Consider the following 227,269-nt stretch of genomic DNA (forward strand, 5'->3'; position numbering starts at 1 on the left):
GTATATTCCTCACGTACGCAGGGCCCAGTGCAAAATGAAAATGTGGAGTCCTTTGTTCAAAAATTGTTAAGAATTTTGTGATGGCGACAGCAGGGCGTTCAGCCAAGCACAGGGCCCTTCTAAATGTGAGGTGCTATGGGACTGCACAGGTCATACTGCTGTGAAGCTGGCCCTGCATTCGGGAAATCATAGACTCTCCCCACCTCCTATGCCAGGCCCAGTAAGGAGCCCATTCTGGGCTCCCAAAGTCCCTTGGGTTTAGACAGGTCTTAATCAATCTTGCCTGTGCTTCCCCCATCCCGGCACTCTCCACCCTGGGATGCCACTGCCTGGTGAGGATGTATTTCCTCCACTGGACTGGAACTATGTGAAGGTGGGGTGTGGGGCTGTGTTGGTCACCACCGTGTTCCCGGCGTCACCCTGTACAGGTCTGGGCCACACCAAGCACTGACCACCCATCCTTGCTTTTGTGAAGCATGACAGACACTAGGGAGGAATCAAAGGCAGAGGCCATGCTCATGTTCAACCCGGAAGAGAAACATCCCTTTTCGGAGGATCCCTTTATCTGACTCTCCCATATATGTGCCCATGGACAGAGCTGTGAAAGCCTGGCATTAGCTCAGGCCCTGCAAGGAAGGGATCACAGACACCAAGACACTCGGGGCCTGCGTTAGATTAGCCGCACCCAGACACATAGGTTGAATGTGACAGCATGCAGACGGGGGGAGTGTCCTGGTATCAGGACTACAGTTAGTTCGAGAAAACGCTCCAATAGCCTGGAACTTTGGTTTCAGGGAACCTGGTCTCAAAAATATGCAAGGCATTCTGAAAGCCACACAGGGGATGGGCCGCGGAAGGAGTAGTAGCCCTCCCTACGTTCAGGAAATTGGTGCACCCCACTGGGCGGTGTTGGACAAGCTACATTTTAACTTTAAAGTCTAGATACATGTGACCATTTGACCATAGTAGTACTGTTCCTGCATGGTGCTGGGGGGTAGTCCAGGCACCCTCTTGCGGAGGCAGAGGGGTCCATGCTAGAGGAACTAGCCTGCCCGCATGTATATTTTCCCACATTCCTTTCTTCCAAACTTGTAATTAGCTACTGCTTGGTGTGTGTCCCCTTCCAGGCCTGCATTTCCTCGTGTCCACATTCCCTCCAACCAGCCACAGCCTCTGCCTTGGAGAGCCGACGTCCACTGTCTGCTTGGTACCTGAACCTGGAAAAGGTTCTTAACTCCCACGCTTCCTCATCTGAGGGCTGGATCCTTGGTATCAGACACCAGGGCCCTACAGCTCTTCCTGCCAGTCTCTGCAGTCTTGCCTAAGAGCTAGGTTATTGGATAGGGTCCACATTGTCCTCCTCCGTATAGGGGATAGAGGCCTCTGGTGAGGTAGCCTCAAGTCTCTCTCCAGTCCATCCACTTCAGGCCCCAACCTGATCTGGGTCAGCCTTCTGCCACAGTGGCCCCTTCCCTGGGCACCCTTCTTCACTTCTGTCCCCCGTGTGCAAATAGACCTACCACTGGAGCTTCCTGAAGATCAGGGGGCACGACTCTGTTCAAAACCTCCAACGGCTTCTCATATCACTTAGAAAATCTGGACTCTTCCCAGCAGTCTACAGGGTCCTGCATCATCTCCGCCTTCACACTTTCCAGCCTCAACACAGCATCCTTCCCTCACCCCACCTCAGCACCCACTTCAGTCCCTTTTATTCACCATGCATCCCTCAGCCCCTACACTTCTGAACAGCATGTGCATGAGGTACCCTTTCCACCCCCTGTGTAGTTGACTCCAACCTGAGCATCCTTCAGATCTCAGCTGAGTAGTCACTTCCTCCAGGAAGCCTCTCTCAATCTCTCTTCTCGGGTCGGGTCTCCTGGTTATAGGGTCTCACAGTTCCCATGACTCGCTCCTGAAGGCTCCCCTCCCCGTCACCACAGCGGCTTTACACTTGCTTGTGTGATTATTTAACATTTGTTTCCCCACCAAATGGTGAGATATGTGAGGTCAGGACCTGTGCCTATATTTTCGCAGTACTGAATTCCCAGTACACTGCACGAGTAGGCACACACTAAATTGTTTAAATTTAAAAAAAGGGTTGAGGAATGGTGCGCTCTGGCTCCCCCTCATGCCAGCAACTGGTATTTTGTAGCTGGCACTAGATCTCCAATCTTCCCCCTCCCTAGACCCCCCTTGGCCAAGACACCTCACGCTCCCTGCTGGCTTCACCTGACCTCAGCCACCAAGGGTAACAAACAAGGACCTCATTATGCTGCTGGAGGAGCTGCTCGGGAGTCAGATCAGGTCCCTGGGACTCAGGTTGTTCCCATGGCCAATGGAAGATCATTTTCAAAGCCTACACCCACCAAGAAAACTGTTAAAGAATCTAGGGTTCTATCCCATGAGGACGAGGTCATGTGCACCAGGTCATGCGGATCGCCAGCCCAGTCTTGGGCCCTCTTCACCATGCCCCTCACACTAGCATCACTCCAGAGAACACTCAGAGGACTTAAGTCCTTCTCCCCTACCCCCATCTCTGCCTTTGGACCCACCACCACAGGTGGACTGGGGCCAGAGAACACTATTCCTTTTACTGCCCATCTCATTCCTGGATCTCCAATGAGGCCTGGTGTTACCAAGGCCCAGGGTTTGGGCTTCCAAACCTCCAGGTCTGGTGCCTGAGAGGGACCTAGGGCAGCCCAAGACAGAGTGAGGACCAGCCTTGCAGAGACATAGGGCTGAAAGGTCCAGATCAATCTGGACCAGGCCTTAGGCCCACAGAATCACAGGGTCTACACTCCCTAACTACACTTTCTTACCTCCTACTCTCAAATCAGCTGAATCTGGTACCTGCCCAACCAGCCCCCTGACACTGCTCTCACTGAGGTCACTGTGGCCTTGGTATCATTAAACACAATTGTCACTTGGGTCTGACTTGCCTGGTTTGCTTCACTCTGTCCCTCCATCTGCTGCTCCTGCTTAGTCTCTGTCAGGTTTTTCTCCCTGTCCCTTAAATATGGGAAGTCCCATAGGCTGTCTCATGACCCTGATGGTCTCCATTCCCCATTCCCCATCTCGGATGATAGAGCCTCTTTTCTGTTCCCAGCTCCAGCCTCAGACCAGGGTCCCGAGGTCTCCTGGCCGCCACCCCCGGACGTCCTCTGTCCCCACCCCCCACATTCACCAAGTCCCCCCCTGGCTTCAGCATCTTCCCCAAACCTGCACCTCCTTCCTGGTTCTGTATCAGGTGGCTCCACTGTCCCCTCCCCTGGCCAGAGCCCTGGGCCTCACCCTGGACACTTCCCTCCCCCACAAGCCCTTCAGCTCCATAACCCATCCATTCAGCTTCCTCTCTCACCTACCCCTACTCTTTTCCCCCAGCCCTGTCCCACTCCAGCCTTGTCCTTACCCACCTGGGTGCCTGCCTTGGCTTCCCCCAGGCTCCCAGCTTCAGTCTTCCCCTCTGGTCCACCCTCCTCATGACAGCTGGAAAGATCTTCCTAAGGCCCAGTCCCTCCCTTGTCCCTCCTCTGCATAGATCCTCCATGGATCACCAATACTATCAGGCCAGTCTGATATCTTCAGCCTGGAGGTCCTGGACTCTGCTCACCTCTCCTGCCTTGTTTCTACCACAGTACCTCCACTGCCTGGCATTTACTAAGTCCTTGCTTGTGTTGGGCCCTGTGCTGGGAACAGCTTTCCCTTTCTTCTTGGCCTAATTATCTCCTTCGGAGGTCATGCTCAGATCTCATCTTTCCTCCAGGAAGCTTCCCTGACCACACCCTAGGCTGAGTCAGGCACCTTTCCTGGGCTCCCGTAATCTCCTAGGCTTCCCTCATCACCACATCTTGGATCGCTCCAAACTGTCACTGTCTGAGAAGGGCTTGAGGCTGTCTAGGTCATGGCAGCATCATCCAGCACAGGGCATGCCCAGGGAGCACGCTCAGGGAATTCTGTTGACTGAATGGATGACCATCCTTAGCCTCATCCAGGAACCTCAGACAGAATGGAGCAGGGGTCTCTCCCCAGAGGAGGCATTCCCAACTCCAGACCCCTGCACAATCCCCCCCAAACCCCACAGACAGAGACAAGGGCAAGGGCCTAGGCCCAAGCTTAGAAAAATAGGACTTTCTTGTTGTGCCCCGGTGCCCCCGACACCCTCCCCATCAGAGTTTTAAAAACCGTGAGCAATTTGGTGAGTCTGAGGCCAGGTCCCACAGGGTGCCTGGGTCCTCCCACCCCTGGGGCCAGAAGGGCCGTAGAGGTGGGTGCGAGGCTAGGGTCCCGTGGGTTCGTGGCTGGGCCTCCAGGGCTCACAGTCCAGCTGGACCACGGTGTGGGCCCTGGGCACAGCAGGCTCAGGGGCAGGCGGGGCCGGTGTGGGGCCCAGGGCGCCGTTGGTCTGCGAACAAACGCTGCTGACAGGTGCAGGTGCCTTGGCCTTGCCGGGGGGCTGGCCGCCGTGCACCTTGTAGCGCATGAGCAGCACGAAGATGAAGACCAGTACCGAGGCCACGATGACTCCACCAAGGGCGATGATCATGGTGCCGCCCAGGAAGGGTGCGTGCGGGGCCCCACAGGGCCGCAGCGCCGGCTCGGTGGAGAAGCGGGAGCAGCCCACTGGCCGTGTGGCCGTCAGCCCGGTGGCGCCGTCCTCGTACACCGCTAGCACGCACAGGTCATAGGTGCGGCCAGATGCCAGGTCCGACAACAGGAAGGAGCGGCTGTCGGCGGGAATCATCCTGGAGGGACAGGCAGGCAGGGGTCAGGTCTCTGGCTGCCCGGCACCCACCCTGCACTCTACCCCAACCCTGCAGTCTGGCGAATCCTCCTCCCCCCCACCCCCCACCAGTCCGCTGCTACCCCGAGTTCCCTCTCACCACTGCTCAAATTCCCTTTCATCTGATACCCTTCAGCTGCCTGACTGATAACCTCTGGGTCATCTTATGCTCCTGGCGCCTGCTGCTCAGATCCCCCAGTTTAATCTCCCTCCAGCCCCAGTGCCCAGATTCCCTCCCAGGCTGCTGCCCACTGTTTCTCTGCTCTGCTGCTCAGTTTCACTGGAGCCTCACTGCCCAACTTCCCTCCGGTCCCACCCCCCAGTCTCTCTCTACACCCTCGCTCAACTTCCCATCTTTCCCATCTGCCTCTCCTCCAGTCTGGGCCTGATTTCCCTTTTCCAACTGCCTGATTTTCCTCCAGCGTACAGCTAGAATTCTCTCATCTAACCACCCGATTCCCCCATGCTGCTGATGCCTGATTTCCTTCTAACCTGCCAATGAATGTCCCCCTAGCCCCATTGCCTTATTATTATTATTGTTGTATCTAGGGCCTGCTTTCCAGTGAGCCCTGTCAGCTGATTCCGTTTTCATGAAACTGATGTGCCTCAGTCATCACAGCTGATTTCTTTTCCTCCCTGTTGCCTTATTTCTTCTTCCAGCTCTGTCTCTTGATTCCCTTCTTATCTCTGTTGCCTGGTTCTTATTTATCCTTACCTTTCCCATTTCCTTTTATCCTTAGCACCCAACTCTACTTATTTCCTTTTGCAGCAGAGCACCCTGTGGGAGACTTAACTTGTTGTATAACCTGCTTTATTCCTCAACTGCTTTAATGAGGGAGTTACAGGGAACTCTGTGATTGTCTCTGAGAGGGTGGCTATCTAGAAGAGCACTTGTCTCATCCTCGCCAGGCAAGGTGGACAGGATTTGTGTGATTATCAGGTGTGGGGCCCTCCATGGAGCCCACTCTCCCTACATGGAGTGCTGCTGTCTGAGGAAAGGAACAGAATAGCTCACTAGATTTCCAGGACTGAAAGGGGAATCGATTGACGATCTCTTGAGATGTGGGCCCCTGGGGAAGGAAAGTGGACCCAGGAACTGGGTTTATAAGGTGCACGCCCCAGGCCCCGGGAAGCCCGATCCTCTACAGCCAGGCCTCAGGGACTGCACCCTTGGCCTAGCCTGGCAGCGGGAAGAGGGAAGCGTCCATAGCCATCCATGCAAGTTAGACTTGGGTGAGAAGTGTCAGCAGCATCTGTGTCAGAGCCACCACTACGGCCACATGTGGCCACAGCAGATGTTCCAAATGCTCTCGGCTCGGGGGCAGAAGATGTACTGATCCACTTCTTGGGGCTTCTAAGCCCCAAGTTTTCTTCTACTGTTTGCAACAACTGAACAGAGACGGGAATCCCCAACGGTGGCAAAGTGAATGTTCCTGTTCACCTAGTAGGTGGAGCTTGAACTAGGTTTGATTTGATTTAGAAAATCAAAACGTGAGATGTCACATTAGAACACTAAACATGTGGAGTTCACACTGCACAAACCCAAAGCCTATTTAGCCTCCTCCCCCATTTTTCCTTTCAATCTGGTCTGAGTTCCTTTGCAGCAGGGCCCCCTCATTTCATTTTCCCCGTGAACTCTGTACCTTCCTGTTTGATCTCCTTTTCTTCTCACAGCACGGTTTGCATCTAGCCCTGTCATCTGGAAACAACTAGTTTTTCTTTATCTTTATATTTGATTTGTCTGTACCCCTCTACCTGGCTCCCCCCATTAACTTGGGACTCTTCTGGCCTGATTACTTTTTACTCTTGCTGCCTGATTTCTTTTTTACATCTGTTACTATTGACTTTTGCTGCCTTATTTCTTTTTATCACTGCTGCCAGATTTCTTTTACCTTCAGCCTCATTTCTCAGCTGTGCAGCAACCTGGGGTGTCAATGGATGTATTTCCAACCCTCCCCCCACCTCAGTCTGCCACCCAAGCTACCCACTGCCTGGACCCTGCACCTGTAGACGAGGATGTCATCGGCTGAGCTGTTGTACTGGATCTGGTACATGCGGATCCCCGGGATAGGCCGCTGATCTGGCCACTGGACAAGAGCAGCTGTGGCCCCATGCTCAGTCACCTGGACACCACGGTCCGTAGGGGGCGCAGTGTCAGCTGCCTTGGCGGAGGCGGAGGCGGAGGCAGAGGCAGCAGAGGGCGGGGTGAGGGCATCAGGATCCCCGTCCCGCGGGGGGTCACAACTGGTGCTGTTGGCTAGCTGGGGGGGTGGCGGGGGGCCCACGGTCAGCTCAACAGCAGCGGTGGCCTCACCAGCTGCATTGGCCGCAATGCAAGTGAAAATGCCACCATCGCCCGGCTCAGTGACCAGCAGCTCCAACGTCCCATTAGGGAAGGCACGAGCACGGCTCGAATTGCCCACCAGCCGGCCCTGGGGTGACACCCAACGCACACGGGGCTCAGGGTCCCCCACTGCCCGGCAGCGCAGGGCAGCTGGCCGACCCGCAGGCACTGCCAGCGGTGGCGAGCGGTGAGTCACCACAGGGGGCTCGCACACAAATTCCTCCTCGCCCACAGCCCAGAAGTAGCGGCCACCCAGAGCGGGTGGGGAGGCACAGGCCTCCAGGTCATCCTCCCTGGCCAGCCTCCGCAGCCACACCAGCTCGCAGTTGCAGTGGAGCGGGTTCCCACCGAAGGCCAGCACCAGGGCGGAGGCAGGTGAGCCTCGGGGCCTGGCTAGCAGCGGCAGGCGGGAGAAAAGTGGGTCGGGCGGGATGGTGGTCAGGCGATTGGAGGTCATGTCCAGCCGTGCCAACTTGTGCAGGCGGGAAAAGGCGCCAGCGGGCACAGAGGCCAGCAGGTTGTGGTCGAGGCCCAGTGTGTTGACATTGCCCAGGCGGCCCAAAGCCTCCCAGGGAAGCTGCTCCAGGTTGTTGTAGGAGAGGTCGAGATCCTCTAGTGTCTCGGCGCAGTCATCCAGGGCACCGGCCGCCAGGGCTGCCAGCTGGTTGTTGCTCAGGATGAGGTGGCGCAAGTTGACCAGGCCGCGCAGCTGACCCTCGCCCAGCGAGGTCAGCCGGTTCCCATCTAGGTGCAGGGCACGGAGGGCGCGCAGGTCGGCAAAGGCGCCGGCTGCCACGTGGCGGATGGTGTTACGCGACAAGCTCAGATGCAGCAGGCCGGTCATGTTGGCCAGGTCCCGGCGGCGCACGGCCGCGATGAAGTTGTCCGCCAGGCGCAGCTCGGCTGCCCGGCGGTCTAGCGAGGGTGGCACGAACAGAAGGCCTGCCCCCGGGCACAGCACGCTTAGGGGCAGGGACTGCGTCTGGCAGCGGCAGCGGCGGGGACACGGGCTGGGTGCGGCTGGCTGGGACGGAGACGAGGCGGGGGCCAGCGGCAGCAGGCAGAGGAGCAGTGGAAGGACGGCCATTTCGGGCAGGGCGGCCTACAGGGAAGAAGGGAGGCATTAGGGCGGGCTGAGGCCAGAAGAGGGGTGCCAGAGGGCATTAGGGTGGTCCAAGACCAGGAGAGAAGGTCACAGTGGGCTGAGAGCAGAAGAGTTGGGTCAAAGATGGTCAGAGAGAGGAGTGGGAGTGGTCAGACACATCAAAAGGCAGAAGAGATGGTCAAAGACTCAGAGGGATGTGTCATGGAGGGACACGGGGAGCAGAAATGGTCAGAGGAAAGGGAGGTAACTAGAGATGGTCAGAGACAGTTAGACAATGGGGGGGAGTGGGCAGGAGGGAAGCCAGAGTGTTTTAAATGTGGTCAAAGAGATGGGCAAAGCTGGCCAGAAGGAAGAAGTGGTCAGGGTGGTGGGAATGGCTACAAGTAGTCAAACATGACCAGAGAAGGGAGGTGGTTAGAGATGGTCAAGAAGATGAGAAGTGGACAAAGGAAGGCACATAGTCAGGGGTGGTGAGATCTAAGAGAGATGATCAGAGATGGTCAGAAATGGTCAAAAGCCAGAGAGGCAGTCAGAGAGAGGAGGAAAGGACAGACGTGTCAGACACAGCTGGAGATAAGGACAGCTGATTAGGAAGAGGAGTACGGGGAGAGGTCATCAGAGAGGAAAGGCAGCCAGAGATGTTAGAAATGATTAGGGAATTCCAGTACTCAAGAGGGACAGAGAGAAGAGAGGTGGTCGGTAAGGGCCAGAGATGGTTGGAATGGCCATAGACTGGCAGTCAGAGTAGGCAGTGGGCGGAGGGCAAGAGTGATGGCAAAAGATGGTCAGAGACAGGCAAACGCTTAGAGTGAGGGGTGGACAAGAGCGAGGAGCTGGTGAAAGATGATTAGAGAGAGGCACGACGGACAGAGATGTCAAAGGTGGTCACTGAGTGAAGCAGTAGACAGAGGTGGCCTGAGAGAGAAGCGGTGGACAGAAGTGTCAAAGATGATCGGAGCGAGGAGTGGTGAACAGAGATGGTCAGTGAGAGGAGCAGTGGCTAGGAGAGGTGTCTAGAGACAGATGAGACAGATGGTGGGAAGAAACTGGAGAACAGAGTGAGAGATCAGAGACCTGGAGGTGCCAACAACTGGGGAAGAGGTCACAGGGGCAATGCTGGTCGAATAAATGTCCAGAGAGGCACGGCAGGAGCTGGAGGCAAACCCTTGGTGGTGGTGGTAGGGTGTCTGTTTCCTGGGGAAACCCCAAGGGTGCCCAGGGGGACCTAGCCCTCACTTACCTCCACCCCCAGCCACAAAGTTCCTCCCAAGTCCCTCCCCCACATGAGGGTCCCCCAATAGCCTTACCTGAGCTGGAAGCCCCCCCCCAGGGAGCAGAGTCCTCAGGCTCCAAGAGGTCAGGGGCTAGGTCTCTGGAGGGGGCGCCTGGTCATCCCTTCTCTGTCCCCAAGGCCTCTGCAGAGGGACTGTGCTGTGTCTCAGCCAAGATCTGTGGCCATGGAGTCTGCAGACCTTGATACTTGGGGTCCTAGATCTCCAAATACACGGCTTCTAAGGGCCAATTTTAGAGACCCAGGCTCCAGTTTGGGTTGGTCAGAGCGAGTGTCTCCTAGCTCTGGTCTTGGGATGCTAAACAGCCAAATGAAGAGTCTAGGGTCTGAGTCTCAAAGCCCAGTCCTGGAATCCAATACTTGGGTGCTGGGTTCAGATATTGGGGTGCTGAGTCAAGATTTGGAGGTCTAGAGACCTCCAATTTCAGCATTCGGGTTTGCAGCAAGGACTCCAGGCTCAAACTCAGGTTTAGGCCCCTTGGAATACCGGGGTTCAGATCTTGGAATTTGAGGCCTAAATCTCAGAGTTCAGGTCCCAAATAGCGGGTTCCAGGGTATAGGTATGGGAATCTGATCCCAGATTCGAGGTCCCAGGCACAGAATTCAGAGTTCAGCTTCAGATTTGGGGTTTTAGATGCAAAGTCTTGAGGTTCAGACTCCAAAATTTGGGGTCCATATTCCAAGTCTTGGGGTTCCAGAGACTGAAGTTGAGATTCCAGCCCCAGATATTAGGTGTTCAGGCTCCAGGTCTTGGGGTCCCAGCCCCAGATCAGGGTCTCAGGCTCAGGTTTCCAGATCTCTGGATCCGATCTCGGGGTGCAGGCCCCCCGATGTCGGGGTGCCGGCCCTGGGTTTGGGGCAGCGTGGTCCAGGCTTGCTTCCCGGGCTGCGGCGGGGACTGGCCCGGAGGGAGGGGGGCGGATGCGGTGGGGAGGGCGGCAAGGCAGCCCCGGGGGCCGGGGTGGGGCGAGGCCTGGGCGAGGACAGACGGACAGACTGGGACACGCGGGGTGGAGGCACTGCAGCGCAGGTGGGGGCGCAGGGGGGAGGGGCCGTGTTCAGAGACCCCTCCCCCGCCGGGGCCGGGGCGGGGGCCGGGCGGGGGCCGGGCAGGCAAGCCGGGTCCGGGCGCTCCCGCGGCCTCCTCGCCGGGAACCTAGGGCCTCGCGCGCGCCCGCGCTTAAAGGCGCAGGCCCTGCGCGTGCCCGCGCTTAAAGGTGTAGGCAGCCCCCTCTCTCAAAGGCGCGCCTCCAGCCCCACTTCCCATGGAGTCGCCCTGGCGTTGCTTGGGAGCAAGAAAAAAATCCTTGGATACAGAGAGACACAGAGAGAGACACAGAGACTGAGACAAAGAGACACACAGATTGAGAGAGACAGAGACAAAAAGATAAGCAGGCTTAGACTGAGAGACAGGAGTACAATGAGAGAGGCAGATAGAGAGATGGAAGGATACACATATTCAAAGAGAGAGGGAAATACACAGAGACAGTGAAATAGATAAGGACAAGACAGAGACAGACAAAGACAGAGACATAGAAAAAGTCAAAGAGACAGAGACATGGGTGGGTGGAGGGGGTAGGTGGGAGGGGGTAGCAGATACTGAACTGGGGCAACTCAACTGTGAAGATGGGTATGTGTATGTGTGTGTGTGTGTGTGTGTGTGTGTGTGTCCAGTTCTTATTCATAGCCCTGGATATGCCTTACATCCCAAAGCCTCGGGCCCCCAAGCCTCTCTCCTGTCCCCTTGTCTCAGCACCACCTCCCTGGGATGCCCTTTCCTGGGTGGCATTTCCTTACTTGGACCCTGTTCAGCAACAAGCCTGATCTTTCAGGCCAGAGAAGAAACTGCTCCTTCCCAAGCCTCCTTGCCCTGGCTGCAAGGGGAAAACTTGGCTCCCCTACCTTGTGCCCTCTGGAGTTATAGCTTAGACCTAAAGACACACTGGGCAGATATCCCATGGAGGAAGAAAAAGATAGGAAATGGGACAGAGGCAGGGGGCTGGACAGGTTGACCCAGAAAAGTGTGTCCACTGCCTTCCCCTCTCAGGTTCACTGACTCAGGTTCACTGCCCCACAGAGGACTCTGCTAGAAATGTACAAACACATGACTCACCAGGTGTGGGGCCTGCCTGTCCAGACTATTGTGAGAAGATAGTGGAGGGAAGGGTGGGGCGTTCCACACGTCTCCCGGCACATGGTATTGCAGGAGGACAGATGTGGGTGGTGGCCTGCATGCCTGCCCTGGGAACTTGGTGATAGCAACATGGAGGACCTGATCTTTGGGGCCCCTGGTCTGAAGGGAACACAGTCTTGGCCTTTGGTCATGGCCCTAACCCTGGGGGAACCTGAATGGTCACAAACCACCCCTGGGGATCTCCCTTCTGAGTAGAGGAGTAAAGCAACCTTGTTGGGGGCAGGAACATCGATGCACATCCACCCTGGCATCCCTAGCTCTGCTGAAGGTTTCAGAACAGACTTTTGGCTCCTTCCACTCATGTGTATTGAAAAACGGCAGCTAAAATTAACTCAGCTCTAGGGCCCGCCTTTCCAGATCATTAGCAAAGTTCATCAGTGCTCCTGGGCCAGCATAGTGGATATTGGTTACTCAGACACTCAAAAAGAGGATGTAGAAGTCTCAGAGACACTACAGAAGTGGTGGAGGTGGGGGAGATACAGGGAAATGCCGGGGGACAATCCGAGAGCACGCTGGAATTAGAGTTCAGTGGAACTGGATGATTTGGGGGAAATGGGCAGGGGATTGGGGGAGAATGAGGCAGAGGATGAAGAAAGTTAATAGAGGCTGCAGGTGAAGAACAGGTTACCGCTCTGGGCAACTGGGGCTTACTTCAGCTGGGGAACATTAAGGAATCTTGCAGAACACATCAAAATGATGGTCCCCCCTCTTTTATTACCCCCTGCAAGATTTCTTCCTGCTGCATTTATCCACCAGTTGTTACCCCTTTGGGTAATAGTTGTGTCTGTGGTGCGAGAGAGTGGTACTGAGAGCCATCTGAGATCTGAGACAGAAAAGCAGAGAGGGATGCCCTGCATGAACTAAACCCGCTGGTCCTCAACATTGTAGTTGTTTTGGGATCGCCTTGAACTTAACAATAGATCTCCAGGCCCCAGTCCCAGAGTTTCTGATTTGATACGTCTAGGTGGGGTCAAACGTTTGCATTTCTACCAAGTTCCCAAGTGATGCTAATGCTGCTGGTCCAGGGACCACACTGTGAGAACCACTGGGTTAAACCAGGGTGCTCTGCAACCTGCATGGAGCTGTCCACCACAGCTGTGCCGAAACCTAGTGGACTGAGGGGACTTAGCATTTTAAGTGTGTGCCAGAGAAACCAGCATATTTAGAGACATAAAGAGGGGTTTGGGAGCAGAGAGGGGCAGAGGCAGAGATGCCGGTTCAACATTTACTGTAGATTTCTGGGCATGGTTGTGTGCTAAATGACACGGCGGCAGAAGTGTGACCAAGGCAGTGTCAGGTCTTGCTTTCATTGAGCTCAAATTTCAAAAGGAAAAAGACACATCTCCAGACAGCCCAGCGTGGTCAGGGCTGCGCTAGGAGAAGCTTGGGCTAGACAGATTGGGACTGTCATGTCAGAGGCCCAGGCCACAGTGGCCAGGGTGTGACAGGGGAAGCACAGGGCAAAGTAATACTTTGATGGCAAAGCACAGGCCAGAGTGGTCAGGGCTCCTGATGGGGGAAGCAGAAGGGTGTGGGGCCCCAGAGGCAGAATCCGACCCTTTAGGCACCCCCACCCCCTGGGCCCCAGTCAGGGAGGCTTCCTGGAGAGGGGACCTTTATGCTGAGACCTGAAGGATGAGTATGAACAGAGTAGGTGGGCAAAGGGACCTCTATATTGCTTGTGTGCCCTCATTCTATAGCATGTGCAGTCTGGGGGTCCCTGCAATACCCGAGTAGTACCGTGCATGTGTCTGCATGTGCTGTAACCCCTCATTAGCTCCTGCAAGGGTATCCTGATGGGATGGTGTTTTGGGGGGTTCCACTTAATTGCCGCATTTCCTTAATTACAACATCTGGAGAAGGGGACAAAAGCAGCGGAAACAGCCACAGCAGGAAGAATGAGGTTAAACTGCCTGAGAGCTGAGGGGGCCTTGGGGGAAGAGGACTGCTCATATGCATGCACAGAATCTGCCTGAATATACACAAATACACACGGGGGACACATCCATATTCACACATGCACATCACGTACTCAGAGGCTCACCAGAACACAGATACAGCAGGCGCATGGAACACATATACACCTGGCTTCCTGTTCAAATATAGGGGACACACACATGCACAGACTCACACTCAGACATGTGAGAGATCATATGTGTAAAAACACATTCTGCACAGATTCTCTCTTGCATGCGTGAGCCACATTCCCACATATATACACAAGAAACATTCAGAAAGTCGTATCAAATACCTATAAGGTATTCAAATCAATGAAGTCTGTTAAAAAATCACTTTACAAATAAACTTAGGCCCTCTTCAAGTTGAGGGTTGTTTGAGCAATCATGGATGGAGGTGGTGTCTCCTTATCCTCAACTAGTCCCTGCCAACCCAAGCCTAGCCAGTGGGGTTCATTGGAATTAGCTCAGCTTTGTAATTAGCACATGAATTGATACTGAGGACTGGGAATTCATTTCATTTTTTTTAAGTTTATTTATTTATTTTGAAAGAAAGAGAGAGAGCATGAGCGCAGGGCAGAGAGAGAGGGAGAGAGGATCCCAGACAGGCTCTGCACCATCAGCACAGAGCCTGATGTGGGGCTTGAACCCACAAACTACAAGATCATGACCTGAGCTGAAATCAAGAGTCAGATGCTTAACAGACTGAGCCACCCAGATGCCCCAGACCAGGAACTGGCTTTAAAGATTAGGTCGGAAGGTGCATTTCCATACGGATGGGTCAAAAGAGAGGGGCAAGAAGACGAGTGCATACTCCCCACCCTCCCAAACATATACACTAACCACCACCGTAAATCAGACTGATGGGTTCCAGGCAAGCACTGACTTCTACAGGGCAACCACAAGATCCTGTGTATGAGGTTCTGCTTAGCTCTGGTGGAAGACCTAACGTGAGGCTCAGGGTCTGCTTTAATGACTTCCACCTGTCAACGTGGAAGAAGACTTCCACGGGGGCAAGTTTACATTTGGGCAAAGAATGGAGTGGAATATACCGATGAGTTTTAATTAGTAAACATATAGCCAGTGGGCCACTGTATGAAAACGCTATGTGAAAGCCGGAACACCACAATTGGGGATTAGAGTTTCATTTCACAGAATGACAGGGGGTGCTCAAGGTTTATTGATATCAGGGGCCCAGAGAGGAAGGGTCGGAGTATCAGTAAGTGTAATGTCAGCTACTGTAACAAAGAACTCCCTTGATTTCAGTGACTTCATACAATAGTTGATTTCTTGCCACAGGTGTCCTGCTTGGTTGGCATCTGTCCTCCATCTGGTGACTCACACAGCAGACTGGTTAATCTTGTGCCTCCATCATTTCCTGGGGCTCCAAATTATCTGCTTCCACCTGGCAAATGGGAGGAGAGAGGGTAAAGAAGTTTCACCAGCTTCTTAAAAAGCTTGGCCCAGAAGTGACCCTCTATAAACCTCCCTTCTGCCCGTATTTTATTGGAGAGAACTAATCACATAGCCACCCCAGATGCAAGGAGGGCTGAGAACATATCCCCAGGCTGGGCAGCTTCCTGCCATCGTAGTTATGCAGAGTGTATGGATGATAATGGACCCAACATCAACCACCACCAGATCCACAACCTCAGGGGGAAGCAGCAGGAAGAGGCTGTGGGATCTCCTTCCATTCACTACAGCGAATCCTGCTCCAGGGAGATGTCTCAGCCCCACGCTGACCACCCACCCACCTACCCTGGTCCCGGCCTTTGGGGTGGGTGATCACAAATTTGACTCCTTTGAGGGCAAAGTGAATCTGGCTTGATTTGATAAATCTCTGGGTCAGTGCTGAAAGATGATAGTGAGTATCCAACACTTTTTTCCCCCCAAGCATTTATTGAGCCCTCACTATGTGCCAGGCCCAGTGCTGGGAACACACCTGTGAATCAGGCACAGTCCAGGCTTTGGAATTTTGTCTCCTCATAAGGCAGAAAGAGAACAGGTAGTTTCTGGACCTGTGTTTGTCGCTGTGATATTCCATTATGAACAAGATTGGGGAGAGGGAAGGGACAAAGAAATCACCAGGTCTGCCTGCCTGTGTGTGACAGTGGGGTTGGGAGTGGAGGTTCAGTGAAGGGATGAGGGCAACATTTGAGGATGAAGTCACCTGGACCAGAAGGGGGTACATAGGTTTGAACATAATCCCTGTATTATCTGTGTGATCTATCTATCTATCATCTATCTGTGTGATCTATCTATTATCTGTGCAGATCTGTGTGCTAATCATTAACCTAATGATTCCAGCTCCTAACACAAACCACTGTTGATTCAAGTGCTAATCAGAAATCCGATCTCTGTGAACACAAACCTGTGCTGATTCATGTGCAAACTGTAAATCTATGCTGACTGTAAACTCTGTCCTGGAGCAGGGCTAAATCACAAACTTGGGCAGGAACACCAACCAACAATTACCAACTCAAAAAGATCCACATGCTAATAGCCATTTTTAGTTGATTCATGTGCTAATTAGTATCTTGGGATAACTTAACTGAATGATCAGAGGGTGTTGCAGTCTTGAGGAAGAGAAGTACTGACTCTGAAGCCTGACAGTCTAAGTTCAAATCCCAGGTCTGTTACAGACCAGTTGAATTGACTATGGGCAAATTATTCCCTTCTTTGGGCCTCAACTTCATTCTTCATTCATTCCTTCAAGAGGCGGGCTGGCTGATAGCACCTCATATGGCTGTTGGGAGGATTAAATAAGATAATTCATGTAAGAAGCTGGGAGCAGTGCCTGGCACAGATGTGTTTACTCTATAAGTACTAGCTGTAATAATGATAACGATAATATAGAGCCAACAGTTACTGTCCTGATTTCATTTAATCTTCATAGTGGCCCCTACCTCCAACTTCTTCACCACCACCACTCTTCCTTGGCCCATGTCTGGAAGCCTCACCATCTGGATGGGCTTCCCAGAGGTTCCCAGGGCAACCCGAGTCCCCAAGTCCCGTCCCCGCTGCTGCTCCTCTCAGCACTATTCCCAGGTCGGGACACAACCCCTCAGTCGCCACTTGGGGGCAGCAACACACCGCTCAGCCACTGCGCGCGCGGCGCATTGTGGGGCACGTAGTCTCGTGGGTGGTTTAAGCGGTGCTTCCAGCCCGGGAAGTAAACTGCATTTCCCAGAAGGCCACGCGACACCCTCTGCCTCACCTTGCTCAAATCTGGGGGCTGAGACCTCACCCCCACCGAGAGCGCGCCTCCGGAGCGGCGCGGGGAATTGTGGGGTGGCGGAGCGGAGGCCCGCGCCCCGTGGAGGAAATGCTGCGCCGGCGCGGGCGGTTGGTCTAGCCAGATGGACCTTAGCGGGTGGGTAGGGGCAGCAGCTGTTCAGTCCCGGGAGTCGCCGCCGCTTTAAAGCAACGGCGTGGGGGCGTGGGGTGCTGCGCAATCCCTTACTCAGGGAACTGCGAGACCAGACCCCCGCCGCTGTGTATGCCCTGGAGCCAGCTCAGCCGCCTGCGGCGCTCCTGAATCTCCACTAACCCTTGCCGGCTCTCGAGACTGTTCGTGGCGCTTCAGTCTTAAAAGAAAACAATCCCTTCCCCTTCTTTTCTCTCTTTTCCTTCACAGTTACCCCCTCTCCCTCCTTTAAAAAACAAACAAAACAAACAACAAAAACCCCACCCTATTATGGTAATGTTCAACCGTGCACACGGGAAGAATGGGGTAATGACCCTCCAGGTACCCAGCACCTTTCTTCAACGATTATCAACGTATGGCCAATCCTGTTTTATTTTTTCTGCCTCCCTCCCTGCAGAATTAGTGTAAATCCCGGACGGCATATTTCATCCACAAATACTTTTATATGTATCTCTAAAACACAAGGTTCTTTCAAAAAAAGAACACCTTTATCACACCTAAAAACAAATAATTTCTTAATTTTATTCAGTATCCAACCTGTCTCCAGATTTCCCTGATTGTCTTATAAATGTCTTGACTGTTGACTGGTTCAGATCAGAATCCACACAGGATCTATGCATTGCATTTTGTTGGTACCTCTCACAAAGGTACCTGTCTGATTTGGCTGGTTGCACTTGGTGTCCTTCGTTATGTTCTTCTGTCTCCTGTATGTCCTGCAAACAGATGTAGAAGCTGCGTCAGATTCAGGTGTTTTGTGTTTTGTTTTTTGATTTTTAAAAAATGTTTATTTGTTTTTGAGAGAGAGAGAGAGAGACAGAGAGAGAGAGAGAGAGAGAGAGAGAGAGAGAGAGCGTAATCAGGGGAGGGGGAGAGAGAGAGGGAGACACAGAATTCAAAGCAGACTCCAGGCTCTGAGCTGTAAGCACAGAGCCCAAAGCAGGGCTTGGACTCATGAACTGTGAGATCATGACCTGAGCCGAAGTTGGTTGCTAAACCGACTGAGTCACCCAGGCACCCCCCGATTCAGGTTTAATTTGGGGGTAAGTAGGCTTCATGGGTGATGTTGAGTTCTTCGATCAGGAGGCACATAATAATGTCTGGATGTTTCTTGCTTGTGATATTAATATCCAATGTTGGGTTTGAGAGTTGTCAGCCTGACTCATCCATTATAAAAACACAGCCAAACTTTAAGAGGGAAGTGTCTACATGCTCTCCCCTTCATCTCTTTCCCTCTGTTTCACACACACACAAAACCCCAATAGTTTTGTGTTGCTAAAGCTCTTCCCTATTGCCAAACTCAAGAGTCACTTCTCTATCCTTAACTCAATGATCCTGCCATGATGGGCCTATCCTGTCCTGGCCAGTATTAGTAGGCACTAGCCACACAGTGGGCTAGCTAGTCCTAATTGAGATGTGCTCTAAGTATAAAATACATACTGGGATTTCAAAGATTTACTTTGAAAAAAAGGAAGAAAGAAAAAAAAAAGAATGTAAAATGTCTTGAGAATTTTAAAGACATTGATAATGTATTGAAACTATAGTATTTGGGGGGCGCCTGGGGGGCGCAGTCGGTTAAGCGTCCGACTTCAGCCAGGTCACGATCTCGCGGTCCGTGAGTTCGAGCCCCGCGTCAGGCTCTGGGCTGATGGCTCAGAGCCTGGAGCCTGTTTCCGATTCTGTGTCTCCTTCTCTCTCTGCCCCTCCCCCGTTCATGCTCTGTCTCTCTCTGTCCCAAAATAAATAAATAAACGTTGAAAAAAAATTAAAAAAAAAAAAAGAAACTATAGTATTTGGGATATATTAATAATAAAATATATGATTGAAATATTTTGTCAAAATACTTTCACTTTTCTTTTGAAATGTGGCTACTAGAGATTTTTAAATAACACATGTTATTATATACATTATATTTCTATTAGAAATATATTTAGAAATAAATCTATTAGAAACATATTACATTATATTTCTATTAGCATTGTTTTCGACCTAGTGATTTTCAAAATGTGATCTTTGGGTCAGTAGCAGCAGCAACAGCGCATGATAACTTGTTACAATTGCAAATTCTCTGCTGCCCAGACCCACTGAACTGGAATCCCTGGGGATATAGGACCCAGCTGTCTGCATTTTAACAAGTCCTTCAGACCAATCCCGTCTGAAAACTCCCCTTCTGCTTTCTGTGATGCAGTACTCTCCCAAACCCACCCACTTCTCACCCCTCCACTGTTAACACCCTGGTCTGAGCCCCTTTCGGCACCAAATGGACCACCACAATTGCTAACAAACCCGCCTCTAATCTTGTGTCCTACTTGTAGTCCTCTCACCACAGCTTGAGGGGAGGGGCAAGGGGTGTCTTTCAAAAACATAAGTCAGATCGTATTACTTCTCTGCATAAAACCTTCCAATGGCTTCTCGTTGCCCTTACAGTAAACTCTGAGCTCCTTCCTGTGGCTGCTGCAGCCCTCTGTCACGTGACCTCTGCAGCCTCCTCAACCTCACATTGTCCTCCAACTTCCCTTTCACTCTTTCGGCCCCAGCCATCTCTTCTTGCTGTTCTCACACACTCCCAGCTCTTTCCTGGCTCGGGGCCTTTGTGATGGCCATCCCCTCTTCTGGGAATAGAGTTCTCCCAGATCTTTGTAGTGTAGGTCTAGCTCTCTTGTCCTTCAGGTCTCTCAGTTCAGATGCCCCATCTCAATGCTGTCCTTGTGTCACTCCAACTGAAGCCTGACTCCCCGACGCCCACATTCACATATCACCCACCTCTCCTTCTGCGTGGCATGTTACACACATTGTTCTTCCCCTTCTTCATTTGTTTGTCTCCTCTACTAAATGTCGTAAGCATACAAGGGCAGGGATTCACCTCTCTTGCTTACCACTTTGTCCCCAGCTCCTACCTGCACATAGTAGGTGCTCAAGATAGGTCTGTTCACTGACCTAGGAAGTGCTCCTCCTCAGTCTCTCTTGTGGCTTCTACCTACCCTGAAGTCAGAGGACCATTGGCGTCCACAGTGTTTGAAAAATAGGAACACCCCGATGACACTCCTGATTTCTGCCTTCTGCCGTGTTGGGATATCTGACAACTTGGAGCCCACTTTTATTTTTTTATGTTTATTTATATATTTTATTTATTTATTTTGAGGGGGAGCAGAGGGAGAGGGAGAGAGAGAATCCCGAGTAGGCTCTGTGCTATCAGCACAGAGCCTGATGTGGGCCTCGATCTCATGAACTGTGAGATCATGACCTGAGCTGAGGTCAAGAGTTGGACACTTAACTGACTAAGCTACCTAGGCACCCCTGGAGGCCATTTTTCTCCTTGGGCACAGTAGGCTGGAGCTGCTAAACCTACGAAGGCCTGATGGAGATACAGATATTAGAAGAGAGAGACGTTAACACATGGAGGTGGTTATGCACCAGATGGAGGAGCTAAGGGGCCAAGTAGGAGCCAGTGAAGCAATCAGAAATTAGCAGCAGTGGGAAGCCACTGTCACTCCAGGCTGGAGGAACAAAAGAAGGAGTTACCATCATCAGACCCAGAGACAAAGTCACCTCATAGAAGCTGGAGACCCAGAAGGATTGTCTAGCTGGCTGGAGCTGTGGGGAGGCACAACCACAGGGAGAGGGAAGAATTGCCTTGGCCTGCTGCTCCCACTCGCTGGGCTCCTGCCACTGCTTCCTGTTGGCAGAACCCCAGGTAAATCCAGATAAAGGGAGAGGCTGGAAACTGGCCTGGGATGCAGGCAGAAAGGGGAGGATGAGGAACAGGTCTGGGGGCAAATACAGCCTAGAGCAGCACAGCACGGGGTCCCGGACAAACCAGGGTCCCCACCATGCCGTGGTGTCCCCACCTCACTGAGTCACATTATAGGTCTTGCTGCTGTAGGACTAGGGTTAGGGTAGAATTTGCGACCCCAGTGTTTCAGTTATCTTCTGCTGCATAACACACTATCCAAAAACTAAGCAGCTTAAGTCAACCATTTTCTTTTCCCTCTGACTTTATGGATCAGTTATTCAAGAAGGGCTCAGTGGGGCTGTTCTTACTTGGTGTCCATCATATGGTTGAACTCAGATGTTGAGTGGGCTGGAGTCATTTGAAAACGCGACGGGCCTGGTGTCCCAGGTGGCTCACTCCCATAGCTGGCAATGTTGCTGACTGTCAGATGAGAGGTCAGTGGGCTGCTGACCAGAGCAAATGCACATGGCCGCTCCAGCATGGCAATCTTACATGGCGGCTGGCTTCTCCCAGAGCATGTGTCCCAAAAGATCCAGAAAGAAACTGCTTAGCATTTTCTGACTCAGCTTCTGAAGTCACACAGCATCACTTCTCCTGCTGTCTATTGGTTGAAGTAGCCACCAAGTAGTTTTTTTTTTAGCTTGTTTTATTTTTTATTTTTTAAAATTGACATCCAAATTAGTTAGCATATAGTGCAACAATGATTTCAGGAGGAGATTCCTCAGTGCCCCTTCCCCATTTAGCCCATCCCCCCCACAACCCTTCCAGTAACCCTCAGTTTGTTCTCCATATTTATGGGTCTCTTCTGTTTTGTCCCCCTCCCTGTTTTTATATTATTTTTATTTCCCTTCCCTTATGTTCCTCTGTTTTGTCTCTTAAAGTCCTCATAGGAGTGAAGTCGTATGATTTTTGTCTTTCTCTGACTAATTTTGCTTAGCACAATACCCTCCAGTTCCATCCACGTAGTTGCAAATGGCAAGATTTCCTTCTTTTTGATTGCTGAGTAATACTCCATTGTATATATATACCACACCTTCTTTATCCATTCATCCATCGATGGACATTTGGGCTCTTTCCATACTTTGGCTATTGTCGACAGTGCTGCCATAAACATGGGGGTGCACGTGTCCCTTTGAAACAGCACACCTGTATCCCTGGATACATACCTAGTAGTGCAATTGCTGGGCCGTAGGGTAGTTCTATTTTTAGTTTTTTGAGGAACCTCCATACTGTTTTCCAGAGTGGCTGTACCAGCTTGCATTCCCACAAGTGGTTTCTTACCTATGTGCCTTTGTACATGCCCTTCCACTGACTGTGTTCTACTCTTAAGACACAGGTGTGTAGTTACCTTTATTGGAAGCCTTCCCTGGGAGCCTTCCTGAGCATGTACTGTCTCAGGTTGGGAGAGGCACCTGCCTCAGGGCCCAGTAACGGCCTGGGCCCATACATTCACTGCATTTTAGGAGAGTGTGTCTGTGGGGCCCACCATTGCATCTGTTTCTTGCCTGACCCTTGCGAAAGGTCAGTAAGGAGCCATTTAATGGATTGTGGAAGTCAGTTATACTGAGATTCCCAAAGAACTAAACCTCACTGCTCACGCTCTCCCGCAGTCCTCTCCGTTGCCTCTGCCTTGGACATGTGACTTGTTTTAACCAACAGAATGTAACAGAAGTCACCCTCTGCCAGTTCTGGCCTCAGTCTTAAGCTTGGCAGCTTTTGCTTTCGTGTACTCAGGAACGCTGAGCTCCCTGTCGGGGAGACCACATGGAAAGGCCACACAGAGTGATTACGTGGAAAAGCCACATGGAGAACTGAGGAAGCCAGATAGCGAGAATTGATAGCCCCGAATCTGTGACCTCTGTTCTAGCTGTCCCTCGGCCGTTTGAGCTTTTCTTGAAACACCAGAAACATGAATAAAGAAGCCTTCTTGGATGCTGTAGCCTCAGCTGACATCATGTGGAGCAGAGACAAACCATCTCTGTTGGGTCCAATTCAAATTCTTAAAACACAGGACAGTGAGCAAATAATAACATAGTTGCTGTTTAAGCCACTAGTTTTGGGAATTTGTTATGCAGCAATAGCTACCTGATATAGGCTGAGTGAACTATTTCCTATTTTCTGTGGGCCTTATGGAGTAAAGGGGCAGGATGTTATTCCCAACATAAATAAACTCACTGCCCAGATTAAGGCTGGCATATTGTAGGCATTCATTCATCCCCTCATTCTTTCATTCACTCATTCATTCCCTCATTTATTCTTTCACTAGACATTCACTGAGATACTCAACTGCTGTGCACCAGGTTCTGTTCTAGGTCCTGTAGATACATGAGTGATAAAGCAGACAAAATCACGGACTTCACCTAACTTAAAATGTGATTTCCATGAACTAGCAGTCATGCTGGGTATCTTACCGGAATGGCTGGCCAAAGACAGAATAAAGAAAGCAAGAATGTATTATAGAACAGAACTATAATGTCATACCAGTTGGATTTATATTCCAGCCATTTGGGGGAAGATATCAATTTGGAGCCTCATCTTACATGGCAAATAAAAATAAATTCCAGACGGACTAGAGTAAAATATGGGAAGAAAGTTACACAATAAAAGTCTTGAAGATGAAATAAATATTTAATAACCTCTGGGTTGGAAAAGACTACCTGAACTTCAAAACGGGAGAACAAATCACCAAGGAAAAGACTGATGGATTTGACTGTTTAAAGAATTGAATATTCCGTGTGTCCAAAAAGGGCATGACTAAAATTGAGGTTATGCAAATACTGGAGAAAAATACTCGCGACAGGCAAAACTGACAAATGGTTAACATATTGTAATGAAGATATTAATATATCAATGTGGAATTAACATGAAAATCCAATACCCAAAAGATGGGCAAATAAGAGGAAAAGACAATTCACAGAAGAAATACAAATAGAAAAAAAATAATGTTCAAATAATTGCCACTTGAAATACTGAAACACATCCCTTTGCCTGTCAAATCAGCAAAGATGTTTGAAATGTGGTTCCCTATAGCTGAGGAGAGTTCAGGTAAATGTGAGATTTCATTCACCATGGTTGGGATGGGAATGGGAATGACCCTTCTGGAGAAGGATTGGACAGCCTGAGTTCAAAGCCTAAAAATGTGTGTATCTGTTAATTCACCATTTATACGTCTAGGAATTTAGCCTCTGAAAGAATCCAGCAAGTGGGAAAATATTTCACTAAAGAGATTTTCATGGCACCATTTTCTAATAATAACAGAAAAAACAGACCAAAACCAAAAACAAATTGGAAATAATCCCGTGTCCCACTAACATTTGACAAAGACCCATGGGATGTCATTTGAAGGTAAAGGGATTCCTTGCGAAAAGAAACGTGGGAAACGCTGGCTTGAATAAAGTTAGACGAGCTGCTTTGTTGGAATTTTTATCAGCATGCTGAAGTCCATGATAACTGTATGGGGAAGGGGTGGGGGGACCTCCTAGGCATTTCTACCTCCCCCCCCCCCCACTGCCGGATTTATTTGGTCAGGCAGCCTGAATCAGTTGGCTATCGCTGGCAACTGTCCTGCTATTCCTTGCTCCTCATTCTGTTGACCACATCAGTTCCCAACACCTACTCAGATTCAAGGGCAGGGAAATAGACTCCACCCTTTGATGGGAGTTGCCTTGAAGTCAGATGGTGAAAGGCAGGGAGACAGAGAGGGTTGAAAAATTGCAGCCATTTTTTTAGAGTCTTCCAGAATCTTTGCTTCATGGAACATATTAGGTAAGGCAAATTACTAGCTTTTAAAAAAAAAAAATTTAAGTTTATTTAAAAAAATTTTTTTTAAGGTTTATTCATTTTTCAGAGACAGAGAGACAGAATGTGAGTGGGGGAGAGGCAGAGAGAGAGGGAGTCACGGAATCTGAAACAGGCTCCAGGCTCTGAGCTGTCAGCACAGAGCCCGATGAGGGGCCTGAACTCAGGTTGGACAGGGAGATCATGACCTGAGCTGAAGTCAGACGGTTAACTGACTGAGCCACCCAGGCACCCCACAAGCTCTTGTTAACCAAAGAAGCCCAAATTTCAGTGGCTTAATACAATCTACCTTTCCTTCACACCATAGTGTAAATGCAATCAGTAGGGGGTCTCTGCCCCTGCTTCACCCTGGGACTGAAGCTCCTCCCATCTGGCAGCTCTGGGCTCCTTTAGTTGGCCTGCCCCTGCCCCCAGTCCTCTCTACCGGTGCGTGTTGAAAGAGGTGAGGGCCACAAGTGGGAGGTTTTCAGGGTCACACCTGGAGGTCCATCACAACACATTTGCTCGCGTTATTGCCTCACATACCTGATTACAAGGGACGATGGGAAATGTGGTCCAGCTGTATGCAAAGAAGCAGAGGGAAGCAGTTTTAGTGACAAATTAGCCAGTCTCTGCCACAGATTTTGGAACATGCTGGCTATCTCTGAAAATAGAAACGTCATATTTATTAGTTTTCTTATTTATTGCCTTTCTCCCTCCACTAGGAGCCAAGATCTAGGAGGGCAGTTTTGTTCACTATTACATACCTATCACCCATCCAGGGGCCTGGGCAAATAGGTGTTAAATAAATGAATACATGCACGAGTTAATAAAAATTCAATAACTTCAGAAGATATAATATTACAAACCCATTAAGAGTTATAGTTCTTTTTAAAAAATGTTTATTTATTTGTTTTGAGGTGGGGCGAGGGGCAGAGAGAAGAGAGAAAGAATTCCAAGCAGGCTCTTCGAGATCATGACCTGAGCCAAAATCAAGAGTCAGAGGCTTAACTGACTGAGCCACCCAGGCACCCATAGACTGATATTTCTAAGGGGATTTTAGGAACATGAGAAATTGCTCATGTGTAATGAACACTTAGATAGGATATAGGTTAGGTAGGTTATGAACCCTGTAATAGAATTCAATATAACAGTGGCTTAAACAAAGTAGAACTTTATTTCTCTTTCACCAATAGATGAAGTGTAAATAGTCCAGGGTTTCATTGTGAAGGTATGGAGGTTTCATGGCATCAGAGATCTAGGCTGTCTAACCGATGGTCCTACCATTCCTAGGGGAGTGCCCTGGCCTGCGTGGCCCAAGATGGCTCCCACCACATTCACATTCCAGGCAGTGAGAAGGAGAAAAGGGAAATGGAGACTCACCTCACAGCTCTTTCCTAGTGTAGGTGAACCGAGAAATGAAATATATTTAATTTTTTTTTAACTTTTATTTATTTTTGAGAGACAGAGAGAACCAGGGCATGAATGTGGGAGGAGCAGAGAGAGAGGGAGATACAGAATCTGAAGCAGGCTCCAGGCTCTGAGCCATCAGCACAGAGGCCAATGTGGGGCTCAGACCCACGAACTGTGAGATCATGACCTGAGCTAAAGTTGGACGCTCAACTGACTGAGCCACCCAGGCGCCCCAAGAAATGAAATATATTTTTAAAATTTATTTTTGTTTTGAGGAGTGCCTGGGTGGCTCAGTCAGTTGAGCGTCCAACTTCGGCTCCGATTTAGTGAGTTCGAGCCCCACATTGGGTTCGTTGTTGTCAGCGCTGAAGCCATCCATGCAGGGCCCACTTCCACTTCCAATCCCCTGTCCCCCTCTCTCTCTGCCCCTCCCCCGCTCTCTCTCTGTCTCAAAAATAAATAAACATTTAAACATTTTTATTTTTATTTGTTGAAGAAACCAAGAGTCAGACACTTAACCAACTGAGCCATCCAGGCACCTTGAAATCTTAAAAAAAAAAAAGTTTATTTATTTATTTTGAGCAAGAGAAAGTGCGAACAGGGGAGGGACAGAGAGGGAAGGAGAGAAAGAATCCCAAGCAGGTTCCATGCTGTAAGCAAAGAGCCTGATGTGGGGCTCAATCTCACAAACCATGAGATCATGACCTGAGCTGAAATCAAGAGTCAGACACTTAACTGACTGAGCCACCCAGGCAGCCCCGAGAAATGAAATCTTAGCTTTGGTGTCTAATTTATTTTGCCCTCTGTACTGTGAGGGTCATCTTCTGGGTTACTTTCCAGAGCAAAGAGCAGAGGTATAACAATAAGGTCAGGTCACAGAGGAGCAGTCGAAGGGAATATAGCTGCTTATTTCCAGGTAATACAAATTCTTTGCAAAAATTGGCAGGATGATAGGTCAGACGTCTGAAGTGTTTCCATGTATGTTGTCATTTTTGTTGATCCTGCCTATTCTTGTTCATGATATCTTAGATTTGTAGGAAGAGGGACATTAAAAATTTTTTTAATGTTTTTATTTATTTTTGAGGGAGACACAGAGAGACAGAGCACGAGTGGGGGAGGGGCTGAGAGAGAGGGAGACACAGAATCCAAGCAGGCTCCAGGCTCTAAGCTGTCAGCACAGAGCCCAACGTGGGGCTCGAACTCATGAACTATGAGATCATGACCTAAACCAAAGTTGGATGCTTAACCGATTGAGCCACCCAGGCACCCCCAACCCCCCAAAATTTTTTTTAAAAAGATTTGTAGGAAGAATCTGAAGACCTAATATGGCTGTATGTTACTCCAGAGGGGACACTCATCCAGGACAAGACCCAGGTTTACCTGACTTAGGGGCTACAAGGATAAGCTGTTAGTTCACATGAAGGCTAGGTGATTTCTGGCTCACTCTTACCTTGAGTGTGACAAGCCTTCAGATCCCAGTTGAAAATGAAGAGTGATGTTCACACTCTCCAGTCTGGGTGGACCTGGGCCTCTACTTTTTGCCTCTCTAGTCCCTAACTGTCTTCTGGATTGGACCATGTCTTCAGAACATAGTGAAGACATTTGTTCTGAAGGCATTTGAGCTCTGGGCTCCCTTTTTGTTTTATTTTGAATATTGGATGCTATTTCCTTACCCTCTTACTAGTCCTTTGCTGCTTTTAGTAACTTTTCCTATATATTTCAAACTGCATTTTTAGTTTTGAGAAAGAGAGGGAGAGAGAGAGAGAGAGAGAGAGAGAGAATGAGTTGGGGAGGGGCAGAGAGAGAGGACAGAGAATCCGAAGCAGGCTCCATGCCATCAGCGCAGAGCCCGATGCAGGGCTCAAACTCACGAACTGTGAGATCATGACCTGAGCCAAAATCAAGAGCCAGATACTCAACCAACCGAGCCACCCAGGCGCCCCTCAACCTGTATTTTTTTTAAATGTTTTTTTATTTTTGACACAGAGAGAGAGAGAGACAGAGCATGAGGAGGGGAGGGGCAGAGAGAGAGGGAGACACAGAATCTGAAGCAGGCTCCAGGCTCTCAGCTGTCAGCACAGAGCCCAACGCGGGGCTCGAACTCACAGACCACGAGATCATGACCCCAGCCAGAGTCAGACACTCAAACGACTGAGCCACCCAGGCGCCTCCCTAAACCTATATTTTTATTTGTTCTTCAGGGGAGGGTGCTTTCTGATTTCTTAGAACACCAATATTGACAGCAGAAGTCCTGTATTTTTTTTTTCCTCCACAAAATTGCCTTTATTTGTTGTGTTTTCTGACATTAAAATATTTTTATTTATTTATGATTATATAAGTTAAAGATACTCTCTGTAAAAAAACAAATGTAAAGGGTGCCTTAAATTTTTTTTTAATTTTTTTAACGTTTATTTATTTTTGAGACAGAGAGAGACAGAGCATGAACAGGGGAGGGGCAGAGAGAGAGGGAGACACAGAATCTGAAACAGGCTCCAGGCTCTGAGCTGTCAGCACAGAGCCCGACGTGGGGCTCGAACTCACGGACCGTGAGATCATGACCTGAGCCAAAGTCGGATGCTTAACCGACCAAGCCACCCAGGCGCCCCAAGGGTGCCTTAAATTTTAAGCCCTGCATGGGCTTAAAATTGTAGATTTCTAATTCATTTATAATGACTGCATTTATGATATGGATGAACCACAACTGATAAATCTATGAAGCATTGCTTTAATTATATTTTAAAGGCCTTCCTTTCACAAACATATAAAGCCAGCTGTTGTGGCCTAGGATGTCTGTTCACTGACAGTGTCGGGGCCACATTCCTGCGAAGAGGGAGAATAGAGAAAGGGAGGACACACTTTTGCCTTTAGGGACACAACCTGGAAGTTGTTTCTTCCCGCATTCCAGTGACCAGAATACAGTTCCAGGGCCTCATCTGGCTCCAGAGAGGCTGAGAAACACAGTCTTGGCTAGGGGACCAGATGTCCAATTACCAATTACATTTTAATAGAAGAAGGGAAGAGAACAATATTTGCTGATTGCTGGCATGGTGCTTCACTCGCCTCGCAAGTCAGTCCTTGCTAGCACTTTCCCACAAGCCAAAGCGGGAAACATCTGTTTAGTTGTCAACACTGAAACTGATAGGAAATAAAGACATCATGAAACCGCTTTACGAGTTCCTTTGGTGCTTCCAATTTTCATCTTTTTAAAACAATTTTTTATTCAGGTAGAATTTACGTAGAGTAAAATACATCCTTTTTAGTGTATTGTTCTATGAACTTCGACAAACGCATGCAACCATGAAATCATCACAAGAAAAATAGAGAATTCTACTGTCCTCCCCTCCCCAATTTCCCTCACTCCCCTTTGTGGTCAACCACTGCCTCCACTTCCAGCCCCTGGCAGGCACCGATCCAATTTCTGTCCCTCCAGGCTGCCTTTTCCAGAGTGTTCTATGGATAGAATTGTGTATGTAGACCTTTGAGTCTGGCATCTTTCCCATAGCATGATGTACTTCAGATTTGTTTGTGCTCTTGTGGGTTTATCAGTAGTTCATTCCTTTTTCTTGCCGAGTAGTATTCCATTGTGTGGATGTACCATGATTCATTCATCCGCTGAAGAAAACATGGATTGTTTTTAGTTTGGGGCAATTATAAATAAAGCCACCGTTTATATGGCTTACTGGTGTTTGTGTGAACTTAAGTTTTGACTTCTCTTGAGTAAATATCTAGGAATAGGATTGTTGGGTCATATGACAAGCGTGTGTTTAACTTTATAAGAAACTGCCACTTTTCCCAAGTGGCTGAACCATTTTGCGTTCCCACCAGCAATGTGTAGGAGGGTTCCTGTTGTTAGGCATCTTCGGCGGCTCTAGGTATCGTCAGAACTGCTGCTGTTTGCCATTCTTTTTTTATTATTATTATTTTATTTTTTTTAACGTTTATTTATTTTTGAGACAGAGAGAGACAGAGCATGAACGGGGGAGGGTCAGAGAGAGGGAGACACAGAATCGGAAACAGGCTCTAGGCTCCGAGCGGTCAGCACAGAGCCCTACACGGGGCTCGAACTTACAGACCGCGAGATCGTGACCTGAGCCGATCTCTGAAGGCCTCTGAAGCAGGGGAGGTCCCCTTTAATCATGAGATCCTGCGGGAGGCCTATGCTCTGTGTCACTGCCTTCCAGTGCTCAGCACAGACAAGTTCAAGACAGACTTCTACGATCAATGTAACGACGTGGGGCTCATGGCCTACCTTGGCACCATCACCAAAACGTGCAACACCATGAACCAGTTTGTGAACAAGTTCAACGTCCTCTATGATCGACAAGGCATCGGCAGGCGGATGCGGGGGCTCTTCTTCTGAGGGTGCTTGAAGGGACGATGCACAGGTTGGACAGTGGTCCCACAGGGGAGGGGTGTTACACTCCCTTTAGAGAAACCTCTGTCAATAATAAAAGGGGAGCAGCCCCTCAGCACCCCTAAAAAAAAAAAAAAAAGCCCTGCATGGGGCTTAAAATTGTAGATTTCTAATTCATTTATAATGAATTAGAGAGAGAGGGAGACACAGAATCTGAATTCTTAACCAGCTGAGCCACACAGGCGCCCCTGCTGTTTGCCATTCTAATAGATGTGCAGTGGTATATCATTGTGGTTTTCCATTTTATTTTGACTAAAGAATCAAACTCTCATCTTGCCGGGGAAGGGGAAAGCAGGCCCTACGGATTGGTGCCTTTGGTGTTCTGGACATCTCTCATGCTTTCTATTCAGATGTCTGGAGTCTTTTGAACATCTTCTCTACGTTTTGGGAATGTCCTACCTTATGAATTCAGCTTCCCCAGTCCAGAAGTCAGAAATTCCCAGCCTTCTTTGCAGCTGTGTGCAGGCATGTGTCCTGCACTTTTTCAATCGAATGCACCCACGTTTTCAAGAAATTTTTAATTTGGAGAATTTTGAAATGAAGGAAGACAAGAGTGTGAGGAATCCTGAACCATCTCTCTAACCCCAACGACCGTTCACATAGGGCCGATCCTTTCCCCCTCATTCTCCTCCTCTGTGTGGTCATGCAGCATATTTTATCGGTAAATGTTTTGGTATTTGCATCAGAATTTTATCTGAAAGAGTGAAGAGAAAAAGGAAGCAACCTGTAAAATCGATTCCGATGTGAATAGCGGCGGAAGTCTTAGCAGAAACTCCTGGGTGGCATTAGGATTTGTGTAGCCCCGGGACAGATCTGTGGCACTCCCAGAGATTCAGTGGTCTCCCTAACATCCTTGAACACACCCACTTTGCTGTTTAAACGAGTTAGTGGCATCTACCGTATGCAATGAAGAATTGTGACTGCTATATCTGGGTCAGGTGTCACCTTGGTTTAATGACCAGAGCCAGGACCTGAGCATAGGTAGCTCCAACTTGCAGAAAGAGGCCTTGAGAAGACAGTCACAGTGCAGGAAGTTGTAAGCCAGGTAGTGTGCCTGGAAGTGGCGAATACTGAGGGAGTATGGGGGAGGAGCCAAGGGCATTCCCCACATGCTGCTTAGGGACCAGTCCTCCTTCATCTCCAACCCAGTGTTCTCAAGCACCCTGCCACTTTCTTACAGACTTTGCCCCCCACACCAGCCACAGGTGATTGGTTTGGGAAATGCAGGGAATACATGCTGAGCCAAGCTGAGTCCTCTCCCAGGATTCTTTTATTTTCTTTTAATTTTTAAGTGTTTATTTATCTTTGAAAGAGAGAGACAGAGCGCGAGTGGGGGAGGGACAGAGAGAGAGGGAGACACAGAATCCGAAGCGGGCCTCAGGCTCCAAGCTGTCAGCACAGAGCCTGACGCAGGACTTGAACTCATGAACTGCCAGATCATGATCTGAGCTGAAGTCAGAAGCTTAACTGACTGAGCTGCCCAGGCGCCTCCCCCAGGATTTTGTTTCCTTTCCTTTCCTTTCCTTTCCTTTCCTTTCCTTTCCTTTCCTTTCCTTTCCTTTCCTCTCCTCTCCTCTCCTCTCCTCTCCTCTCCTCTCCTCTCCTCTCCTCTTTTAAATCATTGGCTCAGCAAGAGTGAGCTATTGATGACAGAAACTGTGCAGTTCCATAAGAAACAGAGAGGGCTGAACAAAGCTGGCCCAGAGAGAAGCGGAAGCAAGCTATGGAGAATCTTGGAGTCAGTCTGGATCTGTCCAGCGTTCCATCATCCCTTCTCCTCTGATGTTTAGGTTGCTTAGTTTTCCCCTTAGAGTATTAACCTCCACATCTTCACAATCTTCACCCTCCAGCCTCAACTAGTTCAAGTTGGGCTTTTGAAACTGTATTCGGTGGAGCATAGATTTGGTTGTAGTAATAAAGCCCCCAAAATAACAGTGCTGTTTCCATTGTCTATTGTTTTCTAACAGACCATCTAAAAACATAGGGACTTAAAACAACAATAATTTATTATTTCTCATGATTCTTTCAGCCGACTGGGTGGCTCTTCTGCTCCACATGGTGTTGCCTGGGGTCACTCAGGTGGCTGCATTTGGCTAGTGACTGGCATGGCAAGAAAGATCCAGATTACTTCTTTCACCTTCCTGGGGCCTTGGCACTTGCTGTTGACTGGGGTGCCTTGATTCTTCTCCTAGTGGCCTTTCTTTCTATACATGGTGTCTCACCTCCAAGGCCTCTTTGTGTGTCCTCACTCTCTGGGAAGGGAGCTTGGACTTCCTTACAGCATGGCAGCTGGATTCCAAGAAAGCAAAACCAGAAGCTATAAGGATTCTTAAGGTCTCCCTTCAGAACTGACACAGCATCCCTTCCACCACGTTCTTTGTCAATGCAAGTTGCAAGGTCAGCTCAGATTCAAGGGCAGGGAAAATGGGACTCTACCTTTTGGTATGGGGGATGGCGTGTGCATATTGGGAGGAAGAAATTCTTGGTGATCATCTTTGGAGACTACCTACCATAAGTGTCTTAAACAAGGTAGAAATTTCTCCCTTACGTAAGAGTCCGGGGTTGGTGTGGCTCTTCCAAGGTGATGAGCACTGAGGATTCTTCTATCTTCTTACTCTTTCATTTTTGTCATGTTGTCCTCATCCACTTGTTCCAAGTTTCCCACATTCCAATTCCAGCAAATGAGAAAGTCAAGGAGAAGTGTAGAGTGCATTCCTCCACAAAGGCTCTGCCTTTTAAATTGCCGCTTTACTTCCCATGCTACCCGTTGGCCAGAAAAAAGTTATATGGTCACTCTAAATGCGAAGGAGGCCAGGAAATACAGTTTTTAGTTTAGTGGGTAGATGCCTTGCTAAAAATTTTGTGGAAGAAGGAGCAGGAGGATATCGGGGGAACCCTAGCCTTCTTATCTGCCAAGTGATTAATTCAAGAAGAAACAGGGGGCAATTCTGGGATACCCTTAGAGCGTGATGCAGACATGAGGAGCCACGTTTAATCCAACCTGTTCCTGGTGGCCATTTAGTCCAATATTGAAACAATATTTTCTGGGGAGCCTGGGTGGCTTAGTCGGTTAAGCATCCGACTCTTGATTTCAGCTTAGGTCATGATCTCACAGGTTTGCGAGATCAAGCTCTGCATAAATAAATAAACTTTATTTATTTAAATAAATAAAATAAACTTAAAAAAAATTCCTGGGCATCTACTTTATGTGCTGAGAATACAACGGTGAGCACGGCAGAAAGGTTCCTGTTCTCATGGAATTTCTATTCTAGAGGAAGTGGCGGACAGTAAAATGGGAACACATAAATCAGAGAATTTCAGGTGTGATAAATACAGGAAGAAAATGAAATTGATGGTGGTGGGTGACTTGAGCGGGAGAGGTCTCTGGGAGGGTGTAACATTTGAGCTGAAAGCTGAAAGACCAGAAGCGGCCAGTTCTACATGGACTTTGGGAAAACCATCATAGGCAGAGGGAACAGCAGGTACAAAGGCCCTGAGGTGAGAGTGCACTTGACTTATATAAGAAACAACAAGAAGGCCAGTGTAGCTGGAGTCGCGGAAGGGAGGAAAAGAGGGGGAGAAAGGGAGGACAGAAAGATAGGCAGGTCTTGATGTAAATATATGCTTTTATATCTCCTGGGTAAATGCCTGCTTCGGTGGAATTGCTGGATCCCCGCGTAGGTGAATATTTACCTTTATAAGGTTTCTATTTTTTCATTTCCACTAGCAGTGTGAGATTTCCAGTTGCTCCACATCTCTGCTGACGCTTGAGAGGGTCAGTCTTTTTATTTTGTTTATTTTTTAATTAAAAAAATTTTTTTTTACATTTTATTTATTTTTGATAGAGAGAGACAGAGCACAAGTGGGGGAGGGGCAGAGAGAGACAGAGCACAAGTGGGGGAGGGGCAGAGAGACGGAGACAGAATCCGAAGCAGGCTCCAGGTTCCAAGCTGTCAGCACAGAGCCTGACGCGGGGCTCCAACTCACAGACCGCAAGATCATGACCTGAGCTGAAGCTGGACGCTTAACCGACTGAGCCACCCAGGCGCCCAAGGGTCAGTCTTTTTAAACTTTTTTTTTTTTTCAACGTTTATTTATTTTGGGGACAGAGAGAGACAGAGCATGAACGGGGGAGGAGCAGACAGAGAGGGAGACACAGAATCGGAAACAGGCTCCAGGCTCTGAGCCATCAGCCCAGAGCCCGACGCGGGGCTCGAACTCACGGACCGCGAGATCGTGACCTGGCTGAAGTCGGACGCTTAAACGACTGCGCCACCCAGGCGCCCCGGGTCAGTCTTTTTAATTTTAGTCATTTCAGCGGATGTGTAGTGGTATTTCATTGTGGTTTTAATTCGTGTTTCCCTAATGACGAATGATGTTGGACGCTTTTTCACAGGCTTATGGGCCATTCACATCCCTTCTTCTGTGACATTATCCGTTCTAATATTTTGGCCATTTACAAAACTGGTTCTCTGCCTTTTCAAAAAAGCTTCCTCCGGGGCGCCTGAGTGGCTCAGTCGGTTGGGTGTCTGACTTGGGCTCAGGTCATGATCTCACGGTTCGTGAGTTTGAGCCCCGTGTCCAGCTCTGGGCTGACAGCTCAGAGCCCGGAGCCTGCTTCGGATTCTGTGTCTCCCTCTGTCTGCCCCTCGGCTGCTCGCACTCTGTCTCTTGCATCGCCTCAAAAATAAATAAACATTAAAAAAATATTTTTTTTTACAAGTTTCCTCTGGTTGTTACGGGGAGGATGGGCTGTAGGGGGCAAAAGTGGAAGCAAGGAGAGCGAGGAGGGGTTGTGTCTTCCACAGAGGCAAGCTTGTTACAGGCTAGACACATTGCCTGCTTTCTGGCAAAGTCAGTCTGGGCCTTGCCCAACTCTTGGGCTTCTGCCAGGAGACATTGAGACATTTTACAGATCTCAAGGGAGGGTGAAACAGCCCCACTTCCTGGAGTCTGGCACCCTGTGAGGGTGGCTCGCAGTCAGCTGGGTGCCCCCCCATCACAGCCTTCTTTCACTCAATGGTTCGCCCACCCTTGAGAGCCCAGCCCGACCAGCCCCGGCCAGCATCCTGCGGTCCGTACCGGTGCGATCATACCAGATGCTAAAATATTGAAATACTTCACTTCTGGTTGGTAAAGAGCCTCTACCCCACCTCCCACAAATATCTGCCACTAACTCAGTCAGTTCCCTTGGGAGAGCTCGGACTTCCCCACATCTCAGCAGTGGAAAGGGGAGGCTCTGGGACTCGAACCCAGCACCAGCCCAAGGGCCGCAGCTGCTTGATCGGATGGTGCATGAGCGCGCTGTCAGACTGGATTCCGGGGACGGCTCAGGCCTGGCTGGAGCCGGGAGGACCGGATTGCGGGGCTGAGTTTGAGGGGTGGAGGGAGGACTTTCATCAAGAGGAGCCCAGAACTGGAGACTTGAAGTACTGATGACGATAACCGTAATGATGAGGATAGTGATGAAGATTCACTGAGCGCATACAGGGTGCCACGCGGGCATTATTCCGGTAGACGTCACAAAATCCTCTCGATATTTTGGACTGTAGCGGCAGCCTGGCCCCTGCAGTGTGCTCCCCCTGCCCAGCCAGAGGGAGGCCACAGACGCCTGATTCAAGACCCTCCAGGCTGAGAGCTTCCTGTGGTCGCTGACTGAGACCACGGCTCGCTCAGCTTCAGCCGCCTTGAGGCCTAGTGTGCTGCTGGAAGGGCCTCCACAGCTCGCCCCTTCTCTCCGTGCTCACTCCGGACCTGGCGGTGGTAGGGGTGGGGGTGTTGGAGACTCGGCCAGGCCTGGGCGATGGAGGCTGTTAGCAGCCGGTGCTCCCTCGGACTGGGCCCTGACCCTCCTCTGGCTTCCAAATCCCCCCACCACAAAGGGCCACTCGGAGCCTGTCCCGTGACCAGCATCCAGGTTCCCCTTTTCTCTCCTAAGCCCAGGCCCAGGGAGCCGCGGGGTGTGACGCCTGGATGGGGGAGGGGGGCTTCCTGCCGCTGGCCCATCCCCCAGTGCCTTAACCTCAGGTTCCTCCTAGCCAGTCCCAGCTCAGGCTCCTGTAGGGCCCTAGAAGTCCCTGTCTCCCCCTGGGTGCCCTCCCTCTGTCCTCACTTCCAGCTACTTCCTCCTTTGGTGGGGCAGCCCAGCCTGGCCCAGTGGTCACCATGTTGTCCCCCCACTTGCCTCACCCCAAACGCTCAATCCTGTGTCCGTGCTGTGTGTTTTGGTGTCACTGCCTGCCTCCCTCCCTCTCCCTCTCTCTCTCTCTCTCTCTCTCTCTTTCTCAGCCTCGCCATCTCTTTCTCCTTCCTTATCTTTCTTTCGTCTTGGTTCTTTTTTTCTTTCTCTTCTAAGGGTCAAATATCTGTCCCTGGGTCCTGTATTTCACTCTCACCTTTGTTTCCTGTGTGACCTTGGGCAAGTGTCTTTACCTTTCTGTAAAATGGGGATAGGAGCAGCTACCTCAGAAGGGTGCTGTGGGGGTTAAATGAGTTAACACTTAGGACAGGGTGCCTGCGGCTCATTAGTGCCCATATCCTGATGGCTCTCTTTTAATATCCTGTAAACATCACAAGGCTCTGAGTATCAAATAATTATAGCTGATGCTTATAAAAAGCTGACAAGTGTGGGACCCTGTTCTAGAAACATTAATTCATTCCATCCCCATAACCCCCTACAAAATAGGTACTATTTTACTCCTCATTTTACAGATAAAGGAACTGAGGACCAGAGAGGTTGAATGGCTTGTTCAAGGCTGCCCAGCCAGGAAGAGGCAATGCTGACGGCAATCATAGCTACTGACTCTCCCGTTACACCGATGGCTGACCCCTGAGTGGGGGTGGGTTGGCATATTTTCTTTTACGTTCCGGTAGTTAGGGGCTATAGCATGGCCCCTGGAGCGTCTTGGCCTGATTCTTTCTGGCGTTATCTGTCTCTGTCCCTCCTCCTGTCTTGTCCCCTCCTCCCTCCTGCCACCACCCACCTCAGACTTCCTCCTTCACTTGGTTGGACGCTACACCATATCCCACCGGCCCTTGAACTCTGGTGTCCAGCAGCGTCACCTGCGTCATGGGGGTCCTTGGACCTTCCAACAGGCTCCTGTTCCTGCCTCTCCTCCTGACTGTGGGTGGTGAGTTGGGGGCTTCTGCAACTGCCTCCCCCGTCCCTGGGCTCAGCTTGGAGCAGAGCAGAGAGCAGGGTAGAAGGAGAATCAAAAGGGAGGTGGAGGGAAGCAGATCCCCAGCTCCCTAAAACTTGTGGGTCTCTCCCAGGGCCTGGGCCCCCAAGATCTGGCCTCTGGCAGAAGCGGGGGTGGGGGGACTCTAACGGTGTTGCAACAGGGCAGGTCAGGGTGAAAGTAATACGGTCCCGTGGCCTTGACGCTGACCCACAGGTCCCACCAGACATCATTCTCCACTCTTATCTCCTAGCTATCAGGACCCAGCCTCCCCAGCTTCTGTGCCCACCCCGCAGTCACAGCCCCAGGCCTCAGTTTACCTTCTTTTTCTCTCCTCAGGTTTTAGCCCTGCCCAGGCACAGAACGGTAGGCCTAGACCCTGCAATTCCCCTCCCTGCCTCCCAAAGACTTCCCCATCTCTGTTCCCCAGTCTTTCCAAACCTACCCCTGCTGACACCTCCTCCCAATTCCCAACTCCCACTGACCGCCCCCACAACCCCTGTGCCACATTCTCAGAATGCAATTGCTCCGCGGTGAGTCCCGGTGTGCTGGCGGGGATCGTGCTGGGGGACCTGGTACTGACCCTCCTCATCGCCCTGGCTGTGTACTCCCTGGGCCGGCTGTTCCCTCGGGGGCGAGGGGCTGTGGACGGTGAGTGGGGCCGGCAGGGGAGAGCCTGGGCCCCTCTGAGGACTTGCCTGGCAGGGAGGGGTAAGCTCCCAAGTCACAACCATCCAAAGGGACATTGATGGAGGGACAAAATTGTCCTGATTCACCACCTTAACTGTCTCTGCACCCTGCACTACTCCCCATCCCCCAGCAGTGACCAGGAAACAGCGCATTACGGAGACAGAGTCGCCATATCAGGTGAGAAACCCAGCTTCTCACATCTCGCTCCTACCCTGTGCATGTCTGTCCTAAACACCTCCCCAGTCCCTTTAGGACCTAGACCCTAAAGCCACTTTCTCAGCAACATTTCAAACCCTCAAAGACTAACGGGGCTTTCATGATCTGTCCACAAGGGCTTTCAGTGATCAATCATGACCTTATGCACAGCTTAAAATGTGTGAGAAAACCCAGGGATGGCTTTACCTTTGCAAGGGCAAATGCAGGCCTTAACCTTCAGGCAGGCACTGAATTGTTCAGGACAGAATGATTTCTGGGAGAAGCTTTTAGAAGGGCAAGAGGATATAATTCAGCTCTAATTCAGTAACTCTGAAGAGAGGAGTTTTAGAATTTTTTTGGAAGGAGGGATCCTGTATCACTTTGAGAAGCTGATGAAAGCTAGAGATTCCTCGGAAAATCCACACAAAAATTTACAAAATGGTACATATAATCTAAGGGCGGTACAAGTGCCCTTGAAACCCTTCTTAAGAACCACCATGCAGACAGAGGCATCTCTCCTTCTCTTGCCTCTCTGTCAATGTCCTTCTCAACCCTTTTGGGGGTCATGGGCTCCTGTGAGACTCTAATGGAAGCTGAACAGACCCCTTCCCCTCGAGGTGTGCACCCAGACCAGTCGTTTGCATATGATTTCAGGGATTCAGTTTGAAGTCTGTCTCTTTGGACCATAAACCTCCCCCTCAATTGTGAGCCTTGTTCTATGAAATCTCTTACTTACCTGCAGCCAGCTTTGCTCTGCTTCCCTTGTGGATTAAAAAGTCTTTTTGTAAGGTGTAAGAATCTTGAGTTTGGCTCCATGAGGTCCAGAAGAATGAGGGAGATTTTCAGTTACCGGGGGCGGTGAAATTTTGGGGGAAAGCGTTATTCTAATTTATTTATCCATTGGTAGAATTTGTTGAGCACCTACACAGCAACAGTTTACGTACTAGTTGGAGAGATGGACTTGAAGCAAATTAACATAATATCATTGGGGGAAGTATCATGAGGGAAATAAAGCTGGTGTGGCAGTGACTGGGGTGTGCGTGTGGAGGGGAGAAATGAGATGGGGTATATCAAGAAGTGCTTCTCTGAGGAAGTGACATGAGCTGAGACTTGCAGGTGGAGAAGGGACCATCCATGGGAATATCTAGGAAACCTGTGTTCTAGGCAGAGAGAACAGCACACACAAAAGCCCTGAGGCTGGGACATGATGGTGAGGCAGAGCAGGAAGGGAGAGACTGCACTTGATTAAAATCCAGATCTCTTCCATGGCTGCAAGGCGGACGAAGCTGCTAGGAGCTTTACAGGCCACTGGGAGAAGAATGAATTTTGTTTTAAGTTTATACAGTGTACCTCTTCCACTAATGGTTCCCACCCTGTCCCTCCCATTAGGAGCTCCAAGGTCAGAGGTCAGATGTCTACAGTGACCTCAACACACAGAGGCCATATTACAAATGAGCCCAAACCACAGCAGTCAACAACCTGATGCCTGGATCCAGTCATTCCTGATGCCTACCCAGCACCTTATTCCTCCTCCCACCAAGATACAGATCCAGAGTGCTCTCCCTGAGATGTCAGACTTTTCTCCACCACTGCCCCCAAATAAACATGGCACACAAAAACACTATTGAGTTATTCCAGATCTCTGGGCTGAAGGAGCAGGGGATATGTGAAGTTCCTGGGAGGGAGGGAAGCTCTGGGGACCCTGGGGCTCTTTGAGGAAGACTTAGAACTGGAGGTGTTTTGGAGCACCTGGCTGGCTCAGTTGGAAGAGCGTGCAACTCTTGATCTCAGGGTTGTAAGTTCAAGCCCCACATCAGCTGTGGAGATGACTTAAATTGTTTTTTAAAAATTTTTTAATATTTATTTTTGAGACACAGAGAGAGATAGAGCATGAGCAGGGGAGGGGTAGAGAGGGAGACACAGAATCTGAAGTAGGCTCTAGACTCCGAGCTGTCAGCACACGGGGCTCGAACCCACGAACCACGAGACCGTGACCTGAGCCAAAGTTGGATGCTTAACCGACTGAGCCACCCACACCCAGGCGCCCTTACAATCTTTTTTTTTTAATGTTTATTTATTTATTTTTGAGAGAGAGAGTGTGGGAGAGGGGCAGACAGAGGGAGACCGAGAATCCCAGGCAGGTGCTGAGCTGTCAGTGCAGACGCGGGGCTCCATCTCACCAACCACGTGATTATGATCTGAGCCAAAGTCAAGAGTCAGACGCTTAACTGATGGAGCCACCCAGGCGCCCCCCCCCAAAACATCTTAAAAAACAAACAAACAAACAGAACTAGAGGTATTTCAGTTGCTTTATTCCAACCCAAGTCGGGAGTGGGTATCCTGTGCCACCACACACAATGCAGGATGAGAGGGTCAGAAGTCAAAGGTGTCACTTACAAGGGGGTCAGCCCCTGCCAGGCATGTTCATGTAGATTTTGTCATCTTCTGGGGGTGGGGGGAGAGAAAGCATGAGGCCTGACCACCTACCAGCCACCCACGTCTCCACCTTCCTGGGGACCCCCTGCCTCAGGGGTTTCCTCAGGAGTTCCCCCATGCACCACCCCCAGGGTTTCCCCAGCATATCCTCCAGGGCTTCCCTGGGGGACACCTCCCTGGGGACCCCCTCCCTAGGGCCATCAGCCCCTCCGGGCCCCATCCTGTCTCTGCCCTCACCTTGGGTGGGCCTGCGGCGGGGGCAAGCACACACAAACACCACGGCAACGATCAGCAGCGACACCACCAAATCGGCGGCCATGAGGCCTACCAGCATCGGCAGGGAGGGGGGCCCACATCCGGAACAGGAACCTGGTGGGTGGCGCCCAGACAGAAGGGGATTGAGGTGGGGGGAGGGGGTTCCAGACCCTCAGGACTGCACTTTGGGCATATGGGACAGAGGAAGTCCCTGGGGTGGGGGGGGGTGGGGGGGCGGGTGTCTGAGATTCTCTGGGTTTGACTTGGGGGATGAAAGGGGAGGTGGAGGACTGGAGACAGGTGGGGGTGTCCCAGCACAGAGAGACATGGGTGGTGCTTCGGGCCTAGTGGGTACTCCCAAAGAAGGCTGGGGGGGTGGCTGAGTCCCTGGGGCTTCAATGTGGTGATGAGAGCAGTGATACGGGGACCCAGAGAGGGCTGCAGTTCCTCTGGGGGCTCTGATTTGGGGGTGAGAGGTGAGGTGGTGACCTGGGGTGTTCCAGGACCCTCAGGCCACACTTCAGGGACAGAAGCAGTACCTGAAGGGCCATGGCAAAAGGGAAGGAGTGCCGATTTCTCACCTGGGGTTGTCAGAGCCGCAGCCACTGTGAAAAGAGAGGGAAGGCGGGTCAGCAGGGAGAGGTGCAGGGAAAGGTGGTGTCCTGAGAAGCAACCTCCATTCCAGAGGGAGCAGATGAGAAAGAGGCCAGATGGGAAGGGGAGCTCCCAAAGACACACAGAGATAGGAAGGAGAAGGAGAAGGAGAGACAGACCCAGCAGGGAGATGGGGCGATTAACAGGCAGAGGCTCCAGACTCCGTTTCTCTCCCCAGAGAACCAGCCTCTGAAGCCAAATGGATCTCGAGGAAGGAAGGGGTACTGGGAGGATCTGCTCAGCACCCCTCCCTTCAGATGCCACCTGAGCCACCCTTTTCATAAATACCGTGCCTGCCACCCCCCATAGCCACTGGCTTCACCTGGGAGCAAAAGCAGGAACAGGATGTCACTTGAAGGGGCCATGGTGGGTAGGGGCTAGAAGGGGTCTGGCAAAAGGCTTTGGTCCAGAGAAGTCCTGAGGAACAGTGGGGGAGTAGAGAAGCAAGCAATAGCGGATATCACCCTGCTGGTGACAAGGCCACCTGCTTCCTGTGTGTGTGGGAGGGGTAGAAGTGGTGAGTCCCTGTGACTGCCTTTGGGGGTAGGGTCAGAGACCAGGGAGGCTGCTATGTTTGTCCAGGTGGGAGGTGACAGATGGACCAGGTTGTGGGCACTGGAGAGATGGAAAGATTCTGGAAGTAGAACCAACAAAATCTGTTGACCATGTAGGTATGGGTGTGTGAGAGACAGAGGGATTCAGGATGACCAAAACTTCCGGACTGAGCAACTGAAAAGTTGGGGCATCCTTCGACAGAGATGGCAAATGAGGGGAAGCAGGTTTAGGGGAAAGTGTCAAGGTCTGGGGACACTGAGTTGGAAATGCCTGACAGATTCCTCGTGGAACTGAATGACCACAGCTGCATCTATGAATTCAGGGGATAAATCTGGTCTGGAAATGTAAATTTTCAGGTTGATGGCTTATGGATGGTATTTAAAGCCACGAGACTGGATGAGGTCACCAAGGAAGTGAGTACAGACAGAGGAGTGCCCCTGGCCCCCAAGAATGGGTGAAGAGGCGGAAACAGCCAGGGAAGCGACAGCATGTGAGGGAAGGGAACCAGGAGAGCAGAAGCCCTGAGAACCCGGGAGAAATGATTAACATGATCACTGAGATGGGAACCGAGAATGAGCCTCCCCAGGAATGTCAGTTGGCTTGAGGGCTGGGAATTCCTGGCTGCTTAGTTCACAGCTATACCACAGCGCCCAGCAAAGTACCTCTCTTGCAGTGATAAATCATTTTTAATGATGATGAATCAATGAGAACTGCCCTCTGAAAAAGAAGGTGATGTGGGGGAAAGGGAGAAATTTGAGCCCACCTATGGTCGCTCTTACCAACAGATCTTCCCTCCCTGGGGACCGGGACCCCAGTCCCCTCTTCCCCCAGGACACAGTAATACTGTCCCCTCTCGGCCCAGGGCCCAGAAATCGAAACCTCCATCACCCCCTTGGATAGATCCTCAGAAGTCTAGGCCCTCAGTGCTCTCCTCCTTCAGGACTCGGCTGTTTTAGGCCCACTTCTCCTTCAGACCTAAGATGGGCCCCCCAGCTGCCTCTTTCCTGGGAGACTCAGGAGTCTGGCTCGCAGTGTCAGCCCCGCCCATTCAGAGACTCGGCTTGCTAGAGCGCGACACGGGGACTCCCAGGCCTGTGGGCGGGGCCCTACCCATGACCGGGCGGTGCTAGAACCCCAGTTTAAAAACTCGCGGGGCACCAACCCTAGATCGGGGACCCGGCGGCGGCTCCGCGGGAAAGAGCGAGGCTGGCGCAGCGCCGAGGCCGCGGCCCTGGGGGCCCGCAATCCGCGCCACGGAATCCCCGAGGTAATGGGGGTGGGGTGGGGAGGTGAGACACGCTCGGCCCCTTGAGGGAGCGAGGGGCTGGGAGTCCGGCTCTTGAGGATGCCAGAGACGGAGCTGGGAGGATCAGGCCTGGGTGCTGAGAGTCAGGGTACTTGGTGTTTGGAGGGGCCAGGAGGCCCGGGCATCTGGGCGGTGATGGAGGAGCGGCTGGGACTCTGGACTCCTGGGTCCTGGGCGGTAGGGGATTGGAGATTCGGAATCCCGGGTCCCGGAGGTGAAGGGGCTGGAGGCCCGATCCCTGGGTCCTGTGGGAGGACGGGGCTGGGAAGGAGGGTAGAAAGGGGCTAGTTGAGTCCTGGGGGAGGGGGCGTGGTTGTTTAAAAATCAGCCACGGGGTCCGCGGGGGTAAGATCCGGCGCCTGGCCGCAGGGGTCCACGCAGGCCTTGACCCCCCACCCCGGGAATTCCCGAGTCTCCACCAGCCCTGGGTCCCTGGGCTGCTCGGGAATTCCCCACGTGCGGGGATTCCACGCGCTCCACGCTCGGCCAAGCGCCCCGCCTCTCAGCGGGACACCTGCTGCGCGCGGCCAGGCGTGGAAGGGGTGGTTGGAAGATTCCCTTGCGTGAGAGCCGTGACGTCAGCGCGTCGCGGCTGGGCTGTTTCCGAGTCTGCCCTCCCCCGCTTAACCCTTCCTCCTCCGGAATCCGGGCTCTGAAGGGTGAGCGTTGAACGCCCGGACTTCCGGGGTGGTGTGGACCAGGCTTCTGCAAACTGGGACTCCCAAGTGCTAGAGAGGAAGAGGCTGAGGGCCCGGACTCCTGGGTCTTGGGGAAACGGGTGCTAGGCTCTCGGACTCCCGCAAAATGGGGCCTGGACTGTTAGGTCTCGAGGGGGAATGGGGTCTGGACTTCTGGAACCCAGATGAGCTAGGGGCTATTGATTCGTGGTTCCTTGGGGGAGAGGGGCTGGGGACTCGGACGCCTGGTTTCCAGAGGAAAGTGTGTCAGCTCCTAGGGCAGAGATGTTGAGAACCTAGATGTGCATGCGTCTCAGGGAGTGATTCCCAGCGACCCCCGAGGCCTCGGGAATGGGAGATCTGGGGGCTGGGATTTTTCACGGAAGTTGGGGGGAGGTGCTGCAGAGGAGCGCCCTCCTCCCCCTTCCTCAGTTTCCACGACGCTGGTGGAAAGTTGGGTCAGAGGGGAAAGTGCGAAGCAAAGGGAAGGAAACGGCGGCGGCGGAGGCGGATGCTGCACCTGAAAGCTAAGATTGGCTTTGGAGTTCGCAGGCGGAGTCAATGTGCCAGTTTTTCCGTGCAGGAGGGCGAGGCAGGGACCCAAAACCACTCCCCCGCGTGGTTGGGTGACTTAAAGACCCCTAATTATTTCCCTCCATCTCCCCCCCCCCCCCCCGCCTAGTGAGCCGGGGTGAACGCAGCCACTGCCCGTCACAAACAGTGAAGAAGCTCCTGGAGGAACAGAGGCGCCGTCAGCAGCAGCCTGATGCTGGTGGGGTACCGGTAAGGCCCATGGAGGCTTGTGAACTACAACTCTCATGAGGCTCTGCCCCATTGGGCAAGGACTTGATGTCCTGCTGGGCCCTCAGAACAGATGAGAGGCTAGTCCTGACTTAGATACGCTGTGGGTGGGGGAATGGATGCTGAGGGATCGGTCATATAAATTCTCCCTTGTTCCTTTTTGTCTCTGCCTCTACAGGGACAGTTTCCACCTCCTCTGGCCCAGTCCCTGACCCCATCTGTGAATGAGAGTGAGGCAGGTAAGTCTGGAAAATCATCTGCTTCCCTCAGCTCACAGCCCCAGCTTTCTTCAGGGACTCAAACATTCCAAATCTTAGGACTTTTGGGAGCGTAGGAGTCAGACCTTCTCTTGCTGGGACCCAGTGGCAGTTTGATCTCCCAGATTCTTTGGAGCCCTGTAATCTAAGTACGTAGCCCTTCCGTGTTGCAGGGGCCCAGGCTCCCAGCCTTCTGTTGCTCCGGGAGTCTAGGCCCTCAGCCCCACAGTGTCCCAGGAGTCCAGGTGTCAGAAGTCCAAGCTTCCAACCCCTCGGCGTCCTGGATTCGGGGTCCCAGCCCTTTGGTGTCCCACACGGACGAGGACTAGCTCCCAGCACCTTGGGAGGTTCCGGGCTCTCACACAGGTCCTCCAGCCTTGATGACTTCCCTGACTCTGGTAACCAGGCCTGCCCCTGCTCCTCCTCTCACACACAGGCCATTCTCGCTTGCCAGTACACCAGGAGACTGTGGGTTCTGGACTTGGCAGCCTGGCCCCCACCACAGGCTTTCCAGACTGGGACCCCAACACGCATGCTGCCTACACAGACAGCCCCTACTCTTACCCTGCTTCTGCTGCTGAAGGTTTCCTGACTCCCGACTTCTACCCACCCTCCGACCCAGGGCGCCAGTGTCCATTTTCTGTGGGGATGGAGGTGAGATACAGAGTGGGAACAGGATACTGAAGGGCCCCTAAAATCCCCAGTTGCCCTCATGCTGGATTAAGGTCCTCTTCTTCAGATGGGCAACACTGAGGCCCAGAGGTCCAAGGTCACTTGGTACAGATGGGACACCCAGCCACTGTACCTGGCACTCTGTATGTGTATGTATATATGTTAGGAAGAGAGAATGCTCAGCTGATTGGCTCTTCCCACCACGTGCACCCTTCAGGACCCCCTGGATACCCGGCTTTATGCGGAACCTTCCCTGCCACAGGCAGGATCCTGGAGAGGTTCTGGACTCCCCTCAGGACCCCCACAGATGCCTCCCGTGACCACCGGACCATCTCTGGACACAGCCCGTGCTCACATGCTGGCTTTGGGGCCACAACGGCTGCTGGCCCAGGATGAGGAGGGAGACACGTGAGTATAGGGGATCGCAGTCTGCATGCTCCTGGCTTAGCTGGGGTGCTGTGCTCACTGGTGTCCCCCTACCTGTCCTCAGGCTCCTGCACCTGTTTGCGGCTCGTGGCTTGCGCTGGGCAGCATATGCTGCAGCTGAGATGCTCCAAATGTACAGACATCTGGACATTCGTGAGCATAAGGGCAAGGTGAGGGCCAGGGGCCTGGACTCCTGGATTGAAGGCAGAAGGTCTGGGGCCTGGATTTCAGACGGGGGCCCCAGACTGACCTTCTTATGTCTTGCAGACCCCTCTCCTGGTGGCTGCCGCCGCCAACCAGCCCCTGATTGTGGAGGATCTACTGAACCTGGGAGCAGAGCCCAATGCCACTGATCATCGGGGACGTTCTGTCTTGCATGTGGCCGCTACCTATGGGCTCCCAGGAGTCCTCTCGGTATGGCCCGCTGACCAGGGGGGTGGATGGGATGGACTGGTTGCTCAAATCATGGCTTCCGGGGCTAGGAGGCCCAGGGAGACTCTAATCCAGCACTCTGCCTTCTCCTACTCAGGCTGTGATTAACTCCGGGGTTCAGGTTGACCTAGAAGCCAGAGACTTTGAGGGTGAGTTGGGTGGTGAGCAGGGCAGGTGTGGCAGGTGGGGTGGGTGCTTCAGACACAGAGCCCTCACTGTCTCCATTCTGCAGGCCTCACCCCTCTCCACACGGCCATCCTGGCCCTCAATGTTGCTATGCACCCACCTGACCTATGTTCCCGGGTGCTGAGTACCCAGGCCCGAGACAGGCTGGCTTGTGTCCAAATGTTGCTGCACATGGGTGCTGATCACACCAGCCAGGTGAGCTGGGCAGTGGGCCGCCCCTAGGAGGGTGGGTCACCTGGATGGTGTGGGGTGGGTCACCTGGATGTCCAGGGGCTTCAAACAAATGCTGGTTTTGTCTCTTCCCAGCTATGTGAACTTGAGCCTATGACTTCATTTTTCTGTGCCCCTAAGAGTAACATTACTGATCTTAGCTTATATTTATCCAGCACCTACTATTCATCTAGTACTGCGTTTCATGGATTAGCTAATTGAGTCCACAAACATCCTTTGACATGTGTGCTATTATCACTTTTTCTGTTTCACTGGTAAGAAAAACTGAGGCACAGTGTCAAAAATCTTACAGCTTGTGAGTATCAGAGAAGGGATTAGAACCCAGGTGGTCTGACGCCAGAATCCACCTCTTCATAAATATATTATTCTCCTTCCTCTGATAGTAGCTTCTTCACAGGCTGGCTGAGAGAATTAAACATCCACTTATTATTTAGTTTTGTTTTTTAGTTAAAGAATTTTGAACACAGATAAAATACAGAAAATGGTATAGTGAACTCCCCGTACCCAACATCAATAATCAGCAACTAGTAGCCAGTCCTGCCCCATCCATTCCCTCACTTGCCTATATTATTTTATTTAGAAAAAATTTTTTAGTGTTTGTTTATTTCGGGAGAGAGAGAGTGAGTAAGAGAGGGGCAGGGAGAGAGAGGGAGAGGGAGAATCCCAAATGGGCTCTGCCATGTCAGCACAGGGCCCGATGTGGGGCTGGGTCCCACGAACTGTGAGATCCTGACCTGAGCTGAAATCAAGAGTCGGATGCCTAACCGACTGAGCCACCCATGCATCCCTATGTTATTTTAGAGCAAACCCGAGCATATTTTTATCCATAAATATTTGTGTCTTTAAAGTTAAGAACTCTTTTAACCTCAGTACGATTATTCCACCTTAAAAAAATTAATCTCAAAATACCAAATATCCTGGCCGTGTTCAAATTTCTGATTGACTCTAAATGGATATTTATTTTTTTTCGTTACAAAAACTAGGATCCAGATAAAGCCCCCATATTGCCATAATAAGACTTTTAAGGTCCCTCTTAATTTAGAGCTTCTCCCTCCGTCTCCTTGTCTTCTCTTCGTAATATATTTGGTGAGCCAACTAGGTTATTTTGACTTGTATAAACAAACATATATTTTTTTTAATTTTTAAGACTTATTTATTTTGAGAGTGTGTGTGCACGTACGTGCATGCATGTGCAGGGAAGGGGCAGAGAGAGAGAGGATGAATCCCAAACAGGCTCCTTGCTGTCAGTGTAGAGCCTGACTCGGGACTTGATCGCATGAACTGTGAGATCATGACCTGAGGAGAGAGAGGCACCGGATGCTTTATCAACTGAGCCACCCAGGCATTCCTAAACACATAATATTTTTTAATGTCCGTTATCATTACAAACTCTTTAAGGGTACATAATAAGATTTCACCCTGGAAAATGCATTTATTTGCTCCAAAGTATGAAGAGAACAACTCAGTATAGAAGTGGATATAGGCTTGCTTAGGCTCCTGATTGATGCTGCTCAGGTCCCATCCTAATAGGTAAAGACTGTCCATGTGGGATGCAGGTACATTTTACTGTGCCTCTTAGAATGTGGGGTGGCCAGGCAGCTGCTCGCCCAGAGTCACTTGGGCTGGAAAATTGTCATAATAAATGTATAGTTCTGGGATGCGTTCGATGTGAAAGGCACCCCCTTAAACGTGGTACTCTTGTATGGTGCACAACACCTATAACTGTATAAGGCACCCCTGGGTGCTTGTAAAGGGGAGACAAAGTGTCTAAAGGCTCTTGGGTTCCGTGGGAGGGACCCTGGGTGTGAGGACTGGCCTGACCTCTGCTGTTCCCTTCTCTATAGGAAATCAAGAGCAATAAGACGGTTCTGCATCTGGCCGTGCAGGCTGCCAATCCCACCCTGGTTCAGCTGCTGCTGGAGCTGCCACGGGGAGACTTGCGGGCCTTTGTCAACATGAAGGTAGGGGCCTAGGCTGGCATGTGCAGGTTGTGTGAGATATGACGGAGAGGGGCAGTGGGATGTTGGGAGTCCTGTGGGCTATGGCTGTGGAGGGGACAATGTACGGAGCATGGGAGGGGACTGTATAGGATGTGGATGTAATTGGGGGAATGCATAGGACATAGAGGGGTGTGTGGAATGCGATTGTAGAGGGGATTCTGGGATGTCACTGGGGGCATGTGGGACATGGATGTGAAGGCGGGAGTGTGGGACTTGGGTGTGGCAGAATGTGGAATATGAAGGGTACCTGTTGAGGGTCCAGGCCAGCTGAGTCTGAATCCTTATCAGTCCTCCCCTCACTGTCTCCAGGCCCATGGGAACACAGCCCTCCACATGGCGGCTGCCCTGCCCCCTGGGCCACCCCAGGAGGCCATCGTGCGGCGCCTGCTGGCAGCTGGGGCAGATCCAACACTGCGAAACCTGGAGAATGAGCAGCCTGTCCACCTGCTGCGGCCCGGGCCGGGCCCCGAAGGGGTGAGCACTGAGCCCACCCTGACTGTAGAGTGGCCTCTGACTTAACAGGGTGAACGCCTGACGCTACTCATTCATGACTTTAGAGGGTGATTTTAATCTCCGAAGGTGACTTTGATCCCTATCCAACCCTGACTTGAAAATATGATCTCTGACCCCAGTGTTGGATTTCATACCTGGTATTGGTGACTCCTCCTAACCTCTCCTTTCAACCTTGACCTCAGAGTATGGCCTCTACTTCTACCCCTGAATCATGACTTCAGGGTGTGACCTTTGGTTCCCAAGTTTGACCTCCAACGCCCTGCCCCAGCCCTGACGTCAGAGTGGGACTTCTGACCCCTAAATGTGACGTCTGATCCCTTGCCTCTACTCTTTGACTCCCAGTCCTCAATGGTAACCCCAAGGTGGGAACACACCCCAGCTTTCCTTCCATCCCCAGTTCTGGCTCCTGAACCTTTTCTCAGTGTTTGAACCTTCGTCCCTAACCCTAAATCTTGACTCTGAACCTCTGACCTGCAAACCCAGTTGATCTTACTCTGCTTCTCCACTTTAACCCCCAACTTCACAGTGTTTGTGTCCCCCACCTCTCCTTCCAACCTCCCTAACTTCTCTTCCTCTGCCTTGTCTTGTCTGCAGCTCCGGCAGCTGTTGAAAAGGAGCCGTGTGGCACCCCCAGGCCTGTCCTCTTAGGACTCAAACCCAGAACCTGGACTGATTTTCCAGTCCCCACCGTCCTGTGGGACAGCCAGCGTATGCTAATGTTGCAAATCCGTGATAATGTATGTGGAATGTCCTGCCATTGGGGTCTTACATTAAAACCCCAAAATGGCTGCGGGGGTGTAAACAATCCCCAATATTTGGGGTGGTGTAATACCCCTCTCCCACCTACAAGGAGCCCTCTTGATGATTTCTGTGAAATCGAGGCCCCTTGATTGTTTCTGTGAAACACCTGGACCCCTAGCCCTTTCCCCATTGGGATCTTTTGGGGCCCCCTCCCCTACTCGACCGTTCACACCTAGAACCCCAGATGTGATTTCCCTACACAGTACTTGGAGTACCCCCAAATAGCTCCCAGTGCCACCCAGTAGAGCTCCTAAGATGACCCCCCAAACCTCCCCAGGACCCACACCATTCAGGTCCTTACCTCTGAGACATAGGAAGGACTCTTCTAGATGTGAGTTCCCTAGGTCATATGCTTTCTAATTCAGAACTCCACTGGCTGGGCCCCCCTGTCCCCAATCTCCCCATTTCCATTGAATCCCTCCCCGATGTGGAACTCCTTATTAAACTCAATTTGGACTCAACTGTCTGTCTTAATCTCTGGAGGCATTGGTGCAGGGGAGTGGCTGTGGTGCTCGGCTGGGTAGGCATGTTTGGATGAAGGTGCCTGGGGGGTTTGTAGCAGACACTGTGGGTGCTACTGTCACCCTCACGGTATCAACATCTGGTGGTCTGACCTGTTCTGTCCTGGCTGTGAGCACGGCAACCTTAAATGCCAGCGAGTTTATACTGCTTCCCATCTAACAGCCCTCCTTTCAGAAGGAGATGGCATAGAATTACTCCAGGTCCTGGGGCGCCTGGGTGGCTCAGTCTGTTGAGTGTGCGACTCTTGATTTCGGTTCAGGTCATGATGCCAGGGTTGTGGGATTGAGCCCCATGTCGGGCTCCGCCCTGAGTGTGGAGCCTGCTTAAGATTCTCTCTCTCTGTCCCTCTCCCCCATTTGCTCTTTCTCTTTAAAATACACACATACATACTCCAGATCCCTCACCTCTCTGTGAGGATAATGGGGAAGTATGTGTTCTATACAGGCTCTCAGTTTCCCAACAGAATCAAGCTCCAAGCCCCGCACTGGTTCTGGCTTGATAACATACTCTTTCTCGACTGCTTTCCCTTTTGTGTGTCATATCCCACTTCCCCTACCAATAAGTTGTCCTCAAATCCTGCTTCTAGGAGAAACCCTAGAGAGATGACCTCCATAATGCCCCCTTCTCGTAATTGCCCCAACAGCCTCTGCTCCGGACTTCATCTGAGCCTCATCCCTCAAAGAGCCCCTCCCCCACTGAAAGCCCTCTGACCCATCATAGCCCCCCCACTGCTCAGAGCCTCTCAAGGACAACAAACCAAGCACACTTCAGGGCATGTACTACTGTCTCTACCCTGAAACTTGAGGTTTAGAACAACCATCACTATTTGCTCATGATTCTGCAATCTGGGCTGGGCTCTACTGGACAGTCCTATCCTGCTTTGGTCACTCATGTGGCCACAGTCAGCTAGAGGCCTGATGAAGCTGGCCAACTTCACTCACGTGTCTGATAGCTCAGTTGAGATGGCCGGAACCACTGGGTGTGGGCCGAGCATCTCTTTGTCCGTGTGGTCTCCCCAGGAAGGTGGGCGGATCTCTTCACACGGCGGTTCCAAGACAACAAGCCCTTGCTTGCATCGTGCTTGCTGACATCACCTTGGTCAAAGTCATTCACGTGGCCAAGTCCAGAGTCTGGGGAGGGGGCACCACACGAGGGCTTGAAACTGAGAGGTGGAGTTTCAGAGGCCACATCACCTCCCTGGACCAGCATGCGTTGCTTTCCTGTGTATGCACATAGTGGCAGCTGACCCATGAAGAATTCATGGGAATGTTATGTCATAGATTCGAACAATTTAACTGGAGTTAATCTTACAGTCATAGCGTGGCTTAATTTCTGTATTTTGGGGTGCCTGGGTGGCTCGGGTAAGCGTCTGACTCTTGCTTTCAGCTCAGGTCGTAATCTCATGGTTTGTGAGTTCAAACCCCACATTGGGCTCCGTGCTGACAGTGTGGAGTCTGCTTGGGATTCTCTCTCCCTCTCTCTCTGCTCCTCCCCTGCTCTCTCTCTCTCTGTCTCTCAAAAGTTAAAAAAAAAAAAAAAAACCACAAAACTTAAAAAAAAAAAATTTCTGTGTTTTTTTCCCTTGTGGTACTTAAAGACAATTCTTACCATTGATGACATCTTAGATTCTATTGACATATAAGATGCATATCTCAGGGCACCGGAGTGGCTCAGTTAAGGTCTGACTTCAGGTCAGGTCATGATATCAAGGTTCGTGAGTTTGAGACCCACCTTACCTCTCTGCTCTCAGTGCAGAGCCCGCTTCAAATCTTCTGTTCCCCTCCCTCTCTGCCCCTCCTCAACTCGCTCTTTCTCTCAAAAATCTAAAAAGATGTATATCCCAACATGTATCAACACACACATGCACGTGCACACACACACACACACACACACACACATTAACATGATAAAATTATGTCTCTAAGAAACTGTATTATTAAAAGAAAAATTAACAAATTGTTTTCAATGGGAAAAGAGGGCAGCGTCAAGCAAACAATAGCAAAGTTATTCTTCCTGCTGGAATTTCAATAAGTGTTTTAAAATTACCCTAAGTATTGCCATTAATATGTAAACATTAAGGAATCATACACTGAGCGTAGTGAGCAAAACGGCCTTTCATTTCCTGTTCCATCTGCTTGGAGCTCCTTACCCATCGTTAGCCTGTTGATCACACTTGTCTGTGAAAACACACAAAAGCAACTTTTTCCCCTACCTGTGGTGCTAGTTATAGGTTTCTGCTAGGGTTGTCTCAGTACAACTGAAGCTAAAACCGAAATCAGAATGACGTCGCAAACTGGGTTCTCTAATGAAGCTGTGGCATTGTATCCAACTTGCATCATGTAGGCATCTCCCTCACAATGTCTACTAGGTCTGTATTTAATATACATGACCTGTATTTACATGCATGTATTGTAAGAGACATTGTGAGCTCAAAGGCCCTCCGGAAAATTAGAAACAGATGCTCCCAGGCGCCTGGGTGGCTTCATCGGTTAAGTGTCCAACATGATCTCATGGTTGGTGGGTTCGAGACCCTTGTTGGGCTCTGCACTGGCAGTGTGGAGCCTGCTTAGGATTCTCCCCTTCTCTCTCTCTCCCCCTCTCTCTGCTCCTTCCTGACTCATGCTTTCTCTCTCTCTCTCTCTCAAAATAAATGTTAAAAAGAAAGAAAGAGAGAAAGAGATGCTCCCTCCCTAGGCCATGTCAGAAAATTGTGTGCTGACATTAGAACATGGCATATTACTGCCACCTGCTGGGAAGTTGTGGTAAAAATGCAAATCCATAGTGAATGGTATGACTTGGAATTTTGCAGTGTACAGCTTGAACGGCCTCAAATTACCAGACAGCTGGTTAGCAAAATGGCCAAGAGTATGGATGCTGGGGTGAGGTTGCCTGGGTTGAATCTCTAGCTCTGACCATTCCTATATAGTGACCGTGGGCATGTGATATGACTTCTTATATCCATTTCTTAATCTATAAATGGGAATGAATAATCATAACACCTCCTTTATGGGATCGAAGTAATGATTAAGTGTGTCAGTGTACGTAAAAAGCTCTCAGAGCAGGGGTGCCTGGCTGGCTCAGTCGGTAGAGCACACGATTCTTGAGCTCAGAGTAGTTGGCTCAAACCACACGTTGGGCATGGGGCCTACTTAAAAAAAAAAAAAAAGCTCTTGGAGCCGTACTCAGCACAGAGGGAGTGCCATGAGTATTTGCTGCCACACTGTTTTAAAATTTAACAAATACTTGTGAAGTGGTTGTGAAACGGCAGGCACATTTCTAAGTCTCCACAAATATCAACCCTTTTAATCCCCGTAACAACCCTTTTGGGACAGGTAACAGCATATGTAGAGGGTTAACTCCAGTGTTACAAAATGGGGCGCATGAGGGTTTAAATTCCAGTAGGTGCTTGCAGACATCACATACCCCTCCCTAGGACATAACTGGATTTCCACATATCAGGGGGATTCCTATTGCCTCCCAAAGAAGTGATGAAGGCTTGTGAATGGGAAGAGAGTTTCAAGATCCTCATTCTCTCCTTAGGCTCGAAGGTTGGGGGTGGATGCTGTGTGTGACTGCGAGTGATGGTGAACAGAAGGCAGGAGAAACTGCTAGAAACAGCTTCCTCGGAGTCTACCCTGGGGTTCAGCAAATACAGGTCTAGAAGTAACACACCGTTTGGCACCACGGAAAGCTTCTGAGCGGGCAGAGGGAGCCTTCCAAGTCTTTGGGCCCCACCCTTCCTAAAGGCCCCGCCCAGATTTAAAGATCCTTCATACGTTTTTCAGAGGTGAAGGAGGCCTGGGCAGGGATCCGCACCAGAGTCCAGAGCTATGATTACACACTGATTCCCCCCCAAGAGACGCAGGATGGCCTGGTGGGGAAAAGGATTTTATTGGGATGTTAGTGGGGATCACATGGGAGGGTGAATTCTAGGGAACAACAGACACTGGGACCAAGCTGGTGGTCACCTTAAGGAACAATAAATTAACTTACAAAATAAATTAAAGTGAGGAGGTCCCAAGCAGGGAGGCAGCTGGGAATACCTGGGGATTTCTTGGGGATGGAATTTGGAATTGGAAAGGGGAAATAAGAATTTCCAGTCCCCTCACAAAGAGTGTGAAATGAACAATTTTGAGACCCCTCCCCCAGGATGGGAGTTGGGGTTCTGGGGCTCCAGGAAGAGGGAAGCTCTGGGCTCAGCCAAAGGGGTGAAGGGGGCTGGTTCAGGGTCGTTCCTCCAGGAAGCGGTAGGTGGGGTTCTCATAGCCATGACGCTGCAGTTCACGCAGCTGCTGCTCCTCCAGGGTCAGCATAGGGTCCACCTGCATTTGGGGCGGGGAGGAACAGAGGGGCATAGAGACCTGACCGCAGATCTCACAGCGCCCCTGTGCCCAGGCTCTGGAACTCCTTCCCCATATACCATGTCTTTGTGCCTCTCACCTCCACCACTCCATGGCTGATAGCCCCATAGGGCTTCTTCCTGCGCAAGAGCAGGAGGGAGAGGACGATCAGGGAGCCCCCACCTGCTCCCATGATCAGCAGACCAGACACGGCCTCTCGGGATACACCTGTCCCAGCTGGTGCCTGCATGGAGAGGACATGGGGCAGGGGCCATCTGTGAGGCTCACCAGGGCCCTGTGTGGCTTTGGGAGTCACAGCCTAGCCACTGCCTTCTGACCTCTCCCCCTAGGTACCCAGAATAATCCTCCTCTTACCAGCTCATCTCTCTGAATCTCCGCTGAGTGGAAAGGAAAACCCCTTGGAACAGATACATTCACCTGGGGGAGCAGGAGGTGTCAGGGACTCAGGCGTCTGGGCACCAGCCTCCTCCTCCCCTGGGCCCCAGTAGGGCATCCCCAGCCTTCTTCTTCCTTGGACCCCAAAGTCCTTGTCCTCAATCCCTTATTCCCTCAGGCCAAAGGATCCAAACCCCTAACACCCTCCTCCTTCAGACCGAGGAGTCCAGGACCCCTCTCCCATCCACCCTCAACGTCCACAGGTCTCACTTACCTTTCGCTCATACTGCTCCAGGGGGGACATCTTCTCTTTCCCAGAGGATGCAGCGTCTTGTTCTGTGGACCCTAACCCCCAAGTCCTATCTCATTACTGAGAGTTGAGTATGGTGCTACCCTTGCCTGAGGAGGCGGTCAGAAGGGGCACCAGACTTTACCCCAGCAGGTCGGGAGTTCCCAATGTATGGACCCTTTTCCGTTCGGGGCTCAGGGACTAGTGGGATTTGGTGGCTGGGGTCTATTCTGGGAGATACTCACCTTTCGGAAGGGCCACGGGGGTGTCTGCTGGCAGCCAGAAAAAGCAAGACAGGTGGAACAGTGAAGAAAGGAGGGCATCATGGAGGAAAAGGGTGGAGACACACCCTCCCAGCCAAGGCAGGAGGATCAAGGATCCTACAGAGGCTTCCACAACCTTAGACATCCGTTCCTATCCTCTCCCATTCACTGTGGTGGCTAAGATACCCCCAAATTTAAGGGATTAGGATTGGGTTGGGTGCCTGTCCCCCAAAGTCTAGGGTTATCTACATTTGGGTGAACTCACCATCCTTGGAATCCAGAGGCTGCAGCCCACCCTTGTCCTCACTGCTGCCCCCTGGGGCGGGGGCTTCCAATTCATTGGGACCCAGGTGCTCAGAGTGGAGAAGTTCCTCTGAGGGGAACATGCAGAAAGGGGGTCGACATCACGACCCCCATAGGGATGCCACAAAGCAAAACCAGGTGAATTAATGGCACCCTAATACTAGAGTGATTGGGGGTAGCTCTAAGTATGATCTGGGGAAATTGGGGAGCTAGATGAAGGCACCCCTGGCAGGGAGGACGGAGGTTGAAGTTTCAAGAGAATGGCCTCTTTTTTAAAAATGTTTATTTATTTATTTTGAGAGAGAGAGAGAAAGAGCATGAGTGGGGGAGGCATATATATAGAGAGAAGGAGAACGAGTGAGAATCCCAGCAGGCTCCACACTGTCAGTGCAGGGCCTGATGCAGGGCTTGATCCCACGAACTGTGAGATCATGACCTGAGCTGAAATCAAGGTCAGACACTTAACTGACTGAGTCATCCAGGCACCCCAAGACTGGCATCTTTAAAGAGCAGGGATAGGTGTGGGACATCCAGTAGGAAGTCACAATAGATCTAGGGGCTTTGGGAGATCACACTTTTTGGTGCTCATGCTCTCATTCAGGCCTCCTCCCTTTGAATCTGGACTGAGTTTGTCACTTGCTTTAATCAACAGAAGGTGGGCCCCTGCCTTAAGAAGACGTGGCAGCTTTCACTTTCATGCTTTGGGGAGCGTGAACCACTGTGCAGGAAGTCCCGGTATCCTGCTGAGAGACCATGCAGAGGGGCTCCATGAATAAGAGACCCTGAGCTGACATGGAGAGGAAGAGAGGCCTGTTTGTGCCAGAGTCCCATCCCTTAACTGATCTGCTAGCCAAGAGTAGCCACACACAGACCAGATGGCAGAATCATGAGCAAAGAAAATAGTTGTCTTTAAAGCCACTATGTTCTGGAGTTTGTTACATAAGAATAAATAACTGAAACGGTGGAGGGGGGAAGAAAAGTTTGGGGGTCAATATCTGCCTTCACAGATCAGGAATGGGAACCAGGGGTCACAGGCACTCACGGATCTGGGGCCGCAACTCCTGAGCCAGGCGGGGGTTCTGGTCCAGCAACCCCAGGCTCTGATTCATCCTTTCCTCAATTACTTGAAGGTGGGTCTGCACCTGTGGGGAGGTGAGGATGAGCGATGAACTGGCAAGTAGGCAGTTCTCTAGCCTACTGCCTAGAGATGGGGAAACTGAGGCAGCGTGCAGAAGGAAGGTCAATAGGGTCCAAGGAAAAATAGCATATACAATGGACAGGAAGTAGGGCACAAGAGCCAGTAATTGGGCCAGAGGAGGAAGGAAACTGGAGGCGAAGCAGAATAAAAAGAAAAGGAAAAGGTGTATAGAAGACAGGAAGTGAGAGGCTTGGAAAAGGAATTAAGGCAAAAAGAAAAGGAGTAGTCACTAGGAAAAATGCACAAGAGACAATGTACGTATAACATACCAGAGATATGGCACAGAAGATAGGAAGTGGAGGAAGTGGGTAGGAGGAGCAGAAAGTAGGGTCTGAGGAATAGAAAGTAAGGTTTCAGGGATTATAGAGAAAGAAATGGGATTAGAGAGTCATATACAAATGATGTCTTTCTTCTTTTTTGTTTAAAATTTTAAAAATTTTTTATGTTTATATTTTGAGAGAGAGACAGATACAGAGACAGAGCACAAGTTGGGGGAGGGCAGAGAGAGAGAGGGAAACACAGAATCTGAAGCAGGCTCCAGGCTCTGAGCTGTCAGCACAGAGTCCAACATGGGGCTCAAATTCACGAGCTGTGAGATCATGACCTGAGCCGAAGTCACTCAGCTGACTGAGCACCCAAGGCGCCCCCTGTTTAATGTTTTTTATTTATTTATTTTTGAGAGAGTATAAGCAGGGGAGGGGCAGAGAGAGAGAGAGAGAGAGAGAGAGAGAGAGAGAGAGTCTGAAGAAGGCTCCAGGCTCTGAGCTGTCAGCACACAGCCTGACGCAGGGCTCGAACTCACGAACTGTGAGATCATGATCTGAGCTGAAGTCGGATGATTAACCAACTGAGCCACCCAGGAGCCCCAGAAATGATGTCTTTCAAGGGCAAGACATGGAGTTCAAGAGCACAGAATGGAGTATTCATGGATAGGAAGAGAACATCGAAGAACTAGGAATTGGGATCTGAGGGCACAGAATAAGGGTTGCATGGAAAATAAGTGGTGTTTGGGAGGAAGGAGAACTGAGGGACAGGAACAGGGTTCAAGGCATTGGAGGAAAATTCTGGGAAGGGAAGTAGGAATCAAAGGGACAAGAAGGGGGTCAAAGGCAAGGAGCCAGGGTGGGGGTAAAGGGCAACATTCCAGGGTCAGGAAGTAGGGATCCAAGGGGCTGGAAAGGGTCCCAAGACTGAGGAGAGGCGTGGGGGCAAGCTTGCCAGGGATAGGTAGAGGTCCAAGGGACAGAAAGAGGGTCTGAGGGGTGGGGCCCTGGAGACTGGGGTCTGAGGGACAACAGGGTATTTGGGAGCCAGGAGCATCTGAGCACCTGGAAGCGCATCTGCTGGGCCTTCTCAGGATCCACGGCAGCCACGTGCTGGTAGTGCCTCAGCGTGTGCCTTCGTTCCTTCTGCTCTGCACGCAGGTAACGCCGCAGGGCCAGCAGGACGCGCTCTGCCTGTGGAAGGGACAAAGGCTGCCTAGGCCTGCCCCAGACCTTTTCACCCACCGCCCCTGCCCCCACGGCTCCCACACCTGAGGCGGATCTCCCTGCAGTGCTGCCAGGAAACCTTCCAAGGCTGCCCGGCGCTGGTCGTTGATAAGGGCGATGACTCGGGTGGCATGGGTCTCCACCAGGCGCTGTCGCTCACCAGACACCTGCTCCTCCAGGGTCTGCAGAATGGACTGGAAGTGCTGGCAAGGGGGTGAGCACAGGGCCAGGAGAAGTGAAGATAGGTGAAAGTCCAGGTCAACACTCTGGAAAGGCAGTCTGTAGGGCCATGTGGCGGAGGGTGGTGCGGTGGGTCTAGGCACGAGTAGAATCGACTCTAGGGTGGGACCAGATCACAGGATGTGGACTGGAAGGAGTGGGGATACAGGGCCAGGCAGAGTGCAGGCAGGACCAGGCCAACTGGGAGCTGATCTGAGGATGTAAACTCTACCGGGTGGGAACAATCTAGGAACTGAGGCAGCTCATGTTCTGGTGAAATATTTTCCAAGTATTATAGGAAAGGTAAGGCTGTAGGCCTGGGCGGGGCCAACTGGAGATGGCTGTGCCTAAATAGGACCTAGAGGGGTGGAGCAAAGACCAGGAATGGGGCTAACCTAAGAGGAGGGGGTGGGGCCTCTAGAGGTGATCAGTGAGTCAGGAGGCTGGGCCTACTGAGGAGGGACTGAGAGTGAAAGTGAGATTAGAGGGGTGGGACCAGAGTCAGGGGATGGGGCCTAATAGGAATGTGAATGAATCAAGGATGCTGAGAAGGACCAGGATGCATCTTGCTGGGACTCAGTTTGGGAGATGACCACAGAGCCTGCCCTGAGAGGTAAGGATCAAGTGAGGATCAAGGCAAAACAAGGCCAGTCTGAAGAGGAGAGAAATGCCAGGTCAGACATAGGCCAAGAGGAGTGGAGCCAAATGGAGGGAGGGGGCCAGGAGAGACCAATATAAGTAGGAAGGGGTGGGACAGGATGAGCCAAGACCAGGCCTGGACCCAGCTGAGACCAGGTGTGTCCTAGGTATCGGACAGGCAAAAGTAGGACCCGCCAGAGGGTGTCCTACCTCGTTCAGGGCCTGTCTGTCAGCTTTCGGCAGGTTCTTGGACTGGTTGTCTGCCATGGCCCATTCACGCATCACCTAGGGGCAAGAGGAACTTCAGGATCCTCGAATCTACCCTGCTCCACCCAGTGAGTCCCCCAATCCCTCTTCCAGACTTTGGAGGCTCCAGATCCTATAAGTCCTACTTCCTCTGAAGGAATGTAAGTGGAAGAATGCAGTTCACCAGAGTTTCCATAGAATCTGCTGGCATCTCAGTGGGATTCTAGGTGGGTCAGGGATCCCTGGTCATCCCAGAGGCGGTGTTGAGGATGAGGGGTTGGATGGGGGCTTGGGGAGTCTTTGGAGGTAGTCTCAATGTGCCTCTGAGGAAATTCCTGGTATTCAGGGAGTTCCGTGTTGTGGGAAATCCTGAGGCCCCAGTATCATCACCTCATTAATCTGGCGCATCCTACGTTCCTCCAGGTCCATCTTGGCTCTCAGGAAACCCTCATGCTCGCTGATTTCTCCAGGCATGCCAAAGTACACGTCCACACCATCTGTGGGCCTTGCGGTGGTGGTCACTGCAAGGCCAGGAACCGGGGAATCAGTCTGAAGCCCATCTTCAGGTTACCCTCCCTTCTTGGAGAACTACATTTCCTAGAGCACACTGGAGACCACCATGTGTCTACTTAACCATAGATGGTGCAGGGCATCATGAGAGATATAGTTCTGAACTGGGCATGTTCTTGCAAAGCTTAGAAATCTACACCATCCTTCAAGCTTCCCCAAAATAATCCTTAGGAACTACCAGATGGCTCCTCCACTTTCAGGTACCCCCAAGCCACCCTCACCCTTTGCATTCTGCACAGGACAGCCCTTCCATCTCTTCTTTACCCAGTGTTACTCCCGTCCCTTCCATTCCCCCCAGTTGGGTCTCTCCCCAACAGGTCCCTCCCAAAGATGCCTCTACACCCAGGCTCCCTCAAATCATCCTCCCTCCAGGATAGAGGGAACTAAGAGTTCAGAGACAGTCTCACCTTTGCTGAACCCTGCAGGGCTATGGGAGCTTGAGGGTGGGACTCTTTCCTCCTCTTCTTCCTCTTCAGCCCGTGGGGGCTCCACGAAGTAATCGTCTACTGGCTGTAGGAAGGATTCCTCTTCTTCCTCGTCCTCACCCCCCTCTACTCTGCCCCCTAGGGGCCAGGACCGGGTGGAGGGGTCACTGAGGGAACAGAAGACTTGAGGCAGTGAGAATACGACCCAGGCCCCCAGGCTTCCATTTCCTGCTTCAGGAGCCTTGGGATGGGTGTGGAGGGTTCCTTCCCACTCACCCAACTGCTGTCCCAGATGGATCAGGGGTGACTGGAGGGGGGCAGCACACATACTCCACACCTCGGAACCGATCCGTGCCACAGGGCAAAAGCATGCCCGAGCCATGCAGGATGAGGCCCTGGGAACGGCAGGCCTGCGGGAAGAGTAGGCCCAGATGCCAGGATTGTGGGCTAGGAGAGGGTAGAGAGGGAGCCTGGATGCCTAGGTCTTGGGGGCTGATGGGACTGGGGGCCTGGATTCCTGATTCTGTCCCAGTGGGAAGAGGGGGCTGAGGCCCAGAGTCAGGTTTGGGGAGGGGGGGTGGGTTGTTAGGGGACTGGATTCCTGGGTTGGGGAGTGAGAATGGATGGGCCAGGGTCCTGACCTCCTGCGCCTCCTGATGCCTCCGAGTTGAACTCTCACACTGGTCCATGCGCTCCTGATGCAAGAACCGGCAGCCTTCAGGCACCAGCAGGGCCTCGCTCACGAATTCACCTGCTGGAGAGTGGGGGCACCAGAGTGAGACCCTCCCACAGACACTAGCTCTACCCTCTTCAGAATCCAGACATTTTATCCTCAGAGGTTTCTCTGCCCCACTCTGGACCCAGGCATGCATCCAGCTTCCTAATATGAGCCTGAGACCAGGGCTCAGAATCTCACCCCAGGGAAACCCCCACTTCTGTTCCCTGCCCCCAGCCTGGGACTCACGCAGGCACTGGAAAGGCACAACCTGGTGGTGGGGGTGAGCACAGCGGCCACCTCGAGAGCCCCCACACCAGCGCTCCATGGGGATGGCCTGTGTCGCCTGTTCCACACGTGCAATCTGCAGCTCCGGGTACATCTGGGGGCAGCGGGTGAGAGTGATCAGCCCACAGCCTCGCCCCCTGCCAGCTGTGCTTCTCCACTGGCCACGTCCCTTTACAAGGCTCTCGTGATCTCCCTAGGTTCTGCTTCTCGGTAGACTCGGTAGCTAAGCCAGCAAGCTCCTTGGCCACGCCCCCAGTAGCTCTCCTTCAGAAGCCCCGCCATCTGCCCAGAAACTCAATCCCCGTAAACCTGCCTCTCTTCTGGTCACCTCTGTCCCCTCCTCCAATAGGTTCCGCCCTCCTTTTAAGCCTCACCGTTTTCTCTGTTTGGCCTCTCAGTAAGCATCCCTTCTCTTTGTATTAGAACTGACTTTTCATAGCTACACCTCCCAGCTTTCCACTCTCTTGCACTCTCTTGCAGGTCCAAAAGGTCTTTTTTCTTAGCCCCGCCTCTCCTTTGACCACGCCCACCTGTGCCCCTACTCCTTAAGGTACCTACCACAGATTGCTAAACTGTCTCTTCACTGGATACAGTTCTTAGCTGACCCTCTTTGCACAGTTCTCCTTTCCTGCCCTAGTTTCTCAAAAACAGGTCCTGCCCTATCCTAAATTCGCCTCTTTCTCAGCCACGCCCCCTAGCTTCCCCTGACTACTTAGATCTCTCATTCTCCCTGGACCATGCCTTTTGCACGACTAGCTTCTTTCTTTTGGGCTATCCGGACAGTCTCGGAACCGTTTTCCTGCGGACCACGCCCCTCCCAGCAGGTTCCGCCCACCTGTCTGCAGTATTCCAGCACCCGTTGCGGATCGCGGAGACAGCGTCGTGAGCGCTGTTGGTCTGGTTCCCAGCGGCCGGTGCGCAGGTCCCGGTGAAGAGTTAGGTGCCCACATAGTCCAGCCACCTGGGCCGACCCTGGAGCCTGAGGGTCGGATCAGAGGGGTCAGAGAGGGCCCAGGGACGCTGGCACGTGTGTCCCCCAGACCTTTGCTCCTTAGGACCCGGAGGTTCAGAACCCCAGCACCAGCCCCTCCACCAAGTACCGCGCACCCGCCTCCTAAGAGGTACTGTTCCCCGGGAAACAGCTCCCACTGGGCGGGGGCGCCGCAGCTCTCCCGTTGCTATGGCGACCCAGGTCCCCCGAGAGGCTCGCGGCCTTGTTGCCGCGGAGACAGGCTCCGCCCCCACCCCGGCGCAGCCGCACTGGAGCCCGAAGGGGTTAAAACTGAACCGCGGGGGAGGAGGCCAGAACCCAGGCGTTCTGGCCCCTCCTCCCACCATCCCTAGCTCAGGGTCCTATTCTCCGGTGCAAAGACGACAAGGCCTGGCTTCAGGGCCCTGCAGGCCTGGGCACCAGGTCCTTTGAGGGCTGGAAAGCTACATCCTGGGTCGGGGGTCGGTGTCTGAAGACCTAGACTCCTCGGTTCTGGGAGGCTGAGGGGGCCATCAAATATGTCCAGAGGATGCGAGGGGCCAAGATTCTTGGATCCAGGTGTCTTACTGTCTGGTGGGTCCTGTCTGGTTGGGGCTGACTCACCTAGGTCGAGAGGGTCTGAGGGGGCTGGGCTTTTGGGACCACGGCTCTGGAAAAGCCAGTTCCTAAGCTAGCGGCAGGAGGCAGCTGGGAGGACAGAAGATGGGGGAACTGGGACCTGAACCCCTGGGTTCATGAATGCCTAGTGCCGTTAGGGACGCATGGGGGCCTACCACTTGGCCGGAAAGACTGCGCTTTCTGCCCTGGACGCGTCCGCGTCCGGGCCCAAGGCCCGGTCCCGCCCCTTCCCCCATCCCCCAGGACCCGGCCGGGCCTCACCTCGGCCGCGCCGGGGCTCCCACCGGCCAGGCTCCCGACGGCGAGCTGCGCGCGCAGAAGCAGCAGCAATAGTGGCAGCAACAGCGGCAGCGGCGGCGGGCCCGGGTGGCGGCCCAGACCGCGAGCGGCAGGGCTAGTGGGCCCCATGTCCCGGCCCTCGCGCCCTCACGTCCCCTGCACTCCGGCCCGGCCCGGCCCGGCCCCAGCGGTGACAGGAGCTCCCAGCGCCACCGCCGCCGCCGCCGCCTCCTCCCGCCGCCCCCGGGCTGCGCCGGCGCCGCCAGCCCCGCCCCACGCCGGCCCCGCCTTCCTAGCCAGGACAATAGCGTGGCAGCTCTGCGCAGACTGGAGCAGCTCGGGAACCCCGGGTGGGAGCCAGCGCCAGGCCCCCGCCTCCTAGAGATTCCAGGAGTCCCACCCCATGCAAGGGCCTAGCCGGCAGTCTGGGTCATAGGCTCCGCCGTTTTGAGCCCTTTCTCAGGACCCTCACCGCCAGCTTTCTCTTCCCTCAGACCCAGACACTCACAAATCAGCCTCTTTCTCTTCCAGGCATGCCAACATTGAAGACCTCCACCGTCCCCCGATAGATTTGTCTCTTGAGTTCCCAGGAATACAGGCTCTGAAATTTCCCTAATCAAGGACGCAGCAGATGAGATCCAGTCCCCTTCTTCCTCAGATCCAGGAATCTGGACTGCGGGCCCTTTCTTTTTCAGGACCGGAGAAAAAGCCCCCACCCTTTCTCCCTAGGACCTGGGGTCTTGGCCTTCTGCTCTGCTTTCCAAGGATCCCAGGTGTCTGGACCTTTAATTCCTAGCTCAAGGATGCAGAAAACCAAAGCCCGTAGGTCCTTTCTTTAAGGATGACCTGAGTCAGGTACCCAGCACCTCAGGACAAGGGCCTCAACCCTATCCTTGCTTTAAGGACCATGGCATTTCTATTTTCTCACCCCTAGCCTCTCCCACCCTGCCTACCCTTCAGGGCTCACTGCTTTGTCTCCTTAAATAACTGTAGAATTGTTTTCCGCAAGCCAGCTGGGGCAGCACTATCATGTATGTGCATCTGTGCATGTGTGTTTGTGTAGATGCATGCTAAAAGAGCCTGGAGTGCTAAATGGGTAGCAAAAGGCTGGGAGGTGGCTCAAGGTTTTGTTCCTACAGCCACTTCATCGCCTAGGGTAGAGAATAGGGTAGAGGAAGGGTCTTAGGGCTGATTTAATGGACCCCTTCCTTGATGGAGGGTAATAATGCCAGGAGGATCTCCAAGACGCATTCACTTATTGAGGTTTTTTTTTTTTTTTATTATTAAACATAAATATTCTCATTCCAAGATTCCACCCCACCCACCCCACACTACTCTCCTCTCCCCATGATGGTTCTCACCCTATCTTCATTCCTTGGATTCAGTTCATCCAGGGCCCTTAAGGAAGTTGAAAGGAATCGAGATGGTGGCCATCTGGGGTTCCCAGAGAGTAGCCATCTTGGCTGCACTTGAATTGGCCAAGCAAAGGGTCCCTCAGGGAGAACCAGGACAGGGCCTGGTCTGGCCTCCATCTTAACCTACGTTGCCTTTTTCTCAGTATAGGTGGTCATCTTGAAATCTCTTCTTTCCACACCTGGAAACAATTTCCATCCCTGCCTTCCATCCCATCACCCCCTGTCCCCGTCCATCTACAAAGAGCCCATCTGCCATCTTGAATCTCTTTTACACAGGGGAATAGTCGGTCATAGTGGCCATCTTGCTCCCACTTGGGGACCTCAGTCCCCTTTGACTGAGCTGACTGTACACCAGTAATCCAGACAATTGTAATGATCTTTCTCTCCCATCAGTGTTCAATTTTGGAGGAGTAAGGTCACCATCTTGTTCTGGTTCCTCAGAAATCAGGACAATCCATTATGGCAAGTTGAAGATCCCAGGACTCTTCACTTGGAGAGGTGTCACACATGAGTTTGGAGACGTGGGTGGCTGGGTGTGGGGAAGGCAGCGTATGGGAAGGGTGGAGTCCTGGGCGTCAGATCTGGGGGTCCAATGGATGTAGGTTTGATGTAGCTGGTAAAAGCTCGAGGATGGGGTGTGGTGAGATAACCTGCCCGAGCTCTATACAGTCTGCAGGGTGGGACCATGCCTAGGTGTGGGTTGAAGTCATAGAAGGTAGGGGTCCCTGGAGGTCCAAGGGGGGAGGGGGGCGGCAAGAAGAGGCCGCCTCCAGGGCCTTCACCAAGGCTCAGGCTCACACTGACTCCTCGGACCTTGTAGTAACCATTGGTTGGGTCCTGAGGGACAAATGGGATTTGTTAATGTATGTGAGGATATAAGATGGGGTGAGGGTCACTAATGGAGAGATACACTTAGAGCCAGACCTAGAGAGAGACAAAAAGACAGAAGCAAGAACAAACAGAGACCCAGAATCAGAGAGATAGACATACAGACTGATAGGAAGACAAATTGGGACAGGAAAACAGAGACAAGAGATAAAAGGACAGACGGAAATGGGCAGAGAAAGGCAGCAACAGAGGAGTATAGGCTTGCTGAGGGCTGGTGGTTTGGAAGGAGATGCAGTGGGAACAGAGGGGTTGAGACCAAGACATTCATTCATTCATCTGCCCACCGGCCCCAAGGCTTTGATTCTGTGTCATGTCTTATGCTGCTGCTGGACATGTCTATCAAGGGGAGAGACTGGGCCCTGCCTACATGGAGATCCCAGGCCAAAGAGGAAATGGCAAATCACCAGAGTCCAGGGGGGTCAGAGTAGTGATGAGGGAAATACAGGCAGAGTGAGAAGGCCTGATAGGGAAGCACAAACAGGATTTCAGGGCTGGGCTGGGAATCCAGGGCAGAGTGGTCCTAGTTGTGGCAGGTGGAACACAGACAGAATGATCAGGGCTGTGAGTAGGGAAGCGTGGACTTTCTAGAACAAGAAATGTGTGAGCTGAGACCAGAGGAATGAAGGGCAGAATTAGGTAGTATGGGAAGGAAAGTGGTGTTTCAGGCCAATAGAATAGCATGTGCTAGGTACAGAGGGGACAGAGAAGGGCTCTGGGCTAGGGACTGAGGTCAGTGGAGGCCAAGAGAGGGGACTTCAAAGGAAGGGCCGGTTTGGGGAGAAGTGAGGCCAGTGCGGGAGCTGGTAGGTAGGAAGGGGCCTGGCAGAGGCATCCAGGAGACCTGAGGCAGGACTGTGATGGGAAAGCACAGGCAGAGTGAGCCCTGATGTGAGGCTCCAAGAGGGAGGCCAAGGCTGGGACACATTTGTGGGCATTATCAGCAGCTGTGCAAACAGGACCTGGAGGTGGGTGAAGTGGCCCAGGAGGCAGGAGGAAAGTGTGGAGGGGGCTAGGTCCTAGCTCTGGGGGCAAGAGAGTGAAAAAGGAGGGGACCAAGCAGGGAGAGAGCTGGAGACTCAGTGAAAGGAAACCATCCCTTCCCAACACTTACCTTGGTCTCCAGAGCCCCTTCCTCATCCAGAACCAGGTCACTGTGATCCGTGTGCATGATGGGGCCCTGGGATAGGGTGCTTAGTGAGAGGGGGCACTCAGAGGATCCTCCTGGTCCAGCACCAGACCCTAACAACCCTCAGTTGGACAGTGGAGGCCAGGCAGGAGGGACCAAGAGCACCTGGAGCTGGGGTCTAGACTCAAGACAACAAAGGGCCCTGGGGACATATTTGGTCTAGGAGATAACTGGGTCAGGAGTATATTTGGACTTGGGGGACATGTTAGCCCGGGATTACTTATTAGGATGTGGACCGCCTTTGAGTTTGGGGGCTCAGTGGGGACTGGGAGGACAGTTGGGACTGGGTTACTAGTTGTTCTAGAGGCTGAGTCTTGTCTGGGGACCCTGCATCCTACCCGGTCCTCGCCACTGCCGGTCTCCTCCTCTTCAGGGCCTCTTGAACTGGAGCCATCACTGCTGCCTGGGATTCGTACCAGGTTCTTTTGCTTGGAGAAAGAGGCTGAGGCCAGGGACAGTGGGAGGCAGAGATAAGTGATGGGGCAGGGTCATGGTTTGCAGAGACCAATGAACAGGAAGAGAGAGGGCTGGGTTGGGTCAGGAGGCTGGGAACCAATGAGAACCTGCAAGGGGGAGGAGTGTGACCCCGAGGAGAAGGACTTAGGGCCTGAGGGAGGAACCAGGGTCTGAAGGTGAGTCTGAGGCCAGAGAGGTGAGACTGGGGCGGGTCTCAGCCAGGTCAGTGGGGGGAGGGGGCTGGGGGCTGGTGCCGAGGTGGGGCTCAGTCACTGACCCTTGCCATGGCGCCAGCAGCAGAGGGCCACCCCAATGATGACCATAAGAAGAGTCACGGCTGCAGCAGCCGCTGCAGCCACAATCCGCACTGTGGGCAGCAAGTCTACAGGAAGAAGAGGGGATGTTCTGAGGAGGGTAAGCATGAGACCCAGGAAGAACTGGGGAACAGGGACTCAGGACTTGCTTGCGTTGGCGTCTCTGGATTCAAAAAGTCCCCAAGTTTGGGGATACCCAAGTTTGTAGGTCCCTTAGCTTGAGGTCCCTTAGGCTTACAGGCTCACGAATTTGAGGTTGCACAAGTTTAAACTCCCTGGCTCTAGGGAGTCCTAGAGTTTGAAGGGTTTTTAACTTTACCATTCCCCATATATGGAACTTCCTTTCTTTGGGGCACCTAAGTGTGTGTGTGTGGGGGGGGGGGGTCTCTCAGTTTAGAATTCCGTATTTGAAGGAATTTACTGTTTTGAGGGTCTCAGGATTCAAGGGACTCATAGTTTTGAGGCTTTCAAGATTTGAGGGTGTCTGCATTTGGAGGTCTTTGATTTAGAGACTGTGGCGTGTGGGGGTTTGGGATCCTCAGATTTGGAGGCTTCAGGCCCAGGATCTCACCTCTACGCCCCAGGCTGACCCGGGCGCCTCCCTCACCCAACCGGTTCCTGGCACTGCAGTTGAAACCCCTGCTGAAGTCCGATTCCAGGGTCCCCGAAATGTGTAGCACAGAGATCAGGGCTGGGCCCTGGCCCCCGCGGCCCTCCGGGGCTGGGAATGTCTCCACCAGGAACCGACCCTGCGACCCCGCCGCCAGAAAGCCCTCATCCCAAGACCAGACCTGGGGGCACACACAAAAAGGAGGTCATTAAGGAGACTGGAGAAGGAAGGAAGGGCAGGCAAGGTGTCGAAAAGTTAGAGGTGGTCATAGCAGTTTTGGGGGTCTGGCTTGGGAGAACAGGGATAACAACTGGGCTGGTCGTGAGAGCGGGGACATTCCCTTACCACAGCATCTGGGGCCGGAGATGCAAAGACTAGACATTGCAGGCGGGCGGGGCCCCTCAGGAAGGCGGGCGCAGAATGCAGGGCGGTCACAATTGGGGGAGCTGTTTTGGAGATTGTGGACCAGTCATATAGAGGCCCTGCCCTCAGAAACGTCAGTTCTCAATAAGGCGGGGCCAGGTCTCGGCACTCTTCACGAAAGCCAATCAACCAGGCCACGCCCCCCAGCAAACCCCGAATCCCTCAGAGGCTCGCCTTCGCGTGGTCTGGCTCCCAGCCCCAGGCCCCGCCGTCCAAAAAGCAATCCCTCTCAAGGGCACGCCCACCCCCGTTTAGGGCTGGCCCCCTCTGCCCACTCTGTGTCCCGTCCCAGGCTCTGCCAGGTCTTCTAGGAAGCGCCACTTTCTCACCGTTCACAGTCAACCTAGCCTCCGCAGCGCCGCCCCCCAGGCCAGAGAGCCCCGGCTCAGCTCTGCACACGTAGTCGCCTGCATCCTCTGGCCCCACCGACGGAAGACGCAGCGTGGGCCCAGAGCCCAGCACCTGGGAGAGGGTAGGGGCATCAGGGGCAGGACCTTGAGAGGAAGTTCTGTCCACCGCCAGCCACGGCCACAGGCTTTAGATCGGGTCTCACCTGCGCGTCCCCGCTGCGGGTCCAAGTTACCCGTGGGAGCGGGTTCCCGCGCCAGGCACAGCTGAAGGAAGCGTCTCCCCCTACGTCTACAGACATGGGCTCCGGCCTTGCCTGCAGAATCGGCCCGACTGGAGGAGAGGAGAGGAGAGGAGGTGTCACATGGTCGGGGAGGGATGCAACTTCAGACCCAGGAGCGGCTACTCAGAAACGACACCTTCCCGCCCCTGCTCCCCGTGGCGTTGACCCAGTACAGCCAATCCCTGCCTACATCCTTTTCCTTCCCACCTTCTCCCGCAGCCAGTCGCAGCCACGCCCCCCATCTGCCCCACTTTGGCCACACCCAGGGCCCCGCCCCCGCTCACACTGCACGTCCAGCGCTGTGCTGCGGTTGGCGCTACCCACTGCGTTGCTGACCTCGCAGGACACTGGCTCAATCAGGAATGAGGCGTCTGCCACAACCTCCAACATTGGTCCGCGGGCCCCGAGCACGGGGGAACCTCCCTTTGCCCACCTGCAGAGGCAGTGAGGCTGCTCATGTTGTCCCTGCTCCCCTGGCACTCCCGCGCACGTCCCAACCCTAGTCCTCCCTAAACTCTGCTCTGGGCTGAGGAGAGGCGACCTCACCTATAGCCTGTGACAGGAGGTTGGGCTGTTGCTTGGCACAGGAAAGTGACCTTCTCTCCCTCCAGCACACTCTGTGGTTCTGCAGACAGAGTCACCACTGGGGGATCTGTGGAGGTAGGTGAATGGTTAGCGGTGGGCAAGGACCTGGAACACCTCCATGGAGCATCTGAGTCCAGTGCCCAGCCTCTCCACCCCAGGAGTCTGGGTCCCCACTCTCCTCTTCCTTTTTTTTTTTTTTTTTTTTAATGTTTATTTTTGAGAGAGAGAGAGAGAGTGCGCGCGCCGCGCGAGCATGAGAGGGGGAGGAGCAGAGAGATAGGGAGACACAGAATTTGAAGCAGGCTCCAGGCTCCGAGCTGTCAGCACAGAGCCCGACGTGGGGCTCGAACTCACAGACCATGAGATCATGACCTGAGCCGAAGTTGGAATTTCAACTGACTGAGCCACCCAGGTGCCCCTCTCCTCTTCCTTTTGAGCTAAGTAGTCCAAGACTCCAGTTCCCAATTTCCCCAGGGTCCCAGGTCCACAGCCTCCTCTTTCCTCAAACCCTGGAGTCCAGACCTCAGGCCTCTCTTTTCCCAAGGGCCTGCAGCCTGGAGGGTCAATTTTTAACTGCACTCACACTGCAGGCTTAGTGTGATAGCTGTATCCTTCCCTGAGGGCAGGGCCTGGCTCCGGGCCCGGCAGACCAAGGTGGCTCCGTCATCAGCGCTGGAAGGAGTCAAGGATAAGATGCTCTCCACCGACCTAGTGGTTCCTTCCTTCAGCAGGGTCTGGAGGTTATGAATAATAATAATGATTTCATCTTCTTGCTATATTGTGTTTACTATGTATCAGGCACTTCAAAGTACTTTATTTAATCCTCACGATTACCCTGTGAAGTGAATATTATTGTCCCTATTGTACAGATAAGGAAACTTGAGGGACAGAGAGGTTAAGTTACCTGAACTCAAGATCAATCAACTAGCAAGTGATTTGATCAACTAGCAAGGATTTGAACCCGAGATGTCTGGCTCTGGAATCCTTACCCTTAATCACATACTAAGGGTCCTAACCCTTGAACTTCCTTCCTCCCATGCCCTTTTCTCCTCTGGATAAGCCTGTGGTCTGAGCAGACCCCAGATTTCCCTGAATGGGCAAGAGCTGCACAGGGATTTCGACCTGACCTGGTGGAAGGTGGTCCCATCCAGACGGATCCCATCTCGGAACCACAGCAGCTCAGGGATGGGGCGGGCATCCCCACGGCTCCGACAGGTCAGATTTGCAGGAACTCCAGCAACCAGAGACACAAAGGGGCCTCCCAGTACCTGGGGGGCTTCTGGGGGTACTGTGGGGTGGATTGGAGTCAGAGCTGGACCCTGGGCCCAGAGACCCCAATCTTCCCAGCTCTAACTAACCACCCCTCTGGGCTCCTCGGACTCTGACACTCAGCTAAGCACTGGCTGTCCCCCTGGGCTTCCCAGGTACAAGTGGATTGAGTCCTCACCCAGCACATGCAGTTGGGCTGGCCGAGAGCGGAGGCCTGCTTGTGTAGCCTGACATTCATATGATGCTTGATCCTCTAGCTCCACGGGCCTAATGTAAAGGTCGTGCTGGCCACTGGCTGCGTTCCCTGATATCCAGTACCGGGACCACCCTGAAGTTAAGGAAGAGGCAGTCACACCATGATTCTGAGTTCCTGGCCTCAGTCTCCTTTTCCAAGCACCCCACACCAGAAAGATACCAAAAACTGGGTGCTGAGCCAGAGAGACTAATCCTCTCGCATCCAGAGTCATGGCAAACTTGGGGGTGAAAACGTCAGAAAAAAGAAAACAATTGCTATAAAAATCAGATTAGTACTATGTCTGGGGTGAGGAGAGGGCTATGGTAGGAGAGGGAATAAGAAAGGCTTCTGAGGAGCTGACAAGGGTCATGAGTAGTAGTTACACGAGTGTCTCCTTTATTTGGCAAATCTTCCTTTTGTGTTTTATATGCCTTCCTACATTTATGTAGTATTTTATAATACAAATAAAAATCTCCTACCCCCTAAAGAAGCTAAAACTTCAGTTCTCCCAGATGTTTATCTGAGCCCATCAATTTCCTAAATTTGAAAACATTAAAATAGAGACTTCAGATATGGCGCAAGCTCAGCACCCCCACCTGGAGCCAACCCCTCCTGAGCAGAGAGAACAGTCTCACCTGGTAGGTCCCTTTCACCCCCTAGAGCCAGTCCGTCCTTGGTCCACTGAACCAGCCCCCAGTATTCGCCCAGGGCACAGGGCAGCCGGGCCTCAGCCCCCAGCAGTGCTACCAGGTCATCCGGTTGTTGCAGGAAATGGGGCGACGGGCCTAGGAGAATTGGGGGAAGGGAGTCAGGTTGAGTTTAGCAACGATCTTAGCTCCCTCATTCGGGACCCAGGAGTCTAGGCTCCCGAAGTTCTCCTCCGGCAGATCTAGGAGTCTGAACCCCCAGTTCCATCCACCCCAGTAAAGAGGCAGCTGGCAAACAATCCTCCCCCCCCCCCCAATTCATCCGTCCCTAGAGGTACCTGCATGCCCTCTGAGGCAGAAGAGGAGAACGAGGAGGGCGGAGACCAGCATCCCCGTCGTGTGTCCCCCAAGATTCCGCAGACTTGCTGCACGGGCTTTCCTGCTAACTTCTTCCTCAATAGCACACCTCTCACGACCCTGGTCGGAGCTCCCTTCGCGCCCGACTCTTCGCCCCAGGCTAGAGGCCACCCCGTTTCTGGCCTGGAGTTCCCCCAGTCTGCCCAGCTGCAGGCTCCAACACTCTGAAGCACAGGCGGGTTCCGCGCCCTCTGTCTCTGAGAGACCGGGGAGGGCCCGATCCCACTCGCCCCGCCCCCTTGGAGACCCGCCCTTTCCCATTGAGGAACTCGCGCGGCAGAGACTTGGATGAATGGGGGCAACCAGGGCGGGGTTTCCCCGCGGGCGGGCGCCCCAGCCAAATTGGGGTCTGGGAGCCAGAACACCTGGGTCGAAGAAAGGGCGTCCCGGCTGAGTTGGACACCTGCACCCAGCCAGGCTTGTGGGGGACATGGCGGGGGGAGAGAGTGGAAGAAACTTGCTCAGCCCAGGTCCTCGGAGGGACGGCGCTGAGTGGAAACGAAGCTATAAACGGGAGCCTCTGGGGCCTCGCTAGTTTCCGCGCCCTGGGGAGGCGGGGCCCGGGCCCCCCCTGGGCCTGAGGGTCAGGAAGAGGACACCGGGGTGCCTGGGGCAACCGGGACCCCCGAGAAGAGGAGGGGGTCCAGCTCTTCTCGCTTCAAAACCCCTCTTAAAAAGGGGTTGAACCCCTTTTGCTGCAACCCATAGCACGTCCAAGGATCCAGGAATCCAGGCCCCCAGCATCCCCCCCCCCTTCCCGAGACCCCGCAGTCCCGGCTCAGCCCCTCGTCCCCGCTGTGGTTGCTGGGCGACGGCTGGGAGGCGGCGGTGCCCGAGCTGGGGCAGGCGGGGAGGCTGGGAACCGCGCAGCTTGTCCTGACGGCCGCCTGCCGCCCAGCTGGGGCGTTCCCACGCTTCTGGCCGGCCGGTGCGCTGCGCAGCTGGCCCGGCAGGTGGGCGGGACCCCGAGCCAATCGAGTGCGACCTGGAGGGGGCTGGGACCCTGGGTCTGACATTCCTGAGCCTGTAGTGACTGGGGGCCCACACTCAGGTTCTCTCTCGTTCCTGAGCTCAGATTCTGACGTCCTCACATGGCAGGCGTTTGGACTCTAGGATTCTAAGACTGGGCGAACAGACCTCTGTTGACTGACAAGTTAATGGCCTGAACTGCCAGTTTCTGAGGAGCCGGGGACTCAGCTAGGTCCCCTGCCTACAGCATGGTGCAGTTGGGAGAGGATGATAGGGGGTCAGAAAATCTGGTCTTAAGTCTTAGAGTCAGTGGATTAACCACCAATCTCTCCCACCCCCACACAGGCCCAGGAGGATTTGAAAATCACAGACGGTGAACATCTGCCCTAAGTCCTGTGTGTGCGTTGAGGGGGGAGGGTTGGAGGCCTCAACTCCTAGGACCTTGGGGAGAAGCTTCAGGACTCCTGAGTCTGAGAGACTTCTAGGTCTGGCGGCCTGAACTGGCTTCCTTCTGGGGACTCCAGTGACTGCATTTTGACATAGGATGAACTTGGAGCCAGGACTCCTGAGTCTTGGGGAGGAAGTCAGGTAGTAAGGCTGTTTTTCCAGACACCTGACATCGCTTCCCCTTCCTAGCTCTCTTGGGCCACAGGCATGGAAAGATGGAGAGCCTGAGGTCCCAGGAGCATCCAGAGAAGGAAAACAGCCAAAGTGGAGGGTGGAAGGTTTGTGCTAATTAAAGGTCCCAGCAACTGACAGCTTTACACCCTGGCCCTGAGGGACACCATCTGGTGAGAGGGCCCTAAGACAGAACCTCCAGTTCTGCATCTAGTCTGTGCCCGGGAGGCGTGGGGGGGGGGGCAGTTGGGAGAGGGAATGTGGGGGAGGGCAAGGGGTCAGTAATGGGAGGGAAGCAGAAAGACTAGAGCGAACATGAAGTATGGAGCTGTGGGGGCTCAGGCCAGATGCCTCATCTTGTTCCTGGAGGAAGACCAGAGGAGGGAGTCATGGCGATAGGGCTGGGGGGAGGAAACGGGCCGTTCCAATTCCTGCAGGAGATAAGCAGGCAGAAGAAGCTTATCCCATGTGAGTGTGTGTGTGTGTGCGCACACTGGGATGGGGAGGGCAGGCCAAGCAGCATATGGTTATAAAATTCAAAGATGTGAGAAACAGGAGGACTCAGAGATGGAGAAACAAATAAAAGAAAGAGGTATAATCAAATATTGACTGAGAACAAATATTTATTGAGTTTCTGGTGCGTGTGAGAGACAGAACACTGGGGGGAGAGTGGGGGATAGAGATGAGAACAAAGAAACACAGAAAAACAGAGACATGTAGAGGCATAAAGAGAGACAGTGACGGAGGTAAAGGTTGACTGAGGTGTAACCACCTTATGGAGAGGGAGGGATGGAGGAAAGGAGGGGGGAGAGAGGTGGGCGAGGAGGGGAAGGGGGAAGAGAGAGGCTGGGGAGAGACAGAGGGAAGCTTCATGAACTAAAACTCACACAGCCAAGGGCTCCCAAGCTGGGCTCGCTCCTATACCCACTCGGCGAGTGTAGTCTTGAGCTCCGCCTTTCACTCCCACCACTCTGACTGCCTTGCACACTTATACCTCAAGTACTCTTTTTTTTTAATTTTTAAAAATGTGTTTATTTATTTTTGAGACAGAGAGAGAGAGTATGAGCAGTAGAGGGGCGGAGAGGGAGACACAGAATCCGAAGCAGGCTCCAGGCTCTGAGCTGTCAGCACAGAGCCCGACACGGGGCTCCAACCCACAAACCGTGAGATCACGACCTGAGCCGAAGTCGGACACTTAACCGACTGAGCCACCCAGGTACCCCATGTACCTCACGTACTCTTGCGTATACCTTCACAGGTCACAATTCACGCTCGCCTCCCCATGCTCACATGCATGCTCATGCACTCACACACACATGCACACACAGATATCTGCACTCCTGCGGTCTGTCAAACACACGCTTGCACGCTCTCCAGCAGAGACCCCTGATGGCAATGGGGGGAATGAGGTCTACTCAGGGAAGGAAGACACTTGCCAAGATCATGTACCAGGGGAGGAGAGAGCTGGGGAGTCCTAGATGACCCAGTTCTCCACCTGGGTCTGACCTGCTCCCCCTTATCCTTGGCCCAAGCCAGGCTCTTGGGGTCATCGGGGCTGGGGAGGCACCGAGGAATATTCCTGGCATGTGCTGACAGGGGATTTCATGCTCTGGCTGGGCTGGGAGGAGCCTGCTGGGCAGAGGCCTGGAACTGGAGGCTCTCGGGAGGGCACCTGGGGGAGGCAGCATTGTGAAGACAACAGTGGCTGGGTCTCTGTCACTGAGGGTCTCTGCCACTGATCACATCAGCCTCATCACTCTCCTGGGCTCCTGAGGCCTGCCGGACTCTGAGCAGCCGTCCTCCCTGAGGGACTGAGTGGTGAGAGGAGAGCAGGGGAGGGGGTGGCAGGAGAGAAGAGACTGAAGAGGAGGAAAAAGAGAGAGAGAGAGGGAGAGAGAGAGAGAGAGAGGGAGAGAGAGACTGGCGGACTGACTCCTGGGAAGAGAGGAAACCAGAGAAAGAGAAGGAGACAAATGGACAAAGAGGGACAATAAGCAAAGCAAGAGACATAGAAGGACCCAGAGAAAGACAGAAACAGAGGCAGCAGGTAGGCAGTGGACACCACAGGAGCCACAGGCAGAGGACCTGGGATGGCCCTGAGGACCCCTGGCAGGGTTCCCCTGCTCCTTCTGGGGCTGCTGACCACAGGTGAGTGGGATCCTGGTCTTGTGACCCAGCACCATGTGGCCCTCATTTCCCACTCATGTTCTCCAGACAGACCCCCTGCCCTCTCCTGCTGACAGCCCTGTGTCCCCAGGCCTGGCCCGTTTGCCACTCCCTGCTTCCACCCCCCGAGGCTTCTGGGCTCTGCCTGAAAACTTGACGGTGGTCGAGGGGGCCACTGCTGAGCTGCGGTGCGGGGTCAGCGCCCCTGGCAGTGCGGTGCAATGGGCCAAAGATGGGCTACTCCTAGGCCCTGATCCTAGGATCCCCAGCTTTCCGAGGTACCGCCTAGAAGGGGACCCCGACAGAGGTAAGCGGTCAGGGCCTAAGACTCTAAGCCACCAGCAGGGGCTGACTGTGGCCCTGACCTGGGACTCTTGGTCTTACCTGCAGGTGAATTCCACCTGCACATTGAAGCATGTGACCTCAGCGACGATGCAGAGTATGAATGTCAGGTCGGCCGCTCAGAGACAGGCCCCGAGCTCGTGTCCCCCAGAGTGATCCTTACCATCCTGGGTATGGGTGAGAGACCCCCAGGACCCTTGAGTCCAGATTTCCAGCCCTCTCCTATCCCAGGGCCCAGGGTTCCAAGGCCCCAGGCCCCAGGCCCCAGGCCCAGGGCGCCGAGGTCATTTCATGAGAATGAGACTGAAAACCCAAATCCTCATACCTTTCTCAGTGGCGGCAGCTCACCTCAGACCCTTTCTCACCAGTGCCCCCCAAGGTGCTTCAGCTGACCCCTGAGGCAGGAAGCACAGTCACATGGGTAGCTGGGCAGGAGTACGTGGTCAGCTGTGTGTCTGGGGATGCAAAGCCAGCACCTGACATCACCTTCATCCAGAGTGAGTGGGTGAACTGGTGGGAACAGTGTAAAGCCTCTGGAGTGGGGCGGGGGTGTGTCCCCGCCCAGTGCCCTCCTAGGGGTCCCAGAAAATAGGACCTTCCTGAGTGATGGGGATGCAGGAGGGGGCTTGGAGAGATGTTGAGGTCAGCGTGAGACCCTGTGAATAGGAGGGAACATCCAGGGAAAGGTACCAGAGTGATTGCAGGACTGCAGTTCTGGAACTCAGGGAAGAGCCCGAGGCTCCAGACAGAGATGTGCGTGTCATCGTTGGTGCAGAAGCAAGAAGCTGGGTGATGGGGGTGAGTGATACAACCCAGCAAGGTGGTGAGGACAGGGGTGAGGCCCAGGACTTGGCCTCAGGGACTCCGGGAGGGCTGAACTTGCGGAGGAACAGAGCTGGTGCTTTTCCTCTGGAACTAGGAGGGAGGGGGCAATATGTGCACCCTAGGATTTCCAGGCCATTCTCTTCAGGATCTACCTTGGGGGGAACCTGGCACCCCTCTAGCCCTCTTGTTACCCCAAGGTGGACAAACAATTTCTGACATCTCTGCTAATGTGAATGTGGGGTCCCAGGAGAAACTCTTCACCACAGAGGCCACAGCCAGGTATGAAAATTGGGATGGCTTCCCTCAGCCTGGCCCCCAAATTTTCCCATGAAAACCCCATATCCCAGGGATTTATGCACAGAGACTAGAGTCAGGTGTGAACATCTGGGACCTAATTCTTTACTCTGACACTTCAAAACATCTTCATGGAAATGAATGCAAATTCCAGAGCATCAAGTACAAGGGCTTTGGTGTGGGCTCCGGGATCCCAGTTTTCACTGCTGACCCCCCAGATGTCTTCCATAGAACTCTAGATCCTAGAGGAAACCAGCAGAGAAACTTAGACCAGATGTGGGAAACTGGGATCCCCACCTCTTCACCCTGACTCCCCAAATTTCAGATGACTCTGACTCCAGAACCCCAACTTCCCACCCCAGGGTGACACCTCAGAGCTCAGATAATGGGAAGCTGCTGGTCTGTGAGGGGTCCAGCCCAGCATTGGACACCCCTATCCGGGTCTCAGTCACCATGAATGTTCTGTGTAAGTAGGGAACTGAGTCAGCTATGGACATTAGGGGTGGGAAGCAGGAATTGGGGGTCCTGGGGAGTTCAGGGATTATGGAAGGTTCAGACTCTCAAGGAGAAACATGGGGGTTCAAGAGGCAGGTTGTGGGTCCTGGAAAGAATGGATGAGCTCCACAGGCCCAATGAGTGCTGCTTCCCAGTCCCCCCAGGACCTCCTGTCATTGAATGGCCAGGCCTGGACGAGGGGCACGTGCGGGCAGGACAGAGCTTGGAGCTGCTGTGTGTGTCCCGAGGGGGAAATCCGCCAGCCACACTGCAGTGGCTGAAGGTGAGGGCAGAGGCAGGCATGGGGGTGGGAGGGTAGGGGGAGGAGCTGGCCCTGAGCTGGCCCAGGTCTGTCTCTGTCTCCAGAATGGCCAGCCCGTGTCCACAGCGTGGGGCACAGAGCATGCTGAGGCAGTGGCCCGAAGCATGCTAGTGATGATTGTGCGACCAGAAGACCACGGGGCGAGGCTCAGCTGTGAGGCCCACAACAGCGTATCGACGGGAATCCAGGAACGTGGGGTCACCCTGCAGGTCACCTGTGAGTCCTGATGCCAGCTGCCCGTCTGTCAGTCTGTGCCCCAGAGAACCATCTGTTTGTGCTCCCAAATCATGCCTGACTGATGCCAAAGACCTTGTCATCTGTCCCCAGTCCCTTATCTGGGCCGGCCTGTGAGGCATCCAGCCTAGTTTAGTGTCTCTCCTCTGTCCATCGTCTCTGCAGTCCCCCCCAGTGCCATTACCATCCTGGGATCTGCGTCCCAGTCTGAGAACAAGAACGTTACACTCTCCTGCATCACCAAGTCCAGTCGCCCACGGGTCCTGTTGCGATGGTGGCTGGGTTGGCGGCAGCTGCTGCCCACAGAAGACATGGTCATGGATGTGAGGCGGTGGCCAGGCTCCCGGGTCTGAGGGAGGAGGGAGCTGAGGGCATGACTCCTGGATCTGGGCGAGGATGGGTCTGGCAGCCTGGATGCCTTGGTCCTTGGGGAGTATGCACTGGGGTCCTGGCCTCCTGGGTCTCAGAGGAGAGGGTGGAGATGCTTTATGTGTCCCTGCTAGGGTCCCAGTTGAGCCCAGCCCTCAGTACCATGGATGGGAGTGATCTCGTTCCCAAGTCTGAAGCTCTCTCCCTGCCAGGGCCTGCATGGTGGCCACATCTCCATGTCCAACTTGACGTTCTTGGTGCGACGGGAGGACAATGGTCTGACCCTCACGTGTGAAGCCTTTAGTGAGGCCTTCACCAAGGAGACCTTCAAGAAGTCACTTATCCTGAATGTGAAATGTGAGCCCCCACCTTTGCCCAGAGGCGCCCCACCCCTTAGAGACCCCTCCCCACCCCCCACCCCCACCCCCGTCAGGCCCAGCCCAGAGAGAAAGGCCATTCTTCCTGGCTCTCCCCACAGATCCTGCCCAGAAGTTGTGGATAGAGGGCCCCCCAGAGGGACAGCGCCTCCGGGCTGGGACTCGGGTGAGGCTGGTGTGTTTGGCCATTGGAGGCAACCCAGACCCATCTCTTACCTGGTTCAAGGTTGGTGCCAAGCAAGGGGTGTGGGGTGGCCAGAAAAGTGGGGGAAAGATGAAGCCCTTTCTTTCCTCCAGAGTCTTGGAAATCTTGGGAAAACTTGAATTTCTTGAAAAATACTGCAGAGTTTGAGTTTTGGTAGGGAACTGGGAAAGACACAAATGCCATTAGAATTAAATGGAATCCTAGGAAAACTCTTGGAATTCTGGGAAAACAGTGAGAATTCTGGGGAAAAAGAGGCATTCTAGATCAGGATAGGGAATTCTAGAGAAAAGGCAATTAATTTCATCAAAAGTAAAGAAAATTCTCATGAAATTTTGGGGCTTCAGATGCAATGGCAGGAATTTTAGAGAAAGACTAAGAATTCCAGGAACAAAGACAATGATAGGGTAAAGGCTGGAAATTTTGGGGAGAGACTAGTTATTCCACAGAACATTTGTAAATCTATTCATATTAATTAATTCGTGGGACTTGGGGGTAAGAAAGTGAAATTCCATTAAAATTAAGAGAAATTCTGACAGAATTCTGAGAAAATCCTGGGAAATTCGGGGGCTAGTGGAAATTTTGGGGGAAAGACTAGAGATTATAGGGATGAAATTTCATGGGAGAGAATTCTGGGAAAATGCCAAGAATTTGGGCATTACACAGGTAAAAGACTATTTTAGGGTAATAAGAGAATATTGGGAAAGGATTCAGAAACCTGTGGAAAGACTATGGAATTAAGAGAACAATCAAAGGAAATCTTTGGGGAAAGTGGGAATGTAAAGAAAAAGAACTAAAGATAGGAAAAAATGAAGAAATTCTGGGAAAGGCTTGGGGATTCCATGGGAGTTTCCAGGCAGGTGTTTGCTAAGCGAAGCTGGGGTGGTTGTTGAGGAGTGGGGCTGAGGGTCGACAGGGGGCGCTAACAACTGCTGGCCTCCAGAGAGCAGAGCAGGCGGGGCGGGGAATGGGGGCGTGGGCCTGGAAGCCAGATCCCACCGCAAAACCGCGGAGCTCTGGGGGCCCAGGGTAAATGGGAGAGACTCCAGGTGGGAGGTGCTCAGTTCCAATCCCCATTCCTCTACCCTAGCTGGGTGCCAGCGGAAGGGGGCGCCTTTTCTTCATCACAGGAAGGCTTTATCTGGACTGGGGGCAGCCAACCCGATGAGGCTCTTTCTGGGGGAAATGGCAGGCCTACGCGGTCCCCCCCGTCAGTCTTTGCCCTCAGGACTCCCGTGCGGTGACCGAACCGCGGCCGCCCCAGGAGCCGCGGCGGGTGCAGCTGGGAAGTCTGGAGAAGTCGGGGAGCACCTTCTCCCGCGAGCTTGTACTGATCACGGGTCCGTCGGACAACCAGGCCAAGTTCACGTGCAAGGCGGGTCAGCTCAGCGCATCCACGCAGCTTGTGGTGCAGTGTGAGGGCGCGCACGGCCGTGGCCTGGGGGAGGGCTTGGTCGCGGCGGGGAACTAAGCCAGAGCCCGGCTGGGGGACAGTGGATGCCAAGAGCCAGGACTTGTGCAGCTGGGCCTGGAGTCTAGGTGAGGCGGAAGCAGGCTCTGAGCCTCGCTTTTCCGACTCATTCTTGAAGTTCCCCCAACAAACGTGACGATCCTGGCCAATGCGTCGGCTCTGCGCCCAGGGGATGCCTTAAACTTGACTTGCGTCAGCGTTAGCAGTAACCCTCCTGTCAATTTGTCATGGGACAAGGAGGGGGAGAGGTGAGAGTGCGAACGGCCCCACCACTCTCTGGTTCTGGTCATGCCTCTTTACCGTCTGAGCTCCCCTCCCCACCCCTGGTGTCCTGCCATGTACCTAGTATGCCTCTGGCTCTGGTTCCATCCCTGAGCTGGCTCTGGCCTGACTCCGCCACCCCTGCCTGGTCCACAGGCTGGAAAGTGTGGCCATACCACCCCGTAGTGCCCCATTCAAAGGATCTGCAGCAGCCAGGAGTGTCCTTCTGAGAATGTCATCCCGTGACCACGGCCACCGAGTGACCTGCCGAGCGCACAGCACTGAGCTGCGGGAAACCATGAGCGCCTTCTACCGCCTCAATGTGCTGTGTATGTGGAACCCTCTGGATTCCCTCCTGATCCTCTACTACTTCGGTCTTCACCTTGACACTGTCCTTTATCTCCAATCTAAAGCTTGAAACTTTCCGGACCTTTATCCTGACCCCCGACTCTACACCAACTCCAATCCTGCCCAACCTCCATTTTGCCTTTGCCCTCTATCCTGACTCCTGACAGTGACCTCCATCCCGAACCCTCTCTCCATCTTCTAACCTGACGCTGGCCTTTATCCTTTTCCTACACTGGATTCTAACCTCTATCCTGAACCTAACCTCTGAGCTCAGCTCTGAACTTGTTACCTTGTCCACAACCTTAAATCTAGTTATGACCTAACTTTAACCCTTATACCGGTACCTGATCTCAAGTCCATCTCGGACCCCAGCCTTAACAACAATCTTGACTCGTGGTGGTGCTCCTTCCACAGACCCTCCAGAGTTCCTGGGGGAGCAGGTGCTTGTGGTGACCGCGGTGGAGCAGGGTGAGGCACTGCTGCCTGTGTCTGTGTCTGCCAACCCTGCCCCGGAGGCCTTCAACTGGACCTTCCGGGGCTACCGCCTCAGCCCAGGTGCGAGGAGTGGGCATAGAGAAGGGTGTAGGTCTCCTGGACATAGAGAAGGGTGCAGGCCCCTCACCCTGACCTTCCCCAGCTGGTGGCCCTCGGCATCGCATCCTGTCCGGTGGAGCTCTGCAGCTATGGAACGTGACCCGTGCTGACGATGGCCTTTATCAGCTGCATTGCCAGAACTCAGAGGGCACCGCCGAAGCGCTAGTGCGGCTGGATGTACACTGTGAGCCCCCTTCATCATCCTAGGAAACTAGAGTGTTCTGGGGGGCCTGCCCTCCATGGTAACCACACCAACTCAGGGAACCTTGCCCACTGTGGAGTCTCCTTATTGTGGAAGCTCCACACACCCAGAGATATTCACCCATCCTGAAAGCTTCCCACTCCGGGAGCCTCTACTGTGATGGAGTCACTCCCACTTTGGGAACCCTGTCCACTAGTGAGACCCTATGTGGAATTTGCTCAGACAGGGGGCCCACCTACATAGGAATTACTCTCATCAGGAAGCCAAGACCGCTGTGGAAGCTCCACTTCCACACAATCCTGGAAGTCTACCAGACCTACTCTTGTCACTACAGAGACACAGTAGAGGGTGGGGAATGTCTCACTAACACTGAGAACTTTACTCCAAGTGCTCTTCATAAAGGGCAGTCTGTATTACACCTGTAACTTTCCTGAACACCTCTAAGACACCTCTCCTACTTGGGACCTTCTCTCACCATCAATTGTGTAGGCCCAAGTGTCTTCCCCAAATCCTTGCCTCCCCCAGATGCCCCCACTATACGAGTTCTCCAGGACCCTACTGAAGTGAATATTGGGGGTTCTGTGGATATAGTCTGCACCGTTGATGCCAATCCCATCCTTCCAGGGATGTTCAACTGGGAGAGGCTGGTAAGGATCCAACCTTTGGTAAATGGAAGTGGGGTCTGGGGATGTGGTTTCTTAACTGTGAATTCCTTGGGAGGAGGGATCACATCTACATGATCCTGTATAATTACATATTTATTGGGACATACTCCAGTGAACTGGAGAACTGGCAGGTGAATGGCAGATGGATGGGTGCATTTGTGGATAGATAACCAAATGAGTGGGTGGGCAGGTAGATGGATATATGGATCAATAGGTAGGTGGATGGATGGATGAATGAATGGATGGATGGATGGACAAATGGACAAGTGAATGAATAGACTGATGATGAATAGATAAGTAGGTAAATGACTGAATGAGAGAAATAAATGGATTAGATTAGAGAGTAAATGGATGGATAAATACACCATCAGTAGAAAGATGTCTGTGAAAATATTATGGATGGATGCATGGATGGATGGGTGCAGAGATCAGTGGAGAGATGAAGAGATAAATAAATAGGTATCTGGATGGACTGATGAACAGTTGCATGTATTTATGGGTATGTGCGCATATGAACAAATAGATGAGGTGGATGGGTGGACAGATGGAAGGGTGGGCAGATGGATAGATAGAAGGAAGATAAATAGCTGGGTGAATGAATGGGCAAATGAATGAATGTATAGGAGAGGTAGATGGATGGACAGATAAATGAATAAATTGATAAATAGGTGCATGGTCAAATAGACAGGTGGATGGGTAGATAAATGGTTCCAAGCATGAATGGTTGGATAAATGGATGGGTGAATAGTTGTCTGGATTGGTGGATGAATGGATGGACCCATGCACAAATGATTGGATAAATGGATAGATAGATGGATGACTGGGGGAATGGATAGGGAATTTTTTCTTTGCTAGATCTGTGGAGGATGATTGTGCCTAGGAGAATAAAGATACAGGAGGCACTCAGTTTGGGGGATAACAGAGCTGGGGTCAGACTTGGGGGCCATCTCCTGTATCTTGTGCCTCAAGGGAGGAGAGGAAGAGGACCACAGCCTGGATGACATGGAGAAGATGTCAAAGGGATCCACAGGACGTCTTCGAATTCACCATGCCAAACTGGACCAGGCTGGTGCTTACCAGTGCATCGTGGACAATGGAGTAGCACCTCCAGCCCGAGGGCTGGTCCGACTTGTTGTCAGATGTGAGTGACACCCAAAATCCTGACTTCAAGGCCTGCCACTAAGCCCACATTTCTCATGTCCTTCCACATACCTTATGTTGACCAACAACCCCTCCTAGTTGCCCCCCAGGTGGAGCACCCCACTCCCCTAACTAAGGTGGCGGCAGCTGGAGATAGCACCAGTTCTGCCACCCTCCACTGTCGTGCCCGAGGTGTCCCTAACATCGTCTTCACTTGGACCAAAAATGGAGTCGCTCTGGATCTCCAGGATCCCAGGTGAGTCAAGGCCTAGCCATGTAGCACCCTAGTCCCAACTTTGGTCCCCCAACCCTAGTTACTTTCCCTGAGTCCCTGCCACACCTCTTCTCCAGATACACGGAACACACATACCACCAGGGTATGGTCCACAGCAGTCTCCTGACTATTGCCAATGTGTCTGCGGCCCAGGATTATGCCCTGTTCACGTGCACAGCCACCAACCCCCTTGGCTCAGACCGCACCAACATTCAACTCGTCAGCATCAGTATGGTGGGAGTGGGGTGTGAGGGTGTTGGGAGGGTGCTCCCTGGGTCAGTCCCCAAGTCTCTGGTTGGCCCAGAATGGCAGTGTTCTCCAAACCTGAGAGGTGTTTATGAGTGAGGATGGAGTTTCTGCCTGCCCTGAAAATCCTAATAGATTCTGGATCTTTAGGAAAACTCATAGCAAAGAAAAAAAAAGGCAGTGGGTGGGTGAGGGATAATTTATTGGCCCAAGTAACCGAAAAGTAGATCATTAGGAGTTGCTAGATCTAGGTTCACTGCCATCCAGAACTCTCTGTCTCTCAGGTCTGCTTTTCTGTGTTGGCTTTATTCTAAGGCTCCTCATGGAGGGCTGTTAGACTTCCCAGGGGACATAGAATTTTTTCTTTTCCTAACAGTGGTATGAAAGTACTAGAGTTAAGACTCATTGGCTCTACTCAGCTCCCATCCCACCCCTGAACAAACCCTGTGGTCAGGGAAGGTGACATTCTGGTTTGTTTGGCCTGGACACAAATCTATCCTACAAGGGAGTGGAGTCACTTCCATCAGAAGCATGTGGCCTAAGAATGTGGGCTAGTGGTTTTACAAAGGATACTCAGGATTTTGTAACCAGAAGAAATGAGGAATGGATGTGAAATAGACACCAAAAAATCCACACAAGGAATGTATGTCATGTACAGACAATACTCATTACTTGTCAAGTCTGTATTTGTAAATTTGCCTACTTGCTAAAGTTTATTTGTAACCTCAAAATCAACACACATGCTGCTTTCTTGGTCACTCGGGGACATGTCCAGAGCAGGCAAAAAAATTGAGTTGCCCAGTGAGGACATTCTCAGCTGAGGTAGAATAAGGTGACACTCTGCCTTCTTGTTCCAGCTTTCATCCTGTAACGAAGTGTCTTCTTTGTGGCCCTATCTGGTGCCACATTTTTTTTTTTTGCACTTTTGTGCTTTTTGTTAGTGATCTTGCTATTTAAAATGGCCTCTAGGCACAGTCCTGAATTGCTATCTACTGTTCCTAAACATATGGAGAAAACACTTCTCTTGGATAGGCTTCCTTCAAACATCAATTATGACATTGTTGGCCGTGAGTTCAATGTTAATGAGTCGATCAATAAGATATATTAAATAAGGTGTCTTTAGACAGAAGCACACACAAAACAAGATCATGTATTGACTGGTTGATGAAAATGTGACTGCAGGCTCACAGGGGTCTGACTCTGCATTTCTCCCAGAAGCAATGATTTGATATTCTGTAATTCAGTGGTCATAGCAACTTTATAGAACATAACCACTACTAATAACAAGAATCAACTGTATATTTAAAATCATTCTTAGAAAAATCTGGAAGGAATCTTGCAGAACCCTTTTGTATCCTCTGACTATTTCCCTCATCCTTTTCCTCAAAGGCCGCCCAGATCCCCCAACAGGATTAAAGGTCATGAGCATGACCCCATACTCAATGGGGTTGGAATGGAAGCCTGGCTTTGATGGGGGTTTGCCACAGAGGTTCCAAATCAGGTGGGTTCCTGTCAAGGCAGGAAGGGATGGCAGCCAGCAGGGCTGGGGCACCTCCCTCAATGACTGCCCTTCCTCTCATGCAGGTATGAGGCTCTGGGGACTCCAGGGTTCCTCTACATGGATGTCCTACCACCTCAGGCCACCACCTTTACACTGACTGGGCTGCAGCCCTCTACACGATACAGGGTCTGGCTGCTGGCCAGCAATGCCCTGGGGGACAGCGGACTAATGGACAAGGGGTCCCAGATCTCTGTCACCACCCCAGGTGGGAAAAGACAGTCTTGAGCAGGTTTTAGACTTCCTCAGGGGACTTGTAGGATGGTATAGTGAAGTAGATACTATTATTCCCTTTTTATAGATGGAGAAACTGAGGACTAGAGAGGTTAAGCAAACTGTTGAAGCTCACACAGCTAGAAGGAGGTAGAGATGAGATTGGAACTCAGGAAGATGAACTCCAGGAAGTGGTTTTTAGCCACTAAACTATACTGTCTGAATGTGATTAATGACACAAGGGAAATTAGAAGAAAGTTTGAATTGAATGAAAATGAAAACATGGAAATTGTGGGCTGCAGCTAAAGCAGTGCTTAGCAGGAAATTTGTAACATTGAGTGCTCATTTAGATTTTTAAAAAGGCTTCAAATTGATGCTTAGTTTCTATCTTAAGAAATTAGAAAAAGAAGGGCAAATTAAACCTAAAGGAAACAGGAAGAAAATAATAAAGGTAAGAGCAAAAATCGATGGACTAGAAAACAGAAAAACAATAGAAAAAAATCAATGAAGCCAAAAGCTGCTGCTTTGAAAAGATCAATAACCTTTATAAAGCTAATCAAGGCAGGGGCGACTGGGTGGTTCAGTTGGTTTAAGCGTCTGACTCTTGGTTTCAGCTCAGGTCATGATCTCACTGTTCGGTTCATGAGTTCGAGCCCCATGTCAGTCTCGGTGCTGACAGTGAGCTCAGAGCCTGCTCGGGATTCTGTGTCTCCCTCTCTCTCTGCCCCTCCCCCACTCATGCTGTCTCTGTCTCTCTCAAAAATAAACTTTAAAAAAAAGAACAAAAAAACCCCAACAAAAATCAAGGCAAAAAAGAGGGAAGACGCAACCTCACCATTATCAGGAATGAGAGAGGACATTACTACTAATCTACAGATATTAAGGACAAGTTAGGGAATGTTATGGACAACTTTATGCCAATAAATTCAGCAACTTTGACGAAAGGGGCAAATTCTTTACTATGACTAATGAGAAGAACGTTTTGACTCTGACAGGCACTGTAGTGTGGTGGTTAATCACACAGAGCCTGGTTCAGACAAGCCTGGATTCAGGTCTCAGCCCTGCCATTTCCTAGTTGTGAGACCTTGGGCAAATTACTTAACATTTTTGAGCCTCAGTTTCTAAAAATAAGGTATCTCAGATCTCTGTGCCTATTTCTGAAAGTAAGGTGTCTCTCAGACAGTGTGAGGATTAAATAATATGTCTAAAGTGCTTAAAACATGGACCCATACAAAGTAAATGCTATGTAAATGCCGATTCAAAGAAATGCACCCCCCTCCCGCCCCCGCTCAACTTCTGTTTACACTGCCCCATGAAAACTCACTCTTTCTGTCTTTTCCTTCCTGACAGAGCAGTCTTTTTCCTCATGGAAGTAAAGAGTTCTTCCCATTCCTCCTCTTTCTTTCCCCCAGTGGAGTCTTCTCTTTAGGTACTAAAGCATAAAGTACCACATTCACTTCACTTGCTCTACAACTGATGCCTCTATGAAGACATTCTGAGAGGGGCACCTGGGTGGCTCAGTCAGTTGAGTGTCCAACTCTTGATTTCGGCTCAGGTCATGATCCCAGGGTTCTGGGATTGAGCCTTGAGTCTCCTCTACACTGAACATGGGGCCTGCTTGAGATTCTCTCTCTGTCTCTCTGTCTCTGTCTCTCTCTCTTCCTCTGTCCCTCTCCCTGACTTGTGTTCTCTCTCTAAAATAAAATAAAATAAAATAAAATATAAAAAAAAGACATTCCGAGAGCCCAGCATCGTTTTTGATTAACTCCCCAAAACTGATAATTCAGGTTAAAAGGACATTCCATAGCATAAAGCACTCATCAATAATAATAATTAGTAGTAGTAGTAGTATTAGAGAGTGGCTATTAATAGTATTGCCATTACCATCAGGATTTGCAGATGTCTTTGAAATATTCCCAAAGAAGACAAAAATCCGTTCCTCAAAATGTGTTGAAAAGTTTAATAGGAAACTAAGAAATACTTAAGGCTTATCCCAGATTCTTGGTGTTAATTCACAATCTCTATATCCACCCCCCCTCCCCCCCCAGGTCTAGACCAGCCTTCTGGAGAACCTGACTATCAACTGCCCACAGAGCAGCCTACAAGTAAGTTTTCAATCAGCTGAGTATCCCTCCCTCCCCTGAGAATAGAACCTTCTGGTTTCTAGCTCCGCCTGCTCTGTTTTGTGGCCACAGCCCCTTAAGACTTAGCTCTGTCCCTCACCCACATCCTCAGCTCTTTCTCTTGTCTGGATGTGATACATTTTCTCTCTGCCTAATTCAGTTTAATTCTGAAAGAATTAGCTGGTTCTCTGCCCTGTGCAGAGCCTGTATCAGTTAGCGTTTGAGGCAAAATAAAGCGCTTCAAACACGGGTACTTAGAGTTACAACCATTGTTTTTCTTGATTCTATGAGTGACCCAATACTTCTGTTCTGGGCCACAGGCAGCTGGAGGCTCAGCTGGGACTAGTCGATCTAGAATGGCCTCCTCCTCACACATCTGACAATCTGGCTCTTGGTTGGGACAATGGAAGTAACTGGGCCACATGTCTCTTCTTGGCTTGCTCACATGGAGGTGGTCACAGGAGTCTCAAGAACAGCGGGACAGGACAAGCACTTTCAAGCTTCTGATTCTGTCATATTTGCTATTGCCTCATGGGCTGAAGCAAGTGACGTGGCTCAACTCAGAGTCAGTGTGGAAGGGGACTACTCAAGAGTGTGGTTATAGGGACAGAATTATGACCATTTTGCAAACAGTTCCCTTTCAAAGTCTGAGAAGAAGGTTGCAAGTGACATAAATTCACCTGTGTGGGCAGTAAAAAGAAATGCTTGGCTTGTGAAATTGAAAACTCCAATACGTGCTCACAACATTCACCAAGGATCTATTTCTCAATCCCTCTCAACTTTGCCTTTGTCTTTTATAGCTTCCTTCTCAGGTTCTTTCATCAAGAGAGCAAAGAATTAACACCGCCCCCCCCCCCACACACACACATACTTCTAGCTCTGTTCTCCTTCTTAGCAGCCAGCAGAGGAGTGTTCTAATTATTCTGGCAAAAATCCACCTTGGGTAAAATGCTGGATTGGTCTGAACTGATCACTGTGGAAAGAGGGATGGGTGCTCCTGTCGGCCAGGGTGGGCCATTGTGTCCTCCATGGAAGTCTGCAGAAACATACAGCCTGAGAGTGAGGGATGGTTATTTCCTTGAAGGAAATTAGTGCTGTCAGCAGAAGATGGGGAGATGGATGCTGAGCAGACGTCTACTTAGAGGGATTTAGTCTTGCCCTTAGGGATATAGCAGGGATTCCGATATTATCTGGAATGGAAGCTTGTGCAAAGAGGAAGTCATTTGAGAAGAAAATAAGTTGAGAAGAAAAGCCATTTAAGGACAGACATTTGACTATTCCAAATAGTCACACTTACAGGTGTGGCTTTGCCTCGGTGATTCTGGAAATAACCAGTGGTTAATTTGTGTGGCCAGAGGGTCCAACGCCAGGGTCTATGGTTGGTGGGCAAGGCTTGATACCTTGGGAGAGGCCTTGAATGCCCAGCTAAGGAGCTGAAGCTCCCCCCTGAATCCACACGTGGGGCTCAGACAGAAGTAGGACCCACTGTTAGTGGCTTGACTTGAGAAAGTAGCCACCTGCCCTGGGGTGGAAAGAAGGAATGGACATGGAAATCCCTGCCCATCTGCTTTTCCGACCTGGGAAGAGACCTTTGCTTAATCAGAAATGAGCATTGTCAGAGGATGTTGCTCTGGGCCTACAGCCAGTTGTTTTGGGTTCATTGAGGGGTACCTTCTGCCCCCAGGACCCTCGGGGCTGCCCCTGATGCCTGTGCTGTTTGCTGCTGGGGGTCTTTTGCTGCTTTCTAACATCTCCTGTGTTGGGGGATTCCTCTGGCAGCGGAGACTGAGGCGTCTTGCTGAAGGTGAGGAGAGACCCTCTTCCCCTGCGGGGATGGAGGCCCAAGGGTGACATGAAGCCCTGAGCTTCATATTGAAAGTCTCTCAGGGCCTGGCTGGCCAGAGGAGGGGTGTCTCTGATCCCTTTTTCCCTGCTTCCCTCAGGCATCTCAGAAAAGACAGAGGCAGGGTAAGTGGGAATATTTTTCTGTAAGAAAGATTCTGAGGGAGGGGTTTTGGGGATGAGAGGTGTCAGAATCAACACCCAACTGCCCTCCATACCTCTATCCTGGAAGATCGGAGGAAGACCGAGTCAGGAATGAATATGAGGACAGCCAGTGGACTGGAGGCCAGGATACTCAAAGCTCCATGGTGAGTGGGGGTGCTTCCAAATGCCCTAATAGTGAACTGGCAGACTAAAAGCCTGTCATTAGCTTTGGGTTTATCATTGTCCTTTCTGGGAGCTATGGAATCAGAGGATAGAAAATATTTTATCTGTTGTTTTTTTTTTCGGGGCATGGGTGGGCATTATTGACAGGTTAGCACAACAGATGTAGAGCCATATTACCACTCCATGAAGGACTTCAGCCCCCAGCTACCACCAACACTGGAGGAGGTGTCTTATCCCCGAGGTGAGTCATGACCACATCAGAACTCCCCCTGCTCATAGATACCCTTGACATCTGGATGGGTGCCCTGATCATCCCTTCCTTTCACTCCAACTCCAGGTCTCACACATCTTGAGGAGGATATGGCTTTTCCTGGACACCTGTATGATGAAGTGGAAAGACTGAATGACCCATCTGGGGCCTGGGGACCCCTGTATGATGAAGTACCAATGGTGAGGAGATTTGTATCAGCATAAGTCTTTTCTGGCTCATGCCAGAAACCCACCTCCTACTGCTCATATTGGTGAGGGTAAGCTAGACACCATAGCAAAAAGTCCTGGCTACAATCCAGTGGTCTAAAGATTGCCTATTTCTTTCTCACATAGCAATCAGAGGTGAGTGACCTTGTTGCACATGGTTATTCCAGAATTCAAGTTCTTTCCATTGTGTTCCTCTGCTATCTGTGAGTACATTGTTCAAATTTGCATGGATAGGCCAGTCCACTGGGGGTTTCAACTGGTGGGATAGGGAAAAATAGAGTGTGGTGGAGGCACAACCCTGCCTTATGGCCCAGGCCCAGAAATGGTACACTCTATTCATTCCCCAGTGAGAACACAGTCACATGGCCACACCTAACTGTAAAGGAGACTGAGAAATACAGTCCAGTTTGGAGATATATGCCTCACTATAGTTCTATTATTGTGGAAGAAGGAATCTATGCATTCTGTTGGATAATTAGCCTTCTCCAATACACTGGTTAAGTAGAGAGACATAGAGAAATATTTTTTTGGCCCATTCAATTGAAAAGTCAAGGGAAACCCAGAATTTCCTCCCTAGAAATGTCCCTAGAAAATTCAGGTTTGTATCCTATTAGATTGGAAATCCTCAGAAAAAGAGAATGTCTTTTTTCCAATAGTCCTGAAGCACCAGTGCTGACACTTTATTAGTCTAGCTTTGGTCACATACTTATTGCTGAAACACTGAGGCAGGGGAAGGACTATGCTAAGACAGGTCTGGATCGGTGTCCAGCCATGGCATCAGGGATTAGTGGCCAGTTTCACTCAATCCACCAGCCCGAATGGGAGAGGAACAGAGAGCCCAGAGGGAAGTGAAGATGGTGGCTGGGCAGGCAAGAACAACAGACACTTTTGACCGTCAACTACCCCCACCTACTGCCCCACAGTAAGGGAGATGGGTCAGAACCCTTGCCTTTCTGTGTGGCCTTGGCTAATGCTCTGGCACCTCTGGGCCAAGGATTTCCCTCTGTAACTTTGTCCCAGAGAGGGCACTGTTCTCACCAGCGTGGAAATAGCAGGGCATTAAAATGCTGTCCGTGGTGCTGAACCATATGTGCCCTCTAAAGCAGAGATGCAGTCTGCACTCTTTCTGTAAGGGTCCAGATAATAAATATTTTGGGCTGTGCAGGACATGCTGTCCTTTCCAAAACCACTCAGCCCTGCAGCTGTACTATAAAAGCGCCCATAGACAATATATAAATGAACAAATGTGGCTAAGTTCCAATAAAACTTCCTTTTTGGACACTGAAATTTGAATTTCATATAATTTTAATATGTCATAAATATTCTTATTTTGATATTTTCCCATCAATTAAAATATGTAAAACCATTCTTAGCCCCTCAGCAGTACAAAAACAGGCAGCAGACCATATTTGTCCCATGGACAAATCTGCTCTAAAGTTTGCCAAGCTAAAACAACCATTTTCTCCCAATTCTAGGGCAAAGCACATGTACAGTAAGGATCCTTCTACATGGTCTTCTATTTTGATGAAAATTTGGAAATTTATAGGACTAACAGAATCACAACTCACATTCTACAATTCCTGATATCATGCTTTTTTGTTTCTATTTTATTTTTTAAAAGATTTTATTTTTCTTTATTTCTTTCATTTTTTTATTTTTGAGAGAGAGAGAGCATGCGTGTGTGTACACATATGAGTTGTGGAAGGGCAGAGAGACAAAGAGGGAGAGAGAGAATCCCAAGCAGACTCTGCACTCTCAGCACGGAGCCCAACATGGGGCCTGATCTCATGAACCCGTGAGATCATGACCTGAGCCAAAACCAAGAGTCAGATGCTTAACCAACTGAGCCACCCAGGCACCCCTTAAAGATCTTATTTTTAAGTTATCTCTATACCCAAAGTGGGGCTTGAACTCACAACCCCAGAGATCAACAGTCACATGCTCTACTGACTAAACCAGCCAGGCACCCCTCCTGCATTTTTTAAAGTTTCATATTTCTGACATTTACATTATTTTTCTGAAAAAAATCATGAGATATCTTGGACTTGAGGCTCATGGAGGCTCATTATAATCACTCTCTTCTTGTATATGTTGGATTCCCTCCCATAATTAGAAACTAAAACATTTTTTTCTGGGAATTTGAGTAGGAGTGTGTATCCCTCCTAGAGCTGCAATGGTGACCCACAGGGCATCTCTCTATGGTTCTAACTCCAACTTTGTTTGTCAGGGCCTCTGTGATCCCTGCTGGCCTGAGGAGACATATGAAGATACAAGAGGAATCTATGATCAGGTGGCAGGAGACTTTGACCCGATGGAAACTGATTCTCTACCTTTTGAGCTGAGGGGACATCTGGTGTGAGAGCCTTCTCAACACCCTTCTCCTACACCTGCAGGACATAATATACAAATGGTCCTTTTTATTCCAATATGGGCTGAGCTTATTAAGTGAGCTCCATAAGACACAAAGGGACTGGACTATTTTGGGGAAAGGTGTGTGTAAGTGACAGGAGATGATTCAAGCTGGTGCCAAAAAGGCTTGTATAAATAAAGTTCCTCCTGGAGCCAGCTTTGGAAACTAAACTTCTCCAAAGGGGAACAGTAAATTACAAAAGACATCTCAATAATGAAAAAGCTATTCCAGGGTCTTTATACTTTTTCAAGTAAAATTTTCAGAAGTTGGAAATGACATATTAAAAATAGTTCATTTTGAAGTCAGCTACACCCAAAATAGCTAATAATAAGTGGAATTTATGGACTATTGTTATGTCCTACAATATTATTTTCCACAAGTATCTAAAACATGATGTATAGACTATGACACACAGGTAAACATAAATAGACTCTATAGAAAATAAAAAGACGATAAAAGAAGATAGACACAAAATAATATATGTTATATGATTTCACTTACAGAAATTCTAAAACAGGCAAAGCTAATTTAAGGTGAGAGAACAGATCAGTGCTTTCCTGGAGCCCGAGAAGGGAATTGACTGCAAAAGGGCACAGGGGAACTTCTAGGGGATTATGGAAATGTTCTATATCATTATTGTGGTGGTGGTGGTTACATGCATATATAGATTTGTCAAAACTCATTGAACTGTACACTTATGATGGGTGCATTTTATGGTACATAAATGATATCTCAATGAAGGTGATTTGTAAAACAGTCTTCACAATAAAGCAGCCCAGCAAGAGAATTCTTATTGTTTATATTGAATAGCAGAAAAACTGAGAAGGCTGCCTATTTTCATGGAGAACTGACTATAGTTAAATATAATCTTTATTTAAGCCTCCACATTCACTTGATTATCATATTACCAAAACTGTAGGCTCAAATGCTCATCCATATATTATATTTTATCAGTGCAGACTTTATCATAAGCTTTTATACCACAGCACTTGAATTCATAAACACCTTAGGGTCCAAATGATTCGCCTTTTAATTAAAAGATGATTCCTTTCCCTAAAAGTAGAATTTTTCTTTTTAAAAAAATTTTTTTAACGTTTATTCATTTTTGAGACAGAGACAGAGCATGAATGGGGGAAGGTCAGAGAGAGAGGGAGACACAGAATCTGAAACAGGCTCCAGGCTCTGAGCTGTCAGCACAGAGCCCGACGCGGGGCTCCAACTCACGAACCGCGAGATCATGACCTGAGCTGAAGTCGACGCCCAACCGACTGAGCCACCCAGGCGCCCCTAGAATTTTTTCTAATTGTGTATTTTTGTTTGTCAAAGAAGAAACTTACAACATTCTGTTTCCACACTGGCTAAGCAGGAAAAGTGAATTTATTGACTGTTCCAGCTGACAATCCCAGGGGAGTGATGGCTTCCAGCACTGCTGGATACAGTATTGAAACAAAGCCATGAAGGGCCTAGCTCTCTGTGTCGTTTGGCTCTGCTTTTCTCTGTGTTGATTTCATCCTCCTCTTCATTTAAGAAAGAAAGATGACCACTTACAGTTCTAGGCTGGCATTCCACAAGCTCAGCAGCCACAGTGCCTCAAAGCTGATAGTTCTAGAAAGTGCTGGGGCTGTTTTTCCTCAGCCCATCTTGAGTTTTAATCCCTGAACCAATCATTGTGGCCAGGTTAGAGAATATGCTGATAATCCTGGTCCTGGGTTGCTGAGCACCACTTGAACCACTTGGGTAACTCCCTCCAAAGCAACTCCATGCTGTGGTTGGGTCTCTTCATGCACTTCCGGTTTCCTCTTTGTCATTGCCTGAATCAATGTAGCAAGTACCTATTGCTTCTGTCTGTCCAGAATCTAGTCCCTTTTATTTATATAAATAACTATGAATAAGACAAGTTCTTGATTACAGCAAGCTCCTGGATCTGGCTGTGCCTGAAGTTAAAGCCACTTCTGGACTATAAATGCCCTCTCCACTTAGGCCAATCTGAATGATGACTCTAGTTAGTTGCAACATAAATGACCATCTTTTTTTTTTCTTTTTCTCCAATCAATGACCCTCTTTCTTAAGCCAGTTTGAATGGGCTTAATGGATACAAAATGGATCATTTTCAAGGAGCAGAGGCTCACTCAACCTCAAGCAGAGCTAAAAAAAAAAAAAAAAAGCATTTGTTTTACTAGTTACTAAGGGAAGAATAGTAATTCCATAGTTGATAGATGCCACCTTATTCAAATGATCAAAGTTAACATTATCAGTCATGGGATGAAATGGCATCATGGGCCCCCTGGTATGAAATACTGAGGATCTGACAGTATGTCAATGATATTCCTGACTAAAATACATAACCTGAATCTAATAATGAGAAATGCAGATAGGAATTAAAGGATATTCTAGAAATGAACTGGCCTGTAATCTTCATCTATGTCAAGGTCATGTAACACAAAGGAAGATTGAAAAAAAAGAACATTAAGGAATTGTTTCAGATTAAAGGAGACTAAAGAGACATCAGACCTGAGGGCAACACATAATTTCCAAAAAGGATATTATGGGGCCAACTGGCAAAAATGAATAAGGATTGGAGATTAGATAATAATATTATATCAGTGTTAATTCTATTATGCTATTGTTGCGTAAGAGAATGCCTTAGTCTTAGGAAATGTAAACTTATGCATTTAGGGTGAAAGGGCATTGTCTCTTCAGTTTACTCTCAAACAGCTGAGGGGGAAAAATGTGTCTATACACAGAGATAGAAAAGAATAAAACAAGTGTGGTAAAATGTTGACTGTTGGAGAGTGAGTGAAGTGTATTGGGATTCTTGGTACTATTCTTAGAAATTTTCCATATATCTGAAATTATGCTAAAAATTGAAAAATATATTGTAAAGGTGCAAGACAATGTCACAGAAGCAAAAAAAAAAACAACAAACAGGAAGTGCATCTGGGTCTCATGAGTTGTATAAATCTATCTGGTTCTTTTAATCTTTCATTGGTCCATTCATCTTTTGTCTGCATCCTTCCATTCTCTCCTTGTAGATATTTAGCTTCCCTCCTTGTCTATAATGATTGTATTTTGAGACATTGGCTGCCCCAGCTCTAAAGCACCATGAAGCCTAACACCACACAAATGCTTGACTCTGAAATGTAGTACCCTTATTCCAAATCTCAGAGAAGCCAAATCCTATTGGCCCAAGTTGGGTTAAGAAAAAGAAATCATAGGGGGAATAAATAATACCTAGAACTGGATGAAAAATGAAGATACCACCTATCAAAATCTGTTGAGTACATCAAAAGAAGTTCTTTGAAGGAAATTTATACCCTTCAATACTTACACTAGAAAGGAAGAAAGCTCCAGAGTCATGAACTAAGTGACTATCTTAAGAAACTAGAAAATGACATTTCACCAAAGAAGACATACAGATGGCCAACAGACACATGAAAAAATGGCCAACGTCACTCATTATCAGGGAAATGTAAATCAAAACTACAATGAGATATCACCTCACACCTGTCAAAATGGCTAAAATAAAAAACACAAGAAATAATAAGTGTTGGTGAGGATGTGGAGAAAAGGAAACTTCTTGCATTGTTGGTGGAATGCATACTGGTGCAGCCACTGTGGAAAACAGTATGGATGTTCCTTAAAAGCTTTAAATAGAAATATCTTACAATCCAGTAATTTTACTGCTGGGTATTTACCCCTTAAATGCAAAAACACTACTTCAAAGGGATATATGCACCCTATGTTTATTGCAGCATTATTTAGAATAGCTAAATTATGGAAGCAGTCCAAAGTCTATCAATAGATGAATGGATAAAGAAGATGTGGTATAGGGGTGCCTGAGTGGCTCAGTTGGTTGGATATCTGATTTTGGCTCAAGACATGATCTCACAGTTCATGGGTTCAAGCCCCATGTCCGGCTCTATGCTGATAGCTCAGTGCCTGGAGCCTGCTTCAGATTCTGTGTCTCCCTTTCTCTCTGCCCCTCCCCTGCTTGTGGCCTATCTCTCTCTCACTCTCTCTCTCAAAAATAAATAAACATTTAAAAAAAGACGTGGTATATATACACAACGGAATATTATCCAGACATAAAAAATAATGAAATCTTGCTTTTTGCAACAACACAGATGGAGCTAGAGAGTATATTACTAAACGAAATAAGTCAGAGAAAGAGAAATATCATATGATTTCACTTATATGTGGAATTTAGGAAACAAAACAAATGAACAAAAGAAAAAAGAGAGACAAACTAAGATTCTTAACTATAGAGAACAAATCAATGGTTACCAAAGGGGAGGTGTGAGGATATGGGTGAAATACATGAAGAGGATTAAAGAGTACACTTATCATGATGAGCACTGAGTAATGCATAGAATTATTAAATCGCTATATCATACTCCTGAAACTAATAGAACATTGTATATATGTATATTTTAAAGTTTATTTATTTTGAGAGAGAAAGACCATGCGCAAGTGAGGGAGGGGAAGAGAGAGGGAGAGAGAGAGAAAGTCCTAAGCAGGCTCCTCACTGTCAGTGTGGAGCCCAACATGGGGCTCGAACCCACAAACCCTGAGATCATGACCTGAGCTGAAATCAAGAGTCAGATGCTTAACCGACTAAGCTACACAGGCGCCCCAACATTGTATGTTAACTATACTGGAATTAAAATTAAAAACTCACTAAAATTTAATATAATAATAATAATGAAATGTTGGAAGATGTTTAAAAAGAAAAAAAAACTAGAAAATTAACCATAGAATAAACCCAAAGACAATAGAAAATTTCTCTACTTTTAAGAAAATTAAAATAAAGTTAATGAAAAATGTAGAATAGAGATTCTTTTTTAAAAAGCCAACACGATGTTCTTTGAAACTAACAAAATATACAAATCTTATTACAAAGAAGTCATCGAAGTTATGAATGAAAAGAACTGTGAAAAACAAGAAGAAAAAATAAAGTAAGAGCTTTCAGTCCTAATGGTGCTTTGTGAGGCTAAAGCAAGCCTGGAAACTGTAAGAATGTGTACGTGTTTGGGGGGGCTATGGAGAGCCATGACAGCCCTGGGGGTTAGGGGTCAGAGCCTAAGCAGACTGGGAGGGGTATGCACAGGAGGGTTGCCCAGAGTGGGCTGTTAGAGCCCTAGCATAGTGGAAAGGGCTGGTACGGAGGACAAGGGTAGCAGCAACAATGGGACATCAGTGAAATACAGAGGGATTGATCAAAGGAATAAATATATTAATGACAGCTAGATTTGTCACCATCAGAGAAGGGGCTTCGCGTGGACAAGAACGCATCATAAACCGAAGATAATGGTTAATCCATTCGGTGTCCCTGGGGTCCAGAAGAAAAAAGAAAAACAGCACAAAACAAAGTGCTCAGGCATAATTGTGTGCTCATGGGAGCATACGTTCATACAACCACTTTGTTTGGCTTTATCTACTAATTCTTTTTTTTTTTTTATTAAAAAGTTTTAAAATGTTTATTCATTTTTGAGAGAGACAGAGACAGAGTGCAAATAGGAGAGTGGCAGAGAGAGAGGGAAACACAGAATCTGAAGCAGGCTCCAGGCTCCGAGCTGTCAGCACAGAGCCTGTCACAGGGCTGGAACTCACAAACTCTGAGATCATGACTTGAGGAGAAGTTAGACGCTTAACTGACTCAGCCAGCCAGGCACCCCTCTACTAATTCTTAACATACACATGCCCTACTAACATATAAGTATACTCCTAGGTATATACCCAATAGAGATGCTTATATCTGTGAACAAAAGAGGCATAAACTAGAATGTTCATTGGTACCAGAATCCGGAGACAACCCAAGGGTCCATCAGGGAGAACAGATAACTCAGTTGTATGTTCATCCAATAGATACTATGACAATGAAGATACATGAACTACTGACTCAACAACGTGGACATATCTCAAAAACATAGTATTGAATCAGAGAAGTCAGACCCAAAAGAGAACACATTATGTTTCATCTGCTTAAAGTTAAAAGCAGGCAAAAACAATTTGTAGCATTAGAAATCAAGAGTGGCCGTCTTTGGGAGAGACGGAAACAGTGATTGGAATGTGACACAAGGAGGGCTTCCAGAGAGATGATAATGTTCTTTGACCAGCGTGCTAGTTACACAGATGTCACTTTCTGAAAATTTATCATACTGAACACTTGTGATACAGACACATTTCTTTATGTGTGTTTTACACTGTTAAAATTTTACATTTTATCTCTTAAGTGGCATTATGGTTGGACTTGCAATTTTCCTGTATGTGAACAATCAGCCATTCTGAACAACAAAAAATTATCATTTTCACTCTACTTACTTTACTACTTACTTTAGAATTTCATTTCAGAAAAAAGTCAGTATATTTCAAACAGTACCGAAAATGTTTATGCATTTGTATATATGTTGTCTTAATAACTTCAGATAATTAATAAACTTTTTTTTAACTCCTTTAAAGAAGGTTTCAACTTGTTTAGGGTGCGGACGCAGGGTCTAGCACTCCTGGTTCCTGACCTGTCTGTAGCGCCCTCCAAACAAGGTGGCAACCAAAAACATTTGTGCAAATTTCCAAAACTTCCACCAGGGGGCGGTACCGCCCCGTTGGAGAAGAACAAATCTAGCCTACGATTCTAAAGTGGTTTGTATATTTTGGTCTGTGCTGAAGATAAAAACTTGGTGGTGGTGATGGGAGCGTCTTCTGATGTTAAGTGGTCGCCGAGCCCCAATATTTAAGGCTGAGTAGGTGTGCAAGGGCACTGAGACACAGACAATCTCAGGAGTACGGGGTAGAGAGAGATTTTCCTAAAATTATTGCTGGAGAATTGTCAAGGCAGGAGTGATAGGAATTGAGGCTAGTTGAGATGGACCAGGATAAATCACGACGGTCTTCTTATGGTGTTTGTACTTTATCCTCTGAATGGTAGGAAGCCAGTAAATAGTTGAAATAACAGCAAACAGCATTCATGAGCCGTCTGCACATGCCAATCCCTATTCTAAGTTCTTTTTGTGGGTTTTCTCCTGGAACTGTTACCACTCATGAGCCCAATTGTTTTATCATCTAGTGTCCATTCACCCTTTTCCATGCTGACTCTTGGGAAGCAGCAATGCCTATTTCTTCACTTTAGGTAGGCTTTGTGCATTGGATGGATGTAGACCTCTACCTGGTGCTCCTGCAAATGGCCACTGGGATTTGGCCAAAGTATTTAACACTCCAACCCCAGTGATTGGCTTAGAGGTCATCAGGGAACCCAATCAGAACTAATGAAAGGACTCTGACCCCAAAGCTGTTCTCCCACTTAGAACTATTTCTCTTTGCTAATATTAAATCCCCTTTCCCTCTCACCACAAAATGGGTGACCACCCACAGGACCATCTGGAACTTCATTCAAGAATCTTCCATGGCTACTATTGAGCAAACCACTGTGTTCTGTTCTGCCAAGCACCAAAGATTCCCCACCTAGATTCTCCCCCTCCCAGCCTGTTATTTTCAACCTAACTTTACCCCAGTCTTAGATTTGTCCTTTGGGTAGGTCAGAATCTTTTGTTGTTGGTGTTGTGGCAGATTGTATTTTTCAAAGATGGCCACAAGATTTGCTCTTCTTACAATGTGACTTGACACTATCCACTGAAACATAAAATCTGTGCCCCCCCCCACACACCTTGATCTGGGTAGGTTTATGACTGTGGCAGAAATGACACTGTGTGACTTCCAAGACTAGGTCATAAAAGGCAACACAACTTCTTCTTCATTCCCTTAGGATGCTCACTCTAAGAACTTGACTACCATGCTGTAAAGAAGCCCAAGCATTTTACAGAGAGGAACTGAGCCCCCCAGCCCACTGCCTTGACTCAGCTTCCAGCCAACAGCCAGCACCAACTTGTCATATATGTGAGTACAACATCTGGAAAGTGCATCTTCCAGCCTCAAGTTGAGCTGTCCCTGCTCATACTGCATGGAACAGAAACAAGCTGGCCAAGCTGAGCCCTGTCCAAATTGCCAATCTGTAAGCAAAATAAATTACTGCTGTTGTTTTAAGCCACTAAGTTTAGGGGTAGTTTATTTTGCTGCGATAGATAACTGGAGAATTGCTTCTGTTGACTCTCACTCATGGTGGCTTTTTTTCTTGTGTGCTTGGTGATCTTTGAATGTGAACTTATTACTTGATCTTAGTTACCAGGAGTCCTACAAACTTAATTGGGGAAGCCTTCCTCCAGAGGGGATTTGCTTCTGGTTCCGGTGGTACTGAACGGGGCACAATTAACCTGGGTCTATCTCAGGTCCTCTCAGGGTCTTGGCTGAACTTGAGAGTATCAAGTCCACATGACCCACCTCTCTGATAGCCCAAGACTTAGCATCTCAATACCAATGCTGTCCTCAGCACTCTCAGGGCAGCTCTACCTGTCTCAACTGTCCCCTGCTCTATCCCCTGCCAGGTCATGATTTTTTTGAGGAGGTGATTCTTGGGGACTGTTTTACTTCTTGCAAGATCACAGCGACTCAAGAAGGGGGCAATTTATTCGTACTGCAGCAAGAAGGAATCTCTAAGTCCTGTATCCAACAAATGCCAAATAAATCCATTAAATCATTCATTTGTTGCACAAAAATTAAGTCCTGGGCTAACCACTGGGGATAAATTAATGACATAAACAAATGTGGTCCCTGCCCTCATGACAATCACAGTCTAGGTGTCATATTAACTAAGTATTTGCTCAAATAAGAATGAACGTGTCAGGAACTACAAGTAATGGTTAAACTTCCCCTCTCAGCAAGAGCTGCTCAGGGCAGGACTCATGGAGGGTGTGTCTTAAATCCTGAGAACTGAGGACATGTGGGAGTTAATTAGGCAAATAAGAAAGGAAAGTGTTTTCAGGGAAAAGGAACAGCAAGTGCAAAGGCCCTGAACTGGACGAAACCTGGTGTGTTCAAGGGACAGAAAGGAGTAAAAGAGGGTGGGAGTGGGGGAGCATAAGAACTAAGTGAGAGAAGTGAAGGGGCTAGACTTTGGGGGCCAGGGTTCTCAGCGGGGGTGAACATTTACTCACCAGGGGAGCTGGTGGCATTCCTAATGCCTAAAAGAGAGCAATTACATCAGACTCTGTGAGGTTGGGGGCCCAAATGTCAGAATTTTTAAAAGCTCACTGGATGCTGGAAACAACAGGTTAATGGATAAACAAGCTGAGGTGTATCCACACAACAGAATACTACTCAGTAGTCAAAAGGAGTAGAATTATTGATAAATGCAACAATTTACATGATCTCAGAGACATCATGCTAAGTGTAATAAGCCTGTCTCAAAGAGCTCATACTGTATGGCTGCATATATTTGACATTCTCAACAATACAAAACTACAGTGATGGAAAAGAGATCAGCGGTCATGGGGAGTTATGGGTGGGGAGAGGGTGTGGCTGCAAAAGGAGTGTTTTGGAATGGTGCAACTGTCCTTGCCCTGACTGCAATGGGGAGGTGGATGAAATGGATTTATACGTGTGTTAAAATTCATTGAACTGTACACCAAAGGGGGGAAAAGTTATTTTTATTGTATGATAATTAAAATAATCTCCTCAGGTGATCTCATTGTGTAGTCAATGTTGAGACACTGGTGATGGCCTTGAAGGCCATCCGAAGGAGTTTTTTCTCTCTCTTCAGAACCATGGGGAGCAAGGGAGGGGCATCCCTGAGATGGGAACCCCCCAGGATGATTCATACATTAAGGCTGGTCCGGGGAGTGGAACAGTCATTGGTCTGAAGGCGCCAGGGGGATGACACATATTTGCGCTTTTTCATGCATTCATTCAATAGCTATTCAGCACCTAAGTTGTGTTGCCTGTGTCTGGAGACTGCAGTTCACGGGGAAACAAAACAAAACAAAAACCTAAACTACTCCTTCCTCCTACCATGGAAGGAGAAAGGAGTAGTTTAAAGATGGCAAGGGGAAATCTGGGAAGGGAGTCAGAGCCAGTATCTCTGATCTCCCCACTTGGCTAGAGTCTCTGGGCTTGATTCCTGGAATCTGGGATTCTTATGGAAAAGTTTTTGGGGATCAGAGTGAGGGGACAGTGTTCCTCAGATGCCACACCTGATCAAAGTCTTTGTGCCTGTCACCCTTGGGACTGGGGTTTCCATGAAGATTTGAGGGGATGTCCCATTACCCATCCATGCGGTCTCCTGTGTATCTCTCCCCTTCTCCTCCTCCACTCTGTTCCTTCCTCATTATTAAGCCCCTGTTCCTGCTTCAGCCTCCTTCATGGCTTCTAGCCTTAGACCCCCTCTTTTATCTACTCTCCACTGGGCAGCCAGGGGGATCTTCTTTATTTTTTTTTCAGGGGGATCTTCTTTTTTTTTTTTTTAATAATTTATTTTTAAATTTACATCCAAGTTAGTTAGCATATAGTGCAACAATGATTTCAGGAGTAGATTCCTTAATGCCCCTTACCCATTTAGCCCATCCCCCCTCCCACAACCCCTCCAGTAACCCTCTGTTTGTTCTCTATATTTAAGAGTCTCTTCTGTTTTGTCCCCCTCCCTATTTTTATATTATTTTTGCTTCCCTTCTCTTATTTTCATCTGTTATGTATCTTAAAGTCCTCATATGAGTGAAGTCATATGATATTTGTCTTTCTCTGACTGACTAATTTCACTTAGCATAATACCCTCTAGTTCCATCCATGTAGTTGCAAAAGGCAAGATTTCATTCTTTCTGATTGCCAAGTAATACTCTATTGTATATATACACACCACATCTTCTTTATCCATTCATCCATCGATGGACATTTGGGCTCTTTCCACTTTGGCTATTGTTTATAGTGCTGCTATAAACATTGGGGTGCATGTGCCCCTTCGAAACAGCACATGTGTATCTAGGGGGATCTTCTTAAAGCCTAAATCTGAGTTTCTCTTCCCCAGCTAGAATCTTCCATGGCTCCCTAGTGTGCTCAAGGTAAAATCGGCTCTTTATAACAAATATTTAAGGTTCCTCACAATCTATTCCCAAAATACAATTTTGCTCCTGGCTTCTCTCCTCTCTCTACACCTCCCTAAACTCTAGTCCTCTTAATCTCCCAATGCACAGGTGTAGGAAGGCTTTGAACCTAGACCCTCAGCTTGTCTCCTACCCTTGAGGCTGCTCTGGCAGAGCTCTTGAGGAGCCTGGAAGGCCTAATAACATGATGGTTAAGAGACCAGAATCGGGGACTCCAGAGTCAATCTAAATTGTCACTGGTAGGAGACTGGACTAATAAATTATGGCTCTTGACCAGAACACTGGATTTACAGTAAATACATAGGATAAAGGAACATATTAGATGACATCACAAGAGTATAATCAGACAAACACAACATGTGGGGCATTCTACAAGACACCTGCTGTGGGCTTTTTTGGAAGGCTTTTTTTAAAAATCAGGAGGACTATACCACAAATATACCCCAAACACTAAAGAGACATAAGAACCAAATGCAAAGCATGAACCTGGATTGATTCTGGTTTAAAAATAATAGTAACATCTATGAGAGCCATTTTGGAGACATTTGGGGAAATCTGAACATGAGTGCAATATTAGACACGAAAGAATTATTGATATTTTCTTAGATGTGAGAATGGCGATGTGGGCATGTAGGAGAATATTCTTATTCTTTATTCTTAAGACGTGCATGCTGAGATGTTACAAGGTCTATAACTTTTTTTTAATCTTGGAGAGAGATGATGGGGGGAGAGGATCAGAGGGAGAGAGAATCTTAAGCAGGCTCTGTGCTCAGTGTGGAGCCTGATGTAGGGGTCGATCACCCTGGGATCATGACCTGAGCCAAAATCAAGAGTGGAGTGCTCAACTGACTGAGCCACCCAGGCACCCCTATAACTTACTTTCAAATGGTATGGGGGACACGTTTACATTAAGAGATAGGGGAAGAGGAGAGAAAAAGCAAATATGGCAAGGTTATTGGATCTAGGTGGAAGGTGTATAGGTGGTCTGTGGCCATTCTGGAAACCGTATCTGCAATTTTTTCATGTTAAGTGTCAGGAAAAATGAAGCCACCAATAATGAGAGCCCATACAATTGAACATCCTACAAATGTTAAAAACGAGACAGATCAGCAAACCGCAGAGAATATTAACAAAGCCAAAGTTGGTTGTTTGAAAAGATTAACAAGATTGATAAAATCCCTAGTTAGACTGATCAAGAAAAAAAAGAACAGAAATTGCCAATATCAAGAATGAAAGAGAGGCTGTCTCTACAAATTCTGCAGTTAGATTCGACAATTTAGATGAAGTGAGTATTCTTTGAAAAACGCAAGGTGTGAAAGCTTGTGAAATAGACAATAAGAAGCGTCCTATATTTATTTAAAAAATTGAATTCGTTATTGAAAACCTTCTCATAAAGAAAACAATTGGCCCAAATAGCCTTACTGGTGGATTCTGTCAAAGATTAAAAGAAGAAACAACACAGAACCTTTCAAATCTGAGATAGAGCTATGCACGCTGAGATGGAAATGATCTTTCAAAATACATCGCTAAGTAAAAAAAAAAAAAAAAAAAATCAAAGTACAAAGGAATAAGTAGTATTTTCTCATTCTGTAATAAATAAAGGAGATATGTAGGTGCACTTCTATGCGTAGTATATTCTGTCTTTGCAAAGATACCCCATTGCCTTAGAAGGAAGAAATTGAGGGGCTAAAATTCAGGAGCTGGAGAAATATTAATTTTTCACTCTGCCTCCTTTTGGATTGTTTTAATTTTTAAATATGAACTGTTGATGGAATAAAAAAAAACAGTTTAGGGGTGCCGGGGTGGCTCAGTCTGTTAAGCATCCGACTTTGGCTCAAGTCATGATCTCGCAGTTCGTGAGTACGAGCCCCGCATCGGGCTCTGTGCTGACAGTTTGAAGCCTGGAGGCAGCGTCAGATTCTGTGTCTCCCTCTCTCTCTGCTGCTCCCCCACTCGTGCTCTCTCTCTCTCTCTCTCTCTCTCTCTCTCTCTCTCTCTGAAAAATAAAGAAAACATTAAAGAAAACAGTTTAAAGACTTTTTTTAGCTCAAGCTTTGCTGGATTTATAATCTAATTCCAGTCACGTGTTCTGTGAATTGAGTCCTGAAGACAGACTACACAAAGAAGTGGTTAAAATCTTGAGGCCTTGGGTCTCACAGTTGGTGAGATCGAGTCCTGCACTGGGGCTGTCAGCATGGAGCCTGTTTGGAATTCTCTCCCTCTCTCTCTCTCTCTCTCTGCCGCTCTCCCACTTGTGCATACACACAAGTGTTCTCTCTCAATAAAAAAATAAACCTAAAAAAATCTTGAGGCCTGAGGTCTGGGGGACAATGTCATTAAGCCCACACTTGGCCATCAACTGGCTGTGTGATTTCAGGCAGGTATCTCCACCTCTCTGAGCCTCCGCTTTTGACACCCATGGATTACAGGCTCATGTGAGAGTCCCTGGATGCAGTACTCCAGGCGTGTTGTCACGCATTGTGGCCGGGAGACTTGAATGCTGCTCGGTGGCACTGGGAGAGAACTAGAAGATTGTGCCTGGGGCACAAGAGACCCCACGGGCCTCTTCCCTTTGTTATTTTTTAAATTTTTCAATTAAACACATTTTTTTTTTAATTTTAGAGAGAGAGAGAGCAGGAGAGGGGGCAGAGAGAGATGAAAAAAAATCTCAAGAAGGCTCCGTGCTCAGCGAGGAGCCCGATACAGGGCCCAATCCCACCACCGTGAGATCATGACCTGAACTGAAATCAAGAGTCAGATGCTCAACCAACCGAGCCACCCAGGGGCTCCTTGCCTTTGCTATTTTTAATCTATCTCCTTTCACTGTGATAAACCATAACGGTGAGTAAAACATCTCTTCTGAGTTCTGCGGATCCTTCTAGCCAATAACTGAACCTGAGGTGGTTTTAGAGATCCCCAAACACAGCAGCGATTAACAGTATATACCTCACCAAGAGCACAGGCACCAATGGGATTTTGCACACACAGTACCTAAAGATCACAGTCGGTACTTACTGAGCACATGTTGTGTCCCAGGCTGTGTGTGCACATGAACTCCCTGGATCCTCACAACAGCCCCATGAGACTGATACTCGGATTGATGTTTCATTTTTATCTTATTGTGAAATGTATCATCTATTCAGGGGTATAAAATGCAAATGTATGGCATTAAAAAATACTTAATAACATGAACAGCTGAATCATCAGGTTAAGAAAGGACAGCCCCCGTGTGCCCCTGCCCAGTTACAGCGCCTCTTCTCTGACTTTTGGGATAATCATTTCATTTACTGTGTTTTCTTTACAGTTTGACCACGCATGTACATATTCCTAACACTGCTGTCACTTCCTTTTCCTTGCTTTCAGGTGCATTGAACAGAAGAATGCAGCATATCCTGTTTGGTGTCTGGCTTCTTTCACTCACCGCTATGGGTGTGAGATATTTTTTTAATATATATTTTTTAAGTTTATTTATTTGGGGGAGGGGATGGGCAGAGAGAGAGAGAGAGAGGGAGAGAATCCCAAGCAGGCTCTACACTGTCAGCGTGGAGCCCGACATGGGGCTCGAGCCCATGAATTGTGAGATCATGACCTGAGCCAAAACCAAGAGCTGGACGCTCAACCGACCAAGCCACCCAGGCGCCCCTCTCCGTGTGTGAAATTTAACCATGTGGTTATATGCATCATTAGCCTGTTCTTTTTTCATTGCCGTATAGTAGTCCATTGTGTGAAGAGGCCACAATGTAGTTATCCATTCTCCAGCTGACAGAAATCTGGATGGTTTGCAGCTGTTACCAACACTGCAGTTGTAAACGTTCCTTCCTCTTCATGTTTCCCGATGGCGATGTTCTCGAGGTTCTCTTTCTCAACGTTCTCTACCCTATATGCTCAGCATGGTACAGCTGGGTTACAGGTTATGAGCATGTGTAAATTTATTCAGTAAGTAACGCTACAATCTTTCCCATTTGAAGATGAAGCACTTGCAACAAGAGAGGTTAAGTAACTTTCCCAAGATCCCAACACCAGACTGCCTTGAACCCAGGGGTCCTGGCTCCGGAGTCGCACTTTCGCTTAGCGTGGAGAGCACCTAGGAATTGTGAGCTGCTGTGCTGAGGGTGGTTGGGGGCTATTATTGGGGCTTTCCTCTCTTGTCCCGTTATTTTGAACTCTGTCCCCCTCAGTTAATAATTAACTGCCCCCCAAGGAGCCTATGATCCTAAAAGATTTGCCTTTCCCTGGCTACTGCCTGGTTAATCAGTCACTGTCCCTGGCCGGGCAAGGGGCACTTGGTAGACCTCTTTACTTGCTGTCGGAGCAGCTGGGGATTCATGATGCTCCGGACCTGTCGTGCGCTCTGTTCCCAGGCTGGGCCCTCCACTGGAGGCTGGCAGGCCCTAAACTTTGATGGTGGGGCTTTTCACCTCAAGGGCACGGGAGAGCTGACACGGGCTTTGCTGGTGTTACGGCTGTGTGCCTGGCCCCCTCTGGTCACACATGGCCTGGCGGTGAGCAGTGACCCTGGGGACGGGCCTGGGGGGTCCCCAGGGCTGGATGCTGAGCCCTTGCTCTGTGTCACTCCAGCTCCAGGCCTGGTCTCAGCGGCTCCTGGGCTCCCGGCTCTCGGGCGCACTTCTCCGAGCATCTGTCTACGGGCAGTTTGTAGCTGGTGAGACAGCAGAGGAGGTGAGGGGCTGCGTCCGGCAGCTCCAGGCCCTGGGCCTCCGGCCCCTGCTGGCCGTGCCCACTGAGGAGGAGCCCGACTCAGCTGTCAAGACTGGGTGAGTAGGGGCCAGGCCCTGGGAGGTTGGCAGGAAGGGGGGTGGCGGGCTCCAGAAGCTAATGCCTGCTGGCTGGGCAGCGAGGCCTGGTATGAGGGGAACCTCAGTGCTATGCTTCGGTGTGTGGACCTGTCACGAGGCCTCCTGGAGACCCCTGGCCCGACTGGGAACATCCTTATGCAGCTGAAGGTGACGGCGCTGACCAGCACTCGGCTCTGTGTAAGGGACAGACCGGATGGGGGAGGGGGGTATGGCTGCCTACCAGGTCCTCCTCACCACTCCACCCACTACCCTATTCCAGAAGGAGCTAACCACGTGGATCAGAAGACCAGGGGCTTCCTTGGAGCTGAGTCCTGAGAGGCTGGCAGAAGCCATGGACTCTGGGCAGGTAAAGACCTCAGGCTGGGGGAGAATGGATGGTTGGTGGGGAATGTGGGGGGAGCGGAGTTCTCTGCACTTGGATGTAGCAACCACCTGTAAGCGGGATATTCAAACTGTGTAGCTACTGCTACTCCCCAGGCTTAGAATAATCAGAATAAGGGGGCGCCTGGGTGGCGCAGTCGGTTAAGCGTCCGACTTCAGCCAGGTCACGATCTCGCGGTCCGTGAGTTCGAGCCCCGCGTCGGGCTTTGGGCTGATGGCTCAGAGCCTGGAGCCCGTTTCCGATTCTGTGTCTCCCTCTCTCTCTGCCCCTCCCCCGTTCATGCTCCGTCTCTCTCTGTCCCAAAAATAAATAAACGTTGAAAAAAAATTAAAAAAAAGAATAATCAGAATAAGTATGCTATAGCCCTGGGGTCTGGTCGGAAGAGATGGAATATGGGTCATCTGGGGGTCTTGGGGAGGGGCCTGGGGGCTGGGAGTTCTCAGAGGAGGGAATGAGATAGTGGCTCTTTACCAACTAGAAGAAAGTAATCAGTATTTGGTCAATCAATTCAGCTATGCTATGTGCTGAATGGCTGGGAGTTGTGATTAGGCCAGTGGGGTTTTGGTTAATTCATTCATTCCTTTCTTTTTATTTGCATACACTATTTTTACCCTCCCTGCCATTGGCATCTGGCTTCATGATGAACAGAGGGGCCCTCCTCCTCCCTGGGTCACTTGCTTTCCTTGGCATCCCTAAGAGGGTCACATCCCTAAGAGCATCACACCTGGTTTTCCTTTTTCATCTCTGCTGGCTCATTCTCCATCCTTTTGGGCTCTTCTCTGCCTGTCTCTTAAATATGGAGGTTCCCCAAGGCTAGGTCCTGGTTCCCTCCTCCTTACTCCTTAATCCCATCAATGGGGCCTTCTTACCCACCCTATAGCCTCAGTTTCCCCAGTCTGTACTAAAGAGGCCCACGTTTATCTCCAGCCCTAGCTTTTTCCCTGAGCCCCTGGATATCCTCCAGACCCCTCACACCTAGCAGGTCCTACCCTGGCTTGAGTGTCTCGCCAAGGCTGCTGCCCTTCCTGTCCCCATCTCAGAGACCTCCCCCTACCATTCCATGTCTCAGATTTGAGTCCCTACCCTCCCTGGTCTCCACAGTACAATTCACAACTGTCCTGTTCACTGTCATATCCTCAGCCCCTGGCACCTAGACGAGATATGATAAGTAGATGTTAAATAGATGGATAAATGGAGCAAGTGATTTTTAAGCAATAAATTAATAGCGAAGAACTTACTGATCACTCACAATGCACCACACACTCTCCTAAGTGGCTCATATATGTCTGAAGGAAATGTTTACCCTGCCTGTGAGTGGGTATATAGAGTGATGGTTAAGAACTCAGGGTTTGAAGGTGCCTGAGTGGCCCTGTCAAGTTAAGCATCCAACTCTTGATTTCAGCTCAGGTCATTATTTCATAGTTCGTGAGATTGAGCCCCAAGTCAGGCTCTGTGCTGTTAGCATGGAGCCTGCTTTGGATTCTCTCTCTCCCTTTCTCTCTGCCTCTCCCCAACTTGCTCTCTCTCTCTCTCTTTCTCTCTCAAAATAAATAAATAAACTTAAAAAAAAAAAAAAGAACTCAGGGTTTGAGGAAGCTGTGTGGCTTTGGACAAGTGGTCTCGCCTCTCTGTGCTTCAGTTTCCCTCTCTGTAAAATGGGGGATGATAACAGTCCCTACTTCAGGGAGGTGAAGATTACGGGAGTTAAATTCTTGGTGAGGTATGTGAAATAGCACCAGGCACCGCGCAGGACCTCGATGAGGGTGGCCATCGCATACAGCGAGTTTTGCCAGTTTACCCCAGAACTCCCCCGAGACTCTGCCCTCAATTCTCCGATTGAGGAAAAGATGACTGGGCAGGTGCCCCACCTCTTCCCTCCTTCTGGAGAGTTTTCTCCACTAAGATCCGGGGGAGGTTTGCCATGTTCTCACAGCCCCCAATTCTGGGGGAGTTCCATTAGCGGACTTAGGCCTACATCTCCATGTGGGTTCTGTTGGATATAATAGAACTAAGTCCCACCTGTTCCTCCTTCTTTAATTTCCCAATTTCTTTGAACTCACCTGGACTCCTTGCGTCACCCACGGCTCACATTGACCCTTGGAATCTCCATAACAAGATCGTAAGTTAGGGACAAATATTATTTCCACATTACAGATGTGTTAATTCCCTGAATGTTTATTGACCACCTACCATGTGTCAGGTGCTGTGCTCCTCCAGGGGTGGAGGGTGGAGGGGACGATGACCAAGACAAACTCCCTGTCCTTGCTGGTCAGGGAGAGGCAAGAGACACTCAATAATTAAAAGCCGATACGGAACACGTGTCAGTAAGCATCATAGGGAATAGTAAGGCTGAGGAAGGAGAGAGGAAAGCCCCAGATCGGGAGCTGCAAATTTGAACCAGGGAAAACCTCTCTGAGAAGGTGACATTGAAACAAAGACCTGGAGGAGAGGGGGGAGCGAGGTAAGTGGACATCTAGGGGAAGAGTGTTTCCCACAGAAGGAACAGCCAGAGCAAAGGCCCTGAGGCAGGAAGGTGCCAGGCGTGTTGCAAGACTAGCAGGGAGGCGGGAGTGCCTGGAGGCAGTGAGCTCGGAGAGCTGAGGAGAGGAAAGCAGAGGGGCCGGATGGGTGGAGCCTTGTGGGCTGCAGTGAGGCTCTGGCCTTAGATGAGGATACTGAGGCCCTAAGAGACCTAATACAAGGCAACACTTAATGGCACTTACTATGACCTAGCTACTGTTCTATGCACTTTCTATGTGTTAATTCCTAGTTATCTCACTCACCAACCTTCAGTCTTCTCCCTGGAAAATGGAGCTGGGAATAACCATCTACTGGGATCGTTGTGATGATTATATCAATAAGCTAGCATATGAAGTCATTTATTACAAATTGTTTAAAAAATTTTAATGTTTATTTTTTTATTAAAAAATTTTAATGTTTTAATTTATTTTTGAGAGAGAGACACACAGAGTGAGAGCAGGGGAGGGGCAGAGAGAGACGGAGACACAGAATCCAAAGCAGGCTCCAGGCTCCGAGCTGACAGCACAGAGCCCAATGCGGGGCTCGAACCCATGAATGACGAGATCGTGACCCGAGCTGAAGTCGGATGCTTAACTGACTGAGCCACCCAGGCACCCCATATATATATATATATATATATATATTTTTTTTTTTTTTTTAGAGAGACAGTGCTAGCAGTGGAGGGGCAGAGAGGGGGAGAGAATCTTAAGCAGGCTCTGTGCTCAGCCTACAACCTGACAAGGGGCTCTATCTCACAACTCTGAGATCATGACCTGAGCCAAAATCAAGAGTCGGATACTTAACCGACTGAGCCACGCAGACAGCCCGGAAATCACTTCTTATTACAATGACAACATATATTGAGCGCTTATCATGCGCTGGGCCCCTCCCATTCTTCTGTCAAGGCACACTCCACACAGCAACTCCATGAGGTAGGTGCCATTATCGTCTAATCATTGAAAAAATAGACAACAAATGAGGCCCAGAGAGGTTATACCACTCATCCAAGGCCATACAGTAGGTGGTGGAACCAGGATTCAAACCCAGATCCTGGGTTCTTGACCACTTTATTTCCCTCAATAAATAGTATCCGTGTGATACAGCTACTTTTCATATTTCTAACGATTTCTAAACAGTTTTCCCTTCTCGGTGGTGGGGGAGAGGAGACGTAGGCCCTGGAAGGATCCAGTAACCCGAGCCATTCTCGCCTCCCCTCCTGCTCCCCCAGGACCTTCAGGTCTCCTGCCTCAACGCCGAGCAAAACCGGCATCTCCAGGCCTCTCTGGGCCGCCTGCACCGGGTAGTACAGGTAACATCTTCTGTGGCCTGGCCCCACGACACCTCCTGGGCACCCTGACGTCTGACCACGGCCTCTCTCACCCTCAGCACGCCCGGGCCCAGCATGTGAGGCTCCTGGTGGACGCTGAGTACACCTTCCTGAACCCTGCGCTCTCTCTGCTGGTGGATGCCCTGGCCATGCGCTGGAACAGCCCCGGCGAAGGCGGGCCCTGGGTGTGGAACACTTACCAGGCCTATCTGCAGGTGTGTGGCACGCTCTGGGAGACGGAGGGTGGGGGTCCCGATGTCCTGACCCGAAGCTGCCGGGGTCCTCTGCCAGGACACACATGAGCGGCTGAGGCTGGCCGCCGAGGCCGCTGACAGGGCTGGCCTGGCCTTCGGAGTGAAGTTGGTACGAGGGGCATATCTGGACAAGGAGAGAGCGATGGCTCGGCACCAAGGGACAGAAGACCCCACTCAGCCTGACTATGAGGCTACCAATCGGAGGTAGGACTGGGCCAGACAGGCCTCTGAGATAAATGATAACCTCTAACCTCTCATCAGAGCGCACTACATGATGCTGAGCTTCCTGTGTATGTCCATGTATTACTTCCTCTCCCCGGTTTAGGACATCGTCCCTTCCCACCCTGAACAGCAGCCTCCTCTTCGGGCTCCCTGCATCCTCCTTTGTCCCTCCCCCTCCCCAGTCTGTTCCCTACCGGCAGCCAGAGGGAGTCTATTAATATTGAAGTCAAATCCTGTCCCTCTTCAGTTCAAAACCCTTCCATGGCTCCCACTGCACCTCAATAAACCCCAAATCCTTAAAGCAGCCCACAGCTCCCTCATGATCTGAGCTTGTCACCTCTCTGACTTCTCTTCCTCCCACTCTGCTCCTCACTCACTGCACTCCAGCCACACTGGCCTCCTCGATGATCCACAGGGCCTTTGCACTTCCTGTTCCCACTGCCTGGAATGTTCTCCCTCCACACAGCTGCATGGCTCAATCCCTCACCTCCTTACGTCTTTACTTATTGGTACCTTCTCAGGGGACCTTCCCTGCCCTCCCTATCAAAAACTAGAACGCCCACACCTACTCTCTTCCTGAATTTATTTTTCTCTTTAGCCTTTACTTACTGGCATCTGAGGTTCTATACACTTTCGTATTCAATTGCACATTGTCTGTCTCCCCCCTCTCTGGAGTGCGGGCTTGGGAGGGCAGGGGTTTCTGTTTTGTTCATTGCTGAACACCCAGTGCTTAGAATCATGCCTTCTGCATGGTAGCTTCTGTACAGGTCTGTTCAAAACATAAATAAACAACCCCAAGAAGTAGGTACTATTATTATCACCCCCCACTTCAGAGGGAGGAACCCAGGCACGGAGAGACGGAATCACTTACCCAAAGTCACATAGCTCGTAAGTAGCAGGGCCATGTTTTGAACCCAGCAGGCTGGCCCTACAACCTGCGTTCTTACTCACCTCCAATCATAGCGTGCTGGGAGCAAAGTATGGGTGAGCTCCTTGGGCCCCCATCCCAGGACCCTAGGAAGGAGGAAATTGTTCCTTTACCACATACTTTCTGATCACCTAATTTAGATCAGGACCTGTGCTGGACCCTGGTCCCAGTATCAACCAAGGTGGTCCCCAGGCCCTGTCTGTGTAAAGCTTACAAAGTCTACCTCCATTTCACATTGGATCCAGAAGAGGTTTCTAGAGATGCAGGGACTGACCCAAGTTTACAAGGCAAGTGGTCAAGCCATGGCTGGAACTGAGGCTTGCCTCCAAGGCCCATGAGGGCTCCTACATACGGTTGTGCCCCACAGGCTTAATCACTGGCACCATTATTATTTCTTTTTACTAAGATATAATTCATATACCATAAAATCCACCGCTTTAAAGTATACAATTCAGTGGATTTTAGTATATTCACAAGGTTGTGCAACCATCGCCACTAATTCCAGAACATTTCATCACCCCCCAAAAGAAACCCTGCATCCGTTAGCAGCCGTCACTCCCCATTCCTCTAATCTTTCTGTCTCTGTGGATTTGCATATTCTGGACATTCCCTATCAACGGAGTCGTAGAATGTATGGCCTTTCGTGCCTGGCCCCTTTCACTTAGCATAATGTTTTCAGGGTTGTTGGAACCATGTTGTTGGATGAATCAGTACTTCATTCCCTCATACGTCCAAATAATATTCCACTGTATGGACGTACCACATTTTGTTTGGCCACTCATCAGCTGACAGACATTTGGATCGCTTCCACTTTGGGCCATTGTGACTAGTGCTGCTATGAACATTCCTGAGCACATTTTTGTGCAAATATACACTTCCAATTCGCTTGAAAGCTCAATCCTCTAGGAGTGGAATCACTGGGTTATACAGTAACTCCCTGTTTAACTTTGTGAGGAACTGCCAGATGGTTTTCCAAAGCTGCTGCACCTTTTTACATTCACACATTATACGTTCTGAATACATAATAAATTTGTGTGATTAAAAATCACAATGATTCAAAAATGAATACAGGCATACCTCACTTCCACCCAAATCCCCATCTCATTTGGGAGGCTCCTCGCCCTCCACGGGTAACCACTTTTGTTAGTTTGTTACACATTTCCTAAGGTCCTTTATGCATAAATAGGCAAACACAAAGGTTTTGTGTGTCAGTGCACGAAAGGTATCATGCCTGCACGCCGCTCCCTGTTTTTCCACTCAACTGCTTATTTTAAAGGAAGAACAGTCTAGTGATAATAAATCCAGGCCCTGAAGCATCAGACAGCCTGGGCTGAAATCCCAGCCCAGCCACTTCTAGCTGTGTGACCTGGGGGCAAGCTTCAGTCTTCCCCTCTGTAAAATGGAAATAACCAGAACGTCTACCTCACGGAGCTGACCTGAGAGTGAGACGAGTGAATGTGTGTGTGTCAGGCAGGACCCCAGAGGAAACGGACTTCCAAGCAAAGGGCTTTAACTACAAAGAAACGTAGTAAAATGCACTCTCTTTATAGAGAATAGGAATATTGAGGGAGCCTGGAACCTACAACAGCATGAGGCTCTTAGGGCCCTTGTGCCGTAGCTGAGGAAGACGGGCCACCCTAGAGGAGATGTGGCCACCCACAGAGCAGACAGGGTGAGCCAGGGAGGGGGCTGAGGGGTGAACTACCCCAAGCTCTCTCCCCTCCCACCTTCTGATCTCCTGCCCATTACACCATGGGTGATACAGGCCATAAACGTCAGTTTCCTGGGTAGGGGGCAGAGGAGGTCAGAGGACAGATCTGGCAGTCTGTCCAACTCAACTAGCCTAGTACACGAAGTCCTTAGGGTAGCGCTTGGCCTGCAGCAAGCTGGGAAAGCATTTGCCAGTCCTCTTACCTTTCCATATCAGTGCCCAGGAGGGTCCTCATCCCTTCTCACGGCTGCCCGGCCCTCCACTCTCCATCCTGTGCCACCATTCGTTTCCGCCAGTCTCCACTTACAGACAGTTGGGTTATGGCTACTCGTGTTCTGTAGATAATGCTGCAGTGAATGACCTTAGGTAAATTTCATCTTGTGCACGTGATGTGGCCCTTTGCTGTGAGACTGCCATTGTGCCAGGGGCTTTGACACCCTCATCTTACTCCATCCTCAGCAGCGCTGTTAGGTGAACTTGAATTGTTACAGGAGAGGAAAAAGGCTCAGAGAAGGGCTAACCCTTGCGCCTGGTGCAGGCGGAATGGAGGGGCTTTCTGACTCCAGAGTACTTGCCCTTAGGCACCCCACCTCCCAAGGACGGGAGCCCTTAGTCCCTGGGGACTGACCCTTAATCAGCGGGTGCCATAAGCTGAAGAGATCATCTCCCTTCAGCTACAGCCGCTGTCTGGAGCTGATGCTGACCCATGTGTCCCACCGTGGCCCCATGTGCCACCTCATGGTGGCTTCCCACAATGAGGAATCTGTTCGCCAGGCAACCAAGCGGTATGTAGAAGAATGGAAATGCGTACCCACAAGAAGGCCCCCTTCCTTCCTCTCCCTTGCTCACATGCCAGGGTGGGCAGAGGGGTGGGTGGTGGACGTGGAATAGGGGGAGGAACGGTGAGGGGCCAGTAGGTCCGCAGGGGTTCTGGGGAGGCCGTTCAGACTAAACAAGACACTGCCCCTTATTTGCTGGGGCATAGAGAGGTCTGAGGGTCCCAGGGAAGGAGGTGGGACTCACTGGAGAGCTTTCCAGGGGCTTGAGAGCAGTGGTTATCTATCACTGGGTTTGGAAGTACTTCAAAATTTTAGTAACTGAAACAGCCATATGACTGCATAATGGCTGCTTTCAGCTCTGGATCCAGCCACTGTCTGACTTGACGATGTGGCCTTGTTTGTAGCATGTGGGAGCTGGGCATTCCTTTGGATGGGCCTGTCTGTTTTGGACAACTTCTTGGGATGTGTGACCACGTCTCCTTGGCATTAGGTATGTCAATGGCCCCTTCTCCCCATACCCGACCACCATGCCCCACCCAGTCCTAGGCCTCATTCCCTCCCAGCCACATCCCTTCTCGCATTCCCAACCAATGCCTGGCCAGCCTCCCATCCAGACCCTTCCGGATACATCTGTTGTTCCCATTATCTGAAGGCCTTGCCTGCCTGTCTCTGAGCCTGCTGTCTGTTGGTTTTGTTGGTGCTTGATCATGGTGTCTTATTTCCTGTGTGCTTTGTTATCTTTCCTGTGTTGTTCCCCTGGGTCTGAGACCAGAAGATTTATGTTTTCTTCTGCAGGCACTAAGGGGTACAAAACCACTTTACCCTAAATTCAGAGCTTGAGGTTTCTTGAGGCATCTCAGTGATGCAGCTTTGAGCTACAAATATGTGAGAGGGCTGATCCAAGGCCTCAGTCTCTCAGAGATGGGTTTCTGTTTTCTTCTGTGCTCCACTTACGGTCAAGGCCATCATTCCCTGTGAGTGGGGGAAGGTGGGAGGGTTGACTTCTGGTTAGCTCTTACACGGAGGGTGCAGCTTGATTTGGGGGAGTTCCCCATTACAACTCTCACCCTGGTCAGGCTCTGGGCCTCGATCTCTGCACCCCCTCAATTCTGCAAAGTCATCAAATAGCAGCTCACTTTTGCCTTCAGGGTGGAAGGACTTCCTGTGCATCCCTTCCCTCCGGGTGCTCACTTTCTCTTAATTTTGGATTAGTAAGCTCCTTACTCTTTTGGCAGTATTTTTATAACTTTAAGAAGATTTTCTAAATGTTTACTGCAGGATTTCTAGTTTTCTGAGTGGGAGATTTTATCCAACTCACCTAGTCTGCCATGTTCTCCGAAATGAAAGTCTCTGTTCCAGATGGGGCCTCACCCCAAACAGGTGTTCATACCCTGCCAACACTCTCCCCACAGGGCAGGCCGGCTATGCTGTGTATAAGTCCATCCCTTATGGTTCCCTGGAGGAGGTGATCCCCTACCTGATCCGGCGGGCCCAGGAGAACCGGAGTGTGCTGCATGGTGCCCGCAGGGAACAGAAGCTGCTCAGCCAAGAACTTCGGAGGAGGCTGCTGGGGCGGGGCCTGAGGGTTCCCCATTAGCACCCCCAGGAGTCCTGTGGTTAATAAAGATCCTGAGAGCTATTGCCCAAGCCGCTGTCCTGCACTGAAACCGCCTCCTTGGGGAAGGACTAATCTCAACCTCAGTCAGCCCATGCTAGGGAGACCTTTAGCTGACCCTGGAGCACAGCAAGGGCATTGATCAAAGACTTACGATGCCTCTCCCTAACCCCAAGGCAGCCTATCCTGCAATGGGCTTGGGATCAGTCAAGTAACTGATGTGGGTGCTTTCTTAACTCCAGTGGATGTCCAGATAAAGAGTAGACTTTGAGGTACTGCATCAAGAGGCCGGGAGGGGCAGAGAGGGAAGAGGCAAACCACTCATTCACTTGGTAAGCATTTACTGAGGCTCCTTCTGAGCTACACTCTGCGGTGAACAAGGCTGAGGACACAACAGTGCCGAAGACAACTCTGCAGGCCCTGCCTCACAGAGCTTAGTCAGTAGTGGTAGACAGATCCGTCTTCACACAAGGACAGCCTGGTGGATCAAGAGGGCTTCCCAGAGGATTCATAAGACTAACCAAGTGAATGCTGGGCAGAGCATTCAAAAGCAAGGGCATATGCATAGACAGAAAAGTGTGGAGCCGACGGGGGAGTGGGGAGACAGGGATGGAAGGGTAGGCAGGCCAGGTGATGCCATCTTGGATGCCAGACTTCAGGGCTTGGACTCCGTCCCAGGGGCGTCAGGATGCCCTGGGGAGTCGGGACAGTTTCAGGTAAGGGAGGGACAGAGTTAGGCCTGGCTTAATAAGATTTCCCTGGTGCCATGGAGAGGGTGTACCACAGTGGGGCGACAGGCTGGGAGCCGGAAGGAAGCTGGGGTAAGAAATCCCTGCAGGCAGCTGGAGCATGGCAGGGCTGTAACAAACTGAGGAGGGGGCTGGCTGATGGAAAGGACACTAGGAGGCTGAGTGGATAGGCCCTCGGCAGACAGACTGGATGGGAGGGAGACATTGCAGGGAGAGGCCCAAGGCTCTGGCTTGAAGAGGGGGGACCCTGAGATGGGGATTGGGGAAGAAATGCAGTTTGGGGGAGATATTACGGCAAGCGTGGGACCCAGTGGATGTGAGGGTCCCAGGGGATTCCCAGGGGGAGGTGTCCAGGACACTGCGGGCCCCAGGTTTGGGGCAAAGAGATGAGGCTGGGGCAAGGAAAGGGAGGAAACAGCCCACGGGGATGGTGAGAAGCGTGGGAAGAAGACAGCCAAGGACAGGGATGAGGAAAGGCCCACCACCTCCAGCAAGTCCTGGGGCAGGCGTAATCAGGGGGTAACGTAGGACACAGCCCACAGCTCTGGGGTGGACATCGCTTTTTCTTTTCTCGCTTTTTCTTTTCTCGCGTCACTTCAGGGCGGGAGGGGCGCCTCTCGGGGTGGGGGCTACTGCGCAAGCGCAAACGTGGCGGGAGGGGGCACTGATGCGCGTGCGCCGCTGCTTCCCGCTCGGCCCGCCAAAGCTAGAGTGCCTGGGTCACGTGGCAGTCACGTAGTGCTTGCTGTGAGAGCCCAACGGTAGGTGCCAAGACCCCTGGGCTGGGCCCTAGGCCCCCAAACCTTCCTAGAGCTTACTGGGCCCTCAGCTCTTGGCCAGACCCGCCCCCAGGCCGCCCTCTCCCTCCTTCCCATCCTCGGTGGCCCGTCAGACCCTGGCTCCCAGCCCACAGGCACAGGCCTCAGATCCCCTTCTTCCTCAGTCCCTTCCCCCAGCGCGGAGATCCCAACCCAGCACCCAGAGGTTTCCCTGAACCTCAGTCCACATCCCCGGACCTCAGACCTTCTCCCAGCCCGCAGACCCTGCCCTCAGACTGTCTTCCTCCCTTCGATCCCCTTGCATAGCCTGGAGACCCTGCCCCTTCTCAGGTCCCAACCCTCAGGCCCCTCTTCCTCCAGACCCTTTTCCTAACCCCCTAGACTCCTTTCCTACGCTCAGATCCTATCCCTGGAGGTCCTTACACCTCCCTGAGATGGAGTGCCCAGCCCTCAGACTCCCTTAGACCCCCGACCTGCTGGTTGTAGCTCCCAGAGCCCACCCCTTTGCTCCTTCAAACGCCTAACAACAAATCAGACCCCTCCTGACTCCCCTGCCTTTCTCACACTGCCCTCCAGGACTCCCAGCCGGCTCTGTTTTTATTGCCCCCAGAGGTCCTGTCTTCACTTTCTCCGGCCCTCATGAGACCCCCTAGGTGATCCCCACCCGGGAGCTGACTGAGTCCGGAGCCCACAGATGCCCTCCCCGCGCTCTCGATTCCCCGTGGAGCTGGGCTCTGTTAGGGATCCAGAGGCCCAGGTGGGACAACTGCATCGCCTGGCTGTAGCTGGGGGCCCAGGCTGGGGCCTCACGCGGCTCCTGCGCAGAGGTGAGGGTCTGGCTGCTGTAGTTGCCTGTGGGGCAAGATCAGGAGGCAGTACAGAAGGTGTGACTTTAGCTAGCCAGTCAACGGCTGTGTAGCGGGCACCTGTTGTCCATGGTGGGGATTTAGGGGTGAACCTAACTTTCTGGGTCGTTTCAACTGGAATCTATTAAGAGAATTTAAGAGAATGGTGAAGAGGAAGTAGATACACCGAAAAGGATGGCTTTTTGGATGGGGTGATACTTGTCCCACGTTATAAAAGTTGGTCATGCAAAAACCTGGGGAAGGGCACTTCAGAAGGGTGGAATAGCCATTGCAAAGGCTTTGAGGTCCAAACAGACTGGGTATGTGTAGGTAACCTTGGAGCAAGGGGGCTCAGAGAGAGGGCTGAAGCTAAGAGGCAGCAGGTGCAGACAGCAAAGGGTCTCAAAAGTAGTGTGTGAATTTTGTTAGATTTTGTTCTGTGTGTGATGGGAAAACATTGGAGTTGTAAGCAGGAAATGAAGGCCTAATTTACAATTTCCATTTTTTCATTGATTTTTGTAAGTTGATTGTGTATCTGGCTACTACTTTCTGAGCTTAAGTAATCGTCGTAATTTTTGGTTCTTTTACATTTTTTGTTACCTGAGGATGGTGACAGTTTGGTCCAGCCCTTTAAACTCGAATTCTTTTTTTTTCTCATGTGAGGTGTTGGCCAGAACCCCTGAACTTTGTTGTGGGTGGATAGCTCTTTCCTTCTTGATATTAAAGGGAATTAATCTGTATTTCTGCATTAAGTATCGTGCTTACTCTTGGGTTTTGGTTTATAATTTTTATGAAGTGAGGAAGTTCCCATCTATTCTTCGTTTTTGAGATACTCCCCCCACCCCCAGTCATAAGTAGGCATTGAATTTTATCAGGTGCTTTTTCTGTATCTACTGAGTCAAATGTGATTTTTGTTCTTTAATCCATGAATGTCTTTTCCTACGTTGATTTTGTTATGTTGAATCATCCTTGACTTTTGGGAATAAATCTATTGGGTAATCCCTTTTACTTTATTTAGGGGGGTTGCATATATGATCATAAATGGAATTGAAATATACTTTCATTTTTGGTTCTGGAAGTTCATCTGGTTTGGGAATTAAGGTCTTACTAGCTTCATAAAGGGAGCCTTGCCCTCTTTTTCTCTTTTTTTGTTTTTGGATCATCGTGTATAAGATTACCTATACATGGAATGAAATGATTACCACTGTAATGATTATATCATGCAATGAGGTGTGTTTTAAGAAGATCCTTCTGCAGGGCAAGACAAATGCAGAAACCCAGTTAGGATGCCACTGTGGATGCAGTGAATGTGGTATTCGGATGTTCCTAAAGGACCACATTTGGAGGGATTTTGTGACAGAGACCAGGCTGGTTTGGACCAAGTGCATGATTGATTTTAGTCATATCTGCCAAGGACGTAGGAGTGCAGGGACAAAGACACCACACATTTTCCCTCAGTAGGGATAGGGGCTAGGGCCTAGAGGAAGAAGGGTGAGTCCAGGGTAGCTGGGAGCAGTGGGCGAATGGGCTTCATGTGCGGTTAGTTACCTGTCCGCATGCAGCAGCCACAGCAAGGATGATGAGTGGGGAGAGGAGGGGTTAGCAGGGGGATCTGAGCAGGATGATGGGGGGGAAGGGCTTGGCATAGGCGTGGAGGCGCAGAGGAGGCTGCTACTTGGATTCAGCTCTTAGAAGCAATATTCAAAAATAAACTTGAGAGATTTCCTGATAAAATCCAAAGAGTTTGCTTTTCTTGAAGAACTGGATGCTGGCCACATGGGATGTGTATACATACACTGAATTAAAGCTGGGTAGAGGCTGCCTGCCGTGGACAGTGCTTACTCCTGTGAGCCGGAGTCCCTGAGAAGTCCACCTCCCCCTGGTCCCTGGGTACTTTTGTGTGACTTTACCACTTCTGGGACGGCAGATGGGTGTCGGCGTGGCAGGTAGACATCACCCCTTGTTGCGGCTCTGTGCACTTACTAGTGGTGCATACTGTGTCGAGGCGAACTCTGAGGCAGAGTCCCCAGTGGCTGGAGGGTGGGGGGTTCCAGGACGTACAGATAGAACCTGGAGTCAAGGGCCACCCAGTCAAGGAGGGACTGTGGGGACTGGAAATTGGCAAAGGTGTTGCCTAGCAGCCCTCAGGACCTCTGCCTCGGGAGTAGAGGGCAGGCACAGTCCTGAGCCTCGCTGCCCCTCAGTTGTCCAGGTCGATGGTGAGAACTCCGCTGGGCAGACGGGGCTCTTCCTTTCGGCGCTGCTGGGCCACAGCTCTGCCGTGCAGCTCCTGCTGACCTTCGGCGCCAACCCTAACCAGTGAGTGGACGGATGGCGGTGCCCCCACGCTCCCAGGTCTCTGAGTCACAGTCCCAGAGGTCCTGGGAGCCAGGGCTTTCTTCCGAAGACACCTCTCTCCCTCAGGACACCCTCCTATCCCCAGTGACCTCCCCCTTGTTCTCTGAATTAACCCCTTCTTGTCCTCCAGTGACTATTCCCCTTCTCCTGCTATCTCCCATGCTCACGGTGATACTCTCACCTCTCAAAGACCCCACCGTGTCCCCCAAGTGACCTCTCCTGTTCTGATATCCACCTGCCACGTTCCTTTCATCCCTCGGTGATCCCATCCTGCCACCTCTTGTCCCTGTTACACCCTTTTCCTAATCCATTTCTGTCCTCATTGTTCTGCTGCAGCCGCTGCCTCGATGGCAGCACGCCTGTGCACGCAGGTGCCTTCTCGGGCCGCCGCCCGGTGGTGCTGCACCTGTTGCGGGCAGGGGGTGACCTGCGTCTACGTGACCAGCAGGGTCGCACGCCTCGGGACTGGGCAGAGCAGGGTGGTGCCAGGCAGAGCCGGGAGGTGAGCTGCGGCCCAGGTAGGGTGGGGGCGTGTCGAGCCAGCACCCCGATCTGCTTCAGCGCACCCCGCCCCCATCCAGGTGCTGGAGCTGCTAGAGCTATGCCGAGCCCGCGTAGCAGCACTGGTGCATGGCGGTGCGTTGGCAGCCAGTGCGTCCCTGGGCCAGCTGCAGGCCCGCTCTGTACACCACCTGTGTGGCTCCCTGTGGTTGCCGCGGCTGCTGCGTGCGGACGGGTAACTATCCACGTGTGAAACCCACTCGCCCGCCGCTCCCAGCTACCCTGGACTCACCCCTGTACTTCCCTTTGCCCCAGGGCACCGAGGCAGGAGCAGACCAGAAGACCCCCCCAAATCCCAGCCTTGGGGTTTGGCCAGGTAAGCGGGAGAGGTTGGGGGAGCAGGGGCCACCCCTGTCCATTTCTTGCCTCATAGTCTCACTCCCCATCCCCAGCTGAGCAGCCTGTGGCCACTGGGGCTGCTGACGGGCATACCCCTCGCGGACCCCAAGGAGCTGCTGCCAGCCCAGGGCGAGCCCGACCGCACCTACGAGAGCAGCTCCCGCACCCTCATGGCCAAGTGAGAGCTAGCCCCCCCCCCCCCACGCCCCTGCCTAACTGTCCGGCAGAGCTCTGGGAGGTGTCCAGCTCTCCTAACCTCACAAGGAAAGCCCCCTTGTCTCAGACCTGCACTCTAACCACCTCCTCATTCTCTAGCCTCCTGTGGAGGGGCCACCCTGTGACAGCTCGGCAGCTGAAGGTACCGGGAACTCAGCCTGATGTGCTGTTGGCCGACCTTCAACACTGCAGGTACCCCCACCCCCACCCCCAGCCTTGCCCTCAGGCTAGCCCCGTCCCACAGACCAGTCTCCTGCCTGCCTGTCCTACTCAAGTGTTTCACAGACAGAAGGCCAGGAACGTGACAGCCGCCACCGTTATAGTCTTCACCTCCAGGCCAGCGCTTGGCACGGACCCCTCTTACCGGAGTGACCACCCCTCCCCCTGACCGTAAAGTGGCTCCCCGTTCCGCGTGCAGTGTGTTACAGGCCGGTTGTAGGGAGGGTACCACAGGTGGGGTGTGAAGTGGGTGCCGGCCCTGTGAGCCAGGTCTCAGTGTCTCCTCTGTCTGGTGGCTGGTGCAGATCGTCAACCCCTCGCACGCGGTGAGCTGTGCCCAGGGGCAGCCCCCACCGTGCAGGTTGGGGCCTCCTTGTGAGTGGCCTGATCTCCTCCCACCCAGCACCCTGCACCACCCCAACATGTTGCTGCTGATGGCACTGAGCCCCTCGGCGGACCTGTCAGGACTGTGCCTCCTCTTCGAACCCGTGTGGCTGGGCTCCCTGCACGTGGTGCTGCACCCACGGGGACCGAGTCAGGAAGGGCCCCGCACTGTGCCAGGCCTGCCGCCCGGCCACCTGCTGCTGCAGGTGCTGGAGGCCCTGCTGTTCCTGCAGGCCCGCTGGCGTGCTCATGGCGGCCTTAGCTCTCATGCCGTGCAGCTGGTACGGCCAGGCCTGGCCAAGGTGGGCAGCCTGGAGCACGGGCGCCCACTGCACCGATGCTGGCCGCCGCCCAGGTGAGTGCCTGCCTCACCTGCCCGCCCCTGTGTCCCTGTCCGGTGGCCACTGGCTCACCAGGCCCCTTGGCCTCCGCAGGCCACAGCAGGGCTACCCCCGGGGAGGCCCAGGCCCAGGGCTACCCCCGCCTCCTGAACTGTACCCATGGCTGCCACTTGAGCTCATCTGCGGTGACGTGCCTGCCGCCACCTCAGATCTCTACAGCTTCTGCATCCTGGCCCAGGAGGTCTTCACCGGTCAGTGAGTGATCCTACACCCCGCCCCACGGAGGTACCTGTACTGTTTCAGTCCCCCAGTCATGCTTCCTCACAGGAGAGCTGCCCTGGGCTGGGAGAAAGGGGCCTGAGGTGAAGGCTAAATTGGAGGCAGGTGAGAGCCCGGCCCTGGATCCCCTGGTACCAGCCCCCTACCAGGCCCTGGTTCAGGCTGGGCTGGGCCTAGGGCCCGCTGACCGCTGGGGCAGCCTGCAGAGTACTCGATACCTGCTGCGAGAGGCCATGGCCCAGGTACAGGGCAGGTTGGCAGGGTGGGTGGTAGCCTTGGAGCCTTAGGCAGGACCCACGTCCCATACTCAGCCTCCTTCCCCAGGACTCCACTCCTGAGGTGAGCTCCCGGAAGCATTGGCCCACACGGTACCTTTCATCCCAGGGTTCCCCACCAGGTGAGAGGGCAGGGAGTGGGTGGGAGCAGGTGGTGAGCTCAGCTCTGCTCTCCCCATTCCAACCAGCTGGTCTGTCCCCCCAGAGACACTGTACTGTGAGGTGGCTCCCAGAGCCAAGACTATACCCAGGCCTGTGCCCCCTGTGATGCCCCTAGGCCCCTCCCCATGCCAGGTAGGAGCCAGAGCAGGGACATGGAAGACCAAGGGAGCTGTGGGGCACCTGGGCAGGCCCTGCCAGCTCTCTGCCATGGCTCTTTGCAGGCCCCGGAGACTCCTGAGACCCCAGGCCACAGCAGAGTCCAGAGGGGCACAGCCTGGGACTCAGGCAGCAGCTTGACTCTAGGCAGCCTGAGCCCCAGCCCCAGCTTCTACCCAGGCTTCAGCCCCGCAGCCAGGGTCAGCCTGCACCGCTGCCTGGAGCCCAGCTCAACAGTATGGATACCCGCAGGGCCCTGTGCAACCATTCATTTGTTAATCTTTCACCCCTCACCCCAGGTGTCACCAACCCCAATATCCCTGGCTGCCTCCCCTTTGACCAGGGACTCACAGGACACCCCAACTTTCCTGTCACTCACCTGTGCCCCCCTGACCAACTCTATTTCACCCAGGGCCCTGTCCTGTGCTCTAGCCATCAGGACTCAGCCTCCCTTCTGGGGACCCAGGGCTCTTTGGAGGAGTTTGAGAGGAAGTGCTCAGTCACGATTCAAGCCCTGCAGGGACTGTTGGCGTCACACACACAGGGCTGCCCTGCGGGGCCCCTCTACCGTGTGAGCCTAGCCCCTGCCTGCTGTCCCACAAGGAGGCCTCCCACACCCTGGAGGCTGCTGGCAGGGAAGGCCATGAGGGCAGGTGAAGCAGAGGACCCTGAGCCTATCCCCTGCCCCGTGCCACCTTCCCGGGCACCCTCCATGGCCACTGGGTGGCAGCTCTAGCCTTTTTCCCCTGCAGGTGCCCAGTCCCGAGCTGATCAAAGGAGATCTCTTCTCCAGCCTGCAGAAGTGAGAAATGGGCCCTGCTGGGGGACCCCGGACCCCTTCCTCATCCCCGGGGTAACCTTGGCTCCACCCCTATCCCACTACTCCCCAGGATGGACCTGCTGGAGGAGGTCATAGCAGAGCTGCAAGGTGGATGCCAACTCGGAGACAAGCCCAGCCTCGACCCCACTCCTGACACACGTTCTTAGGGTGCCCATGACTGCCTCCCTGAAGATATCACTGCTCAGAGCCTCCCAGGAGTGACTCCCCGTTCAGCACTTGCTGAAATGATAAAGTGATAAAGCAGCCTATCTGTCTCTGCCTCTTTGTTCACTGCATCTGGCTCCAGCATGACACTAGCAGCCATGTTTTCACCATTTTTATTAATTTTATCAGATGGTTTAGTGGGGGTGTTTGGGGGGAGATGGGCAGGAGCTGTTCCCCAACCCCCTGTGCACAGGGCAGGACAAGCTGGGGGCTCCTGAAGGGAGAGGGAAGACAGGCTGTTAGCCTAGCCCTCAGATTTGTGCGAGAGCCCCCAGGATGGGAGGACGGTGGGGGGATGGGTGTGCCCTTCGGCCCAGGGTAGGAAAGCTATAACAGGTTAGGGACCCACATCAGAAACAAGTTACAAAGTTAGAAACCAAGGGTAGGGGTCAGGAGCTCAAGAAAATACAAAACAAGGGATTGGATTGGGCCAAGATCAGTGAGGGGGAAGGGAAAGGAAGAAGGTTTCCCCCAGCTGTGGCTCAGCAGTAGCTTCGGGTCTGACCCTCAGAATGGAGGGACCAGCTGGGAGTGGGGTAGGGGGGTGGGGGACCAGCCCCCTCCCTTCCTTGCCCCCCATTCCTGTACAAGGATCCCCGGTGGTGTTCACCCCCCCTCCCGTAGGCTGGTGGGGCTGCCCTATACAGCAGAAGAGGCTCTGGAGGGCCCCAGGGCCCAGGCACCCTGTGAGGGGTGTGGGGGCCCCAGGGGGCCCGCTGTTTCTGGGGGAGGCGGGGGGCTGGGGGGCCAGGATCTGAACGGCTACGGGGGTGGGCAGGAGGGGAGGAGGAGCTGGAAGAGGCGGGTGAGGGACCCCTGGGCCCCAGAGCTAGGTTGACATAGAGGGGCTCAGGCCGGGTAGGGCGCCGGGCAGGATGCTGGGAGGCTGAGTAGCCAAGGTGGTCATGGGGAAAGCAGGAGGGGGGTGGTGGGTAGCTGAGCAGGAAGTCGGGGGACCTGTGGAGTGGTGGTGACTGGCCAAGCAGGCCGTATGAGGCATTGAGCCTATCTGGGGGCATAGAACGAAAGGGACTCCAGGACCGAGTGGGGCCAGAGTAGGGGGATCCCTCACCTGTCTCGATTTCATAGTACAGGTTCTCTCCCCTATCAAGTGGTGCAGGGGGACCTAGGGGGCTCCTCCAGACCGGGGCTGGGGAGCTGGGCTGGTAGGATGGGGAACCCAGGGAGTACAAGCCTGGTTTAGGGACCCCAAGGAAGGGTGGCAGGCACTCCCGGGGGGCCGAAGAGAAGAAGCCAGGAGTAGGAACCTGTGTGGGGACAGAATACAGGAACTGAGCTGCTGTCTCTGGCTCATCTCCACAACCCCTGCATCCCCCACTTGTCCTGAGCTGGGCACTGACCTGGGAAGGGCCTCGGAGTCCCCTCCTTGAGGTCCCTGGGGGACGCTGGCTCCTCACCAGGCTCCCGTCACTTTGTTGCCTCGGTAGGGAAGGTGGGGGTCCAGGAACCCAGGCACCCGGGTGGGCTAGGGAGTTGGGGGCTGGCCCAACCCCTGAGGTCCCTGGGGGCTCACCGCCCACCTCCAGTGACAGTGAGCGGTGGAAAGGGGAGTGGGGAGCAGAAGGGGTGCTCCCATGCTCCTGTTGGCTCTGTCTCTGGGCCACCTGCTGAGCCCGCTCAGCCAGGGCCAGGGCCATGAGGCGTGCTGGGTTCTTGGGGGGTGGGGGCGGGGCTCCCCCAGGGCGCAGGAGGGACAGGGGTGGGGGCAGCAGCGGGGAATCCGTACCAGGACCTACACAGAGAGGAATGGGAAGAGGAGTCAGGCAGGTCTTGGGTGCAGCTTCTGGGTCTATGAGGGTGTAGGGTAGGCTGAGCAGGACTCACCGTGCTGGCCTTGGGGCCCCCGGGGACCAGGCAGTGACAGCTTGCTGCAGATCTCCTGTTGGCAGGTGTCACTCAGCTGGGCCTCGGCTCCACGCAGCAGCAAGGGGATGAGATGGGGCCGCAGGCCTGGGTTGGGGCTGAGGGCTGGCGTTGGGGTGACTGAGGCAGGTGTTCCCCCAGCCCCCAGCAGCTCCAGGACAGCAGGTGGCACTGATACAGCTAGGGGCTCTGAGATGTCCAGGGCGGTGGGCGAGGCAGGGTTGGCGGTCCCACGGGGTGAGAGGGCCTGGGGGGTCACCCTGGGTGGGAAGGCAGAGGCAGGGGCTGGGGGTGCTGGGCTGGCAGGAGGTGCAGGGTCCCCTGGTGTGGGGCTGCTGCAGCGAAAGGTCAGGGGATCAAAGTCGAGCCCCCGGAGCCCCTCCAGGCAGCGGGGTGGGCTGAAGTCCAGCTCGTCACCATCATCTAGCCAGGCTGAGGTTCGGTGTGAAGGGGAGCCAGAGAGTGCCCCCAGCCCAGCTGCTGAGGATCCAGATGACGAGGACTCAGAAGAGGAGGAGGATTCAGAGGAGGAGGAGGAGGAGGACAGGCTCTCGCAGGAGCCAGCAGGTGCTGGGCCCACAGGGAAAGCATCGCTGCTGGAGTGGGGTCGCCGTAGCCTGTGCAGCCTCTGGAGGCCTAGAAGAGGGACAGTTTGGTGTCAAGGGCCAGAACTTTACGTACCCATACATCAGTGAGAATAGGGCACACAGCCCAGTGGGTTGGTGGAGGAACGCGAAGAGGCACTTCCCTGGATAGGGTCACAATGGCTGCGAATCCAGGGAGAGCTGTTCAGACTCACAGTGATAAAGGAAATAAATGGCAAGGCCATGAGGAGAACCATTCCAGACCCAAAGGCAAGAACGGAGTCTGACAACCACATAGCTTGTGAGCATGAGACCAATGGGATCTCACAGGTAGCCGGTGGGAGTGCAGACTGGGGCAGCCATATTTGGAAAACAAGTGGGCCTTCTCATGTACAGTTGGACATGAACATACCCTACAGCATGCACCTCCATCCACTCCTGGGTACGTGCAGCGCTCTCACCAGAGTGTGGGGCATGGCAGAGATTGCTCACCAGAGCCCCTCAACCCATCGGGAGTGGGACAGACATGCAGCTCTGGATGGGACATCCACACACGGCTACCAGAGAGCAGCTGAGAGGAACGAGCCTGGGCTACACTTGGCCACATGGGTGGCAGTGAGTGAAAAGTGAAGTTCCTCATCCAACACCGTACCCCCTTTCTTAGGATACCTTTAAAGATCCAAAGCCACTAGGACTGTGCTGTATGTTATTTGTGCAGACACCTACAGGTGAGGAGACCTTAGAGCTGACCATCAAGTCTTGAGGGCACCTCTGGTGGGGAGGCAGCAGATGCGAGGGGAGAAGCTTGCAGGTAAGGTCGTGGGGCTCTTTTAGTTCTGGCCAGTGGGTTCATGGGTGTTCATTTTATTATCTAGATTTGTTTTTCAACAGGAATGCATAGAAGACTGTTTGAAAGGACCCTGCCTGAACCAATGATCACAGTACATCATGAACCAAGGGTGATGCTTTATCCAACTCATTGTACCTAATGTCCAGATTAAGGGAAAAAAAAACCCAACCCACCAAATTTGAAGCACATTTAGAGGCCACCTCAGGGCCCCCGGCCCTCCCAGTTCCACCTGGGCACAGGCATGAGCCACCCTGTGCTCACCAGCTCCGCTGGCCTGTGATGACAGAGACTCCTCGCTTTTGGCAGATCTCAGCGTGACGGTGTCAGGTCGGCCACCTGCTAGGAGAGGTACAATGGTCACAGGGCACTTCAGAGTGCCTCCCCCTACCACCACCGCCCACTGCCGGCCTCTGACCTGAAGGCTGCGGTGGGGCACGGGTGCCCCCCAGCCAGGGTAGAGGTTTCTTTCGGGGGATGCTGGGGCCCCGGCCCAGGGCAAAGAAGGTCTTCCAGCTGCTCCCCCCTGGCTTTCGCTGTTTCTCGCCTCTCTCCCTTTTCCTCCTGGGGTTTGCATGAGACACAGGAGGCAGTTTGAGGATCTGGGGCCTCCAGGCTGATCCTATGCTCCCCTAGCATTCCACTCACCTCTCCACAGGTGAAGCTGGGGCCTTGGGAGTTATGGGCTCCGTGGGTGTCCCCAGACGGCCCTGGGTGCGAGCCTGGGCTTCCTCCAGCGTCAGCAGGCGAGTGGAGGGGCCGCTGCCCGCAAGTGACTTGGGCCTGGGGAGGAGGCAGCGGCCTAGGGAATTGGGAAAGGGGGCAGCTGTCAGCTCAGGGTGCCATTCAAGGCCACGGGCAAAGCCAAGCGCTACAGCCCAAGCCCCGGCCCCGCAGCGTGCCCACCCGGGCTGGCAAGGCAGGGGGCCAGGGCGGATCAGGCGGGAATGGGTGGGCAGCAGGCAGGTGAGGAGGAGGAGTGAGGCAGAACGAGCTGATGAGGAGGCAGCTCCCGGCAGCCAGCGAGGGCAGCGGCTCTGGCTTCAGTTACCTCGGGCCAGTGGGCCCTCCGACGTGCTGAATCCTGATTGGGCTGGGGTCCCGGGTTGGGCGGGGAGTCTGGGTGGGGCCAGGGCGGGGTCAAGTCTGGGGACCTCCCACCTCCTCCCAGATGGACCCATGGCCCCAAGAGCCCCCAGGAGCTACAAGGGGTGAAGGAAGAACGATGTCCGGGCCAAGAAGTGGGGATCCTGAGCGTAGGAGCTGAAATGAGAAGGGGGGGGGGGAGGGGAGGGAGAGGCCGGGGCGGGGTCCTCAAGGAGCCAGGAGGGAGGTCCACCTTCAGTGGGGTAGGGATAGGGCTGGGAGCCCACCTGCCCTCCCACTGCAGCCCTAACAATGAGGGGGCAGTAGCCAGGACATGAGCAGGTGAGATGGGCGTACCTGCAGGGTCGAGGCCAGCAGAGGAGAAGGTGTCGCTAAACAGGACATCCACGTGGGTGAGCAGGAATTCCACCACCACAGACTGCACCCGAACCTCCCTGAAGGCTGCGGCCCCACCCAGCCCCACTGACTCCAGTTCCATGGACCTGGGTGGGAGGAGAGAGAGGGAGGCCAGGTGCTTTAAGCTCCAGCTGGTGGATTTTAGCTACCCAAAATGGGGAGCCAATGGAAGAAATGACTGTCATCTAACACCTCTGACCTTCCCCAAGTGATCACATCTAGCATTGGGTTCTCAACCTTCCCCCAAACCTCCTTCCTCCCTGTCCGCAGCTCAGTCAGTGCTCAGGCCAAACACCTCCGGGTGTTGTTCCTGATCCCCCTCTTTGCCTCACACTCACATCCAATCTCTCAGAAATCCTCCCTGCTCCACCCACAAAATCTCTCCAGAATCTAAACTCTTCCCCACTGTCCCCACCCCTGGCCTGGCCTCTACCCTTCCCATCCCAGACACGACAGCTCCTCCCTGCCTCCCTGCCCCCTCCCCCTCCATTCTGTGTTCTGCCCTCTGCAGTCTGCTCCCCTCTGCAGCCAGAGGGAGCCCCTCCAGGCTGGGTCAAGGCCCTCGGGCTCAGAGCCCTCCCCTGGCTGCACCCCTGTCCTGGTAAAGTCTGTCCTCACCATGACCCACAAATCATAGGTCATTCCTCTGTCTGGTCCCCTGGCATCTCTGACCTCACCATCTTCTCCCCCTCAACCCCTCCCTCCCTTGCTCACTGGGCTCCAGCCACACTGGCCTCCCCGCTGGTCCTCCAGCACACCGGGCACCTTCCCAGCCTCCGGACATTGGCACTTTTGGTCCCCTCGGTCTGGTTTGTTCTTCCCCAGATATCCACATGTGTCCCTCCCTCACCTTCCAAAGTTCTTAAATGTTACCTTCTCCGTGGAGTCTTCCCCACCCACTTTATTTAAAATTGTAAGCTGCCTTCTCTTTTTGTTTCTTTGTCCTCATAGTTCTTGTATCCACCATCTGATGTACCACCTATTTTATTTGGGACAGAGAGCTTGCCTGTCTTGGTCACCATCAAATCTTCTGTGGCTCATGCTGCTACTGGCCACAGAAGCTTCTTACTGAAGCCTTCCCTGCCACTCTAAAAATCTCAAAATACCATGACCCTGTGCATCTCCCTTCCCTGCTTTGTAATCTTTCTCCTTGGTACTCATCACTATCAGACCATAGTCTCTATTTTTCTTGTTGATGGTTCATTGTTCATCTCCCCCATGAAAATGTGGACTTAGGAGCACAGGATTTTGCTCACTACTGTGTCCCAGTGCTGAGGAAAGGAACTGGCACACAGAAGGTACTCAAGAAATATGTGTTGAATGAAATGAATAAGAGAGCAAAAGTTGGGTTCTGGGTGTGGGGGGCATCTTGAGGCCCAGCTAGTGGAGAAAGCTGAGGGGGCAGGCTGGTGAGTTGCCAGCTTACCGTAGCAGATTGGGTGCCCAGACAATGGCCAGGTTGCGGGCATGCATGCTGGTGTTGGCACTGTGTCTTGCCATGCGGGCCAAGTGCCTCAGCAGGTACTCCAGGGTCCTGGGGGTGAGAGTGGAGGAGGACACCTGAGCCTCAACTCCCTTGGGACCCCACCACAGCCCTTCCTGCCCCTCCTGGTTTACCTGTAGTGTGGTGGGGGCAGCTGTTGGATGACGTCGTGGACACGCACCAGGCGTTCCTCCTCCCCAGGCACTGACATGGCTTCCTGAGATTATGCACAAGCATGATGGGGGCTGGGCCAGATGCATCCCAGCACCCTCCAACCTTGCCAGCTCCCTTACTCACACTGAACTTCCCATAGAGTTGGTATGTGAGCAAGGGGTTCGGCAGCTCCCGGAAGTACAGCTTGCAAAGGGAGGACACACTGTGGATGTCCTGCAGAAAGGCGGGGCCAGACAGTTCAGGGATCCTCTCACTGTCAAACTCATGCCTGAGGCCACCAGGTCAAAGAGGAGAAAGATTCAGGTCAGAGCCGAACCACCTGGCCATGTTCTTCCCCCACTTCCCAAAGTGGCCACACATAGGTGCATGCACATGGATCCTGTGCTGGGCTCTTCAGAGGCAGAACCTTACTGACCGCCTCCCCTCCCATCTCAGGTGGGAGATGCCCCTGCTGTGGGTACCCAAGGCTATCTGAATCCAGAGTGTGACCATGCTCCTTCCACGAAGCTGTCATTCTCCTGGCTCTGGAGGTCACTGAAAAACGTGGCCCAAATCCCAATAGCCCCTGCTCACCACTCTCTGGTGATGTCCCACTGCTCTTGGGTAAACATCCTATCACGTGACCTCATGCCTGTCTCTCAGAGTCTCAGGCTCCACACTGACACCTCATGCCTCCTGTCAGCCCCAGTGCTGGTGGCTCACTGCTTCCCCTTAGACTCTTCCACATGCTGTCCCTCCTCAGCTCAGAACCCTCCTGTGGTTACCCCCTTATTCTGAGTAAAAGGCAAAATCCTAACAGTCATCAAAAAGGCCCTTTATGCTCTGCCCCCATTTCCTCCCGGGACATGACCTCCTGTCGCTTTCCCTTGCACTCACTGTTCCCTCCATGGTGAATGTTCATCCCAGCACGTCCACACAGCTCACTCCCTCACCTCCACCAGAGCAAGCTCTCTCCCAGGTGGCCTTCTCTGCCCACCCTGTATAAAACTGCAATACCCCTCCCCAACTTATTATGAGCCTCCCCACCCTATTCTATTTTTCTCCATAGTACTTGTCACCTGCTAGTACACACTCTCATTTCCTTGTTTGTCTCTCCCTCTAGTATGTGAACCCCATGAGGGCAGGAATCTCTGGTTGTCTCTCATCCACCACTGTGTCCCCAGTGCCTCATGCTTGGCATGTGGCAGGTACTCAATGAAGGTTGATCTCTTTGCTTCCCATGCTTATTCTGCTCTTGCCTCTCAGGTCTCAGTGTGGGTATCACTTCCTCAAGGAAGCCCTCTTTGCCCCCAGCCCCAGTCCAACCCCACTCTAAGCCCTCCTAACCCCCCTGATAACTCTATGTCCCCAGCACATGGCACAGGGCCTGAAACAGAGATGATGCTCAGTAGGAGTTTGTGGAAGGAAGGGCTTGGTGGAGGGCCCTCACCGTAGCCTCTGGATGTTGGATGACACTCCTGAGAGCCGGTAGATTCCATCCACCACCCCATGGGCCTCAATAAACTCAGAGCAGCAGCGAAGCACCTGGGGCACTGGGGAAAAACAGGGGCTCAGGTCTAGGCAGGTTGCAACCAGGGTGGGAGGAGAGGGCTGGGCAGGGAGACATAGGGCCTGTCCTCACCATCCTGGCCTGAATTGCTGAGATGCTCTCCAAGGTCACAGCCAAACACCCTCTGCCTCAGGATGCCCCGCTGCCGTAGCCGCTGCCGAGAAGGGCGGGAGCGCATGAATGTTCGGAGGAGGCCAGCCAGCTTCCCACGTGGCCGGGGCACAGCTGTGGGGGGTAAAGGCAGGCCACACAGGGTCAGTGCAGCCACTGATCTTATGGTGGGGGGCAGGGGCCTGGCCCCTTGTTCCCATTACCTGAGGTCAGAGAGGAGACACCCTGGGGAGTTGGGACACCACACGGGGGACCATCGGCATCTGTGGGTGAACAGTAGGTGGAGAGAATGGATGGCAAGCAAAGGATGCAGGGAGGCCTCCACATTTTGCCCCTGGCACTTACCCCCCTTTAGTCCTGGGCCAGGCCGCTCTGTGAACAACTCCACACACTCACTGGGGAAGAAACCGACCTGAAGAGGGTTTGGGGTCAGCGAGTAGGCCACCCTAGCTGGCACAGTGCCCTGCCTCACTTGTCCACCCCAAGCCAGGCTCACCTGGAAGCCTCGCTTGCCCCTCCACCAGCTCCGATCCTCAGTGGGTGGCATGTCGATCACTGAGACAATGTCTCCCACCTGAGAGTGGGAAGGTAATTGGAGGGAGGGTCAGAAGGGACAGGGGAAGTGGGGAGCCCAGGTGGAGTCCGCTTCCCCACAGCCTCACCTCGAACGACAGCTCGTCTGGTGCCTGGGCTGTGTACCGTTTTATTACATGGGCAGCGGCCACCGCAGGGATGTTAAGGGAGGCTTCCTCACTGAGGAGCAGTCGCCGGCCATGGTTGTCCAGCTGAGATGGTGGGGGGAGAGGGATGTGCAGGGAGAGGCCAGAAGAAGATAATAAAGGCAGAGGAGGTTCCTCCATGTCCAGTGGAGCTCACTACCTGTCCCCTACCTAAAAGCCTCTGTCAGTCAGAGCTATCGGTCAAAGAGCTAAATTCTTGCCCCTACCCAACAAAGCCCCTCCTTCCTCTCATGTCCCAGGATACCCCTGCACCTTCATCCTCCATGACACTGCACATTTGGTATCTAAAAACCGACTGGTTTAAGCCACTGTTGGCCCAGTGTTCTGTGAGTTACAGTAAAACCTATTTCTAACTGATATATCTTGAAATCCTCACATCCCCATAGTCCAATGCCTCTAACACACACACACACACACACACACACACACACACACACACACACACTCATTCTCTCTCACAGGCATGTGCCCACACAGACACTGAAATATCAGTGCCTCCTCCACTCTGGCTCGTTTCTTTCCTGTGCCCACACACTCTCTCTGGCTGGTTCTCACTCCTCAGACATCCCTCACTCACTCCCCACCCCAAGTCCCCTTTCCCGGGCCTACCTCCATCCAGGTGAGCACAGGCCCACAGTTGAGGTTACTGTCCACCAGTCCTGACAGGGTCTCCAGGTATTGTAGCAGCAGTGGTACCAGCATCTGGGGGCAGGTTGTCAGGATGGGCTTTTGTGAGGGGAACTTGAGAGAGTCACTGCCCTCCTATACTGCCCTAGCTCACCTCTAGGCAGGGCTGAAACTCAGCCTGAATGCATGGGTGCTGCTCCACTGGTTAGCACTGAAATATTTTCATATCAGTTAGTAAATAGGCTATGCCAAGCTCCTGTGTGCCCCCATTGGTCTGGCCATGCCGACTCTCCCACCAAATCCCCTGGAACTCCTGTGATCCTAAAGCTGAAAGGAGCCTCCAGAACCTTGCTGCAGTTTTATTCTGGGCCTCTCCATTCTGATTGGTTGGAACTTGGGCCATACCAGTGTTTAAATATTTAACTATCCTCCCTTGATGGTTTCACACAGTGCTTATGAGGACACACCATAGCTGAGGCTGGGACCATAAACAGTTTACCTGGGCAGCCCTGGCACCCTCTGGGGGTGGGGGAAGCTCTGGGAGGCAGGAGAACCTCCTGTCAAATATGCACCGGTGTAGGTGGGCATCCAGGGAACGGAAGTCATCGTAGCTGCGCAGAACTGGCCACGAACGGCCCTGAGGGAGCAGGAGGGACAGAAAGGGGCAGTAGTCCTATTACACTGAGCCAGTGTAGACCACGAAGACCAGTCTGTCAGGCTAGATGAGAGGAGGGGTGGCCTCACCTGGCAGGTCACCTGTACCCCAAACACCAGCTCATTCTCTCCAGAGAAGCTGGGGCCTTCACGCTCTGGAGACAGCAGGAGCTATAGTGGGAAATAAAGGCTCAGGTAAGGGCCTCACTTTTGTCCCAGTCCTGACATTCCCAGGTTAGCACTATCTAGAAATGGATCTGTGTCCCCTGCCTGGGGCTCCCTAAGGGCAGGGCCTGCTGATGTCTCAGAGTACAGGGCCCTGGCACAGTGCGTACACCTAACAAAAAGTTAGGTGAATGAATAAAGAAACGAACAAATGAATGAACAGTTCTCCTCTTCCACCCTGCACCTCCTGCCAGCGACTGCTCAGCTATTCCTGAGATAGGCTTCAGGGGTAAAGTGGCTGATATTGCTTCAAGGTTGGGTAGGATCTCACCCTCCCACCTGGGTGCAAAGCCCCCATACCTGAATATGGCCAAAGTCAACATTCTCATAGTGGAAATGGGCACAGTCAGCCAGCCGAGGGAAGGGACCTCGAGGAGCCGAGAGCCTGGGGGACAGGTGACACATCACTAGTGGCTCCTGTGCTTGGCCCCCCTCCTAAGCTGAGCCTCACCCTCACCTCTCACCTTTTCCCAGGCTTCCCCTTCACACTAGGCCCCCCAGTGTGGGGCAGAGGCTGCACTGAGCCTTCCCCTGGGCCATCCAGGCTGTCAGTGCTGCGAGCCTGTAGAGCAGAAAGAAGAATCAGAGGCCTCCAGAGATGGGAGCAGAGAGACAACGGGAGCATTGTTATCTGTGAGCCTAGGGCCCAGAGGCCCGAATTGCTTCACAGGCTGCCCTGAGCACGGAGCAGAAGGGTAGGTCAGGGGGAGGTGAAGGCAACTGAGGGTAGGCCTGTTTCTTTGTGGGTGGTCTGGGGTGGGGGGCTGGAAGAAAAGGGACTGAGGGTGAGGGAAGGAGAGCGCACGCTGGTGCCATCTCTCCCTGTTTAAAGCCCTCCTTTAGCCCCTGCGGAGTATAGTCATCTCCCCTATGTGCCTGTCCACACCTTTCATTGATGTCTGGACAATCATAGCTCCCATCTTATCAATCTTCCTGCTTCTAACCTCTCCCCTCCTGCTCGCTTCTTCCTAGCAAGTGCTGGTATAATTTTCTTACCACACAGATCTACCTCTGTCTCTCCATAGATCATAGACCTTCAATGGCTCCCTGTTATCTTCAAGATAAACTCTGAATTCTCAGGTCTCTCTTTACCACTCCAGCCCAGCCTTCCCCCCAAATGGCCTCTACTCTCAGGGCTCACACTTTAGAGTCCAACAAAAGCACGACCTTCTCATTTCCTCCTAGGCCTTTGCAAAGATTGTTCTCTCTGCATGGGACACTCTTCCTAATTCTTTCAGTAGGTTCACTCCTCCTCATGCCTCAGGTCTCAACTCTCATTCTGTCCTCTTGACCCAGGCTGTGTCAGCCTCCTCTTCTGGACTCCTCTATCCCCATTCCAGCCCTGAGCACTCTGAGATGTCACTGGTGACAAGCCCATCTCCCCCATTGGACTGTGACTTCCCCAGGATCAGGGACTCCAGCACATAGCTGGGCACAGAATTGATGCTTCTCACAGGGAAGGTTGCCTGATTCCTCTGTGGGTCCCAGTGTCCAGTTACACAGCAGAAACCAAGTAAAACCTGACAAGTAAATTAACCAGCTGCCAGATAGGGATTTTCCGGGCTGGGCTCTAGCCTCTCCTTCCTTCATATCCCTGAGACCCCAAGTTCATCCTTGGGTCTCACCCTCAGGTCTGTCCCCCTCCAGCTCAGAAAGCTCCTCAAAGCAGGATGAGATCTGAATCTCTTTGCACGTGGAACATGGGGTCTGCCCGGAGGTATCAGGGAATGTCTGTTAAATGAGCGAATGAGAGAATGAATGGATGAATGAGCAGAAGCAGCATGGTGGGAGAGGGAGATGGTGGGGGAGGGAGGGTGAGGACAAGAAGATGGAGAAGGACCCAAGGATCTAGCAAGAGGTACACTGCTGGTTTGGGGTTGGGGTGAAGTAAGGAGAGGGGAGACGCTGGAGAGGATGAGGTAAAGGTTCAGGCTGATGGGGGCTAAGGGAGCGTAGACTGAGAGGAAACAGAACGGAATGAGATGGAAGAGAAAGAGAAGAAAAGGGTCAGGCGGAGGATGGAGCCGGGTGGGGGTGGGGCTCAAGAACGCGAAGGGGGCTGGTGGTAGGAGGGGGAGTGGGCTAGTCAGAAAAGGGTGGAGGTGGGGAGAGGAAGCTGAGGATGGCTCTGGGATGGGGACTGGCGAAGGACCCGGGAAGCTTCAGCAGGCCCCTGCGGGGGCCACTTCGTGGTGCGGGTCCTTCCCGGGACTAGCCCCTCCCCCCCAAGCCTGGGTCCTCGGCCACTGTCACCTCCATCCAGGACTTGGAAGGGGATGAGCACTGAGGGGGCGGGGCTGGGGTAAGGGCTTGGGCCCAAGACCAGGCCGGGGGACGAGAGGGACCTCGACGAGGGGTGAGGGGCGGCGCAGGCCGCGGGCTCGGGCGGGGCCGGGGGCGGGGCGCGCGGGGCGGGGCCGCGCGCGGACAGACTGACACGCGGACGGACTGACGCCCGCTTGGGCCCCTCACCACCATGGTAGCGTAGCCTCCTCAGGCGCCGGCCGCGCTCGGCCCGTCGCTCGTCGTCCTCGTCGCCGCTGCCGCCGCCATGGCGACACAAAGGGGAGGGCGCGAGCCGCGCGCGGGCGGCTGCAGGCCCCGCCCCTAACGGCTGCCCGTGGCTCCGGCGCGCGCCCCACGGAGGCGGGGCAGTGGGGACGCGGCGCCGCTTTTCATTGGCTCCTCCCTTGGCCTTAGGATGACTCCCCGCCCACCTAGCGGCTTTTCATTGGCTTGGGTTTTGGTCCCATCCCTGGCTCGGCCTCTTCGGTCCCGCCCCGCGAAGTTTGACAGCGCCGCGCCCATGACTGCTTTTCATTGGCTGTCATTGCCCTCCTGAGACACACCCCCAGGTTCTTTATGCTTTGCTTCCAACACTTCTAACACTAAGCCCTGGGCTCTCCCCTTAGTCCATTCTCAGTGACCACTCCTCTGACACTGTTTTCCCCCTTCTGACACTCTTAATTGGATTCTTCCATGGCCTCAGGGCTTTTCTCCACCCCCAAGTAGCTTTTCAAGGTCTCAATCCTCTAGCTCCAGCTTTGTCAGTTGACCCTGACACCGCCCACAGAATACTGAGGACATTTGCCCATGGATGGTTTTCACTGGCTCAGATACCCTGCCTGGGACATAATCTTTGCCCTTCCCACATTGTCCTTACCTCCTCCTCTACTGTTTCTTACAGGCCGGCCTCCGGCTCTGACTCCTTTTTCATATGACCTGGTTTAGCCCGCAATGCAGAACATGACCAGGTCTCCTATAAAGCCAATCCCAATCTTTCCGCCTCTAACTTGAGCCAGGTCCAGAAAACACTATAACAATGCTGTTTCCAAGAAGACTTTCACTGGTCATGTTCTCAACAGGGCCCCTCACCTCAGAAAGTATAGCTTTGATTCATTCTCTCATTCATTCAAAAACTAATCACTTAATTTGTGGCTACGTCAGTATTCAAAGGAAGGGAAAATATATCCTGCCTACATGGAGCAGAGATAAACTGTCCCCAACTGTGCTGTGTCCAAATATCTGACTCACAGAATCCATGAACATAACAAAATGATTGCATTATGTCACTAAGGCTTGGAGATGAGTTAAAATCCAGCAATAGTAATTAGGATAGTCTTTTGTCAACTAGTTGATTCCTACCTGTCTCAGCTTGAACGTAACTTCCTCAGAAATCCTCTTTATATCTAAACAGCTATTTCCTTCTTTTTTATTTCATTTAATTGTGTGGTTTGTTCAAAAAGGCTGAAGACAAATATATGCCATGTCTATGACATACAGAAGCTACTTTTAATAGAAACCTATCCTATCCTCCCTCTTTAATAAATACAGATATCAACATAATCCTGATCATACATTCTCCAACATTTTATTATGAAAACTTTCTAACATACAGCAAAGTTGAACAATTTTACAGTTGACACCCATAGATCCACCACTTAGATCCTACAGTAAAATTAACATTTTACTGTATTTGCTTTATCTCAATTCACTTATTACTCTATTCATCCTGTTTCATTAATCTTACTATTTTTTTGGATGTATTTCAAAATAAATTATAGGCATTGGTATACTGTCCCCTAAACACTTCAGCATGCATATCTTTAACTAGAGTTCAATATTTATTTTTGAGGTAAACTTCACAATGACATTCAGAAATTTCACTGAATTTTGACAAGTGCATACACCTGTGTAACCAAAATCCCTATCCAGCATGGCAACTGGACTTTTTACATGGAAGTCCAGGGCTCCAAAGCATACAAAAGGAGGGGGAGATCAGGGGGATACTGTATCATCTTGGCTAATTTGGTTTAGAAAGTTAAAACAGTATCATTTCCTCTGCATTCTATTTGTTGAGACAGTCACAAAGTTTTATCCAGTTTCAAGGAGAAGGGGCATAGAATCTACTTTTTGATGGGAAGTGTGTCAAATAATTTGCAGACAAAACAATAGGTTTTTCAATAGTCCAGGTGCCATAGCTTAGGCTGGGGTGAGGGCAGTGGAAGAATAAGGGGTTAAATTCCGGATAGATTTTAAAGGAATTGCTAGCCAAATTGACTGACTGTGGGGTGGGGGAAAGAGGAGTCAGGAATGGCCACATGGCTTTTGGCCTGGGCAACTAGAATAGAGCACAGGAAAACCAGAGTGGCAAGTTAGGGGGAAGATTGAGAGCTCAGTTTAAGACCTGTGAACTTTGAGACAGTAGGCATTGGCATGGAAATGGTGAGGAATGGAACAGGTGGCGGAATACAGGAACCTGAGGTTCAGTGGCCCGGTCTAGGGTGAAGATTGGAATTTGGGGACTATTAGAATAGAGATGGGCTAGAGATGCCTGAGAATGAGTACAGATAGTTAAAGGCAAGGACCTGGGACATGCAAGGTGACAGGTTGGAGCAATGACAAGGTGTGACCAGAGAGGTGAGGAGTGGGGTGGGGCATTGGAAGGGTAAGGAGGAGGTGTTTCAGGGAGGGAGGTATCAGCACACTAAATGCTGCTTCTGGCTCAAGCAGGGTGTGGACTGAGGATTGACCATTGCCCAGCACTCTGATGACCCCCATTAGTTTCATACCCAAAGGACAGCCCTTTGGTCTCGGCTGAGACAGGAGGATCCACTCGGAGTTGAGAGTCAGCTAAGGTAAGTCCAGTCTTGCCTGAAATCTGTCCTGGAACCCCTCCCTGTCCTGACCTCAGAGAGGATTCCTCAGAGAGGAAACCAGAAGAGATTTTGTGCCAATGGTCAGGAACTAGAGTGGGGTGGGGCAGGGCAGAGGTACCGCAGATAGGGGGAGGCAGGAAGCCATTTCTCTTAATTAGCACGACTCTTAGCCTTTCCAGAACAACTCTCAGAGAAACCAAGTAACTTGAAAAATATATTTTATTGGGAAAAATACAATTTGTATAATTCAGCGTCGTCTGGTCTCAAGAGAAGCTCCTTCCTTTTGCAGTCGCCTCTCTGGGGACCTGGAAGGTGATCTGGTTGGAGGAGACCAAGTCGCTTGGTCTTCAGTGTGGTCCAGTAAGAGCGATAACTGCGCGGCCACTTTCCTGCAAAAAATCCGGGGTTGTAGAAGCTGAGGTGGTTATGTGCTCAGGATTGGGGTCTGGGGTTGTGGATGGCTCTGGGAAAGGCGTGTTGTAGATCCTGGTGATGGTCACCTTTTTTGCAGCCTCAGCTCGGCCCTCTTAACTCTTAGCACCTGCAGTACAGGGTCGTCCTGGAACTCGCTGCCGTCAGAGTCTAGGGGAAACAGAGGGAGCGCCAAGAGGTTGACTCGTGGGGTGCTGGACTACTATCCAGATCTGGGCAGCCACGCACATCAGCTCACCCTCTGCAGCCTCTAGAAGTCGGGCGGCCTGGCAGAGCAGATCTGAGGAGGCGTGGTCAGCAGCGGACGGGGGCGTAGCCACCGCCTCCAGAGACCCCGCCCTGAAGGAAGGGGGCGGGGCCTCGATGCAAGCGGACACCTCCTTAGCTGGAGGGGGCGGGACTCTGGGTTTCAGATACCCAGCTTCAGCCAAGGGAGTGTCTTTGTCCTTCTTCGGCTCCGACATCGCTAGGGGGAGCTTGGCCTTGGCAATCCGAGACTCTGCTTTAGACCGACTAGGCGGGGTCTGTTCTTTGGGAAAATGGGATCCAGATAGAGGGGGTGTAACCTTGGTTTGGGGCTGTGTGGCCTTGACTTTCTGAGATTCAGTCTCTGCCAGAGGTGGGCCCTCAAGGTGAGGGGGCGTGTCCTCCAGGCTGTCCGGGAAAAGCCGCGCGGCTACTACCTGGCCCAGGGCGCCTCTGAGCTGCAGGCCAGGACCCTCGTCAGCTGCCGTGACTCTCCCAGCGGACTCGCGGCGCCGGGCTCTGCCACTCCCAGGCTTGGGGCCCTGCTTCTCAGGCTGGGCGGGGCAGTTTGGCCCAAGAGCGGGCGGATCCTGGGGGGCGGCTGGGGGCGGGGAGGTGGAGGCTGAAGGTGCCGCGGTGGAGGCCTGGGGCACCGGAGTGGAACCCGGAGGCGCAGGGGTAGAGACGAAGGGCGTGGGAGGAATGGCCCCGAGAGGTACCCAGGGACCAGGCTGCGGGGCCCAGAAGAACCCATGGGGGCTGGGGCCCCAAAAGATGTGTGGAGAGAACCCTGGCGGAATAGGAGGCCTCTCCATATAGAAGGCCTCCAGGGGACCAGGCCGGGTTACACTGCTCCAAAGTGGGACGCAATTAGGCTGGGTTCCCAAGGAAGCAAGGGACTCTGCAGGGGCAGCGGGAGCTTGTCGACAAACAGGGACAGGGACCTGAGATAAAGAGAAAGGGTAGAGGGGTCCTCAGTCGCCTCCAGGCTCCTCTTTCCTCCAGCTCTCCTTAGCATCCCTCCCTCCAGCCCCCTCAAGCTCCTCCCTCCCCCATCTCACTGGAGTGGTGAGGGCAGGAGTCTGGGGTAGCACCCAGGTTCCATCACCCTGCCCTCCTCGAGCCCTTTCAAGCTTCCGCCGCTGCCGCCACTGGTATAGAATGTCATCCTCTGGACGCAAGGGTGCCTGGGAGGAGATCGGGGCTGGAGCAGGGATGGGGGCATGTGCTGGTGTTCCTGTGGGGTAAGCAGAGAGGGGCTAGGGTGATGAGCAAACCAAGGACAGTCTGTTTATATACCTTTTAACTGTACCAGAAAGTTATTCAGACAAGCTCTCCAGATAATGTCCCAACTCCTCATCCAAATAGGAAGTGAGAAAAGAAGCGGAGTCAGGGATAGAGCACTCCTGGGCTTCTCAAGCTGCCATCATACAATTCTTTATTCATCAGCAAGTATTTATTGAGCTCTTACTTTGTGCCTGGACATTATGGATACAGCAGTAAACAAGACAGATGCTCCAGAATCTGCCCTCTTCTCCCCCTCTTTTTTTTTTTTTTTTAATTTTTTTAGACATTCATTTTTGAGAGGGTGGGGAGGGGCAGAGAGAGAGGAAGACATAGAATCCGAAGCAGGCTCCAGACACTGAGCTGTCAGCAGAGAGCCTGACATGGGGCTTGAACTCATGAACTGTGAGATGATGATGGCCAAAGTCAGACGTTTGACCAACTGAGCCACCCAGGGGCCCTTCACTTCTCCCCCTCTTTACTGCCCTTACCTGGGGCCAACCCAACAGGAACCTTTTCTCTTGTTTCTCTACTTCTGTCCTCCCAATCTATTTACCCTGCAGCCAGAGAGAGCCTGGGAACACCTGAGTCAGATCAGGGCCCTCCTGGATTAGAACCCTCCCCAGGCTGCACCTGTCCTGGTAAAAAGCAAAAGCCTGTGCATTTGTGGTTCCCACTGCCTGTCATGTTGTTCCCTCCTGTATGGACAGGGTTCAGTCCCTCAAATCCTTCCAATCTTTGCTCAGTATCACCTTCTTAGTGAGGTCTTCCCTGGCTACCCTATTTAAAACCACAACAACCCCCAGCCTTACCACTCCCAATCCTCTTTCTTGTTCCATTTTTCTCCTTAGTACTTTTCACATTCTAACATACTCAGTATGGCACTTCTTTGTTTATGTATCTCTGGCAGCTACACAAGGGCAGTGATTATTTCTGTCTGACCATTCTCATATCCCCAGTGTCAAGAACAAGGCCTGGTGCCACCAGTATCTGTGGCATAAATGCCAAATGAACTGATTATATTGAACTGCAGTGCCCAGACCCGTGCTAGGGATACCGCAGTGACTAAGGGTAAGGCCACTGGTTGTCCTCAGTTCAGTGGGGCAAATGGACATGGATATCATTCCGATCATTCAGAGCATAACTTCATCAATAATGATCAGTAGGGCTACCATTGTCTCTTAAAAGACCTGTCATTTGATGTTGCACAGAGAAGGGGGGGTGTCACCCTGGATCTCTCTCCCTCACTCCCCTCTATATCCTGTGACTCTACTTCCAAACCTGGCCACTTCCCTCTACTCTGCTCCTCAGGCTCTGGCCCAAGTGAAACTACCAGCATCTCTCACTAGGGGGTCAACAGCAGCCAGAGGGAGTCTGTTAATCCCCAACTTAGATCACATCCTTTCCCTGCTCAGAATCCTCCATGGCTCCCTAGTACTAAGATCATGACCAAATGCCTCCTGTGCCTACCTGGCCCAATGTAATCTGACTCCTGCCAATCTCTTCCACCTTACCCCAGGCTACTCTCACCCCCTGCATCCCTTGCCTTTTCTAGTCCATTGTCTGTACCATGTTCCCTCCCACCTCAGGTCCTGAGTACATGCTAGAGGGCTACTGTCTCCACCATCATTGTTCAAGTCTCCAGTTAGATAGCCCCTCTTCCCCGGAGGCCTTCTGTGACTTCCCAGCATCACAACCATCGCATGGCCTTCATTTCTGCTTACATTTCACTTTTGTTTGTGGGGTTATATAGCTATTTTCTGCCCTACACTGACTATATTATGAGGACCATGAAGGTGGGACCATGTATGGTTGGTTCACTGTGGAATCGCCAAGCCCACTCACAGGGCCTCATCCACAACAGGTATTCAATGTTTTTTTTGTGTGTGTGTGTGTGTGTTTTTTTAACACTTACTTTTGAGAGACAGAGCATGAACAAGGGAGGGGTAGACAGAGAGAGAGAGACACAGAATCTGAAGCAAGCTCCAGGCTCCAAGCTGTCAGCACAGAGCCTGACGCGGGGTTTGAATCCACAAACCATGGGATCATGACCTAAGCTGAACTCGGATGCTTGACTGAACCACCCAGGCGTCCCGGTATTCAATGTTTTTTAGATGAAAGAATGAATACATTTCTGCAGAACAACTCATGAAGTACATACTAGTTTTACCCCCATTTTACAGATGAGAAAACTGAGGCTTAGGAAGGAAAGGTGAATAAAAGGTGAGGTGAAGCTGAAAAGGAGCAAAGAATCAGACAAGGAGGCAGGGTCACGCACCAGGCACGAATGCCTGTCTGTTCACTGTGCCTGCCTGTCCCTGCTCACTTAAGCCCCATGAGATGCGCAGAGCATCTGTTCTGTGCACCACGGCATCATCCCAGGCCCTGGGCATGGAGTAACAGTAACAACAATGATGACAGTAGTAACCCAGGTCCTTCATTCCACCTCTGAAGTCTGAAAATTTCAGACGGCAGCAATGGAGAGTTCAACAGTTTGCATGCTTTAGCAGAGTCACACGATGTGAACAGCACTGCCAAGGGGCTGGGTCAGTACACCAGACTCAAACACATTAGCATTTCGCTGAACAACACGAAATTGCCAATATTCAACCACCTTTTACTTACAGAGATTTTCATGTGGTTCAATGTAACACAACCATAGCAAAAATTGTACGACTAGTCACCCTAAATGAAATACACAGAGATCATAAACAGCCTTCATACTCTTTAGGTCAGATTTTGCATCAAATCAGGTATGGTGCCAAATTAGCAAAGAGCTAATTTCCGATTTTGGACATCTGTGTTCAGAACTGCAAACGGGATGCAGGGAGAGAGCCTGCCATACTAATGATAGGTACTGTTCACAGACCGGCGGTAAGCGCACCCTGCATTATTCACCGACTCCTTTATTAACCCTGTTCTAAAGCTGCAGAAACAGAGGGGCCCAGAAAGGTCCCAGGTGACACAGCTGGTAAATGTCAGAGCTGGGATTCACATCCAGACTGCCCTCAATCGTGGCCTCAGAACTTACCGTGTGCCTTGGGGTCAGAGTCCTTGCTGGAGTCAGGGGTGAAGGTCATGGAGAAGGGAGAGAGGCCATCAGAGCTGACGGGGCATGAGGAGCCGCTGGCATCGCTAGGGCTGAGTGAGGAGGAGGAGACGGAGGCCTTGCTGTAGGGAGAAAGCAGAAGTGAGGCAACAGAGGTCTCAGAGGCAGTGGGCTGGGCCCAGAGCTGTAGGAGTGGGGACGATGAGGGCAGGGAAGTCACCTGCGTTTGAGCAGCCTGGCAGCTCTGCTCTGCAGGCTCAGCGTCTCCAGGTCCACCAGGGGTGAGTTCCACGTGCTGAGGCTCTGTGAGGTGACAGGGGTCAGAGGCCAGCCCCCACCTCAAAGGGTGCTGGGAAAGGGGCTCTGGACAGAGGGCCCGAAGTCCAGTCTGCACTCCACCTGGTACCCTCACATGCTGGCTTAGAATCTGCTCCTCCTCCTCCTCAGGGAAGGGGGACCCAGTGTTCCTCTGTGGATCCACCCCCGCCCCTCCGCCCCCTCCTCCCCTCCCTTGTAGTCATTGTTGTGGGAAAAGGGTTGACCTCACCTTCCTGACCAAGACTGGCTAATCGCAACAATCTGTCCTCTGGTTCCACAGTGATTGGCTCAAAGATGAACGAATGAGAGTAAGCCCTGGTGCTCTGGAAGGAACTATTGGAAAATCCTCCTCTTTCCGCTAAACTAACTATGTAAGTTAGAAACCTAGAGCGAACTAAGGCTATCTTCGTGACTTCACGGGGAAAGCCTGCCTGAGATTGAACCCAACAAAGAGGAACAGAGATTCAAGAGAGTTGAGTTCCTCTTAATACTGTCCAAACACCTGGATCCAGCCATGCCTGAGAGCATTTGGATTTCTTGATTGTATTAGCCAACAAATCCTTCTTTTTTGTTTAAGCTTCCTTGAACTGGGATGGACTCTAAGTCTATCCCAGGGCTGGAGCTGTCAGTTCAGGTACAGAGGGAAGGAAGTGGATGAGGATGTCACCTGCTTCATTTCCTGAAGGGGGGCCACAGCCTTAGCCTGAGATGTGCTCATCACCTTGGCAAGAGTTGAGACTGCTATGTCGGGTCTTCCTTCTGGTTCACGGGCTCCTGCTGAGAAGCCCCAGTTGACTTTGGTGGGGTATGAGGAATGTCTGCTGGGGACATTGATTGATCAGGAAAGGTTTTCAGCTGGGAGTGGATGGGACTGAAGCAGGTACCTGCTGCAAGTTGACTGTTGGTGTCTGGAGATTCAGGCCGCAGCCACCAAAAGTCAGCTGGGCCTGCAGGCTGGCGTTCCTCTCTGCTTGTAGGCTGAGCCTGGCGGAACCGGTTTATGTACCTATGAGCATCAGAGAATGGGAGGTGGGTGAACGAGTGGAGCCAAATAATTATGACAATAACAGTCACAATAGTGACGTTTATCAAGTACCATGGAAGTACCTACTACTTGTCCCTCAACATCTGTTCTCCTTTCTTATATAATAATGCAATATTATATAGGACTATATAAGACTGGACAGGTCTTCTACAGGTATATTTATCAGGGATCCTTACAGTTTTATGGTCATGTAACTAGATTCCTGACCAACAGGGTATGAGGAGATGTGATTCTGGAAAGTGGATGTGGCTGGGAGCCATTTTGGTCCATAAAGGAAAGAGCAACAGCCTAGTGATGGGAGGCAACAAGATAGAAGGAAACTGTGTTGTGTCCCTGACATCTCAACTAGGGGCTGCCATATCAGCCCTGGTTGCTTCTACCTGGACTGTTAGGTGAGGGAGAAGTAAATGTTCTCTTGATTAAGCCCCAATTAATTTGGTACTCTTTATTAAAGCAGCTGAACTTGTAGCATACAAATCCAAGTACTCACTATGCTATAGTACTTGTTATAGAAGCTTTATAGACAGTAACTCGTTGAAAGCTTAAGACAGCCCCAGGGGGATATATGCTATTAATATCCCAATTTACAGATTGAGGCCCAGATTGGAGGGTAAGTGACAGAGCTAGGATTTGAACCCAGGCAGCCTAGCTCCAGAGCACTTCATAACACACATGAAGTGTGGTTCTAAAAGTGCTGCATTAACAACTCTGGCTATGATGATTATTATGGGATGCCTGCCCCCTCCTGACCCAAACCCTTCTTTCCCTCCAGGGCTCCTGGTACTTACTTGGCCACCACGGACTCCCGGCTGTCAACCAGGGTGGGTGTTGGGGAGGCTCCCTTCTGTTCTTCAGTGGTGCTAGGTGGGGAAGGGGTCTCTGAGCTGGATGGCCAGGACTCTTCAAACAGCTCAGAGGAGTTGGGACCTGTGGCCAGAGCCTTAGGAACTTTGGGGAGCTTGGACTTCTGGGACCTGGACAGGCTCAGGGTCTAAGATATGGAGATGGGGAGAAGAAAGTGAGGGCTGAAGGGTCATCCCTGTAGGGGAACGAAGACACACACGAAGCGTGTCTCAGTCCAGAGGGGAGGAAACACATCCTACAATGGCAACAACTCAGTGATTGGGGCTATGACAGGGGATCCAGGTGACAGAGGACTGAGTAAGGGCAGAGCTGTAGGGAGGGCAGGAGGGACTGTCTCTTAATTTCCTACCCCTATCTCTCATCACATATCCTCCTTCCCTCTAGTCACTCCCTCATCACTGGGCTCACATACAGCACTCTCTATGGGGTGTCCTCACCTTGGGGTGCCAGGTCTGGCTTCGGGATGGCCAGTAGTGGCTTTGATCCAGGGCAGTATCCTCAAAGGGGCTGTCTCCGACTGAGAAAACTGGCAGACTGCAAGGGGAGAGTAAGGCTGCAAGCGGAGCATGGTCAGTGCAGCCCTGTTAGGGGGTTGCGGGGTGGAGTCGGGTTGCAAGGTTGGAAGAGGAGGGCAGAACCAGATTACAATTCCCATGGATTCCTGGAAGAGATGAACTATAATTCCCATGAAGTGTCACTGCACATTCAAGATAATGATACTAGAGGCTCGATTCCCACCAGCCCTTGAAGCAGTCTCAGAAAACCAAGGAACTGCTAACTGGTGGCTCTTAACCCTAATCCAATCTAGGAGACTTTAAAAAATACAGATGCGAGGTCCTCACCCTAGGCCAAAAGAATCATAATATCTGGAAGGAGGCTGGGCATCTGTATCTCTTTTGCATCATCCGTGACTTCGGCTCAGGTCATGATCTCACAGTTTGTGAATTCGAGCCCCAAGACGGTCTCTGTGCTGACAGCTCAGAGCCTGGAGCCTGCTTCCGATTCTTCGTCGCCCCCGCCCTCCCCTGCTCATGCTGTCTTTCTCTCTCTCTCAAAAATAATAAATAAAACATTAGAAAAGAAAAGAAAAGAAAAGAAAAGAAAAGAAAAGAAAAGAAAGAAAAAAGAAAAGAAAAGAAAAGAAAAGAAAAGAAAAGAAAAGAAAAGAAAAGAAACAAGCCTAAAACCTATCACTGTACATTTCCCATAAGTCCTTGGGACACTGAGGAGAAAACAGTAAATGGACTACAGTCCCCGTAACTGGGCTCCGCCTTAAGCAAGAAAAAGAAAGGTCAAAACCAAGACCCATAGGAGTCTGGGGGAAATTTTAAAATTAAAACATTTAATTTCCAAGAGGACACTGGGCATCTTTAGAGGAAAATGAAAAGTCCTGGGGCCACTTAGAAAGCGGAACATAAAACGCTACGGGACCCCCGAGATGATGAAGTCCAAGGCTGGAGCAGCCAGAGGATGTAGAGCATCTTGGGAGTTGTAGTTCCAATGCGGTTGAGAAAGAGACTCCGGACCCTAGCAAATCTGACCCAAGGCTGTGTTAATCTCACTCTAGGTCCTCCCCAGGCCTCCTGTGGTCCCCGGGAAGGATCGCTCACCTGCGGTCCATCCCGCAGCTACCTGGGCGCTTCCGCCTGCTAAGCTCCTTCACTGGGCTGACCCCGCGCACAGCTTGGTCGCTTAGCAATGCCTTGTCAGGCCCGCCCCTTTCTGGGAGTGCCGACGCTAAAGAGAGCGGCCTCCAAAGCGACCAATGATGGAGAGGAAAATAAAAGTAATTGGAAAGGGGCCAAAGGGAGATGTCTCACAACTGGCTGTATTGTCGGTCTGACTTGAGAGAGCATGTTTGATTGGAGAATCGTAGCGTGCGGCAGTAATTGGCAAGGCTGTGGACCAATGGAAAGGATCTGAGGGTGAGCTCGCGGTTAGGAAGAGTTCCAAAGTACACTAGCTATCCAGCGGGGTGTTCTAGCCACGCCCCCTTTTGCTGCAGAAATGGACTCCAATATAACTACCGCCTTTCGCGTTGCAGAGCAATCCGTCCCCTCTCTAACCAGAGCCCCTCATCCGTCGGACCAGCCAACCGGTCCCGCGGGGTCATTAACCACTTCTGTCTTGCTGCAGGAGCAGCTGGTTGCACTAAGTGCCAGGCCTGGGCTGCTAGCCGAAATGGTGGGATCAAAATGAGCTATTTCGGGCCCGGCGCGCGGCCCCTGGGGGGCCAGCCTGGACTGTTCGTGCCCGCGCCCTCTGGCTGCTGCTCACCTGGCAGACCCCACTACCCTGGGCACCCGAGGCTGAGTCAGAGGCCCAGAATTAGGCCTGGCTTGCCGGGGGGCTGGGCCGAAGGCCCTGTTGAGATGGGAGTAGGGTCTGTTTTGTGTCCTCCTGACAGCCTGGCTGGCTATCACATTCCCTGTACCCAAGAATCTGCTCCTAAGACCGCCATCTACGTCATCCCCGGAGCTGCCTGCGGGGCGGGAATGGATTAAAGGGACTGCGAACCGCGCGGTGGCCCTGGGTCCCAAATACCGTGCTGTTCTACCTACTCGGCAAGGCTGCGCCTCCTCAGCCTTAGTTTCCCCTTTGGGAAATTGGGGGATCACCTCTGGCATCCAGCAGGCGCTTAATAAATGGCCAAGTCATTGTTGGGCTTTCTAAATAAGGCTCTATTAATGGCCGGCGCTGGCCGCGGTCCCAGTGTCCCCGGGCGGCCCGCCGAGGGGCGGACACAAGGCGTACTATAAGAGCGGCTGCCGCGCACGCAGGGGCACTGCGGAGCCTAGGGGCGGCGGCGGCGGCGAAGCAGGATGGAGATCCCCGTGCCTGTGCAGCCGTCTTGGCTGCGCCGCGCCTCGGCCCCTTTGCCCGGGCGCCTCTTCGACCAGCGCTTCGGCGAGGGGCTGCTGGAAGCCGAGCTGGCTGCGCTCTGCCCCGCCACGCTGGCCCCCTACTACCTGCGCGCACCCAGCGTGGCGCTGCCTGCCGCCCAGGTGCCAGGCCTGGGGGAGGGCGGTAACCCGGCCACTTCCAAGGCTTGGGGCCCCGGTCATCCTGGGGGGGGGGGGAGGGGGAGGCAGGCTTGTCCCCTGACTTTGAGCGGGGTGGAAAGTCCGGCCACTCAGAGGGGCTTCTAGAGTTGCCGGAGTATGGAATCTTAGCGGTCGGATTACTGAAGGGGGTGGGAGGTCCCTGACCCTCTGAGGAGGGGCTCAGCTCTGAGGGGCTGGAATGGCTGAGTCACTGATAGGGTGCGGCGGTCACTCCGAGGGGGAGCGTTGGTGGCTGAAGGAGACCGGTGATCCGGCGAAAAGGGGGCGTTCAGTCATTCTGAAGGGGGCGTGTGGGTTCCCAGGGACTCCTGAGGGGAAGGAATGTTTTGTCATTTTCGGGGAAGAGTTTGGAGACTGTATGTGGTGTCCCTCTGTCTCGAGACAGAGGAAGGGTCCTGTGACTTGAGAAAGGGGGGCCTGGCCACTCGGGGAAGTGGAGGATGAATACTGGTAACTGTTGAGGGCGTAAGCGGCTCCGTGACTCCAGTGGGAGAGTAAAGAGAAGACTCTGGAGGCTGGGGGAAGAGGCATCTTGGCAATTTCTGGTGGTGGTGGGGAGGGGGTACAATAAGGGCACCAGGAGTTCTGAGAGGAAGGGGGCTGGGGACTCAGTGTCCAAAGGATACGCTGGCTATGGGTCCTTGACACTGGGGGAAGGGGCAGGGTTACCCTGTGAGAGCCGAGGTCCCTGACTTTGCACAAGAGGGCCTCATCAGTCTGTGTGAGAGGAAAATCTGTGATTACAGGGGGAGGGGTGATCCCAGCTATTCCGGGTGAAGACATCCTTTGGGGCTAGGAGTGGGAAGGGAGACTGCCCAGTTCCGGAGGCCTGGGGCAGGGGCAGCCCCGGAACGGGCGGGGGGAGGGGCCTTGCTGGGCCCTGGGAGCCTCCTCCCCCGCCCCCCCTCCCTCCCCTCCCCCCCCCCCCCCCCCGCCCCAGCCATGACGATCGACTGTGCTTAGGTCCCGACGGAACCTGGGCATTTCTCGGTGCTGCTGGACGTGAAGCACTTTTCCCCAGAGGAAATCGCCGTCAAGGTTGTTGGCGACCACGTGGAGGTGCATGCGCGCCACGAGGAGCGCCCGGTGAGCCCGCTGGCGGGGGTGGGACCAGAATGCGTAGGCGGGACCCACCGGCCGGAGCGACGGGGCGTCTATAGGGAAAGGGCGGAGCCACTCAAATCTCTTTCTCCAGGATGAGCATGGATACATCGCACGCGAGTTCCACCGCCGCTACCGCTTGCCGCCTGGTGTGGACCCTGCCGCCGTGACGTCTGCGCTGTCTCCTGAGGGCGTCCTGTCCATCCAGGCCGCTCCCGCTACAGCCCAGGCGACGGCCCAGGCTCCACCGCCGCCGCAGGCTGCTGCCAAGTAGGCGGTCATGCCTGAACCCTGGGAGCCGCCTCTGGCCCCCTCTTTTAAAGCCGACCTGACTCCACCCAGCCAGATGTCCTGAGCGCGCCAAAACCACCCACCCAATCTGGGATCCTACCCTGACCCTTCCCAACTAGGCTCTGCCCTGGTAACCTAGACCTTTCTACTGACGCTCCCACTCTCATACCCCCTCCAGCTTTCAACCCCCTGACACCTCCCTAGCTTCCAGGCCCTACAAGCACAACCCTTCAGCCTACAGTCTTCCAGCCCCACTGACCCCACTTTCTTGGCAATATAAACCCACTCAAAATTCCCTCCTCTGCTTCCTTCTGACTCATCTGTTAAAACATCTCCAAATCCCATTTTGATCCTTTCCCCACTCTGACACTATGTTATGGTGTGGCCAGCCCTGCTCCCACCCTAGATCAGTCAAGCATAATCCCTCTCCACCCCTCAAATATCCCAGACTGCCCAGACCTCCCACCCCAGACCATCTAGGCCTGGTCCTCAAGACTCTGGATCCTTCCCCCTCGTTCCAACTGGACACTACTCCCCCTACCCATCTTGTGACTTGAAACCCCAGCCAGCCACCCCCAGACTCTTGAGCCCCTTTTCTGACCCCCACCCCTGGACACCTATTTCAGGCCAAGCAGGACCCTCAGCCTCAGACTGTACAGACACCCACCCCATCTCCCCAGATTCTGCACAGATATCCTAAGCCCCATCCCCAACTCTACCCAGAACCCCCCAGTCATTCTGTCTTAACCCCTAAGTCTCCAACCACATATCCCAGGCAATCTACCTTCCAAGACCCAACCAAGCAGCCACTTTTTCTTCGGTTCCCCACAATCCTTCTCCCTCCTTGAATTCCCTGCCACCCCTATCCCCTCATACTACCTAGGCCCACTCCCCGAATAAATGTGATAGAGCTGGTACCAACTGCTTTATGTCTGGGCTGGGAAGAATAGGCTGGAGCAAGCAGAGGCCAGTGTGAAGGTGTGAAGGAGGGGAATGTTTATTGGGGGGATGTGGGGAGCAGGGGAACATCACTGGCGCTCATACATCTCCCGTAGGATCTTCATGCTTTCTGAGTACCGAAGCTGGTTCCGATGAGATGCCTCCTTCCACCTGTGGTGGGGGTGGAGAAGCAGAGGGAGGACTCAGCAGTTGGGGCAGAGGCCACAGGGGTGCAAACAGGATGGGGATGCTCACCTCTGGCGGATGCGTTTCCAGCGCTGCATGTTGCGGTAGATGAGTGTGGATGGTGAGGGCTCAGGCTCGGAGGGCTGAGTGGACAGAGAAGCCAGGCTGGGTGGCCATGCCCGAGCCTCGTAACATATGCCCCATAGCCCTGGGTCAGTTTGCATACCCACCTCATCATCGGGGGTACCCTGGGTCTCAGGCTGCAGCGGGGATGGAATTCGGGACCTGCAAGCATCACCAGATGGCCCAGCGGCTGTGGGTGGAGGCAGCTTGTACACATCGCGACTCTTGCTGCTGGTGACCTCTGAACTCTGGGGAAACAAGGGCCCCACCCCGGGCCCAAGAGAGTTAAAGAAGGCCAGCACTATATACTTCACCCCTCCTGCCTCATCCAGTGACAATAGACATGAGGGTCTCACAGTGGCCTGTCTTAAGAGCCATGCCAAAGGAGTGTCTCCTGTCCAATCCAGGGACCCCCATCCACCTCTGCCCAGCCCAGGGACCCCCAGTTACTCCTGCTCAGCCCAACGACCCCCATCTTCTCCCCTAGGCCAGGTGGCTACACCTTTTTGCATTAAGGACCCCTGTTGAGCCCCCCAGCTTTTGGTCACATCTATCTGCCCAAGGGAACCCTGTTCCCTCTCCCTTTCAGGCCAGGTAGCTGTATCCGTCTGGTTTAGGGAGTTCCATCCATACTCTCAGCCAAAATGTTCATATCTGTGTGCCTCATCAGACCAGAAATCACTGAGGGACAGAGACCTGTGCCTGTCTATCCCACTAGCTTTGGGAGGACACCCTGTGGTTATCTACCCACTGCCCCACTGGCTGCTGGGAGGGGGCCCACCACACATCCAACCTCCTCATCCTCAGGCAGTGGGGGCAGTGGTGAGCTGGGTGAGCGTTCTCGCTCGCGCACTGAGGGGCTGTTGCGCATCCAGGCACGGCAGATTGGGTACAATGGTGTGTTCTCACTGAACTGAGCCAAGTCCACACTCCGGTCAAACAGCTTGATCACATATGTGTCTAGGGTGATGGGAGGGGAAGGTGTGTGAACATCCTCCCATAGCTCCCCATCATGGCCTGCCCTCTAGAGTCACCGCCTACTCACTGGATCGCTGCGGCCCTCCCTCAGCCAGCCCGTCATCCATCTCCCTCCTCTTCTTCCTCCGCTGGTGGGGGAAGCGGGCGGATGGTCTGTGTGGGGCAGGAGAACATCAGGACCAGGGCAGGGGCTGGAGACTTCTTGTCAGTTGGCTGGGGCCCCTGCCACCTTACCGTTTGCCGGTAGATGCAATGGAACAATCCCTGTGGGGAGAGAGACAAGATGTCAGCAGGTGATTCTAAAACAAATGCCTGCTTAAAACCCCAAAAGGTACCCTGAGGAGACTGAGATGTTCACAGGGACCCCACCGAACTCTTAGACCCTGCGTCCCACCCAAGCCTCCAGGGCTGGAAGTGCCAACCATAAGGAAACCTAAGCTTCTGCTGCCACAGGGTCTCTGTACATGCAGGGTGGTCAGGACTGCGGTGGAGGAAGTGTGGGGCAGAGTGGTCAGAGCCTGGATGAAGAAGGAAGTTATCCAGCACGAGCCCTCAGATACAGATCCCATTAACAAAACTTACTTGTTGTGGGTGTCCGAGGGGGTTTTCCCAGCTTCCTCCTCTAGGCGCTCCCTGCTAGTGGAAGAGAACTGTGGGCTCAGGGTTCCCAGGGGCAAGTGGGAAGGCACCAAGTAGCTTTTCCATTGGGCCCCTTCCTCCCTAAGCCAGCCTCTGGGGTCCTACCCAGATCCACCCAGGACGACCCATAACCCCTGCTGGGCTAGGTCCCAACCTGTCCATGTGACTCTTCTCCAGCAGACACTGCAGGACAGCATCAAGTTGGTTCCGGGCCTTGGCCATCTCCAACTCTGGGGAAGAAGATACCAACCAGGAGTCGCTTCTAAGGCCCACCGCAGGTGGGCAGCCAACCAGGCTGAAGAAGGACATTCACATCCAAGCCTACGGCCGGGCCCAGGCACATTGGGCGGTGCAGTGGGCAAAGACAACTGACGTGATGAGCAAGAGCTCCGGGTTCCAGGGTTGTCCCACGTGCTCATGTGTGACCAAAGGCAAGTCACCTTACCTCACTGAGCCTGTTTCCTCAACTTGAAAATAGGTCTCCCAATGATACCTATGTGCAAGGACCGTTTGAGGTTTAAATAAACCTATGTTGGGGCACCTGGGTGGCTCAGTTGGTTAAGTGTCCAACTTGGGCTCAGCTCATGATCTCCCTGTTCCTGAGTTCAAGCCCCGTGTCGGGCTCAGTGCTCACAGCTCAGAGCCTGGAGACTGCTTCAGATCCTGTGTCTCCCTCTCTTTCTCTGCCCCTCCCCCACTTGTGCTCTGTCTCTCTCAAAAATAAATAAAATGTTAAATTTTTTTTTAAACAAACCTATGTTATATATGAATCTCTTAGCAAGATGCAATTACAGTAAGATGTACAGAGTACTTATTATGTGCCAAGAATTGTTCCAAGCACATTACACGTATTAACCCATTAAATTCTCACAATAACTCTGGCAGGTAGATAGGATTGTCCCCATCTTATGGATGATGAAACTGAGGCACAGAGAAGTTACGCTAGGAAATTGCAGGACTGAGGATTTGCACTCAGGCACTCCACAGCTGAAGTTATAAGGCAGAGACTCAAACTGGGTGCAGAATCTAGCTCCCAGATGTGGTCTGTTTGCCTGAGGCAGTGGTGTTATTTTAAATCTGAACTGAATCTAAGTGGACAACATGTAATAATTGAGAGACTGCACCTAAAATATCCATTTTTGGCCCCCCCCCCCACCGCCCCGCTCGAAATGAGATATGGGCCCACCTTCCTGCATTCCTGGCTCTGTTAGCCTGTGTGTTTGCCTCCCCTCATCATAGAACTTAAAGAGGTGATGATGTTATAAATATTCTCCTCTCGCCCTTGTGGGGTGTTTGCTCTCGTTCCAGCCAGTACCTAGCATCACTCTGGTCCAGGGCTCAAAGCCTGGAAGGACGCTTGGGGACATGCTTTGCCAGCCCTGGGATGAGAGAGGCAGGGATTCCCAACAGCACGGAGGAGAGGCAGGGTGGGGGTGAAGGGCTGCAGGCAGCTGAGATTCTAACAGAGAGCCCTGGACAAGAGCCCAGGTATAAATCATACATACCCACATCTCTTTCCCTAGGCCCTGCTTCTCTCCTGAACCTCAGACCTTGGGATCCCATGGTCTCCTGGATACCTCCCCCTGGACATCCCCTAGGCCCCTACCATCTACTGGGTCCATACTGGCCTAGTGTCTCTCTAAACTTTACCACTTTTCCTGGGGCCCCATCTCTGGGGTAGCCCCACTCCCCCAGTCCTTCACTGGGCCTCATAATAGACACCTCTCATCCTCCTCCACCCCAGCTCACCAACCCCATGGCCTGTCCACTTGGCCTCCTGAGTATCTCTCTGCTCTCTCCCTAGCCTGGTTCTCTCCCTTCCCCCAGGCTCCCAGCCTCAATCTCCTCCTCTGACCTACCCTGCACAACGTGCCCAGGAGACTCTTTGGAAAACCAAACCCACCCTGATCCTCCCCTGCATAGAATAGTCCACCACTCCGTAGTTCCCCAGGACTGAGTCTGAACTCTTTGGCCTGGTGTTCACAGGCCTCCAATGACCCTGCCTGCCCCCCCGCCCCCACCATCATCTATAGTCAGGCCATTATATTTTACTCTTCCACTCATGATTTTTTTTTTTTTTTTTTTGAATTTGGGGGGGATCTTTATTAACTCACTCCTCAGTTCAAAACCCTCCTTTGGCTTCCCATTTCCCTCAGAACAAAAGCCAAAGTCCTAATTTGGATCCACAAGAACTGTCCTCCTCCCTCTCCCTGTTTGCCATCATCTCACACTCTCCACCTGACTCTCTCTGCTCCAGACACACTGGCCTCTCTGCTGGGCCTTGAACGTGGCAGATGAGTCTTCCACCTCAGGACCTTTTCAGAGCTATTTCCTACATCTGATTTGCTGTTCCCTCATCTGTCCTCACTCTTTCTTTTTTTTTAATTATTTATTTTTGAGAGAGAGAAAGAGAAAGAGAATGAATGAATCCTAAGCAGGATCCAGGCTCTGGGCTGTCAGTACAGAGCTGGACGTGGGGCAGGAACTCATGAACCCTGAGATCATGACCTGAGCTGAAGTCACAGGGCTCAACGGACGGAGCCACTCAGGTGCCCCACCTTGCCTCACTCCTGATCTTACCTTCTCCTGTTTCGTTTTATTAGAACTTATACCATCTAACACCCTACACATCATTTTGCTTTTTTGGGGGTCTGGATTCCATGCCTCTCCCACCACCCTCATTAACATGCCAGTCCTGGGTTCCCATCAGCTCGGACCCAACCCAAAATGACTTCCTCTCTCTCAGCTTCGGTTTCCCAATCTACCACATTTCCTACTTCCTAGGATTACTGGGATACAGGGACTGGGAGGATTAAATGCTTCTCTGCACTTCAAGTGCTGAGCACAATGCTTGCCTCATGACCACTGCTGGAAATGGGGAAACCGAGGCAGAGGCAAGAAGTGTCCTTTTCATTGTCACACGTCTCAGGATCCCCGGGTCTTACTGTACCACACGGTCTGAGCCACCACCATTCAATCTCAACGCTACCTTCAACACAGACCGGGAGGGTATGAAGATGGCAAAAATCGTTCAATGCCTGACATAGCGATGGTCAGGTGGGCGGCAGGAAGAAGTCGCGTGGTCCGTCTGATCGCGATAATCTTATCTATCGGGACTCCCACACCCTGATGGGTCCGGTGCTCCCCTACAGGCCCCCTACCTCGGGGTCCTCACCTGATTTCTCCACTTTCACCTTCACCGGAAACATGGCTTGGGTCTGAGGTGTGGCTAGCTGGGTCAGAGGAGGCCAAAGAGCCTAGGGTCATAAATGGAGGCCGAAGACTGACGGGAAGAGGTCAAAGATAAGCTTTGTGTGCGACCAGTCCCCCGCGCTGAGCAGTGTCCGGCGGCGACCGCCACTACAGCCGCCACCTCCTCTGTTTCCCTTCTGTGGGCGGGTCCCTTTGGCAATTGCTTGTTCCCATTTGGCAGTGCCACCGTCGATCTCGTCCCTGACCAATTGACACCGCTGCCATCTGCTCCCAGCTGTAAGTCCCACCTTTCTGAGGCCCCGTTTCCGGAAACAAAGCAACGGCATCCCGCGGTGCTTCCTGGGAGGTGTAGTTCTACCTCCGAGACGCAGCCAGGGTAACAACGCCTGCGCCGCGCGAGGCACGGTGGGAGACGTAGGATCAGGGCTGCGTGAGGTTTCTTGGAACTTGTAGTGTTAGGAGCTTTGAGGAAAACCAATTTAGCTATTACCAAGATTTATTTAACCGTAGGAGTCTTTCTTGCCCCCGAGAAGAAGACAAGTCTGGAGTTAGGCCGGGTTCAACCTTACTGAGCACTCGCCAGGTGCCAGCTACCTGTTAATCTCTCCTCAGGAGCAACCATTTACTTAGCAAATATTTATTAGCGTGCCAGGCACTCTTCTAGGCACGGGGGACACTGCACAGAACAAAACCGACAAAAATTCCTGCCGTAATAGAGCTTATATTTCAGAGGATGTAAGATTACAAGAAGTAAAACAGTTTAAAAGAAATGTAATAAAAGAAAGAATGCAACCTCAAGGCACTTAGGGAGTACCAACGTTAAGGATTGAAATTTTAAGTAGGATGGTCAAGGAAGCTTTCTCTGATAAAGCTCTTGGCTATGTCTATTGCTGCAGACAACATCTCCTTCAGAAAATGGGAAACTTCCATTTACCACAGATGCTTTGGGTCTGATAAATTCTAAGAGGTAGTATTGATATCCACATTTCTTAAAAAAAATTTTTTTTTAATGTTTTGAGAGAAAGAGAGAGACAGAGCATGAACAGGGGAGGGCAGAGAGAGAGAGGGAGACACAAAATCCAAAGTAGGTTCCAGGCTCTGAGCTGTTAGCACAGAGCCTGATGGAGGGCTCGAGTCATGAACAGTGAGATCATGACCTGAGCCGAAGTTGGACACCTAACCTACTGAGTCGTCACCCAGGTGCCCCGGTACCCACATTTCTGATGAGAGTACTGAGGCCAAGTGGGAAAGTAGAGTTTTCAAATTCACACACCCCCAGGACAGGATAGCAGCCCCTAGTAATGGAAGCATTGTTTCTTTCTTATTCTGCATCTGTAAAATAGGGTTCCTGAGCAGGAAAATTCCTATTTCAGAGGGTTCATAGAGTGAAGGATTGCACTACTGTGTGAAGCACTAAGCCTGGCACAAAGTGAGCATTCAATACACGTTTCTGAATATTAATAACCATTTTATGCTTCAACCTCCAAAAGATCCAGGAAGTCAATACAGAGGATTAGAGTCCTTTATTGGGGGATGTCAGCAAAGAACACAGGAGATGGGAACAAGTCTTAGGGGCTTGAGAGGGGCTTAGAGTCGAGGAGCCCATCCTGGGAGAATGAGAGAATGAGCAAGTCCCAGGCCTGTGTAGGAAGCTATCAGGGGGTACCTAGGGGTATGGTGAAGGAGAGATAGTCACCAAGGGCGCCCCAACGGGGCCGGTAGATCTGGAAGATGGTGATCCAGGTTGTGAGTACAATCACCCAGAAGAGGAAGCCCACAGCTGAGCGCCAGACATCTGTAAGAAGGAACAGGAATGGGTAAGGTTGGCCTCCAACTGCCCTCTGGTCTCCCCCAGACTGGCCCTCTCTTCTCTTTGGGAGCCCCAGAATTCTGAAACCTCCATCATTCCCTCTGGACACCCAATGGCCTCCCTTCATCTGTGTCCTAGACTCACAGCCTTTGATTTGGCTCTGCTCTGTGTACGCCGGGACTAGGAACGCCTCTCGGAAGAACCAGAAGATATTGACCAACCAGAGAAAAGGCAGGAAAGCAAACCCACCTAAGGGAAAACAAAACAAAACAACAACAGCAACAAAACTGTAACAAAAAGCAGTGATATTCACCCCCGCCCCAAACTTCTACATAGAGGACAGAAGGCCCTCTCCCATGTCCAAGTTCAAATGGAGATCTCTATCAGAGATTTAGGAATTCTGGCTCCTCCCTGTGACCCAAAAATCTGACTCTTCAATCGTCTATTTCTCAGGACCCAGAATCCAGCCCCACAGCTTCCCCCCGTCTCTTGGGACCCAGAAGTTGAGGCCCCAGCTTCCTCTTTCCTCAGGTCTCAGACCCTTCCCTCAGACCCAGGAGTCCGCAACTAAGACCCAAGAATCCAAGTCCCCAGGTCCTCTTCCCTCGGGCGCTCTAGTCCTGTCCCCGTCCCCTCTCTTCTCCTGGGACTCTAGGAATCGGCCCTTACCCAGGTAGTACTTCCGGCACAGATTTAGCTTCTCCTCGTTGGACACCCGCTCCAAGTTCATAGTTGCGCTGAGGCGGAGTCGTCCCGAGGGTCTGTAAGGGCAAGAGCCGAGCCTTGACCCCAGGTGACAGATGCAGGGATCGCGAACAACCACGCCCCTATTACGACAAAACGGAGATAAAACTGAAGGGTGGGTGTGCTGAAAGAAGGGTACTCCGGCCCCCACCAGCAAGCTGACAGGGTTGAACGCTCTTCACGTTTATTGGGGTACGCGAAACGACCCCCAACTCACCAGTGGAACCTATTTCCTCCGCTTGGAAGCCTTTGCCACATTCAACTCCGGACGTTTGCGCGAGACACCGCAAGTATCTCTGGAGTTTGTAGTCTTTTTCAGTGAGGCAACGCTGCACGCATGCGCCTTCGGGGAACTCCGGGAGGCGGGATTTTTGCGGGGAGGGCGCAGGTCTCCAACACGCAAGCGCAGCAGACGGTCTAGGCGCGCGTGCGGTGGAGGGAGGCAGCGACAAACTACACTTCCCAATGCTCTAAAGCAACGGAAATGACGTAAAGAGCCGACTGAGTTGGAGGGTTCGAGTAAAAATGGCTGAATATTTAGCTTCGATATTCGGGACTGAGAAGGACAAGTGAGAACGGGCGCAGGGAGTGGCCCCCTGCGGGGACCGGGGCCGGGACATTTGGTTCCCTGGTGGCTGGGAGGCGTTGGGCGGTGTTTCTGGGGTGTCCGGCCTCCCCGGCCCTCGGTTCACCTCTGTCTTTGCACCTCTTCCAGGGTTAACTGCTCTTTTTACTTTAAGATCGGGGCCTGCCGGCACGGGGACCGGTGCTCCCGGCTTCACAACAAACCGACTTTCAGCCAGGTGAGACCCGGCACGGAGCCTTGAGGGTTAACGCCTCCCAGCCATTCCCCTTCTGTTGTCCATCATCACGAGGTCCCGCCTTTTCCGGGTTTCAAAGGCCCACCTTACCACCGGCTTTTTTCCTGTCGGGCCTCTGCGGGTTCCTCCCCTTCCTTCAGGTCCCTCTCGCCACGCCCCCGTACTTGCGAACTACACTGCTGGGCTGTCCCTGACTGCTAGGTTTCTCTTCTGGTTTCCTTAAGCGCGAGCATCGCTGATGCGCTCAATCAAGGTGCTTAGGCTTCTTCTCTGTTGCCTGGTCTCAGCCCCAACCTTCATACCCCACCCCTTTGCATGAGCTCAGGCCCCCGCCCCCTTTAAATTCTGTTCAGACCATAGTGCTGCTCAACCTGTACCGGAATCCACAGAACACCGCCCAAACCGCAGACGGATCACACTGTGAGTGAGGGGCCGGCCTTGGGGGCAGGGCAGACAGACCCCGGCAGGCCACCCCCTGATTTCATCCTGCCCCCTCCTCCAGGTCACGTGAGCGACGTGGAGGTGCAAGAACACTATGATAACTTCTTCGAGGTGAGGGTTGGCAAGGGATGGGTTGAGTTTCCTGTGGGCCAGGAGCTCAGCTGAATGCGTCCTGATCTTCCGCAGGAGGTGTTCACGGAGCTGCAGGAGAAGTACGGGGAGATTGAAGAGATGAATGTGTGCGACAACCTGGGGGACCACCTCGTGGGCAATGTCTACGTCAAGGTGTCTGCTTTCCCCCCAATAGAGCCTACAGGTGGAGGCATTTCAGTGTCACCACTGAAGCCTCACAGCTTGAGGTCCATCACCAAATCCAGCCCAGCCCCAGAGCTGCTAACTGATTCCCTAAAGACTTCTGAGTTTGCCAACCCTGATCGATTTTTCCCTTAGTTTCGGCGTGAGGAGGATGCAGAGCGGGCAGTGGCTGAACTCAATAACCGCTGGTTCAATGGGCAGGCAGTGCATGCTGAGCTGTCTCCTGTCACCGACTTCCGGGAGTCGTGCTGTCGGCAATACGAGATGGGGTATGGTAGTACGGGGGTGGGATGGGCACCAGGAGTTCCAGACTCCTGTGTGTTGGGAAGCTGTCATCGACGGCAGCGTCCTCCATCCGTCTGTCCCCTACCCAGGGAATGTACCCGGGGTGGCTTCTGCAACTTCATGCACCTTCGGCCCATCTCCCGGAATCTTCGACGTCAGCTGTATGGGCGAGGACCCAGGCGCAGGTACCTCAGGATCAGCTTGTCAGGATGTCTCATACCCTAAGGCCTTTGTACCCTGGGATGGACCTTATCCTACGTCCCCATAACAGCGTGTCTCTTTTAGATCCTAAGACTAGTTCTGAGCATCATCCCAGGACCAGCGCCTAAATCTCAACCCCAAAACCAGCTGGAACTCCAAACCCCCAAACCCAAGACCAGTCTGGATCTCCAATCCAGAGATCAGTGCCTGAGCACCTGTCCTGATACCACTCAGTAACTGGTTATTTCATCACCTGCCCTGCCCTACCCCAGAACTGAGAGGCAGGCCTGGGGAAGTGTGCGACATTTTTCACAGCTCTAACCCTCATCTCTCCTCTCCTGTTCCCAGGTCACCCCCAAGGTCCCATACTGGTCACCGCCCCCGAGAAAGAAACCGAAGACGTTCCCCAGACCACCGGCATGGCCGCTTCTGAGACCCTGGCTCCCTTGACCTCCACCCCTGACAGGCATAAATGTTCCTGGCCAGAACACCTCCTGAAAGCTTCCTTACCTCCCCAGCGCCGTCTTCCCCAGGCTCCGGGGCTCCGTGATGTTAATCTGTTAAACACAGGGACCTTCTTTTACCACCCTTCCCCTAATAAAGTTCTGTATTGAGGGTTTAGAACCTGTTAGCTTGAGCCTAGCTGTGGGCTGGAGTTTCCTTCCACCCCCGCATCTCCTGACGAAAAGGGGAAGCGGGCTGGGCTCTGGCCACAACTTCAGCTGAAGAACTTCCAGCAACAGGTGGGAAAGCAGCAGGCTCAGGGCCCAAGGCTCTAGAAACCCCTCAGTGGGACCGGTAGCAGTGGGGACGCTTTTGTGCTGGGAACTTCGGGACATTTCTCGAAGGCTTCTCAAGGGGGAGGTGCCTGATTGTGGCAGGTTGGAGGATTCCCAGCCCGGAGGAGATTGGGGTTAGGAGCTAAGGTAAGGCCCCTGGGAGTTGAGTGGGAGTCTCCAGAGGGTGAGGTCCGGGTGCTCCATGCCAGCTCCCCTGAGGTGGGAGTTCGCGATACCTAATAGTTAAGCTTACTGTATGCTAGGTGCTGTTCTAAGCAGTTTACTTCTAGTAATGGTTTTAAGTCTTCGAAATAAACCTTTGAGACAGGTACTGTTCTCCTGCTTTAGGGATGAGAAAAGAGGTAAGGAAGATGGCAGCGGTGGGATATGAATCCACTCTGTGGTTCCTGAGTCCTCATTCTAGCAATCTAGAGGCCTTGGTGGTCCTTCTAATAACGGGTCAGGAGCTGGACCAGGGGCTGGGGGTGGGGGGCGGTAGGTTCCCCGTCTTCCAAAACGGTTTGGGTATCCCAAGCCCCCACATCACTGCTTCCTTCTTCTGCCCCGGTTTCCTGGAAAGTGTGACAGAGGCGCTGTGGCCGGAAGTTCTGTGGTCACGGCCCCCCAGGCTACAGACCCCGCCCGGATGGGGCCCCTACGCCGCCTCCTGACTGCGGCACTACTTCTGGCTCAGGCTGCGCCTCAGGAGGCCTCCCAGCACTGCGGGCGCCTAGAGTACTGGAACCCTGATAACCGGTGCTGCAGCAGCTGCCTGCAGCGCTTTGGGCCGCCCCCCTGCCCGGGTGAGGAGCAGGGGCCGGGGTATGAGGGCGGAGCCAGGAGGTGATAAGGAGATGGGGAAGGGACGAGGTCTGTGGATTATTGTCTGTGAGGCTTCCTTCTGCGTGGGGGCGGGCCGGCCCTATGCAGATAAGACAGCAGGGGCGCTGAGCCTGTGACGGAAGGGATGGTATGGGTTACGTTAGTGCCACGGCGAAGTGGTCCTGCCAGTGAGAGGGGCCGGATCTCGGCGGCGTTCAGAGGGTGGGCTGTGTGGCTAAATCGGGAGTGGGTAGGGCTTGGTGCCGAAGCGGGGCGGGGCCTGTGTAGAGAGGGTCTTGAGCCTGCTTGGCCAGTGCGGGGAGGGTGGCACGTCCACTGATAGGGTGGGTGAGTAGAGTACAAGGTCGGGATAGGACAAGGGGGAAAGGGCGTCGTTAGTGCAGAAGAGGAGGGGCTGGGCGGCCACACGTGAGACTTTGTTTCCCACCAGACTACGAGTTTTCGGAAAACTGCGGATTCAATGATTTTGCCGACCACGTGACATACCCCTTCAAAGAGTGTCCCTTTGGGCAGTGCAACCCCGACAATGCGGAGCTATGTAGCCCTTGTGGCGCCGGAGCCACGGCCCCCGCTCCTGCAGGGAGCAGGAGCGGAACCCAGCGTCGCTGCACAGAGGTGCGGGTAGGCCCCGGAGGGCCTGGGAAGGGGTGCAGCCTGTCGGAAGTGGGACAGGGGCTGGGGGGCGTGGTTTGGGGTTAGGTGGGCGGGGTCTGGACTAAGGGAGGGAGTGCCGTCCCACTGAAGAGAATAATAGGGTTGGGGGAATAGTAGTATCAGGAGACCTACCTGGGTTAGGGGGTGGGTCGCTGTCTCAGGTGGGGATTTGGTCCCACTGAGGGATATAAGGATGGGAAGTTCAGGCTGAGGGGGGCAGAAGTGGGTGGGGCACGCCTCCAGCTTTACTCCAACCTATTTGCAGAAGCCGGTCCCTCCCAAGGAGCCCTGTCCTCTCGAGTCTGGGAAACCCAGAGTCTATAGCTCCCAGGAGCCCAGCCCATCAGCGATTTCCAGGGTCTCCTGGACACCTGAGCGCAACGTCACTCAGCAGGCCTTGCCGAATTTCGCCCTGCCAGTGGTGCTGGTTCTCATGGCGCTGGTTCTGCTGGTGACCTCAGCAGTGATCCTTCTGCTTGCCCAGCGGTGTCACCGCCGGGCAAAAGTCCTCCATCCCTACCCCGGCTTGGTTTGTGGCGACACCAATATCCATACGGTCTTCTCCTTGCCCTCGTCCTCTCCAGGCTCCCTGGAGGCATCAGACGCAGGGGATAAGGTCTCTCTGGTTCCACTCCTGGGCAGAGGTTAGTCGGGGACGTGCCAGGGAGGGAAAAGGTGGACTAGAAGATTGCCCTTCCTCTTCCTCACCCCTCCATTTGTCTCCCAGAACTGCCGAGTCTGGCATCACAGCCCCTGTCTCGCCTCCTCGATGAGCTGGAGGTGCTGGAGGAGCTGATAGTGCTGCTGGATCCTGAACCTGGGCCAGGTGGGGGGATGGCATGCGGCACCACGAGACACCTGGCGGCGAGGTACGGAGTGCCCGCTGCCTGGTCCACCTTTGCCTACTCACTGCGACCCAGTCGCTCGCCACTGCGGGCCCTGATCGAGATGGTGGTGGCAAGGGAGCCCTCTGCTTCTCTGGGGCAGTTTGGCACACACCTGGCCCAGCTGGGGCGGGCAGATGCGCTGCAGGTGCTGTCCAAACTTGGCTGATCTGGGGCTTGTTCGGCCTACTCCTCAATAAAGTTTCCCATGAATTGCCTGCTGCCTCTGGGCCTCATTAAGGTGCCCTTTTGAAATACGGTCTTAACTGGGCCAAGACCCAACGGGAATCCCCTCATCCCACCATGCGCAACTAGACCAGATGTGGGAGCCGGCCTCGTGCCTCTGGCACCCATGGTCCCGAGAAATGGCCCTGCTACCCTGGGGAGAGCTCATTCACAGGGGCCCAGCCGGATTCTAACTGGGAATATGTTGAACATTTCTTGCTCCGAAGCCTTAACAGACCCTCACAATTTACTTGTAATTCTGAGTGATAGCCTCACCCTTCTACGGAGGCTGACAGGCTTCCCGGGCTAAGGCATGGCGAAACGGGAGCTCCTACCTGCCCCCAGCACCACACGAACGGGAACACCACCTCTCCAAACATTGACAGACTTTATTACGGGAGGTTCCCACCTGGGATCCCACCCTCTTAAATAAAAAAGTGCATAGAAAAGAAGGGATTTAGAAACCTTTGTACAGTATCTACATCCTGGGCCCCCAGGGCAGGAAGGGGGCGATTGCTGGGTGGGGTGGAGGCAGGGCCTTTGCCACCTGCATGCCCACATCCACCCTGAACAGGAGGGTGGGGGTGAGATGCTCTGGGAGGGACGAGGGAGCCCCCAGACGAGGGGCAAGATGGCAGCAGGGGGTGTGGTGGGCAGCCACGGCTTCAGTTCAGGAACCGACGGCAGCGCTTGGCGCCACAGTTGCAGGGCAGCTTGTTGCTGGCATCCTCAATGGGGAACTTGTAGTCATAGGTGAGCTCCTCACCACGCAGGATGCGGCGCAGGGCGAAGATGACGATGTGCTTCTGGCCCTCCACGTGGATGACTCGAGAGAAGCAGTTGGGCTCACACGAGTGGTTGATGAAGCGGGCAGCATTGCCGTGCATTGTGGCATCCACCACATCAAAGTCATCCATGCGGAACATGTAGCACCCGATACCCTACGGGGATAGGATAGGGCAGTCAGGTGCTCCGTTCCCACGGATCAGCCCCACTTTATCCCCTCGTTCCCACGGCCTGGGGGAGCCCACCTTCCCGTCGTAGAACTTCTCCCGCTTGTCAGTCAGCACAGAGCGAATGACGATACCGGAATACTCAATGACCATCTCGCCGGCATCGATGTTGCGCTTACAGAACAGGCCCCGCCCATGGATGGCAGATCTGTGGGGTAGGATAGGCAAGGGGGAGCTCAGGGGGCAGGGGGACAGAACCAAGGCAGCCCCACACCAGGGCACCTGTCCATCCACCCAAGGGGCATCCTCCCCCCCAACCCCACTAACCTGTAGACACCCACAGCCTCTTTGGATGTCTTCTTGAGGTGGCGAAAGCGCATGGCCATGGGCAGCTCCAGGCTGGTGGCACGTCTGGTGGGGTCAGCAGTGTCACAGGCTGGTACCCAGGAATGACCTCTCTTGCCCCTGGTCACCCTCTTTAGGACCCTTCCAGAACACCCCCAGCACCCTGGCCTGCCCTCCATACCTGGTTGACCTGAGCTGCACCTCATCCTCTTCCTCGTCACAGGTGGCTCCCTCAGGGAGCACCCGGTGCTGGGAGGCCAGGAAGTTGAACATGTCAAAGGTACACTTCCTGCAGCAGAGAGAGGAGGAAAGAAGGGAGGATCACAGCTATTCCTTCAAAAAGATGCCACCTACCTACCCATTGGCTTGGGCCTGCCGCTGACAAAAGAAATACCGCTACCACTGGAGACAGAGAAAAGGGGAATGGAGGGGGTTCGCTGTTCCGATATGAACTTTAGGAATAATTCCTGGAGTGGCCTGGCATCTTCTCCCAGGCCTCAGTTTCCAATCTCTACAGACTTCATTCCCATGCTTGAGAACTCCCACAGGGCTCCCCAGACCTCTCACCGGAGATAGACCTCGGCACGGGCTGCCCCGTGGGGATTCAGGGGTGGTTCCTCCTGGCCCTCTCCCTGCTGGTGGTAGCGGAACTTATAGTGCTGGCAGCGCTGGGCTCCGGGAAGCTGCTCTGCCAGGAAGATGACAGCGTCGTGGTGGATGCCCAGGAGCCTTGCCCCGCTCATTCCTGGGGAGAGTCAAAGGTGAGGACACACAGGTCATGGCAGAGGCCCACCTTGTCCTCTGGGAGTCCTTCCAGCATCCCTGTGGGCTCTCCCCACTTACCACTGAAGGAGAGATGTCGGAGGCGGGCGTGCCCTCGGGCCTCTTGCACCTTCTCAATCAGAGTTCTCCATGCCCCTGAGGAGGGAGCAGGGCCAGAGCAGTCAGGACGGTGCTCCACCAGACACCTGCCCTCCGTCACCACTACTCCCGACTCACCCTCCAAGCTCTCTGCCTCCACGCTGAACCCATCCTCACTGCTGATCTCAAAGCGCAGATGTGGGCCAGCCCGTTTGGGGGCCTGGTTCTCTTTGTCCTCTGGGGATGGAGGCTCTTCCTCGGAGCTCGAAGCCTCACCTGATCCCAAGCAGCAGGTCACAGTAGGTGAGGGTCACCACTCGTGGACTCCAGAGTCCCCGGTTCCCCACCACCCTCCCTTCCTCTCCCTGCACAAGCACAGATACTTGGTCGGTGGCTCTCTTCCTGCTCTAATTACCCAGCGAACCCTACAGGATGGACATTATTATTCTTTTTAGTGTGTACTTACTTATTTTGGAGAGAGAAAAGAGAGAACGAGCACAAGCAGGGGAGGGACAGAGAGAGAGGGAGACAGAGGATCCGAAGTGGGTCTATGCTGACAGCAGAGAGCCTGATGCGGGGTTGGAACTCACAAACCGTGAGATCATGACCCAAGCCAAAGTCAGGCACTTAACTGACTGATCCGCCCAGGCGCCCCTGGACATTTTTTTTTTCTACAGGGCCTGCGGTCCCTTTTCTACGGGAGTTCTTGGCTAGATGAGCATTTACACAGAGGCCTGGAGTGCCCTGGCTCTGCAGGACACACTTCTGGTTCATTCAAACCCAGTTTACAAAAATGCCCATCTACACCCCTCATTCTTTCTCTCACAGAGAATTTAAAATACCAGAGAGATGCATTTTACACATGTATTTTTATATACACAGCATATCTGTATAAATACTGCAAATTTATTATTACATAGGCCCCTAACCACAGAGTCAAGTACGTGTATCTTATGAGCTATTTAAGGGATCTCTCAGGGGCCAAAGATTTGGAAAACATAGAAGACAGAAGTTGTTGCTATAGGAGATGTAGATATGAGAGACAGTGGAACGTCAAGGACAGCTCAGGTTTGGGACCTGAACACCCAGAAGGATAAAACTGCCAATGACTGAGATGATGAGGGAGAGGGAGGAACAAGTTTGGGGTGAAGGTCAAGAGCTCAGTCTGGGACATGCTGAGTCGGAAATTCCCCTTAGAGAACCTGCCCCTGCAACCTGCTGGGGGAGACGGCAAACAGGTGGCAGGATCTAGGAGCCCAGCAACCAATCTGGGGGCTGTCGGAATTAGAGATGGGATCCAGAGCCATGCAGTAGCTGAGAACATCTGAGAGTACAGATAGAGAAGTCAAAGCCAGGGCCCTGGGACATGCCAAAGTGACAGGCTGGGGCAATGACGAGGTATAACTACATTGGTGAGGAGAGGGGTGGAGTTCTGGAAGCCAGAGAAGGAAGTGCTGCAAGGAGGGAAATCAGTGCAAATGCTGCTGCTTGCTTAAGCAGGGTGTGGACTGAGGACTGTCATGGCTGGGGGGCGGGCGTGGGGGGAACCTAAGTTTGAGAGGAGTACACTTTAGGAGAGAGGCAGGACCCACTGTGGCCGCACTTTCTCCCCACACCACTTCTCTGCGCCAACCTGCGTGCCCTCCCAGCCCTAGGCATGCCTCTAAACCTGATTTGCTGTGCGACCCACATCATCTCCAGGCCTCAGTGCCCCCGCATCCACCTCTGACAGTTTCTTCTACCTCCTCTTTGCCCTTGCCCCATCCTCACCTCCACTGTTCCCTGAACCCGACAGGCTGACTACAGGGGCCTCAGCCAGGCGCTCTCATTGCCTTCTTTCTCACGGTGCTCGTTCTCAGCTGCAGTACACTTGCTAATGTACGTGTCTGTCTCCTCTACCAAAATGTGGCGTGGTCCCTAAGGGTGGGGACCTGTCCGTCATGGTCACTGCCATAACTTCACACCACCTCTGACCCCCATATGCGGTCTTTCAGTTAAGCAGTCTCTGTCTACCTCGCTCCGCTTCCACGCTCAGTAACTCAGCACTACGTAACGAGAGAATCCACACATGTGGACGGGACTCGGGCCAGGAGAAATTCCGAGCCTCAGGCTGCTCAGTTGCCAGCTTGCTTGGCTGTAGCCTACCCCTCTGCCGCGGTCCTCTGTAACCAACACAGCACTGCCCTCCTAGCTTCACTGAGGTTGGCAGCCCAATCCACTCTGTGTGCCCCCATCCTGTGTCCTGATGTCTCTGCCAGTGCGCTAACCTCACCTTTCCCCCAACGCAGCAGTCTCCTATTCAAACCCAACCACCATGCCTCCTCCCACCTCCGCTGCCATCCACAAGCCCCCTTCCCCCTCCTCCGTGGCTCTGCTGTCTCAGCCCTCACACAAACCCCTCTAGGTTGCTGCCTTCCCCTCCGACCCTTACGCAACCTTGCTGGCAAGATGCCTAAGTCTTGTTTTGGCTTCCTCATCAACCACAGTCTTCGATTCTGGACCCTGATACAGCATCCTTCCCAGCCGGTACACCAATCCTAAACCCCACATGCCTGGTGTTCTCTGAGGCAGTTAGGACTACCTTCCCAGGGCCTCTGGGACACCACTCTCCTGTGATCTCCTTCCTACTGTTCCTGCCCCTCTGGGTCCTAGGTGAGCTCTATCCTCATTGGCACCCAGGTGCTCTTATCTAGCTGCATGGCTCTGAATCCCATCCCATTCTGACAGCCCCCCCAGCTGCTCAGCTTTACTAGGAACCTAACCCTCTGACCTTGGCAGATTACGTTCTGAAGCTGACCTCCGGGCTCCTAGGCATGCTGCACGGGTACTTTCGAAGGGCCTCTTACATGGAGCTGAAACTTCCTCTCCATGACTGTTTCTGCCATGGGTCACACTCTCCCTGAGAGTGTCTCTAGAACTCTTCACACCTAGTCTCGGGCTCATAGCCAGGTGGGTGTGCGATGTGTGTTTTTGGAAGTGGCCTGATTCTGAACTGACCACCACCCAGCTAAGGCAAGCACAAGGCAGGGAAGCAGAGTGACAGGCCGGTTCCTACCTGAGTAGTGGTGCCACTGGGACTCAAGCAGCAGGTCGGGGGGACCATCAGGGGCCCGAGGAGGACCACCTTCTGGGAGTGACAGCAGAGGGGACCGGTCCTGGAGGGGCCTGTAAGGAGAGACCTGTCAGAAAAAGGAAGGGACAGAGATCCTGGGGCCTCCAGGGAAAGGGGACTGGCTACTCACCTTGGGCTTTCCTCCCCCGTGGGCTCCCCAGGCTCATCCAAGTCAAGAACTCCACGCACTGTGGGCGTTTTCATCCTTACTCGGCTAAACCTGGGGGAGGAACCCCGAGAAGGCTGAGCTGCTTTCCCCTGCCCACCTCTCACCCTCCTCCAGACGCAGCACACTCACTCACCCGCTGCCACTAAGCCCTGGACCCTGGGGGGCATCCTCCAAGGACTCTCCATCTTCCTCCAGCCGGGGAGTCTTGTTTGGGGGAGGCGCTGGTGGGGAACGGCCAGAGAAGGTGGACACCCTCTTGACGCGGATGGCCTGATGGGGTGGGCTGGGGGGTCCACTGCTCAACACCAGGGTCAGTGGAGGAGGGGGTGGGGGTGGGGCGGGGCGGACCACCCCTACCACTGGCAACACACCCAGCAGCGGTCCTGGGGGCAGAGTCCAGGAAGCAGGGGCTGTAGGGGGGATGGGAGGGGGCAGAGGTGGCTGCTTCACTGGGGGTGAGACGGGTTCACCCTCCCCAGCCATCTTCACAAACACTTGCCCCAACTTGTTGACAAGGATGATTTTGGATGTGGCGGGTTTGGGGGGCTCAGGGGCAGGGCCCAGGCTCAATACCCGGACCCCTGGGGCCCCAGGGAGCCAGGCAAACGTCCGAGTGGGGTCAGCTGGGCTAGGGGGTAGGCCCTGGGAAGGCTGGCTGCCATTGGCCAGGGGAGGCGCTGGGGGGAGGGGTTCCTCTCTGGGTCCAGCACCTCCCTCTCCAGGCCCTCCTAGGTTCTTCAACACAAAATCCACAATTTCTGACGGCAAGTCCTCAGGAGGTCGGGTTCTGTCCCCTGCAGCCCCGATGACCCCAGCCCGGCCCACTCCTGGCCCTGAAGGAGGAGTCCCCTGGCCCCGAGGCTGCTGGACTGCCTCTGCCTCGCTGTCTGTGCCGTCATCCACTCCGTCCAGCTGTTCGATGCGGGGGGTTCCAGGGAGGGCACCAGGGGCCAGGGCAGGGCCAGACACCACAGTCACAGGGAAGTGGACATAGCGGGGGGTAGGGCTAGCCTCCTCCTCTGAGCTGTCCCCTGGACCCCCGTGGCTGCTCCCCACTGCCCCTGCGGCCACAATCTCTTCCTGGAAGGGCTCAGTCCCCAGCAGGCTGGCCGCAAAGTCCAGGTCAGCAGCACTCAGTCCTGACACCACCTCCATGTCCTCAAAGTCTGGGCCCAGGTCTTCAGGGGGTGGTGGAGGAGACGGGGCTGGGCCAGGGGGAGCCAGCTCCCCTGAGGTAGGTGTGAGGGCTCTAACGACTGAGGTAGGAGGGGGCACCCTGAGCTGTGGGGAGGTTCTGAGAGGGGGAGAGGCCCGCCGCGACGGTGGCAGCCTTGGGGTCAGGGGGCTGGGACGACGGGAGCGTCTGGGGGGAGCTGGAAAGTCCAGGTCTCCCACCGTAGGGATGTGGTGGGTCAGAGAAGATGGACTTCCTGTTGGGGGGAAGGGTCAGTGTCAGCCACAAGCTCCTGCCTCACCCACCCACCCCGTCTCCCCAACAGTCCCAGGTACTCACCAGGGGAGGGCAGGGGTCCAAAGGAGACACCCCCCAAGGGCCTCCGGGATGGTGAGTAGTTGGGCACTTTGATTCGAGCCCCTGAGAAGGAACGGGGGGCTGGAGGAGGGGCAATGCTGAGATCTGGCCGAAGTGGGGGGTCCAGGTTCTGAACAGGTGAGTGGTGCTCAGGAGCTCCAGGGATGAGGGCATCTGTATCTGGCGGGGGGTCCACATGATCCGGGGGTTCTAAAGAGGCAGGAGAATGGCATCAGGAATGACAAGGACCCTGTCAAAGCCTCTCCTCACACACCCTCCCTTCTTTTGAGCCAACCAAGGCTTCTCCACCCCCACCCAATGGTCTGGTCACAATGTGCACTGGTTCCCAGTCATCTCCCAGGTTCCACACCCCTCTGTGGTTTCTTTAAAATGTCCACACACACCTGGGTCAGGGTCCCTCTGTAACTCCTCCTCACCCATCTCTGCCATCTCCCCCATTCCTGGCTGCCTACTGTTCTCTGACTCAGGCCCCACATTCCACAAGGGGCACTGCGCGCTCTCCAGCAGGGCCAGTCCTACCACTTTCTCACCTGCACTGTGCATCCCTGCCACATCAAACACACCCGCCTCATGCTGGCGCTTGGGGCTCCCCATTACCTGGCTCCACCCGATCTGTGAGAACAAATCTCTGCTGCCGCCTCCAACACTCCCCTGCTTCCAGCCAGGGTGGCTGCACCCTCCTCCCCTCTCCACTTCATACTGGAACCTGGCACAAACTCCTTTTCTGCAAACATAATCCGAATCTCTTCCTTCTCCCTTTCAGCTCACAACCTCTCCTTTTACTGATCTCCAAGCCCAATCTTTGAGGTGTGCCATCCAGCGCTTGGCTACATCCCTCAGCACCGGTACAGCTATGAGGGGACCAATTCGGTTTGAATCCTGATTCCACCACTGTGTTACGTAGAGAGCAACTGCCCTTTTTAAGCTGCAGTTCGGCAGAGCTTGCACCTTCCTTGTAAGGCTGTGAGGAGCACCACGGGAGCACATAACCCCAAGTCAGGTGGCCATAAACATTATCTGTGTCCAGAAGCTGCCACCCCCCACAAGTAGGTAGCATGGTGCTCTTCCCGCACTTCCTGCAAAATGCTGAGCACAGTCGCTAGCACATAATGCTATCAGTTACTGACACCATGACAAACGGAAGAACGACAAAAAACCTAGAGTATCTTTAGGGGAGAGGGGAACCGGGTAGTGGGAAACCGTTTGAGGGCAGCATTCAGGGAAGGAAATGAGGGAGTTCCAACACCCATACCTGAGGAAGGGGTAGGGCTGTGCACAATGGTCTGATTCTCCTCTGCTGCCTCCAGGTGAACCGGCTCTTCCCTTGGACCCCACGGACGATACTCCAGAATACGACACCGATACCAGCAGCGCCGCCGAGCATCCACTGTGCTCCAGTACAGACGGGAGCACCTGTCAGGTGGGTGTGTGGGTCAAGAGAGTCAGGACAGCTTGGGAAGTGGGATCCAGTCCTGGAGTCCTTCAACCCCACCCAGGCCCCCTGGGCTGCTCACTGGTAGCCAATGGGGAAGAGCCGTCCCTCGCAGTCCGAGAGATCAGACAGGGTACCCAAGGAGTCAATTCGGATGGAACCTACAGTGCAAAGAAGTGATCAGAAGGGTGGGGCCAGGCAGGGTCAGGAAGACCAGGGTACAGAACAAGAGGCTTACCAATGAGCACATTGATGGCATCAGGTTCGAGCCCCGTCAAGAACTTTCGCTTAAAGTTGATGCCCTCAAAGTCCACATAGACTCGGCGGAGAACATCAAACCCATCGGGGGTCACAATCTCCTGGGAGGTGGGTGGCAAATGGGGTTGCTGGATTGATGGGGGGGGGCGAGGGGGCTGTGAGGGAAGGCTCTGGACGCAAGGACTGGACAGTTGGGTGCCTGGCTCAAGGACTGAGGAAAACAAGGGAGACACCAAGAGGTAGCTGGGAAGGGCTGAGGGGCTAAAGGGGCCAATGAGTGGAAAAAGAGAGAGCAGTGTGGAGCTGTCTCCCCCATGGTCCTGACTCACCTTGCCATCCAGCAGGTCTGTGTGTTTCTGGCAGAAGACTTTCTTGTCGTCCTGGAAGATGCAGTAGCTGGCCCGGGCGCACATGAAGTGGAAGTTGCTGAGGCAGGAGGAAAGGCAGCAGCCCACCGTGGCTCCAGGCTTCAGGCAGAGCTCACAGCGCTGCGGGTGGAAGGGGCTGCTGACGGGAGAAGCCAGTGACCGAGACCAGGGTCTGATGCTCAGCATCACTGTCTGTGAGACTCTGCTTGGTCCCCAGTCTAGCCCAGCACCTCGCATAGCAAAGGCACTCACCAAACATAACCTCTTCCCTAGATGCATCCAATGCCAGGTGCGTATCAAACCTACTTCAAATTTTCTGAAGCAGAGTGTTGCAGTAGAGAGAAAAATAACAACAGCTAACGCTTACTTAGCAGCATTTACCATCTTTCTCACATCATTTCTTAAATATTTATTTAAGTAATCTCTACACCCAACGTGGGGCTCAAACTCAAGACCCCGAGATCAAGAGCTGCATGCTCTTCTGACTTGAGCCAGATGTCCCTCTCACACCATTTTAATGTGAAACCTGTATCATTTCATTTAATCTTCACTGATCTCCCACCAAGCAGATATCCCCTGTGCTTCACTTCCTAATCCTGAGGCATCCTACGGCACCTAACCCAGGTCCCACACTGGTGAGGAGAGGTTCTAGCCCCGTCAATACCTCATCTCATAGGGACACAGTAAGAGCTGAGTGCCACACCGCATAGAAAGCATCCAGAACAGGTTGAATCAACAAAAGATCTTCCAACTTTTAATCTCCCAGACTTCAAGCTCAAATGGGGGTGGGGGGGTAGCCGCTATCATTGCAGCACCAGAGTCCTGGGACAACCAAAAAATGACACCCAGGACCAGCGGTGAAAGGACATGTGGGGGTAAAGACTGTGAAACAGGAGCTGTCTCCCCTGCAGGGGGCCCTACCTGAGACCCCAGGGCTGCCCACCTCTCTAGGCCCGGGCTCTCACCATCTGCCTCCCTCGAGCTACAGCAGCATGCACGTTTTTGAGGGAGCCATCATTTTCCTCAAACACTTCAGCTGACCAAATGGCACAGTTGACATGTGTCCACTCGTTCTGCCCAATGTATAGGAGCCGTCCCGCCTCCTGGGGGCAGAGGAGAAATGGTGTGAGGGGAGGCCCCAGGGACTAAGCCCCAAAACCTGGGACTTCACATGGTCGCCCTCACCTTAGAGTCTGCATCCCCATATTTGAGGCAGAGCGCACACTGACGGGGGTCCTCCAGGTGTGAGAAAGCGGCTGGATCTTTGCCCTGAAAAGCTGGAAGGGGTGTGGAAAGGGAAGTTCCAGAATCAGGACCTAGAGTTTGTTCCACCAACTCAGGGGCCCTGGCTTCCAGCCCCCACTTCCCAGTACCTGCTGAGGGGTCCCCTGGAGGCTGCCCTGATTCTGGGGTCTCTGGTTCCTGCTGCCTCCACTGAGCGTAGACATGGTCCAAGGATGGAGGTAACACGGCATTGGGAAGAACTCCGCTGTGGACAGGCAGGGTCAGCATCTGACACGTCTAACATGGGTGGCCACCCAAATCTTAGCCTAAACATGCCATGACACACTTGGTCCTCTCTTCCATGTGGCATTTCTCCCAGTCTCCCAAATGAGCCGCCCCCCCCCCCCCCATGCCACCTGTGACACGTGAAATGCTGTTCCTCATGTCTGTAATAACTCTTTTTCCACATCTCAGCTGTCATCTCTTCTGGAAAGTCTTAGGCCCTAGGAACCTTCTCTGGGCTCTCATATCCCCTTGGACTTTCCCATCACCACCCTGACAATCTGGCTTATCAGGCATTAATGTGCCTGTTCAACTTCAACTCCCACCCCCCAAACATGGCTAACTCACTGCTGTCCCCAACACTACCTTGCACAAAGTAGAAACAAAGCGGGCTAACTGCACAATCTGAGTTTTTGCCGACCTAGAATCCCCAAGGACGCTCCTCCTGGCTCCACCGCCCTCTAGATGCTAACTCTATTCCTCGTCCATTCTCAGCCCAGGTTGACCCTGGATTCCCATGTGCCCTTGCTTTTGCCCTCATCCCCTAGATCCCCTCCTGCTACCCAGCCTTGCTCACTTCGGCAGCCGGGTACTCCGTCGCCAGTACTTGGGGTCATGGGCGTCGAACCAGCCGAACGCAGACTCTAGCAGCTGGGGAGTGGGTTAACAAAATGAGAAGAACTGGCTTCCCCAGGCAAGTTGGCGGGGGCAGGGTCTGAAGTACCCACTCTCTCTTCCCCACTTCCATTCAAGCCACCCTCTAGGCTTTCCCCAAAGTTCTCACCTTCAGTAGGAGCCCCTTCATCTGGCCTCCAGCCCGGCGCTCTGGGGTTTCTCCTTCTTCTGAGTGCTTCATCAGGATGCCCACCATGTCCTCCATAAAGCTGTGCTGTAAGGGAGCTTGTCAGGATCAGAGCCCCCACCCCGCCCCCAACCCCCCTCCTCCTGACACCCACCTGTTCCTCTGTGTCCCACTCACCACGGACTTGTAGTGGCCTTCCTCGAACCGCCGACTCACGGCTTGCAGATCACAGGGCCCCGGGTGCAGCTGCTTTCCAGCCTGCCCACACTGCAGAGACAGGAAGTCAGCGGGGCTGGTGCTGGGCCTGGCCCCACCCCCCCTACCTCCCGAGCCCCCAGACCTGAGTGCACAGCAGCAACGGGCCCGCCACCTTGGAGCTCAGTAGGCCCTGGAGCACCTGGCGTAGGCCCCCCTGCAAGGCCCCACTCAGGGCCTCTCGCCAGCGGGGGTGCGTGGCCCCCGCACACGGTCCGCAGGTATACAGCACGGAGTCTGGCAGCCCAGAAAGGATCTCATAATCTTCATCTAAAACAGCCAAAGTAGGATAGGAGAGAATGGTTTGGGAGGACGTGAGAGTTGGCTCTCAGCAGCCCCTAGAGGTTGCCAAGGATATTAAGCCCACCTGTCCCATAAGGGCCTGTGCTGTGGGTAGGACGGGGACCCCCTCAGGGCTGAGGCAGCAGCCCAGACACTCTGCTGCTCACCCGAGAGTCCCTCGCACTTGGCGTGCACCCAGTGGTCACACTGTGCACACTGCATCATCTTGCTCTCGTAGTCGTTGTCTTCATAGCAGCGTGTGCAGATTGGGCAGAAATTTCCTGCAGAAAAGGGAAGAAAAGGGCAAGTCAGAGGAGCTCGGGCCACTACCTGTCCCCTGGAGGTCTCTCTGGGGCCACCACCTCTTGGCTGCCGTGAGGGCTGCCTCTGCTATGTTCCATCTTGGGTCCCTACTATTCTCAAATCGTTGGCTGAGGATAAAGCCTCTTTTAACCCTGTGACCCCAATGCCTCACAAAGAACCTTGCTAAATATGCTGCCTGAGCAAATGGGGAAAGCCCGGGTTTTCAAAGTGCTCAGTAGAGTCCTGAGGATCCAGGGGACATGTCAGGGACCACCACAACAATGGGATCTAGGCCCCCCCACTCCCACTGTCCTCAGAGAAAGTATGTCCCTCTATCTGAGGTACCGGCTAGGCTTCTGTGGGAAAGTACCATGAATGGAAGGAAAGGTTCCGCGGCTAGAGGAGAATACAAAGCCACTAGAAAAACACATCTGTCCTGCTTGTCTAGGAGCCTGGCCCACTGCCCGGTGTCCCCCAGGGCCCAGGTCCCCTGACAGGTCCCCACCTTTCTCATAGAGCTGGGTGCACCTGGGGCAGAGGCTGTAATCTCCAGACCACTCGACGTCCCAGTTCTTCCCTGGAGTCGCCCCACAGCTCTTACAGCGTACGCAGGCTGAGCAGATCTGGGGGCGGGGGGGGCAGGGTGACATTAGGGGGAGCAGCCTGGAGCAGTGTTGGGGGGTACAGTGGGAGGAGATGGGCAAAGAAGACTGGATGGCAGGCAGGAGACAAATGAGAAAGGACAGGTAAGAGGAAAAAAAGTGAGCAAGAGAAGCAAGGAGGAAGGAGGGAGAGGAATGAAGTGGGGGAGACTGGCACAGGGAGACAGGGAGGAGTGGAGATCAGGCAGGAGCAGGGGATTCTGAGCCCAGGACCTTGGAATCCATGAGCCCCTGCAATCATCCTTTGTAAGTTCTGCACGTAAGTCTCGTTTATACGAAATTTCAGAAGAGAAAATGCTGTTTATCAGATACACTCTCACAAGGACCTCTGACCTTTCCCTCCTCATGGAAGCCCTGGCCTAGAGTAAGTCTGGGGGTGGTAGCAGCCTTAATTAGAGCTCCAAAGCAAGGGGCGTGGGCCTCGTCTCTCACCCAGTGGCGCCGTTTGCGTGTGGCCCGGGTTGGGTAGCTGGGCCCCAGGCAGGCTGGATGATAAGCATGGCGGCAGCGCTCACACTCCAGGAGGTGCTGTTGGGAAGTTCGAGAAAGACAACAATGGCAGAACCTACTGACACAAGAACATCCCTCTCCTCCATGCCTCCACCCACTCGCACGGCTCCCGTGCCCAAACCTTGGATCCCCGGCCTTTGCGCCCACAGACGTGGCAAAACTTGCAGCGGCGGCAGCACCAGGTGTCATGATGTTGGGGCAGGGGCCGTTCGGCCTCCTCCAGACAGAATGGATGGAAAGGGTCACAGCAGACTTGGCAGAACACCAGCTAGGGGTGGGGAGAGTGAACAATGGGCACAGTGTGAGGCCAAGAGGCCAGGGATGAGACCCTGCTGAGAGGGCCCAAGAACTCAGGCAAGGAGGGCCAATGGAGACCTGAGGGGCTGTGGGAAAAGGCGGGGATCCAACCTCATGCAGGCCTTTACTGGCACACAGCAAGCACACCATTGGCGGCCCCCCTGGCACGGAGGTGAGCACACTGAGGCCGCCCATCAGCCACACGTTCTCCAGGTCACAATCCTCCTGAGGGGAAGAGAGGACACAGGTCAGAGAGCAGCCAGGAACACAAGCCAAATTCTTCTTTAAAGCCCTGGTTTCTCATATACGATCAAGTTTCTTCCAAACACGGTCCTTGAGACCCTCTTCCTCAATGCCATACCTTAAAATCCACACGGACCCGGTGCACTCCGTCAGGGGACTTCTGTTTTCCAGTCCAACCATTGGGAAAAGAAGTAAAGGGGCCAGGGGCCAGAGCGTCCTAGAAAGGGAGGTGGTGATCGGAAGGCCACCAAGGCTCACCCTCTGCAGACTTCCCTCCACACTGCCGTTTCCCCCAGTCTGCCCAGCCTTGTCTCTTGCCCAGATCCTACTTTGCTTTCCAGAAGGACAGGCCTGCCTTACCCCTCAGGGCCTGTCCTCTGGTGTGGAAAACACGGCACTCAGGTGAGTCCGTTACCCTGACTTGCTAGGAAGCTCCCGAAGGGCAGGAGCCATGCCTTCCACGGGGCTCAGGGTTCTTGGTGTGGGGCCTTGCTGACCTTGTCCAGGCGCCTTCGGGCCTTAAGCTGCAACACAGGCTGCAGGGTGGGTTTGCGGGGCCGGCTCTGCTCCTCAGGTTCTGGTACTGGTAGCTCTAGGCAGGACACATAAATGGTGAGGTTCCCCTATTTAGAGGTTCCTCACCCTGAATAGGTGAGGTTCTTCCTTCCCTATTCCCCTTTCTCCACAACCCCCTAATGTTACCTGGATCCCCAGGGCCATCTTTAACTAAGACTCACTAGGATGACCTGGCTCAATAAGCTACTGAAAACCTCACGCACCAGTTCTCCCTATCCACACCAAACTACCTCCTTTCCTTGCAGTCAGCTATGTTCTCTAACATACTGGTAGGGCCCCAGGTCTGGGAACCCCGCCCCTTCTACACAAAAGACACGGGACTAACTGAAAGGGGAAGCAACAAGCAATTCGCACCATTCTCTCGGGGGGTCCGACGCCGGGGAGCAGGGGGACCCCCAGGCTCTGAGTCATCCGAGTCCTCGAAGATATCATAGGAGGGTCGCTGTTTGACGCAGCGCCGGGCTGACTTGCGCTGCAGTAGGAGGGAGTCCTGCTCCTCGGGCCCTGGGGGGGCCACCACCTCCTCCCGGGGCCCCCCAGCTCCCGCCCCCCGGCGTGGGCCTGGAGGACCAGGGGAGGCCTCAGGAGATTCATCGGAATCCCAGGGCAACAGCGTCTTCACTATCGTCCGGCCTGTGGGAACAGGGGACTTAGTAGGATCTGAGCTCAGCCAGGGACATGGGACACTGGGATGGACAAAAGCCAAAAAGAAGTGGGGCAGAAGAGAACGAGTACAGGAGAGATATGAAAGCACACGATGGAAAGACAACAAAGGTAGGAGACTGCAAAGATAAGGGGAAGAGAACAAAGAAAACATAGTTTCCTCCACACCACGGATCTAAACACGGTTGTATAAAGAAATACTCCTCAAGTCCTGTTACCTTTTTTAGCCAACCGTTCCATCTTCCGAGCCTCTATCTTGTCACACTTCCGGTATCTGGGGAGGGGAGCAGCACGTCACCAGGGTAGGGGACTGGTGGTCTGGGGGAAGAGAGGAAGCTCTCCACAAGGATGCCAATCCCACTGCTCTGGCGGGGCAGGAGGCCTGGGTGACTGACAACCATGGGTGGGAACAGAGGCTCCGCCCAGGCTACTCACACACAGCACTGCTTCTTGGTGTTGGGGCCCCCAAACTTGGGCTTGTCCAGGCAGTTGACACAGGACCCACAGTCCTGCACACGCAGGCAGCCCCGACAGTGTCCACACCGTGCCATCCGCATCTTCTTGCCATGATGGGAGGGCAGCGAGCGCCGGGGCGTTTGGGCCAGGGTCCCTCCAGACCCGGCAGGCTCTGAGTCTCCCCCAGGCCCTGCTGACTCCACCTTTCCCCGCCGAGACCGTGATGGGACACTCTCAGTCTCAGATGCTGATGACGTATCTAGCGTAATGCAGAGGAAGGAATGGAGTCACAAAGCCACTAGGCTTTTTACCTAGATCCCATTCAATTGGCCCTCTGGTCTCCACTTTCCCACAGTGCTCAGGTCCCTGGTGCCCCAAATCTGCTCTAAGACCCAGCACTCCAACCCACTTGCCACCTGCCCCAAGCATCCAACTCAGCGCCCACCCTCCTAGGCTCTTGGTGCATTTGCTCGCCCCCAAACTTGACACAGCTGTCAAATCTTCCCACAACACACCCGCCCCTACCCTCCGTGGCGATGTCCTGCCGATCCCGGAGAGGAAGAGCACTGAGGCGGGGGACGTCTTCGGGCACCATGGCCCGGGCCTGACCTAGGGCCACAGCAGCATGACGACAGACATGTTTGATGCGGGGGCCTTGCACGGGGGACTCGGGGCCCTAGGGGAGGAGAAACCAGGAATACATGTGGAAGTAGCCCCTTGTGCTCCTGCAACCAGCCTTCTTCAGAGGGCCTTCCTCCCACTCCATACCGACGGTCTCTCTCTCTTAGTTTCCATCGATTCATCTTCAGACCTGACAGAACCTCTATCTGAGAGTTGCTTGACAGTCCCCACGACTTCCTCCATCTGCCCTCCAGGGCTCGGCTGGTGGGGGGAATAAACAGGGTCAGAGGCTGGAAAGTGAGGAAAGATAGGACCAGCGGACTAGCGTGGGGGAGGGACGGGGTCAGGGAAGGAATATAGGAAGCTGAGAGACAGGAAAGGACTGGCTCTGAGCGTTCCCTGAAATACTGGAGGCTGACTGAGGAGACAGGCAGTTAAGGAGAATTAAGAGAAGCAAGGCTGGACGATGGGTGCAGGAGCCTGGCCAAAGCACCATGCTCACCGGCAACAAAGACGCCACCTTCTGCTGCTGCTGCTGATCGATCTTGAACAGCTGCACCTTGGCTCTCTTGAGGAGGCTGAACATTTTCTCCTCCACACCAGACAGTGGTAAGGAACCCAAGCCTGCAACACGGGCCTTTTCCAGTGGTGGCGGCTGCTGTGGTGGCGGCTGTGGCTGCAGTTGTAACTGTGGCTGTAATTGTGGCTGCTGTGGCGGTAATGTCTGGGGCAGCAGCTGGGTTTGCAAGGCCTGTAGGGGCTGCTGTAGCTGAGCCTGAGGCTGAGGCTGCTGCCCATTGCTCAGAGTTGGCGCCCCAGGAAGGGGCACCTCGGCCTTGACAGGAGTGGCGACCACAGGGGCAAATCGAGGCAGGCTGAGGTGGTTGGTGCGGCCCACTGCCCGTGGCTCAGGCTCAGCTGGAGAGTCATCGGCGGGAGGAGGCTCTGGCTCAGGGGCTTCAGGGGCCCCAAGAGGAGTAGTAAGCACCGATTCGTAGATCTTCAGGTGGGCTTCGCTTGGGGTAAACTGAGGCGCCCGAAGGAGCAGGGGCCTCCGGGATGGAGTGACAGGGGCAGGAAGTGGAGGTGGGGCCGGTGGAGGAGCAGGAGGAGGAGGGGGCAGTTCCCGGGTCAGTGAGGTCCAGCGAAATGTGGGTTCCCTTAGAATGGACCGTCTCTTTTCAGGAAGCGGGACTGGGGTAGAGGGGGGAGTTGGGGCACGCGGTGGAGAGGGAGCTGGTGCCGGTTCTGGGGGGGCGAGTGGGGACATGGCAACAGGAGGCCGCAGAGTAGGTGAGACTTCTACCTTTAGGGGCTTGGGGGGGTCTTCATCCATAAATCGCCGGGGTGTCTTGATGACACGGGAGGAGCGGGCACTCACCACGGGCATAATAAACTGCCGGATATTCTTCAGGAAGGTGGTACTTTTGGGGGCCACAGTGGGGCTGTCTTCCAGAGGGCCTCCCGCGGTGGTGCTGGGGGTTGGAGTGGGAGGAGTACCTTCTGGCACTGCCCGAGCAGCTTCTCGCTCTGCCCGCTGGCTGGGAGTCAGGGGAGGCCGGCCCCTCTTCCTGGAGCATGTAGCTGGAACCACTGGAGGAGGGGATTCTTCCTGCTCCTCTGGGGCAGGAGGTGGTGGAGGTGATGGTGGGGGCAGAGGGGACACTGGGGGTGGTGGAGGACAAAGTGGGGATGAAGGAGAAGTTGAGGGAGGAGGGAGGGGTGGAAGGGGTGGTGGGGGCGGTGGGGGTGGTGGGGGTGGAGGGGGTGGAGGAGGTGGAAGAGATGGAGGAGATGGAAGGGGTGGAGGGGGTGGAGCGGGTGGAGGGGCTACAGGGGCTGCAGGGGCTGGAGGCTCTGGAGGAGTCGAGGGTGGGGATGGCAGCTCTGCCTCTTCCTTTTCCTCCGCTAGCATCATCTCTTCAGGTCCAGCTCCCTCTACCTTCTCTTCCTCCTTCTCCTTGCCTTTCTCCTCTTCTGTCTCCTTCTCTCTCTCCTCCTCCAGCTTTTGCTCTTTCCTCCAGCAGGGGCCCTCTCCCTGTCCAGATCCAGCTCTTCCTTGGGGGGCATCCTGCCAGCTTTCCTCACGTTGATCTTGACCCTGACCTGATTCAACTCCCAAGGACAACTGTCCCATCTTCACTTTTTTGGCCTTTGAAACAAACTTGATGACGAGAGGGAGCCCGCCTCGGCCTCGGCCTCTACCTCCACGGCCTCCTCGCCCAGCCTGTCCTCCACGCTTAGGGGTCCCAGGTCCTGGGCCGGGCCCCTCCTTGCACTTCCAGCTGCCAGTTCGGTGTTTTACTGGAACCACAGGAGGTGGGGGCTCGGGTTTGGGGATTGTCACAGCTGCTTCTGCCACCACTACTGCTTGTTGCTTCTTTCTGCAGGGGCCTGCTGGCCGTCCTGGGGGCCGTCCCCGAGACCGACGTGGAGTGGAAGGCTCACATGTCCGGCCCCGGGGGGCTGGGGGTGCCTGGGCCCGCCGGAGAAGTTCAGTCAGTGCCTGTACCATCCGTTCTGTGCCTTCCTCACCCCGTTTCCGGGCAGGAGTCTTTGGGGGGGTAGGAGCAACATCTGCTAGGCGAGGAGGCGCAATGGGGGTCGTCTTATGCTTGCGGCCCCGACCTCGGGGGGCTCGACCTAAAAGGAGAATAGGTGTGGGGAGATGGGTCAAGCTAGCCCTGCAGACTGAAGAAGGCACTCCAGGAAGGCAAGGACTAAGTCTTACTTGTCTGTTTCCCCCACAGCCCAGCCTAGCTTGGGCTTGAACACAGAACACACTCTGTAACTGATGGAGACTCTAGCGGAACAGGGAAGAGCTGACACAAAGAGCAAGAATCACATTCCTGTAAAACTACAGAGGTAGAGTTTCCCCATCACTCACCTCGCTGGGATCGGAGCGCAGAGCGCAGGGAACTGGGGGCCACATCTTCATCTGAATGAAAACCCTGAAACTCCTGATTTAGGGGACCAGAGGTGGAGGGGAAAAACAGCAGTCAGTGCCAAAGCCCTCATTTCACCTGAGACTCAGGTATGGAGATATATCCCCAGTTTCCCTCTTAACATACCCCTACCTATTTACAGAAAAACTTAAGAAGCTGGAAGATGTGAGAAGAATAAAAAACAGGGTCTCTCCCTAGGGACAGAGGCACAGGGTATTCTGATCCCCCGTCCCCTGTGCCGGACCACATCAGCACAGCCACCAGTGGTTCACTGGCCCAAAAGGGAAGAGAACGGGGTCTTCCCAGGCCAGGAAGTAAACACTACCCTCAGATTCCCTCATCCTCTAAAACTCAGAAAACGGTGGGACTTGTTTACTCACTCTCAGAATGTAGTTTCTTCCTGAATGAAGATGGGAACGGGGCACCCAAGTGGGGTGTGTGTTTCAAATGGTTTACTGTAATAGGTTCTACTCTGAGCCCTCAGGTTACTACACACTGTCCTAAGTAATACAACCCACACCTTCCTGACTTTTCTGGGAGGCTGAGGATAAATCCTGAGCTGAACTCAGACCTGCTAGAGTTCCCAGCCTCAGCCTTTATTCCATTTCTCTTCAATCTGTGCCCCTGAGAGGAAGCCTTCCACCAGTCTACCATCCCTCCACCTTAAGAGAAAGAATCAGGGTACTGGTGAAACCAGTGATGTGTCAAATTGTAAGGCCAGGCGGAGCAGCCTACAGGTAAGAGCCCAGAGAGCCCTAGCCTAGGTCCACTAAAGCCACGCTGCTGCTGTCAACCTCCACTGGTTGGGCATGCGGTACCCACAGTCTTCTCGCCCAAACCTCTACTGGCATAGCTTTGCCAACTACCAAGATCATCATCCCAGGACACTTCAGCAGGATGTGCCTCGGGCCCAAGTGCCCAGCTGCAGCCCGGCTTCTCTACCCACTTTCGGAGGCCTTTTGCACCGACACCTCCGTGCAGCTTATCTCCTCCCAGACCTATCCGCAGGGCCCCACCATCCCTCCGCAAGGACCCTGAGAACCTCGCTTCCTCACGCCACCCCTCGGGGCCACCCAGACCCTTGGAAGCCCCCCGGCCTCCGCCCCGCCCGGCGTTGGGGACGCCTCTGACTGCCTCACCTCATCGTCGGATTCCTCGTCACTGCTCTCCTCAGGCACGCAGCCCCGGCTGGGGCCCCAGCCCCGGCCCCGGCCCCTGCCTCGGCCCCGCTGAATGCGCGGGCCGGCCCACAGGCGGCGGAGCCGGCGCAGGCCCCGGCGGAGCCCCAGCAAACGGAGCAGGGCCGTGTCCTCCCCAGGCTCGGCTCCGCCCGGCCCCGTCGCGCCGCCGCCGCGCCGCAGAGCTACCCGCACTCTCTCGGCTCCGCTGCCCCGTCCGCCGCGGCCCCCGCCCCCGCCGGAGCCCCGCGGCCGGCCCGGGAAGCGGCCCCGCGCGGAGCCAGGCCCGGGGCAACTGCCGCCGCCCGCCGCCGCCGCCATCTTGGCACCGTGAGAGGGGCCGGGGAGGCGGGGGGAGGGGCGGCCCGTGCGCAGGGCCGGGGGGAGGGGAGGGAGAGGTGGGGCGGGGCGGCTGCGGCTCACGACAGCAACCAGCGCCGCCGCGGGGCTAGCGGGAGCCGGGGGCTGGGCCGACCACGCGCGGGGCACCACGGGAGCGGGAGTCCGAAACCAGTCGGCCGTCACCCTTAGACCGCGCCTGAAGAGCATAGACCCCGCGTTGCGGCCCGAGAGGGGTAAAGCGCAGGGGCCCCCGGGAAATGTAGTCCGGCCGCTTCGCTCCTTCCGCCGGGAGCTAGGGCCGCGAGAGCTGGGACTTTAGAGTTCAGAAAGCCATCTCCGGGGCTGCCGGGAAGTGTGGTTCTCGCCGCAGAACCCTCCCATGGTTTCTGTAGAGGCCAGCGGCACGCTTGAACTACCACTCCCAGGGTGCAGTGGCTTCGGACCCTGGGAAATCCCAAAGACACTGGGAAATGAAGTTTGCGACTGCAAGAGGCGTGGGCTGCTAAAGGGGCCGCGGCAAAGGATTAGTGTCAGTTAGAGGTGCGACCCGGCGGTCGTTCTGCGCAGCATGGAGGGAAGGTGCTTGAGAGACTCCGGCTTTGCAGACCCTGTGCTCAAGGAGTGGAGGCGGGTGGCGGAAAGCAGGGTAGAGCACGCGTTCCTCGAGCCCTGGACTGGGGGTCCCAGACTCAGACCCTGCGCGCCGTTGCTTGCTGTGGAAGGGGCGAATAACTTGGTGTCTCACAGGCTTCCCCCACAGGGCTTGCTGCTAAGTCAGCCTGGACTTCGCGGCCCTCGCGGGCCCCTACCTCTGGGGGAGGACTGATAGACCCGGGAGATGGAGGTGCTCCCCGCCCCGCCCCGCTGACCGTGGATGCACGGCCACCAGGGGCCGCTACAGGACAAGAGGCAAGGCTGTCCTTCCCTCTCCCCTGCGCACAGACTGAAGTCTGGACTCGGCTTGTCCTGAGAGGAGGGCACAGGAAAACTCTTTATTTTGGTGATGAGATCGCCAGTCCCCACACAGTTAATTTTCACTCGTGCAGACTTCACTTCCCACACCCCACACGGACTCGCTTGCCCAGGCTCATAGGGCCAGCGGTCATCTGGGAGAAGGTCTCGGCGCCCTTGCTGCAGTGCTTCTTGGAGCCAAATGTGCTACGCTGCCGTACCTGCGGTGCTGGGTCAGAAGCCTATCCAGCCCGGCGGCCCGTCTTTCATTATTTAATTTTATTGTTGGATGAAGCCAGAGAAGGTACCGACACCGTCAGGTGGTGGAGGAAGGGGATCTACAGGGAGAAGTCGAGGCCCGGGATGGCCTTGAAGAGGAGGAGTAGAGGAATGTGGAGCGAATGGTCCATCCAGGTGGGAGCTGGCTGGGCGAGTGGCCGCGCATGTGCGCCTGCATGGAGGCTAGGCTGGGGCAGCCCGCCCGGCACAGAGGGCAGCGGTAGGGTGCGACCCCATGCGTCCGCAGGTGTTTGGTCATGGCTGAGAAGTCCCGGGAGCGCTGGGGACATAGGCTGCAGGAAAAGGGCTTCTCTCCTAGGGCAAGTGGAGGGGGAGGGCGGTGAAGGAAAGAAGGGGCGGAGGCTGGCCTAGGGGGTGATCTGGGCAACTGGACAAAGGAATTGTGTGGGAGCCAAGCAACCAGTGAAGGACTCAGGGACAGACTGGAGTTTGTAAGGAAGCAGATAATTCACCGAGGGCGGGGGCCCATACCTGTGTGGACTCGGTAGTGTGTCTCCATCTGATGCTTGAGTGTGAACCTCTTTCCACAGACAGAACAAGAATAGGGCCGAGACCGAGCAGGAGGGGGTGGGGGAGGTTGTTGGCGAGGCGGGCCTGCTGTGTTCACCTGACTCACACAGGTTGCAAGTGCACCTGTGGGGACAGAAAAGGCATGGCTGGGAATCCCAGAGCTGGATCACTGGTACTCCCAGGCAAGACATCAGGAGGTACAGTGGGACTGAAGGCAAAGGTGCCCTCACCCTACTCACCTGTGTGCTTCTGATTACAGTCTTCCATGTCCCCAGGGCTGAGCTTTTCGGAGCCCTGGGGGAGGGAACCTGGAGAGAGCAGAGTGAAGTTGGTGCCCTACTCAAGCTGGACTTCTGGAGCCCCAGCCTCAGGAGAGAGAGCATGTTATAATATTTGTACAGGTCACTGAGGGGCTTACCTGGGGCAGGACTGGAGGAGGCCAACTGGCTGTGGTTCCAGAGACCTTTCTCAGGGTTCAGGGACAGTGGGATCCTGGGGATGGGGTGGGGAAGAGTTAGCCTTGGCAAAACCTGGCCAAACCCATCCTGGGGAGAGAGGAGTCAGGAGTCCTCCTCAGGGGCTCGGCTTTGACTTCCCCTGTGATGAAAGCTTCTTGTCCTATCACCAGCTCAGGAAATGTACAGTAGAGATAAGAGATGTGGTACCCCTTCCACCCATCACTGTCTGCCTATCCTGAGCCACTCCCTCCCAGCCAGGGAGGTCTTCCACTAGGCTCTTCACTCACCTCTGGTCCTGAGGCCAGACCTCCTGCCAGGCTCCAGTGATGGGGGTGCTATGAGAGAAGGGAGTGCCATATCTGGGTGGCAACAGCAGGATGCTCCACAGGGCAGGCTGGCCCTCCCCGAACCAAGGGGTCTCAGCCCACCAGGGCCTAGGAATGACGCTGTTTTGGAGGGAGCCTGGTGGGGGAAGGGGGCCAGGGAACTCCCGAAGTCTTTCATCAGAACTCCCTGGGCTCTCTGTCACCCACATAATCACTTCTTGCTTTCCATCTATTCCCCCATGGCCAAGAGGGGATTGCTTGAGTTTCTCCTTTGATCTCATCTCCTCCCCTTCAGCCTCCTGCAGTGGTTCTGCTCTCTCAGGGCTCTCTCTTGGTGGCCTTTGCTCATGCAGTGTCTCCCATTCTATTCTATGAGCACTAACACATTTTTCTGGTCTCTGCTCTCCATGTCCCCCCAGTCCTCTTTCAGAATCCCTTGTGGGTTTCTCTGGCTCCTCCTGATGTTCCCTCAGCCCTGGACCCAGCTCTCTAACCCCATCCCATCGAGCCCTCCTGCATGCGTCTTCCAGGGACTGCACCCCTAAGGCCCTGGCCGCTTCCTCAAGGGGCCCCAGTTCCCCCGGCTGCAGCTCTACAGTCTCCCCATAAACAAAGTACAGAAGCTGGGCAAAGGTAGAAGGGCTGATGCCTTTCACCAGAGCCCAGCGGCCCCTACGGCCCAGCTGCTGGCTCGCACCTGCCAGCACCAGGCTGTGGGCAGGGAATTCCTGGCTCCCCACAGTGATCAGGGTATCACATAATGCTGGCCGGAGCCTGGCTGCTAGCCGTACCAGCCGATCAGAGCTGTAGGGGCTAGGCAGTCTTGTCCGGAACAAGGGCATCGTGCCTTGCCTGGGTACCAATCTCAGAGGATCTGAAAGAAAGGCCACAGTGTGGGGTCCATGGTGGAAAGGGAAGAGAGCAACGGCATATTCTCAAGCCTGTGGAGGTGAGGGGAGAAAGAGTGAGTTGCAGGTTCAGAGCTCTCTGTGTCCTGAATGAGGCACATAAACTAACCCAGAGAGGATCTGAGCTTACCTAGAATCATAACAGACCAGGGGGTAGGGATGAGGGTGGGGATGGCAGGAGAATGGAAATTAGACCAAATTCGGGACTTAAAAGAGTAAAGACCAAGCAGTTAGCAACAATATCAAATGGTGGGTTTAAGGCTGGTGTAAGATGGGTCCAGTCAATTAGCAGTCTCTGACTTAAAAGATAGCAGAGGTTGATACTTATGCTACTCTAAGCCTTTCTGTGGGGAAAGACCTTGGAGCAGGCCAGGCTGTCTTCTTTCCAGACAAAGAAATCACCATAAGACCCAGTCAGCCCTGGCAATTAGGGATGGAGCACGACACTGCTTCACGGGAGAGTTTAGAAAGCTAGCGTGCCACCCCCTCACCCCACCCCAAGCCCATTACATGAAGTTGAGTAGTCCTGAGAGGCAGAAAGGGCAGCAAGACTGAGGTCATAGCTGCAGAAGGGCATGCTCTTTGAGGCATCAATAGATTATCTCCCTACGGCTGAAACTTCTAGAACATGTCCTCAGAGAAGGACCTAGAAGAGACCAAAGAATCCCCTCCAGTGGGTTGAGAGAACAGGTGCACAAGCCACAGAAGAGATGGTTCCCAACTCAAGGATGGAGAGAGATTTTGGAGAAGGTTTTGAGCCCTGAGGAAGTGGGAGAAAGGGAAATGGGAAGGGTAGAGGGGGAGGTATTTCCTTTCCAGATTAGGGTAAGGAGATGGTTTAATTTTGTTTCCCACAAACCAAAAGCAAAGAATAGATAGAGTCCAAACAAGGTGGAAATTTATCACATATCAAAACTACCACGTTGGCTTTTAAGAAGAGAACTGGGAACTGAGATACTAAGAGATCAACAGACCTAAGTGTCTCGGCAGGCATATTCCTAAGTGTGGGCTCACTGTGAGTAAGGACCCTTATTGGGAGAATTACTGCTGGGACACCTCGGGGAGAAGGCTACTAATTGGCAAGAAGTGAACAGAAGAGGGGGTGTAATGGGAGGAAAGTCTCAGCTGGGGAGAAGCAACCACTCACCGGTTGTAGCTTCCTCCTGGACACCGCATGCTCTGAACTGCTGTTGGGGCTCCTGGGGCCCCCCTGGAGCTAGCCCCGCCCCTGACCTCACAGTCTTCCATTGGGTGTCCCAAGTACCAGTCTGCCACAGTCCCCCAAGGGGGTGTGGTTTTATAACCCTGGCTCTGCTTCACCCCCCTCTCCCCAGGAGAGAACACCCTCTCTACTTCCAGATTCAAGACATTCTGGCTCCCTGTCTCCTTATTTCATTTGTGAACTAGAGTCAAAGAAGTTCATCTGAGGGGTGCCTAGCTGGCTCAGTCGGTAGAGCATGCTACCCTTGATCTCTGGGTTGTAGGTTCGAGCCCTGTGTTGGGTGTAGAGAGTACTTTAAAAAAAATAAAATAAAAATCTTTTTTTAAAAAAGTTCATTTGAGGCAACAAGGAGTTTGGAATTATCAGACCTGCATTTGAGTCTCATCTCTGCCATTTACTAGTTGAGTCACCTTGAGCAAGTCGCCTCTCGGAGCCTCAGTTACCTCATCCATGAAATAGGGATAACCTTTGCTTACCGCATTTGGAGGTGAGGATAAAGATAAAATGACATGATAAATGTGAAAGTGGTTTGTCAGTACATCACATCATTCAAATAGTATTAATTCTGCTACTGAGAAGCACCAGTAGAGCTCTAGCAGCTGGAAGCTGTTTCTACTACCTCAGAAATAAAAAGGGCTGAAACATCTGGATTCCAGGGAGAGAGTGAAAGAGGGCCAAAAGCATGCATCGTCCTTCCTTGCCTTGACTTAGTACTAGGGAAGCTTTAACTGCTCTGTGGAAATGACCCCTGTCATCTGGGCCACCACTGGGGACTGAATGTGCAAGTGACTCAGATTCTCCCATCAAGCTTTGAAGGGGGCAACCCCAGGAAGGGCCTGCGGTGGTCTTCGAAGAGAAAACTCCCTTTTCTTGGGTTGATGACAAATGACATTTCTCTGAAATCAGAACCCTGGGGTTTCTTTCACTTCCTGCCAAAAGGGTCAAGCTCTCAGGAGATTTCCCCTGTTTTCACACTTTAGTGCTTGTTAACCTGGGGAAAGGAGGTCTGAGAGGCTCAAATTTCTTTTTCTGTTTTTATTATTCCATTTTCTCCCATCCTGTGGCACATTTTTCATTCTTTCAACAAACGTAGAGAGATCATTTATGATATGTGCCTGCTGCATCGTATATGCCCAGTAAATAACTGGAAGATGTGCAAGTCAGGCACTGGTAGGCTGCTCTGGTGACATGACAGAGTCTGGTTCCCCCTGGGCTTCTTCCTTAGATCCTCGTCCCCTCCTAGACCCAAATATTCTGTCTCTAAACTCCTGTTTCTCCCTTTTGTTCAGGACCCCAAAATATTCAGACCAGCCTTCTACTTTCTCCCTCCAGACCAAACATGCCTTCCCTCTACTTCTTGTTCTAGCTTGGGTGCAGGCAGATGTTAATCCTTTCTATACAGGCAGGGTGTGCCAATGGGTGAGGCTGGTGGAGGGCAATAATAGGGTGGGGAGAGGGGAAGATGAGTCAGAGTGAAAGGGAAAATGCAAATGGACAGGCTGTATTCATGTGCTACTCTGAACGTTAAATATTTTCCATTTCTGAGCTTTCTAACTCCTCATACCACCACACCCAGGGACTCATTAGACACCCATATTAAAGACACTTGGCCTGAACATATAAAAGCACCAATCCCTGATATGTATGCATACAGAGAAAAACATCCTTTCTTCAACACAGAGATACAATCCCTGGAGATATGGAATAAGTGGGGAAAGCCATGAGAGAGAAACCCCACGTGTAGAAGGAAGGTACAGGGGTCTGGACGATTACATCATCACCCCTTGCCTCCCAGCTCTACTTCATGGGCCTATGACTCAGCTCTCTCACTGGTATGATCTGCCCATTGATGATCAAGAATGTTGGAAACTGTGCTCAAAGGGCAGAATTCTGCGTAAGCCAATTGTAGCTGACGAGGAGTGTCAGCAGGCTTCCGGGAAACATGGAGGAGAAGGCGCAAGGAGATTCCCCATCCAGTGAACAAAAGCCCCCAAGAATGGGAAGCCTCATTTTGCCTCCCATCTGGTGTCTACCCGACCTAAGGATATCCTTTTAGAGACCGCCTCCTTAGAGGTATCTCCAGGGCCCTCTACACCTTAGCCCTTACGCTGGTGACACTTCAGGCCCTTCTCTCTACCTACATTCTTGACTACACAGCCCAAGACTTCTTGCATTGAGCAGTAACAGCAGAAGCATGAACAAATTGCACTTTGACTTGGAAGGGTAGGGACACTGCTGTCTATTTTTGAAAGGTCTCCCATCACAGTCTCAAAACTCTTGTCCAGCTTCCACTTCCCAGGTTGACTCTGTAGAAATCACTTGCAGTTGTCTTATGGGGTGGACACAGGAAACCATGAGTTTTGAGGACACAAACCTGCATCCTGGGAGAGGGTACAGTGAGTAGAAGAGATTAGGTAGCGCATAACTGGAAGGAAGTATGTGGGAAAATGAGGTATGATTTTTGCCTCTCAGTCCTAACACATTACTAAATAAAGTTTAAAATCTGATATTTTTTTATTCTCACTGATAGGCTTGATGATAAGCTCCTTCATAAGCCCCTGCAGGTACAATCCAGCTTTATATAAAAATGTCAACACAGCAATACAGGTATGGATTCTCCTCAAATATAATTAAAACTAAACCATCAGAATAGGCCAGTTAGAGGTATGATTACTTGTTTTATGAAAATGTTCTCTCTTTATCTCACTTTTAAAAAATTTATTTATTTGTTTGTTTGTTTTAAGTAGGCTTCGTGCCCAGTGCAGAGCCCAACACAGGGCTTGAACTCACAACCCTGAGATCAAGACCTGAGCTGAGGTCAAGAGTCAGATGCTTAACTGACTGAGCCACCCAGGTTGCCCCTATCTCACTTATTTTAAATATTGAGTACCTCCAAAGCTAAGGTAAACAAGATTCAAATTAGAAAAATTCTATGAACTTTCTACTCTCCAGGAACACAACTCTTTCTTCAAATTAAGGTGGTTTAACTCCCCCACAGCATTTCATACAGATTTAAGACCAATTATCTAAATCTTACATAAAATTTCAAATGCCCACTCTTTCTAGTTTAAGTACATCCAATATATACCAGAGAAGAGACACCACGGAATAAATTAGTTTCTTTCTTCCTTCAAATCTATGTTTCATATAACTCAAGAACCAGATATAATCATAGCCAGTGAGCTGAATCTAGGCCATAGAGACCCTATCATAGTATATCTTTTGTGGATTAAGTGGAAAAGAACTAGACTAAAGTGAAAAAACAAAAACAAAAAAACTTAGGTTCCACTGCATCCTCCCTGTTGGATGGCCTTTGTTTTTTCAGCCCTAATATGGAGCTAACTCTTTTGAGACCCTCAACTTCCTCACAGGGGCTGTCTTCAAGACCAGAACTGAATGCCAAACCAGAGTTTGGGGAAGAGTTTGGGGACAGGGAGTGAAAGGCTCTAAACGTGACCCAGTCCTGTTTTTTTCCTAGAGACATCACATGGCAATAGTATCTCATGGAGGTCAAACAACGTATCTGAGATTCAGAAACTCCCTCCTCAAGAACCTCCAGAAGACCATGGGCCTAACCTCCTAGCCAGGTTGTCTAACCTGGACCCGGTACTGGAAAACCTGCCAACAGCACCTCAAGCTGGAGTCCAGAGACCCGAACTATCCCCGCTGCCCGCCACCCCCCCCCCCCCCCCCCCCCCCGCAAAGCCTTGCAACCACATATTCTCAGCACAGCCTGGATGCAGTAGCCTTTGACAACTTCTCATCAGGCTTTCAACCCCAGCAATACTCACTCTCAGCCCAGGCTGGATCCAAAGACTCCAGAAAACCTCTCAAGTGTACATTAGTTTCACCTTTTGGCCAGTGACTCCCAACAACCTCTGGAGAGTCACAGGTCTCTCCTTCCAAGTCACCAGATCCAGACTCAGTCCAGAGACCTCAGACAACCTCTCACAGTTCAGAGGCCATACCTCATGGCCAATGACACCATGCAGAGCTCCAAAAGGCTTTCAACTGCCTCATAAGCTAGCCTCAGGGACCATGGACCAACTCATAGGGCATGTTGGCCTAGCCTCTGCCCAGCCTGGGTTCAAGGGTGCCCAGGAGGCCCCGTTCCCAGCCTCACCAGGGCAAAGGAAGTCTCCAGGGACTAAAGCCCTCAGTCCTCAATTCTTGACCCTCACGGCCACCACTCAAGCTCCCACACCCCAGCTTTTGCCTGGGTCAGCTCAGGCCTGAAGAAGTGTAAGAAAAACCATGGCACTCACTGACTCAGACCCTGTTCTTCTTCCCACAGCCTCACATACACCGAGGGCAGTGCAAGATCCAGTGTCCGTTAGAAAGTAGGGATGAGCGTGAGGCCAGGAGCTCGAAGCCTGGGCGCGTGCACAGCTCGCTTGTCTCCCTGAGGCGGACGCTGATTGGCTGCAGTGTGGACTGCATCTACTGAGCATTCTCAACATCCTAGGCGGCACCTAGGACAGCTCCACTTGCTCCCTCCAGCCTCGCACCCACCGCTGATTGGCTGCGGAGCTCCCGCCCTGCTTGCTGTGCGGAGTGGCAGGGCTTTGAGTCTAATTGGTCCGCGGACTCAGGTTTCAGGTCTCTAAGACTGAGATCTTATCCTCCAGCCCGTCCCCCACCCCTTCTAATTGGCTGCGGAATTTGCTCTCCCTTCGTCCCCCTATGAAAAAACTAGGCCCCGAACCTCCTTCGCTAACAGCCTTGGAATCTTCCTCGGCAAGGGCTCAGGATACCACCAGTTCTTTTCTCCTGTCTTGCCAACGAGTGGCTCTCGTTGCAAGCCCTTTCATCCCTCTCTCTCAACCCCTGACAGTCTATGAAATGTATGTCTGTGATTGGTTGGGAGGCCCTCAAGAGCCAGCCGGGATTCAGGTGCCTGTGGGCAGCTCCCTTTTCCTGCCTCTTGCCTTGCTCCACTACTGATTGGCTGCAGAACGCCCCCTGCCTCACCTGGAAGTATCCGGGGGCAGGGAAGGCACCAGAGGGGCAGTGCCTTGACCCGTGATTGGTCAAATGCTCATTGCCTGTCAGCTCTGGCAGGGTTAACTGCGTACTTCACGTACCAGCCTCCCCTGCCCGCCCCACAACCCCACCCCAGCCAACACACCAGAGAGAATGGCCCATTGCTTTGCCCCCACCATTAAGTTGGTCAGAGCTAAGAGCCCAGCCAGCTGGCGTTCTACCCAAGAAGGGCTGTAGTGCTGACAGGCGACTAGCTCGAGGAGCGCCGGTCCGAGAGCACTACTGCCTCTCTCCTTCCACGAGCTCCGCTGCGGTTGCACCGCTGATTGGCTGGCTCCACTCTCTTCTAAGTGGCTTAGCCTTGCGTTCGCGCAGGGACACATCCGATGAGGCGCGAGGGCGCTTTCAGGAGGCGGGCATTGTTCGACCGGTTCCACTTCTGATTGGTCCAGGGGCTTGCCTCTTCTCTTTTGATTGATCAGAGGGGCGGGAGGCGGGAGCCCAGCTCAACGGTTTCAGGCGGCAGTTGGAGTTCTGTCCCCGTGCTTCAAAAGTTCAGCTTCAGGGCTCGGTGGAGTGTTGTCTGGCGCCTACTTCCCCGTAGCTAGCTGAGGAACTGGGGAGGGAACACGGGGGCAGGAGGACCTGGGACTGTCGCTGCAGCTCCAAGTCGGGATGGAGACCGACTGAGGCGAGTGGCGGACCGGCGGGTGCAAACCCCTCAAAAAGTTGGAAGAGTCAGGTGCTGTAATAGTAGTAACAGCAGCTCCCGCTCACCGAGCCCTTTTGGTGTACCGCTGTGCGTGCATCATCTCACTGACTCCTTCTAAATAACCCTGTGAGGGAGCAGATTACTCTGCCGGTTAACCTCCGAGGGTCATTTGTCTCCCACAGCGAAAGCCGGCATTGCTAGAACTCCGACCTTGTTCTAGAGAGTCCGGCATTCGAGCTACACTATGATTAAGTAGGGTTGATCTTGTAGATGTGGGGTGGGGCCTGATGTGATCACCTTGGCCCTGGCTTACCTCGTCCATACATGAAGGTGTTTGGGTTTTGGTTTTGGACTAGGATCTGATCCTGAAGGCTTCACTCAGTACATATGCTCAAGTCCTCAAACTTTTAGGTAAATGCATTTGCATTCTGGGAAAGGACAATTTTAATGTTTATTTCTGAGAAAGAGAGAGAGCGAGCACAAGCGGGGGAGGGGCAAAGAGAGAGCGAGACAGAGGATCCAAAACAGGCCCCGTGCTGACAGCACAGAGCGGGACGCGGGACTCGAACTCATGAACTGTGAGATCATGACCTGTGCTACAGTCGCCACTTACCTGACTGAGCCACCCAGGCACCCGAGGGAGTCATTTAGACAACAGAAATTTTTTCCCCACCCCACAGTTCTGGAGGCTGGAAGTCCAAGATCAAACTGCCAATAGAGTTGGTTTCTCCTGAGGATTCTCTCCTTGGCCTGCAGATGTCTGCCTTCTCACTGTGTCCTCCTATGGCCTTTCCCCTATGCACGCACACTCCTTGTGTCTCCTCCTCTTTTGATGAGGTGCCATGTAAACTGTTTTGTGTCAGTAACCTGTTTGTGTCAGTTCACATATTGAAACCTAATCCCCAGTGTGGTATTTGGAGATGCGGGGCTTTGAGAGGCGATTAGGTCATCAGGGAGTGGAGCCCTTATGAATAGGATTAGCGCCTTTATAAGAAAAGGCCCCAGAGATCTCCCTTGCCCCTTCTACCATGCGATGTTCAGTAAGTAGACCGTCATCCATGAACCAGATCCACCAGTGCCTTGATCTGGGACATCCCAGCCTCCAGAAAAATAGATTTCTGTTGTTTATAAGCTACCCAGTCCATGGTGTTCTATTATGGCAGCCTGAGCAGACTAAGACATAGTCCTATTGGATTAAGGCCCTACTCTTATGACCGCATTTACCCTTAATTCCCTCCTTAAAGGACCCCTCTCCAAATACAGCCATGTTGTGGGTTAGGGCTTCAACATAGGAATTTCGGAGGGGACACAATTCAGTCTGTAACACAGAATATCTACCACTAAAGGCCTCGAAGTTTGGTAGGGGAGAGACAAATTATTTACTTCAGAGGGAGGGGGCACATCAGAATGGTTAAGATGTGAGCTCTGGGAACCAGACTGACAGGTTTGGGTCCTGCCTATACCACTTATCAACTGTGTGAACTTGAGCAATTTTCTTCCACTTTCTGTGCCTCATAAGAATCAAATGAATAGACACCCCTGATATTCTTAGAATAGCCCCTGGCATGGAGCAAGCGCTGATGGGCTATTGTTGGCCATCGTTACTGGTTGCAAGTAAACTTAAAATTATACTAAGAAAAATCACAAGAGAGATACTTTAAGAAAGTAAAACAGGACGCTAACCTGGCCAGGGTTTTCAAGAAAGGCTTCCTGGAGGAAGTGAATGCTTGAAGTAAGATTTTCCAAATAATTACTAACACGACTAGGAGAAGGGTGAGTCTTCTGGGCAATGGTCAAATAGGTCCCAGAGCTCTGGGGTGAGAGGAGGCACGCCCCGAAGTCCATTGTTATTGGAATGGAGAGAGCTAAGTGAGAGGGAGGCAGGCCAAGCAGGGGAGAGTGAGGCTGGATGTGGTGGGCGGGGCCTGGCCCAGTAGGCCATGTTCAGGAGGGCTGGCATTTCCTAAGAACCACGCAAAGTCGCAGAAGGAGGTGTTTATTACTTTTCAAAGTTTTTGTTTTTATTTATTTTGAGAGAGCAGGGAGGGGCAGAGAGAGAGAGAGGGAGTCAGAATCCCAAGCAGGCTCCTTGGCAGAGCCCGATGCAGGGCTCAAACCCACAAACTGCAAGATGTTTATTTTTGTGAGATGTTTGACCTGAGCTGAAATCAACCGACTGAGCCACCCAGGTGCCCCCCTTCCCCCCCCCCCTTTTTTTTTTTTACAGAGAATGGTTTAACCCTTCCTGGCAATGCTGCAAGCCCTGCCACGTGAACAAACTTGGGCTGGCCTGCGGTAGACACATGGCCCAGTTCAGAGCCATTACCCCAGCCACCTACACCCACTGCCAGCCAGCCATACATGTGAGTGAAACCACCCCAGACCAAACAGCCCCCAGTCACCCCACTAGCTGACTGCAGCTGCGAGAGTCAGCCCAGGTGAGACCAACTGGAGAACTGAACTGCCTGGCTGGGCTCAGCCCAAATGGTCCGGAAGAATCAGGAGCTACAAAATAATAATTATTTTAAGCCACTGTGTTTCGGGTGGGTGTTTCGGGTTAAAAAAAAAAAAAGCTAACTGACATACCCTGGACCAGAGTAGTTTCTAGGCAACAAATATCACTTACCTGGATTCTGGGTCTTGAAAGTTGAAAAATTCCTTCTGTTTCCAGACTGGTTTCTTCAATTTTTTGAATGAATTTTTATGAGATGAACTTATTTAAAAAAATTTTTTTTAATATTTATTTTTGAGAGAGCGTGAGTGGGGGAGGAGCAGAGAGAGGAAGACACAGAATCCGAAGCAGGCTCCAGGCTCCGAGCTGTCAGCACAGAGCTGTCAGCACAGAGCCCGAGGCCGGGCTCGAACTGAAGAACAATGAGATCATGACCTGACCCGGAGTCAGCGGCTTAATAACCGACTGAGCCTTGGAGGTGCCCCTTATGAGATGAACTTTAATGCCTGGGATCTTTTGGTCATTTTTCCCCTAGTAGGACTGAAAGTGGCTTTTCAAAAAACAAACAAAAACCAGTTGCTCTGTTTTGCATCTATTTTCGTTTGCAGAGCATCTGAATAGGCAATTAAGGGAGAAATCATGATTCTATTTCATATTTTCGATACTTCTCTTGGTTAAATGATGCATCCCTAGCTGGGCTCAAGGAGGTGCTAGAGGTGGCCAGCTACAAGGGGGAGGGGAGTAACAGCCACCTGTTGGGCACAGCCCATTGCCAACTGGAACAAAGCCCTGGAATCTGGAGAGAAGCCTCTAACTTGCAGTGTCCCTCCAGCGCCCTCTACTGACAAGACCTGACCTCATGCCAGCTGATAAATATTGGAATTAAGAGGCAATCAATCAAAAATTGGCCCGGTGACTAATGGGCTCCCCAAATGTTAATAACAATGATAGTCAAGAGAATGGCTAACATTGAGTTCTCAGTGTTATTTATCTCTGAATAATCAGGAGACAGCTTATGGGGAGAGAGGATAGTGGTCCTTTCTGTGTCTATGGTTTGTTCACCCTTCCCTAGGCTCAGAGCCTGAGTTGGCCCTGGGTAGCCAACTTTCCCCCTGGCAGGGCAGGCCCATTGGGTGGAGCTGAGTCCATCCCTGCTCCAAGGCAGGCATGTGCCCGGGGGATGGTGAGTCAGAGCTCTCTCCAACCCTCCACACCACATTGCGGTGGTGGGACAATGGGAAATAATCCAGGGGAGGAGCCATGTCACCTCCAGAAACTCAGACATCCAGACAGGATGTGGATCTGGTGCTGACACTCCTTGCCTCGCTTCCCTGCTAGTTTTAAAAATTCCTTTTTCTACCTAGCACTTACTATCCTCTGACATGTATGTTTCCCTTCTTGGTTTCCTTAATCTCCTCCTCTGAAAGGTAAGCTTTTATAAAGGGAGAGACTGAGGTCTGATTTGTTCCCTGCCGGGTCCCCAGATCTAGAACGGTGCCTGGTGCACATGTTAGGCAAGCAATAAATATGTGAATGTATGAATGAGTCATTAACAATTATACCACCTAGGACAGGGGCAGATGCAACTTACCTCAGCATAGCTTCCTGGGCCCCCAACTGGGTCTTAAGACATCAGTGACATTGTCTGCATAACATTGGTTCTCACTGGGTCTGGAAAATTTGAGTCTTCTAATTCTACAGTGCCTTGAATACCCAGGACTTAACACCAGTTAAAGAATTTTTGATAGGGGCGCCTGGGTGGCTCACTCGGTTAAGCGTCCGACTTCGGCTCAGGTCATGATCTCGCGGTCCGTGAGTTCGAGCCCCGCATCGGGCTCTGTGCTGCCAGCTCAGAGCCTGGAGCCTGTTTCAGATTCTGTGTCTCCCTCTCTCTGACCCTCCCCCATTCATGCTCTGTCTCTCTCTGTCTCAAAAATAAATAAACATTTAAAAAAATTAAAAAAAGAATTTTTGATGAATTCAGTGCGTTGTCCATTTGGTAACATGAACATCTTATCTTGTGAGTTGGTTTCTAGTGAATCACCCTATTTCCTTATTTTCACTCCAGTCCTCAGCCATGTGTAATTTCTTCCTGCAATCCAAAATGAAAACATTTTGAAATAATGCCAACAGATAAAAAATTTCAAATAGGGGCGCCTGGGTGGCTCAGTCAGTTGAGTGCCCGACTTCGGCTTAGGTCATGATCTCGTGGTTTGTGGATTCGAGCCCCGCGACGGGCTCTGTGTTGACAGCTCAGAGCCTGGAGCCTGTTTCGGATTCTTTGTCTCTGTCTCTCTCTCTCTCTCAAAAATAAACATTAAAAAAATTTTCAAATAATGACATTTGTCAGGTAGGTACTCTGAAAAACTCATGATGCAAGCGTGAATATACATTATTTAAAAAATATTCATCAATTGTCGGTGGATAATCATTTCCGAATTAAGGAAAATTACTCATAAAAATACAAGGACATTTCCTGTGCATACACAAATGTTTCCCTTTTTTTCCCTCCTTTTTAGAGTTCTACAAATGTAGAAACATACATTCAGTTGTTTCAAATAAACTTTTTATTTTGGAAGAATTTTGAATTTGCAGAAAAGTTGCAGAGACAGTACAGAGAATTCTTGTATGCCCTTAACCCAGTTTCCCCTAATGTTAACATATTACATAGCCATGGACATGTATCAAAACGAAGAAATTAATGTTGGTACACTACCATTAATCTTCAGACTTTATTTGGATTGTGCCATTTTTTCCACTAATATATCTGGTCTTCCAGGCTCCAATCTAGGATAACAATTTGCACTGAGCATATATTCAGTTTTGGGCTTTGCGTTTTTATCGATAAACAATATATCTTGGAGATGGTTTCATATCAGCAAATATAAATGCGGCTCCCTTTAAACCTAGCCACATAGTATTCCGTGGTGTGAAAAGAGAATTAGAGAACTATTTCTTTTCTGACATGATTTATGCTGTTTTTCAGGGATTGCTTTTAGGTTATTCTCGTACAGAGCATCTTTGCACACACTTGTGAGTGCATATGCAGAATAGATTCCCAGAGGTGGAATCACGTGGTCAAAGGGGTGAGAGTTTTACATTTTCGGGACTAAGCTTACCTGTCCTCGTGTAAGGAATGTAAACCACAGCGGGTGTAGACAGAGGCGTGTGCCTGCCCGATGGCTTGTACGGTGTATTCTTTCCATTCTATACTCTCAGATGATGAAAGAAACATTGACCCAGTGGGGCAGGAGAGGGAGATAAGCCTGGGGAGGTGGCAAGGAGACAAGCCATAAGGGACCTTCAGTGCCAGGCAGAGGTGCTGGACGTTATCCCGAGGACACTGGGGAGCCGAGTAGGATTAGAGGCTGGATCAAGCCATGGACAGACGTGGTCAGGTAGAGATGTGGTAAGAAGAAACATCAAATGGCTACCTCTCCCTTGGGTGGCCCCGGGAGCCTCACTCGGCCCTCACGTCTCTCTCCTTCCCTCTCACCCACAGGAGTGGGCATGTGAGCGGAGGGACCAGGGCGGACAAACCTGTTCTGCCGGCCGAGGCCTGCCTCGGACAGGCCACGCTGCCGCCAGTCCGGCTGAGTGAACTACACTCTGCAGGCGTGTGACCAGATGGAGCCAAGGAAGGTGGTGGCAGATGTGGGACAGAGGTGGAAGCCTGCCTACCCGCCCTCTCCGAAGCCAGCGCAACCCCCAGCCCCAGCATTTGGCAGGGCCTGGCCTGTTTTAACTGTTCCGGTAAAATTCGAAACTGTTTCGCAGAACCATTCTTTCCTTGATACACATCTCATGTCCCATGGTGGCGTTTTTCTTAACATTTGTTTATTGTTTTTGGAGGACGAGCAATAATCATAGAATATTGGCAAATACCAAAATAGCCAAGGAATGAACTAAAAGTCCCTGCAAGTCTCTCCTCTTCCTTAGTAACCGACGATAACCTTTGGGAGACTTTGTTTTACAATTTTATTTATTGATTTTTTAATGTTTATTTTTGAGAGAGAGACAGAGTGCAAGTGGGGGAGGGGCAGAGAGAGGGAGACACGGAACCGAAGCAGGCTCCAGGCTCCGAGCTGTCAGCACACGGCACGACGCGGGGCTCGAACCCACCAACCGTGAGATCATGACCTGAGCCGTATGCTCAACTGACTGAGCCACCCAGGCGCCCCTGTTTTACAATTTTAACGCTAACGTGCACATATTTATATTTTTATCAGAAAAGCGATCACACCCAGCACGCTCTTTTGTAATCTTCTGCATTGAACAATTTCCCAAGTATTTTCCCATGACATTAAATATTCTTTTGCAATGTGATTTTTAAGGGAAAAAACTGATTTTATGCGTACCAATTTCCATTAATTCCACAAACACTCTTTTAAAGTTCTTCAGATAGGGGCGCCTGGGTGGCTCAGTCGGTTGGGCGGCCGACGTGGGCTCAGGTCGGGATCTCGCAGTCCGTGAGTTCGAGCCCCGCGTCGGGCTCTGTGCTGACAGCTCAGAGCCTGGAGCCTGTTTCAGATTCTGTGTCTCCCTCTCTCTGACCCTCCCCCATTCATGCTTTGTCTCTCTCTGTCTCAAAAACAAATTTAAAAAAACGTTAAAAAAATAAAGTTCTTCAGATAAAAAGCATATTAACTCTGGGGTGATTGGGTGGCTCAGTCAGTTAAGAGTCCAACTTTGGCTCAAGTCATGATCTCACAGTTCGTGAGTTCGAGTCCCATGTCGGGCTCTATGCAGACATTTGAAAGCCTGGAGCCTGCTTTGGATTCTGTGTCTCCCTGTCTCTCTGCCCTCCCCCACTTGCGCTCCGTCTCCCTCTCAAAAATAAACATTAAGAAAAATTTTAAAAAGTATATTAACTCTAATGTACGCTGAGCCCATGGGTTGAATATCCGCCGTGAAAGCACTAAGCATTTTCCAATAAGACTTTAGTGTTTAAAGCACAAGTGTGGGAGTCACTTTGGTGAATCAGCTTCTGTACGTTGAGCATGGTGGAGCCCCAAACATTTGAAATTGGGACTCATCAGAGACGGTAGCAGCCTCAGCAGATGGTGTATTTCTGCACTCGATTCTGATTACACGGGATTGAGAAAATTCCTGATGCATAATAATAAGGTCTATTAGTTCCTGAACTCAGAATGAATTGGGCCCTATGCCCTGAGGTAGGGACTGTTAGAACACCCATTTCATAGACGGGCACACCGAGGCTCAGAGAGTTCAGTGGGGCTTTTGAGAACCTGGCGCTGCCTCTTTGCCTCTCTCAGAGAATCCAAGTCACAGACGGGTCACCCTGAACTTGCTTATGAGGACACACCTACATCTAGCAGTAGATTTGGCTGGAATCCCCCCTTTCCTTGACATGTTTACAAGGCAGTCAAATATGTGCCCAGGATCGGGGAGAATTTTCATTCCAGAGCCTGCAGGAAAGCCAGGTAGGTCAGTTAACACGGGGCAGTTAAAATGTGGTGGGTATCACATCTATGTGGTGTTTACAAAAATTTTTTTTTAATGTTTACCTATTTTCGAGAGAGAGAGAGACAGACAGACAGACAGGGCGTGAGCAGGGGAGGGCAGAGACAGAGGGAGACACGGAATCCAAAGCAGGCTCCAGGCTCCAAACTATGGGGGGTTTTAAAGCTCTGGGTTTCAAAGCAAAGCTATATGTTGTTCAGTATTTTAGAAACCACTTTTCTTGTTTTTGAAAAATAATAATCTTTCTAAAAAGTTTTTCAAACATTATAAAGATACGTATGGTATGCAGACCCTTCTCCTGTCAGCTCCCCATTCTGCTCCCCTCCTTAAAGGAGTCCTTTGTGGGGAAATTTTATATACATATATATATGTATATATATAATAGTATGTATTATATATATATAATATATATTATATTATATATATTATATATAATATAATATATAATAATATTATATATATAATAATATATATAATATATATAATAGTATGTATTATATATATTATATATGTACATATTATTATATATGTATATATATTCTGTGTATATATACTGTGTGATCTATATATTATATATATAATATATATAATTTTTATAAAAATGAGATCATGCCTCCTGTTCTCCTTGCCTATTTACATAACAAGATGATCTGTGACACATCTAAACCCTGGAATGCATTGCAACAATAAAAAGAAAAAAAAAAGAGGTGAATTCATAAATACTGAATGGAAAGTGACCATAATACATAGTTAAATGAAGAAAGCAAGTTACAAAGCAATATTTTACAGCATGATTCCATTAAATGTGTGTGCACTTATATAAATATCTATAGATGTGTCTATATAAACTGTTGAAAAGCTAAAAAAGACATTCGTCGTGTGTCAATAGCAATTATCCAGGGGGGATGGACCAGATTTGGGGGAGGGGTGATGATTTCCTGGGGCGTGAAATATGGGACGCTTCCATTTCTAAATTTTTATAATCTTTAAGTAGAAGGGTTATAAATTCTTTTAAACATCATTCTGAAAACATTGACCCATTTCTTTAAAAAGACCCAGCCCTGAATATGTTATCCACAGGAATAAAAGTACTGTATGTGCAAGTTTTTCTACTCTGCATTTCTTGGAGATTTTTCCACGTTAAAACATTATTTTTTACTACCGTGTGGTATTCTAGAGTATAGACATAGCAGAGCTAACTTAACCAGTCCCCGACAGAGGCTCATTTAGGTCACTGTAATGAACATCCTTATGTATACTTGCCAATTATTTATGTCATGATGACATTTTTCTATATTGGCTCATGTAGTTCTCCTTTTTTTAATGTTTTTATTTATTTTTGAGAGACACAGAGCACGAGCAGAGAGCGAAGGAGGGGGGGGGGGCAGAGAGCGAAGGAGACACAGAATCCGAAGCAGGCTCCAGGCTCTGAGCTGTCAGCACAGATCCTGACTCAGGTGGGGCTCAAACTCACAAACCGTGAGATCATGGCCTGAGCCGAAGTCGGGCGCTTAACAGACTGGGCCACCCAGGCGCCTCCCTCTACATTCTTCTTAAACAGCCACAGAGAATCCGGCCTAAGGATGTAACATGAGTTGTACAACCCACCCCCTGCCGATGGTTGTTTCCCTAACAAAAAAGCCTCTTTGACCACTACAAATTAAAAAAAAAAAAATGTTTATTTTTGAGAGAGAGAGAGGGAAAGAGAGACAGACAGAGCGTGAGTGGGGGAGGGGAAGAGAGAGAGGGACACGGAATCCGAAGCAGGCCTTGGGCTCTGAGCTGTCAGCACAGATCCTGACACAGGGCTCCAACTCACGAACTGTGAGATCATGACCTGAGCTGAAGTCGGGCGCCCGACTGAGCCACCCAGGCGCCCCAGATCATTGCAGATTTTTAAAAGTATATTTTAAAAAGTTTGATATCTGAATTCAGCATTTGCAGACCATCTGTGGAGTAAATGAGGAGTGTGGGAAACTTCATTTGATGGAGAAGGAGGCCAGGCCCTCTTGGCAGGGCCTAATTACTATAAAATGGACAGAGGATGGCCTGCTTCAGAGAGGACAAAAGAGCGAGGATGAGATTCCTAGAGTTTTGCTGTCATCCACCCATTAGAGAACTTGCTGGAAGCTACAGGCCGTAGGAGGAGGTTATCTGTCACCCATACCAGCCCAACAGCCCGAGCTCTAATTTTCCTTTGATAAACCACCCCCACTTCCCAACACCACCCTTAGCAGTATTAATTCAGATACCCTCCCTTCCCCAACCAAAGGATGGGCTAGACTCTAAAGTAAGACAGTGAGATTGAATCCCTGACCTTGGGTAGTGCTGTTGGGAGAGAGGCCTCTCTTGCTGCTGTGTTGCTTAGCTATGAGAAAGTCTGTCTGCGAATGAAGCAGGTTTCCTTGAAACTTAGATTGAACCCCTGGATCCAGACATGCCTGAAGCCGGAAATACTGACTCAGTTGCATGAGCCGAGAAATTCCATGTTATGTTTCAGTCAGTGCCAGTTGGGTTTCTGCCACTTCCATTGGAAGAGTTATTGTTCATTTGTCTTTGCCCCAGAAGAAAGCAAATTAATTCATTCAACCAGTATTTATTGAATATCCATGCTCAGCCCTCTGCTGGGTGATGCTGGGGACAATACAGTGACCATGACAGAGCTTGTTCCTCCATTCCTGGCAACCCTAGTCCACCAGAGAATAAACAACCCCAAACTATTTAGCAATGAGGGCCAACATCTACCATGAAGGAGGAGCTTGGGGAGCTATTAGAGAGGCATTGGTGATGGGGTGGGTGGGATCCCGGAAGGGTCCCCGGAGGACAGGACTTGAAATTGACACCGAAAGATGGGCCAGGAATCAGCAAAGTGAAATGACGTCAAGGGCTAAGGGCCCACGCACACATGTCCCAGGGTTTCGGGGCACCTCCAAGTCCCGGCAGGGCTCAGAAACCTGGGAAAAGGTCTTTGGTGAGGAAGGAGGGAAGCTCGAGGGAGGTGGGAAGGGGAGAGCTGAGGCAGCCATCCAGTCCGCGGCCGGAGGAGACAGGAACAGGAGGAGGAAGAGGCCGAGGCGTGCATGTGGCCTTCCTGTCCCTCACAACGTGGTGTAGAAATACATGGCCATCAGCATCACAGGCAGCTGGAGGAGGAGGCAGTGGAGTGAGGGGCGCTCCAGCCCCACACGCACATCCCGCCTAGCCCAGAGGCTCCCCACCTCTCACCGTCCACATCAGGATGGCAAACCCAAACCACGAGATGCCCCACGTGTAGCTGTCGATGGCATGGCTGATGTGCTCGAAGCAACCCTGGGAGGGGGAGAGACAGGGGGTGGGGGTTGAGAAAACGTCACCGCGAGCCCTTGGGAAGGTGATTTCCTTCCTCAAGCCCTGGTTTGCTCACCTGTGCAATGGGGGTGTGTGGCAGTGTCTACCTCCCAGAGCGGTTCTGGGGAACCAGGGGTGCGATGTGGAGCCCACGCCCCGCACAGGTGGGTACTGCCCTGTTGGTGGCTATGAGAGTCTGAGGGCAGTCTTGTCTAGAGCTGGCTTTCCATGCTGCCCGTAAGTTCCCAGGGTTTGAAATCTGCCTTTAGGATGAGTGCAGTTTTGCTACGTCCTTTAGGAATGAGGCCAGGTGGGGCCCGAGTCTCACAAGCGAGTCATTTCCAGGTAGACCCCTGCCTCGACTTGGAAGCAGCAGAGAACGAGATTCAGGGCGTCTGTCCTGGAGTCAGGTGGGACTGAATTGGGGACCAGCTCTGCCACCTGTTAGCTGTTGGAGCCTAGGAATGATTCTGACCCTCTAAGCCTCAGCTTCCCCGTCTGTGCAAGTGGTAACCTTGACGCACCGGCCTCCGAGAGCACTTGTGGGGATTCCATGGGCGACACGGGCGCACACGCGCGCGCACACACACACACACACACACTCCGCACAGAGTCGGGCTTGAGAAACGGCTGGGTGACTCTGACAGCGGTGATGGTTTGCACAGGCTCCTCTCTCTGTGACACCTGATCTAAGACGTGGCTGAAGCCCCCCCCCCCCCCCCCCCCCCCCCCCCCCCCCCCCCCCCCGGGCCCAAAGCAGCCAGAGCAACCACTGGGACTGGTTCTCCTCCCAGCTAATCTCCTCTGGTTTCAATCTCTGCCTCTGCACTCACCTTGCACTAGTTAAAGCGCCTAGTTGGGGCCTGCCCTCCTGAAATCCAGCCCCAGCTCCATCCCTCACTAGCGAGTGAGCTCCGTTTCCTCATCCTTAAAATGGGATCATTCTAATCTTTGCCCCCCAGGGCTGCGGTGAGAAATCAGACAAAAACTTGAAACACCTAGAAGAATGCCCGGCACCACGCAAAGGCTGGATAAGCGATGGCTGGCGTTGCTGTTGTGCTGTTATTGTTGTTGTTCTTATTCCCAACTGAGAAAAGCCGCAGGTGCCAGGTCCTGGGCCTCCCCCTGACTAGCAGAGGGAGGGAGGGACCGACGGGGAGGGGGTTGGGTGAGCCAGAGAGAGAGGGGAGAAAGAAAAAGCCAGAGAGGGGAGGAGAGGACGGGAGGGAGAGATAGAAGAAACCGAGGCCGAGGCAAACAGACCTGCAGACCGGTGGGGGGGGGGGGGCGCACCTTGGTGAACAGGTAGTCTGTGTGGCCCAGGCGGCAGCCTTCTTCATTGAGGGGAATGAAGTTGCCTGTCCGCCGACAGCACAATGGGGGCCAGGGGAGCACCACCTCCGGGGTGGCTGCCCGGAAGGCCGAGGTGAAGTTCACCCAATCCATAGGACCGGATGTGCCACAGCACTCTTGCTGGAGAGAAAGGCCTGAGTCAGGCAGGCTTCGGCTCAGAGAGGACAGCCACTCGCCCGAGGTTGCAGAGTGAGGAAGCTGGGCCTGACTCCCCCATGTCCTCGGCTTCGCAGGGGCGGGGGTTGGTGGCAGCAAGTGTCCGTGTGTGAACAGGGAGCAGAAGATATTTGTCCCGTCACCAAGAGGCTGGTGGAGGATTTGGATCAAACCCACCGTTTCGTTAATTATTTTAAAATTCTTTTGGGGGCGCCTGGGTGGCGCAGTCGGTTAAGCGTCCGACTTCAGCCAGGTCACGATCTCGCGGTCCGTGGGTTCGAGCCCCGCGTCGGGCTCTGGGCTGACGGCTCAGAGCCTGGAGCCTGTTTTCGATTCTGTGTCTCCCTCTCTCTCTGCCCCTCCCCCGTTCATGCTCTGTCTCTCTCTGTCCCAAAAATAAATAAACGTTGAAAAAAAAATTAAAAAAAAAAATTCTTTTGAATTAGCTGTCAACAAAACCCCAAGTAAATGACACCCAAAGGCAGAATTTTGGCTTCTTCTGGCCCCTGTGGGTGTTTAATTTGTGGCCCTGAATGATAAAAACATAGGTTCCTTCAAATACGAGTCCCCATCTTGGCTAGCTGTATGACTTGAACCGAATTGGGACCTCAATTTCCCTGGGGTCCTCAATATTCTTCTCTTGTGCCACATCGCATTGGGTTTAATTAAGAATGTGGCTTCGGGGGCGCCTGGGTGGCTCAGTGAAACAGCGACTTTCGGCTCAGGTCATAATCTCGCGGTTCAGGAGTGCGAGCCCCACATTGGGCTCTGTGCCGACAGCTCAGAGCCTGGAGTCTGCTTCGGATTCTGTGTCTCTCTCTTTCTCTCTGCCCCTCCCTCGCTCATGCTGTCTCTGTCTCTCTCTCAAAAATAAACATTAGAAAAAAAAAAAAGAATGTGGCTTCTGGAAGCTGATGGTCTGGGTTTCAATCTTTCTGGTTCTGTGACCTACCAGCTGTGTGACCTTGTGTAAGCCACGCAACCTCTTATCTTGGTTTCCTCATTGTTAAAAAGCTGATCTCCTTTATGGGGTAGTTGTGAGGAAAAAGTAAGCTTTAAATGTGCTTTGAACAGTACTAAAGGAGTTAGTACTCATTACATTTCGTTATTATGATTACCATCATTATTAAGAAGGTATGTGTAATGATTAAGAGCAGGGACTCTGGTTATAGGCTGTCAGATTTTGATCCCAGCTTACCAACCACATGACATTGGACAAGTGACATTCCCTTTTTGGGCCTGTCTCCTCATCTGGAAAATGGCCATGACCAGCCCTCCCCACCCCCCATAAGAACCGCAGGAGTGGGTATCATCTACCAGTGGGCATAATGGGAGCCCTAGCTACCTCAGAGTCCCAGGTCCTCCAGCCCTCCCCATCCCTTCGCCCGCCTCAACCCCCCCCCCCACCACCACCATGTCCACCTCAATCATGATGCGGTCCCAGAGACGAGTCAGCTCCCGGCCCTGGTCCGTGTCTGCACTGTAGAAGGTCAGCATCTGCTTGGTAATCAGGGATGGGTTGGACACCATCTGCGGAGGTCCAGGAAGAAGAGGATCCAGTGAGGCTGGGTGGGGTGGGAGGTCAACCTCCATCCACCCCACCCCCAGGCCCAGACCCTTGCCACCCTCCCCCAAGTCATGCCCCTCCCCTGGCCTCTGCCCAGCTCACATAGTCTCGGTGAGTGTAGGATGTGATGCAGGAGGCGCATTCAAAAATGTAGACGATGAGCATGAGCACCAGGTACTGGGGAAAGAGGGAGGGAGAGACAGAGGGACAGCCCGGTCAGGGCAAAGCCCGTATCAAGTCACACCCCTTCAAGGGACGGACTGATGGATAGAACTGCAACTTTATTTTATTTTATTTTAATGCTTTTATTTATTTTTGAGAGAGAGAGAGAGAGACAGAGCATGAGCAGGGCAGGGGCAGAGAGAGAATTCTAAGCAATTCACAGAATTCTAAGCAGGCTCCAGGCTCTGAGCTGTCGGCCCAAAGTCCGACGTGGGGCTTGAACCCACAAACCATGAGATCATGACCTGAGCCGAAGTCAGATGCCCAATCGACTGAGCCACCAAGGCGCCCCTAGAAATGCAATTTTAAAAAGAAGTGTAAGACAGTGTGAACGGTAGCATCTACGTGGTGGGTGTACGTACAGGTGTTCCCCGTTCAAGTCTTTCACCTTTTCTGTGTTTTGATTTCTGTATTTTTTTATAATAAAATGTTACGAACAAATGAAAGCAACAGAAATACGTAAAGTATTTCCTGAAGCTAACTATTGGCTTGGGTGCAGTAAAATAAATGTCTACCATGGGAGAAAAAAAAAAAAGACATTCTTGAGACAACCAGGAACATTTGGTTGTCTGTTTGTCTATATCTGCGTTCAGATATCGGAAGAGAGATATGAAGGAATTTGGGTGGGTTTTGTAGGTGCACCAGTGGCATGATGGTTGTGCATAAGAAGAAAAAAAGCTCTTCCCTCACCCCACGCCCTCTGCCTCAGAGCAACAGGGGGTGGAAAGTGGTCGTGCTAACCCCTCTGCCATGAGCTGAGACGCTGCGGTATAACACGCCTGGCTGCTCGAAACAGTGTCCTCATCACAGAGAAATGTGCACTCAAATATTTATGGGTAAATGACTTGGTGTCTGCAATGCACTTCAAAATACCCCAAAAAGAAGAATGTGGGCAGGCAGGGGTGGAGCAGAGGGGACAAAGCTGGCCAAGTCTATGGTCGATGTCGTTGAAACTAGGTGATGGGGGTGCAGGGCTCATGCCACTCACTCTGCTCTATGTTTGAAATTTCCCATAAAATTCTACGCCTTACGTGGAAAGATGCTCAACGTCACTCATCATCAGGGAAATACAAATCAAAACCACACCAAGATATCACCTCATATCCATCAGAGTGGCTAAAATTAACGACTCAGGAAACAACAGATGCTGGCGAGGATGTGGTGAAACAGGAATCCCCTCGCACTGTTGGTGGGAACGCAAACTGGTGCCGCCGCTCTGGAAAACTGTGTGGAGGTTCCTTGAAAAACTAAAAATAGAACTACCCTATGACCCAGCAGTAGCACTACTAGGAATTTACCCAAAGGATACAGGAGTGCTGATGCATAGGCACTTGTACCCCGATGTTTATAGCAGCGCTTTCAACAATAGCCAAGTCATGGAAAGAGCCTAAATGTCCATCAACTGACGAATCGATCAAGAAGATGTGGTTTATACATACAATGGAATACTACTTGGCAATAAGAAAGAATGAAATCCTGCCATTTGCAGCAACCTGGATGGAACTGGAGGGTGTTCTGCTAAGTGACATAAGTCAGGCAGAGAAAGATATCGTATGTTTTCACTCCTATGTGGAATTTCAGAAACTTAACAGAAGACCAGAGGGAAGGGAAGGGGAAAAATAGTTTCAAACAGAGAGGGAGGCAAACCATAGGAGACTCTTAAATACAGAGAACAAACTGAGGGTTGAAGGGGCAGGGGCGCGGCAGGGAGGGGAAAATGGGTGATGGGCATTGAGGAGGGCACTTGTGGGGATGAGCACTGGGTGTTGTATGTAAGCGATGGATCACGGGAATCTACTCCCAAAGCCAAGAGCACACTGTATGCACTATGTTAGCCAACTTGACAATAAACTACCATTAAAAAATAAAAAATAAATAATGAAAGATTGAGAAACAAAGCAACATGTTAATGACTGGTGAATTTAGAAAGATTTGTGGGAGTTTACTGTTGCCACGATTCTGTAAGTTGGATAATTTTTCAAAATAAAATGTTTAAAAATGTTCTCCAGTCGGTAACCAATGTTCAATTTGCAATATTTGCAATAAAATATCATGTGAAAAAATGCCCAGTTAAAAAAATAAAAATAAAAAATAAATAAAATTAAAATAAAATAAATAAATACAATTAAAATAAAATAAACTAAATAAAGAAAAATAAAATTTTGTGTCTTAGTTAATGACAAACTAATAAGGGAGACAGCCACCTTTTTTTTTTTTTTTTTTCACCAGTTGGGTGAGCTTTTAGGGCTTAGGTTAAATGGTTATGCCAGAGAATTCCGTGCAGGAAAGAAAGAAAAAGAGAAGGAGAGCCTTTCCAAGGCTCCATCTTACAATAAGGCCCAGGTCCTTACCAAGGCTGGCAAGACTCACCCGATAGGCCCACCTTCCCCTTCTCGCCCTCATGCCCCTTGCCCACCGCCCACTGTACCCACTCCATCCAACCTCATTTCCTCTCCCTCCCCGCCACCCCCACTTGGCTCTGACTTCAGAGCCTTTGCTCTTGCTGTTCCCTCCCCCACGCATGCTCTTCCGCATGCTCTTCCTGTAGACTCAAGGCTCACTCCCTCACCTCCCCAAGGCCTTCGCTTTCTCTGGCTGCAGGCCTCCCCTGCCCCAGCTCCGGCTCTCCCTTCCCTCTTCGCTGTGCACTGCTGCTCCCGTTGGAGCATCCTCCCCTGGGACAAGGGGTTCACCAGAGCCCCAGTGCCCAGCGCGGGGTTTGGCACGTGGTTCTTGCTCAATAAACGTTTGTCGATCGAATAAGTAGCTGCTCCCGGGAATCGAAAAGGCCCTGGATTGTAGAGGAGGCACCATGTTGGCTCTGCATCAGTGGGGCCGGGATTAGAGGCCCTGCCTTCCCGAGTGCCTGGGCTGTTGGCCTCTTTGAATCCCAGTTTCCTCAACTGGTAAAGGGGCCGAGAAGCATAACTTCGGAGGCTTCTGGGGAGATCGGCGGAGCTCATTTTCTAAACTGCTCAGCCTAGTGCCGGGCACATGAGGGGTGCTTGGGAAGTGCGGGTTCTTGTGGTGGTGGTCATTCCCGGCAGAAATTCAGAGCACAGGCTCGAGCTGAACTACTCGGGTTCAAATCCCGGCTCTGTCACCCACTCGCTGTGCAACCCTGGATAAGTGACTTCACTTCTCCGAGCCTCAGTTTCTACTCTGTCAAACGGGTTCACGAGGAGGATGGTATCTCACGGTAGGTTGTGAGGAATAAATGAGCCAATCTATGTAAAACATTTAGAATACAGCGAGCACTCCTTGAACGGCAGCTGTGCTGTCATTACTGTTGTTGTTCACGAGCACAGACTCTGGGGACCAACTAGCTGAGGTTCGAATCTCATCCCTGCCACTCAAGAATCATCCTCCTGGGCAGAGCTCCCTTGCCTTCCTCTCTGTGCCCCAATTTTCTTTGGAAATTGAGGATAACAGCTGAGCCTGTTACTGGGTGAGGGGAAGATTAAATAGGACGACAGGCCCAAGTGTGGCACCATGCTGAACACACACTCGTGGCCGCGGCGGTGGTTGTCACTATGGTTCCGTGTGGATGATCTCCGTGCCCACCCGTCCCCATGCCCTGCCCCCCGGGGCCTCACCGTGAGGATCATGGACCGGCGGCGGCAGAGCGCCGCGCCCACACCAAAGCTGGCCACCACGAAGAAGGAGAAGCCGCAGAAGATGGCGATCCAGGCGCCAGCGAAGACGTCATCCTTGCCTGAGACGCCCATCAGTGGGTACACGCGGTACTGGTCAGCTGTCACCCATACGGTCTCAGCAAACAGGGCCAGGCCTGACAGCTGGACAGGGCAACAGGTTAGAAAGGCTGGCTCAGGATTGGCAGCCGGGGCTGCGGGACTCTCTGTGAACAAGGTCCCCTTCCGAGCCCCCACCGGCCTCGGTAAAGCGGGCTGTAAGAAGAAGGGCAAGGACCTCGCCTTCCATGAGTGGGGATGGGGCTGGGCAGAGGCCAGACGGGAAGGGCTGCCCGGCCTGATCCCTGCCCCCCGCCCACATCCCAGCCGCCAGTTGCTTCAAGGATACGAGGAGATGCCACATACACAGCCCAGAGCGCACGACTGGAACAGAGGAGATGCTTGATCACATGCCCTCTCTCAATAGTGCTGTTGTTCCCGAGCTGAGGAATCTGGCCGGGGCCGGAACAACTACAAACGCATCAACCCTTTGATCCACAATTCCGCCTGCAGTAATCAATCCTGCTCGTGCAGGAAAATCATAAACCCACCCAGTCATTCCCTGTGTCACCATGTAAAAGGAACCGGCGTGCCACACGAGGGAGTGCTCTGCAGTCATGACAAAGGGCGAGGAGGCTGAGGACTCATGTGGAAGGGCCTACAGACTAGGTCAGCAGGAGAAACTGGGAGGCACAGAACAGGATGTGGAATGAGCTGTATCATAGGTATACACGTTCCTATTGCTTAAAGAAATTGTTGGAGAAACTAAAAATCTAGGCACTTATAGGGATGAGAGATGGGAAGCAAGGAGAGAGGAAGACTTCTAGAACAGTGGCTACCTTTGACAACACTCACACTGACACTCATGGGGTATTTAGTGTGTGCGCGCCAGGCACGGTCCCACTAACTGCTTTCTGTGTGATAATCATCGTCACCAGCTGCAGAGTCATGGCCGATACAAACAGTAACCATGTGTCGTCCCACGCTCCGCACGAATCTGATAACTCATCTTAAACTCTCGGCATTCCTATTTTATCTCCATCTACAGATGAGAAAACTGAGGCCCAGAAGGATTACGTTGCTGGCCCCAGGTCCCACAGTAGAAAGCAGCAGAGCTGGGGTTTGAGCCCAGGCTGTCTGGCTCCAGAGCCATGTACAGGCATCACAGTTTAAAAAATTAGATAGTAATTAATAAGACATTGCTATGGTTAGTATTCATTACGATGGGCCTCCTGTGCCCCAAGCAGGCACTTTATGTCTATAGTCATGTTAACGAGGACAACACTTGTCAAGCACTTTTTCGGAGCTGAGGGTCAGTATGGATGAACCCACACAACAGTCCCCACAATGGGGACATAATCTATCGATGAGGAAGCAGCACGAAGAAGGAGAGTGGCTTGCTGGAGTTCGCAAAGCTGGGGAGCCGCAGAGCGGGGATTGGAATCCAGGCTGCCCTGGCTTGACAGCCTGCAGCCATCACCAACCCGGGAGTCCTGGGCCCTGAGCCCCCACCCCCAGGTATCCCCTCCTCCCTGCCCGCCCACTGGGCTCCCAGCACGGGGGGAGGTCTCACCAGAATAATGATGTTGCCCACCACCAGCAGTCCCACCACAACCGGAGACCCCTTCTCCGCCTCTGCTGCTGCAGAAGCCATAGTCCTGCTGGGGACACATGAGTGGGAATGAGGCCAGGAGGGGAGGGGAGGGAAGCCCCACCAGCCTCACTCCACACCCCAGCTGCTGGGGGTGCTCCTGGCTCTCTGCTGGGCCCAGACTGGTGCTGAATGAATCTCCCCACAACGCTGATGGCGGGCCACTTTACAGACAAGGAAACCGAGGCTCACTGGCCAGAGCTCAGTGCTGGCCTCCCTGCACCTCATAGCTTCCTACTTTCCCTTGCTCATCCAGACCCTCCACAGCCCCCTCCTCACCTTCTCTTTCCGAAGCCTCTGTGGTCAGCCCCTCCCACAGTGGCTGCCTATATATATATGCCCAGGCCCCTCCTTGGGCCAGTCTCCCAGGAAGGAGGAAGGGAGTCTGGAGGAGGAGGGGACAAGAGGTCAAGCAAGCCGACCAGCATGGGAAAACAGATTTATGAGCACCCCACCCCCCAACCCAGGTGATTTATAGACCTGAAATTCAAGATTGTGCTAATGTCTGGCTACATGAGCAGCGTGATGTGCCCATGGCCTCCGGTTCCCAGGCTGTCTTGGTGGGGGAGGGGGCCGGGCTACCTGATGTCTCTCCTTAGGACATGGGCCTTCTTGGGGGCAGGGGGGAGATCCAGGTTGGATCCACGTGTGAATCCTGAATTCCAGAACTGCCTCTTGTGCTGGTGGCTCCACCTCTCCGAGGCTGGGAGCCCAGGGGGAGGCCCAGACAGGGACCCAGCAGGCTAGGACAGAGCTGGACCAAGGCAAGGAGGTGGGGAGGAGATGAGGGAGCAGGTGAGAGGGCAGCTCAGAAGGCTGATTATATGGGCTGCAGGCTAAGGGAAGAGGACGGCTCGAGACAGGTGTGTGAGGGGAGTTCCAGATGAGTGCGCAAGAGGGGGGAGAGAGTGTGCCGGAAAAAGAGGGAGGGCACACTGAATGGGCTTGGTGGGAGAAAAGCAACCCCTCCCCCCACCCCCACGGACAAAGCAGGGTCACAGCGAGGAGCCATAAATGGAAATGTCTTCAGGCTACAGAATCAAGAGACCTACACTGAAATCCCAGCTCTGCTCCTCTGGGCTGCGCAGCTTGGTGTGTGTGTTTGCCCATCTGCAGAATGGGTATCATTCTTATAGCAGTGGGAACTGAGTGCAGGGATGTCTGCAAAGGATGCCCTCTGGGCGCGTGTACAGCAAGAGGCCAGGCTGCGCCAGCAATGCTCCCAAGAGGCCCACTTTTCCTCCGATGGCGCCCCCTAGTGGCAAGAGGTTGGTTCCTTAGATGAAAATGGCTTGGGGCACCCAGTCACTCCCCAGAACTTCTCAAGAACCAAGGCATTTACCGTGTTTTTTCTCTGAGCTGTAGCTCCCTCAAGCGTATGTGAAACCGGCAAACAAATGGGACTTAAACTTCACTGTTAAGGCAATGGCTTGCTAATAAGACACGTGAGACGTGTTCCAGTTAAAATTAAAACAATTTGGCTTTTAGTCAATCCACTTTACATGTAAAATAGTTTTTCTCGGGGCACCTGGGTGGCTCAGCCAGTTAAGCATCCGAATCTTGATTTAGTCCAGGCCATGATCTCTCAGGATCGTGGGATGAGACTCCTGTCAGGCCCCATACTGAGCATGGAGTCGGCTTGGGAGCATCTCTCTGCCCCTCCCCCACTCTCTCTCCCTCTCTTTCAAACTAAATAAACATTAAGAAATAGTTTTTCTCTGTTGATTTACATTTATATTAAGGACTAATAAGAAAATTTAAATAATAATGTACATGACCTGTCAAGTACATTTTATGAGCTTTAGCTAAAATAACTTGGTAATAATAGGGCCATGTGAATAATATGAAATATTTTTATTTTCAAATGGTTGGTAACTGTTAGTAGTTGGGAGTTACATGAAATGTCTCAGGCTTTTGGCTAAAATCAAGTGTAAAATATCTAGTAAAAACAAAAAGTTATCAATGGGGCATTACTATGTCACCAGTCATAAAAGGGATCCATTCTGTTCTGAAACATGAAGCCAGTGTAGTTTGATGTCAAACTTGAATTTTCATGATTCTTTCTTCTTATTATATAAACCACTCTTCAAACAATACATTTTGAAGTGCTAATTACTTCCTTTAAAAAATCATAACGCCACATCCTCTAAAGATGACATATGGCTATCCTATGATCCAGCCATTTGTCCCTGGGAATGCCCCCATTCCCGTCTACCAAATGCTCTGAATGTATTCGTATCAGCCTTGAACTGGAAACCACCCAAATGCTCCTCAACAGTAGAATGGATACGTACGTTATGGCACACACATACAAGGGATACTATTCAGCAATAAGAGGCAATGAACTATTGACACTTGCAACTACCGGGATGAATTTCAAAAGCATTACACTAAATGGAAAAAGCCACACTCAAAAGATTGTAACTGTATGATTTTAGTATGAGGTTCTAAAACAGGCAAAACCAATCTAGGGAGATAAAAGTCAAGGAAGTGGTTACTCTCGGGGGCATTGTGACTTGTGGGGGGGCAGGGAGGGGGATTCTTTTTCTTGATTTGGATACTGGTTACATGGAGTTGTTCAGATTGTGTGAAAGTACATTAAGCTGTATAGTCATGATAAGTGCACTCTTGTATGCATATGTATATATTTTTAATTGCAATGCATTTTAAGAGGGTAAAATCTTGGGGCGCCTGGGTGGCTCAGTAAGTTGAGCATCCAGCTGTCGGTTTCAGCTCAGGTCATGATCTCATGGTTTCATGAGTTCGAGCCCCACGTCGGGCTCTGTGCTGATGGTGCAGAGCCTGCTTGGGATTCTCTCTCTCCCTCTCCCTCCCTCCCTCCCCTGCTCACTCTGTCTCTCTCAAAATAAATAGATAAAACTTAAAAAAAATTTTTAAAAAGAGGGTAAAATATTTGCAAAGAGACTTACTCAATGTGTTGAAGGGGTGGTTTCTGCACAAGAGATGAGTTTAGGCTGTTTATGGACATGAAATGAAATGGCATGAACCAACTGACATCTAACAAGAAAATGATCTGGTTCTAATCGTGATGGTGCCATCGAGAAAGGCTCAGTAAGTAGTTTGATGCTGTGTCCTAAATGCCTCTCTAACCTTGCTTAGAGCAGGTCTCCACAGACCTCAGTGTCTGACTAGAAGTGAATAATATATTTTCATTGTATTTATTTTTAAGATGAGATGTTTTGGGGCGCCTGGGTAGCTCAGTCGGTTGAGTGTCAGACTTCGACTCAGGTCATGATCTCACGGTTCATGAGTTCAAGCCCCGCGTCGGGCTCTGTGCTGACAGCTCAGAGCCTGGAGCCTGCTTCCAATTCTGTCTCCCTCTCTCTCTCTGCCCCTCCTCTGCTCATGCTCTGTATCTCTCTCTCTTTCAAAAGTAAATAAACGTTAAAATTAAAAAAAAAAAAAGATGAAATGTTTTGTTTTCCATGGTCAGTGGTGAAAGTCTTCTAAAAATTTTGATAGGAAATATTCCAGGCAGACAAGAAAATGTAGAGAATACTTGTAACAAACACCTACATCCTCCCCACCAGCTTTGTCAAATGTATTTTTCTATGTTCACTGAAGATTTTGGTTTTTTTTCTTTTTCAAGTGGCATACATTGCAGATGGCATTTGAAGCCACCTGGTCTCACCCCAGAGACAACTTCATTCCTACATTTGGGGCTCATCATCCTCCACAACCCTTACACTGTCCTCTTTTTCAGATCTCAGGCGTCATGGGTTAATTCCATTCCCTCAGCTCATTATTTTCCACAAGATAACTCTTGTTTTACATTTGATTTATTCCCTTATGTCCCCATATCCCAGTCTCTGTCAGCGCCCTCTACTGGCAAACATTCACATATGTTCGAATGTTGAACATATTTTTTAGTTGGCTGTGCTCTTGTCGGATGGATACCATTGCTTTCTGTGCATGTTTTGTTTTCTTTTTCTTTTTTTTTTTTTAAGTTTTTATTTATTTATTTCGAGAGAGAGAGAGCGCGCATGCCAGGGGCAGAGAGGGAGAAGCGCCTGTCAGCGCAGAGCCCGACACGGGGCTCGATCCCACGAACCGTGAGATCATGACCTGAGCCGAAATCAAGAGTCGGGACGCCTCACTGACCGAGCCACCCAGGTCCAAGTGTTTTCTAATTTATATGCCCATGACTGTGTGCATTCTTTTCTCGCTTAGCACTGATTTTAGGATCCACCCATGTTACTCTGGACACATGGAGTTCACAGTGTCTCATGGTTGCTTGGGGCATCCCTGGTGTGCCCCCTCCACGGTTTACTGTCTCCTCCCCAGTGAGGACACTCAGGCTCCTTCCAACCCCCCTCCCCCACCACGACCCCTGTGAATAATGCTGCTGTGGGCACCCTCATGCATGGCCCTTGGAGACGTACCTGTCTCTTTCCAGGGAGAATGGCTGGGTCATGAATATGTACGTGCCAGATTGCTTTCCACGATGGTTGTCCCGTCCACACTCCAACCGAGAACTCATGAGGGTTCCTGTACCCTTCCGTCACTGCTGACACTTGGCATTATCCAACTTTCTAGTTTTGGCCAGAGTAATTCAGTGTCAAGTGGCACCCGCCATTACTTCAGCTCTCACTTCTCTTTACTACTAATGATTTTGAGCACCTTTTCAAATGTGTATGAGCCTTTTGGGTTTTCACCCCCCTGCACGCTTTCATGTTTTTAATATATACATAGATTTATCAATATATAGTTCTATATAACGATACACTCTAGACAAACTGTATCTTATATGTCCTTACGCAATTGACTTTTTTCACCTCGACATTATGCTTTCGAAATTTATTTTCATCACATACGTGGCTCTAGCTCATCCATTTTTTTGCAGCAATATTTCATAGGTTAAGTTTCCTTTCCAAGTTCATTTTGGCAAACGATGATAGAGAACAATAGCAGCACAGAGCTTTGCAGTCCGTCTACAGAGTCTGAAACCTGAAGTTTGGGCGCTAAGGTCATAAGCAAAGGCTGAAATCTCAGGGGCTCCTTGGCTCAGCTGAGTAATGGAGGGCCTGAAATTTATGGGTAGGGCTGGGCAAGCTCCCAAGAAAGGGGGACTTTGGAGGTGGGTGGGGCCAGCGTGAAGTGTGGATGAGGCGGAAAGAAGAGAGAAGGCACAGGGAGACTAGGACTGGGTGTGAGATTGTGAAACAAGGAGGAAAGCACTGAGGCAGAGTTGTCAAAAGGTCCTTTTATTTTTTTCTCAAATTCATTGAGCACCAACCACATGATCAGGCCAGAACTAAAGCATTAAGGACACGGTGCACCTAATGAATTTTCTCAGGCCCAGCCCTATGTGGGGCCATGCTGGGAAACAGTGGTGGTCAGGCCAGCTCAGTTTCTGCCCTCCCAGGCTCACAGGAGAATAGGAAGACAGACATTCACCAGAGAATGACAGCCCAGTATGGTCAGGGAGATGCTGAAGTGACCCAAGCCCCGAGAGAGGAAGCATGGGCCAGAGTGATCAGGGCCAGTGGGGAACACAAAGGTGAATGCGTGAACCCAGAGGAGGCACCTCACGCAGCCTGGGGTGCAGAGGAGGAGGAGAATGAGGCCAGCAGGTAAAAGGCAGGAAAGAACATTCCTGACAGAGGGAACATGGTATATACGTACAGTGGAATATTAATCAGCCTTAGAAAAGAAGGATATCCTGAGGCGCCTGGGTGACCAACTCTTGATTTTGGCTCAGGTCATGGTCTCCTGGCCATGAGATTGAGCCCCACGTCGGTTCTGCACAGAGTGTGGAGTCTGCTTGGGAGTCTCTCCCTCTCTCCCTGCCCCTCCC

The 227,269-nt window shown here is 52.1% G+C and overlaps 19 protein-coding genes and 3 long non-coding RNA genes across 85 annotated transcripts; 10 read left to right on the forward strand and 12 right to left on the reverse strand.

The window, feature by feature from the left end:
• Positions 1–4,113: 4,113 nt before the first annotated feature.
• On the reverse strand, positions 4,114–10,633 carry LRFN3 (leucine rich repeat and fibronectin type III domain containing 3). The gene is made up of 3 exons (XM_003997932.4): positions 9,537–10,633; positions 6,785–8,226; positions 4,114–4,742 (listed from the first exon to the last, which is right to left on the reverse strand). The coding sequence occupies exons 2-3, from the start codon at positions 8,209–8,211 to the stop codon at positions 4,277–4,279; spliced, it is 1,893 nt and encodes a 630-aa protein (XP_003997981.1). The 5' UTR covers positions 8,212–8,226; positions 9,537–10,633; the 3' UTR covers positions 4,114–4,276.
• A 4,193-nt stretch (positions 10,634–14,826) lies between these two features.
• Positions 14,827–16,896, reverse strand: LOC102900320. Its single transcript, XR_442049.4, has 2 exons — positions 16,576–16,896; positions 14,827–15,074 (listed from the first exon to the last, which is right to left on the reverse strand). It is a non-coding gene; the product is annotated as an uncharacterized LOC102900320 (long non-coding RNA).
• Positions 16,897–37,252: 20,356 nt separating this feature from the next.
• On the forward strand, positions 37,253–40,114 carry TYROBP (transmembrane immune signaling adaptor TYROBP). Of its 2 annotated transcripts, XM_006941426.3 has the most exons (6): positions 37,253–37,269; positions 37,419–37,560; positions 37,948–37,974; positions 38,125–38,259; positions 38,432–38,475; positions 39,883–40,114. In XM_006941426.3, exons 2-6 carry the CDS (start codon positions 37,500–37,502, stop codon positions 39,946–39,948), a joined length of 333 nt encoding a protein of 110 aa, XP_006941488.1. In that variant the 5' UTR covers positions 37,253–37,269; positions 37,419–37,499; the 3' UTR covers positions 39,949–40,114. The 2 variants fall into 2 exon arrangements, with proteins under 2 accessions (XP_006941488.1, XP_003997964.1); XM_003997915.4 differs by lacking the exon at positions 37,253–37,269 and having other exon boundaries at positions 38,429–38,475.
• Positions 40,115–40,784: 670 nt separating this feature from the next.
• On the reverse strand, positions 40,785–43,440 carry HCST (hematopoietic cell signal transducer). Of its 2 annotated transcripts, none has more exons than XM_045046169.1 (4): positions 42,161–43,440; positions 41,766–41,789; positions 41,167–41,298; positions 40,785–40,935 (listed from the first exon to the last, which is right to left on the reverse strand). In XM_045046169.1, exons 1-4 carry the CDS (start codon positions 42,201–42,203, stop codon positions 40,898–40,900), a joined length of 237 nt encoding a protein of 78 aa, XP_044902104.1. In that variant the 5' UTR covers positions 42,204–43,440; the 3' UTR covers positions 40,785–40,897. The 2 variants fall into 2 exon arrangements, with proteins under 2 accessions (XP_044902104.1, XP_044902103.1); XM_045046168.1 differs by having other exon boundaries at positions 40,785–40,938; positions 42,161–42,684.
• An 84-nt stretch (positions 43,441–43,524) lies between these two features.
• On the forward strand, positions 43,525–51,156 carry NFKBID (NFKB inhibitor delta). 2 transcript variants are annotated; one of them, XM_006941423.4, is made up of 12 exons: positions 44,107–44,358; positions 45,059–45,159; positions 45,356–45,416; positions 45,871–46,088; positions 46,324–46,514; positions 46,597–46,702; positions 46,800–46,946; positions 47,062–47,113; positions 47,197–47,345; positions 49,226–49,342; positions 49,691–49,855; positions 50,489–51,156. In XM_006941423.4, exons 4-12 carry the CDS (start codon positions 46,083–46,085, stop codon positions 50,540–50,542), a joined length of 987 nt encoding a protein of 328 aa, XP_006941485.3. In that variant the 5' UTR covers positions 44,107–44,358; positions 45,059–45,159; positions 45,356–45,416; positions 45,871–46,082; the 3' UTR covers positions 50,543–51,156. The 2 variants fall into 2 exon arrangements, with proteins under 2 accessions (XP_006941482.3, XP_006941485.3); XM_006941420.4 differs by lacking the exons at positions 44,107–44,358; positions 45,871–46,088 and adding an exon at positions 43,525–43,660.
• Positions 51,157–55,092: 3,936 nt separating this feature from the next.
• Positions 55,093–64,716, reverse strand: APLP1 (amyloid beta precursor like protein 1). Of its 6 annotated transcripts, none has more exons than XM_023245430.2 (17): positions 64,469–64,716; positions 63,434–63,577; positions 62,560–62,692; positions 62,237–62,349; positions 61,872–62,005; positions 61,578–61,762; positions 60,991–61,121; positions 60,565–60,639; positions 59,541–59,699; positions 59,335–59,463; positions 57,851–57,950; positions 56,771–56,878; positions 56,488–56,595; positions 56,228–56,298; positions 55,933–55,995; positions 55,658–55,801; positions 55,093–55,539 (listed from the first exon to the last, which is right to left on the reverse strand). In XM_023245430.2, exons 1-17 carry the CDS (start codon positions 64,613–64,615, stop codon positions 55,441–55,443), a joined length of 2,043 nt encoding a protein of 680 aa, XP_023101198.2. In that variant the 5' UTR covers positions 64,616–64,716; the 3' UTR covers positions 55,093–55,440. The 6 variants fall into 6 exon arrangements, with proteins under 6 accessions (XP_023101198.2, XP_023101200.1, XP_019674487.2 ...); XM_023245432.2 differs by having other exon boundaries at positions 56,488–56,511; positions 64,469–64,714; XM_019818928.3 differs by having other exon boundaries at positions 56,488–56,514; positions 64,469–64,714.
• A 1,050-nt stretch (positions 64,717–65,766) lies between these two features.
• On the reverse strand, positions 65,767–74,291 carry KIRREL2 (kirre like nephrin family adhesion molecule 2). 4 transcript variants are annotated; one of them, XM_045046047.1, is made up of 16 exons: positions 73,484–74,291; positions 73,134–73,283; positions 72,442–72,591; positions 72,122–72,282; positions 71,578–71,728; positions 70,956–71,061; positions 70,694–70,842; positions 70,332–70,459; positions 70,108–70,240; positions 69,701–69,801; positions 69,317–69,536; positions 68,709–68,813; positions 68,314–68,417; positions 67,901–67,966; positions 66,700–66,738; positions 65,767–66,430 (listed from the first exon to the last, which is right to left on the reverse strand). In XM_045046047.1, exons 1-16 carry the CDS (start codon positions 73,992–73,994, stop codon positions 66,359–66,361), a joined length of 2,346 nt encoding a protein of 781 aa, XP_044901982.1. In that variant the 5' UTR covers positions 73,995–74,291; the 3' UTR covers positions 65,767–66,358. The 4 variants fall into 4 exon arrangements, with proteins under 4 accessions (XP_044901982.1, XP_019674254.3, XP_019674255.2 ...); XM_019818695.3 differs by having other exon boundaries at positions 65,767–66,738; positions 73,484–74,280; XM_019818698.3 differs by lacking the exons at positions 65,767–66,430; positions 66,700–66,738 and adding an exon at positions 66,762–66,825.
• Positions 74,292–76,666: 2,375 nt separating this feature from the next.
• On the forward strand, positions 76,667–95,713 carry NPHS1 (NPHS1 adhesion molecule, nephrin). 6 transcript variants are annotated; one of them, XM_019818675.3, is made up of 30 exons: positions 76,668–77,297; positions 77,407–77,622; positions 77,706–77,828; positions 78,026–78,154; positions 78,680–78,761; positions 79,139–79,242; positions 79,427–79,554; positions 79,638–79,809; positions 79,993–80,150; positions 80,409–80,553; positions 80,675–80,799; positions 82,004–82,190; positions 82,365–82,494; positions 82,664–82,836; positions 83,270–83,410; positions 83,493–83,633; positions 84,177–84,298; positions 85,286–85,457; positions 85,556–85,712; positions 85,808–85,959; positions 87,366–87,477; positions 87,561–87,742; positions 89,796–89,852; positions 91,555–91,674; positions 91,814–91,838; positions 91,945–92,020; positions 92,187–92,280; positions 92,377–92,489; positions 92,643–92,651; positions 94,744–95,713. In XM_019818675.3, exons 1-30 carry the CDS (start codon positions 77,240–77,242, stop codon positions 94,873–94,875), a joined length of 3,735 nt encoding a protein of 1,244 aa, XP_019674234.3. In that variant the 5' UTR covers positions 76,668–77,239; the 3' UTR covers positions 94,876–95,713. The 6 variants fall into 6 exon arrangements, with proteins under 6 accessions (XP_044902357.1, XP_019674234.3, XP_003997951.3 ...); XM_003997902.5 differs by lacking the exon at positions 92,643–92,651 and having other exon boundaries at positions 76,669–77,297; XM_019818679.3 differs by lacking the exons at positions 76,668–77,297; positions 77,407–77,622 and having other exon boundaries at positions 77,712–78,455; positions 79,102–79,242.
• A 14,453-nt stretch (positions 95,714–110,166) lies between these two features.
• PRODH2 (proline dehydrogenase 2) lies at positions 110,167–120,495 on the forward strand. Its single transcript, XM_003997934.5, has 10 exons — positions 110,167–110,410; positions 110,487–110,683; positions 110,764–110,902; positions 110,985–111,071; positions 114,856–114,936; positions 115,014–115,169; positions 115,246–115,412; positions 118,744–118,854; positions 119,253–119,338; positions 120,261–120,495. The coding sequence occupies exons 1-10, from the start codon at positions 110,234–110,236 to the stop codon at positions 120,443–120,445; spliced, it is 1,386 nt and encodes a 461-aa protein (XP_003997983.5). The 5' UTR covers positions 110,167–110,233; the 3' UTR covers positions 120,446–120,495.
• A 1,351-nt stretch (positions 120,496–121,846) lies between these two features.
• On the forward strand, positions 121,847–129,213 carry LOC102899712 (inactive serine/threonine-protein kinase TEX14-like). 7 transcript variants are annotated; one of them, XR_002738522.2, is made up of 17 exons: positions 121,847–121,973; positions 122,568–122,818; positions 125,041–125,155; positions 125,531–125,696; positions 125,776–125,930; positions 126,011–126,071; positions 126,148–126,272; positions 126,410–126,502; positions 126,933–127,268; positions 127,348–127,505; positions 127,582–127,775; positions 127,858–127,930; positions 128,014–128,102; positions 128,192–128,362; positions 128,559–128,779; positions 128,879–128,928; positions 129,017–129,106. XR_002738522.2 is itself a non-coding variant. In XM_006941415.3 (16 exons), the coding sequence occupies exons 2-16, from the start codon at positions 122,686–122,688 to the stop codon at positions 129,111–129,113; spliced, it is 2,016 nt and encodes a 671-aa protein (XP_006941477.2). In that variant the 5' UTR covers positions 121,848–121,973; positions 122,568–122,685; the 3' UTR covers positions 129,114–129,213. The 7 variants fall into 7 exon arrangements, 6 of the variants coding, with proteins under 6 accessions (XP_023101205.2, XP_023101206.2, XP_023101208.2 ...); XM_006941415.3 differs by lacking the exon at positions 128,559–128,779 and having other exon boundaries at positions 121,848–121,973; positions 129,017–129,213; XM_011290026.4 differs by lacking the exon at positions 128,559–128,779 and having other exon boundaries at positions 121,879–121,973; positions 122,602–122,818; positions 129,017–129,213.
• Positions 129,214–129,268: 55 nt separating this feature from the next.
• Positions 129,269–142,160, reverse strand: ARHGAP33 (Rho GTPase activating protein 33). Of its 4 annotated transcripts, XM_045046616.1 has the most exons (22): positions 142,025–142,160; positions 140,017–140,114; positions 139,853–139,937; positions 139,418–139,498; positions 139,173–139,346; positions 138,656–138,748; positions 137,969–138,091; positions 137,803–137,880; positions 137,652–137,718; positions 137,510–137,569; positions 137,268–137,420; positions 137,076–137,178; positions 135,770–135,914; positions 135,607–135,689; positions 135,416–135,523; positions 133,930–134,075; positions 133,135–133,288; positions 132,905–133,050; positions 132,751–132,825; positions 131,017–131,691; positions 130,533–130,924; positions 129,269–130,439 (listed from the first exon to the last, which is right to left on the reverse strand). In XM_045046616.1, the coding sequence occupies exons 1-22, from the start codon at positions 142,028–142,030 to the stop codon at positions 129,654–129,656; spliced, it is 3,831 nt and encodes a 1,276-aa protein (XP_044902551.1). In that variant the 5' UTR covers positions 142,031–142,160; the 3' UTR covers positions 129,269–129,653. The 4 variants fall into 4 exon arrangements, with proteins under 4 accessions (XP_044902551.1, XP_044902550.1, XP_044902549.1 ...); XM_045046615.1 differs by having other exon boundaries at positions 129,269–130,924; positions 139,173–139,310; XM_045046614.1 differs by having other exon boundaries at positions 129,269–130,924.
• Positions 142,161–142,190: 30 nt separating this feature from the next.
• On the forward strand, positions 142,191–151,908 carry LOC109494631. Of its 3 annotated transcripts, XR_006590611.1 has the most exons (4): positions 142,191–142,407; positions 144,566–144,690; positions 150,321–150,411; positions 151,858–151,908. It is a non-coding gene; the product is annotated as an uncharacterized LOC109494631 (long non-coding RNA). The 3 variants fall into 3 exon arrangements; XR_002149625.3 differs by lacking the exon at positions 151,858–151,908 and having other exon boundaries at positions 150,321–150,708; XR_006590610.1 differs by lacking the exons at positions 142,191–142,407; positions 151,858–151,908 and adding an exon at positions 142,416–144,472 and having other exon boundaries at positions 150,321–150,708.
• PROSER3 (proline and serine rich 3) lies at positions 144,913–153,716 on the reverse strand. 12 transcript variants are annotated; one of them, XM_023245472.2, is made up of 11 exons: positions 153,560–153,716; positions 152,387–152,483; positions 151,874–152,076; positions 150,925–151,046; positions 150,708–150,814; positions 149,943–150,025; positions 149,705–149,844; positions 146,451–146,626; positions 145,382–146,333; positions 145,212–145,293; positions 144,913–145,100 (listed from the first exon to the last, which is right to left on the reverse strand). In XM_023245472.2, exons 1-11 carry the CDS (start codon positions 153,568–153,570, stop codon positions 144,959–144,961), a joined length of 2,115 nt encoding a protein of 704 aa, XP_023101240.2. In that variant the 5' UTR covers positions 153,571–153,716; the 3' UTR covers positions 144,913–144,958. The 12 variants fall into 12 exon arrangements, with proteins under 12 accessions (XP_023101240.2, XP_023101239.2, XP_023101238.2 ...); XM_023245471.2 differs by having other exon boundaries at positions 150,708–150,817; XM_023245470.2 differs by having other exon boundaries at positions 150,708–150,835.
• A 984-nt stretch (positions 153,717–154,700) lies between these two features.
• Positions 154,701–157,323, forward strand: HSPB6 (heat shock protein family B (small) member 6). The gene is made up of 3 exons (XM_011290021.4): positions 154,701–154,954; positions 155,978–156,100; positions 156,210–157,323. The coding sequence occupies exons 1-3, from the start codon at positions 154,772–154,774 to the stop codon at positions 156,387–156,389; spliced, it is 486 nt and encodes a 161-aa protein (XP_011288323.1). The 5' UTR covers positions 154,701–154,771; the 3' UTR covers positions 156,390–157,323.
• A 56-nt stretch (positions 157,324–157,379) lies between these two features.
• On the reverse strand, positions 157,380–162,798 carry LIN37 (lin-37 DREAM MuvB core complex component). 3 transcript variants are annotated; one of them, XM_003997910.6, is made up of 9 exons: positions 162,447–162,796; positions 159,426–159,501; positions 159,215–159,265; positions 158,867–158,896; positions 158,700–158,785; positions 158,448–158,614; positions 157,762–157,902; positions 157,601–157,674; positions 157,380–157,516 (listed from the first exon to the last, which is right to left on the reverse strand). In XM_003997910.6, the coding sequence occupies exons 1-9, from the start codon at positions 162,478–162,480 to the stop codon at positions 157,435–157,437; spliced, it is 741 nt and encodes a 246-aa protein (XP_003997959.1). In that variant the 5' UTR covers positions 162,481–162,796; the 3' UTR covers positions 157,380–157,434. The 3 variants fall into 3 exon arrangements, 2 of the variants coding, with proteins under 2 accessions (XP_003997959.1, XP_011288322.1); XM_011290020.4 differs by having other exon boundaries at positions 159,215–159,268; XR_006590609.1 differs by having other exon boundaries at positions 157,601–157,696; positions 159,215–159,268; positions 162,447–162,798.
• A 1,194-nt stretch (positions 162,799–163,992) lies between these two features.
• Positions 163,993–165,415, reverse strand: PSENEN (presenilin enhancer, gamma-secretase subunit). 2 transcript variants are annotated; one of them, XM_003997920.5, is made up of 4 exons: positions 165,256–165,415; positions 164,964–165,121; positions 164,439–164,543; positions 163,993–164,279 (listed from the first exon to the last, which is right to left on the reverse strand). In XM_003997920.5, exons 1-4 carry the CDS (start codon positions 165,294–165,296, stop codon positions 164,140–164,142), a joined length of 444 nt encoding a protein of 147 aa, XP_003997969.1. In that variant the 5' UTR covers positions 165,297–165,415; the 3' UTR covers positions 163,993–164,139. The 2 variants fall into 2 exon arrangements, with proteins under 2 accessions (XP_003997969.1, XP_006941475.1); XM_006941413.5 differs by having other exon boundaries at positions 164,964–165,055; positions 165,256–165,315.
• Positions 165,416–165,446: 31 nt separating this feature from the next.
• U2AF1L4 (U2 small nuclear RNA auxiliary factor 1 like 4) lies at positions 165,447–167,738 on the forward strand. 5 transcript variants are annotated; one of them, XR_006590608.1, is made up of 9 exons: positions 165,447–165,607; positions 165,754–165,841; positions 166,213–166,279; positions 166,362–166,411; positions 166,487–166,659; positions 166,751–166,884; positions 166,990–167,085; positions 167,186–167,341; positions 167,450–167,589. XR_006590608.1 is itself a non-coding variant. In XM_045046641.1 (8 exons), exons 1-8 carry the CDS (start codon positions 165,564–165,566, stop codon positions 167,190–167,192), a joined length of 585 nt encoding a protein of 194 aa, XP_044902576.1. In that variant the 5' UTR covers positions 165,449–165,563; the 3' UTR covers positions 167,193–167,328. The 5 variants fall into 5 exon arrangements, 3 of the variants coding, with proteins under 3 accessions (XP_044902576.1, XP_044902575.1, XP_006941473.1); XR_006590607.1 differs by having other exon boundaries at positions 167,186–167,334; XM_045046641.1 differs by lacking the exon at positions 167,450–167,589 and having other exon boundaries at positions 165,449–165,607; positions 166,487–166,585; positions 167,186–167,328.
• A 458-nt stretch (positions 167,739–168,196) lies between these two features.
• Positions 168,197–170,478, forward strand: IGFLR1 (IGF like family receptor 1). 2 transcript variants are annotated; one of them, XM_023245484.2, is made up of 5 exons: positions 168,197–168,339; positions 168,461–168,683; positions 169,154–169,338; positions 169,643–170,021; positions 170,105–170,478. In XM_023245484.2, the coding sequence occupies exons 2-5, from the start codon at positions 168,527–168,529 to the stop codon at positions 170,428–170,430; spliced, it is 1,047 nt and encodes a 348-aa protein (XP_023101252.2). In that variant the 5' UTR covers positions 168,197–168,339; positions 168,461–168,526; the 3' UTR covers positions 170,431–170,478. The 2 variants fall into 2 exon arrangements, with proteins under 2 accessions (XP_023101252.2, XP_003998025.5); XM_003997976.6 differs by lacking the exon at positions 168,197–168,339 and having other exon boundaries at positions 168,361–168,683.
• Positions 170,479–170,857: 379 nt separating this feature from the next.
• KMT2B (lysine methyltransferase 2B) lies at positions 170,858–191,171 on the reverse strand. The gene is made up of 38 exons (XM_045046643.1): positions 190,797–191,171; positions 189,600–189,672; positions 188,570–189,355; positions 187,215–188,452; positions 186,860–186,973; positions 186,617–186,767; positions 186,071–186,350; positions 185,854–185,909; positions 185,327–185,605; positions 184,894–184,988; positions 184,515–184,613; positions 184,265–184,378; positions 183,978–184,124; positions 183,779–183,874; positions 183,190–183,307; positions 182,549–182,662; positions 182,185–182,369; positions 182,022–182,111; positions 181,827–181,931; positions 181,620–181,693; positions 180,910–181,025; positions 180,722–180,813; positions 180,502–180,639; positions 179,498–179,656; positions 179,149–179,269; positions 178,993–179,071; positions 178,731–178,891; positions 177,440–177,667; positions 176,060–177,356; positions 175,888–175,977; positions 175,701–175,810; positions 172,784–172,921; positions 172,628–172,702; positions 172,352–172,529; positions 171,966–172,073; positions 171,767–171,850; positions 171,518–171,647; positions 170,858–171,427 (listed from the first exon to the last, which is right to left on the reverse strand). Exons 1-38 carry the CDS (start codon positions 191,154–191,156, stop codon positions 171,152–171,154), a joined length of 8,154 nt encoding a protein of 2,717 aa, XP_044902578.1. The 5' UTR covers positions 191,157–191,171; the 3' UTR covers positions 170,858–171,151.
• Positions 191,172–192,138: 967 nt separating this feature from the next.
• ZBTB32 (zinc finger and BTB domain containing 32) lies at positions 192,139–201,149 on the reverse strand. 15 transcript variants are annotated; one of them, XM_045046633.1, is made up of 7 exons: positions 200,118–200,173; positions 194,514–194,596; positions 193,684–193,830; positions 193,357–193,430; positions 193,178–193,246; positions 192,900–193,061; positions 192,139–192,722 (listed from the first exon to the last, which is right to left on the reverse strand). In XM_045046633.1, the coding sequence occupies exons 5-7, from the start codon at positions 193,203–193,205 to the stop codon at positions 192,445–192,447; spliced, it is 468 nt and encodes a 155-aa protein (XP_044902568.1). In that variant the 5' UTR covers positions 193,206–193,246; positions 193,357–193,430; positions 193,684–193,830; positions 194,514–194,596; positions 200,118–200,173; the 3' UTR covers positions 192,139–192,444. The 15 variants fall into 15 exon arrangements, with proteins under 15 accessions (XP_044902568.1, XP_044902566.1, XP_044902571.1 ...); XM_045046631.1 differs by having other exon boundaries at positions 193,684–193,731; positions 200,118–200,171; XM_045046636.1 differs by lacking the exons at positions 194,514–194,596; positions 200,118–200,173 and adding an exon at positions 201,012–201,149 and having other exon boundaries at positions 193,684–193,731.
• A 670-nt stretch (positions 201,150–201,819) lies between these two features.
• LOC109494619 lies at positions 201,820–207,769 on the forward strand. The gene is made up of 2 exons (XR_002149608.3): positions 201,820–201,958; positions 203,775–207,769. It is a non-coding gene; the product is annotated as an uncharacterized LOC109494619 (long non-coding RNA).
• A 4,294-nt stretch (positions 207,770–212,063) lies between these two features.
• UPK1A (uroplakin 1A) lies at positions 212,064–224,143 on the reverse strand. 4 transcript variants are annotated; one of them, XM_045046508.1, is made up of 8 exons: positions 221,731–224,139; positions 221,374–221,461; positions 219,705–219,905; positions 215,989–216,063; positions 215,742–215,849; positions 214,104–214,283; positions 212,702–212,792; positions 212,064–212,626 (listed from the first exon to the last, which is right to left on the reverse strand). In XM_045046508.1, the coding sequence occupies exons 2-8, from the start codon at positions 221,452–221,454 to the stop codon at positions 212,430–212,432; spliced, it is 933 nt and encodes a 310-aa protein (XP_044902443.1). In that variant the 5' UTR covers positions 221,455–221,461; positions 221,731–224,139; the 3' UTR covers positions 212,064–212,429. The 4 variants fall into 4 exon arrangements, with proteins under 4 accessions (XP_044902443.1, XP_044902446.1, XP_044902444.1 ...); XM_023245490.2 differs by having other exon boundaries at positions 212,449–212,626; positions 212,709–212,792; positions 221,731–224,138; XM_045046511.1 differs by lacking the exon at positions 214,104–214,283 and having other exon boundaries at positions 221,731–224,143.
• Positions 224,144–227,269: the final 3,126 nt, after the last annotated feature.

The sequence above is a fragment of the Felis catus genome, chromosome E2 (genome assembly GCF_018350175.1).
Source record: "Felis catus isolate Fca126 chromosome E2, F.catus_Fca126_mat1.0, whole genome shotgun sequence".
Classification (NCBI taxonomy): Eukaryota; Metazoa; Chordata; class Mammalia; order Carnivora; family Felidae; genus Felis; species Felis catus.

Coding starts and splice junctions, on each gene's coding strand:
- LRFN3 (XM_003997932.4), bottom strand. CDS start 8,211: ATGGCCGTCCTTCCACTGCTCCTCTGCCTGCTGCCGCTGGCCCCCGCC. Junction 4,743..6,784: donor GATGACATCCTCGTCTACAG/GTGCAGGGTCCA, acceptor CTGTCCCTCCAG/GATGATTCCCGCCGACAGCC.
- TYROBP (XM_003997915.4), top strand. CDS start 37,500: ATGGGGGTCCTTGGACCTTCCAACAGGCTCCTGTTCCTGCCTCTCCTC. Junction 37,561..37,947: donor TCTCCTCCTGACTGTGGGTG/GTGAGTTGGGGG, acceptor TTCTCTCCTCAG/GTTTTAGCCCTGCCCAGGCA. Junction 38,476..39,882: donor AGACAGAGTCGCCATATCAG/GTGAGAAACCCA, acceptor CCCTCCCATTAG/GAGCTCCAAGGTCAGAGGTC.
- HCST (XM_045046168.1), bottom strand. CDS start 42,203: ATGGCCCCTTCAAGTGACATCCTGTTCCTGCTTTTGCTCCCAG. Junction 41,790..42,160: donor GTTCCTGCTTTTGCTCCCAG/GTGAAGCCAGTG, acceptor CTCTTTTCACAG/TGGCTGCGGCTCTGACAACC. Junction 40,939..41,166: donor CCGCCGCAGGCCCACCCAAG/GTGAGGGCAGAG, acceptor CCCCACCCCCAG/AAGATGACAAAATCTACATG.
- NFKBID (XM_006941420.4), top strand. Junction 46,515..46,596: donor CAGGATGAGGAGGGAGACAC/GTGAGTATAGGG, acceptor ACCTGTCCTCAG/GCTCCTGCACCTGTTTGCGG. Junction 47,114..47,196: donor AGAAGCCAGAGACTTTGAGG/GTGAGTTGGGTG, acceptor TCCATTCTGCAG/GCCTCACCCCTCTCCACACG.
- APLP1 (XM_023245430.2), bottom strand. CDS start 64,615: ATGGGGCCCACTAGCCCTGCCGCTCGCGGTCTGGGCCGCCACCCGGGC. Junction 63,578..64,468: donor GGAGCCCCGGCGCGGCCGAG/GTGAGGCCCGGC, acceptor TCCGACCCTCAG/GCTCCAGGGTCGGCCCAGGT. Junction 55,540..55,657: donor TCAGCCATGGAGTGGTGGAG/GTGAGAGGCACA, acceptor CCCCAAATGCAG/GTGGACCCTATGCTGACCCT.
- KIRREL2 (XM_019818695.3), bottom strand. CDS start 73,994: ATGTCCCCCACAAGCCTGGCTGGGTGCAGGTGTCCAACTCAGCCGGGA. Junction 71,062..71,577: donor TATCACACTAAGCCTGCAGT/GTGAGTGCAGTT, acceptor CTACCTCCACAG/ATCCCCCAGTGGTGACTCTG. Junction 68,814..69,316: donor GGTCAGCCTGGGGCGTAGAG/GTGAGATCCTGG, acceptor TTCTTCCTGTAG/ACTTGCTGCCCACAGTGCGG.
- NPHS1 (XM_019818675.3), top strand. CDS start 77,240: ATGGCCCTGAGGACCCCTGGCAGGGTTCCCCTGCTCCTTCTGGGGCTG. Junction 82,495..82,663: donor TGGGACAAGGAGGGGGAGAG/GTGAGAGTGCGA, acceptor CCTGGTCCACAG/GCTGGAAAGTGTGGCCATAC. Junction 89,853..91,554: donor GCCCACAGAGCAGCCTACAA/GTAAGTTTTCAA, acceptor TTCTGCCCCCAG/GACCCTCGGGGCTGCCCCTG.
- PRODH2 (XM_003997934.5), top strand. CDS start 110,234: ATGATGCTCCGGACCTGTCGTGCGCTCTGTTCCCAGGCTGGGCCCTCC. Junction 110,684..110,763: donor GACTCAGCTGTCAAGACTGG/GTGAGTAGGGGC, acceptor CTGGCTGGGCAG/CGAGGCCTGGTATGAGGGGA. Junction 110,903..110,984: donor TGACCAGCACTCGGCTCTGT/GTAAGGGACAGA, acceptor ACCCTATTCCAG/AAGGAGCTAACCACGTGGAT.
- LOC102899712 (XM_006941415.3), top strand. CDS start 122,686: ATGCCCTCCCCGCGCTCTCGATTCCCCGTGGAGCTGGGCTCTGTTAGG. Junction 126,072..126,147: donor CAGCCTTGGGGTTTGGCCAG/GTAAGCGGGAGA, acceptor CCCCATCCCCAG/CTGAGCAGCCTGTGGCCACT. Junction 126,503..126,932: donor GCCGACCTTCAACACTGCAG/GTACCCCCACCC, acceptor CCTCCCACCCAG/CACCCTGCACCACCCCAACA.
- ARHGAP33 (XM_045046614.1), bottom strand. Junction 138,092..138,655: donor CTGTGCTCACCTGGATGGAG/GTAGGCCCGGGA, acceptor CCACCATCTCAG/CTGGACAACCATGGCCGGCG. Junction 137,179..137,267: donor CAGCAATTCAGGCCAGGATG/GTGAGGACAGGC, acceptor GTTTTTCCCCAG/TGCCCCAGGTGCTTCGCTGC.
- PROSER3 (XM_045046619.1), bottom strand. CDS start 152,637: ATGGGAATTATAGTTCATCTCTTCCAGGAATCCATGGGAATTGTAATC. Junction 151,047..151,873: donor CGGGAGTCCGTGGTGGCCAA/GTAAGTACCAGG, acceptor TGATGCTCATAG/GTACATAAACCGGTTCCGCC. Junction 145,101..145,211: donor GAGCTGAGGCTGCAAAAAAG/GTGACCATCACC, acceptor GATTTTTTGCAG/GAAAGTGGCCGCGCAGTTAT.
- HSPB6 (XM_011290021.4), top strand. CDS start 154,772: ATGGAGATCCCCGTGCCTGTGCAGCCGTCTTGGCTGCGCCGCGCCTCG. Junction 154,955..155,977: donor TGGCGCTGCCTGCCGCCCAG/GTGCCAGGCCTG, acceptor GACTGTGCTTAG/GTCCCGACGGAACCTGGGCA. Junction 156,101..156,209: donor CGCGCCACGAGGAGCGCCCG/GTGAGCCCGCTG, acceptor CTCTTTCTCCAG/GATGAGCATGGATACATCGC.
- LIN37 (XM_011290020.4), bottom strand. CDS start 162,480: ATGTTTCCGGTGAAGGTGAAAGTGGAGAAATCAG. Junction 158,786..158,866: donor ATTGCATCTACCGGCAAACG/GTAAGGTGGCAG, acceptor TGCCCCACACAG/ACCATCCGCCCGCTTCCCCC. Junction 157,903..158,447: donor CACTGCCTGAGGATGAGGAG/GTTGGATGTGTG, acceptor TTGTTTCCCCAG/AGTTCAGAGGTCACCAGCAG.
- PSENEN (XM_003997920.5), bottom strand. CDS start 165,296: ATGTGGCAAAGGCTTCCAAGCGGAGGAAATAGGTTCCACTG. Junction 164,544..164,963: donor GTGCCGGAAGTACTACCTGG/GTAAGGGCCGAT, acceptor GTTTTCCCTTAG/GTGGGTTTGCTTTCCTGCCT. Junction 164,280..164,438: donor GCAGAGCCAAATCAAAGGCT/GTGAGTCTAGGA, acceptor TCCTTCTTACAG/ATGTCTGGCGCTCAGCTGTG.
- U2AF1L4 (XM_045046640.1), top strand. CDS start 165,564: ATGGCTGAATATTTAGCTTCGATATTCGGGACTGAGAAGGACAA. Junction 166,280..166,361: donor AACCGCAGACGGATCACACT/GTGAGTGAGGGG, acceptor CCCCTCCTCCAG/GTCACGTGAGCGACGTGGAG. Junction 166,660..166,750: donor CTGAAGCCTCACAGCTTGAG/GTCCATCACCAA, acceptor TTTTTCCCTTAG/TTTCGGCGTGAGGAGGATGC.
- IGFLR1 (XM_023245484.2), top strand. CDS start 168,527: ATGGGGCCCCTACGCCGCCTCCTGACTGCGGCACTACTTCTGGCTCAG. Junction 168,684..169,153: donor TGGGCCGCCCCCCTGCCCGG/GTGAGGAGCAGG, acceptor GTTTCCCACCAG/ACTACGAGTTTTCGGAAAAC. Junction 169,339..169,642: donor CCCAGCGTCGCTGCACAGAG/GTGCGGGTAGGC, acceptor ACCTATTTGCAG/AAGCCGGTCCCTCCCAAGGA.
- KMT2B (XM_045046643.1), bottom strand. CDS start 191,156: ATGGCGGCGGCGGCGGGCGGCGGCAGTTGCCCCGGGCCTGGCTCCGCG. Junction 180,640..180,721: donor ATGGGGATGCAGACTCTAAG/GTGAGGGCGACC, acceptor CTCTGCCCCCAG/GAGGCGGGACGGCTCCTATA. Junction 175,978..176,059: donor CCAGGGCTTAGTGGCAGCGG/GTGAGTGAGTGT, acceptor TTCCTCCCCCAG/GTTTAGCCGAGTAAGGATGA.
- ZBTB32 (XM_019818761.3), bottom strand. CDS start 194,564: ATGCCCTTGTTCCGGACAAGACTGCCTAGCCCCTACAGCTCTGATCGG. Junction 193,247..193,356: donor CTCCTCCAGTCCTGCCCCAG/GTAAGCCCCTCA, acceptor TGCTCTCTCCAG/GTTCCCTCCCCCAGGGCTCC. Junction 192,723..192,899: donor ACACTACCGAGTCCACACAG/GTATGGGCCCCC, acceptor CACTTGCCCTAG/GAGAGAAGCCCTTTTCCTGC.
- UPK1A (XM_045046508.1), bottom strand. CDS start 221,454: ATGGCTTCTGCAGCAGCAGAGGCGGAGAAGGGGTCTCCGGTTGTGGTG. Junction 214,284..215,741: donor GGGACCGCATCATGATTGAG/GTGGACATGGTG, acceptor CTTTCTCTCCAG/CAAGAGTGCTGTGGCACATC. Junction 212,627..212,701: donor CCTGATGTGGACGGTGAGAG/GTGGGGAGCCTC, acceptor CTCCTCCTCCAG/CTGCCTGTGATGCTGATGGC.